The sequence below is a fragment of the Bacillus rossius genome, chromosome 18 (genome assembly GCF_032445375.1).
Source record: "Bacillus rossius redtenbacheri isolate Brsri chromosome 18, Brsri_v3, whole genome shotgun sequence".
Lineage (NCBI taxonomy): Eukaryota > Metazoa > Arthropoda > Insecta > Phasmatodea > Bacillidae > Bacillus > Bacillus rossius.
The window spans coordinates 16,614,315-16,875,219 of NC_086345.1; the positions used below are offsets into that span (position 1 = coordinate 16,614,315).

The 260,905-nt window shown below is 39.1% G+C and overlaps 3 protein-coding genes across 10 annotated transcripts in view; 1 reads left to right on the top strand and 2 right to left on the bottom strand.

Annotated features, from left to right (window-relative positions):
- LOC134541120 (protein cappuccino) overlaps positions 1 to 14,935 on the top strand; it is a 136,739-nt gene extending 121,804 nt beyond the window's left edge. For all 3 annotated transcript variants that reach the window (XM_063384301.1, XM_063384300.1, XM_063384302.1), the window contains exons 12-18: positions 443 to 637; positions 2,556 to 2,691; positions 2,799 to 2,891; positions 7,517 to 7,568; positions 11,107 to 11,262; positions 13,039 to 13,111; positions 14,242 to 14,935. In XM_063384301.1, the coding sequence (XP_063240371.1) occupies positions 443 to 637; positions 2,556 to 2,691; positions 2,799 to 2,891; positions 7,517 to 7,568; positions 11,107 to 11,262; positions 13,039 to 13,111; positions 14,242 to 14,271 (735 nt within the window). In that variant the 3' untranslated portion in view covers positions 14,272 to 14,935. The remainder of the gene's footprint in view (positions 1 to 442; positions 638 to 2,555; positions 2,692 to 2,798; positions 2,892 to 7,516; positions 7,569 to 11,106; positions 11,263 to 13,038; positions 13,112 to 14,241) is intronic.
- Positions 14,936 to 21,742: 6,807 nt separating this feature from the next.
- On the bottom strand, positions 21,743 to 219,857 carry LOC134541119 (fatty acid synthase). Of its 5 annotated transcripts, none has more exons than XM_063384297.1 (31): positions 219,758 to 219,857; positions 91,653 to 91,941; positions 90,548 to 90,700; positions 88,900 to 89,073; positions 86,946 to 87,146; positions 85,180 to 85,418; positions 84,201 to 84,431; positions 80,933 to 81,124; positions 79,825 to 79,953; positions 78,726 to 78,956; positions 76,893 to 77,082; positions 74,741 to 74,970; positions 72,978 to 73,282; positions 71,161 to 71,305; positions 68,886 to 69,002; positions 66,995 to 67,367; positions 64,227 to 64,555; positions 63,321 to 63,506; positions 62,105 to 62,425; positions 60,577 to 60,773; positions 58,242 to 58,407; positions 56,206 to 56,412; positions 53,684 to 53,860; positions 51,945 to 52,323; positions 45,226 to 45,406; positions 41,302 to 42,190; positions 36,857 to 37,102; positions 32,199 to 32,432; positions 28,687 to 28,950; positions 25,890 to 26,129; positions 21,743 to 22,550 (listed from the first exon to the last, which is right to left on the bottom strand). In XM_063384297.1, the coding sequence occupies exons 1-31, from the start codon at positions 219,761 to 219,763 to the stop codon at positions 22,437 to 22,439; spliced, it is 7,335 nt and encodes a 2,444-aa protein (XP_063240367.1). In that variant the 5' UTR covers positions 219,764 to 219,857; the 3' UTR covers positions 21,743 to 22,436. The 5 variants fall into 5 exon arrangements, with proteins under 5 accessions (XP_063240367.1, XP_063240365.1, XP_063240369.1 ...); XM_063384295.1 differs by lacking the exon at positions 219,758 to 219,857 and adding an exon at positions 144,053 to 144,120; XM_063384299.1 differs by lacking the exon at positions 219,758 to 219,857 and adding an exon at positions 143,020 to 143,297.
- Positions 219,858 to 229,601: 9,744 nt separating this feature from the next.
- Positions 229,602 to 257,085, bottom strand: LOC134541110 (chitooligosaccharidolytic beta-N-acetylglucosaminidase). Of its 2 annotated transcripts, none has more exons than XM_063384280.1 (9): positions 256,966 to 257,085; positions 248,891 to 249,009; positions 247,882 to 248,110; positions 245,247 to 245,444; positions 241,098 to 241,248; positions 237,883 to 238,064; positions 234,555 to 234,842; positions 232,989 to 233,323; positions 229,602 to 230,061 (listed from the first exon to the last, which is right to left on the bottom strand). In XM_063384280.1, the coding sequence occupies exons 2-9, from the start codon at positions 249,001 to 249,003 to the stop codon at positions 229,692 to 229,694; spliced, it is 1,866 nt and encodes a 621-aa protein (XP_063240350.1). In that variant the 5' UTR covers positions 249,004 to 249,009; positions 256,966 to 257,085; the 3' UTR covers positions 229,602 to 229,691. The 2 variants fall into 2 exon arrangements, with proteins under 2 accessions (XP_063240350.1, XP_063240349.1); XM_063384279.1 differs by lacking the exon at positions 256,966 to 257,085 and adding an exon at positions 254,982 to 255,187.
- Between the last annotated feature and the right edge of the window lie 3,820 nt (positions 257,086 to 260,905).

Sequence of the window (260,905 nt, forward strand, 5' to 3'; positions counted from 1 at the left end):
GAATTATATATATATAGAGACGTATAGAAATAGATAGAAAGATTGAGAGATATAGATGGAAAGAGATGTAGAGAGATATAGTTATATGAAGAGAGAGTGATCTTGAGATATATATAGAAAAAGATGTAGAGAGATATAATTATATGGAGAGATAGAGTTATCTTGCGAGATATATAGAAAGATATGGAGAGAGATATAGGTATATGGAGAGAGAGTGATCTCAAGGTCGAGAGATGGATAGAAAGAGATGTAGAGATATATAGTTAAATGGAGAGATAGAGTGCTCTCGAGATATATATAGGAAGAGGTGTAGTTATATGGAGATACTATAGTGATCTCAAGAGATATAGTTATTTGGAGAGACGGAGTGATCTCAAGAGATACAGTTGTATCCAGAGAGACACATAGACACATGTACGAGTGCTCGCCGCGCCCCGCGCAGTTCCTGACGACGGCGGAGAGCCTGAAGGTGGTGCTAGCCATCATCCTGGCGCTGGGCAACTACATGAACGGCGGCAACAGGACCCGCGGCCAGGCGGACGGCTTCGGGCTGGAGATCCTGGCCCGCCTGAAGGACGTCAAGAGCAAGGACAGCTCCGTGACGCTGCTGCACTTCATCGTGAGGACCTACATCAAGGTGCGGTAACCCAGGATCCACCTCCCCCTGTGCTACATTATAACTGCATGGTCGTTTCTTACCGACACTCATATTAGTATCTTATTTAACCTGAAAATACAGGGGTATAATTATGGTTACTATTTTAAAAGTCCAAGCTACGCTTTATTTATAAAAATTATTTTACTTCAAAATAACCACCGTGAGTATGTACATTTATTTCACACACTGAGATGAAAATGAAAATAGTTACAGAAAATAAAATTAGTTGTAGGTGTGAAAAATCTTCTAAAAAAAATATTCATTTTTTTTTTTTTTTTTTTTTTTTTTTAGTTTGTAAAAAATTATAATAGTTAAAACATTTAAAAATAAACAGGGCTGTTCCCGTGCCCTGGACCCTTGTGGAGGCCTTGCAAGATACTTCCAGTTACCTACCTAACAACCAGATATCCGTGTGCCACATCTTAGATCTCGGTTACACGGCATCTGACGGGGAGTCATTTCGCGGACGTATCGGAAGTCGCGTGGAACGGAAATGTGTAACCGCGGTGCTGCCAACTGTGGCAGATGGCGCAGACCAAAGTTCACCAAAATGTAGTGAATTTTTTTAAAAAAAAAGTGGGCAGTATTTTAATTAAAATTCCTTGTCGAAAAAAAAAGTGTCAAAGCCGGGGTTCAGTATTTTTTTTTTCCAAGTCTCCTCTTCCATTGGAGCGGTTTCATTATTATCGAGTTTTAACCTTTTAGCTCTGCAGAACGAATGATTCGATATTCGTCGTAGGTAGCTGCTGCGGCAAAGAATTCTGGTGGCGTGTGATTCGCTTCAAGGAATGTAGTTGGAAACACAATTTTTTGTATATTTATCACACACTGTATTATTTTTAATAATATATTATTTTAATTTTGTCTCAGTTTTTCGTATTATAAGTTTATTTGCCGCGTGAGAACACATAAATTTGCTCATTACCGAGGTTAGATGTTAGACATCATTGGCACGTACTAAAAGACTCTCTCAAAATTTTTTTCTATATTTATATGTAAACGTGAACTAATATTTCTGTAAAAAAAAATTTGTGCAGTATTTGTTGCTTTGGTGTAAAAATTTACCGTGATATCATTGCTTGTTCTATTTATTTGGTTGCTCTTGGCAAGAGATAGAACATTTGGTTTCAAATGCATGAATATTCATATTTGTTAAATTCAGCAAAGTTAAAGCATGTTTACAATGAAAACACATGTTATGTTTTTGATATTTTTTTTTTCAATTTTAATGATAATATTCAACGTGTTAAGATTTGAAGTTGTATCAAGACTCAATCTTTACTTTCGGTAATCTCTACTATGTTTGGTTACATTGTTTTAATGGCATAATTAATCAACTTAATTTCTGTGTTAGAAATAAAAATAATATTTTCATCTTCGATGAAACCAGCTATTCATATTCTTCTCACTTACTAAAATAATTTGTATACTTTTCATTCATCTTCCACGTATAACATTTCAAAGCCTCTACATTGATCTTGATCACAAGGCAAGTTTCCGTGATTTCACGCCCTTACACGGCAGTCTCTTGATTTTTACATCTTAAGACGTTTTGACCATGCGCCAAACCGATTAGGAGGAGTGTGTCACTACTCGGTATTATTTTAGGTTTAAATTAAATCATTCTTACGGTGATGTGTTTTTTATTTGAATCTCCAGGATTTGCATCACATTTAATGTGCCTGCTCTAAAAAAAAAATGTTTTTAACGAAATATTTTGATTTTATTTGAGAATGCAAGGAAAAAAAAAATATGTGATACATTTTGGGTACAGATGTTCAATACATGTTCGTGGACTAATTACAGGACAAATATTTTTTTTTACATAGTGTAGCTATTTGACGTATCGTTGTTAATAGAAGTCCCCCATCTAACTGTGATACTTACTGTCTTTCAGAAAACATGCGACGGCTCAAGCCTGGATCCTAACCTAGCACTGCCGACACCCGAGCCGGGTGACATCGACAGAGCTGGGAGTGTCAATTTTGAAGATTTGAAAAACGATTTGGACAAACTGAAGTCTGAACTGAAAAGTAAGTAGCGAAGTGTAACATTTTTTTTGTCTTGTGTTGTGGGTACACGCGGACGTGTATTGCATACTACTGTGTCTTTAAAATTATTATATTTTTTTTCCTTACAGCTTGCGAGACAAAGACTGAAAAAGTGATTGCGGCATCTAATGAGGACAATGTACAGCCTTTCAAGGAGAAAATGGAAGCATTTTTGAAAAGAGGTGAGTTGCTTTTGTATTTTTTTTTCCATTCGTAATGTTTAAAGTGATTTGTACCATGGTGTGAATGAAGGAAAATTTCCATTTTTTTTTTTGCTTCATGGTTCCTAGACATTGTCACGAACTTGAGAAGGGGGATAGCAGGGTCTCGAAATGATACCCCATTTGATTGATAAAAACATATCTTTATTCAATATAAAATTTACATTAATTTCTGTTTGTGAACATTGCACTGTGGACAATTTATAACTCAATGACACGTGTAATTTATCAGACCTTGAATGTGTGGCTCTACAACTGCATTCCAGTGGACATCATATTGTTACGACCTATATGGAGAGAACTGGGTTCGTAATGGATATCCCAATTAAGTTTTATTACAGTTTTATTAATTAATAATAAATAATTGTACTTAAAAATTTCTGATAACCAATCACTGGCACTTAACAATGTTTATTTGCAAGTCACTCAATGTCTACCAAGTTCCATCGTTCGTACTTCTCACAGTGGTTCGCCACTTACCTCGCGCCTGACCACACACAGAGTCGCTGCACACTCACGATCCCGTGGCTCAATGTCGCGCCACTCTCCAGAGGGTCTCTCACCCTCTGCGCCGATGTCGCACTTACCTTCACTCGCGGAACTCTCCGGACTCTCTGAACTGTCGCGGAACTCGGCGTCGCTGCTCATATACTTGTGGCGCCCTTCTCGAACCGACGAGAGCGTCCGTGACTGAGTCGCGATCATCCGTGGGGCCGATCCCGACGCCCGAAATGTCCAGAAAGGCGGCGTTCGTTCGCGCCACTCCGCGCGGCGGCCTGCGGAATTCACAAGGCCGCTCAGCGGTAGATAACAGCGCCGAGGAAGGATGAGGCGGGTGAAGGGGTGAGGGGTGGCGAGGTTGAGCCGCGCTAATGCGCGCATGACGTCAGTGGCCAGACCACTGCTGGAGGGCCCGCCCAGGTACGCGACACACACATCACGGCTCTGCTTCCCAGCTCATAACAATATATTATGGCTATGAAATAAATAAGTTTTGTTATTACTTTCATTAATTATTAGAGACCCGGAAATTTCGCGCATTCATTTAGTCACAAGCTAGAATGCAAACCTCCACACTGTCGCACTGTGTTCATGATTGGCACGCAGTTGTTTGGACACGCCCATCTACGACCGTGAGCCAATGATGCCCAGCTAGGAGAGAACTGAGCGAATCAGGTAGTGCCAAATAACAAGGATAAAAATGTTCTCGCTAAGAAACCAACCAATGGGTCGAGCACACCTATAACTTTGAATTCTATCCTGAGGCCAGAAGAATCCGTGAAATTTCCGGGTCTCTATTAATTATTATAAAATAATTAATCCTCAATGTTGTGATTATAGCGTAAGACTATTACCACACACAAATATAAAAAAAGAATAGTTTGGTAGCAAAAAAAAATAGATATGACTTGGGAACCAACAATGTGTGTGACTCGATGGGTTAAAACATATAATTTATTACACCTCTTGTCTATGGTGTTCTTACATGAGTATGCCCTCTACTTACTCGCATGCACCGCGTAGCTGCAGCGCGTCTAATCCGTAGATTGCAGTTGTGCATCTAAAAAGGGCGTCTACTCTCTCTATCTTTCCCACGCACAGTACCTGCCATTAGAGATGTCCTTTGTTTCGTGTTGCCCTGTTGCCGGATTTGCGCCATACGTTGCAATAGTTTGAGACAACTTCTGTCACACAATGGGGATTTGTTTAACGCATCGGAAAACTAATATGTAAAGTGAAATTTGGAATGAGAAATTACAGGAATACATTTTCCTGGTGTATTTCATCTAGAGCATCATCATCTGATGATGATTTCGATAATTTTTTTTATTATTTCTTAGGAGATGTGATTGAAAGATTCCATTTTATTTTATTATATTTTAAGAAGTTTGGTTTTTTTCAGTATTGCACAATTACTCATGCTTTCTTGGAATGCCATGTTTTTAATATTATCTGACTGTTACAAATAGTTTCTCTCCTGTGAAAGAATAATTGGGGTTTATTACTTAATAGGTAATTTTTTTTTGTTTCACAATATAACAAACTGTCATAACAAACTATTTTATGGTCTTACAAAAATCAAGTAATGGTATAATTAAAAATTTATTAAAGCATATTTTGACAAACGATGGGATACTTAATAAAACTATTAATGTTTAAAAGCTGGGTGGTATCAATCTGGCAACACTGTGCGTCATTTACTCTGCACTGCAATCCACCATGAGACAGACTTTGGTCACTCACTGGAGAACTATCCTGTTTGCTTTCGTCGCTAACCACATTTCACTGGGATCACTACCAACAACTCCAACTCTCTCTCACTCTCTTTCGCTTTCTCTCGTTCTCTCCTTCTTTCGTACTCCCGTACTCTCGTTATCTTTCTTTATCTATTTCTCTTTTCTCTATTTCTCTTTTCTCTCGTATCTCTTTTTCTCGTACTCTCTCTATCTCTTTCTCTCGTTCTCTTGTTCTCTCTTCTCTCTCGCTGGTTGATCGGCAACCTTAAAACCTTCCCCGAAAGCCCGCCAAAACATCCGGAAGCTCGCTGATTGCTGATTCTAGACATCTGTTGGCGTCATTAGCGAGCCAGTGAGACGCGTGGTTATGGACATACGCCATTGCTGGTTTCCACTGTTATGTCATAGAGAATCCACCACAAGAATGGACAAGAAAGATTGGCAGCACTGTGGTTTAAAAAAAAATTACTTCAAAACATTTACATCAAATATAGATGGGAATTCTTGATCGATTTATTTGATGGGAAAAATCGGACCAAGAGACTAGAGATAGGGAAGATTTTTTGGAAAAATTAAAATATGTATATAAATCTCCTTTAAATAAAAAATAATAATTTTCAACCATTTAATATTATTATACTTACCACCCGAGAGAAGTACCAAATACTAACTTTAGTTTAAAAGGGTTTGATAGATAACATTGAGTCAACAGATGGAAAAAAAATAGTTTGAAGGATAAAATTATTTATAAAGCATAAAATTTTTGGGAGTGTTTGTTAACCTGTCAAATATTATCTGGAAAAAACAAATTTGTCAGAAATAATTTCTTATAACATCAACACTTACTGCAAGGGTTGACCAAAATGAGGTTGCAGAGTAAATAATCATTACTCCCTTAGACACTATATCGAGCCGATTAAAAATTGTTGTAAATATTCTAAATACTACTAGAATCTATTATCTGGAATATTTTTTGATAACGGCAACACTTATCGCAAGGAACGAATAAATTTCTTTCATGCTTAGTTTATTAGAGAAGAATTGTTACTAGCAGCACAGCAAAGAAAATTACTGCTTTTCATGACATAATAAAGAATATTCTAGAAATTATACGAAACTACAATAAACACTTGACTAGAATACCATAGAATAAAATTGATACGAAAATGTTTTTATCATTTTGGAATATTTAGAAACATACAGTGTCCAGAATGTTTCAGAAATTTACTGAGTGCCATAGGCGTGCCCAGACATTTCCATTAGAGGGGGCCCTGCTAAATTTTTAAATCAGAAGCTGAATTTAGGATGTTAAATAGCCTAAATACATTCACTCATTGCCGTGTTTATATTTTTGTGCAGTATCAACGAGATATGTTTACTAGTTAATATTTATATCCGTATAATTTTAACAATCTTGAAAATATGTTTTTTTTTTTTCCATAGACAATGTTTAAAGGGTACTTACACATTTTTCCCCCTCAAATTTTCCAATAGCTTGGTCCAGATCTACCTTGAAATGAACTTCTTTTTAGTGAATGCAAACACAGCAATTCAGACAACAGAACTTTAACAAACCTCTTAAATTTTTTTTTTTGCTTGGCCATTTTAAGGTACCTAGTGTTTTAAATAAACTAAGGCGGCTGTATTTCCAGAACGATAAAATGTTTAAAAAAATATTGTTAAATAGCACGCTGCAACACTGAAACACAGTTTGAGTGTCACAGTGCCAGGAATATACGAATATTAACGAACGCATTAGAGAAAATGCCGATCTGAGTGATTACATTAGGGGGGGCCATGGCCCACCTGGCCCCCTCTGTAGGCACGCCTATGCTGAGTGCCCCAAAATAAACTTAAAATTCGAAATTTTCTTGAGCATCTAGGCCGAGCTGAAATAGATTTTTTCTTTGAAAAGTTAGTACCATGAATAATATAACAATATTTTCAAAGATTGTTGAAACCCACTGCCGGAAACTTAAGTTCCTATTTTCAGAGTCATCTTAAAATAATCGAAATAAAATATTAATTTTGTTCAATGTCCACATAAGGTGAAAATGTTAATACATCCCTGAGGAAAACTTAAAATATTAAATAAAAAAAGTCTAAAGACAGTATGTATGGATAAAATATTCTAGGAATTTCTAATTTTTATAACTTATTTATATTTAAATATGTGTGTAAAATTATGTTACTAGTAGTTTTGATATTTACACTGAATTTTCTGAGATTCATTATATTTCACTGATTCGCTGTTAAAACTAAGTTACTTTAGTGAGTGATTACGAATAAAATCCTTTTGTTGACGCGTGTTAAATGTATTCTCAAATTATTTATTTATTTATTTTTCAGCTAATGACCAACTGACAGGAGAATTTGCTCACCTTCAAGAATGCAAACAGAAGTAAGTGGTTCTTACAAGTACAAACTACTAATGCTGCATGCATCATAAATCTGATAAATCACTACATTGATTATGTTTTAGTTAAAAAAATTTCATTTTATATTTATCCTTAAGATGACTTATGGTAGGTAATAAAATTTAGATGTTACAGTTTGATGATTACAGAAAAATAGCTTAAAAATAGCATCAATAGTTTTTGCGTTATTTATATTAGTTACCAGAATACCTGACAGCGGTTCAGCAATTTTATAGAGTTTCTTCAAGGCTGTTGATGATAGTCCTAACAACCCGTAGTTATAAAAACGAATTTGGTTTTATCCGAATGAATACTCTACACCTGTATCGTTTTTGGTTCAGTAAGTCATTTTACCTGGTTTCTGCTGCATAAATAATAAATGAAAGAAGACAATACAAGTTGTCAGTGTAAGATGATATAGTCTATTTTCTAAACTATAAATAAACAATCTTTATTTATTAAGTAAAGTTTCAGTTATAATGTTCTAAAACTCCATTAATTTAAGTACGTACATATATTGTGGATCAGAAATTAAATTTAACACACACAGACAGACAAAAATTAGTTTCCCCTCCAGTATAATTATATACAAGTTAAATCATTTAAATTCTTTTTAATACATTTCTTTAAATTATAAAATCAATGACGACATTTTCTTCACAACCTAATCATTTATACATATTTTGGACAGTTCCATAGTATAGGCAGAAACGATGTTTTTTTTATCTACCGTTTATCAGCTTGTGTTAAATGGCATTAGCAATATGCAAATGGCGGGCGTAACACAGGGTGCCGGGTGTAGTGTTGATTTACGTGTCTGCCATTTTTAATTTATCACATTCGCCATATTGTAAATCCGTAATTAGTTACCTAAAAAATTATAAAACATATTTTAAAATACATATTAATAAAATGATTTATTCAATCCATTAATGTCCTTGGTCGATGCAAAAGAGTTAATTTTAGCTTAAAATTAATTTTTAAATTTCAATATCACTTGATATTAACATTTGACCATTGGATTCCCAGGTAAAAAAATAAAACCAACTCATTTTTCGAATAAAATTACATAAATTCTCCACTACTACAAGTACAAACAAATTATTAAAGTCTTTAGCATTTATCGATTTATGTTTCGGCATTTTACTGGCTAAAAATAGGTTGAAAGACCTCTTTTTATACTTGTCATTCGTCCTTGGAAACTTTATCGATTTCGTCCATCGTACACAAATCAATCACATTCTGTGTTTAGAAGCAATGTCTGCTTTCGTTGCCACACGAGGTACTGATGCGTTCAGGCTAGTTTTAAAGGTCCTCAAATTGTCATGTCTTTGTGCAATCTAATCCAAGGCCTCCACACCCTGGTCGATGGCAACCAGGTATTCTAGTAAATTCGTTTTTCACACTTCCTAATTTTTTTTTTTTTTTACTGTCTAATGAAATGTATTTGCGGATTTCGACGTCGTGAGACTTAAGAACGGTATGCAATTTGTTTTCAGTTCTCGAAGAGTTACTGTTACGGCCGAATTACGAAATGCTTTTACTCATGTTTGGCGATAAACTGATCGAAAAACCTTCTCAGCACCTACCCTATTAAAGCGGGCAGTACTTGACTGTAACCAGCAATCATGGTGCTCATTTTTCAAGCAAAAGTAGCACAATGTGTTTGAATTCTTGGAACATCATGTCGATGTTCGCCTGGTAGTTGTAAGCGTGAATAAATTAAGTTCGTCCATGTGAAATAACACGGTAACATTGGCATTCGATACACGATACATGTTTAGGTTATCTGCTGTGTGTCTGACACAAGGTAAGCTCGGTCTACTTTCGTGTCTCTTCCCATTGAAAGGTTTTCTTGGATCAGACCTTGCTTTTTCGCACACCACATCATCGTAAACAAACATGGAACTGGCACTTGCCTCGCTAGGAGGCAGTAATCAACAGAGATCCTGGTGTCAGCGGTTTCGCCGGGCATGGATCTCTAGCATTAAGTATCTCTAACATTACCTACCTTCTAAACAGTACTGGAGACTTAAATGAATACAGTTTCATCAGCAGCAGTGACATCAAAAAACCAAGGAAGCAACAACTGTCGATGTTCCATCACCCAAGTGTGCCTAACCGTGACAACATCAAAAACTTGTAAGATTCGTTAGTGTGTATAATTCACGATTATAAATGCTTTAAATATCAGTGTAACAGGTGTTGTAGCCAGTTTATACGTTACAGATACTTGAAAAGGCACCTCAATAATTGTTAAGGACTGGTTCCACATTCAGTAGGATCAAAATTTATCTCCTCTGGCAAGATGTTTGCACACATGCTTACATGTATCACTGTCCTTTTAACGTAACTGAGAACTCTGTTATGTGCTATATGTGGTTATCAACTGTAATGTGGCATTTCCCGGAAAATACATGCCTAGACATGCAAATGACTTGCTTCACTCTCCAGGAAGAGTGAAGGAATCGAGAAATGCTAACGACTTTATTAATTTGCTTGTTGTACTTCTTGTAATGCAGTATTTATGTAATAAATTTTATTTGAAAAAAAAATGTGTTTTAATTTTTAAAAAATGGGAATTTATGTTAAATTGAGGTGGTGATTAATTTGAAAAGAAATTTTAAGCAAAAATTAACTTTATTTTCCTAGACTAAGGATTGAAACAAGGAGAGCAATCGATCGATTCAATAACTAAAAAAATAATTTTGGATGATTTTTGGCATTTTTTCTGGTGGTGAGTGTAGCCATCCTTTGCCTGGGTCTCTAGTGTCCTTGGTCATTAAAATCCAGACATCAATAAAATATGTAAGCGGACCTAGCGTCCTCATGGTAGACTCTTTTCTGCTCTGGCCAACTCTTCATTCAGACCGTACTCTTGTCTCCTGTATTCTCCTACGCTTGAAGCATGCCCAGAGTTTTCCGTGTGCCTTCGCAGGTTTAACCTCGGACCAACTCAACATATTTATAACCTAGGTTTAAGATAAGGGTAGTTGGTACTGGTTTCAATCGATGCCATGGCTGACCAATCCCCACACAAAGTACAGTACGCATACGACCCTCTTACTGCATGGCTAAATCCCCAGCATGACTAGGCATATAGGTGGGTATCAGGCACTATACCGAAAGTCATTTCACCGAAATTTCTGATGAGAAACGACTTTTGGCGTGGTGCCTTTTGCAAGAGTTAAGAAATATTCCCAGAGAGATAAGTTTTTGGTCTAGTGCTTTTCTTAGTGCCTTTCTGTCTTAGTGCCTTTCGGTCTTAGTGCATGTTGATCTTAGTGCCTTTCGGTCTTAGTATCTTTCAACTAAATGAGTATTGGTCTAGTGATTTTCGGCCTACTGCCGCATTCCCAGCTGTTATTCCTTGGAAGATGGCTGCAATAAGGCATGCCGAAACGTCTGACACACCATTTTACCGATGTGTTCTCAACCCAGAAGCCCAGTAATAGTTGTTGGTGACTGCCTCTAAAGCTTACAATATAGATGCAGCATAACGGATAAGTGTCCATGTTACAGGTTTATAACGACGATGGAATTCTACCAGTACCAGCCCAAGGGGGGCATAAAACCAGACGAGCTTGATCCTAAGGAATTTTTTGCGTTATGGTCTCAATTTTGCACAGACTTCAAAGACATCTGGAAAAAAGAACAACAAAGAATAATTAAAGAAAAGTAAGTATTTTTTTGTTTTGCAGGTGAAATCTGTAGGAAGCTATTTTGAGAACAACTCTGTATTTCGCTTTAAAGTTCCAACTGTAGTGCCTATTTAATTACATGGGCTGTTATAAAATTAAAATTGCATAGGTACTCTTAGGTAGCCATATTTTAAATTAACTTGTAGGTTAATAGTAGATACGAAATTATTCATATTAAATCTGGACCATGTTGCAAATACACACGTAATACGAAACTAGGGCACGAAATTTAACGAAGAATCCTTTTAAAAAATAATGCCGAGCATGTTAAATATATGCAAATTGTGTTTTAAACTAAATTAGTCGCGAATCACACGTATTTTCCGCACCCGCCGCTGTAAGTCTCAGTCGCAGCACTACGTCGACAATAAAATCTTTCGATTTGCAGACCGAAATTTTAAATTATATAATGAAACTGCTCCGATAAAGAATTTAAAAAAATTTACTACACCCCTGATTTGGACCTGATTTTTGACAATAAATTTTTATTAAAATTCAGCCCTTCTTGTTAAAATTCACTTAACAGTTCATTTTATAAATTTTACCTTTGGCTTTGTGAACTTTGGTTCACGCCATTGGCCACAGATGGCAGTACCGTAGTTAAAAACATTTCCGTTCCATTCGACTTTGTTCCATTCACGAAATTAATGCTACCAAATGCCGTATACCAAGAGCTAAGATGTTAAACACATCAAAAATAAACGTTCAGTAGCTTGATTTACTATCATATATTGGATATACGCAATTGCTGGTTTATGCTGATTGTCATAGAAGTAGCATATGAATGGACAGCAAACACAAATACATAAACACTCGGAAAACAAGCCAATATTAGCTTAATGTCAAATGCTACTTGCCTAGTCAAATCAGAATTCCGTTCAAAGGAAATATGATGGTACAGACGAACAAATTGGACTGAAAACGACGAGACGGTTAAAACAACAGTAAATACAGAAAAACAACTCTGTCACCTTTATTTTACATTCATTTTTCTCTCTTGTTATTTCCGAGAAATATTTTCACTACAGCGACAAGTTTTGCAGCGTTTGTAAAAATTATTTTTCAATTAAAAATTATTACGAAACTCTGGTGTTCCATCTCAAGTACTTTCTCTATTATTTGTAGTGAAAATATTGTTAAGCTACAACGTCAAATGCATATACCCACCCTAAATCGTATTATGTTTTCATGCTAGAGCCAAAGATTGTCAATCTAATTTTGACTTGGACTTTATATGGCTGGTGTAAATTTTTATGTGGCTTTCATTAATAAAATCGAGTTCGTATCTCATTTCAACTTTAGCTGACTTTATAAAGAAGCACATGTAAAACCTAGTGATTGCATTAAATATTTTGTGTAATCTTATTTAATAAACGGGTAACCTTCAATCATTTCGATTAGCATGATGAAACAAAAAACCCCGTCATGAAAGGTAAAATCATTGCGTAGTTTGCATGCGCCTCACTGTTAATGTGCAATCTACTTGAATATGAGACTTCTCATGTTTACCTTTATAAATGTCTGTGAATATGAAATCATTGATCAGAACTCATTTTACTTGATACCTGCAACATTTGTCACCACTTTGCTAACCACGGATTTTGTGGATACATACTTACTTAAAAAGTAATTTAATGTACGTTCCTTTTGAATACTGAAAATGCTTTCCATTATCTGAACGTGTGTTTGAGTTTATTCAATTGTACAAAACTTTTTTTTTTAACTACTGGCTGTGAATGATCCATGATTTCAGGACCCAGCAAGTGAAGAGGTTACAAGAGCAACGACGCGACGTGAAGAAGTCCAAATTGGACGAAAAAGGCCTTGTGAGTGAAACATTAAAATTGTAATATTGGTCTAAAGCTGGACTCATAATGTCACGATGGACATGACACGCTCAGTAGCCAATGAAACACAAGGTTGCCGTGACGTCAACATGACGAAATACGCACCCTGACAGTCCGCAAGATCTAGATTCTATTTCTCATTGTGTCGTGGCGCACGACGTAAAAAAATAACACTATCCCGACAAAACGAAACTTCAAATGTATTAACCTGCTTGGTAATTCTTTATGCTAAAATCAAAATTTGTTTTACATTCGGATACACTTTTTTCACATTTGTAGTGTGCCTTCAACTGTTTATTACGTTTTAATTTTAAGCAAAACTAACAGCGGAATTGAAGTAGCTTGGCTTCTGTGTTGTAGCAGTGTCCTTGGCGAATAATTCACCGACGTTTCGGTCGACATTGCAGTCGCCATCATCAAGGAGCAGTTACCTACTAGTAGGTAACTGCTCCCTGAAAATGGCGACTCCATCGGTGAATTATTCGCCTAGGACACGGCTACAACCCAGAAGCCAAGCTACTTCAGACAATGGCCGTGAATGCCTGCGATCATTATTAACAGCAGAATTGTTTTATGCCCCTTAATGGCACATATAGCTTGTTTCCTTGTATCTAAAATATACTTAATCTCACTTAGTGCAATAAAGAACTAAATGTTGTCTTTTTATGGACTTCTACTGTCAACAGAAAATAAAAGGGCATACACTGTTTGTTAGCGCATTCTAAATTGCATTCTAAGGACGTATTTGACCTGGGAAGTCTTCCCGACAGCCATAATTAGAGTTGGTGGTGTTAATGTTGTCGTGGTATTGGAATTTTTTTTTACATTGAATCAAATTTTAATACAACTTGCAATTATATTCTCGAATATGAATATCGAATTCAAATATTAAATTGGGGAAACTTTTTTCTTTCAAAATGTTTTATAGGAATGGAAATATTTAGTTTCTGAACCCATCTGTAATCGGATCCATCAGTTCTTATACTCTAAGGAATCATAACATATAAGTTTAAGTTTAAGTTGATGCAGTAGTGCAATTGTTTTAACTTTAAAAATATGCATCAGTTTCTGAACAGCTTCCAACCCTGTTGTGTGTTACTTGTTCACAGAAAGCGAAGATACAGCGGAAGTTTAAGTGAACCAAGATTAAGTAGCTGAAGTCAAGTTTAAAGCTCCGGACAGTTTTTTTTCTCTCACAGTTTTATCACACACTCGAGCACTTGCTACTTGCTTCTCAACAACGATCACCGCGACTGATAGTATCATGGCTTTTGTGGTTCTAGCAGAAGAAATAGTTTTGCAGATATTGTTTGTATCTGTGTCCTGTTTTTGTGTGAGGTGCTATTTAAATATCAATCATTTTACTATAATATTTTACATTTTGTGTTTTTTTATGGATACAATTTTTTATGAACTGCTGCGGTTTGGCAAAAAAAAAACCTTTTGATGTGATTTTTTTTTTCTTTCTCTGCTTTACCTATGTATTTCATCATAGGCATGCATCAGAAATTTGTATGTAGACACCTAAGTGTTGATATTGTGAAAGAAGAAAATTCAAATGAAAAATAATTCTTTGGAGATGTTAAAACATACTTTGAGAGGTCTGTCACATTCCAGAGACTACTCATAGCAGAAAGTTTTTTAATTATTATGTTTTTAGTACTTCTTATGGTTATTTACAAAGCAAGAAATACAATAAACAAACAGAAATGTACAACCAATGCAAATGCAATGTATAAATATATATGTATATGTAATGTATATAAGGAATATTTTATAAATGTCATTTTTCTATGGCAGAAATAATGTTAGTTATTTGTATGTGTTTTCTTTTTTAAATGCTTTCAGTGTTAAAATTTTATCAGGCCCTCAAATATCATTATTTTAGGCTGCAGTGATTCGGTTTAACATGCTTTCTGTATTACAGGTTCACTTGCGCATACTGCCTGTCGTTACTTGCATTTACATACTCTCTCTCACACATTTAGTTTACGGATATATTTTTTTAATGAAGTATGCGCCTCAAACCGTTAATGTGTTTCTTCGTAGTTCCAGGTACCTGGTTCTTCGTATCAAGTACACCACACTGTAAACTATTCATGTAAAATTACAGATATTTGTACATTTATTTGAAAACAACTGGATCATTACGAAATAGTGATGGCAGTTATACAGGGTTCGGATCTTTACTGGCAATTTATGATTTGTGTTGTCCCAGTATTTGTATCTCCAGTAGTAAAAATTATTGGTAAAAGTTCCCTCAATAGATTTACAGTAGAATTAAGCATGATACATCAAAATAGTCAAATTGTTGCATACTCGATTATCTTTTCCTTGATTTAAATACTTTGCTTGAATGAACATCAATTGAAAAATTAAATTATACCTCAACTTTTGTAAAAAAAACAAAAAAAAAAAAAAAAAAAAAAAAAAACTAAGTATTATGAAAATGTGACTGCGTTATTTGGCGCGTACAGCAAACATGTAAGATTTTTAAAAATCGCCATAATGAATTCCGTACAAACAATTTTAGCGAACAGAAAAACTTACGTACGAGGAAAAGTTAACAATTAAAAATTTATGTCCAGACCTGCCTCATTTAGAAATAACTAAGGAAACAGTCACAAAAACGTATTTTCACACGTAAATTTAACAAAAACATTTACACAAAACACAAGTGGCTATGCGGCTGTGTAAAAACATCCCTTCTTGTTTTGCTGCATGAAAAGGAACAGTCTTCTGACATTGAAACCCACATGGTATATTTCATCAAAGAGAAGAGGGGAGATGGAATTCCAATTTCACGAGACATAATAAAATTAAAAACCCAAGATACTGCTCGTGAGCTGAACATTCCACGGACTAGCTTCAAGGCAAGCAAAGAAATAAAGTGGAAATGGAAAAAAAATTGCTCTCCAGAAAAAGGTAAGAATTCATTAGACACGTGTTCTATAACTATAGAGTTATACCTTTTGACGTGACGTCTAATAAATCGATGAACGCTGGCTGCACGCACGAAATTGTCCCACTACGGATGTCCCACTACATGCGTGGCATCTCTCTGGTATGTTGCGGACGGTACAGAGAACTCGGCAGGCACGTGGCGGCGTACTGGTTCGAGGTTATTGTTGTGCACCGCGCCACGGGAGTATATTCGCAAGGAAATGGCGTTCTTACAAGTACGTATTATTTTAATTACTAGTGTAAATCGGTATATTTAAACAGTGTTGTATGAGTATTGTTTCAGCTGTGTAACTAAATATTTATTGCTGGTATGATAATTTTTCACGCTTTAGTTTGAAATTGGTAATTATTTGTCAGGAGTTATTATTTGATCAACTAAATCACACACCGTATTATAGTTATGAGCCCACGAGCGTGTAAATATTTCGAGTCCAACAGAGAATATGCTAGTTAAAAGAAATTCAAACAAATACAAATATTGTGCGTGAAATAATATTAATTTAGACCATCTGAATCGATTATTTTCAAAATGGACTCGTGGTCGTGTGGCTAGCGTGGATGATTTCCAATTCAAAGGTAATCGGTTTGAATCTCGGCAGCTGCGAATTTTTTTTTGTACTTGTAAAAATAAATACGTCACACGCAACATTTCAAAAGTAATAAATATGAATTAATGAATACAAATAAAAGTAAATTTATTAATTAAATTGTACATTTCATTTCACTCCTTTGTATCCATACAAAATAGTGATAATTCAATAAAATTGATTCAATTTTATTCATAAAAATATGCATAGGTAGATTTTATCATACAAAAGATAGAAAAATTAAAAAAAAAATTCTTCCTCAAAGAATATAATATTTTTAATGCCTAAATGGTTTGGTTGCAAAAACCTATTACGGCTCAGTCTCAGGCCGAATATGATATTCCCTTTCCTTCTGGATCAATAATTTCATCAATGTTTTGTAATGACGTCACGTTAAACTATCATCCGTAAACCGACTTTACAGGCAACCAATTTTTTTTAATAAGTTTTTTTTCCCTGTTGCGACTAAACTTCCTAGTGTGTACTTTGATGAATATGTTGGCAGGGATGGTAGACCGCGTGCTAGATGAGCTGCTCAAGCCCAGCGCTGGTGGTGTTGCCGTGCCGTGCCGTGCCTGCAGCGCGGAGTTCTCTGTGACGCGCGGCGACGAGGGTCACACGGACCGGAGCTCGCGGGTCTCGGGGGAGTCGCGGAGAAGTAAGGAAACTGATGGAATTGTCGCTGCAAACTTCAGAACAACCTGTGATGTCATCCAGAGGCCATAAGAGAGAGAGAGGGGGGGGGGGGGGGTTGGTTGTGAGAGGGGAAAGCAAAAAAAAAGTGTAATTTTGAAGATCGAGGGAGAAGGGAGATAAATGGTGGAGTCATTGGTCGAAGGGTTTGGCCAACAGCCAGTCACAACGTACAATTGAATAAAAAATTGATGAAGAGAGGAAAAAGAAGGGGCTGAGCCACTGGTGGGGCTTGTATGGGAAAGAGGGGAGAACAGTGAGAAAAAATATTTCACGGGTGAGTTGTGTGGAAATCGTCTCTAATAAATGTTCTTAGTTATATAACATAATAAAATACTGTCTACCAGATTAAAAGTAAAAAAAATTTTCCAGACTATTTTGTTTTTCATGACCACGTGTAAGCTTTTTCTTAACTCTTGGCAGCCAGCTTTCTACGCTTGAAGCAACCATGGAAATATGACACACATGCGCACATGTGTATTAGTTTTGATTGCATGTGAGCATGTTTTTTTTTTTTTTTTTGTAATGCTGATTGGATTAAACATGGCTAATTCTGGATGAAAGCCACATTTTTGAAAGTGAACAATAAAATTTTTTTAAATGTTAATAGTTTACCATTTTAACATTTTGGTGTAAATATTAGAAATTTGTGATATCGTGAGAACAGTTGGTTAGGTTAGCAATATTTAAAATGCTGTAAAATAGTTTAATTGGTTGGTTAGGAATTACCAATTCAAGATGTAGTAACATAACATAACCAATTGCCCTTATTATTTTTTTGTATTTGTAATTTAGCAAACTTAACCCAATCTGCTGTTCATGCTATTTTGAAGTTTTTTTTTTTTTTTTTTATGTAGCTTGGCAATTACATACCATTTTCTATAGAATATGGAAGTCAATCTAAATATCTTTCCCATGTGCTTTAATTCTACAGTATGTGCTACGAAGCAGCATGCGTTAGCTGCGAACTTCGTAACTGTTCTGGCCTCGGAATGGACTGGTTTGAATCTAGGGCTTCCTGCTAGAAGCTTAAGGGCTAGTTTACCTTGCACCTACCGGGCTGTGTTACTGCCAAGTCATGTGGTTGAATTCAGATGTTGAGGTTGGCAGTGAAATACAAACACTTAAGTTCATCCTTTGAAATTTTTTAGCTATGCTTTTGTTTTTATAGCACATTCGCATTGACCAACTTGTGTTCGCAGGTTCGTGTTGGCGGGACTGGACACGTCAACAGGCGGGGTTACGAATTGTAACAGCAAGGCTGTGTTTATAAACCAGGCAAGTGTTGCAACAACGCGTCACGTTCATTGCAAATATTTGATTTAAAAGTGTTTCATTTTTACTATGCAAAACTTAATACAGGTGAAAAGTGTAATATGTGTAAATACAAATAATGTGCACATAATGTGCAAATAATATCTGCATCTTTGAAAGTTTTTGGAACACTTCACTTCAAACAGGGAAGGAGAAAAAAAAACGATGGAATGCAAATAGTTGGAAGTTGGTTGATGCTTGCATTGCTGTGCGTAATTTTAAACTTGGCCTAAGACAGTAAAATAATTTGCATCCACTTAGTTTTTTTTTTTTGTTACAGGTGGTACCAGGTGGAGTGAGTTTAGGTGATGATTGGAATGCTTGGGAGGGAGAAGAACATTGAGTGCCCCACTCCTAATTCTCGGGAAAGGAATTTTTAAGGATGTTACAGTGCTGCAATTTTTGTTATGTTGGAAATGACATAGAATTCTTTCCAGTGATTTCGATCAAATACATCAGGAATTGTGAAATTAATATATAAACATTTAGAATAATAGTAGTGTGATTTTCAGTATACGGACAAACCTTACTAATACCAAAATAAAGGGTATGTAAATATGGAACATTCTTATGATATTTAACTTTGTGATTAACAAATTTTAATAATTTGTAGAGACAATCAAATTAAAGTTATAAAAATTATACGAAATATCAGAAGATAATTTTAAGTAATAATAAAATATATCATTTTTGTACTGCAAGGTAACATCCTTATTTTGAATTACTATGTACTTTCTAAGCTGTTTCTCCATGGTACATTGAACTAGAATATGGCATAAGTATTATTTTAGTTGAAAAAGAATAAGTGACTTAAAATTTTGTGATATTTGTACAAAAATTTCATGTTTTTTCCAGGGGACAAAAATCTTTGTTTTACATGATAAGAAAAATATTTTGTACTAAATAATCTGCTTAGCACTATATGTAACACCTATGTAATTTCTAAGGGCTGTGAAAACATTTTGTATTAAGGTAATGAAGTTTAATTGAAGTACTATTGTGTACTTATTTTTGAGTAAAGTGGTTTCTTAAATTGAAATGTACAAAATTTAAAATTCATAGTAGTTAACTAATTGTGTATGTATTGCCTGATGGAATCTCATTCAGGCTGTCTCGCAGCCTTGAATTTAGAATGTTACAGAGTATTACGTATTGTTAAAATTATTGTTTGTTAGTTTTCATACTTGGCTTAATTTTGAAATTATGTTTGCATTGTTTATTTTGTTGTTTAAATTGATTACAGTGATTTTTCACACAGTTATTTTAGGATGTCAAAATTTGGAGAAAAAATTCTCATAAACATTGCATGATGTTTTCTGGTCCTGCCATTAGATTCTTGATGCTTTGTCTAGGTTGTAAACATGACAGGTTAAAGCAGCGTGCAATAGCATTCGGTTTTCAAGTTGCTGTCGAATACTTTGGTAGTTATAATGGGAAAATATAGTATTACAATTAAAATGAACTAGTACAATATGAATTTTTATCTGATATAGTCACTTTGCCCAATATGTGATACTTTTACTGTGTACAATGTTGCCCAAGATGTTTACTTTCCCATATAAAATTTTGTCTTGAAGTTAAAATCTATATTTAGTTATGTATTTCAGCCTGTGTTAGGGATACAGTTTTTTCTTCTCTATTTAAAGTTGAATTAAATAGGGGTTTGTTGCATGACTTAATTAAAATTGTTTGTCATGATTTGTTTTTTAATTAAATGTACTATACACTATACATGCAATGTTTTGTTAATATGAAAAACTTTTCAATTGTGATAACCATAATGATTTATCACATAATTTATTAAGAGTAATGGTACATTTATAACATGTGGTGTCTGCCAAGCATCTAATGTTTGTATTCATGAAATATTTTAGACTAGGAGTCGATAAATTAAATCTTTATAATACTTACATGATAATGAACATGTTCACAGAAATTGTTACTTTTTTTAATCTTGTATCTAATTCATGTTAACTTGTGTAGTATAAATAAAAAATTTTGTTTTGAACAGGAAAGTTGTTTTATCTTATTTATTCCCTGGTTAAGAAAATTCTATTGTATAAAACTAGGAATGAAAAATTTTAATGTTGGACTTAGGGCAATATTTTGGATGAAATTTATGGATTTTAATTGAATTTCTGTGAAGATTTATGGAAAAATGTGGATGTAATGAGAGAAATTTGTAATCATATTGTACACATGTTGTTATAGAAATATTAAACAATGAAATAAAAGTATAAATTTGAACAGGAAATTAATTGTGAATTAACTATATGTTTCATGATACAATTCAAATGAACACATTGCCAAGAAAAAACATGTTAATAGTAATTTGTGTTTCAAACAGCAACAAAATAAATAAAGTATTGTATCATTACATACAAATATCATGCAATAAATGCAAAATATTACTAATTTAACTCAAAAATTGCTGAATTAGACAAATATAGCAGTACAATGTAGAAATATTAAAAAAAAATGATGGAAAAAGTACAAAATTTGCAAAAAAAGTCCCCAAAATAACCATTCTAAGTCCAACATCAAAAAAATTGTTTCCTAGTTTTATATTGAAACAAACTAGAGTCCCGTTTTAGCGAGGTGTGTCTCCGCTAAAACAGTGTCCCGGCAGAGAAATTACAAAAGCGCGTTTCAAGCGATCATGCCGTAAATTCCTCAAAAATACCTCGTTTTAGCAGTGTTCTCGCTATTACCGTGCTTGCTCTAACTAGATTCTACTGTATTCACACACATGTGTATGTATACATATGTGTAAATATACATACAAAGGTGTGTGTATATTCAAGTGTATCTACACACACACCCATGTATGGGTATGTATGTACCCACACATGGGGGGTTGTGTGTTTTTACACGTGGGCATTTACATATTTATACACCCACAATTGCTGGTCTGTAGAAACTTATTCTCCCCCCTCCACAATGGTTGGGGTGTGTACACAAGTGGGTAGCATTACAAGATCAATTACAATTATTATTTACATTATATTCATTTTTCACTCTATTGGCTTGGTAAGGGATAAATATACATTGCAAGCTTATTTATACATTTATTAATACAATGTAATTCTATTAATATTCTTTGTACATTCACTTCATCTCTGGAATTTCATGTTACTTTCAGCTAGTGCAGACAAGTGACTCCACCAATATGAAAGGTTTACTGTACACCACAAATCTGTTTGGGCTTATGCCAGTGTCAACCAACACATTTGGAATAGCCACACAAACTAATGCACACTTGACACTTTTACAGCATGGGAGAATGTAACTAAAATATTTCAGTGCTCACATTACAAATAAAGATACCTTTGACACCGGTTTCCTCACGTCTTACATAAATGCATTTAGTGCAAAAGCTATTTAATATACACATGTGTGTACAACTGCAAAAAAAAATCTCTACTCAACTTACTTTGTGCTTACATCATTCAATAGACGACACAGTTACATTGGCTAGGTATATTCCACCTGTTGCCAGACAAAGAGTCTAAAACATGATTCTGAGGAAAACAAAATCTAGGAACCTGCATTTCACAGCTATGCACAAAGTAGAAACCTGCCACGCACACAAACACATACCCATGAGCCATTCGCTGGGAACTTGCAAAGACAGTCTGGGAATAAACACAATACACCTATTCACAGATAGAGTAGTGCCGAGTATCATTTTGAATAAATAACTGCAGCAACAGACGAAACCGCCGTTCGCACACATATCACAGACATTACACTTTCACGAGCGACGAGATTATATGCGCTATTTTCCTGGCACTGTCACCTTGGAGGATCTGTCTGTGGTTGCCTTCAATGGCGTAGACTTGGGCCTTCCTCTTGCAAACCTGAAATTATATAAACTCATCAGAAAGGAGAATATTTCCACAACTTGCTCAAACAGTATCTCTTAACACTATGCTTATTTGAATAAGGTTATGTACCACAAAAAGCTTTCTTCTTCACTATACAAACTTTAAGTAGTATAACATTATAAACCAAAAACTTTTGAAACCTTCTCAATGCAGTTATAAGAAAGGCATACAATTCCTCAGTTTAATACTGGTTTAATTGATATAGACAAGATATTCAAGTTCTAACAGACACTTATGCTTCCAGCTGCGCTTTTCCTTTTGTCTTCTCCAATTATTTTTGTTTTGGTGCCAAAATATCGGATTTTTTTTTGACGGTTTCTGAGAATGTATGGTACTTTAAGAGAAAATGTTTAACCATAACATTAAAATGTTGATTACATGTGGTTCTAAACAACACAGTAGGCCCAACTCCTATTTTTTATGTCACAATCATGAAATATATTGTGCAAGTACAATGAATAGCTTAAAAAAGCCATATTTTTTTTTAAAAGGCGAAATAACGACGAAATGTGTGGTTTTAAATGACGAAATCAGGTTCAAAATAAAACCATATAATCTTGGCTCTAATTATTAGGTAATGAACATCCTAATATTGGTACAACAAAGTGGTTCAAAACCATTGTGAGACCTTAATTGTATCCACATTTTAGCTTTAAATGATTAAATCTTAAACAGTTTTTAAATTCAACCAACTATATTAAAATTTGATACTTCTGCACTATTTACATGTGCTACTAATTAAGAATTCTTGATTGTATTCTTCTATTATACATACTATATGTCAACAATTTTTCATTAGATACAAGTGCATGCATTATTTAATTGGACGCTTAGTACTATAATCATTTCAAAGATTAATTTTATTTCACCTCAATGTAAATCTGTGCTACAAATTAATAAAATCTGGTCTCATCTAAATTGAATTGTTATAAGTGATTGTAGCTACCCATACTCGTTACTGCATCATTTCCAATGATGCATTCAATTGTAAAAAACAAATTTCATAACGAAACATTCAAGCAATGATGGCCGTCATGTGTTTGGTGCCTATTGATTTGTGTATACAAATGTTTATAATTCGGTTTGGTTCGTAGAGAATCGCGCAATATTGCACTGTTGCATTATTGTCATAAAAGCTATAAAGTAGTACCCTGCAATTTTGTTCCTGCTTATAATCTCAACATGTTAGTACTGTCTAATGCTGCGTATTATATATATCAAATTTACATAGTGTTCACAATTAAATTTCTGTTCCTTACCACAAGAGTCAAATAAAAATCAACATTGAGTTTTGATATAAATTTTGTTTACATAGCTTCAATGAGTCCATTGCTAAAACGTTCAAACACAAACAAGAGCTAAATTGACTTTCCTGCGTAAATTTTATTTTTTTTGGGCAAGGTAAACAGATAATCTACAAAATTTTTCTGTCTTGTATAACCTAAATACATTTCCAATCGGTTCTCCACGATTTTCGCTTATCCAGACTGACCTTACTCCCCAATACCCCGGTTAAGCAATGTTCTACTGTATTATAAATTTTCCCGCATTAGTCATACTTCCCCCACAATTGAATTTCACCATATGATCACATGTATATCGTCTCGCTTAATACATTTCCTGTGTAAAATTTTTGAATTATTCTTGAAACTACAACAAAAGTTTGGTTACCTCATCCTTCAACTAAGTGAATATCAATTCTCACATGGCATGTGTTTTATTCTAACTTTAATGTAGTTGCTTCTTTTTTTTTACTGCAAACTGTGCAAGGTGGAAAAAAATTCCTGCTGATTCAAATTGAGTACTCTGTTAAATTACATTTCAGGTATTGGATTTTGAGCACTCTGCATTAACTTACTGGTAAAAAAATATGCATAATTCCTGCCGATTCAAATTGAGTACTCTGTTAAATTACATTTCAGGTATTGGATTTTGAGCACTCTGCATTAACTTACTGGTAAGAAAATATGCATAATTCCTGCTGATTTCAAATTGAGTACTCTCCGTTAAATTACATTTCAGGTATTGGATTTTGAGCACTCTGCATTAACTTACTGGTAAGAAAATATGCATAATTCCTGCCGATTCAAATTGAGTACTCTCCGTTAAATTACATTTCAGGTATTGGATTTTGAGCACTCTGCATTTACTTACTGGTAAGAAAATATGCATAATTCCTGCTGATTTCAAATTGAGTACTCTCCGTTAAATTACATTTCAGGTATTGGATTTTGAGCACTCTGCATTAACTTACTGGTAAGAAAATATGCATAATTCCTGCTGATTTCAAATTGAGTACTCTCCGTTAAATTACATTTCAGGTATTGGATTTTGAGCACTCTACATTAACTTACTGGTAAGAAAATATGCATAATTCCTGCTGAATTCAAATTGAGTACTCTCCGTTAAATTACATTTCAGGTATTGGATTTTGAGCACTCTGCATTAACTTACTGGTAAGAAAATATGCATAATTCCTGCTGATTTCAAATTGAGTACTCTTCGTTAAATTACATTTCAGGTATTGGATTTTTGAGCACTCTGCATTTACTTACTGGTAAGAAAATATGCATAATTCCTGCCGATTCAAATTGAGTACTCTCCGTTAAATTACATTTCAGGTATTGGATTTTGAGCACTCTGCATTAACTTACTGGTAAGAAAATATGCATAATTCCTGCCGATTCAAATTGAGTACTCTCCGTTAAATTACATTTCAGGTATTGGATTTTGAGCACTCTGCATTTACTTACTGGTAAGAAAATATGCATAATTCCTGCTGATTTCAAATTGAGTACTCTTCGTTAAATTACATTTCAGGTATTGGATTTTTGAGCACTCTGCATTTACTTACTGGTAAGAAAATATGCATAATTCCTGCTGATTTCAAATTGAGTACTCTTCGTTAAATTACATTTCAGGTATTGGATTTTGAGCACTCTGCATTTACTTACTGGTAATAAAATATGAATAATTCCTGCCGATTCAAATTGAGTACTCTCCGTTAAATTACATTTCAGGTATTGGATTTTGAGCACTCTGCATTAACTTACTGGTAAGAAAATATGCATAATTCCTGCTGATTTCAAATTGAGTACTCTTCGTTAAATTACATTTCAGGTATTGGATTTTGAGCACACTGAATTTACTGGTAAGAAAATATGCCAAGCCTATATATATATGTATACACTAGCACATAAATTCAGTACATATATACAAACAAACACACACACACAAACAAACACACAAACAAACACACACACACACAAACACACAATAAATAATTAGCTCGTGCTGCGACTGGTATTGTACCTTGGACAGGCCGTAGTCCTCGCCGAGGTTCAGGAAGTTGTCCTTGGCCCGGAAAAGCCTGACGTCGCCCTGGTACTGGCTCTGGGGCCGGTACTTGTCGCCGGCCGCCAGCTTGCCGTAGAAGGACTCCGCGGCGGCCGCCAGCTGGTCCGCGGGGTAGCTCGTCGCGCCCGCCAGCAGCTCCGTCGAACGGCTCACCCGCTCCCGCCACGACGGCAGCGTCTGCAGCTCCCTCGTGGTCTGCGGAAGAGACGCACCGTACACACTGTAGTACACTGCAGCGGATTCTGTAGTAGTAAATCTACAGTGTTTTTAGGTTTGTTTTTCAATTTTCGTAAAAATGAACAGGCTGATAAAAAAGATTCATTTTTCAAAATATTACTCGGAAATTAAACCTCGAGTCCATTGAGAGTTTGATATCGCTTTGTATATGATACAATCAACTAAGAAAGTGACAAAATAAAAAACATAAAAATTACGTAGTACGTCCGAGGTACTTTCATTGAAACTTGTTTTTTGCACACCACATCTTTTTTTTGTTATGGGGGCTACAATTTGATCGTTATAAAAAATTTTTATCACACAAGGGCACTCCACTGCGCAGTAACAATGTAACCATCAGTTATAGTCTTGGACTAACATGGATGTATTACTGATTGGTGATTGATGTACAAGACTAAGGAATATTACTACTTTAGTAATAACATTTTTTGTAAATACAGTACACTCCCGATTATCCGCAAAATTAAGTGGCAGGGCCACCGCGGATAGTGCAAATTGCGGATGATTCGCAAAAGAGCTGAAAATGGGAAACAAAGAAGGAAACATTAACTTCAACTTAAAAATCTAAAAATTTATGTACAGTAAAAGTTACAATTAACAGTAAAAACTTTTAAATTATGCTAAAATTTTAGTATTTTACTGAATAATTAACATATAATACATTTCGGTAATGTAAACATAAAAGTGCTCAACCATACGACTAGAAACAAAGCGCGAAAAGACAAAAATAGCAACACATGCCAGCCTACTGCGCGAGTTCCGAGAAGGCCTGTGGCGTTTTACTGTACACTGCACACAATACACTCGTCAGTAAAGTTCAAATTTGCTCACTTGTAATAAAATACAGATTTACATATGTACTGTATTTTTTCGTAGCATGCGCGGATAATAGCGAGTTTACTGTATACATAACTAGGAGGTTCTAAGGCACCCATTTTAAAAGGATGAATGTAACAAACACTTTAATTTAATATAAACTGAATATTTATTGAAATTAATTTTCTTTGAATATTGTGCAAATGAAAATTATTTCTGATTTTATGTATATAAATAAAAAAACTTTAAAAAATTTTATATATATATATATATATATATATATATAGTGCACCTGTGTTATTTACTGAAAATTTTTGCTGCAGAGCAAACAATTTTTGTGTACATGACCAGTGCGGCACAGAAAGTTAAGGTGAGTGAGATAATAGTACTTATTCTCCTTCAAAACATAAGTCCACAAGGGACAAACAGCCGAGGAATCCAATTCAAGACCCTGCCAAACAGATGCCTAGTGGTCCCAAGCACTTCCTATCAAACACTTGATAGAAAATATAGAGGAACTCCACACTGACAACTAAGATTCATCAAATGAACTTTCCAACCTTCAACTAAAACAGATGCTAAACTACCACCAAGAATTCAAATAAACAACCTAAACCAACTACTGGGCTTCATACTGCTCCCAAAAAGGAAACATCACCAACTTTTTAATATTTAAAGTATCTACAATTTATTTCTGGGAAAAAGAGTTATTGATTTGTGCAATGAACTTTATAAATTCATTATTATGTGATTTAAAATTTTAATAATTTATCTTGATACCTAAGACATGCATCAGAAAATTAAATTAAATTTTTATCTTTTATTAAATTACTTTTAACTGCAAATGCTCGTTAATTTTTACTGTGCGTAATGTTTCCACTTCAAAACAATTTACTACAAATTATTTTACTGAAAAAATGCAGCATATATAAATTTTATGACTATTTTGGTGGAGCAAGTATTACTAACCAGCTTTTATAAAGATAAAAAACACCAAAATCCTCTGTTTGAAGCAGAAAATTTTTTAGAGCAATTGTCAAACATTTACAGAGAAATCGGATTGCTAATGGTAATGACGGGAAACAGTGCCTCACTGTTCCGTGACTACGGAAGTTAAAAAAAATTCACCCGGAAATTGGTGTCTAGGACGGGCATCTTACATTTTAATGTCTTTTGTTAGACACACGAGCTAGGAGAAAGTTTTGTCCGCATCCAAACCAAACAAAATACGGTACTGTGACGTGTCCAAGTACCAGGCACGAATGGTCATCTTTTGAAGCCATTGAACTCTCACCTTCTGGTAGTCGCAGCCAAACCAACAAAATACTGCGACGTGTCCAAGTACCAAGCGCGAATGGTCATCTTTCGAAACACTCACCTTCTGGCAGTCGCAGCCAAACCAACAAAATACTGTGACGTGTCCAAGTACCAAGCGCGAATGGTCATCTTTCGAAACACTCACCTTCTGGCAGTCGCAGCCAAACCAACAAAATACTGTGACGTGTCTCAAGTACTAAGCGCGAATGGTCATTTTTCGAAGACATCGAACTCTCACCTTCTGGTAGTCGCAGCCAAACCAACAAAATACTGTGACGTGTACAAGTACCAAGCCATCGAACTCTCACCTTCTGGTAGTCGCAGCCAAACCAACAAAACACTGTGACGTGTCGCGAGAACCAAGCCATCGGGACACACCCACCTTCTGGTAGTCGATCTCCTTGAAGAGCGACACGAAGTACGCGAGCGCCTCCGCCTCCTCGGTCTGCTTGCCCAGCCTGCCGTCGTGCCGCGCCTTGTAGTGCACCGTGTGGCCCGCCACGTACGAGGGGGAGCCGTCCAGCAGCACCATGGACACGCGCGCCCCCTCCTTCTCCAGCTGCACGCCCATCTCGAACGCCACCGTGCCGCCGAACGAGTAGCCGCCGATCATGTACGGGCCCTCGGGCTGGATCCCCTTCAGGTGCTGCGACAACGACACGCTCGACTCTCAGTGGTGGACAGGCGTGGTAAGTACAAATATGGTAAAGTTTACTAAGGATTAACCCAGGAAGCACTAAGATGTGGCAGATAATGCAACACGTTAATTTCACAAAGTCACGCAGCACGGATGGTACATACAAATATGGTAAAGTTTAACAATAATCACCACAGGAAGCACTAAGGGCGGTATTCCAAGACGTTTGAGTAAGGTAGCGGAATATGCACTTGCCTTGTTGGGGCAACCGCCGTACCCGAAACTCTCGGGTCGTATTCCGAAACGTGTCCTAACTGAACCCCTGCAAGATATCAGATTGACAGCCGTTTTGATAAACGAGGACTTGTGCGAGGCTATAAACAGTTGCACTTCGTGGAATCCATCGCCGTGTCCTATCGTGCACTTGGATACAGGTATTGCACATTTCAGCACCTAAACCCTTATTTTTGTGTCTTGGAATACGGCCCCTAGCGAACGTTTGAATTACTCTCTACATACATACATGGCCAAGTGCAAGGTAAACTTACAATACGCTGATTCATAAAACAAAAATACTACAGAGGCATGGGCGTCGGGAGGGGGGGGACACATCCCCCCACCCCAATAATAAAAGTCTTCAATTTTGTCCCCTCCAATAACATATTTAGTTTCGTAGTTACCGGTATATTAAAAATATGATTTCTGTGATATATAACCCATATGTTGCACATGGTGCATTTAGTACAATTGTGGTAATGTGAGCACTGTGTTTTTACAAATTTGTGCTCTGAAAATATTTTTTTATATAAAATAAATTATATATTGCAACTAGAGTTGTTCCGATACCATATTTTCCGATACCGATACCCCGATACCATTGCTGATACCATTCCGATACCCCGATACCAGTGTTTTTATTATTTTATATTTTTACATGCCAATACTGTTGTGCAGTAACGTAAAAAAAATAAAAAATCAATGAAAATAAAAAAAAATACTTTTATTTTTACTACACTATTAAAAATAACAAAGTAATAATTGAAGTACTGTATTTACTCAAATATATTTTTTCCCAAAAATTTTATCTCAAAACATTGGCCTTAAAATCGAGTCTGTCAAAAATAATGTAAAAAACTTTAATAATGATTTCTTTTCCTTCAAACAGTACTAAATCGTAAAGAATTACCAAAACAAGTACTATGCTACTTATTACAGCTTCGGTATTTGTGATAAAAGTAAAAAGGCGGCGGCGGTGTAGTGGTGCGCGCTAAGCTCGTCCGGTCAGGCAGGCAACAGCGGCGGCGGCATGACGTCATATGGCTTACCTCTCCCTCCCCTGCTGACATTCAAGCTTCAACCCTCCCAGAAAAACAGACCATCCTTTCTCTCTCCCTCCCTCCCACCCCAACTCACATTCCTACATTTCCCCCCTTCAAGAGACATCAACACGTCAACACCGAACACCCACTTGCCCTCCTCCCAAACTTCCACACTGCGTGTGACAAAAGCCAGACTGTATAGTCCATTCCCGGTAAAAATTAATATTTTTAAGGCTCACGCAACAGCCATTTACCGTCAGTAAACTCTGTATAAGTCACTATGATACACTGTTTTTTAGTCACACAGCAGTATTTATGCTGGGAAATCACAGAATCTTTGAAATGTCTTGAAAGTAAAAATTTAGCAGGGCCGTAAAATTATTTATTTTACCGCAAATGAACTACTCACCCTTTCTTCCTCACAACATTTCCGGCACCTGACGCATAGCAACGGAGATTAACTTATACAGATGATGGGGGTAAACACGTAGAAATGCAAGGACTGGAATTCTTTCAGCTTGAGTGTCTGCCTAAGCTACATTATTTTATTTATTTTATTGTTGAGAAAATGTGAAGTACCTTAATGCGCATGAGCACGTCTTTTCTTATTAATTTAAAATTGGATATATTGTAAACTATAATGTTGCAATCTTGAACAGCCTCTTCAATTTATTGGTAACTGACTGTCTCCGCGCTTCCTTCCCATCCTGTTTCAAATGCTTGGTAAGATTTGATGTGAAACCCGAGACACGATTTTACCACAGTGGTCTCCGCGCAGATGCGACATGTCGAAACTTGTATGAGTCAGCATTGCCGTACCTGGTGATATTATCGTTGGTGTGTCGTAGTAGTCGTTTTTTGTTTGTTATTACTGCTGTTGTGCAGCGCGAGCGCCAGACCGGCAGGCTATAAAGATAAGATAACGATAACATGAGGTATTCACTGCCAGCAATGGTCTATTAGTAAGCAAACATAGCTGCCGTTTTATTTATTTGAAAAATATTGCTGATAATGTATTAATAATGCTTAAAAGGCCGTTTGTATATTTTGTAACCCGATACTAATGTATCGGCCCGATACCATGCCCGATACAAGTACATTAAAAAAAAGTTAAGTATCGGCCGATACCGATACTATGTATCGGTATCGGAACAACTCTAATTGCAACCCACTATAATTAGAATATTTAGGACAGAAAAATGTCTGAACACCACCTTTTTGCACCTTCAAACTCCAAATTTTCCCGGGGGATGGATATTCCTCAACAACTAAATCAATTGCAGTCTCCCCCCCCCCCCCCCCCCTACAAAAAAAAATACATCCTTGCGACGCCCATGACAGAGGCATTGGTATTCTTCAAAGAAATCATTACAGTATGCCAGAAAACAAGGAAAACACTACCAAAAACGAACACTGGCAGTAATGCACAGAGCCGTCGAGAAAGGGGTTATTATTTCCTCCAATATTTTCTTCAAAATCTGTGTCCTCGAATACTAGGGATTTGATTGGCCCTACCCTAATTCAAAACAATGTTTAAGGGGGAAAAAGAAAACAAGGAACACACTACCAAAAATGAACACTGGGCAGTAATGCACAGAGCCGTCCAGAAAGGGGTTATTTCCTCTCAATATTTTCTTCAAAATCTTTGTCCTCGAACACTAGGGATTTGATTGGCCCATCCCTAATTCATAACAATGTTTAAGGGGAAAAAAAAAAAGCATTAAAAAAAAAACAGGTGTACTGTCCTCGAATACTAGGGATTTTATTGGCCCATCCCTAATTCATAACAATGTTTAAGGGAAAAAAAAAAAACCATTAAAAAAACAGGTGCTGTCCTCGAATACTAGGGATTTTATTGGCCCATCCCTAATTCAAACCAATGTTTAAGAAGGAAAAAACAAGAGGTGTACAGAAATCAAAGTGTCGACTCTCCCCCACCTTGATGTAGAAGGCGGCCAGCTCCTGAATGGAGGACAGGGGCGCGTCGCTGGTGCACTGCAGGCCCCACACGGGCATCGGCAGCTCCGCGGCCAGCGACCGCAGCGCCGACACCACGCCCTCTATGGGGTGCACCACGAACAGGGGCGGCCGCTCGGAGCCCTGGGGCGCCCGCGACGGCAGCTGGACCAGCACCTTGGACGGCATCAGCTCCTCCACGCTCTCAAACTGCACCTGGGGGCATGCCGGCCGGACGCTCCACGTCGATTCTCACACTACGGCTTCCACGCTGCATCTCTATTATGACGTTTTCAAGCATCTCTTCAAAAAAAATTCTTTCTTACATGGGAAAAAAATTTTCTTCATCACAGTTTAAGCCTCATATTAGTAAATAAATATTTTTTTTTGTATTAACTAAAACAAATCTACAAATTAAAACTGTGACCCCCAAACGTGATACAGAACTAATGAAGTGTATCCATTAACTGTTGTGTGGGGGGGGGGGGGGGGGGGGGGCTATCAAATACAGTTCACTCAGCACAAGGCAAGAGTGCATGCATTCGACTACGTGTGCGCACTAAATGCAGGCATGCACTTAGCCTAACATAATGCCAACTAGCGCTGGTTACATTTTCATATGTGCTACACAGCGGCAACAGAACAAACTATGTTTCTTTTGGAAACTTGTTAAAAAAAGAATCTAAACAATGGTCTATTTTGTACTTCCGTTAATTAAATAAGTAAATGGTAATCACACTAAACATGACTAATGCACTTGGCTTGTTAGTCAGCGACAATGTGATAGATTTAATTTATGGCTGCACCAGTGCATTAAAAAACATCGGAGACACAATCTTTTTTCAATAACCCAGAAGAATCAAGTACAGTAAAGCTCCAATTATCTGCGAATAAATGTTTTAGCTACTAACCACAAAAATAAATTTTCAATCCAAGCTAACCGGGGAAATACAACAGGCCCCTACAGTGCAAAGGTCAAACATTAGACAGGTTTATGTGTGCATCGTAATCCTATAGGCCTTTCTCGGAATTTCTGGAGCAGTGGCAGACTTGCTTGTTTTGATTCTGGCTTTCACATTCTCTGATCACTAGAGACATGCAAAAGGTGTGTTTATTTTGTGATGAAAAGTGGTGTTATTTTCCCTTAAAATCGGTGTTATTTTTACCTAAAAGCGGGTTTATTTTTTTTTAAATTTTTGCGATTTCAAGTGTAAGAAATATGAAGAGAATATTGTAATATAATTGCACCATCAGCTGAAACATTATAAATTAAAATTACACAAATATAGGTTAAAAAGACGCAAGTTTAAGAACTCAGATTCTAAATTAAGTCAACCCAATAATTTCAGAAGCAAACTACTTTGACACAACGTTTAACTTTCAAATGAAATAATAGCCACTGTAGCTAAATTTTCTTATTTCAAATTAGTTCTCTTGTCAGTGAGAACATTATTGTATTGTAACAAGAAGCGTTCCGAATCAACGTTTGCACACAACATCCACACTGCTTCCAGGCACCTGTCAGAAAATTGAAGCAGAAAATTTTTTAGAGTCATCTAGGTGAGTTGCGAGCCAATAACAGAGGCTGCACTGAGGTATAACTATTTGTATTTTAGCCTATCGCGAAATGAACTCGCGAATTTTTCCGGTCTCTACATATAATGTTATGTTTGCCTCTCAAATTCAATAGTTTATCAATGCATGTTTAGAGCCTTGCACCTTTAGAGGTAGGTGATGCCGCACTAGAAGAACCAGTGAGCGTCGTCAGGGTGACAAGTCTCGACACAAATGAAGGAAAGTAGTGTGGATGTAGTGAAGGCACTTCAAGTTTTTAGAGCAATTGTCAAACATTTACAGAGAAATCGGATTGTTAATGGTAATGACGAGAAACAGTGCCTCACTGTTCCGTGACCATGGAAGGTAAAAAAATTTGCCCGAAAATTGGTGTCTAGGACGGGCATCTTACATTTTACTGTCTGTTGGACACACGAGCTAGGATAAAGTCTGCTTGGATCTGTAGCCATCAAGCTGGTAAGCTTCACCAGAGATTTTGTAGACACTTGCACTACACTTATTTTCACAGCAGCTGCTTTCGTGGTGTTCATGTGGTCCAAAACTGGTTTTGTTTTGTCAAAAAAATGCACTGCTTCATGTTTTCAAAGTTGCATTGCATCTTGGTAAGCTCGCCATGCAAAATATTAGCATTTGGGTATCTCCAGCCTTCTAGCCTCGTTATTAAAGTATTTTCGGATTTAAAAAAAGTTTTTTTAACACATATCGCCCAACTACATATTTACCCTCGCATATAACCCACGATCACGAAATTCGTGCTAACGAAGTTTGGTGATTGCTTGTTTCGACATATTTTACACTTTAGAACTTCTGCTGAGAAATATGAAGACGTTTTCTATCACAAACTACAGTTTTTATAAAATAGTTGCACTGTATACAACATTTTTAAACGAAAATTATCATTCTTAAAAATAAAACGTAATTGTTAAGTCTGTTTACAGTATAAGAGAACAAATTAAAACAGTTTGCATAGTCCATAGTAGATGCAAGATGAACAGTTGAGAGTAATTTATAATTTGCTTCGTGACACAAGCGCTGTAATGCACAAAATATCCAACAAAATGGCCGTACATTACTCTTTGACTCTGTAAACGTGCCTTCGAGAGAACGTGAGCGTATTAGTGCACGAGTGCAGTTCGCCAAAAACGCGTCGTATCAAATAAATAATAAAACGTAAACATTGGCAAGTGTAGTCTTTACGTTGATGGTGTTATCAGTGGTGAAAACGGCTGTTTATTTACTTTTTTTTTTTAAGTTACCAAACGGCGGGAAAGTGTGGTTATTCGTGGTAAACAGACGTATTTCGCACAAAAAATTCGCGGTATCAGATATTATGTAAAAGTGAGGTTATTCGTGTTAAACTTACAAATTTCGCGTAAAAATTCGTTTTATCGTAAATGCGAAATTTGCATGTCCCTACTGATCACCGACCTTGACGACCCGAGGGGGCTTCCAGTGGTGTCTTGTTAGTAAGCATGCTTCCCCATAAACTTATTTCAAAAATACCTTTGCATACATCATTTTATAGCATTTACAACAGCAATAAGAACCTTTCAAAATTTTTTTTGGTCACAGTGAAAGCATATCGGAATGATAACCTTTACACATTGACGTCAGCCGGGGCTACGCCCCATGAGCCTAGTCAGTCTCCGTTTCCTCAACATTCCTCTCCCCTTCCCCGGCATTTGTACCGCCATGTACGTAGTCGTGTGTTTGAATTGCGCGCCACGAACTACCACAAGAGGGCGCTTAGAAGCAGTGCGGCGATCCCTAAAATTGCTATGTTAATATTAATTGTAAGCCTTTTTGTTGTTTTCATCCATCTTCGCCCCAGTGCTGTGTAGTTTACTTGTGTTTCTTTAATTTAAATAAGTTACCTTAAATAACTATAGACGTTGCCCGGGCGGACCCGAACAGGCACGGACTTGGACGAGGATAGGAATGCTTTTATATGAATTATCATTAAATAAGTAAATAGTAACAAACTTTCCATTGTCAGTAATTTTTATATATTTTTAATGTTTATCTGTAATTTACTCAACTTTCGCCGGGGCACGGAATCGTAGAATATAGTAACGGTAATTGTGTTGGCGCGAAGGGCGCCATGTTGCCACCTGCGAGCGATGAGCTCACCCCAGTCCATCTTCATCACTGACCGAGAGCAGACGCGCCAGCACCCCGGGGACTTCAACCTTTGTTCTGCACTGACCAAGTAATTCTGTCTCGTTAAGTATTTCTGAATCTCTTTCGCTCGTCATCCTCGGGGCAGCTCTCGGCCAGCGGGCTGTTTAATTAATTAATTGTCTCAGTCGAGTTTTTTCATCACCGTGTAATAAGTATACTTTGCAGCATGGCCACGTGTGTGGACCATGCCCTCACCTAAACCGATTCGTGCCTCAGGCTTTTTGACCGTGTAATGTGTAACGTGTAACGGGCGTGTAGAGAGACGTGTTAGTGAAATTAAATCTGGATAATAAATATAAAGTGAGTACTTATTTAATCACGTGGTGAGTGAGTCTAGGAGTGTGGCGTGCCCGACGCCTAGAGCGGGCCAGGTCTGGGTAGCTAGGATAGAAAGGGCTGGTAACTCGTCCCCACTTGGGCTACGTCACGCCCTGAGTGAGAGACTCCGCCGGGTCCACGTGCCCTTCCACGTGGTGGCGCCCATAGTTAACATCTCAAAATCACCGGCAATGCGCGATCAGCCCTCAAACTTTATGTCATCAGTAGGTAATTACCATAATATTTCCATGATTACAAGCAGGGGCGCAACAACTAAATACCTTTTTATAAAGAATCATCGATCCCCCCTATTGAAGCGGGGGGTCCTCCCCCGGGAAAATTAGTATTTCAAGTTGGAAAAAGGTGCTATTTAAGCAGTTTTATTATCTAAAAATTGATTACACAGCACTGTCTTTGCCCCCGTTTGCCCCCACTTCAAGGTTTCGGATTGGGGGGGGGGGGGGGGGGGCAAAGTACCCTTCCCCCGCCCCTGTTGTTGCGCCCCTGATTTCAAGTAAAGTCCCCGATTATCTCGGACTTTCCGGAGCGTGGGCAAGTCAAGTCACCTGAGCGGGGTCTTGGACGGGCGGCGGCGGCGCGGAGCCGTTCACCGCGCCGGCGACCGGCTCGGCCGAGCTGCTGCTGCTGCTGCTGCTCAGCTCGACCAGGCGGCCGAACGTGAGCGTGCGTATCTCCTGGGCGCTCAGCACCAGGTCGTAGTTCCTCTCCAGCGTCTGCTTGATTTCCGCGCCCATCAGCGAGTCCATGCCGAGGTCGGCCAGCGACGAGTGGCCGCTCACCGTCTTCACGTCCTGCGGGGGAAGCCGAGCAAACGGAAATATAAGACACAATCGAGGGGGCCCCGCCTGGTCAGGGGGTTGTATTTGTGTCGAGACTTGTCACCCTGACGACGCTCACTGGTTCTTCTAGTGCGGCATCACCTACCTCTAAAGGTGCAAGGCTCTAAACATGCATTGATAAACTATTGAATTTGAGAGGCAAACATAACATTATATGTAGAGACCGGAAAAATTCGCGAGTTCATTTCGCGATAGGCTAAAATACAAATAGTTATGCCTCAATGCAGCCTCTGTTATTGGCTCGCAACTCACCTAGATGACTCTGGGTCAATGAGAAACACCCAACCAAAGCTGTATCGAATCACAGGCTGCTACGTTTGGACATCTCGCAAGACAGCAGCCAATGAGTGGGTGACATTTGACCAAGTGTAAGTAGAACTATGGAGTTCATCCTGCAGGTCATTGAACCCGCGAATTTTTCCGGTCCCTAATTATATGCAAGAGAAATGAGGATAAAAGGTGTAATGCCACTCCCTTGAATGATTTCAAGAACTTGTACCGGGCATTTCACGTCTAAAAAATTAGCCTGAAAACAAATTTTCCAGCCGTTTTTACTTTTTTTTAAAATTGTATAAAGATTTTAAAAAAATACGGAAATTAAACTAATCCACCCTCCACGTATTCTTCGGTGCTTTTTTTTAACGGACACTATCACGCGGACATCTTTACAGTTTTTAATTGGGTGGTTTTATTTTTGAAGCTCTGCACACTATGTGTGTTCCTGGGTAAGCGGGCTTCTAGGTCATTAGAGCATGAGAGAGAATGCAACAGCAAAAGCACAGGCCCATGCCCGGTCTGTTAAATTTAATACTTCCGAAAAACCAAGGCTTGACTCAGCAGAAATCTAAGCCTGGATTACCTGGGTAGGAGGCAAGTTACCTGACCGCTAAACTGCTTTGGCCCAGACGCCAAAAACAAATAAAAATGGCAGTGCCAAAAAATTTGACGGATGACTGCAATGGTAGTACCAATATCAACATACAGCTTCTCAATATCAAGTTTCCTTCTATGTACTCGTTAGGGACAAGATATAGTTTTACTTTTAGGCCAATTTGGTTTTTAAAATGATTTTTTTTTTATCATCCATGATCTTTATTCACAAAAATAAAATATAATCCAAAAAATATGAAAATAAAATATTTCTTAATGCTCATTTCACCAAAATAGTCTCATTTTTAGTAATAAGCATGACAAACATGTAACAATAATATGTAGGTATGTACTGATTCTGGGATATTTGTGAAAAAAATTTTAATAGTTGAATGCTTCACCATCAATATTTTTTATTTCCTAAAGAATAATTTATTTTTGACTCTTACACCTATATTTAGATTCAAGTGGTAGATTAGAGGTACTCTTTTGGAAATCAATTTAATAATCGAATTTGAGAAAATTGCCGTTTGATCCATCACTATTCCTTAAAATGGGATGTGGCAGATTTGCAGATTCATTTTACAGATATAAGGAACTGATGCCCAGTTGAGTTTATCAACTCCTAATGGCATCATTCTCAGTGAGGCGATAACGTAAATTAAAAGCATGCAAGTGAAATTGGAACAGAGGTTAATTTCCATTACATAAAAATTGCCAATTGGTTCTAGGGTCTATGTTAACCTCCACACAATTTCTGGTCATACCAATTATACTCTTAGAAAGATATTAAATAAATATTAAAAAAAAAACCTAACATGGCAGTAGGTACTAGGGGCTTACATACAGTGGAAGACTTGCCTTTAGGACAGACTATGCCCAGGCCTAGGGCAGCCAGATATTAGGGGTGGACAATCTGTGCAATGTCTGCTCGGCAATTGAGCACAGAGATAAGGGGCAGCTGCTACTAAATGGGTTAGGGTTGGCCAAGACTGCAAGTCCACCTCTACGTACAGATGAGGGTGGAGGGTAGGAGATTATAGGGGAGCGGATATATAGCCTCGAAACCTAATAAACCGTAGTAGTTTAATAAGTTATGATTTTTAAAAAGTATGTTGTTTTCCCATAATTTTAAATGATCATTACTAGGGATGGGACGATTCCAAAATTTTTGATTGATACCCGATTATCGATTCCTTAAAAAATCCTTTGATTCTCGATACTCACCTAGTTAACTTAATATTAAATAATTCAAATTCTATTTGCAACATTTTTTTTTTCAGCTTTCAATACATATATGATGTAGCATACATCATAAATTCATATTTATCAAATTTGAGTACACAACTTAGTTATTAACATTAACTCATATAAATGTTTACATCATTAGAAGTTAAATGGCTGATGTCAAAGGGGTCAAACTAACCTAAAATTTGTTTTGTAATATGGAATAAACTATAAAAAAAATTTTTAAGCTTTCCTTGAGCAGTATAAATTATTTTCGTTCATACAACTTACTTAACTTAGAGAAGGGTACAAATTAACTAAAAAATTTGTGAAATGAAACAGTAACAAAATTAAGCAACAACTAGAGAACTAGCAAATGAAAGTGTTTTACTTGATTGTGGTATTTCAGCGTTAAGTTACATTTAAGAAACACACACAAATTCATTTGTTGTTGTTTCGGCGTTGTGGTAACGACCCAACAAAATCTATAAAACACTGTTTACCAACTAATCATCGTCACACCATTCGAAAATGAATGTTTGTTTACATTTTTCCGCTTTTTGGCGCGATTTAAAATGCTTGTGCTGCCACGTACGGCTGGGTGACGAAGTACAGAGCCTGGTACCTAGTTCGCCCGTTATAATCTGCTTGATACTACGACGCTGTTCCAACTATGTATATGCCAGCGCCCCCGGCTGACGTGGTATGGCCACTCACGTAAGACTGTTCCAAACACCGTTTGCCCAATCATCTGCTTGCTTTTGTATTTATTTGGTGTCGCTGTTCCAAGCTGACGTCAGTGCCCCGAGCGGTGTGCGTAGACTTTAAAACTTTGCCTGGTTGTCTTATCTATCCAAACATTATGTCGGAAAGGAAAATAAACGCCGTAGTTTTGCGTAATTTTACAGTATATTTTTGGGTTTAACATTATAACGTGAGCGTGTATAAGCTTTTGTTTGCTGTAGTGCATTTATGATTAATGTTCAGTGGCGGCCATGTTGCGGTGTTTGTTTACCAGTGACGAGACAAGTCTTACCCAGTATTTAAATTTCCCGTAAAAACATTGCAATTTCGCGTTTTAATACTAAATTTTGTGGAAAAACACTGTTTTGTGGCGATTTCGTGTAAAAACTGCATTTTACGGTGATTTCGAGTTTATCGTCGTTTTATAGCGATCGCGAAAAGAACAGGCCCCTACTAATACGCAGTGATAATTTTTTTATAAATAATTTTTGTACTTTGACTTGTGTATAACATTGACCCAAGTTTTAGATATTGTTTATTTGGGGAAATATGACTGTTATATATGCGTCTAGTCAGTCATAACCCCACTCAAAGAGTCATTAAATAATTGTATCTGACAGATTTGCAATGTTGTGATATGATTTTTTTTGCTACATGCAGGAATCGACTTTTATCATCGATTCTCGATTCTCGATTATTTAAGTAGAATCGGTAAGTATCGATGAAATTGGGAATCGGTTTTCCCATCCCTAATCATTACTGTATCTAAGTAAAACTTAACAAAAGAAGGGTTGGAAATGCCGCACAGAACTCTTGATTTAAGTTTTGGACACACCCTGCCGGGCTGTTATCTTTCCGTCTGCGTGGGCTGGCGTTGACCGCTGGTAATTTTCAAAGATTCTTGGTCACAAGGGGTTAAATAAAATTTGTGCATAACTTGCCAGCGAAACGGTGCATTTTACGGGTTTCACAACTAGTTCACTGTTTTTTTCACTAGGAAAGGTCTAGCTGTAAAGTTTTTCGTGATTCTGTGATCTCGGCAGAACCGAGAACTGGAACTTGCACATCACTAAGGACTAGAGGTGGGTTGCAGAGTATCAACCTGCTACTTTGTAACTGATACACGCCTGTATCAAATACTGCAAACGAGTACACTATTCAAGTATCAAGAACTTTAGTATCAGTTTATAATTCACCCGGAACAGAAGTATCAGCTACTTGTAACTAGTGCATTGCTGTAACAGTAACAGGTTGGATCAGATACCGAAAATTGCTGTAACAACCCACCTCTAAGGACTGGATCGCAGTACCTTTATCCCCAGGATGTTGGCGACGGCGTCGAGAAGCCCGACCTGCCCCGACGCGGAGCCGGCGCCCTGCCGCTTCTCGGCCAGCACCATGGACGCCAGCACGGGGTGCGGGTGCTGCAGGAACACGTCCATCGTGGCCAGGCACGAGCTCATCCTCTGGGGCAGGGTCCCCCCGACCTCCACGTCGTTGCCGCCCATGCCCTCCGCCACCAGCCCCACGTCGCCGACGGCCCCCCACTGGACGGCGAGCCCCGGGAGCCCCGCCTCCTGCCGCGCCTCGCAGACGCGCTCCATCGCCGAGTTGGCCAGGCCGTAGTTGGCCTGCCCCACGTTGCCCCGGCCGCACGACACCGACGAGAACACCACGAAGTAGTCCAGCTCGGGGCAGAGGCGGCGCGAGGCCACGTCCAGGTTCCGGGCGGCGTCCGCCTTGGGCCGGCACACCGCCTCGAAGTCGGCCGCCGACTGGTCTCCCAGCAGGGCGTCCCGGAGAACGGCCGCCAGGTTGAACACCCCACCGACGGGCCCCAGACTCGCCGCCTCCGCGAGGAGCCGGTTCGCCCCGTCCTCCGAGGCGCAGTCCGCCGTGGACACCAGCACGGACACCCCCAGTTCCCGCCAGCGACGCACGCACAGGGACTGGTACCCGGTCCGGACGCCGCTCCGGGAGCTCAGCACCAGACGCGTCGCCCCCCGCTGCACCAGCCAGCCGGCCAGCTCCAGGCCGAAGCCGCCCAGCCCCCCCACCAGCACGTAGGCCTTCTCCGGGTTCATGTACGTCCTGGGGACGGCCGAGATCAGCTTCGTGGCTGGCCTCACCGTCTTCCGGGGCTCCTCCTCGCGGATCTTCATCACCACCTTGCCGATGTGCTTCCCCGAGGCAATGAACCTGTCGGAAGACAACACATCCAGACAAATTAATCGTCTTGAGGTTTCGTAAGCTTCGTCAACAACCGCAATCTTTTCCCCAAAATTCCCATCACCACATTTTATACGCAATATTTTATCTACACATAATTATTTTTCCTGGATTGAAGTTTTATTAACAGTCTACTAATATATAGGTATATGCCTTCTTGAATGAAAAATAGAACTAAACAGGAAATAAAAATTGTACGGATTAAGAGGAATAAATGTATGTATTGAACTAGGCCCCCCATTTTTACATTTTCAAGTACATTCCTAGATAAAAAATTTCAAATACCGTAAAATGGTGTGAACAATTGGTTGGTTAAACTAAGCCAAAATTTAAGATACTATATGCTGTTTTGTGGTACAATCAAGGTACAAATATGAGATCAAATCAATTTTGGAAATTTTCTATGGTAAAGCTGTACTTGCACAGAATTACTATTAAAATTACAGCAAAACCTAATGTCATTAAGATTTTTAAGTATTTAAAGATTTATAAATTATTCTACATTAGAACCTGCCATCATACATACGTAATGTTTAAATTTCAAGCCAAAAACTATGGTACAGATTGTGAATCATACATAACCTGTTATGTTAAAACATATCTAGCGTGTTAATGTTAAAAATATACCTATATAAAACAAACTTCCTCTTAAACCAAGTCTTAATTTACTTTTTAATGTGTTCTGAGTTACAATGTCAGTACTGTCATACATAAATTAATACAACAAATAAACTACAAGCTTGTGTTCGTAAATTTTTTTTCACCCCATCGTTGTTTTCAGTTTGCACTGCTGAACAATAATGCTTGTTTATACATCCATGATTTTACTCAACGTAAAATTTGCCGAGTTTTCTAAATGGAATTAGGTTGCTTCCCACCCATCTTTGAAAAGGTAATGTTCCCAAATACTTTTTATTTTTTTCTGAAACAAGAGTACCTGCCTAGACATACAACAAGCATAACCATCTAGAACATGACAGGTTACGGGGCCCAACTGCCTTGGCACACACAAAGTGCAGAGCTTCATAATAAACCCAGCAATTTGAAAATCAATTTCGAAAAGCATTCAAAAATCCACCGAGAGCCTGCATCCGTATTTTAGTTGTAAACTGTATTTTTAAGAGCAAAAAGGGCTAAAATGCATTTTTTTAGACATGAATTTCCCACTAAATATTATTGAATATTGAAAGCACCCAAAGGCCTTGCATTACACCTTTTACCTTCATTTCTCCGGCTTGCAATGTAATGGTTACCGCTCAAATTTCATAGTTGTCCTATGCACAAAGATAAGACTGTTCACCAGTTCAGAGCCTTGTGCTTAAAAGGCACCAGCAAGCATCACACTTGTCCCATCTCCCTAACATAGATACCCTATCGCATAATCGTCGCACCCATATTTTAGGTCGTCAAAATTGGGTTAAAAAAACTTATCCCGTAAACGTCGCATGATGTTTTTGGTCCCGCTATTAGATGCAGAGCGATTTGTGTAGGTATCTTTTCCGTATAAAACAATGTATTTTAAAGTAGAAATTAATATTTATTCGAACATTACCACTTATTTCATTAACGGAAATACGAAGATGTCTGACGTGTAAATTTTCTATTAAAGAAGCTTTTAAACATTATAACCTTTATCTGATCATCTGCGAATTAAAGTTGAAGTTGAAGAAAGGTTTTTGGTACACGAATTATTAATTTAAATTGTTTGGCGTGCTCTTTTAAACTTCACTTTACCTAAAAAAAAAAAAAAAAAAAAAAATTCCGCATAATAGTCGCACCCCTACTTTTCAAACTTAATTGTAGAATAAAATGTGCGAAGATTATACAAGAAAAAAAGGTACCTCTTTTATCACATAATCATTGCACATTTTATGCTTACCTCAAGTTTGGAAAGTAGGAGTGAGAAACTGAAAAAAAAAAACACTTTTGTACAGGTTCAGTTTTTGATGAAAACAAAACATGTTGCATGGAAAGAACAGTTAATTAAAAAAAAAAAGTTCACTAAAGCATGCCAAACAGGAAAATAAGTTTATAGGTTAACATCTAATACTGGGGAAAACACAAAATGTGGGATTTCACTGCATTGGACCAGAAATCATACTGTGATGGTACATCTGAAACTAATTTTACTGTAATTGTAATTACTGTATTTTCCCATTATAACTACCAGACTGCCTGATGACTTGAAAACCAATTGCTGTTGCACAGTGCTCTGTTCCGTGATCTTTGGCAAGGCCATGCTTACTACCAACACAAAGCACTCCGAATCCAACATCCGAGACCAAAAACATAATTTATTTTTCATTCAAATCTTGATGCCCTAAATTAACAGTGCAATGTTTATGCAATAAAACCTGGTGCACCCCTGACTAGGTGAGCCCTTTAATACTTAGTGAAACCTTTAAATAAAATATTATTAATTCAGAAAAAAATATTTTACTGGTTTCAGAATCCTTTGACGCCAGTTAAAGTCCGAAATCGTAGCTGACCAAAGACTTAAGCAAGCGCTGCTCCAGAAGGGGGGGCGTTGGGGGCTACAGCCCCTCCCGAGACCAATTTTATTGATTAGTGCATATTTTAAGTTAACTTAAATATTTAATTTCATATGTTAAACTTTCATCCCATCAAAAGTTGCATGGAGCTACTACGGTTCTGTATTTGAAACCTGCAATTTGTAAATAATATTCCGAGGCCAATATCCGTCCCACTTACATTTTTTTTTTTGCAACTACGACCTTTCTTTGTGCGATAGCCAGTAGCGGATCCAGAGGGGGGGGGGGGGGGGGGGCTAAGGGGCTCAAGCCCCCTCCAAAGGCATCTGGGTCCACTATCGTTTTAGTGTTTGCCTTGATAAAAGCCTAGCCTCCGCTGGGTCAAGCCCTTCCCAAGCCAAAATCCCGGATCCGCCACTGGCGATAGCCCCTCCCGGAAAGTCATCCTGAAGCCGCCGTTGGACTTGAGTGCTGCATGCTGCGTGGTAGTAGTTTGGAAACTAGTCGTCTTACCTGAACGCTTGCTCAGCCTGGTTCTCCGAGAACACAGTCGTGGGAAGCGGCCGGATCGCACCCGACTTCAAGCCCTCGTTCACGAGTCTGACCACTTCCTTCTTCTCGTCACACTCGGACTCGAACAGGGAGTCCAGCAGGATACCGTGGAACGACGTGTTCTTCAGGAACATGGACATGCCTGAAACACAAACAAACAAAACCATTTGTACATTCAAAAAACTAAAGTGTTAATAGTTTTTAAACTTCAGGTGTTAAAATTAAATAAGTTTGTGTATTGAGATAATGTTAAGGTTCTTTTTTGAATTGTAAATATGGATTATTGCTTTAATTATTATTTAGTCAAAACTAGAATATTTTTTAAATATAAATTTAGGTTCATAATACACTTTCATTGCATAAATTATTTTAAATTTTTATTTTTTCTGAATTCAAATTCATATGTACCTAATAAATTTAGTTAGGCATTTCTTAAGATTGCTGCTGATCGCAGACTTGAGTTGAATAGAGCTTGGTTCAATATTTAAAACTTCAATGTAATTCAAGACCAGATTTGATTAATTTGAATTAAATTAAATTAAATCTATTAGTTTCAAAATTATATTTTTCTTTAAGGTGTAATAAAATGAAGGAGTATTATAACTGATTACACTATGATATAGAGTTAAAATAAATTATGTTTTCAGATACTTATTAATACCTACAATCCATAATCTCGTAAAGTATCCCATGAATGTTTTTTTTTTGCTTTATTATATGTATCAGTTATATTTTTTGAGAAATTAGCTTTAAATTAACATGAGTTAGATTTTTTTTTAACCCTCTTACCCAGGTATGGCTGCTGGACATTTATTCCAAAATGGCTCAATTTCTAGTGACTCCATGGTGATAGTCTAAGGAATGGGTGTCTGTAAAGTTGAAGTTATTCCAGTAAACAATTAATGACTATATAAAGGCTAATACTTTGAGTTTGTTAAGAAGCTCGAAAGGAACTAGCTATGAGGAATCAACCTGCCATCATAAAATGAATATACTTCCACTATAGTAAAATTAATTAATGTTATGCTATCCAGGGGGTAAGGGATGTAATGAGGCCATTTTAATTTTGACTATTAACATGGCAATTATCAAACGCACACTCAACTTCGTGGAGACATGGAGAGACCATCAGGGTGTCAACAGTTAGTACTTTCGTACTAGATCTAGTACTTTTATAACTTTTTTTTAGTGGTCTAGTACATTTACGCACAGATAAAGTACTTTTTTTCTTTAATACATATAATAATATTACAGTAACTCCAATATGTTTTATTATCAAGCCTAATCATTTTTAAAAACTATGGAAGGTATGTGTGTGTGTGTGTGTGGTATGATATTTAAGTTTAGAGCTTTGCAATGTCATAATAACTTCCTAAATTGTTAAAACCATAAATTAAAATTAAGTACATTTTTTTTTTTTTAAATACAGTACTTTTGTTCCGTGACAACGGAAATGAAAACATCCAACAAATTAATCAATAAAATAGAAGCAGCGCCTAGCACCGACTTGTGCTTAGGCGGCCATCTTGAGTAGACTGTCTTTTGTTTTCTTCGGTGTCTAGAGCACAGCTATGAGAAATTCTTCGGCACACACAGCAAGGAAAAATAGCCCAAATATACTTAAATATGTCCAAGCTCAAACAACAACAAATGTCCAAGATATACACAACATAAAGTTATCGAACAACTATTTTCTCGTCTAAGTTGGTACGAAATATTTTTTTCCTTGTAGACACCCTGGAGACCATATAACAATGCTCTTTCTTGCTTATCGAGAAGACTCGTGGAGCGACCATGATATAACACAATCCTTTTTTCTTGCTTACAGAGAAGACTCATGGAGACCATATAACACAATCCTTTTTTCTTGCTTACCGAGAAGACTCATGGACAGACCATATAACACAATGCTTTTTTCTTGCTTACCGAGAAGTCTCATGGAGAGACCATACAACACAACGCTTTTTTCTTGCTTACCGAGAAGACTCATGGACAGACCATATAACAATGCTTTTTCTTGCTTACCGAGAAGTCTCATGGAGAGACCATATAACACAATGCTTTTTTCTTGCTTACCGAGAAGTCTCATGGAGAGACCATTCAACACAAAGCTTTTTTCTTGCTTACCGAGAAGACTCATGGAGAGACCATATAACACAATCCTTTTTTCTTGCTTACCGAGAAGACTCATGGAGAGACCATATAACACGATGCTTTTTTTTTTTTTTTTGCTTACCGAGAAGACTCATGGAGAGACCATATAACACGATGCTTTTTTTTTTTTTTTGCTTACCGAGAAGACTCATGGAGAGACCATATAAAACAATGCTTTTTTCTTGCTTACCGAGAAGACTCATGGAGAGACCATATAACACAATGCTTTTTTCTTGCTTACCGAGAAGACTCATGGAGAGACCATATAACACAATGCTTTTTTCTTGCTTACCGAGAAGACTCATGGAGAGACCATATAACACAATGCTTTTTTCTTGCTTACCGAGAAGACTCATGGAGAGACCATATAACACAATGCTTTTTTTTTGCTTACCGAGAAGACTCATGGAGAGTAACACAATGCTTTTTTCTTGCTTACCGAGAAGACTCATGGAGAGACCATATAACACAATGCTTTTTTCTTGCTTACCGAGAAGACTCATGGAGAGACCATATAACACAATGCTTTTTTCTTGCTTACCGAGAAGACTCATGGAGAGACCATATAACACGATGCTTTTTTCTTGCTTACCGAGAAGACTCATGGAGAGACCATATAACACAATGCTTTTTTCTTGCTTACCGAGAAGACTCATGGAGAGACCATATAATACAATGCTTTTTTCTTGCTTACCGAGAAGACTCATGGAGAGACCATATAACACAATGCTTTTTTCTTGCTTACCGAGAAGACTCATGGAGAGACCATAGAACACAATGCTTTTTTCTTGCTTACCGAGAAGACTCATGGAGAGACCATAGAACACAATGCTTTTTTCTTGCTTACCAAGAAGACTCATGGAGAGACCATATAACACGATGCTTTTTTTTTTCTTGCTTACCGAGAAGACTCATGGAGAGTAACACACTGCTTTTTTCTTGCTTACCGAGAAGACTCATGGAGAGACCATATAACACAATGCTTTTATCTTGCTTACCGAGAAGACTCATGGAGAGACCATATAACACAATGCTTTTTTCTTGCTTACCGAGAAGACTCGTGGAGAGACCATATAACACAATGCTTTTTTTTTGCTTACCGAGAAGACTCATGGAGAGTAACACAATGCTTTTTTCTTGCTTACCGAGAAGACTCATGGAGAGACCATATAACACAATGCTTTTTTCTTGCTTACCGAGAAGACTCATGGAGAGACCATAGAACACAATGCTTTTTTCTTGCTTACCAAGAAGACTCATGGAGAGACCATATAACACGATGCTTTTTTTTTTCTTGCTTACCGAGAAGACTCATGGAGAGTAACACACTGCTTTTTTCTTGCTTACCGAGAAGACTCATGGAGAGACCATATAACACAATGCTTTTATCTTGCTTACCGAGAAGACTCATGGAGAGACCATATAACACAATGCTTTTTTCTTGCTTACCGAGAAGACTCGTGGAGAGACCATATAACACAATGCTTTTTTTTTGCTTACCGAGAAGACTCATGGAGAGTAACACAATGCTTTTTTCTTGCTTACCGAGAAGACTCATGGAGAGACCATATAACAATGCTTTTTTCTTGCTTACCGAGAAGACTCATGGAGAGACCATATAACACAAAGCTTTTTTCTTGCTTACCGAGAAGACTCATGGAGAGTAACACAATGCTTTTTTCTTGCTTACCGAGAAGACTCATGGAGAGACCATATAACACAATGCTTTTTTCTTGCTTACCGAGAAGACTCATGGAGAGACCATATAACACAATGCTTTTTTCTTGCTTACCGAGAAGACTCATGGAGAGACCATATAACACAATGCATTTTTCTTGCTTACCGAGAAGACTCATGGAGAGACCATATAACACGATGCTTTTTTCTTGCTTACCGAGAAGACTCATGGAGAGACCATATAACACGATGCTTTTTTCTTGCTTACCGAGAAGACTCATGGAGAGACCATATAACACAATGCTTTTTTCTTGCTTACCGAGAAGACTCATGGAGAGACCATATAACACAATGCTTTTTTCTTGCTTACCGAGAAGAATCATGGAGAGACCATATAACACAATGCTTTTTTCTTGCTTACCGAGAAGACTCATGGAGAGACCATATAACACAATGCTTTTTTCTTGCTTACTGAGAAGACTCATGGAGAGACCATATAACACAATGCTTTTTTCTTGCTTACCGAGAAGACTCATGGAGAGACCATATAACACGATGCTTTTTTCTTGCTTACCGAGAAGACTCATGGAGAGACCATATAACACAATGCTGTTTTCTTGCTTACCGAGAAGACTCATGGAGAGACCATATAACACAATGCTTTTTTCTTGCTTACCGAGAAGACTCATGGAGAGACCATATAACACAATGCTTTTTTCTTGCTTACCGAGAAGAATCATGGAGAGACCATATAACACAATGCTTTTTTCTTGCTTACCGAGAAGACTCATGGAGAGACCGTATAACACAATGCTTTTTTCTTGCTTACCGAGAAGACTCATGGAGAGACCATATAACACAATGCTTTTTTCTTGCTTACCGAGAAGACTCATGGAGAGACCATATAACACAATGCTTTTTTCTTGCTTACCGAGAAGACTCATGGAGAGACCATATAACACGATGCTTTTTTCTTGCTTACCGAGAAGACTCATGGAGAGACCATATAACACGATGCTTTTTTCTTGCTTACCGAGAAGACTCATGGAGAGACCATATAACAAAATGCTTTTTTCTTGCTTACCGAGAAGACTCATGGAGAGACCATATTACACGATGCTTTTTTCTTGCTTACCGAGAAGACTCATGGAGAGACCATATAACACGATGCTTTTTTTTTGCTTACCGAGAAGACTCATGGAGAGACCATAGAACACAATGCTTTTTTCTTGCTTACCGAGAAGACTCATGGAGAGACCATAGAACACAATGCTTTTTTCTTGCTTACCGAGAAGACTCATGGAGAGACCATATAACACAATGCTTTTTTCTTGCTTACCGAGAAGACTCATGGAGAGACCATATAACACAATGCTTTTTTTTTGCTTACCGAGAAGACTCATGGAGAGTAACACAATGCTTTTTTCTTGCTTACCGAGAAGACTCATGGAGAGACCATATAACACAATGCTTTTTTCTTGCTTACCGAGAAGACTCATGGAGAGACCATATAACACAATGCTTTTTTCTTGCTTACCGAGAAGACTCATGGAGAGACCATATAACACAATGCTTTTTTCTTGCTTACCGAGAAGACTCATGGAGAGACCATATAACACAATGCTTTTTTCTTGCTTACCGAGAAGACTCATGGAGAGACCATATAACACAATGCTTTTTTTTTTGCTTACCGAGAAGACTCATGGAGAGTAACATAATGCTTTTTTCTTGCTTACCGAGAAGACTCATGGAGAGACCATATAACACAATGCTTTTTTCTTGCTTACCGAGAAGACTCATGGAGAGACCATATAACACAATGCTTTTTTCTTGCTTACCGAGAAGACTCATGGAGAGACCATATAACACGATGCTTTTTTCTTGCTTACCGAGAAGACTCATGGAGAGACCATATAACACGATGCTTTTTTTTTTTGCTTACCGAGAAGACTAGTGGAGAGACCATATAACACGATGCTTTTTTTTCTGCTTATCGAGAAGACTCGTGGAGAGACCATATAACACAATGCTTTTTTCTTGCTTACCGAGAAGACTCGTGGAGAGACCATATAACACGATGCTTTTTTTTTGCTTACCGATAAGACTCGTGGAGAGACCATTAGGGATGTGCGAATCCTTGATTTTCAGTTCGGTTTGAATCCGATTCGAATCCCTGGCAATATTTGAGATATGAATCCGATTCCGAATATTAAGCACAAGATAATTAAAAATAACTTATTAATTTAAAAATAATGTGTTTTTTTCTTTTTTCAAACTGTAACTACTGGTAATTATTTATTACACTGAGATTGAAATGTTTATATTTATGTAAACCTTATTAATAATAAACACTTTAAATATATGAAAACCAAAACATATTCGATTCTCCATATCAATGGTAATAAACTGCACACCACAGGGAAATCTCAGTTTTATAATTGTTTCAGCAAACGAAACCATTTTTCCTCCAATAAATAGCCAAGACCTTTTTACTTGTAGATATGTAATTGTTTTTAGTTTATAGTTTTCTATATGACGAAATTAGTAATTATAGTTTAAGCTTTCGAAATCTCAAAATTCTTTTAATGTGACTGTGTTAATTACTTAATTTACATATCTTTCTTTGATACATCATATTGTAAATACTTACGTAATAGCCTAATTTTAATTTTCACTGCTAGTATTTTTGAGCCGTATTAAATTAATTTATAACTTTTGTGAATATTCGTAATACTGTTCGAATCCATGTACTTACAACGAATCCGGGTTCGGGTAATTGTGGATTCGAATCGTACCCAAAAATATCGGGTACTCGCACATCCCTAGAGACCATATAACACAATGCTTACCGAGGAGACTGTCGTTGGACAGGTCGAACTTGCCGATCTCGAGGAAGCGGCCGTGCCGGGCTAGGCACCGCACCGACGCCTGCAGCTTCTCCTCTGCCAGCGAGTTGAGCACCAGGTCCACCCCCCTCCCGCCCGTCTCGCGGAGCACGTGCTGCTCGAAGGTGGCGTCCCTCGAGTTGGCGATGTTGCGGTCCGTCAGCTGCGGGAACCTGCGCTTCAGGAACTCCCGCTTCTCCGGGCTGCCGACCGTGGTGTAGACGGTGACGCCCATGTGCAGCGCGATGGCTATGGAGGCGAGGCCCACGCCCCCCGAGCCCGCGTGCACCAGGAGCGTCTCGCCGGGACGCATGCGGCCCCGAACCACCAGCGCGTAGTAGCTCTGCCGCACAAATCCAACGTACCACAAGTTTGAATAAAACCACACAACAAACTACCTGTAAAAATATTATTAATTTGGTTTGAATATAATTTGAATACAAGAATAGAGTGGGGAAAAAAAAACTTTCAAGTTTTAAATAATATATTAATAACAATATAAGAGTCAAATTTTGTTAGATAGTACTTCTATATGGTTTTGGGCCAGTACGAGTTCAACCTGGATTCCTATGGGAGTGAGCTTCGGTAGTCAGGCTATCAGCCGCGTGCTAGACTTTATATGCACTGAGTGACTTAAATTTTGAGTTCGTCTTCAATTACGTGGATGATATTATCGTGTATAGTGATAGCTTGGAGGGCTGGGATTACACATTCACTCTTGGCAAAAACTGCACAACACAAAAATTGACTTACACTCAGGAATCCATTATTTTACGTAGTTGGTTGCTACATGAGGGAAAACAAAAGCAGTGCCTTCTTCAAATGAATGATGCAATTTATTGGACATACGCCATTGCAGTTTTGCACCGATAAAGTCATAGAAAAAATTCAAGAACGCAAATTAAGAATTAAAAATGAAAACAAACCCACATAGGAAACCTACTTGATATAGTCATCGCCATATTGTCCATAATATCCGTTTTATCTTCATCGATGTGCTCGTATGTTCGCTGCTTTGTCCAGGTTTTGTTTTTTGTCTGCATTTACTGTTATTGTTGAAACTGTCTCATCGTTAGCCTAATGTGTTCATCTTTGCTGTTTTTATTATTACATGACAAATTCCTTCGACGGAATTCTCGTGCTGTGTGATATTTAAAACTGAACGTATTTACCTGTGCTGTTGTCAAGTGGTCCAGAATACCTGTTCAGGTTCTTTAATTTCTTTTTCACGACAAACCCAAAATCCGGAATGCTTACGGTTGATACTACAGTAGAATCCCGCTGATGCGACCCCTCACGGTTTCCGGAAAAACCGACTTATAAACGGAATGGTCGCAATAGAGAATTCGGGCCAATTTTTACCCCCCTCTGCTAGACACTGCCGCGTGGACAGTCTAAGAGGGGTGGTATCTATTTTTAGCCGTCTTCTGTATGCATGCCTGCCTGCTTACAGTACAGCTCTCGCCAAGATAAACGTGAACACAACGCCCAACACAGTGTAACAGACTTGTTTTTCAGCCGATTTTACTCAAATTTTCGACTTTCTCTGCTCAAATTTTTCACGTTTCTCAAAAAACGGTCGTATAAACGGAATGGACGCATCAGATGGGGGTCGCATCGGCGGGATTCTAAAGTATTAAAAATTTATAAACTGGGAACATTCCTTCGTGGACATGCCGCACGAAGAAGCGCGGGGTACGTACGGTGGCGTAGACGCAAGGGACGGTGGACGCCTGCTCCAGGGTCCACTCGTCGGGGACCTCCCACAGGAAGCCCGGGTCGGCCAGCACGGAGGTGGCCATCGCCCGGGCGGCGATCAGCCCCATCACCCGCCGGCCGGCCGAGTCCCGGCCGGAGAACTCCAGTCCCAGGACGCAATCCTGCCCAGAACCAGCAATGTTCTCACGTGCTATCCATTCTCCAACAAACCAGTAACAAGTGTCTGAAAAGTTTAAAATCTTGCTTTAAATACTGAATTAACATCAAATTATTCAAAAATATCTAATATTTTTTGAATACTTGCAGACCACTTATTGCTGCCCAGTGCCAGGAAAATAAAATAAGATTGTAAGTTTAAGCACCAAAATCCTTACCTGATAATGACATACAGAATAAGAACTTTATGCTATTTAAATTTTAACAGTTTTGAATCACATATCGTACTAACCCGAACAAACCAAACCCTCTAGTGCACCTACTATTTCGACCATAATATAAAATATATGTTGTTTGTAAGTCTCTCACTAAACTACTAAATACACAACTTGTTACCATATTTCAAGTTTCTATTAAATGTTTATTCTGGATCAGTGTTAAGTTTTCCAGGGGTTTTTTTTAAGCATGCTATTCTTGCCACAATGTATCAATACTTTAAGTAAAAATCATCATGTAAATGCCAGTCTCTAAAGAAATTAATATATACAGTAGAATCTTGTTATAGCGAGCACGGTAATAGCGAGAACACGGCTATAACGAGGTATTTGAGGAATTTACGCCGTGATCGCTTGTAGCGCGCTTTTGTTATTTGTCTGCTTTATCTCCACCCCTCTCGCTCGCCACTAGACATCTTGCCGTTGACGCGTCACATTCTTCAGCCGTGCAGTCGCCACCTAAGTGCGTGGCTTAAAAATAGAATCCCATCCTTTATTTCTTTTATCAAACTTCCGTTAGTTATCTGTGTCGTGTGTAGACAAAGTTTGAGATTGGAACAGAAACAACGTAAGCGTAAGAAAGTATTTTTTACAAATTAGAAATATGTATGTTTTTGTATTATAATCGCGTATTTTCACGTTTTTTTTTTGGTTATCTTAAAAGAGATAACATTAAAAAGCCGCTCTAATGAGATTTGTTTCTTGGTTAACAAAAACTATTAATTATCAATTGTTTATATTCTATTTATTATTATTTACGCGACGTCATACTGTACGCGTACGCAATACGACTGGATTCGTTGCTGCAACATAACATAGCATGTTATGCGGTATTAGAAGTAACGAGTAACGTAACGATAGTAACGAGTACTAATTGTTATAGTAACGAATACATACGGTTACGCATTTTTTCGTTACTTTTACACCTCTAGTCGGCACTACCGTATTTATTTCCAAATCGCTAGGGCAGTTTTCTTGTAACTTTTGTTTCGGTCAGTTGTTGGGGTATCTGTCCGAGAAAAGGGTGGTGATGGTTTGAGTTTAATCCCAAATTTATTTTCTAAAAAAGTTGACAGGTTTCTTTAAATGAGAAGTATAGTTTTCCAGCGACTATTACGTTTGAGGCGTACGTGCGTTGCCGCAGCAGCACTCCTGCTTTTTTGTAAGGAATTAAATCGTCGTGCTACACTAGCACCACCTGTTAGCAACATCCCGAACCAACATGGCCGCCAGCAGACAGCCCGCGTCGACGATAGATAGCAGGATAATGCTGCGTCGGCCGCTAGCTGAGATGATATACTTACGTGGCTTGGTAGGGTATTCTGGTTATTTTTACGTAATCGGTGATCGCATCCGTACTTATGGGGTATCGTTTTAAAGAGAATTCACACATCTGCTCACAGAAATTAAGATTTCGTTAATATAACCTGCTATTTTCCAATTATACAGGTTTAAACACAATTTTTATGCTATTTTCGGTTAATTTTTATTTTTTGGGGGCTAAAATTTGTCCAATTCGGTTATAGCGAGGACACGGTTATAGCGAGGATCAAACCCGGAACCGTGACACCTCGCTATAACGGGACTCTAGTGTATTTTATTTGCGACCTTACCCCAATCAATTGCAACCTTACCCCCGAACCACTTGCAACCTTCACCCCAACCACTTGAAACCTTACCCTCAACCAATTGCAACCTTATCCCCAACCAATTACAACCTTACCCCCTGTTGGATTTGTAAATAGTGCTTACCCTAGATTAATATTAACTAATCCAAGTGTTGGACGCTTCAAAATTCAAATATGGCGCCATTCCGCCGCCATTAACTCGAGCGATCCTGGTGTCCACCAGGGAAAGACCCGGTGGTTCACCTGGTACCGGCATCATCGGACGTTCGGCTATCGTTTTTAGACTTTCATGTTATCTGGTAACAGTTTCAGTAGGTACGAAATACCCCCCAACCAATTGCAACTTTGACCAACCACACTTAAATCCTCCCGACCACTCTCAAGGCCTCCGAGGTTCGACGGTCAGAAGGAGGAAACAGGGGGAGTGGGACGACTCGGGAGCCCCACCTGGCCGGCCAGGTCGCCGGGAAGGGCGTCCGGGGGCAGCTTGCCCGTGGCCAGCATGACGTCGCGGAAGTTGAGCGGGGCGTAGTACACGCGGCACAGCTCCGCGTCGGGCCGCAGCTCCGGCCGGTGGAAGCTGAGCGGGCCCTCGATCCAGCGCAGGCTGGCCAGGTCGCCGCGCGTCAGCGTGTTCACGTAAGCGTGCTCCACCTGGGACAGTTCAGTTCGCTGCCCCACTGGCTACCCTCACCGCCGCCACAGACTGCACGGCACCAACTGAGCTGCTCAAGTTACGATTTCATCTGTGGATTTCAGCTAGGCCTGTGCGCAGGGGCGTAGCCAGGAGTGAGGGGTTTTAGGCGTTGAAACACACCCCCCCCCCCCCTTAGCACCAAATCTTTAATTTATTTCTTATTCATCACTCAAACAAATTTCATATTAAAATTAATAAAATGTTACCATTACAATATTTAAATTTAAGAACCGAAAACTGCTAAAATAGCACTATTTTACACCTTAAAATCCAAATTTTCCCGGGGGAGGACCCCCGGACCCCCCGCTTTTTATACAGGGGGGGATGCTTCTTAACATCCCCCCATACACAAATCCTGGCTACGCCACTGCCTGTGCGAATACTAGTTTTTATCGTGCAAAGTGAATATTGCTCTCAGCAAGGCTGTATTACAATTATTTTATACAATACCAGATTTAATAAAACATATTAAACTTCAGTAGTAAACCAATTGGGCCCTATATGCAACACCATTCAATGAAAATGATAGAACTAACCACAGTATTAAATGAGCATTCACAAAAGCAAACCTGAATGTCAGTCAAATTTAATTTTTTTTAAGTAATCAACTTTATAAAAACAAAACAATAACACAAAAAAAAAAGCTTAATATTTCGATCAGCGACTCTTCGGCTTTCATGTTTTAAGCTTAGAAAAAACTGAAGCTTTGCATTTGCATCACAACCGAAGTTTCATGTAAAACAAATAGTAAATTTCTCGGCAAAGTAAAATCGAATACTAAAAATAGCTTCGATTGATTTGCTTAGTCAAAGCTTCGCACAGGACTAACTTTGGGTGTTGAACTTTGTCACCCGGTCCATTTGTCCCAAGTGTTTCGGCACGTCAATGCGTAAATCATATCTCCCAGAGCTTCCATATCTTGCGACTACAGGCTCTATAATCTGAGTGTGCCGCAAAAAAACTTATTTCACATGAGAGACTGAAACTATCATGATATTCACACTAGTTCACACAGTGTTGTCTCCAACAAGTAAACAAAGCTAAGTCCTATGCCATGTCAAATACAAAAAAATGCACTGAAACTTTATTACAAGCGGTATCAACATATTTGAAACTGCAAGATGGTGAGGTCTGATCCTCCTAGAAGCCACACAGCATGTACAGTACTCCGAGCTTCTGGAAAAGAAAAAGAGGGGGGAAAAAAAAAAAAAAAAAAGCAATTTGAAAACTGCTCAAGATATCAGCTTGATGTCGGTTTGCAAAAATTCATTCAAGAATACGATGAGGCCAGATGAGCGATTCTGTTGCTGTATTTTTTTAAATTTAAACTGTGCTTTGAAAAGAGTGAAAATGTCTAAAACTTGAGAGTTCATTTTGTACAGACTCTTGGAAGCACACAAAGGACTCCCACCACTAAACTTGCCACTCCGTTTCCATTTCTCCACCATACAATCTTACCGTCACCGCTCAATCTCATAGTTGCTCTATGCACAAAAGACTGCACACCAGTCCAGAGGAGAGAGGAAAGCCTTAGATGTACATCAAGTTCTGTCCGTGCCCAAACACGCCCGATTATTCACCTTCGGCCAACCTCGGGTTTATTTATATATATTTATATTTCTCGACAGAACTCAATGGACATCTTAGGTCTCCCGAGGAAAGAGACCGCGCTAGAAGCGCCAGCGAGTATCGCAGCACTTAACCCGCCTCGCCAACACAAACACACCCCTGACTATACGGGTAAACCAACCATCTCTCGCACGCACACAATGCACTCCAAACAAACCTGGAGCATGGCACTGTCATGGTTGTTGTCCATCCTGATGTGCCTGTAGCTTCCCCACGCCGCCCCTTGGTACACGTTCATCACCAGGTCCTTCTTCAGCTGACCGCTGTACACCGCGTTGTCGAGCGAGAAGTCCGGAGATTTCTCGTCCCGCAGGAACAAACACCTGAATTTCAAATACGCACGATTTATGAATGTTTGGGCGTAGTGCTAGAATGTGGTGGTGGATTGGATATTTGAATTTGGCACCCTCGATCGTGAGTGCGCCACTGTGGCGGCCGTCGTGTTCAGCAGTGCCATCTGTAAATAGTTTCGTTAGTCTTTTACCGTTTCTCCGCGTTGCTGGGCGTCATGGAGCTTAACTATTAGTTTCATTTTAGTTTTGCGAACAATTAATGATGATACTAGTTAACAACACAGAATTATTTTCAAAAACTAATTAAAATAACACAAGGCTATATTTTTTTTAAAAATGTCTGTGATGGTAAGGAAAACTAAAGTAACATTAGCTTTTAGTGAAAACATGTTCCAAAAAAGGTACAAAGTTCAATAAATATTTAGGGTACAGAAAGGCATTTCTACTCAAGGGATGAGTTGAGAATTTGGTGGGGAGGGGGGGGGGGGGGGGGGAGGAGGTGTGTTGTGTTGTGTGTGTTTAATTAAAAATTTATGTGAAAGTCTACTGCAATAGATACGGAAAAAATCTTGGTGCCTGCTTATCTTAAGTCTAAACACTTGACAGTAACGCCATCATCCCCCTGAGAAAGCAGATCAACAGTTCTGGGAACAGCAGTGGCGAGTGGAAATGGAAGACAAACTGTTGTTGATAGCGAAGTTTCTGCGATAATGGACAAGCGTTTATTTCAGTAAGGTCACAGTGCTAGCAATTTTAAACACTAGAGCCAATTAAATACTATAGTTTAAAGCTCTTTTGCATGCACATTTCGCTATATTAATATGAATTTGAATTCTTCTTGAGAAAAATTTAGTCTTATTAGAATTATAACATATTTATATACATTCAGGGCTAATCCACTACAAGTCTTTGGAGAGAAATTTATTTGAAAAAACTTGAGAAAAACCATCCTCCTCACCCTCATAGCTTTCTTATAAATAGAACCATTTTAGTGTGCATGACTATGCACTAAAACACCACCTGGAAAAAAAAAATGCTTTCATAGTTCGGTTGATGGCAGAGTAGAGCATATATTTTCCCCACCAACTATAATCCCAAGAAATTTCCATTTTTTTCCCCCAGGATTTCAAGTAAATTTGCTTTACTTTCCTTAACCATTTCACTCTCCATTGACCTTCCATCATTAGGACACCCTACATTACCCACAGTTCCCGCAATCACTATAGTACTATGCTATAGGCCTGTGAAAATAAAAATTTGATGCAAAGCATTTAAGTAAAATACTGAATGTTAAATGTTTTAAATTATTAAATGATTAATTGGACCCTTATGTCCAACATTACTCAAAATTATAAAATAACCATGCCTAATAATAATAATGAGCATTCATAAAAGCAAACAGAGCGCCACATTTTGGTTTTTAAAGTAATCGACAGTATTCAAGCAAAACATATACAACACATGAGCACATCTTAGGCTTCCAATATTTTAAAGCTTCACATCAGAAGCGGAAAGCTTTGCACCACAACCGGAGCTTCACGTAAAACGAATAGCAAATTTCATGGTGAAGTCTAATTCAAATCTTAAAAAAGAGCTTTGAGTGATTCCCTTGGTTAAGTACTCAAGGAAATATTCCTTCGTATATAAACCACTTTAATCACATGTTCATAACCCTTAACGATACATGCTGCTTCATTACTCAACATAACAGCATCCGTCCGTAGATATCGTAGATCTTTGCAGACATCACACTACGTTAATGCACTACAGATATCTCCCCCCTTAACGATACATGCTGCTTCATTAATCAACATAACAACATCCGTCCGTAGATATCATAGATCTTTACAGTCATCACACACTACGTTAACACACTACAGATATCTCCCCCGGTAACGATACATGCTGCTTCATTACTCAACATAACAGCATCCATCCGTAGATATCGTAGTTCTCTGCAGACATCACACTCTATGTTAATGCACCACAGATATATCTTCCCCCCCTAGCGATACACGCAAAGGGCCCGTCGCGCCGGTGTCTCGCCACACACACAAACACACACACAAACACACACACAAACAAACACACACACAAACACACACACAAACAAACACACAAACACACACAAACACACACAAACACACACACACAAACACACACACACAAACAAACACACACACACACACAAACACACACCTGACTAAGGCTCCGCCCTCCTCCTGCCGGACGCAGTTGACGAGCCCCACCACGCCGCACATGGCGTCTCGGCAGACCACGAGCACCCGTCTTCCCTCCGCCTCGCCCCGCTTCAGGGCCGCCTTCAGCTCCTCCAGCCAGCCGAAGTCCCGCCCCGTCACGCGGACCACCAGCGGCTCAGACCGCCACTCCACCGCCTGTAGGGGGGGGGGGACACACGCACACGTAACTAACACTGCCCCTTCATTTGTTAGTGTCACAGTAGAAGGCCTAACCGGCACTCACGAGACCAGATCCACAACACACAACAAACGGTGAACTGCGATCAAACTGTTAAATAATGTCAAATCTTTACAAGGCCATTCAAAACAAAAGAAATCTTAATTCAAAGAAAAATTTAACTTATATCAAAAAAATGTAATCACATAACATATATTAAATTCCATGAATTTTATTTTATTCAAGCAAGAAACTTCTACTGAAATGAAAAAAACCTTTAATTATTGGTAAAAATTTAAAAATAAGTTATATAAAACGGATATAAATATGAAGTAAATAGCATGTGAACAATGCCATCCTGCTTCAATAAATTTTTGTCACACACACACACACCACAAAGAGCAACATATTGCATTAAAGATGACCTTCCGCCAAAAATTTTAAAAATGGCATCAATCAACTCACAGAAAAGGCTGTGTTAGACACCAAACTTAAGTGTTTCCACAAAAATGTTTTAAAAATCCACAATAAATAAGCTGGATTTAATAATTTTGCGCCAGTTTTGTCTTCACTATATTTTGGGTTACCTAAATAAGGCAACTAGCATAATTCTCAATAATTTTTATGAACCAAGTTTTCCAGATCAGTACCAGTTATGTATTTAAATATTATTTACTTAATAGCCACACATTAAACAATAAAGAGCCTCTTGCCGCACACCAGACCAAGAGCCTCGCACCGTACACCAGACAAAGAGCCTCGCACCGTACACCAGACAAAGAGCCTCGCACCGTACACCAGACAAAGAGCCTCGCACCGTACACCAGACAAAGAGCCTCGCACCGTACACCAGACAAAGAGCCTCGCACCGTACACCAGACAAAGAGCCTCGCACCGTACACCAGACAAAGAGCCTCGCACCGTACACCAGACAAAGAGCCTCGCACCGTACACCAGACAAAGAGCCTCGCACCGTACACCAGACAAAGAGCCTCGCACCGTACACCAGACAAAGAGCCTCGCACCGTACACCAGACAAAGAGCCTCGCACCGTACACCAGACAAAGAGCCTCGCACCGTACACCAGACAAAGAGCCTCGCACCGTACACCAGACAAAGAGCCTCGCACCGTACACCAGACAAAGAGCCTCGCACCGTACACCAGACAAAGAGCCTCGCACCGTACACCAGACAAAGAGCCTCGCACCGTACACCAGACAAAGAGCCTCGCACCGTACACCAGACAAAGAGCCTCGCACCGTACACCAGACAAAGAGCCTCACACCGCACATCAGAGGTTGAACCTGACCTTGCGCAGCAGCACGAAGACCTTGTCCCTGGCCTGCTGGACGGCGACCACCTCGAGGCCCAGGCCGGGGCAGAGCCCCCTCACGCCGGCCTCGTCCAAGGGCATCAGCTCCTCCAGCAGGACGAACCCCCCGGGCCTCACGGAGGCCGCGAGGGTCCCCAGGACGGCGGGGTCCCCCCCCGCCAGCGCCCCGCCGGCCGCCGCCAGGTGCAGGCCCTGGTCGGCGAAGGGGCCCGCCGAGGCGAACCGCGCCCCCAGCGCCGCCAGCTCCTCGCACTTTGAGTACTCCCCGTGGCGCGGCCCCAGCACGGAGATGTCCACCTGACGCACGCCACGTGACGAACAGTGAGCAAGTGGAATCCAAAATTTTCAAACACCAGCAAATGTTCAGCCGACAAGAACTACCTTGAATTATTTTCTCTCTGCAAAATCTATGCTACCAGTTATTACAAAGCTCTAGGACTGTGGGGGTTTAGCATTTCAGGGAACACTATATAGAGACAAAAAAAAAAGTTCAATGTAAATCTTTTTCTTAATAAATGTGGAATCCAAAATTTCAAACACTAGCAAATGTTCAGCCGACAATAACTACCTACCTAAATTATTTTCTCTCTGCAAAATCTATGCTACCAGTTATTACAAAGCTCTAGGACTGTGGGGGTTCAGCAATTCAGGGAACACTATAGAGACAAAAAAAAGTTCTATGTAAATTTTTATAATAAATTATGTATGTTTATTCAAATACTTATTTCGTTAATTTTATTCTTAATAACCCTTAGATTTACTTTGAGCAAAATCTAATCTAACCTGAATTCAAAGTGTAATCTTTTAATGTTTAAAAAAATTCATGGATCAGAAAAATTATTCATTTGTTCTATTGTACAACTTTTATTAAATAATTTTCAACCACAAATGTTCGCCAATTTATTTTCGTTGTTCTGAATGTAACTGTTTTAGTCCCTTTTTATTTCAAATTATTTTATCGCAAAAAGGCAGCATGCAAATATTATCACTATAAAATTAAAAAAAGTAGAACCGAAATCATGTTTTAAAAACAAAACCATTAAATCTCTTCTCAGCAACTACGTACAAAGGCTCGTGGCAACAGGACCTCTTTTAAGATTATAGTGGGCTCAGAACCACCGTGACAATATTCCAGTCCTGCCAGTGCTGGGTTCGAACCCACGACCCCCCGATCGTTGTCGAGAGCACTCACGTGCAGCATGGGCTCAGACTCCAAGATGGCGACCATCTCGGGGGCGAGGAGGGCGTCGGACGGCCGGTTTCCGCCCAGCTCCGCCACCTTGAGCTTCAGCGCTCCTCCGGAGTTCTCCAGCACTATCTGCAGGCTCACCGTCAGCGCCTGCTCCCGCTCCCGTCCGTTGCTGTCCAGCGTGCTCGACTGGAAAACAAAAACCAAGTCCAACGTCAAGTCATTATTTAGATATGTCTCAGAGCTCAATACACAAAAACCAGATACCGTGTTTTATCACATAATGGTCGCACGCGCGTGTAATCGTCTCAACCAGGGCCGGTGCAAGGTAAATTGACGCCCTAGGCGAAAAACCTCTTGTTAAAAACACTCATGTGGAACTCCTAGGAAAGGAGAAACCTTTTCACAGACGAGAGAGTCAAACCCCCAATCGTTCATCTTTGAGTTTTTTTTTTTTTCATTGTAAATGTGTTGATAAAAGGATACTAATGATCAATTAGGTTAGGTTAGCTACATTACAAATACTTTAAAACATTATGGACGGTTGATTTGGTTAGGACAGCTACATAAAAGACACTGCGAAATCATGTAAACGGTTTCCTAGCCCCTGGATAGCTACATATTAAAAAAGTTAATTTTCTAAGCAACCATAAAATGATTTCACAGTTATTTTTAATGTAGCTACACTTACCTAATACAACCAACAACCGTCCACGATGTTTTTAAAGTATTTATAATGTAGCTAACCTATCCTAATCGACCCGCAAAATTTAACGCCACGCCGGTTTATACAATGAGGTAGAACGGGGGAACTTGAACTTCAGGGAACTTTGGGTTTTAGCTCTCTCTCGTCCGTGAAAAGAAGGCTTCCCGTGGGGAAGGGTCGGGGGTCGGAGGTCGGAGCCCCACCTTGGTGTCGCCCGCGCGGACGTACGGCACGAAGGCGTACTTCTCCAGCTTGGGCGGGGCCTGGGCCTGCTGGCGGCGCGGGGCGAGGCTCGCCTTCAGCCCCCGGAGCTCCACTCCGCCCGCCCTGATGACGCCCAGGTCGCGGTGCATGTGCACCGGGACGTGCGCGCCCCCCGGGGCCTGCCCCTGCCCCCGGGGGTCTATGACCGCCCGCTGCAGCCTGGTGGGCAGGTACAGCCCGCTCCCGCTCCCGCCCATGATGGAGAACTGCAGCATGGCGTCCATGAAGCTCACCCAGTTGCCGTCCCACGCCAGCTGCCCGACCGTGCCTGCAAGCCAGCCAGCCGGGGGTCAGCACCGTCCATACCGAAGCAAACTGCGATCAAACTTCGATAACGCACGACCTTAAGGGGCCCGCCTCGTCAGGGGTGTATGTGTGTTAGTGAGGCGGGATGATAAGCGCGACGCTCGATGGTGTTTCTAGCGCGGTATCACCTCTTAAGCGCAAGGCATTGAATTGACTCTTAGTCTTCTCGTCACACGATAACTGTGAAATTTTAGCGGTGAACGCAACATTATATGGCCGAGAAATGAAGATAAAGGTGTAATGCAAGTCCCTTTAAGTGATTTTAATACCGGTTATTTAACGCCTAAAAATTACTCTGAAAACATGCGTTTTAGCCATTTTTTTCTTTTCTAGAAATACAGTTTAAAAACAAGATCCAAATTTAAAAGTACTTTTCGGGCCTCAGCGAACTCTTCAATGCTTTTCGTAAACATACCCCACTCGGATATCTTGAGTAGTTTTGAAATCGCGTTGTTTTTCCTGAAGCTCTGCGCATCGTCTGTGTGACCAGGTAGGCGGAGCCCTTAAGGGTTCTTACTTGTCACTTTGCAATACAAAGATTTGTACTAACTAAAATACTACAAAATTAAAAATTCAAATTATGGCTACACCAGTGGCTCAAAAGGACGGAAAAAGTTCTAGAATTACCTGCAAAATAAACTTCCATAGTTTTTAAAGAATACATTATTTTTCCATTATCATGGGAATTGGTATTAGGCACAATATTTACATCATTTCTAAATTTAATTCAAATTTATGCCTACATTTGTGGCTCGAAAAGGACAGAAAAACAAAGATATAGAAATACCTGCAAAATAAACTCCCATCGTTTTCGAAGAATACATTATTTTCTAAATTATCCTGGGCATTTTTATTACATAAACATAATAACCATACTTTTTCAAATTAAATTACCTAGCACTAAAATGCTTACATAATTTCTAGGGACTGTAAAAACAGATTCGTATTAATGGGAGTTTTGTATTAACAGGGATGTTATTTAATGAGGTTTTATTGCACCTCTGCTGTATACTATTAAAGGCCTGCTAAGGTCCTTTGTTCTCGCTTACACAGAAGCAAGAACACGATCGGAGATCTATACATTCACTCACCCTGTAGCAACTCTTACATGAGCTGTACCAATATGAATCGGCACCAGCACATGTTGCCGATATTTAGTTGAATCGGCGCTTCTGCTACAATACACTTGTTAATTTTTAGCCGATGTTATAGAAAAATTAAAGTGCCTATCATAACCTAAAAATCAAACAGTACCCTGTCCACTTTTCATACTGCTACATACTTTGAGCACCATTTATTAGCCATACATATCAAACTAACACATCTTATGTTTCAATAAAGTTCTTGAATCTAATACATCATAAATAAATAAATCACCCGCAATGTAAAGTTAGATGATAAAAACTTGGTATATTTAGAGCACAGCTACTACTACAAACAACGGAAAATACCAACTGCTGGATCTGCGACAAAATGTAAAATCATGGAGACATTTTTTAAGAAATGTAATCATGGAGACATTTTTTAAATAATGTAAAGTTTATAAAATTGAATAAAAAATAACCAAATATAGGACTTCACATACATAAATTATATTAACTGTTTCCCATTCAAAGCAACCACATAAAATGCATTTTCGTATAAATATTTGATAATGTAAATTTTTACCACCACACATGTTAAGATGGTATTGGAATTCCAGTTCAATTGTAAACGTACAAAAACTCGCGATTTTTCACATTATATATATTTTTTAACCTTTGTATATTACATGGTTACCTATTATATTATCTTATTTTTATATGATTATGTATTAAATAATTAAATTTTCCAGCCTCCATTATAAAATTCCAGTTTCAATAAGAAACTAATGGGCCGTCAAACAACAAATGAAAAAAAAAAAAAAAAGCTAAAAATATGTCTTTAAAAAAAGTTACATTCCATTCATAAACTAAAATACATGTACATTTGCATTGCATGCTTTCTTAGAATGAGTACCATATAGCCTTTGACTTAAAATCCTTCAATTTTCAGAACACCATTCATAAATCATTGAAAATATTTGTTTTCTCAAAACCCTGTAAACCTGAGTAATTCAGGATTGGGGGGGGGGGGGGGGGGGGGGGGAAATGATTTATCACCATATCAGATTACTTGGATATCGACTCAGTGCTGACAAATTTACAATATTGGTAGGGACAATTTGTTTAATTAATGTTACCTATCTTAGTAAACATATTTCATAAAAAAAAATAAAACCAACATAGAAATCACCTGTTTTTAAAAATGAATCTGCCTGAAAATGAAACCCATAAAATCTTGTCTCTAAGTGTTGGTGACTAACCCACATTTCTCGCCAAAGAGAGTGCGAGTACCCCAGAGTGATCACAGCGAGACTTGCCTCGATTGTCGGCGGAGACTATGCCCTTGAAGACGCCCTTGTAGTCGTAGCCGCGCAGGCCCAGGGCCTTGTACACGTCGCGGGCCGTGAGCTCCAGCTCGTCAGCGCCGGCAGCCGCCGACGGCACGGGCGCGGGTAGCTCCAGCGTCTCGCCGCCAGCGTCCCCGGCGGCGCGGATCCGGCCCGACACGGCCACCTGGCCCGACTCGCAGATCTCGAACTCCCCCGAGCCGTCCAGGACGTTCACCAGGAAGCGCACGGATCCGTCCCTGGGCAGGATGGTGGCGCGGCGGAACCGCACGTCCTCCAGCACCACGGGCAGGTCCTCGTGTGCCTTGCCCTGCAGCTTCGCGAACGCCTTCCACGCCAGCGTCTGCAGAGCAACGTCGCGCGTCACTCCTCGTTTCAAACATACATACCTCCCCCAGGGGCGCAACAACTAAACTTCCAAAGGAAGGGGGAAGGGGGCCAATATACCATTTTATAAAGAATCATCTATCCCCCCCCCCCCCCCCCCCTATTGAAGCGGAGGGGTCCGGGCCCCGGGAAAATTTGTATTTCAAGGTGGAAAATGAGATGCTATTTAAGCAGTTTTATTTTTCTAAAAATTGATCACACAGCACCCCTGTTTGCCCCCACTTCCAAGGTTTCAGAGGGGGAGGGGGAGGGATAAAAATGCCCTTGCCTTCCCCCCCCCCTCCTTGTTGTTGTGCCCCTGTAATCTCCCCAACTTTTCCATCACCAAAATTATTAATATTTTGAAATAACCCATTTTTCCAATTTTCTGAAAACAAATACGTAAAGACAATCTAGCCTTCACCATTCCTATAGCTAGGGACAAGACTTAATGGTGAATTATAATAAAACCAGAATAACACCAAAAGCATGTCAACACACTTTACAACACCTAGTGCAAATTTATCGACCATACATCACCAATACACAAATTATGTCATGGAATTAAGTAACATTTGACCAAAACTTAATTTTTAAAAAAAAAAAAGTATCTTCTTGTTTTTTTATGTCTAGGAATGTAATTTTCAGATTAAAAAATTTTAACAAAATGCATGGATTAGAAAAATTAATTTGATGTTTTTTTTTCTCCATCTCTTAGTATAACAAAATAGGTTTTTCTTAGAATAGATATAGATTTACATTTTTTCATGTTAGTCCAACTTGTTAACAGAAAATTGCTCTGCAATTAACTTACATCCGTAATTTTTCACCTAATTAATCACGTATAAACGGTAAGTAGCCACGAAATGCATTGATTAATGGATGGGCACTGCCTGAAGTCACTTAGTACAGCCGGTGGTATCCGCCATGTTTTCGGGACACCAAAATATTATATGCAGTGCAGTTTTTGCAGTCGAAATGGTTTCAAAAGACAGGGAGTGACTGTTTAGTTCCGGAAATTCTAATTCATGCTTATCGACCATCAGACGCGGTCAAACAGTTTTTCACCACGGAGTTGGTAACTGTCAGGAGACAGCTTTCTGCGAAGAAGGTGAAGTCACTTTTTAACCTCACCCTTGTGGAACGGTGCTTGACCAAATCTAATGATGGTTATTAAGTATGGGTCAGAATCTCGGTTGTTAAAAAAAACAGTAACACACTGCAAAATAATACATTTAGGCAATGTTTTGGGCATATGTATAACCAAAATGGCGCAACAATTAGCCAAAGGAAGAAAAAAATAGCTTCACACATTATGTTACCTTGCAGACGTGTCCACCCCATGGTTTTCACAACGTTTAGTGTGTTTCAATATAGTGAGTGAGGTACAAAGTGACTTCAGCCACGTCACTAAATGCCGTCCCGCTGGCAATTCCTAACTTCCATGTGTTCAAACAAGAAACTAAAGACAAGAGACTTGAAAACCTGGCATTACCATGTAACCCGTCGCCGGGAACAGCACCCTTCCGTCGATCGTGTGGCCCGCCAAGTACTCGTCCTCCTCTTTGGAAAGATCGACTTCAACCACCGATTCTCCGGATCGTAGTGAATTCTGCAAAAGAAACCACAAATTTTTCAACCTAGTGCCATTACAACTTGTTCAACTCCGAAAAGTAAAACCAAAAATTCAAAACAAGTTAAGTATTTTCTTGAACAATTCCTAAATAAATCTACTTTCTTTATGAAATACAAAAGTTTTACTTTATTTTGCAAGTTTTTAATAAGTCATTCACATCATTCAGAAAAAAAAATCTTGTAAAACTAAGGTATTAAAAATATTTTATTGAGATGAACTTTTGTTTGCAAATCTACATTTGAAAATCACTGCTTAGCTTTACTAACACTTTTAAAAAATATGTTAATTTTATTGTTTTCATCTTCTTCCTGCATTATGTCAAATGATGAGGTCATAAGAATAAAACAACACATAATGCAGCCCTACGCAGAATTTAATTTTAGGGGGAAAGAGGGATAGAAACACTTTGCCCACTTTTTGGTTTCAAATTCTCTCTTTTGTTGACATAAGTAATTTGGTTTATATGGATTTTTTAGCATATCTAACCCCTCCCAGCATACTTCACTCAACATAAGGATTCTCAGGAAATAATTTATGGAACCAGAAAAATTCATATTTGAAATAATAATATTTAAACTAAGGTCTTTAATAAAAAAAAATGCCAATATTGCACATAACTATAAGGCTGTGTGGTTATAGCTTTCATTTGTAAATTTGGTTCCGTTGTAAGTTTTACAACAAACAAACTCAAGAGTTTTGTTCCTTTTTAGATTCTTATAAAAGAAAAGAAAAAAATTGTATTGTTCCCAAGTTCAAAAATAAAACATGAATTTTTTACTAGTAAAAAACCTGATCAAGTCAACCTCAAACCACGGAAAAAGCCAAACGCTGATGGCTTCCAGATCCTGACGGCAAAGATACATATCTTAATTTTCTGGTTCAGCATTGATACATTTATGTTGTTTTTCTAAAAATCTGATGTACTTTGTTATAATATCAAACAGCTTATCGAAGAACACAGCCTACGCAATTATTTCAACATTAGAGCCGAGATAGGTAATTTCCTAATTTTAGTACGGGAAAATCTTGGGCAAAAAAATAATTTCAAGTGGGAAACGGGAGGAGATCTGAAATGGTTTGAGATTATTAATTTCAAAAATTTTAAGTACTATTTCAAAGGAAAAACATTGTCAGTTTTAACATGTACGTCCCAATCAAGAATTTATGGTGTGATAAAATTCGGGCAATTTTTAAGGAAAGAAAAATACCACAAAATAAAGATGAACATAATTTTATAACAGCAAAGATAAACAAAATGCATAATTGGTGGAACAGTGACTAAATTAGTTCATATTTACAGTTTTACATGAGATTATTCATTCAATTTAGTAATTTAGGATTATCAAGAAACAATGTCACAAAACAAACAAAATTACAGAGAATTCCCACTTGATTCTGGAACTTACTTATGTTGCTTTCAAGGTGCAAGTCAAAAGTTTGTAGCATCATAGATGACTGCATTTATAAAGCTGCTACTATGTGAACATGGTGGTAGATCAATCATCATAAGTTAATTTAAGTTAAAATGGTCAATGCTTTCAAAAAAAAAATTTTTTTCTTCAGATAATGGACATGATATATAAAAAAAACTATTTATTGCGAGTTTAATATATCAAAAATTTGTTTTTCAACTGTGGGAGATACACGTTCCACTACAGTTTCGCAACAGTAGCTACACAACTTCTATTTGATGTATGTTTTAAATGCTATACAAGTGTGTGTTTATGATTGTGTCAGAATATTTGTTACGCCACCATTAATAGTTAAGAGAGTGACTTGCTAAAAATTGTGAGTTTACGATTGTAAGAATGTATTTACTTATTTTTTATTTATATTTTTATAATGTAGAACAGTCAAGAGATCTTCAAGGTCAGGTTAGATTGCAGAGCTTTCTTTGAAAAATTTTTTTCAACAAGTTTGTCCCATGGGCATGTATGCTACGAGAAGAAAATTTGGAAATGGGGAAAAAGTAATTTCCTGCCTGTTTCAAAACAAACACTACATACCTGGTTTTCTGGGGAAAAACTGGAAACATGCCAGCTTTACTCAACATGTTTAAACTTGCCTAATGAATTATTTTTTTGTTTTACTGAGAAAAAAAATTTCAGATCTGTATCTTTCTGCAATGCCTCACCTTCCCGGCAAATGATGCCACACTCCACTCCAACGAGTGATCCCAATCCACCAGGGGCGCTATCATCGGTGTGCCCCGTGCAACGGGATAGTTCACTTTCTGATGCAGTCGAGCTAGCTTGGGCTGTAGACCAGCGTTATACAGTCTGAAACAAATCAAAAAAATTCTTTTCAGTATATGCATTAAGCATTTACAAATCTAATTTAAAAAAATAAACTACACCACACACACAAAAATAAATTTTTACTTATGGCTATGACCATTTATAACAATTAAAAATCATTCCTCAAACCATGCCAGTTTTACAGGAACGTAGAATATTTTAATTAGATGGGAAAGTTAAATACATTTATGAGCAGAGTCATGTAAAAATATAACGCTAATCAGAAGATGAAACGTACAAATACTACAGTGCACTGGGCCAACTACATCACCCAATGGTTTAGCAATAGTTGTGGCTGAACTGCACTGCAACAAAAGTCTCATTACAGAGGGCAGCCAACAGAATTATTAACCACATGTCATCCACTTCTTGTACATCTATACCTACATTATAAAATGTCGTCGTTGTCTATCAGCGTACATCACACTTCAAAAGCTAAGCCTCCAAATACAGACATAATGAGACTAACTTTCACATCAGTTAGTGTCCGACAATCGCCAACACAACACTTTTATACTTATGTTCAAGCTTAAAACACCTAACTTACAGCCCCCTGTGCCTTAAATGATTTGACAAAAATTGTGGGGTTCGTTTGAAATACTATGCACGGATTTAGTTATATTAACTTGGGTTTCTGATCTCCCGCACACTACATGCCACGGATTGCAGTACGGCAGATCAGTGGCAGATGCAATTCGAAAACTTTTAGTATTCAGAAAACAAAATAAGGGAATTTAAACAGCAAAAAAAACTGAATACTTATCAAGATTCTCCGTAGTATTTTAGTTAAAATGTACGCATGCATAATTATGATCAGGAGCATTAGAATTTAGTTTGGTTTCGCTGTTCAGGACAAGATTTTTACTTTTTCAGTTCTGTAGTTTGACTTTCGGTAAGACATTAACTTTAGAGGGTTTCCTTTTTCTTCTTTCACAGCTTTTAACTAAATATTGAACCAAGATTTAGGAGACAGAATGTTTTACAGACTAAAAAATCAATTTCACGTAGGAATTTTAAAAACAAAATTATTTTCTTGTTACTTTAAATGAGCCTTTACTAATTTCCTGACTATTACGGAACTTTTATTAATCCATGACCTCAATGGAACATTCACCGATCCCCCGACCTCAACGGAACATTTACCGATTTCCCGACCTCAACGGAACATTTTCCGATCCCCCGACCTCAGCGGAACATTTACAGATTCCCCGACCTCAGCGGAACATTCACCAATTCCCCGACCTCAATGGAACCTCTTACAATTTTCTGCCTTTTATGAAAACACTTCCAAATTCCTTGTCTTGCTTGGTTGTGGTATCCCCCGCCTGTTTGGTACTTAGCGTGAACTCTTGTACATATAACTGTGTCGAGAGTTGACTTTGCGGCACTTGTACCGGGCCAAGTGACAAGACACAGTTTAAAATCACCCGCGCCCCCAGCTTTTTTACAGTTGGCACCATGTTGGGAACACTGCAAGGGTTGACGTCCATAACCTGCGAGGGTGGCATCCCTGCAGTGAGAAACTAAAAAAAAAAAACGAAGTCTTCGTATCGATCGGGTATGATGGCGGTAGGTCGCAATGGTGCGGGCATCGTCGTCTAAAACCCTCTCGACACAGTCCACGTAACACCGCCGACCTGACGGCCCAACTCACTTGCCGATGCTGGAGAAGAAGAACTCGAGGTTGTTGGGGTGCAGCCTCTTGACGAGGCCGGTGCTGACGCACGTCGGGGGCAGCGAGCGCTTCAGGATGGCCTGCAGCAGGCAGTGGGGGGCCACCTCCACCAGCACGGCATCGGCGGGCACGTGCGCCAGCGCCTCGTGGAACAGCACCGGCGACAGCAGGTTGTTGACGTGGTAGGCGGCCGACGACGACTGGGCCAGCACCGTGTGCCAGGCCGACTGCGGGATGGACGAGCTGATCCAGCGGGACGACCTCTGCTTGGGCGACGGGATCACCTGCGCACGACGCGGGTCCTCTCCACCTCTACCTCTCTCCACCTCTACCTCTCTCCACCTCTACCTCTCTCCACCTCTCTCATCTCCCGTGGTTTCCTAAAAAAAAAAAAAAAAAAAATTGCTTGTCTGTAAAGTCAGTTTACGGACGATAGTTTTAACGTGACGACATCATAACGAAACATTGATGAAATGATTCCATACTTTCACGAATAAAATTGAATCATTTTTTTATCGAATCATCACTATTTTGCATGGGTACAAAGAAGGAGTGAAATGAAATCTACAATTTAATCGATAAATTTACTTTTATTTGCACTCATTAAGTTGTGGCTGCCGCTGTCTCTCTTCTCCTCCTCGGATGCATAGGCCAATCGAGTGGGAGAGAGAGAGAGATGCGGCGCAAGCGTACAATGAGCGTAATGGGACACAGCAGAACGGGACAGTGTGTGTAAAAGGACACTTTTTCGTGCGTGCAGCCGGCGTTCATCAATTAGACGTTGTTACGTCAAAAATGGACTGATGTGCGTAATTAGGTAGGGACAAGATTATATCATGAACTGATGTAAAACTGAAATAACACAGAAAAGAACGTCAATTAACTCATTTTTACATTCCTAAAGTTTCTCCTTTTAGTTTACATATTTTCAAACACACAAACACATGGTAGGCTTAATTAATTTTTATTTCAAAAGTTATGGCTTAAGTCACGTACTCCAACGATAAGTTACGCATTAGTTCTGGCTCACGTTCCAGTTACGGTTTTCGTTGTTCTATTTAAAGTTTATCAAAATGTTTTTGTTGCACAACTTATTAATTTAAATTGTTTGGCATGCTGTTGCAGACTAATTATACGTGCTTCCCATGAATGGGTTTTGTTTCTATGAATAACTTTACCAAACAAAAAAAATTATATTTTCGCATAAAAATCGCTCCCCTACTTTTCAAACTTTATTTTAGTATAAACAGTGCGACGATTATGCAATAAAACGCGGTAAAGATTGGGTTTTTTCAATTCGAGTTATATTTTGAATAATAATCCTGATCAATATGATTTCAGTTGCATTCTAGGGTTAAATGGGTTTTATTTTGTATTTTAGGGTCATATGGTATAGTGACACACTTTTTGGCATTATTTCGGTTTTATCACCAATCACCATATAATCTTGTCCAAACTAACACGGCAAGGCCGTGGTCTCTAAAGCGCCGGTTCATAGAACTTTCACTTTAATAGAATACCAAGCCGACAAACAAAATAAAAGAACACTTTCCATCTTGAATTTCTGCAAAGGACTGTTTATATTCTAAACAGCCAATCAGAGGCTAATGTAGAAGATATGTCGATCCGAACTACTTTGCCAACCTGTTTTAAGTCAAAATGGGAAATGGCCTCGAACGAAACATGTTCACCTAAAGTAGTTCGGAATCCCGTGTAACCCGCGCCCCTAAGAGATCACCTACCCTCTCCAGGTGCTTCCGCAGCTGGGGGCCCGCCTCGGCGATGTAGCGGCTGTGGAAGGCCACCCCGGTGCACTTGACCTCCTTGGCGAATATCTCCTCCGCCTGGAGCTGCTCGACGAAGCGCTGCAGGCCGTCCACGGGGCCCGAGACGGTGACGTTGTCAGCGCTGTTGTGGCACGCCAGCACGATCTCCTCGGGGCAGCGCGCCTTCGCCTCCTCCCACGTCAGCCCTGGGGGGGGCGAGAGGAGCCCGCGCCGTCAGACACGCGCAAACCCTCTTGTAGTGCACATTGTACGCTGTCTGTACCCAGGGGTCCCCCCCCCCCCCCACCGTTTCGCGAATAGCCCGAGGCAAACCCTCGTGTTGCACATTGTACGTTGTCTGTACCCAGGGGTCCCCCCCAATGTCTCGCGAATAGCCCGAGGCAAACCCTCGTGGTGCACATTGTACGCTGTCTGTACCCAGGGTTTCCCCCCCACTGTCCCGCGAATAGCCCAAGACCGGGAATGACATTTACGTTAGCAGCCAGAACTATCAGCAATAAGTAGACACATGCAAAATTCACGGATTCATTTCGCGATAGGCTAGCATCAAAACATCGTACCGCTTCTGCGATTGGCCCACATTTTATCCGGGGATCTGTGAGCCAGTGGGAAACACTAAACCAAGAAAGTGTCGAATTAGGGACAGCCTAGTCGAGACGTCTCACGCGTCAGTAGCCAATGAACAGGTGAAACTTCCGCGAGTATTTAAAGGACTGTGGAGTCTATCCTAGAGGTCAATGAATCCACGAATTTTGCAGGTCTCTAGTAATAAGGCATCGCTAACAGGTCACACACTGTCTGTGGTGCCAAGAATAGTCTTCAAATCAAGAGCACCTTTTCACATACCAGCACGTGATACAAACACAAAGAGTTTCAGTCCATCCATCAACACTATTACGCTACCCTGGTACAGTAAAACCTCGTTTATCCAGCAATCGATCTGGATCTCCCGGTAATCTGGATCATAAAAATTAATTAACTACATTAGCAAGAACATAACTAGGTACACAAAAATATTCAATTTTTAGTTTGATTCAGTGTAGTACATAAGATGGTATAATTATGGTATGGTGATAATTTTTTTTTGTCAAGTTTAATAAAGCACACCAGCTGACAAACATCACAGCATGCTTAAAGACCCCGACAACTCCAACTGTATTATTAATAAAGCATTTGCATGACCCTGCTTCATTCAAATGTGTGTGTAAACACATACATACCTATACCTACACATACATACACATACATACACAATAGAATGTTGGTATGTATGACAAACCCCAGACACCATTTGATCAATCAACATGAAAGTTGGCACATCAAAGTGTTTTTTAATGGAGAAGGTTTTAATGTCATCCATTTTTTTTGTTCATTTCCACTAGATAGCGCTGCAGCGCATAAACTATGTACTAAACCGTTCAACCGATCATCATGCGTAAACAAAAAATCACAGGTCATAGACATACAAACAGCAATTGTGCGTCATTTCTCCATGTCCACCACATTGTCATGTAGAGCTATCCATTCTGCTTTAATTCGCGGGTAATATGTCACCCTGTGTTCAGCCTTTGAATATATATATATATATACTGTACAGAGGTCGCGAGTGGATAGGATTTACTCTACGTTTTTTCAGGAGCGTATGATGAGCAGCTTGGGAACTTCTCCGCTGCAGGGGCGCTGCCGTAACGCCCTGTATCGTCTTAGGTTGTTATTTGCACGTTGGAGCGCAGCACTGTCGCCCGCTGTCATTCCCCCGCACCCCCCCCCCCCCCCCAACCCAACATTCACTGCAGCTCAAGGTCGTTCAACGGGAGTTTGTGCGTATGGATGAGAGGTGGGGGTAGAGGGTGGGTGGAGGACAACGCGTGTTTGAGGGAGGGTGGGGAAGGGGTGTCTGAAGGGTTCGACACTTGTCAAGCTAGGGACCGCCGCAAGTCGATGCCCTAGAGACGGTGGCGATTGCGGCGACGAATTAACCGACTACCTCAAACCACTATAGAAATTTTAACATTGGGCTGGCGACTTCTGTACAGTATATATATATTCAAAGGTTCAGCCCGGGGCAACGCCGGGTACCGCGAGAGAGAGCGACGTAGGCCCTCACCGACGGACGCCATGGCGCCGGGCGGCAGCTTGGCCTCGCGGATGGTGCGTCCCCTCCAGTAGGCCGCCAGGACGGTCTGCTCCGCCGTGAAGGTCCCGTCCGCGTACGCGCAGCCCAGCTCGCCCACCGAGTGCCCCACGATGCCGTCCGGGTGGATCCCGAGAGACGCCAGCGTGTCCACGAGCGCCACCTGTTCCGTCGGCGATGAGACACAACCACTGGCTAGAGGCGAGACCCCCCGACCTCCCCCGCCGATACTTCGGTACATCCATGGGCGTCGCAAGGATATATTATTTGCGGGGGGGACTTCAATTGATATATCTATCCCCAGGGAAAATATGGGGCTTGAAGGTGCAAAAAGGTGGGTTTTTAGGCATTTTTCTTTTTCTAAACATTCTAATTATAGTTGGTTGCAATATATAATTTATTTTTTTTTTATAAAAAATATATCTTCGGAGAACAAATTTGTAAAAAAACACAGCTAACATATCTGCTGGTGCTAATATCCACACAAAATCATTAATTTAAACATCCGGAGAAACTATGAAACTAAATATATTATTGGAGGGGCCGAAATTGAAAGAATTTTATTATTGGGGGACGGGGGGGACGTGTCCCCGTCCCCCCCATCCCCCCCGGTTGCGACGCCCATGGTACATCTATGCTAGGGAAGTGACTCGTCAAGTCCCCGAACTCTCAAATACCATCAGACATACATTACATCTATCAGGTGCAGTGAAACACCTGTTAACACTTGTTAATACTAAGCGTTTGTTTTTTTTTGGTCCCTAGAAATTACATAGGAATTACAGTGCCAAGCACAAAAGTATGGTTATCACATAATACTAAGTTGTTTTTGTTCCAAAGGCAAACAATTAGTAAAGAATAGTCAATACAAGTATCCCTGAAAATTTTTTTTAAAGAACCATGTGAATTTTCCACCAAAATAACGTTAATGCTATTGTTCCGATTCATTGTAAGTTGGGGATAAAAGCTTAGTAGTTAATAACATATTGTACCAAAATGGTATGTCTTTCTAAAGGTATGTAGTTTCAAAACATTTGCTTGATTCTTAAGTCTCAAATTCTCTACACACATACCATAAAAAAAAATATGGTTTTGAGCCAAGTGTAGCTATTCTAAAATTTTATTTCAGAGTCCCTAAGAAAAGTACATAAGGTACTGAGCAATTTTGGTTCCTGTTTCGGTTACTTTTTAAATTCTTAATAGCGAAATCAGGTATTTTCATTCATTTGAGTTTCTTTGACACTTGTAAAATTCATTCATTCAGGTTTCACCCAAATTTTCTGATTACTGTTTTGTAATTCCCAAGGTATCTTTCAATCCCCAACTTTTTTGTTAAGAATTGACTTGACTCTTGTGTTTTAATATTCAAAGGCATTATGTGTATTACTGTATGTATTGTGTTATGCACTAATTTCAATGTAGTGCAATTTTATTTTTTTTAATCATATACCAAAAATCCTTTTGATTAAGAATTTTATTAAACCACAGCCTATCTACTTAAAAATATTAAATTTCTGGGAGACACACAATGATTATTTACTAAAGTATTGAATTAAATTTGTATCAGGTATCAGACCTGTTGAAGAAATATAACATTAATTGGATCAGTATTCGTTATTATCAACCATCACTTCATTTATAATTCCCTGCTTTAACGTTTATTTCCACAACCACTCCTGGACATTCATAAATTTTTTAAGTACCCTGACAATTCCAAGGTTTCCCTGATAATTTACCTTGTAAAGACACACGACATGCCAAAGAAACGTGAACGTTGACTGAACAGTCAGTCAGGTCATACTTTACCTGCACGGCAGCGATGCTGACGAAAGTGTAGACGATGTTGTCGAAGGTCGCCTCCGTCCCGTTCACCAAGATGTCTATGAGGTCGATGCCTTCCGGCTTCAGCACCTCCGCGCACTTGCGTATGCCCTTCTCGAACACCTCCAACTGCATGAGGTCCTTGCCCATGCCCGCCCACTGGCTGCCCATGCCGGAGAACACGAACCACACGGGTCGCTTCTCCCCTTTGTAGAACTGGAACAGCAACCAAACCATGACAAAACACCAATTTTTTTTTTAATTATTCAACATATGGCTATTAAGCTAAACACCTATAGGGAAGCCTTCTTTTCACAGACGAGAGAGCCTAAACCCCAAGTTCCCCGTAGTTCATGGTTTTTTTTCCATATCTTTAATGCAGCTATCCGAACCAAATCAACCGTCAAAAATGTTTTAAAGTATTTATAATGTAGCTAACGTAATCTAATTGACCATTAGTATCCTTTTATCAACACCGCCATATTTATTTACAATGAACAAAAAAAAACCGAAGATGCAAGATCGGGCGTTTGTGAAAAAGAAGTCTGTGAAAAGACGACTTCCCAACACCTATACCTAGAGACGAGATTTTGTGGTTATATTTTTAGGCAAATTTTGTTTCGAAAACAGGAGCTCTGTGTTACTTTTAAATGAATTCAGTTTCGCCATAAATATATGTTTCTCGATACTTATTTCACCAATACACTAATACCTGATACAAGATGTACTTTATACAATTATTTGTAATAACCATGTCTAAGGCAGAAGTTTTGATTAAAAATAGTTATTGTAGTTGCATTTCGGCACTTTATGGATTATGGTGTCTAAACTTGCAGTTTGGTGTTACATGGTGATTAAACATGATTTTTCATTGTTGTTTCGGTTTTATCGCAATTCACCATTTAATTATAGCAGTGATACCAACCAGCAGCCCCCAAATATTTCAGAGAGAATTATTATGAATGCTATCTTTCCCACTCTTGCTGTTCCAATATTTGAATTAAACAGTACTTTCGATTTTTGTAGTATAATTTTATTCAAACTTGAAACGTGACAAAACTGACAGTAACTGGTGAACACTCACCGACACCTCCCTATTGGTCGAACTAGCTCCGAGAACAGTGTACCCTCTGTAGCAGTGGCCAGTTATGTTGTTGCTGTGGATGTCGTGAAGTAGACTGATCAACTCATCATCCCTCGGCAATTTCTCAATCTGGAAAAAATAATACAAATTGACACGTAAGACAAAATTGCTGAATGCTTATTAAAATTTGTTTCAAATACCATTTCATTGTATATTAATTATTGGGCATTCCCGTTAAAAACTAAATTGACGGTCAATAACCCTGCAAATTTGCTAATCTGGCACATCTGTGGTCCCAAACAGTCTGGATTAAAAACCTACAATGTATTGACTTTAGTAGATTGTAAAGGGCGAGACACCTCCCCTATTTATTTGTAAACCCAGAGCTATTAGCCTAAGGCCTTGCCACCCTGGGGCCCCCATGAGTGCGGGAAATATACACTCGTAAATTTAAGATTAAAAAAACACATTTTACATTTTCAGATGATACATAACATGGAAAATTAATTAAAATTTAGTGTTATTAAATGGACGTAGTTATGCAAAAAGGAACCAACCCACATGAAACCTATTCCGGGTATTTTTAAGTTAAAGTTAATTATAAATTGTAATTCTCGTACTGATAACATAACGTGGGCATAATTTTAATGGTCTGGTATGAATACCGATACAATAATAGCGACGACGGTACGATCCAACCTTGTACTAATTTTAATTTATTTTAAAATAAAATATAACAAAAAATTGTGGGTTGTTTCCATTTTTGCATTAACTACGTCCATAATATTTTCCAGTCTCCTCGAGTTTCCACTGTCCGTGGGGGAAACCCTGAAAAGACTGTATTACTGCACTGTAATCTTAACTGTAAAGCCGACAAATCTACACATCGCTCAGTCAGCTCGGAGCTGGTCGAGTCAAAACAACCTGAGCGAGTGTGTGTTTGTGTGTGTAGCTCTTGACGCGCTAGGCGATGCTCAATACGGGGCCTGCAAACACCTGAAGCACACGTCAGGTCCGCTCCACTCGTGTGAGGACGTCACGTCACGTCACGTCATGTCACGTCCCGGGCTAGCAGTAGGTCAGGACGGAACGAGGAGACGCGACTTACCTTCTGCAGGCAGGCGTCCAACCCGGCCTCCGTCCTGCCCGAGAAGGTCACCAGCCTGGGGATGTTGTCCTGGATGGCGGGGGCCTTGGGCTTCGGGTTGGATCGCAGCAGGACGTGGGCGTTGGCTCCGCCGAAACCAAACGAGTTCACCGCCACCAGGCCCCCGTTCCACGGCATGGGCTTGTCCACCACCTGCCCGGGGAAATTAACGACAGTCGAGACCAGCAAGCTCGAAGGTCTAGAGCTTCCGGCCGGCGACTCCCATCAGCTCCACGACGAATTTTCATAAAAAAACTGTTTGTAAAGTCGGTTTACGGACGATAGTTCAACGTGACAAAGTCATAACAAAACATTTGATGACATGATTGCATACTTTTATGAATAAAATTGAATCATTTTTTATTGAATTATCACTATTTCGTATGGATACAAAGAAGGAGTGAAACGAAATCTACAACTTTTTCGAATAAATTTACTTTCATTTGCACTCATTAATTCAAATATGTTTTTTTTACTTTAACGAACAGATTATTTTTAACTATAACTTTTATGCATGTTTGATATTTAACTTCTTCCAATCTGTGTTATTCTGTTAAGGATAGGACGATAGGAAAATTAGGAAACGAACGGGAGTGTTTCAAGTTTAATGTGCCTCGAAAAAGTCAAATCGATGGTTGTTCCAATCGAGTGGAAGAGAGATAGATGCGGCGCAAGCGTACAATGAGCGTAACAGGACAATGTGCGTGCAGCCGGCGTTCATCAATTTATTATATGTCACGTCAAAAACATACCCATTTTTGCAATTTTCTTAACAAAACAAAAGACAATTCAGCTTTCACTACGCCTATACTAGTTCAAACACAAACCTTGCATACACCATTTTACAGTGTGTATGAACATGCAGTAAAATACTATTGCAGGAAAAGAGGGCGAATGCGTTCAAGTCTGGGTGATGGCATACTGAAGAATGAAATAATTTCCCCTTGCAGTTTACCATCAATGAGGAATTTCCACGATGTTATAAAAGATTTTAAAATGAATTCCCTGACTCTTCCTTGCCCAGTTTTAACTTACGTAACTTTCCCTTAGAAATTTTAACTTCCCCCTGCTTTCTTTTACAATATAAACTTCCCCCTGCTTTCTTTTACAATATAAACTTCCCCCTGCTTTCTTTTACAATATAAACTTCCCCCTGCTTTCTTTTACAATATAAACTTCCCCCTGCTTTCTTTTACAATATAAACTTCCCCCTGCTTTCTTTTACAATATAAACTTCCCCCTGCTTTCTTTTACAATATAAACTTCCCCCTGCTTTCTTTTACAATATAAACTTCCCCCTGCTTTCTTTTACAATATAAACTTCCCCCTGCTTTCTTTTACAATATAAACTTCCCCCTGCTTTCTTTTACAATATAAACTTCCCCCTGCTTTCTTTTACAATATAAACTTCCCCCGCTTTCTTTTACAAAATAAACTTCCCCCGCTTTCTTTTACAAAATAAACTACCCCCGCTTTCTTTTACAATATAAACTACCCCCGATTTCTTTTACAATATAAACTTCCCCCGCTTTCTTTTACAATATAAACTTCCCCCGCTTTCTTTTACAATATAAACTTCCCCAACTTTCTTTTACAATATAAACTTCCCCTACTTTCTTTTACAATATAAACTTCCCCTACTTTCTTTTACAATATAAACTTCCCCTACTTTCCTTTACAATATTAACTTCCCCCTACTTTCCTTTACAATATTAACTTCCCCCTACTTTCCTTTACAATATTAACTTCCCCCTACTTTCCTTTACAATATTAACTTCCCCCTACTTTCCTTTACAATATTAACTTCCCCCTACTTTCCTTTACAATATTAACTTCCCCCTACTTTCCTTTACAATATTAACTTCCCCCTACTTTCCTTTAAAATATTAACTTCCCCCTACTTTCTTTTACATCATTAACTTCCCCCTACTTTCCTTTAAAATATTAACTTCCCCCTACTTTCTTTTACATCATTAACTTCTCCCTACTTTCTTTTACATCATTAACTTCCCCCTACTTTCTTTTACATCATTAACTTCCCCCTACTTTCTTTTACATCATTAACTTCCCCCACCTTCCTTTTACATCATTAACTTCCCCCAACTTCCTTTTACAATATTAACTTCCCCCACCTTCCTTTTACAATATTAACTTCCCCCCACCTTCCTTTTACAATATTAACTTCCCCCACCTTCCTTTTACAATATTAACTTCCCCCACCTTCCTTTTACAATATTAACTTCCCCCACCTTCCTTTTACAATTTTAACTTCCCCCACTTTATTTTACAATATAAACTTCCCCTGCTTTCATTTACAATATAAACTTCCCCTGCTTTCTTTTACAATATCAACTTCCCCCTACTTTCTTTTACTATATTAACTTCCCCTACCTTCTTTTACAATATTAACTTCCCCAACTTTCCTTTACAATATTAACTTCCCCAACTTTCTTTTACAATATCAACTTCCCCAACTTTCCTTTACAATATTAACTTACCCAACTTTCTTTTACATCATTAACTTCCCCCTACTTTCTTTTACATTAACTTCCCCCTACTTTCTTTTACATCATTAACTTCCCCCTACTTTCTTTTACAATATTAACTTCCCCCACCTTCCTTTTACAATATTAACTTCCCCCACCTTCCTTTTACAATATTAACTTCCCCCACCTTCCTTTTACAATATTAACTTCCCCCACCTTCCTTTTACAATATTAACTTCCCCTGCTTTCATTTACAATATAAACTTCCCCTGCTTTCATTTACAATATAAACTTCCCCTGCTTTCATTTACAATATAAACTTCCCCTGCTTTCTTTTACAATATCAACTTCCCCCTACTTTCTTTTACTATATTAACTTCCCCTACTTTCTTTTACAATATTAACTTCCCCAACTTTCCTTTACAATATTAACTTCCCCAACTTTCTTTTACAATATCAACTTCCCCAACTTTCCTTTACAATATCAACTTCCCCAACTTTCTTTTACAATATTAACTTCCCCAACTTTCTTTTACAATATTAACTTCCCCTACTTTCTTTTACAATATCAACTTCCCCTACTTTCTTTTACAATATTAACTTCCCCCATACTTCCCCTTACAATATTACCTTTCGCTCACAATCCTTCACTTACTTCAACTTCCCTGACCAACTACCTTAACAAAATTAAAATCCCCGGGTCCCGGACGGCGGAGACACCCTGGAGCAGCGAGCGGCCTCACCTGCAGCCGGCCGTCGAGCAGCGCCGGGATGTCCGGGTTGGGGCTGCGGAAGTGCAGGTTGGGCGGGATGACGCCGCTCTCCATGGCGATCAGCACCTTGGCCAGGGAGCACAGCCCGGAGGCCGGCTCCGAGTGGCCCATGTTCGACTTGACCGAGCCAATCAGGAGCGGGGCGGCGCGGTTCTTGCAGAACACGTCCGCTATCGAGTTCACCTCCTGCGGGTCCCCCACCTGCGACGGGGAATGTCGATACGATTGAAGGATTCGCACATCTACAAAGATACGTCATGTTCATTTGGTTATAACCTAAAAATTGGGGGGGTTCGAGACTAATTGAACGCACAACAGATTATTCAAGAATTTAGGTTCAGTAATCAAAACTAAATTTAGAACCTCAAACGTTACCACCACAAGCTACTATACTACAAGCACTATTAGAAAGAACATATATTTGTGTACAGGATGGATGTGAACTTCGGCCACAGCAAAATTTGTTCAAAACGTCTATACCACTTACGAACTTGGGTAAGTGTTCCCCAGTGCTAGTTAACGTCTTAAATTCAGGCCTGAACAACACTTTTATTGTAAACAGAGAAAGTTTTAAAAATAGCCACAAGATAGAGTGATTTATATTTAATTCAACATAAATTTTCTCCCTGTATCAAAATTGTTAAATAGAAATAATTGTTGACTACACCTTTACATTCCAGATAAATTATTTAAACTAAATAATTTTGCCACGACAAACCCAATTCACGGCGGTTTTAAAATTTGTTGAATTGAACATAAACCAAATGCTGAATGTTGTATCATATGTATGTATTTTATTATTCACATAAAAAAAAAATTTTATGTTCAGCTTCAGCCTCGGGAACAACTTTATTGAATGTTTTCAACTTATCTAGTCACGACGAACCTGCGGCCTAAGTGTCAGCCAAATTCAGACTCGCCTTTATATAAAAACGGTAGATGGTGTTACCTTGGTGCCGGTGCCGTGAGCCTCCACGTAAGCCACGTCCGCTGGGTTGACGCCGACTTCCGCGTACACCTCCTTGATCAGCTTCTTCTGCATCTCGCCCGACGGGAAGGTGATGCCCTGCTCCTTGTTGCCGTCCGTGTTCGTCCTCATGTTCACTACCGTGGCGTACACGCGCTTGGCCTTCGACGACTTCTGCAGGTACACTATGACCGCTGCTTCGCTGCGAACGTACCCGTTGCCTGGAGAGAGAAAAAAAATGAAGCTTCAATGTGCAGCTGCAACCACAAATAATTCCTAGAGTTTCCAAACCAACTTTTCGTAAGTGTTCGCATATCACTGAACATAGAGGTTCAAAGCCTCACTGAACTCCACGAAATAAATAACCGAGCTAATCCACTCAAAAAAAGGTCTAAACACAACTTAATTTTTCATTATTTAAACTAAAATTAATAACAGGATTTATATATTATTTTGCTAATCAGCTGAACCGGATTCGACAAAACTAGATTTTACGAAAATTACCGCAACACACATGCAGGCAACTCTAGGAGTGAAAATTTGTCATACAAACGCTCTGATGAAGAGACGCTACAGTTTTGACGCGTCATTTTAGGTTAATTTTTTCCAAACAGAATAAATAACCCTCCATATTCCTGTAACTCAACGTATAAATCAGTAATGAACACAGAAAGGACGTACATCCCGGGGCGGTAGGCCAGCTTATGTTTGCAAAATATAACTTTGAAAGAGAGTGGGGCCCCTATAAATGTAGAAACTATTTTATCAGAAACTTTCTGTAGTTATTAAGTTTTAGGTTATTGTGTGTACACAGGCCAAACTATGGGCAGTGTCAGGGGCGCAACAAAGGGGGGGGGGGGGGGCAAGGGTATTTCCCCTCCCCCCTTCTGAAACCTTGAAGTGGGGGCAAACGGGAGCAAATAAAGTGCTGTGTAATAAATTTTTAGGTAGTAAAACTGCTTAAATAGCACCATTTTCTACCTTAAAATACAAATTTTCCCAGCGGGAGGACCCCCTGACCACCCGCTTCAATAGGGGGAGGATCGATGATTCTTTATAAAAAGGCATATTGTCCCCCCCCTCCCCCTTTAGGAAATTTAGTTGTTGCGCCCCTGGGCAGCGTACGACAGAAAAGCACGCTATCCAGAGAAGATTCGATCGCGTGTCAACCCCAGGTGCAACGATACTACAGATTTGCACCCTCGACCACGGGATCTTTGATCTTTTTCGACTTCCATTTTACATTAATTAAGCACATTCAGGTAGAAAATCCTTTCATTCATATTGTTTCGAGTGATTTGGTTTTATGTGTTACAGTTTTCCTACTCAATTCAGTTATAATTGGATTTATTTTCATTCCATTGGTATCATTTCCGATTATTTCGGTTATCACACATTTAATATGTTCAAGTAGAAGACGTTTCCCACATATCGCACCCTGAGTACAAGACTATCGTAACTCAAAAATCAGTGCAATACTATCACAACTCATTTGCCATAGTCTTGCACATATTCTTATATAATGTTTCCAAGAGTGCAACACTACATTAATTATCTGCCACAAGTCCCGTAAAAGTGAATATAATATTGCGATAGTCTTGCAGTGCCTAGACAATGATATTTTCCTGCTTATGGTGAAAATATCTCGCAAACTCAATTTTTTTGAGTTACGGTGGTCTTGTACTCGGGGTGCGATATTTCGAGTCATTTCGAACGTAGAGCGTCCCCTCGGCAGTCGCGACACGTACCGGAGGCGTCGAAGGCCTTGCACATGCCCTCGGGGCTGAGCATGCCCAGGCGGTGGAACTGCAGCGACAGGGTCGGCTTGAGCAGGAGGTTGACCCCGCCCACGATGGCGGCGTCGCACTGGCCGTCCCGCATGGCGCTCACCGCCTGGTGCAGCGCGAACAGGCTGGACGAGCAGGCCGTGTCCAGCGCGAAGCTGGGTCCTGACGGAAGCACGGCGCACATTCAGGGCACTGCCCCCATCCTCCACGACAACTACCAGGTTGTGCGAGGGAAAACGCTTTCATAACCTTTACATGCCTTCATCAAAAAATTAAACATCTCAATTCACCTAAACGGCCTGAGGGCGTAGCATCTTAAAAGTATTTTATTTACATTGCACCTTATTTAATGTTTTTTTATGAGCTTAAGAGGCAATTTTGTATGTCAGTCTCAAGATGTACAGAAAGCATGAATCATGTGTGTCTTGTTTTGTATTAAATCAAAAAGGAATTAGGTTTTTCAAAATCACCAGATTTTTGGGTTTCAGGGTTTTTGGAAAATGTAATTTTATATTGATTCACATTAATAAAATGCTGGAAACAAAAAGTTTTTAAGACAAAGATTACAAACTAATGGTTAAACCAAAAATGTTCATCACATGATTTCATGCTTTTAGTAGGTACATGCTAGGACAGACAGAAAAATTTGTGTATGTTCATAAAAAGAACATTAAATAATGGACAAATAAATATTGACAGTGTAGAGCTCGAGATGTTATTAAAGGCATCCAATTAAATGTTATTTTGTGGAAAGTGAAAAAAAAGGGTAAAACAGGTTGTTTTCACAATTGTTTTCAGGTAAGTGGTACAGTAACACACAGCTGAGCCTTAATCATAAATATTGAACCGTAAGTGATAAGTGTCGCTGCTTGAAAAGTGCCATTGAGGCGTGTCATCATTGAGAAGACTGCACACCAGATGCAAAGAGGCATGTGATGCGCAAATCAGCGTCGTCCTCAGCGATGTTCGCACTTTTGAGTCGTGCGCCAGCCAATGATTACTGATAATTACTGTAAAACCTCATTTATCCGGCTCTCGCTCCGGATCTATCCGGACAATCCCGATCATATTTGTAGACATAGGCACGCAAATATTCACTTTTTAGTTTGATTCAATGTACAGTTCCTGCGTAGATTGTAGAATTATTACAATGCTTTTTGTCGAGTTTAAAAACGTGCACCAGCTGACATACATCGTGACGTACTTGGAACATCAGACCAACACTGCTACAGCTCAACTATTAGTAATTAAATGGACGAATAATTTGCAAAGAAATTAAGTGAAAAGCAATATTTATATATATATATTTGGATGGTCTCTGTAAAAACAAATCATATTTTGGTGATTTTTAGTCAACAAGTCACTTAAACTCTTAAGTATACTTAGAATATGTAATGCATTTTTAATCATTGGCAACTATGTTGGTAAATATGTTGGTAAATAAAAGAATGCAAGAAAAATTTATGTATTTAAATTCAATTTTTATCTAAGAGTTTTTTGTTTCTCCTTCAAAAAGTTAATTCTTGACTTGTTACCTTTTACCCGGAGACCGTCCATTTCAATGTCTTGCAAACAATATAGGCCATGTATACTATACATTATTATTACAAAACTTGATTTTTTTTTGTAATAAATAATGAGTGCTTATTCAACGATTTTTGATTTGCTCATTAACCATATTACTGGGATTATCCCAGTTTTCCAATGTCCGGATTGTCTTTGGTCCATTTAGTCTGAATAAACACTGTTTAACTGTACCTCCAAATGGATAACTGACGAATTAACGAGGTAATTAAGAGAGGATGAGGGGTTATGAGAGTGGAGCGTCGAAATGAGTGGGCGAGGGAAATGGGAGCATCCCCGGGAGAACCCGAGGGGCCGCTCTGCAATCACAAACGGGCAATCGGCCACTCACCCTTGAAGTCGAAGGTGTAAGATATCCTGTTGGGGAACATGGCCCGGCAGCAGCCCGTCAGACCGTAGCCGTTCACCCTGTCCGGATCGCTGGTCCAGTACTCGTCCGATTCGCTGCCAGACACTCCGATGAACACCCCGGTGCGGGACCCGCGCAACTCTTGAGGGTTGATGCCTGTGTACACAAACATTCCGAGCTAGCAACACAAGTCTCTGACCGAATCCCCGGTCTTTATACCAGCTTTTTGCCCCGATTTTGCCCCCCGAACTTCGCTGTTCATGGGCTTGAACATCATGTAGTTCATACCTGAACGATTTCAACTGAAATCTTAACATTCAAGCTAAAGGAACCATTAAATAGATCTGAATAAAACCAACCCCTTTGTTACATGAAGACTTTACCTGTCTCACCTAAAAATGATTTTTTTTTATGTCTTTTATATCTTGAAATGTCTAACATACATATATCAAAACATTCAGCCAACAAACCAGCAGAATTTGCTAATGAAAGTTTTCCTGCACAATATTAGAAGTTTCACTTATTTTCATCAATACTATGCAACTGACATTGCCAGTTTCTGGAAAAAAAAAAAAATAATAATGACAAAATTTTAAACTAAATCCATTTAAGAGTCATTTCATATCAATACATACTGACTTTGTACCTTACATCATAGATTTATTAGGATGATAAAAGATAATTTGCTTTAAGAATAAACTAGTATTAAAGATTAATAATACAAATTGGTGACTTATAGATTGTTAAGTTTCCCTTGTTTTGAGGTTTCTTTTCGACATCCTAATTAGTGTTTCCAATTAACATGGATGACTTAAGAGACCTGCAAAAATTTGCATTATTTCCACGTTAAGATACCACAAACCTTAAAATAATCAGTTCTGCGACGTTCACCCATTAGCTGGTACCCGACACTGTTACGAGGATACTAGAGACAAGGCAACGAGGCAGGCCTGTAGGGCCGACGCACCGGCCGGCGAAGCGTGGAGGAGGGAGGGGGGGGGGGGAGGTGGAAGGGGGTTCAAGGGGCCCACCTCTGACAGGCAGCACCCGTCTCTCTGGAGGTAATCCGATTAGAGGAAGCTCGAGTGTTCCGCATGTTTCCAGAGCCCCCCTGTCTGCGTGAACTGGCGTAACAAGGACACCATTTTTCTGGAAGTTTTCGAGGTGTCACTGGAGATTATGATGACGTGGCACTTCAGAGTGCTACGAGACCTTCCTTTTCCAGGTTGGGACATGGCACGTATTTAAGACGGAGGCCGGGGAGTAGCGGGCAGTAGCGGGCAGTAGCGGGCAGTAGTGGGCAGTAGCGGGCAGTAGCGGGCAGTAGCGGGCAGTAGCGGGGAGTAGCGGGGAGTAGCGGGGAGTAGCGGGGAGTAGCGGGGAGTAGCGGGGAGTAGCGGGGAGTAGCGGGGAGTGTGGCAGAGGCTGGTAGCAAGTTACTTTATGTATGGCTTCTCCAGTTCATCTGCATCTAGTTAGAAATAATAAAGTGTTGCGCTTGGTCAAACTAGATCACACGTCCGGGGTTTTCACCGTTCGCATCATTCACACAGACGTATCGTCAAGACCAGAAGCCAAGTAGCAGTTAATCTTGCCCGTCATGCAACAGGCGGTCGCGATCACCACATACCTGCATCCAGAATGGCCTCGTACGTCAGCTCCAGCAACATCCGAAGCTGAGGGTCCATGACGTCTGCCTGCTTGGGATGCACTCCGAAGAACGGCGCATCGAAATGCGACAGATCTTTAATCTTGCCTGTGCGAGCCGGCAGACCATACAATCCTGCAACAAAGAAACAATAGTCAACCAAAAAAACAAATTGCACGTCAGTTTTCGAAATTGGGTATCTTCGTCCTGAAGCACAAAATAACATCACACACTCTTTGAACCAAGTTTCAGTAGATCGCTCTCCTGCCAACATCATTCTAAATTTTCTACTAAATTTTCTCTTACACATTTTTTGTTATATTTAAAGAATAACAAGCATAAGTGAAATTATACAATTTAAAACCAATTCAGCCACTAAATATTCCACCATACAAAGGTGGCGAATACTCGAACAAGCGAATGTCACTATAATACAGTATTTCAAAATCTTGAGCACTGTTAAATTTATTTTAAGGAAAATATTGGAGTAAAAAATTAAGTATATCCAAAAATTGAATACAAACAACTCCTAAAGTTTATTACGCCAATTTGTGCTTTTTATTCCATGCCTATTGTATGACCATTTTCCAAGAAATTATGTAAATATAATTTAATAATGAATAGATTTGAGAAATATATTCTTTTAACAATACATAAATTATTTTAATTAAATTCTTGTACATTAATATTTTTGATCCTTGAGGCCTGGATTCGGATTTGAGGTACTATGTGATTAGAATCAAAGATATGGATCAGAGAAAACTGGGAACTAATCCATCAATACTATGAATGTTAATTCTTTACAGAGAAAAGCATGTTCCTCAAGAGTTGCGGCTACGGGAGAGACGTTCCTCAAGGGTGCGGCTACGGGAGAGACGCTCCGCAAGAGTTGCGGCTACGGGAGAGACGCTCCGCAAGAGTTGCGGCTACGGGAGAGACGCTCCGCAAGAGTTGCGGCTACGGGAGAGACGCTCCGCAAGAGTTGCGGCTACGGGAGAGACGCTCCGCAAGGGTGCGGCTACGGGAGAGACGCTCCGCAAGGGTGCGGCTACGGGAGAGACGTGTGTGCCAGTGGCGGACCACGCACCTGTGGGCCAGCGGCGCTCGTCGCCCGTCACCAGGTCGACGCCGGCGAACAGCTGGTCGCGGAACTCGTGGATGTCGGCCGACTCGGGCAGGCGGCCCGAGATGCCGGAGACCACCACGTCCTCCGCGGAGTTCCACCGCGCCGAGGGGGGCGCTCCGCCGCCGCCGCCGCCGGCCGACGAGGAGTTGAGGTTGAGGGCCACGCCCACCCCGCCGCCGCCTCCCTGCTGGGGGCCCACGGGGGCGTGCACCTCCACGTCGGGGAACTGCGCGGGCATCGCGTCTTCTGTCTGCAGGGGACACAACACTTAGTGTCAGGTCACCTGCACTCCCGGCACCTCACACACACACACTCACTTCATGGGGGGGGACGCACCACAACGCCGAACATACCACAACGCCGAATGCCAAATTGACCACAACGCTGACAGCTAGAAAACTTCTGTGTACTGCAGGACTGTCACAAAGGTTAGGCTAGCCTAGGTTAGGTTAGGGCAGGCTAGCCTAGGTTAGGTTAGGGCAGGCTAGCCTAGGTTAGGTTAGGGCAGGCTAGCCTAGGTTAGGTTAGGGCAGGCTAGCCTAGGTTAGGTTAGGGTAGGCTAGCCTAGGTTAGGTTAGGGTAGGCTAGCCTAGGTTAGGTTAGGGTAGGCTAGCCTAGGTTAGGTTAGGGTAGGCTAGCCTAGGTTAGGTTGTGGTATTTCGGCGTTAAGATACATTTAACACACACATTCAGTTGTTTTTCATTTTGTTCCTGTGCCCCTTCCCCCCACCACCACCACCACTCAGCAACAATTTTCGGCGTTGTGGTACACAGCAGTTTTCTAGCTGTCGGCGTTGCGGTCAATTTGGCATTCGGCGTTGCGGTCAATTTGGCATTCGGCGTTGTGGTAACGACCCACTTCATGGCAAGGGCGCAAACATGTAGGATCATCAGGGGAGAGCTGGTTCAACCGACACAAAGTCATCTCTGGATATGATGCTTGTCTGTTGTACAGCGCAATGAGGAATTTTTTGTAAAAACACATAGAATATACCCCATAAAACGCAGTTTTTTGACGTTGAACTTTCTATGCACCCCGTTTCACAGTCACTATTTTGCAAGGGCAAGCAAGGTGAGGGACTTCTTAATTCCAATGGGGGGCGTGGGAAATATGTCAATGTTACACAGCGATTACATTTAAAAAAAACACGTAATTACAACCATACATACAGCTTTCATAAAAAAATACTTACAACAATTTTTTTATAAATATTATGTATCCATTGTTTTGTAACGTATTTAAAAAATAAAGTAAAACACTTAACCCTATACATACATACACCTACATACCATCAAAATTTCCCAGACTAATATTTTACCCAAATTAATTTATCTTTTTTTGAAAATTTTCTGTAAAAAATAAAGAAGATCCAGCCACCGTCATCCCCATAATTGACCTCGCATACGCCATTTTAGAGTGTGCATGACTATTCGCTGAAAAAACCGTCCGAGAAAGCAGAAATGAATTTACAGGTTGAGTATAATGGCAGTCTGAAGCACGAGATTTTCCCCTCGAATTACTATCTTGGGAGTGCCCGTGACGTTTCCAGATTTCAAGAAAATTCCCTGGCCAATTTCTACTTTCCTGTCTTCCCACAATGTTGACATTATGCAGTGTTGACCTTGCAGGCGTTAAACTTCCAAACATTTTCCACGTAGATTTCTTTTCGTTGTCCCAAGACCTCGCAAATACATCTACTAAGTTGCACATACGTATACTTATCACTTTTAAAAAACATTATAACTGATGTAATGTTGCACAAATAACTTTCCACAATGATGCATAAAATATAAAGATGGGAAACGTCCGTCTAGTTCGTTGATGGGCAAAAGGATAAATAAAAACATGTGTCAACGAGTTAACGACAGCCATTAGCTCGTGTGACACTGAACTACGCTGCAGTTTGATCGCAGTGGGCGAAAGTGCAAAAAAGAAGCAGAAACGTAAAGGAATGAAATGGGCCAGACAGTTGTTTCCCTACAGAGAAAAGTAGTCATTTTACTCTCTACATCCCATAGAGCCGAAAGTCCACGGTAGACTATCATAATTTTTAAAATATAAACATTTTTTTCCTCCGCCGCTTTGACTGCCGTCGCGACACTTGTATCCACCACATGTTGATAGCAACTGACGCGAATGGCACTGAGCAGAACTTAGCTCTATTCTGCGGCTCTATCCGGTCACCCGGGACTGAGTGCTTGGGACAACAACAGCCTAAGTCATTCCACGCAAATACTGCAATTACCAACCAAGTTTTTACATTTTTACAAGAGAATGAGCAGTCATAACGTTAGCGCAGTTACAAGGTGACCTACTTACATGTGTTTACTATAAATAAAAAATAAATTTACTGTGTAAACCAAAGTACAGGTTGTCCCAGGACCTCTGAAATCCACAAAAGTGTTGTTTTTTATTGCGTATTTCACAAAAATTATTTTTTTTCGGAGCCTTTGGGCAATGGTAACGATAGAGCCGATACATAGGGACCTTAATGTATAGGCATTCAATTAATAATTTCATTACTGAGCAAACTATCGTAAAAATTGTCCCAGGGACTCTGAAAGCCACGAAAGTATTGTTTTTTGTTGCGTAATTCACAAAAAAATAATTTTTTTTCGGAATATTTGGCCAATGCTAACGATAGAGCTGATACATAGGTCTTTCAATTAATAATTTTGTTACCGAGCAAACAATCGTAGCTATCGATAGTTTACGCACATACCTTCAATATTAACCACACACGATCAATTATATTGCACAAACCCCCCCTCCCCATATCAAACAACAATTTCGCACGTCCATGGGGCCCCTCTCTAATAGTAATGACAAATAAAATGGAAGCAACCAATATGGCGTGAGAGAAAAAGAGTTCCTACACTTCAGCCATTTTCCGTATGTCTATTTGGCAAGATACAGATATGTATATATTACCATACACGTTATCGAAACATCATTTCAAAGACAAACATACCTAATCTGTGAACCATAAAATGTATTGCTGCGTAGTTATCACTTAAACACTACATAACCAACTACTGACAGTCTTGGTTGGGGGGGGGGGGGGGGTATTACATCTGCTTGATCGATCTTTGAATGGACACCAAATTGCGACCAGGTGATAAAACTAAAATTTTATTGTGCTTCGATTTAATACTAAGTTGTTTGTATTCCTTCAGTTTAGAACAGATAAACAAACACCTGACCGGCACGCCACATGGGTGACATTTACAATCCTTTCTAGATTTATAAACATTGTATGATTACGAATTCCATTTAAGAGCCATTATACTTGTCTATAAAAGATTCTTTTCATGGATGGTTTCTGCTATAAAGGTGTAAATTTTGGACCGTAAAAAAACCAAAGATAAAACGGGTGTTTTCAGGTAAGTTTTTAATTCTAGACTTGGACATGGTATGTAACGGAAAGTGCTGAAAGCTTTTATCTATAATATTCCAGCATAAAAAGGGCAAGGCCACCGCTCAAAACGTCCTATTGAGGGATGAAGTGTGACATTTGCATGCCATAATTTTACCTGGGACTATTCATTAAAATGTTCAGCTGTAAAAAACATCGCATTTTGTCTTCTGTTATCGCGAGAAATATGCTTACTATTTAACAGGAAATTTTAAAAAGTCAAACAAATTCCTATTTTTGTTTAATCTGATTGCGTCGCCGATCACTCACCATAAGTTCCTTTTCATGGTTCCCATAGCTGGTTAACACACACTAAAATTTCTGCTATAACCTGACTTTCGATCAATTCTGTATGAAAATATGCAACGAATGAAGAACAATGGAAGGTGCCCGGTGCAACTGCACCCACAACAGTACAGCTGGAGTAGCGTGCTCACGTGCGGAGCGTCGCCAAGGCCGTCAAATATTGACGATGACGCGGCGTTAGACCGCAGAGTTAGCACCTCCCGCCCACTAGGTCCGGGCTGTCCCGGGTCTACAAGTTACACCGCGGCGATCGTCGCACGTCGAGTGACGTGAGTCGTGGGCGCACGACCATTACATCACCGGGACTTGAAACTTTGCGTGGGAGGGGGGGAGCGAAGGAGGGGAAGAGGTGGGTGTGGAGGGGAGGGTGTGGGAGCTAGGTAGAGGGTGTGAGCTAGGTAGAGGGTGTGAGCTAGGTAGAGGGTGGGAGCTAGGTAGAGGGTGGGAGCTAGGTAGAGGGTGTGAGCTAGGTAGAGGGTGGAAGCTAGGTAGAGGGTGGGAGCTAGGTAGAGGGTGGGAGCTAGGTAGAGGGTGGGAGCTAGGTAGAGGGTGGGAGCTAGGTAGAGGGTGGGAGCTAGGTAGAGGGTGTGAGCTAGGTAGAGGGTGGGAGCTAGGTAGAGGGTGGGAGCTAGGTAGAGGGTGGGAGCTAGGTAGAGGGTGGGAGCTAGGTAGAGGGTGGGAGCTAGGTAGAGGGTGGGAGCTAGGTAAAGGGTGGGAGCTAGGTAGAGGGTGGGAGCTAGGTAGAGGGTGGGAGCTAGGTAGAGGGTGGGAGCTAGGTAGAGGGTGGGAGCTAGGTAGAGGGTGGGAGCTAGGTAGAGGGTGGGAGATAGGTAGAGGGTGGGAGATAGGTAGAGGGTGGGAGATAGGTAGAGGGTGGGAGATAGGTAGAGGGTGGGAGATAGGTAGAGGGTGGGAGATAGGTAGAGGGTGGGAGTTAGGTAGAGGGTGGGAGCTAGGTAGAGGGTGGGAGCTAGGTAGAGGGTTGGTAAGGGAGAAAGAAAGAGAAAAATAGCAAGAAGAGATAGTTAAGTAAATAAAAAAAGTGAGAAAGAAAAGGAAACAAAAACAGAGAGGAAGAAAAACAGAAACACAGAAAGAAAATTATGTAAATTTAGAGAGAGACTGTAACCCACCATTTTTATTTCCTCAGGGGGTTAGTATCCTACATTATTTTGCTTTTATGATTTCGTATTAAGATCATTTAAATTTTTTAATAAACTATAAACATATCCATATTTAATTGAAATCAAGCTAGAACATACAGTAGGATAATGCGTTCGAGCTGGATGGCACGGGTAAACATTGGTGATGTGAACAGAAGCATTGGGAATTAAAAAAAAAAGTACTGAACACAGTTAAAATCCGAAAACTGCAATATTTGTGAAACAATAAGAGGAGAAAGAGCCTGCAGCTAATTGTTCCAAGGCGAGACGGAAGAAAAACGGTTACAAATTTCAATAGGTCTTAATAATATAGAATGTATGATCAGTCTAGAAGAACAGAGGATGGCTTGCAAAAATCGCAAGCTTTGATTTCGCAAACCCGCCCCGCGTCAGCAAACAACGGCTGGAGTCACGGTCAGATATGTACGCAAGGTCGACGATATTCCGCGAAACGAAATGTTGTGGCTTTTTTCGCAAGCGCGTTGCGTCACGCGACCGGAAACCGCTGAAGACCCAAAATTGGCGTAGGTACGTCCGGTGCGTGCTGTCGTGGAAAATTAGCCCGAAGACACTCGCTCAACCGAGGGGAAAAATAGTCACGATTTCGTTCCAAACGACCAAACTGCACTAAAGAGGGCTATCATCTTCAAATCAATTTGCTTTTTTTTTAATTTTGTTTTTACGTTTAACATCTTAGCTTTTTTGTTATCTTTGAAATATTTGTGCAATGGGAGTGCATGACTTGATGTAGGCTTTTGGACATACGCCATTGCTATGCTCATGTATGTCTGTAGTCGCACCTTTGTTTTCGTACCATGTGCGTCTCTGCCGGAGGACGGGAGCAGATAGCAGTTACCCAAACGTCGCTTGTTTCTGTTTTAGAAAAATGTTGTGTTTGTTTCGTCTTTTCGTTTTGTAGTTTTTTTGTCTCGTTTTGACTGTTGTGCTGAATTTTTTTGGGTTCAATATTTTTGTGCTGTCATTTGTGGGGTTTTTTTTTCGTTATCTTCTGTTTTTGGAAAACTATTGTGTTTGTTTCGTCTTTTTCGTTTTGCTGTGTTTTTGTCCCGTTTCAACTGTTGTGCTGAATTTTTTGTTTCGGTATTTTTGTGCTGTCAACATTTTTTTTTTTTCATTTTGTTAGTCAATTTTTCTTTGTTTTTCTTTGTTTGTTGACCATATTCCTGTTGTGTAGTATTGTGTGGTGTTTATATCCTGACGTACAGCAATTTTTTTCTTAATTTGTGTTTGTCATTTGTGTTTTTTGTAGTTTTCTTCTACAGACATACATGAGCATAGCAATGGCGTATGCCCAAAAGCCTACATCAAGTTAGCTTTCTGTAGACGTCATTCGGCAGGAGTAATTTCGTGAATGGAACGGAAGTCGAATGGAACGGAAATGTAACTCGGTGCTGCCACCTGTGGAAGTCTCAGAAATCTTTCAAACATGTCGGACCCGCGTGATTCATCCGTATATATTTCTTTCGTGAACATCTCGTAATTTACACCGCACATATAAATTTAAAAAAAATAAATATAATAGTACAACTACAAATATCCTATAATACTTTGTTATAATTTATAGTCATAAAAAATAAGACGAGCTACTCTCTACACTCCTCACTGTCATCCATTGCATGCACCCCACGTTTTCCGTTTTAAATCTTACAATATTTTCATATGTATTAACAATTCACAATCACAAATTTTCAGGAAAAATCTGTATGGAGTTACAAATCTGTATAGGGCTAAGAAAAATTATTTTATAATGTTTAGTCAGTTTTAAAAAAACGTGGTATATTCTTTTTTTCTGCTTCTTAGCCTTTATGATATTGTCATCCAGTTCTGAGTTATATTCAAAGTTTCAACTCTCTAGCTCGTCGGGAAGTTAAGTTTAAAATCGATTGCGTACCAGACAGATAAAAAAATCGATAAAAAAATAACAAGGACACCGCTTAAACTGCATAAAACAACTGCTTAGAAATATAGGAAGGTTCCCACAATCAAACAACTCCAGCCAAATTCCCTGACATTTCCCTGTCCCTCCGTAACTTTTTCCCATGTCTCACCGAACTGTCTTTGTGATGTCATTTTCGTTTTTTTTTGTTTTTTTTTTACTTCTTTAGATTGGCCACGTGCTATGTTTTACCCGTTATTTAAATTAGAGTAATATGTGAATCAGTTATTGGTTTGATCATGTAATGATTTACTATTTGTTTTTGATCACTTGAATATAACTTCAGTTTGTTTTCCAGCGTATATATACCCATTTTATCTTCGTGTTAAAACCATAGCGGAACTAACTGTAGTTAATTTGCGAATCTAGTCATGTGCAAGACAAGGCGTATCGGTTTAACTTCACCAACAACACAAGACGTTAAATAAAACGTGAAAACGATTAAACGTACTGGCACAAAACACACTCGACTTGCAGACAAAGGCGTCGGGAATATAGCCGCGTGTAAAATTAAAAATACGTTGAAGAGCAGAGCACGTAGGTCTAAAGCTTTTATTTCTGTTACGAAGTAACTATTTTTTCTTAGAGATGTTTATAATAATTAACTATGTTGAATGGTCTATGATGGCCGAGTGGTCAAATCGTTAACATCCCCCCCCCCTCCAAAAAAAAGCGATTCTATTTAAACTCCCGACAGGAAATTAATATCGAAAATAGATTTTTCTCAAGTGGTAAAAATGGCGGATGTTGCAGTAGACCTGTGGGTATAATACTCATGGTACTACGATACACACACAAAAAAAAAAATCCGCTAACGCTCTCAATTCCACCACATCCCCACTATAGTCTGAATTTTTGCTTAACCCCTTTCAGTATAATCGTCAAGTAAAGTGGACTATGTATATATTATTGATACAAGGATTAATGAAACTTCAGACTTGTGGTTCAAGGTGTAGCCTACATTCTAGTGGACATTCTTTAGGGCTACAAAAAAAACAATTAAATGTTACCTTAACGATCATGTTATTTACATAAAAATTATAAATTAATGTATTATAATCAGAGCTTAAGATTACTATATAAAATATAAAAACATAGTTTAGTCGAAATAAAAGAACGTCGTGAAGAAATTCAAATCAACATTATAAACCTAAAACTTTGGATTTTAACATCTAGCCCGATAGTATTTTTTTCAGTAGTTATGGGCCCATCCAACAGATAGCGTTACATGTCACGCTATGCACATGGTTTCAGTTTCCACTGTAAGAGCAGCTCTACTATATCTCCCGCCTTGTTCTCATGATCTGTACTGCATAATAGTTTATTTACACTTATAATTCTATGGTTCTGAAGTCCCCGAGATAGGCTCTCTCTCTCTTTCCTCTCATCCACTCACTATTTTTCTCTCTCTCTCCTAGTCTAGACGTCGCCCCAAGCCAATCAGCGGGCGGCAGCTGAGAACAATCTCGTCTTGCCCTACTTGGCCGATGACATGGAAGAAAAAAAAAGGGGGGGGGGGGTCTCACGCCCGAGCAAATCCCACGCGGAGACAAAAGAACCACCACCACCCCCCTCCCCCTTTTCCACCAACCGCACGATAAAAACTTTAAGAGCTCGGTGCACACGAGCCGTCTTTCTAGCGAAGACTTGATTAGAGGTGTAAAAGTAACGAAAAAAATGTGTACCCGTATGTATTCGTTACTATAACAATCAGTTCTCGTTACTTTCGTATCGTTACTCGTTACTTCTGATACCGCATAACATGGCACATGCTATGTTATGTAACAGCAACGAATCGAGTCGTATTTCGTACGCGTACAGTATGACGCGTAAATAAAAATAAATCGAATATAAACAATTAAAAATATTTGATAATTAACAGCTTTTGTTAACCAAGAAACAAATTAAATCTCATTAGAGCGGCTTTATTATAATATATCTTTCAATATAAGAACATAAAACGTGAAAATACGCGATAGTAAAAAACAAAAACATACATATTTATAATTTGTAAAACATACTTTCTTACGTTGTTTCTGTTCGAATCTAAAACTTTGTCTACACACACAATACCTTTAATAAACAGTAAAAAACTTGGACGACGAATTTCCAAATTATACTTTTATTAATAAACAAACATCGTTCTTTGTAACGAATAAGCGCGCGCATGCGTAAAACATACGAAAGATGCGAGTAACGAAATGCATTCGTGTGTAACGTTTCGTTACTAGTTACTAGATGCCGCACCCGTTACTCAGTAACGAATACATACGGTTTGCTACAGCTCTAGACTTGATGCTGGAACAGCAACAGCGATGCGATGAGACTGCAAAATAATCGCGTTTATCGCGAACACGCGGCTGTCATCCGCGCGACGAGCAAAAATAAAGCAATTAAAAATTACAAGTGCCCCGCCATTGCATGCGTTAACAATCACACGACATCCATCCACGCTTGTTTTTTTTTTTTTTTTTTTTAAATCAACATGTACGAGAGAAATGTACGTATTTAATTCAGTTTTGACACTCAACTGGTACAATCGCATTACATTTCACATACTACACAATGTAGAAATCCCCCACAGTTAATGCATCTCGCCTCTAAAAGCATCGACCAGGAAGCTAGACACCAACGGTATACCAACATATTAAAAAAAAACCTATTACGAAAAATTTGTTCTATAAATTCACAGACACGTAACCAATAGAAAACTGAATGTGTATAAGAGAGTCAGAGAATGACATAAGAATTTTAATTATGTTTCTATTTAAAATGATTTTAGGTTTGTATTTTATTATAACTTCATTATTTATACTTTGAAATCAGTTATATGGTTTATGTTAGTACTAAACTTCGGTGTTAAATTGGTAGATGATTTATCAGTAATTGCGGTAATTTTTAATTTGTAAGTATGTTATTTCATGTTTGATTCCTAGATAAAACTTATTATTCGTTGTTTATGTCTCATGGTTCGGTGTAAGCTAAGGCATTAACTGCGCTAAAGTCGAATACATAATAAATAGATAATAATTTTTGAAATTAATTTAGTAAACAAAACCTTCACAATATACGAACAACCCGAAAGTCGGCACCCTTAACCACTCCTCCCAAATATGAGCCTTTAAGGGTAGATTGGGAGTCTGCTTACAGAACATATCAAAACTTCCAGAGCAAGTAAAATTGAGACAGGACTGTCAAAGGATTACTCCCCCCTTTCATAAGGAAGGTGTTTAGAGCCTCAGCAAGAGGAGACTAGGGCAACCCAGCATTGTCACCACCTTAACTCTTTGCAGCATACCTAAAATCTAATTTTATTGACTACCTATGCACAGAATATTTTTTGCAAAAACTTTTTTCCCTTTCTGAAAATTTGAGCACTTATTCACAGTTATATCAATTACAAATACATAAAAAAAAATTTTGGTGTTTTATTTCACACTATTTTTAATAAAATATTGTGGTTATTGTAGATAACCACCATGCATTAGGGGACTTTGTCATGGTGGTTATCAATGGTAACCACTTACGCCCAAATAAACCAATTTGTGCACAGTTTTATCAGTTATGTACTTATAAACTTATAATTCATTAGAATTTGTAAAACATATATGTGCAACACATAGATTAGCTGGAATTAAATAATTGTTGTGCTAAACAAAAATTTAAAAAATTACTTAACTTAAAAATAATACACTTGCCCTTTGTAACATAGAATGAGATCTGTCAAGTAATTTACATTACCTACATAACATTTACTTCACAGTATTTTAAAAATAAACATGTATATGTATTAGGACGTGGTGTTCTAAACTGGAAAGTGAAGCAGCTACATCTGGGTAGGCACATAAAATTGACCTGAAAAACGTACACTGCATGTTGAGCTTACATCAGCACTAATTTTTGTGAAAGTCTTGGAAGCAATTTTTGTCTTTCCTCAAACACAATGTAACCTTGCAGGTATTGCACATCCAAATTGTCCTTACTGGATGCTTCTTCGTGCTGCACTTTGCACATCGTTTAGATGATGAACGCTGTGGTTGATGGTCGGCACTCTGTAGTCGACTGTCGGTTTGTGGCCCTTTATCTCGATGATACGCTTCTGTCCCCTATCTTTTGGTGAGTATATAGTTGATTTCAAAATCAGCGAGTCATATAGTGACCTTCGAAAATTCTTGTTACTCAGCTTTTCTTGGCAGGTTTGTTTGTGAATGATAAACGCATTGGTGATAGCTGCATCAACAAAGTGAAAAAGCCTCATATACCATTTTTTTACTTTTTCTATCTACCTGATAATCATTCTTGAGACGGTCAAAGTTGTCAACGTAATTCATATTATGGTTGTAGTCTTTCAAGATTTGTGGACAATGCACCTCTAAGACAGATCCATCCCTTTCCTTTCGTTGCACAACAGTCACATTGTTCGGATCATGGTAATTAGAAATCAAATTTACTACCCTTTTATCCTTCCACCTAAACATTATAATGCCCTTTTCAGTTTGTTTCCAGTCAAAGTCCCCTCTCTTCAACTCTTTATCTTCTTTCAAGGATGGCAAATTTTTTCGTGATTGATTTACAGTACCACAACAAAATATTTGACTTTCTTTTAGTGAGACCATCAAGTCAAAACTGCTGAAATAATTATTGATGTACAGATGATGGCCCTTGCCACCAAAATCTTCACAAAGCTCAAGAACTACACGAGCTGCTAAGCCATGTTCAACTTGATTCACACTTTTGCCAGTGTACACTTGGAATCTGAGGTTGTATCCAGATGAATCACATAACATCCATATCTTGAAACCTCTTTTTATAGGTTTATCCCTCATATACTGTTTCAAGGTTGATCTACCCTTAAACTTCACCATTGCTTCGTCAACCACGAGTTTTTGATGAGCATGGTAGTTTTCTGAAAAAGCCTTTTGGATAGAGTTTAGGATGGGCCTAATTTTGTACAGCCGATCATAATCTTGCTGACCAAACTTTGGTTGCACTGTGTTGTCATTGAAATGTACATGGCTTAGTAGCCAGCCAAACCTGTTTACTGTCATGACATCTGAAATATAGTAGTCATGAAAGTCTGGTTTTGACGACCAGTAATCGCGGTAACTAGGTAAAACTTTCATGCCCGTGTATATATTTATTCCAATAAAAGCCCTTATTTCATCGGAATTTGTTGGTTTGAAAGTTTTCCCTGCCTATGTGGCATATAAGTTAGTTTGAAATGCAATATGTTCATATAATTCACTATCAATAAATTGTGAAAATATTGTTACGGGGTCGTGTTCTGGGAGATGTAATATCTTATCTGAGGGTCCTTGCCTCTCTGTAAAATTAGGAAGCGTATCAAAATTCCTCTCAGCTTGATCCCAAACAGGTGGAGTTACTACAGAAGACTTTCTCGACCAAGATTTACTAGAACATGGCATAGATGTGCTAGCAGAAACATGATCAAAACTTTTTGCATTTGATTGTTGCGCTGTAAGAGTTTGATTACTAGTTTTCACGGCTGCAGGAATATCATATGAATCATTATCTGAACTAATGTCCGAGGATGACGATGACGCTGATATTTGAAATGTCTTTTCTTTTTCTATACTAAAGGATGGATCTGCGTCAGAATCATCATTACTTATATCACTTTCTGAATTTGAAGGTATTTCTACATAACATTGTTTTCTCCTTCTAGAACTTTTTCTCTTTGGACGCATTATAGAACAGTGCGAAAAGAAATACTGTAAAATGTATATATGGGCTGACTTACTGTATCATTAACACGGTGGTCACTGTTGCTAACCACCAAAAAATTAGTTATAAAATATAAATTAGTCAATCAAGATTGCATGTAAATTAATAAAATAGCTTTATAAAGACTATTTACTAGTACAATTGTTTTATACTGAACAATTGTAACACTATTACCACAATAACTTGTATCTGAACACAGCGTAACAAAATATATCGTCACTAATATTCGAAACCACGAAGAACTGAACAGTAACCTCGCGAGGCTCAGAAGTGCATTTGCATGCGATCTAGCGGCATTTCACGGAACTAGTAAAAGTGGTTAGCGGCGGATACCACCGTGCATTCGGAGCAGGCAGAAATAAGTTAAAGTGGTTATCGCTGCTAACCACCATGCTTGTATGACCAAAATTTATGTGGTCACCACCACTGACCACCATGCTTCAAAGAGTTAACCCCCTGCCTCACTCAGCTGACCAGACAGTTGGCTGTGTCCTGAGTCCTGAGACTATCAGCACTGCTGGCGCATACTTCACACTGGGACCCCTCAAAACACCCAGTGAACCCGTGGTCCGGTGGAGGCCTATCCAACCTCTGCTAGAAGTCCAGGCTAGTACCGGAGCTGTGTCGTCGCATATACACGAACAATAGTATTCATTGCCAACGTACCAGTTTAACACTCTTTCGAAAAAGAAAAGAAAAAAACTTAACTTCAGTTAATTTCAACTTCCGCGACGCGATTGCTGTCTTAAAATATTTCCGAGCGAGAGATGGTGTCGCTTCCGCATTTGACTTCGCGCTGACAGTCACGGATGTGTGTGCGTGATTGGTTAGCAAAGTATTCCACGTTCATAGCATGCGCTGTGAACATGCAGTTTTTAACCGCACGGCAAACAGAATCAAATCGACACCACGCGTAAATTGAGTGTCAATACAGTGACAACCAACCTATACATACAATTTTCATATTACAAATTAAACCAGTTTCACCAACAGTCGAAAACCAAATTCTCACACTCGAGTCTCAGTGAAAAACAGCGACCGCGACTTGGATGGAAATGGAAAGAAGAAAAAATCTTTATCTGGAAGTCTTTTGTCACGTCCGCAGTTTTCGTCGCGCTGACGTATATTGATGTCTAACGCAATCTGCTTGGCAGATATTCGCGTCCGAAGCATAGTGATAACAGCACTGCAAGCATTTCGTAACCGATCGCCTTCAACAGAAGGAAGCAGGGGGGGAGGGGAGAGACGACACACAACATGGTCTACAACCTTCCCTGCACTAACTCTCTCTCGGAATGTTATATCCCCGTTAGGGCATAATCCGATATAGGTATAGGGACACCTGTATTTCACGAATACATTTCATGTCTAGGTACATCGCAAAACACCGTAGTTTTTTTCTTGTAGTTATTGGCTGTGGTCGGCGAGAGGTGTTTTCCTGCACTTGACGGGGCCAATGGGAATGTGGATACCGTACTGCTGCACGCACACGATTCGCCATTACTCTAAGAAAAAGCTACAGTGTTTTGTGACATACCTTGACACGAAATGTATTCGCGAAATACAGGTGTTCCTAGATATAGGAGATGAGTGGATCTTTTACGTGTCCAGAATTCGGACAAGTCCAAACTGGGCATGGGTTCCAAGAACCGGGTAACAACGCAATTTCCAATCGCGGCATGGATTCTAACAGCTGAACAGCTACGTCGAAAGGTTGAGGACAGACCCATGCCAACACCGACGCCATCGAACTTCCGTTTACCCCAGGCAAATACACTAGAGACTAACACCGGACAGCTCCAAGAAATGTGTGTGAAAACCTTGCGTTGTCTCGTCACGTCAGTCCGATAGACGGCATACTGTGTGCCCAGTTTGAACAATGTATCTGTTAAATACATATGGTAGCAACATTATGGCAACAAAAAAAACTTTCTCTTGGAAAAACTTTTTTTTTTAATCATAGTACAGATTTATGAGATATAAACCTCCAGTTCTTAAATTTTTAAAAATTAATTTAATAATGTTTGACACCAAATAATATTATATATAATTTGACACTATATATAAAATATGTTTGAAGTATCACCTCTTGCCGCTAGGTTATTTTCACACTCTCGCCTGTGTTGTTAGTATAGAGCTTTCCGGTATTAGTCTAGTGTATTTGCCCCCAGGTTACAAATAGTGCTTGCCCCAACCGGGGTCCCAGGCAGTACCGACATGGGCCCATGCCTATCACATGCCTGGTACCCCTCGGTCAACCAAGAATTTAACTCGAATAAACGGTAGCTCTTCGTAATTTCAAATAACAAGATTCTTCGCAGAAACTACGCTGTATTTCGACTGTTCCAGACCAAAAAAAAGTGGGGGGGGGGGGGGAATTGTCTGTAAAGTCGGTTTACGGACGATAATTTTACGTGATAACGTCATAAGATGAAAAATTGCTGCTTTTAAAAAGCCCGTCTTAACCTGTTTATAGAAGTTTTTCTCGCACGGTGGTTGACTGGTTCTTGCACGCTCGGCTCAAGTGGAACGTGACAATGAGCAGTGCTTTTTTGTGCGTGCAGCGTCGGCGTTCATCGATTTATAATACGTTATCACGTCAAAAGGAAAACAAACAAACGTATACTTAACCAGTTTTTTTTTTTTAATGTTTCGTTAACATGCCAAAGAGTATCCGTTTGGACTGAAGTATCTGCGACCGTAAATTCACCAAGATCCCTGGGTAATAAATTTGTAACCAGAGGATCATGGTAGATCGAAGGTGGAAAAAGGGGAAGCCTTTTCACAGACGAGAGAGCCAAACGCCCGATCGTGCATCTTCGTTTTTTTTTTTTTTTTTTGTTCATTGTAACTCATGAAACTAATGGTTAATTCGGTTAGGTTAGCTACATTATAAATACTTTAAAACATTGTGGACTGTTGATTTGGTTAGGATAGCTACATTAAAGATGCTGTGAAATCATGTAAACGGTTTCCTAGCCCTGGATAGCTACATATTAAAAAGGTTATTTGCTAAGCAACCATAAAATGATTTTTACAGTATTTTTTAACGTAGCTATACTTATCTAATATAACCAACCATCCACAATGTTTTAAAGTATTTTATAATGTAGCTAACCTATCCTAATCGAACGCCAAATTTAATGCCACGCCGGTTTATACAATGAGATAGAACGGGGAAAAAAATCGAGCATGAAAATCGGGTGTGGCTCTCTCGTCTGTGAGATGAAGGCTTCCCGCGGGAAAAGTGCCACCTGTGTGCAGATGGCCCCAGTTGAGGCCGAGCAGCCAGAAATGGGCGCGTGCGCGCCGGGGCCTCTCGGCGAATCAGGGCCCAGGAATTGGCAGCGGAGACCGGGCCCCCGTGCAGGAAGCGCGCAATGAGCACGGCCCAAGGCCGCGATAACAACACGCCCTCCCTCTCCCGGTCGGACAGCCGCTGTCCGGGTCCGCGCGGAGAGGGGACACGCGACGCCAGCGACGGACAGACATATTCTTTCCGACCGAATCCGTTCATTTGAATGATTTCGTTCAAAAGATTCGTCCTTTTACGTTCTTCTACGGGATGTGGGTCTTATCGAGAATAATAACTCGTTTTATCCTTTTGGAGTATGAAGTTACGTCTTTGCGCCTTTCGTTCTTCTGCGGATTGTGGGTCTTATCGAGAATCATAACCCGTTTTATCCTTTGGAACATCAGTCTGATCGAGAATAATAACCATCTTTACCCTTTTGGGGTATCAGTTATCCTTTCGTTTTTCTACGGGATGTGGCTCTTATCGAGAATCATAACTCGTTTTACCCTTTTGGAGTATCAGTTACATCTTTGCGCCTTTAGATATTCTACGGGATGTGGATCTTATCGAGATTTTTTATGAGAGTGAAGAGAGCTAAAATGCACGTTTTCAAAATAATGTTAAGACGTGAAAGACCCGGTACAGATCCTGGAAAGCACTTACGGGACTTGAACTTTTATATTCATTTCTACTCCATATTATGATTACCATCAAATTTCATAGTTGTTCTACGCACGACGAGAAGACTGTGCGCCAGTCCAGAGGAGACACCGCGCTAGAAGCACCAGCGAGCTTCGCGCTTATCATCCCGCCCTTCTAAAGGTCCCCAGACACGGATCAGTCCAGCTTCCAGTTCGGACTGCTGAGTCCGATCTGACAGTTTGGAGTTACCCACACATGATCAGTCTTGCGGTTGATGTTGAATGTATAGTTTAATCGTATAATACGGAAGAAAACTTAGGATGTTGCAATTGCAGCTGCACTTTCAGTTTTAAAAAATAGTAAAACAGCCAAAGAGTACAAACAAATATGCCTGCCACGACAGTCAGCTGATAACACTGATGGACTGGCAGTTTTGGACTGGCAGTTTTGGACTGGCAGTTTTGGACTGGCAGTTTTGGACTGGCAGTTTTGGACTGGCAGTTTGGACTGGCGAGAGCTGTTCCCACACACGGCAAGATTTGATGGAAAGCCATCAGCTCGTCAGTTTATCAGTTCAAACTGATGGATCATTCCACCGTCCTTGCTTACACACGCGGGAGTTCCGACTGTTCAGTTCCGAGTCATTTAAGTTCAGACTATTGTTTGTGGGGGGTCCTTTACACAAATACGCCCCTGACTAGGCGGGCCTCTACAACAATCAGGTACGAGTGATGTAACCACGTTGCTACTTGGCGGCCATGTATTTTTCCACCGCCACCCGAAATCTGGATTGTCAAACCAGTATTCGAACCAGGGTACTCAGGATGAAACCTGAAATTGAGCTGCTTTTTTTTAATCTCTCCTTTTATTCTCTCTATTTACGCCTCTTCTCACGCTCTGTCTATAGCGACCAGACATTATTCCAAGAAGGCGAAGGTTGGATGGAGTCTGCTCGCAACGAAGGAGAAAATAAAGTTTGATAAGGTACCAAGGTGTCTACGAATACCATGTAAGCCCAATTAAAGGACATTTTAGTTTATTTTATTTTTCTATATCACACGGTGATTTTTTTTAAAAAATTAAGCCTAATTAATCATAATACGAAATACGTCAAACTATTATTTGGAACATATAGATTTTTATATTATAAAGCTAAAAATTTTCCACAGATACATACTTACGCAAGATTTTAAGTGGAAGACTACCAACTATTTATATATCTGAGGTTCTACTATATAAACTGAAGTGAAGCGTCAAAAAAAATGCATTAACAAACAACTGTCTGAAGTTATGTTTCATGACTTCTTATCCTTTTTATTTATCTCCGGACTTTATTCGTCTCTCAAGACCAGGCCTTCAGTTTCGTTATTTTTTCCGTGACTTTCGTGAGCTTCAGATTCACCGACTAACAAAGAAATTCTTCGGCTTCATCAGATAGAAAATTTCAAAATCAACTTCCAACGTACAGAAAACTTTGTACGCTTAAATTTTCATGCAGATTGGCGCATTTGAGGGTTACAATAACTACACTAAAAAAACCTATGACTATTTAACCATCAGTTTCCCGCTAATTATTTCTGGCTGCAATCATCTAGTTAAATGGTAATATAAGAGCTGAAAGGCGCCTAAATGGTTTCAAAAGTTTTATACCATATCAATCATCAATCGTTTAACGTTTGAAGGTTTCATAAATCACACATTAAAAGATTTCAAAATACTATAAAACAGCATCTAAAGACAGCATTATTACGGTTTTAGTATAAATGCCCAAAATTAATTCAATACTGAATGCCAAAGACTTCACAGGAAAATCTATATGTAGCAGAGTCACCAATATATTCAATCAATACATTAAATTGAATAATATGATAAAAATTAAATGACTGAAATTTGTACGGGCTAAAAAAAACTGTTAAAACCAAGATAGTGTATTTTTATTCCCATCTGGAAATAAAAATATTTGTCCATGAAAGTCCAATTATTTTACGATTTAGAAATTCAATCTTAAACAAAGGCTTGTGTTTCTAAAAGGCCTTTTCCCCCCATTATAATATCACCAAAGCAAAGTTTTTTTTCCAACCCTAATTGCTGCCAAGTATAGTACAGTATAGGAAGAATTACTGGCAATGGCATTCGCTTTGAATATTTTAAAACCAATTACTCAGAAGTTTCTTCATAGTTCGGTTATGTAAGGCCTCCACACTAAATCTGTGAAAGGCATGTTAATAGCCCACTAAAATATATGTTTTGGAGCCTTGTAGCAGAAAAATACACGTTTAAAGTGAATGTAATCAGTATAAAAAAATAAATAAATTTATTATTTAAAAAAAATCTATTTTGTGGGAAATCCCCGACTGCATTGTAAATCACTTTCATTGTGAAAGGCCCATTCTATGGATAATCCTCATCCTGTGGGGAAATACCCTTTCTGTGGTTAAAACCCAGGCAGATTTTCTGGACTTCAGTTCTTTTATGTTATAACTTTTATGGTTCAACATGAGTGGAAGAAAGAGGGATATGGCTTTCATTTGAACTAACGTAATAAAAAAAACTGGTTTAAACAAAAAAAAATCTGGTTTAAACCAACAATCAGGATTTTTTTTAACTTTTTTTTTTTCACGGCAGCGTAAAGAAAAATGTGTCCAATAAATTGTCTCAAAAGTAGTTCCGGTTGATCCCATTTCCCAGCCGTCGCTTGCAAAGCATCACGCGATGTTAACTGTTATAAGATACTTGTATACAATTGCAATGATATATTCGGAACCGCCTGGGATATCAAAATACAATAAAGACCAAACATGTAGGACTCGCAGCGAGTGACCGTGGAAACTACGGTACGCAGGGCTTCATAAGAAAAAAAACATGAGATCTGAAAACTGCTTTAAGAGGCCGTGTCACAAATTTGCGCTCCTATCTATATCAATGTTATTTTAAAAGGCAGTTTTTCTCAAAGTCTATAAGAGGTAGGGGCCGGAAATTTTGCCTACTGAAAGTATACAATACATTTAACATAACCGCTTTTTTCAAATTTAGTTATCATATCATATATTATTTCTGTGATGAAAATAATATTATCAATATTTTGATTTGTCCAGATACATTGAAATTTTGCTTATATTTATAATTATGTAGCAAAAACTGAAAACGCCATTGAAATGTATTGCACATTACCTTCCGATCAGTGTCTTCATGATCATGATGGGTTTATAAACCTGGGTGTAATCAAGTCTTTAACAATTGCATGACAACATTTATACTTAATAATTTGGAGATATGCCTTTTCTATCCTCAGCCCCTGAGCTTTTACTATCTGGTCTGGCGACGGACCTGACACTCTTCAACCACCCCAGGGGTCTCCGATTGCACATCTTATCAAAAAAAAAAAAGCTGTTCGTTCATTTGTTTTTGTGTTCGAGCGAAGGTTTACTTCTCCATAAGTGCCACAGACTTCACACATTTATGCCAAGGGAATATTCCGCTGATGTGACGCTATACGAATGTATTATTCGCGACCATACAACTTTTTTGTTTGTCATCGGGAAAATGACGCCGCAGTTTGATTTTTTGTGGTGATATAAAATAAATTTTCTTGCTAGGGAATGTTCATTTTGAATTGAGCATTTTTAAATGTCAGCGTAGAATATGCTTATCTGCCCATTTTGTTTCTTTCCATAATAATGAGTAAAGTTAACATTGTCATAGACATTTTATTATATTCGTTTGCCGTCCAAGTACAAATGTCACACTATATCGCACGTAATTCTATTTTTTACTAATTTGTTAGTTGTCATTTTATTTAAGTTATAAATAACAGTAATAAAAATTATTACTTAATAGTCCAGAATAGAGATTGAGTTATTATTCATTTAATAGGAGTTTAAAATATGGTACTACATACATATTTATATTATCTTGTTGTCTTCTTTGTAACTTTACTGGAAGAATGGCATTTGGTATGTATGTTAACTCACAATGAAAATACTTCAGAAGTACTCAATTAACAGTGAACAACCTAGGGCCTATACTAATTTCATTATGTTCATGAAATATAATTGATATTACTAATAATGAACTGTATGTGTTTTGCGTAGAGATATCGTACGAACTGTATGTGGTACAGACCAACATTAGCTAAGACTCTGTAAATAAGTAATTTCAGTTAATGTGTAGAGAATATTAAAAGTTAGAAATAATGATATATATATAAAACAATGCAGAGTAATCAGCATAAAAATAGAAGTTGTTTTTACGTAGCGCCTACTGGAATGTATATTTTGTGTTGAATTATGTGGTATGATTAGTATTCTCTTATTGTAAGATGTGTTTTGTTAAAATCTTATAAAACATCACTTACTGTTGAAGGATTTTCATTTTTTTTGTGATGATCTTACTTAAACAAGTTTTAATTATATTACACATGTATATTTTAAAAGCATTTTAATGTATACTTATAGAATTGTAATAGGCTTTATACGGACTCTCACGATGCATGTGAGCATCTATAATTAATAGAGACCGGAAAAATTCGCGGATTCATTCGGCGATAGGCTAGAAGTCAAATACATATACCTTTTAGATGATTTTGCTATTGGCTTACTGTTCATCTGGACGAATCTCAACCAATTATAAAACACCAACCAAAGAAGGATCGAATCACAGACAAACAAGCTGAGACGACTAACAAGTCAGCAGCAAATGAACTGCCGTTATTTGCCCGAGTGTACAGGGGAATGTGCAGTCTATCCTGAAGGCCGTCGAAACCGCGAATTTTTCCGGTCCCTAATCTACATCAATATTATGGCCGTTTCACAAGATCAAATATTTATTGAATTCAATCTGTTGCATTCATTGTACATGATTTTCGATATGTACATTGAATTCAATACAAATTGAAGATGTTACTCAACTAAGCTTATTCTTATTAACTTATAAGTATTTTGTTTGTTCAGTACATAAAAGTAAAAGATTCGTTATTATTTAAATAATGAGCATCTTTAAGCAATAACGTTTTCAAAATATTTACATAAACATAATGGAATATATTTTTTAAATACTTTATATCTACGATCACATCAACGGCAGTATTATGTAATCAATGAGGTAATGAAATATCCTGAAAGGATATTTTCTTCTCTGTAAAGTAAATTTGTAATGCAGCCCTCTTAATGTTAGTCTTGTGAGTTATTTCGTCTTCTAATATGCTACAGCAATGTATAAAATTAAGTTTTGTTAGTGTTTTAGTCTTGTGTAATGTGATAAATTCAATATTTTTTTTGTATGTTCGTATTCATAAAGGTAGGCTACATATCGTATTAAGATAAATAGTAATATTTGTAAATTTAAATTCTTTGAAACAACGTCGATAAGAGGTTCACCTACCTCTGTTAAACTGTATGATGGTGCATTGTAAAAAATTAGGTAGTCTGACTTAAGTGAGATTGTATTTAGATTGTGTGTGATGCATATGCAATATCTAAGCATATGCATTTATGTTATTATCCTTTTAAAACGTTACATGATGAATTTCGTATACTTTTTAATGTCAACTAACATTATTTTTCACGGACTATTACATCCAGATAAAGAATAATTACCACATGTTTGAAGATTAATTGTATTCCGATACGTTTAAAGTATTAAAATTTTTAGTTTTAGTTTTAGATACGACTCATACTACATTTGTTAAAGTGAGGTTTCTTGATTCTGAATCCCTGCATCTGCAATTTCCTAGTGAGCCGCCGGTCAGATTGTCATCCTCTCAGATTGTCGAGGAACCAGATACATTTTTCGTCGAGTAAACTCGAGCTGTCAACCTTCCCACTAATCCTGTGATAAGAGTATAGTAGCTTTATCACGCGCTGCGGCTACAGTTCCTTCGGTTGAAAAAGCCACTAAATCTCACTGTTAAAAGAGAGAACTTCTAGAGTAGAATATTGGAAATAAACATTTACTGACACGGCCTCTTAAGGGGCCCGCCTCGTCAGGGGTGAATGTGTGTTAGTGAGGCGGGATGATAAGCGCGACGCTCGCCGGTGCTTCCAGCGCGGTATAGCCTCTAAGCGCAAGTCTCTGAACTGGCGCGCATTCGTCTCGTCGTCACAGGATAACTGTGAAATTTGAGCGGTGACCGTAACATTATATGGCGGAGAAATGAAGATAAAGGTGTTATGCAAGCCCCTTAAGTGCTTTCAAGAATCTGTACTGATTGTTTTATGCCTAAAAAATACTCTGAAAACACGCGTTTTAGGCATTTTAACGCTTCTAAAAATACAGTTTAAAAACTTAATCTGAAATTAAAAGTACTTTTCGGTCCTCAGCGAACTCTTAAATGCTATTCGTAAATAGGCCCTACTCGGATATCTTGAGTAGTTTTGAAATCGCGTTGTTTTTCCTGAAGCTCTGCACACCGTATGTGTGCCCAGGTAGGCGGGCCCCTTAAGATACCCGAATGGGTGTGAGCGTGCCCCCCCCCCCCCAAAAAAAAAAAGGGTGGGGCTGGGTGAACCCCTGGGTCCAGGACCCAGACTTTTTATTCTTAAAAGTTTAACTATTATGTCTTTACAAACATACAAACTGGAAAAAACATATTGAATATTTTATAAATAAATCTTAAGTTTGTAATTATAAAATAGTAACCATAATTATGCCTTGTATTTTCAGGTTAAATAACATTCTAATAAGAGTGTAGGTAAGAAATGACCATGCAATTATAATGTAGCGCGTGACTGTAAAATTGCGGGGGGGGGGGGGGGGGGGGGAGGGTGAGTCTCCGATCCTAGTTCCAGGGCTCGTAATGGAATGTGGGGGCCATGGATGTGAGTTTACGAAAAGCATTTAGAAACACGCTGAGGGCAGATGGGTAGTTCTGTTTGTATTAAACTGAATTTTCTTTTTAATAGGGTGAAAATGGCTCAAGGGACTTGCAGCACACGTTCATACTTCATTTCTCCCTTCGCCTATTGTGGTCACCGCTCAAATTTCATGGTCGCCCCCATGGGGGAAGAAACTGTAACTGCCGAAACTGAGACCTAGTTTTTGAAGCAGTTTTTGACCCGTCCGCTAGATGGTGGCTTAAATAATTTAGTGCTAACATAGCTACATTGATTGTGAGAAGTAATGCAGAAGCTATTATCAGGCAAATAAACCAGTGAAAATTAATTCACTCCATTTTGGTAGCTACATATTTTTTTTTTTTTTTTGGTGTGGCAAACCAGAAATTTTGGCATCTCCTACTCATTTATACGTACCATGACCTTTATATTACAAAATAACATTAAGTGTGCTTCGCACAGTTCAAATCACTTTTACTAAGTAATTAGTCGTCGAGTATATAAATTAGCATTACAAACAAAAAAATTATGCTAGAACCTCTATCCAGGTTTTTTTTTTTTTTTTTTTGCTGGTAGTTATGGGCCCACCCAACAGATAGCGTCACATGTCGCGCGAAACATGGTTTCAGTTTCCAGTGTAAGAATCAACACTTCTATAGGTATTTCTCTCCTTGTTCTGTGGTCGCCCCGTGCACGACAAGAAGAGAAGAGACAGCCTTGCGCGCCAGACGAGATGCCGCGCAAGGAAGCGTTGCGCTGATCCATCCCGCACCAATCACAACCCGCGCACGTGACCGGGCGGACCAGCGCATGCGCACAACACCAATAGCGGCTCCAGAGGAAGGTCGCAGGGGGGGGGGGGCCGATAGCCCCTTCCGAGCCCAAATTTCACTTCTTATTTCTTTGTAGGGAATATCAATGTTAAGGGGCCCGCCTACCTGGTCACACACACACGGTGTGCAGAGCTTCAGGAAAAACAACGCGATTTCAAAACTACTCAAGATATCCGAGTGGGGTATGTTTGCGAAAAGCATTTAAGAGTTAGCTGAGGCCCGAAAAGTACTTTTAATTTTGGATCATGTTTTTAAACTGTATTTCTATTTCTGGCTAAAACACATGTTTTCAGAGTAATTTTTAGGTGTGAAACAAGTGGTACAGATTCTTGAAAGGACTTAAGGGACTTGCATTACACCTTTATCTTCATTTCCCCGTAATATAAAAATGCGGTCACCGCAAAAATTTCACAGTTATCAATTGACGACGAGAAGACTGCGCGCCAGTTCAGAGCCTTGAGCTTAGAGGCGATACCGCGCTAGAAATACCATCGAGCGTCGCGCTTATCATCCCGCCTCACTAACACACATACACCCCTGACGAGGCGGGCCCCTTAACTTAAAAACTTTCGTTAATGTGTTTAACTCTTCTTTCAATCAAAATTTGTACGAAAATAGCTACTAAATGTCAGTATTTGAGACCATATATTTAGTGAATATCCCAAGGGCAATGTCATGATTGTTAACTGCATCCTCCTGTGTGTGAGAACCCTGCACGAGAGGTCTTTCTGGAGCCGCCATTGCACAACACTTGCACTTTCCGTCCCACAGCGGCTCACTATTCGACCCGCTGGGAAAACACAAAAAAAAAAGAACAGTCGATAAAAAGAAAAAAAAGATACCCGCCCGGGTTTCTCATCCAAATGTCGAGGGAAACCTGTCCCGCTGACGGGAAAAACCGGCGAAAACCGGTTCCCTGCGGAAGGCCAGGCGGCCTTGGCGCAAAGTCGCGCGACCGGGTTATTTTTCAGGTTACAAGTTGACCCACCACAACATGGTGACGTTAAAAACTACGGTACGTTGGCACGAAAACTACGGTACACCAGCACCAAAACTACGGTACACCAGCACCAAAACTACGGTACACCAGCACCAAAACTACGGTACACCAGCACCAAAACTACCGTACACCAGCACCAAAACTACGGTACACCAGCACCAAAACTACGGTACACCAGCACCAAAACAACACACGTATATTTACCTGATCCGTTTATTTAACGTGGAGAAGTTAAGCAGTCCTCGCCATCTTGCAATTTCAAATATTTCGATACCGCTTTTAATAAAGCTTCAGTGCTATTTTTGTTTTGTTTCACATGGCATAGTACTAAGCTTTGGCTTTTTGTTGAAGTCGTCAAAATTGTAAACTGGTGTGATCTGTCATGATAGTTTTAGTCGCCCGCGCGAAATAATTAGTATATTACAGAATAGAGCCTGTTAGGATATATTGTGGTCGCAAAAAGGTACAGAAATTCTGGGATATATGAATTATGCCTTGACATGCCAACAAAATTGGGATAAATAGTTACCGATATCGAATACCTACAACAAAAAGATGGAAAAACCAAAATGGCGGGGCCTAATCACGCTAAAGGCGTGTACCCTTGACTATCACTGGATCTGGGTCTGATTTTCGACAAGGAATTTTATGAAAATTTTCAACACATTAAACAGTTTATACTATAAAGTTTCCCTTTGGCTTTGGGAACTTCGGTTCGCGCCATCCGCCACAGATGGCAGCACCGTCTGTTACACATTTCCGTCCCATTCAGGAAATTGCTCCTACCAAACGCCGTGTACCGAGAGCTAATGCTAAACGAAAACCGAAGACACCCGACTAACGACGTAACAAAAACGAATTACGTGAACTAATTCCTGGAAGTAGATTTTTAACTACTTCTATTGTCGTATCGACTTGGAACTTCGCAAGTACGTGTAATGCAGATGACGCGTTGAAACAAACCTAAGGAGTCTAAACTCGGGGGGTTCGCTGGTAGCCATTGAAGAGTTCCATCATCATCAGATAAGTTCGATGGTACCAAATTATTGCATTGTCATCCGGATTACATATAATTGGAAAGTTTCAAATCGATACGACAATAGAAACAGGTTCAAATTGACTTACAATATTTGTTTACATAGTTAGTTACACGTGAAGCTAATAAAAGCGTGTTTAAAAAAAAAATGATTGCCAGCCACTAGGTTAAAGTACTGAGAAGTACCAAGATCACGGTACGTCCAACAGCCCTGAAGGAAACACTAGGTCATTGTTGCCAACTATAATACGCTCAATTGGGGTACACTCACCTGTACGTTCAGGTACTTTCAAAATATTGCTGTCTTTCATACACTTAAATCTCATAATAGCGTGACATAAAATTTTACAGTTTAAATGCAATATTGGCTTTTTTTTTACTGCTAAGGCCCATGCGTACAATTTTAAAAATCGTTGGTTTTTTTTTTCGTTTTTTGTAAATTCCAGCCACATGTGAAAAGAAATGTTATTTTCAGGTTAAAAGTCAGTGTAAAAAATATAAGTATAAATTGTAATATAAATATGGCGACTTGAGTTTGTGTCAAGCCTAAACAGTGTAGGCGTAACTTCTTTTACATGATGTCGCAGCTCTACTGTTTGCTTGAAACAAGCTGAAACTTGATCCTGTGGTAGTGTAGCCGAGGCCGTTTTCAAAAAAAAATATAGGGATGAGTAATGTCAGCAAGTTACGGCCGAGCAATGACAGTTTTCCACCTCAATTGATTTAAATATTTTATTTTTTCCCCTAAATTCTGGTACGTTCACGCGGATAGTACCGGGTACACGCGCAGTGTACCGGAATGCGGGTACGTCTGGCAGCACTTGCCTCGCCGGTGTTCGGAGGCAACACAGACGGGCGCGAGACTTCCTTTTCTGCGTCACGTATCCGCGACGCGATAAGATTGCGTCGGGCTTACGTCGGGGGGCGATAGCGCACGAGGACTGTTCAGACGCCACGCCGCATCCCGGGCAACACGTCCCAACGAGCCCGGTCAGGGGTGAGAGTGTGCGTGAGAGAGTGTGAATGAGAGGGTGAGAGAGTGCGTGAGAGAGAATGAGAGTAAGTACGAGAGAATTAGAGTAAGAGAGAGAGTGTGCTGGAGTGTGAGAGAGAGTGCATGAGTGTGAGAGAGAGTGCATGAGTGTGAGAGAGTGCATGAGTGTGAGAGAGAGTGCATGAGTGTGAGAGAGAGTGCATGAGTGTGAGAGAGAGTGCATGAGTGTGAGAGAGTGCATGAGTGTGAGAGAGTGCATGAGTGTGAGAGAGAGTGCATGAGTGTGAGAGAGAGTGCATGAGTGTGAGAGAGAGTGCATGAGTGTGAGAGAGAGTGCATGAGTGTGAGAGAGAGTGCATGAGTGTGAGAGAGAGTGCATGAGTGTGAGAGAGAGTGCATGAGTGTGAGAGAGAGCGCATGAGTGTGAGAGAGAGCGCATGAGTGTGAGAGAGAGCGCATGAGTGTGAGAGAGAGCGCATGAGTGTGAGAGAGTGCGCATGAGTGTGAGAGTGTGCGCATGAGTGTGAGAGTGTGCGCATGAGTGTGAGAGTGTGCGCATGAGTGTGAGAGTGTGCGCATGAGTGTGAGAGTGTGCGCATGAGTGTGAGAGTGTGCGCATGAGTGAGAGTGTGCGCATGAGTGTGAGAGAGTGCGCTTGAGTGTGAGAGAGTGCGCATGAGTGTGAGAGAGTGCGCATGAGTGTGAGAGAGTGCGCATGAGTGTGAGAGAGTGCGCATGAGTGAGAGAGAGTGTGCATGAGTGAGAGAGAGTGTGCATTAGTGAGAGAGAGTGTGCATTAGTGAGAGAGAGGGTGCATTAGTGAGAGGGTGCATTAGTGAGAGGGTGCATTAGTGAGAGGGTGCATTAGTGAGAGGGTGCATTAGTGAGAGGGTGCATTAGTGAGAGGGTGCATTAGTGAGAGGGTGCATTAGTGAGAGGGTGCATTAGTGAGAGGGTGCATTAGTGAGAGGGTGCATGAGCGAGAGGGTGAATGAGCGAGAGGGTGAATGAGCGAGAGGGTGAATGAGCGAGAGTGAATGAGCGAGAGTGAATGAGCGAGAGTGAATGAGTGAGTGTGGGTGCGTGCGCGCGTATGTACTCTCCAGTCGGGACGATTGGTGCTTCTAGCGCGGTGTCTCCTCTGGACTGGCGCGCTGTCTTCTCGTCGCCGAGTGGACAAACGTGAAATCTCAGCGGCGACCGTAACATTATACGGCGGAGAAATGAAGATAATGGTGCAATGTTATTCCCTATAGTGCTGTATATCGGGATTTTAAAGAGTCTAAAAACACGAGTTTCAGCTATTTCAACCTTCCACCCCCCCCCCCCCAAAAAAAAAAAACAGTTTGAAAACGAAATCCTAAAACTTACACATCAGCTCAGCGTATTCTTAATTTTTTTTCTTTCGTAAACAGGATCCAACTTGTTATTTCGAGAAGTTTTTAAAATAGCGTGTCTTCTGAAGCTTTGCAAACTGCACACTGCATGTGCGCCCAGCAATGTCCGACTCAGCGGAAGAGGGGAGGGAAGCATATAACTCTCCCCCCCCCCCTTCCGAAGCTAATGAATTTTTTTTTTAAATATCAGTGAATTCAGTTATGTTACTGTGTGAGAAGCCACGTCGCTTATGGTTACTTCTATAGGCCCATGTGCCAGTGTGTTAGTGTCAATAGTAAGGTTTTTTGGACATGTGTTTTAATTTTTTTTAAAACTTGCTATATTTTAACATTCCCCCTTTCCAAAAAAAAATTAAGGATCGTAGCCAACGAGACGAAAGGATCGTAGCCAACGAGACGAAAGGATCGTAGCCAACGAGACGAAAGGATCGTAGCCAACGAGACGAAAGGATCGCAGCCAACGAGACGAAAGGATCGTAGCCAACGAGACGAAAGGATCGTAGCCAACGAGACGAAAGGATCGTAGCCAACGAGACGAAAGGATCGTAGCCAACGAGACGAAAGGATCGTAGCCAACGAGACGAAAGGATCGTAGCCAACGAGACGAAAGGATCGTAGCCAACGAGACGAAAGGATCGTAGCCAACGAGACGAAAGGATCGCAGCCAACGAGACGAAAGGATCGTAGCCAACGAGACGAAAGGATCGCAGCCAACGAGACGAAAGGATCGTAGCCAACGAGACGAATGGATCGCAGCCAACGAGACGAAAGGATCGCAGCCAACGAGACGAAAGGATCGTAGCCAACGAGACGAAAGGATCGCAGCCAACGAGACGAAAGGATCGTAGCCAACGAGACGAAAGGATCGTAGCCAACGAGACGAAAGGATCGCAGCCAACGAGACGAAAGGATCGTAGCCAACGAGACGAAAGGATCGTAGCCAACGAGACGAAAGGATCGTAGCCAACGAGACGAAAGGATCGTAGCCAACGAGACGAAAGGATCGCAGCCAACGAGACGAAAGGATCGTAGCCAACGAGACGAAAGGATCGTAGCCAACGGGACGAAGGATCGCAGCCAACGATATGCAGAATAATACCTACAAAGCGCAAAATAAGATTAACCAGATGAAGAATACGGCATTCAAGGTGAAGAACACAACTAAGAATAATGTGAATAATAGACTAATAATACGATAAAAAAGACGGGAAAAATATCTAGCGTGACACCAGGTAGCGGCGCGATGGTGGAAGTGTGATTCTGTAGTGGTTCATCGCTACCTTCTCGCAGAATAGGCGTTAAATACTGCACTACACCCAAAAAAAAAAAAATGTTTTCACAAATAGAAAATTCCCAACCCGACGGGCAATACAACCTTCCAGCAAAGAGTGTAGGCATCTAGACCGAACTACCAGGAGGGGCGAAATTCATAGTGTTTCGTCGACCATTACGGTTGATTTAACGACGATGTGAGATTGAGCTGTGTCGGAACGCATTCGCCGGTGGGAGTACCCCGAGTAAACCCACCGGCTCAAGGCAACGTCCGCCGCGTTTCCACGTCTTGCGCAAAAATAAATTGTGTGTTCCTGCTTGTAAATCAAACCGCCTTTGCGGGAGAATGATCATGCCAATCAACCACCACGGTCTCTACAAATATTATAATTTTATTTCCAAAAATTGATTTTTGGTAAATATTTGTAATATAAAAAAATAATATTATTTTTTAACTATAATCTGCCTAACTAAGCGTAAACATACAATAAAATTTAAAAAGCTATTAGAGACTATTTAACTAGCAACGTTGCAATTTAAAGTGAACAGTGTCGCACGAAAAACTTCAAACATTTTGAGAAGGAAAAAAAAAATTAAAAACAAACCAACCTTTTCACGAACAAGCAATTTTTCATCCGTATGAAAACTTCGAATTTACTAAAAATAATTAAATTATTGTCTTGATTAATTGTATTCATTTACCACTACACCAACACTTAATATTTAAACCCTAATCACAAAAACTGACAAGTCACAAACGCAATACTGCTTAAACTTTACAAAGCCCAGTTTTCCTGCACGAAAATTTTAATTTTATGCAGTTATCCCCGCAACTTAAATATATGGTAGTAGTATACGAATGTATGTCCGGGGACATGGCGCTGGCGCGTGGTGCCGGTGCCGGTGTCCGCCATCTTGGATTGTGACGTCACGGCGGACATCTTGGAGGAGTGTAACGGGACACATCGTAACGGGACAAGTTTGACCTGGAATTTGATCCTCAAAAATCGCCAAAAATGACCAAAATTGGGCAAAAATTGCCCAAAATTCCTCAAAAATCGTCCAAATTTCAATTTTTTTGAAAACAATTTCCGCCAAAAAATCTCAAATAATTCCACAATTCAAAAATTCGGATTTCGAAAATCCTCAAAAGTCGTTTTGCCCTAGAAAGAACCCAAATTCCTAAAAGAGGCTTAAGCATCCTTGTCTACAGCCTCCGATAAGCCTCTGACGTCATCTAGGATTATGACCGCCATCTTGGATGGTTGTGACCTTGACCTTTGACCTTGACCTTGACCCCGGCGACCATTTTGGATCAGCCATCTTGGATCCGCCATCTTGGATGACGTCATTGTGTTCTCGAAAATTCCGGCATTGTGTTTTCCGCCATATTGGACGATGACGTCACCGTTGCAATTTACGTTACGGCCGCCATCTTTAACTTTTTTATTTATTATCCGAATTTAATGAATTTTTTTTTAAATTATAAAAAAATTTAAATAATAAAATTTTAATAAAAAAAATTAAAAAATCATACATTAACGACACGGAGCTCGGAGTCCTCGGTTCGAACCCGTCGAGTACAAAAAAAATTAAAAATTGCGACCGATCCTTCCCCCTACGTGGGTGCTAGCAGACTGACTCCCACCACTTTTCTTAAAGCATATATATCGTCACCTAGTATGTCGTCATGTCCGCCATCTTGTCTTCGTTGCTGGAGACCACCATCTTGTTTTCGTCGGCGAGAGTGCGCTGACGCCATGTTAGTTTAGTTCTTATCCACTAGAGTGCAGTAATCATTTAGTACTGTGACACCCACCATCTTGAAATTTGGCCGCCATCTTGAAAATCCGTAATTATTTAGCTAGAAATTCGGGAAAAGTTCCAAAATTCATTAAATAAATCACTCATTAACTTACATATTGATTCGATCGATTCCTGTCCTCGGTACGATACCCGATCGATGCAATAATGTTTAATTTTATGTAAAAAATAATAATTTCAATAAACCATGTTCAACATTCGTAAAGAGACTTTAAATCATCTACTACCATCATCCTATCAGACAACAAGACCACCATATTGGAAATTCGTAATTGTAATGCTAGAGATTCGGGAAAAAGTTCAAAATTCATTAAATAAATTTGTAATCCATATAATGATTGATTGGATCGACTTAGGTCCTTGGTTCAATCCCTGGCCGATACAAAACAACTTTAATTTAAAAAAATACTAAAAAAGTGTTAGGTTTGAGAAAATAAAAACACCACAAGTTCTTTTAAAAAAATTTTATTACATAAATTCAATACACTACTACAAGTACAAAAAAAAAACACTGACAAATTACTAAAGCCTTTTGGATTCCTCGATTCAAACAGTCTTCTTATTGTACGGACTAAGCCTTTTACATGACTTTAAATGTCTATCCGATCCGGTCATCACCGCAGCCAGAGACGGACTGAAGTTCATATCACTTATATAGTCTCATTAGCCGTTACAACACATGAGTCAAATCAATAACCATGTTCATTATACGTCTCGGAGCATTTTTTATAATGACGATGTAAGCTATCGAGACGTGAAATTAGTTTATTGCACTTATTGCACTGAAATTGTATTCTTTGAACATTATAAGAACAACCGCTTCTTTCATGTCTGCGAGCATTTGAGGTGATAGTAAATGATACACCACAGTATTTGCACTGATGCGAAGTACGCTCTTCATTAATTGAAGTATTCAATGCTGATGAAACTTCAGCTAATGGTGGAACAGCACATATCGAAGTCTCCTCCAGTGTTGTCAGAGGCGTTGCCAACGGGATCTGCTCCAACATCGTCGGCGCCGACGTCATGGTTCCCGTAGTCGATGGTACATCCTCCATCGAGTACGACGTTAAAGTCGGCAAAGATGCAATCGAAGTCTCAAGAACAAGCAATTACACGTCTTATGCACCAGAAGAAACAAACTAGGTGATCCGTACACCGTCGACGTCAGTAACAAAACTGAGCGTCCTGCTGTCTAGGACTCGCTTATATACATGCACCGTATGGAATAATACGCTAGTCAAACCAAGAACATTTTACTAAAATACTAGAGTCAAAACAACATTAAAAAAATAGAAGCACCATCAAAAAAAAAAGGAAGCACACTTGGAAGCACCTTCAAAAAAGGAAAAAAAAAATGGAAGCACCATCAAAAAAAGGAAGCACACTTGGAAGCACCTTCAAAAAAGGAAAAAAAAATTGGAAGCACCGACTACTTAAAGGCAGCACATTTGGAAGCACCGACTACTTAAAGGCAGCACATTTGGAAGCACCGACAACGAAAAGGCAGCACATTTGGCAGCACCGACAACGAAAAGGCAGCACATTTGGAAGCACCGACAACGAAAAGGCAGCACATTTGGAAGCACCGACAACGCAAAGGCAGCACATTTGGAAGCACCGACTACGAAAAGGCAGCACATTTGGAAGCACCGCCTACGAAAAGGCAGCACATTTGGAAGCACCGACAACGAAAAGGCAGCACATTTGGAAGCACCGACAACGAAAAGGCAGCACATTTGGAAGCACCGACTACGAAAAGGCAGCACATTTGGAAGCACCGACAACGAAAAGGCAGCACATTTGGAAGCACCGACAACGAAAAGGCAGCACATTTGGAAGCACCATCATCGAAAAGGCAGCACATTTGGAAGCACCGACTACGAAAAGGCAGCACATTTGGAAGCACCGACTACGAAAAGACAGCACATTTGGAAGCACCGACAACGAAAAGGCAGCACATTTGGAAGCACCGACAACGAAAAGGCAGCACATTTGGAAGCACCATCATCGAAAAGGCAGCACATTTGGAAGCTCCATCATCAAAAAAAAAAAGGCAACAAGGAAGCACAAGTTACGAGATCTAAGTCTTAGAAATCAGAATACAAGAAATAAAAACATTAAATTCTTATAATTTAAATTGTTTATTTTATTGCTTTACATTATACAAATGCAAGTAAAACAAGCCATTATTGTATGTAGCCAGCATTCCTCAGTTCCTTGAGTATGAAGGATATTTCTTTGATGCACGAATAGTTTCCTGCACAAAGCGAACCATGTAGAAGTCTTAACCGGTCAACCAATATGTTTGGATCTTTCCATGATGTGTAATCAATCTCTTCTACCACCATCTTCCTTGCACCTTTATAAATATTATGATCTCTGGTGTCTTCCGTTTTACCACCAACCTCAGGGTAACTTCCATGTTTGAGACGGTGATCATCACAAGCTTGATCAGATTTATTTAATATATCACGTCGTTTCCACCGTTTCGGTCTCAGGACACCGCCACATTCTTCGATCTTGGCAGCTTTAGGTGCTTCATCATAGTCTATGTCTTTGTCAACAGCCTCAGAGTCACTGTAACAATCACCGTAGAAGGAATCGTCTTCACCCAATTTTCCGTAATATTTCGATGTTGATGATGTTGAAGCGTCTTCATCGTCTTCATGCTTCCTTTTTAGGAGTCCATCATTTTTACAAAGTAGGAAAGATCTACTTGAATTCGGCTGGAATATATTCTCACTTTTCACGTTAAGGATTCTTCCATTGTCTTCATTCTTCCGTAAATCATCAACCTCCTTCAATTTAAGTTCTTTGTCGAGATCGGAAGAGCCAAGAAAATTATTGTGGTAATGCAGATCACTCTTCCTTAGGATGGTAGATTCATCGTTGTCCTCTAGCTTGTACGCAGGCTTGGCGCTACAAGTTCTTCCATGTCTTTTTAGGCTCTCTCTCCGCGTAAACGACTTGCTACATCGAACACAACTTATCATATTGCGCAGTGGATTTTTAACACAGTCATTCTTCTCGTGTTGTCTTTTATTCTTTCTCAAGATAAAATCTTTACTGCAAAACTTACACCTATGTTCTTTCGATACAGCGTCAGATCCCAAATCAGAATTCATATTAGTTACTGAGACTAATACCAGATACCAATTGAGTGTTTTAAATTAGATTCAATACTTAAATAGAAATTTTTTCATATTTCATCAGCGAGAATTAATATATCTCCTGCAAAAGTACTTTATGCATGTAGTTCTGCTTTTCAACAACAGATGTCGCCACATGTTGCTTGCAGGTAAATAATATTTAGTTATTTTATGCGGGATGCGGGATGCTCACTAACGATCGCAAAAGAAGGATGGCTTCGCTAGACTCCAAGGAAAAGGAAGTTCGTCTTGCATGTTGGTGCTCCACAGATGTCTCATGGCATAATATTAATTTGACTGAGTAATGATATGTGTTAATTCCACCTTATAAAAATATTGCAAGTTTTGATTTAGTAGCAGAAATTATCGAATTAAATGTAACTCCAAATAAAATGACATGTCTCATTAGTCAAAAAAAAAATCCATGCAGAGAGCGGTTTCTCAGAATAGTCAGAAACACTTGAAGAAACCACAGGAATGATTGCAAGAACACGAGAAAACCATCAAAATATTGACAAGAATATTCAGGAGCACACGGAGAAAACCACCATAATATTGACAAGAATAATCGGAAGCACACGGAGAAAACCGCCACAAGTTTTCTTTGTTATCATAAAATTACAGAAAAAAATCAAAAATAAAAAAACACAACAAATTCAAAAACTGATTCTGGCTTGGACTAGAACTCTATCTTTGCTCAACAATGAGAAGTTCACAAGCTAGCATGTAAAAGGCTTAGTCCGTACAATAAGAAGACTGTTTGAATCGAGGAATCCAAAAGGCTTTAGTAATTTGTCAGTGTTTTTTTTTGTACTTGTAGTAGTGTATTGAATTTATGTAATAAAATTTTTTTAAAAGAACTTGTGGTGTTTTTATTTTCTCAAACCTAACACTTTTTTAGTATTTTTTTAAATTAAAGTTGTTTTGTATCGGCCAGGGATTGAACCAAGGACCTAAGTCGATCCAATCAATCATTATATGGATTACAAATTTATTTAATGAATTTTGAACTTTTTCCCGAATCTCTAGCATTACAATTACGAATTTCCAATATGGTGGTCTTGTTGTCTGATAGGATGATGGTAGTAGATGATTTAAAGTCTCTTTACGAATGTTGAACATGGTTTATTGAAATTATTATTTTTTACATAAAATTAAACATTATTGCATCGATCGGGTATCGTACCGAGGACAGGAATCGATCGAATCAATATGTAAGTTAATGAGTGATTTATTTAATGAATTTTGGAACTTTTCCCGAATTTCTAGCTAAATAATTACGGAATTTCAAGATGGCGGCCAAATTTCAAGATGGTGGGTGTCACAGTACTAAATGATTACTGCACTCTAGCGGATAAGAACTAAACTAACATGGCGTCAGCGCACTCTCGCCGACGAAAACAAGATGGTGGTCTCCAGCAACGAAGACAAGATGGCGGACATGACGACATACTAGGTGACGATATATATGCTTTAAGAAAAGTGGTGGGAGTCAGTCTGCTAGCACCCACCTAGGGGGAAGGATCGGTCGCCATTTTTAATTTTTTTTGTACTCGACGGGTTCGAACCGAGGACTCCGAGCTCCGTGTCGTTAATGTATGATTTTTTAATTTTTTTTATTAAAATTGTATTATTTAAATTTTTTTATAATTTAAAAAAAAATTCATTAAATTCGGATAATAAATAAAAAAGTTAAAGATGGCGGCCGTAACGTAAATTGCAACGGTGACGTCATCGTCCAATATGGCGGAAAACACAATGCCGGAATTTTCGAGAACACAATGACGTCATCCAAGATGGCGGATCCAAGATGGCTGATCCAAAATGGTCGCCGGGGTCAAGGTCAAAGGTCAAGGTCACAACCATCCAAGATGGCGGTCATAATCCTCGATGACGTCAGAGGCTTATCGGAGGCTGTAGACAAGATTGCTTAAGCCTCTTTTAGGAATTTGGGTTCTTTCTAGGGCAAAACGACTTTTGAGGATTTTCGAAATCCGAATTTTTGAATTGTGGAATTATTTGAGATTTTTTGGCGGAAATTTTTTTCAAAAAAATTGAAATTTGGACGATTTTTGAGGAATTTTGGGCAATTTTTGCCCAATTTTGGTCATTTTTGGCGATTTTTGAGGATCAAATTCCAGGTCAAACTTGTCCCGTTACGATGTGTCCCGTTACACTCCTCCAAGATGTCCGCCGTGACGTCACAATCCAAGATGGCGGACACCGGCACCGGCACCACGCGCCAGCGCCATGTCCCCGGACATACATTCGTATACTACTTATGGTCGTGTCTTAACTTCCACTGACACTTAAATTTACTATCCACGATGGAGTGTACAGCAGGTAATAAAACTCAAGGACTAAGGAAGGTTAAAATTTGTTAAGAAAATTTCTGATGCAACAGCTGTTGGCAAAGTTTCAAAAGCCTCTGAAGTCTTATTTCAGTAATGCATTAGTGAAACATTGTTAAGCAAAGAGAGTCAATGTCACCTTGTGACAAATGATTGATTCTTACAATTTCATTAAAAATAAATAAAATTATGAAAGAAGGCTTAATAGAAATTTCTTCCGACAAAACTGAAGGACCATTCAATGAAGCCTTTTTCATAGCTCTCGCAGAGTTAAATTGCCTTATTTTATTATTATTTTAGAGCATCTAAAATCTTTAAGCACTCTGAGAAAATGCTGCAAGATTTAAACTCTAACCAGTGTTAAAAGAACTGTAGTTTCTAATAAATAAACATTATATATACCGATAACCCAGAATTCAATGTCAGGCCAAGAACACTTGATATACCATTTAATTATGGCTCTAATTAAAAAAAAAAATTAATGAATGTCAAGTTTCTGATTTAGAAGTTTTTTTTTTTAATTTTTGAAAATCTCCACTGAATCAAATTATTAGATAGTCTATCTACAAATTTTTGCTACGCACTCATGAATAAACTTAAAATTGACGACAATTTAAAATAAATTAAAATTCAAACCAATCAAACTATTGAAGATAAAAATGTTGGCAAGACTCATGCGACAAAAAAAATTCAATCTGGTTACTTTAATTATTATTCATACTGTAAAATCAATTTACTATGTTAACTTTAGCAATTTATTCGAAATGATGGCTCATCTAAGCAAATAACTTGCCAAGTAGGCAAAGTATATATTTTACAGTATAAATATTCGAAGTTACCCGATCAAACTGTTTGCCGTATAAGACGTGTAAATAATATTTCCCCAATAACTCTAGGTATAAGCATGTTTGATTTTATTTTGAAATTGTATCAACACAAGTTATTTATGATTGGATAAAAAAAAATTGTCACAGTATGTAATAATTTTCGGCAGGGTGGGGGTTAAAACATAAAAAAAATCCCTATAACTGCAAACATATTTCGATTTCAGTTTTTAGTTTTTCATCAAGACCGTAATTAATTCAATTGACATATGAACTGTTATCTCGACTTGGACGAAGAGTTCTGAGGCATTCTGTATAAAGGGATATTATTTACGGATCATTATATAAAGAGAGAATCCATTAACTCTTCCTCATTTATAATGTCAGTCTCATTTATTATTTAATTTATTCTGGGTGTGAAATATCAATACCTGTACTGGGTTGTTTAACTACATACATATTCCTGGCAGCATCGTTATGAATCTTACGTAAAAAAAAAAAATGTGTCGTGAAAATTTTATCATGTGTTTCTAGGCTTGTCACTGCAGGGAGATCCATAAGTGGTTTCACATTGTCTTCGGCACACTCAGCTTGGAATCGAACTAAGTACGCAGAGCATCATTAAAAAAAAAAACACGCGATTTGAAAACTGCTCGAGTCATACGAGTGGTGGTGTGTACGAAAAGCTTTTAAGAATACGCTTAAGGCGGGATGGGCGAGTAGTCAGTTTTCGGAGTGAAAATGGATAAAAATTGGTTGTCTGTAAAGTCGGTTTACGGACGATAGTTTAACGTGACGTCATAAAAAAAAACATTGATGAAATGATTGCATACTTTTATGAATAAAATTGAATCATTTTTATTGAATTATCACTATTTTGTATGGATACAAAGAAGGAATGAAATGAAATCTACAATTTAATTAATAAATTTACTTTTATTTGCACTCATTAATTCAAATATGTTTATTACTTTAACGAACAGATTATTTTAACTTTAACTTTTATACATGTTTGCTATTTAACTTCTTCCAATCTGTGTTATTCTGTTAAGGATAGGACAATGATAGGAAAAGTAGGAAACGAATGGGAGTGTTTCAAGTTTTTTGTGCCTCGAAAAAGTCAAATCGATGGTTGTTCCAATCGAGTGTAAGAGGGATAGATGAGGCGCAAGCGTACAATGAGCGTAACGGGACACAGCGTAACGGGATAATTTGCGTAACGGGACAATGAGTCATCCTTTTTCGTGCGTGCAGCCGGCGTTCATTGATTTATTAGACGTCACGTCAAAAACGAGCGTGTTCAGAGTAAATTTTAGGCATGGAAACACCAGGCACAGATTCCTGAATGCACTCAATGGACTTGCATTACTCCTCTATTTTCATTTCTCAGCCACTGCGTTTAGAGGCGACACCGCGCTAGAAGCACCAGCGAGCGTCGCACTTATCTTACTTCACCAAACTCAAGTACACCCCTAATTAGGCTGGGCTCTTGAGGGACAAACATAAGATGGGGTCGTTACCACAACGCCGAACGTACAGTAACACCGAATTCCAAATTGACCGCAACGCCGACAGCTAGAAAACTGCTGTGTACCACAACGCCAAAATACAGTAACGCCGAAATACAGTAACGCCGAAAAATGTTGCTGCGGGTGGGGGGGGGGGGGGGGGGGGCCACAGGAGAAAAATGAAAAACTGAATGAATTTGTGTACCTAACCTAGACTAGCCTAACCTAACCTTTGTGGCAGTCCTGCAATGACATTTTTCGGCGTTGAGGTAATTGGGCGTTGTGGTACACAGCAGTTTTCTAGCCGTCAGCGTTGTAGTCAATTTGGCATTCGGCGTTAGGTATGGTTTTCGGCGTTATTGTACGTTCGGCGTTGTGGTGCGTCCCCCATAAGATGTGCAGAACTTCAGGAAAAATTAACGCAATTTTGAAACTGCTTACAAAAGGCGAGTGGCGCGTGTATCAAGAGTGCTATGTAAATGTTCCCAGAATCACTCTGCCACAGTGTTGTTCTGTAAACTCTCTGTTCATAACTTCATGTGGTTGACATGTGTTCGTACACAAACGTGTTTTGCTTTGCAAGTGTCCGGTGGGAGAATGTGGTACCACAGGTGCTGCTACCATGAACGGTCGAATTTGAGTCAAGCTAAGCCCGACAACGTTCAATAAGCCAATGAAACGCGAGGTCCCCGTGACGTCATCACGACGAAATACGCGCCGCGACGGCCCTTAAGTGCAGCAGAAAAAAGGATTTAAGGGACCTTAAATATTAAAATCGGGAATTAAGGACTTAAAAGTTCTAAAAGACCGTGCAAACACTGTCCGCAAAGTAGACTTACCTGCTCCATCCAACTCTTTATCCAGACCATTCTGTCTCCAGCATCTGTGCCCAGAGCCTTTCCCTGTGTGAGGGTACATCTGGGACCTACTTAGCATAGTTAAGGCGGTTTCCGGTCGCGTACATTGCGCAGATCGTAGTCAAAACGGTACGCGAAAAATACACGAAAATATTATAAAATATTTAGGAGAAGATATCTCTATCTATATCTATCTATCTCTCTATCTATATCTATCTCTCTATCTATATCTATCTCTCTATCTATCTATATCTATCTCTCTATCTATCTATCTCTATCTCTCTATCTATCTATCTCTATCTATCTATCTATCTCTATCTATCTCTCTATCTCTCTATCTATCTCTCTATCTCTCTATCTCTCTCTCTATCTATCTCTCTATCTATCTCTCTATCTCTCTATCTATCTCTCTATCTATCTCTCTATCTATCTCTCTCTCTATCTCTCTCTATCTCTCTCTCTATCTCTCTCTCTATCTATCTATCTCTCTATCTATCTATCTCTCTATCTATCTATCTCTCTATATATCTATCTCTCTATATATCTATCTCTCTATATATCTATCTCTCTATACATCTATCTCTCTATACATCTATCTCTCTATATATCTATCTCTCTATCTATATATCTCTATCTATCTCTATCTATCTATCTCTATCTATCTCTATCTCTATCTATCTCTATCTATCTCTCTATCTATCTATCTCTCTATCTATCTATCTCTATCTCTATCTATCTCTATCTCTATCTATCTCTATCTCTATCTATCTCTATCTATCTATCTCTATCTATCTCTATCTATCTATCTCTATCTATCTATCTCTATCTCTCTCTAGATCTATATATATATACAGCTAACCTTGTCACGCGCGCAGGAGGTGCGATCGTGCCAGACGCGTGACCGCATGAAAACAGGCGTCAATAATCGAGGAAAAACCAGCTCCCGGCCGCAAGCGACGAAAATGCAAGTTGAGTCCCGACTCCCGAGGTCGGAGCGACTCCCAAGGTCAAGGTCACGCTCCCGCCCAAATCTCGACTCGCACCCGTCCGCCCACGACGTCATCTCCTGGAGACTACGCGAACCTACTTCTTCCACACCGCAAGAAGAAAAAAAAGGGGGGGGGGGGGGAACCCACGCAACTCTGTACACGAGAGAGAAGTGAAAACTTCTTTGGCAATTTGAAGCGAGACGAGGGCTATAACGAACATCCAGTACTGTATACACCAAATGATTTCATTCTTTCGGTACATGCGAGGACTGACAAAATATTTTGCCTTACAATTCATAAAGAAACTTTATAAGAGGGTTTGTTTGTTTAAAAAAAAAAAAACTATTTTAAAAATATCTTAATATGGTTACATTTTCTAATTATTTAAAATCACGAGGAATAACTCTAAACAGTAGAAGCTAGATAATTCAGGATACTACCAAAATAAGGGAAAGTGAAAGGGTTGTAACTATCCCGAGTAAACGTGTGTACTTTGCCGCGAAGCAGCAAGCCGCTCCCACTTAGGGGACGAGAGATAGAGAGATAGAGAGATAGAGAGATAGAGAGATAGAGAGATAGAGAGATAGAGAGATAGAGAGATAGAGATATAGAGATATATGGATGATGAGATAGTGGTAGGTGTCTGGGCCGGAAGGGGTAGAGCATGCTACTCACTGTTGAAAGACACAAAAAAAAAAAACAGTGCGTGTTACTGTTTCCTCAAAACAATTCGTGCCATTTGGAACACGCCAAATTTCTGAACTAAATATGAAATACATACTGAACAGGTAGCGCTCTATCTGTGCGGGAAATGCAGTGACTGTCCCAACAGCGCTCTCTACGCTGCTGGTTGAACAAAGGAGGGACGCGAGCGCGCTGGTGGCAAATATAAAATTCAAGGCACTTACAGCTGACTGTATAGGATACCCTTATTTTCTGAAACAGACATATGCGCACACTCTTATTCTTTCGTTCATCTATCTCTCTAAGCTCTATTTTTTTGGTTTGGGGGGGGGGGGGGGGAATCATCGCACAAAGAATAAACGATCCCAGCAACGTATATAGCATAGTGCTCTTTATCTCTCTTGGGCCAAGTACCCATTCTCCGTCCCATTCGCACCAGAAACGCTTCACAACAATGTTTCACGAAAAAGTTGCATTAAAATTTGGCGTTGAAATTTAAATCTCATCGCATCCAAAGAAACTTCACTTTAAAAAAACGCAAATGATAAACTAAAATATCAAAAACACTATGGGTGAGTCCCCACCTTAAATGAACACACTGCCCCACAAAAACCATCCTGCAAGAGGAGAATAAAGGGTAGGTTATTTGTATGATTACGGATTCAGCGTAAAAAAAAGTAGCTATTCGTTACGTAAAGAGTCATGTAAAAATGTGTAACGTTTCACAAGGCCTTTTTTCTGCGGCTGGCTAAACGAGGAAAAAACTCAGTACGGAACATTACATTCTACGCACATTTCCTCCCAGAAGATTTGATTTAAGAACAGACTAAACAAAAAACCTCGCGAAGGCTAACTGGAAATTACGAACACGGAAGCAACAAGTCAACATCGGAGTGAATGTGGTTGGCATTCGCATTGCTTATTACAACACGTTTCTGGTAGCAGAGGCAGAGAGGCAAATACCAGCGCGACGCGACAAGAAAAACAAATAATAATTTCCTAGTTAATCGAGTTTGACACATCTGACAATGCTACAAACTTTCATATCAATTTTTCTTTTAATTCCATCACATCGATAAGGGTCAGAATTCATTTTTTGAATGCTGGTTAAGACTTTTGAATTGGTAAAATTGTTTTCAAATAATTTTTTAACGGTTTTCTTTATTACCTTTATCTGAAATCTTTACAATGTGTTCTCGCACTAAGAATTTTCCAAATGAACTTCAAAATTTGGATTATTGTTCTCATCTCAAACATGTCGATTGAAGAAACTTATACCATTGATGGCTACCGTACGTTCAGGTGATTCTGCAACGGCCAGAAACATTTGTATAATATTGCCCATATTTATTTCGCACGGGTAAAAAAGTATACCGACAAAAAATGTCCCGTCGCGTCCGTTGCTCTATCGAGATTTCAGGCAGTATTTTTCAGCGCTAAAAGACGACCAAAGATAAAATTATCATCCGCCAAATATATACCGCTTCAATCCAAAACTGAAAAACTGGTTTTAAATTTTTTATTTCATCAAGTTGTAAGCTTATGCCGTGAAGATGAAAAAAAAAACTAGTAGAGACTAGTATTCTTTCATTTCACATTTCGAATTTGCATTAAGGATATAATAAAAAAAAAAAAAAAGCCTACAGGCGTAGATAGATTTCAAAGTACCTATTTATTCTGGAAATATTTTGCGAAACTATAAATTTATGGAACATTTTCAGACCTTAATGTACATAACATATTTATGTTCTCCGATATTACAAAATTAGCGATTAAACATTCATTTTCAATGCAGCGAAAATATTAAGACTGTTTTTTACTCAATGTATCCATCATTGAATAACTTTGAACGAATTTCATATTATATGAAGAAGAAAAACAGTAATTATTAGTTTTAACCTCCAAACATTTTTCTTCCCTTGCACTAATAACGTGGTAGTATAAAAATTTTCTTTGCACCAAGGTTTAAAATATTAAGATGTTTGAAATAAATGCGAATAAATTTGTTACTAAGAGATCTTATTTTTAATTTCAACCGGTTTTTACATTAGTTTCATCAAAAATTGAATCGGTCAAAGTTTTAGATTACGATTAGGATTTATACAATTAATTATAACGGAAAACTAATTTTTTAAAAAAAATATTTTTTTTACTGTCAAACCTTATTTCCTCCCATTGTAGTAATGGTTAAGATAAAAATTAATTTTAATAGTTTTATTCAATATTTAGAAAGTTAAACAAAAAAGAATGGATTCGGTAGTGTACATGGTAGAGAAGTTTTATTTATTTTTTCATTCCAACCCCAGGTTTCTTCAACCCCTTGCAATAATGGTTTGTTTTATCAAAAATTGTTTCAGACAAAAATTATAAGAATTACAAAAAAAAATTGAACAGATTCGATTGTGTCCTTATTAAGGGAGATATGATTTTTTTTTTTCGTCTTCCAAACCCTGTTTTTCCACCCCTTGCAGTTATGGTTGGTCGTATCAAAAAAAGTTTTTAGACAAAAGTTTCACGTTCAAACAGACTGTGATATTTTGACCACATTATGGGAGTTAAATTTTTCAGTTATAAAACAAACTTCCCCATTTCTATCCGTTTTTGGTCGAATACTTGCCCTTTAACGAACTCGATCGAGATTTTCCACTACCTACTAGATTTTATGTCACCAGTTTGGAATTGATTTGTGAAAAAATTGCGACAGTAATCGTGTCCACAAAAAAAAGTGATAGTGAGTCGATGGTTTTGGGGTCTATGAACCATGAAAACTGAAAACTACGTGAAGATTTTCCGAAAGTCGCGCCATGGCAACAGCTGCAAGAGGTACTGTAGTGTTTCCTTCGAAAGGCGCCTGAAAGCACGGCTTCGAAGCCGGGCTGACCAGTTTTTTTTTTCGAGGACGACTTGAGTCAGCCTTGAGTCTGACCAGCGCTCGTCCCGTCCAGGTGTCGCGAGCTACGAGCTACGGACCACGCTACGACCAGTCAGCCTTCGGGAAATTCCTTCACTTCGCGACGACGCGGAAACCGTGCTGCATTCTCCCGTCGATACGTAAATAGAATTTTTTTTTTAACTAATTCCACGGCCGCAACGTAATTGCTGAGACGCTTGTCGTTCGTAAGAAATATCAAAAAATGGATAACAAAACCGAAGTGCATCAACACAGCACGCCAATTTATCGACTGGTGTCAAATCAGACTTTGCGGTGCCCTAGGCCACCTAGTTTTATGGAGGCCCTCCAAGAAATTTAAAAAAATTTACTACTACAAACTTTTTTTTTAACTCAACTTGTAACTTACATTTCGACGAACGTTTTGCTAATTTATCTTCAGATATATTTTTTCATAATTCATTCCAGGTGAATTCCCTTCTGGTCAGTTTTATAAATGCTTAAGATCAATATTCTGGTATAATCACATCATTGTACGTGGAAAAAAAATTTTTGGAAGATTTTTTTATTTCTAATACGAAATCACGAATTGAAATAGGTATTGTATCACCACATTAAGTTACAAGAGAAATGTGATTTACCTTTTCCCATAGTCCATATTTTTAACAGAAATAAAATTTAAATCACCGTCCGTGTGTATGGTACATGCCTAGACAGCACAGATAATTAAGTGGCATGATTTAGCCAGAACAAATTTGTTCTGCCTATTGTGATCATCTGTGCTGTTATTTTTTTCTTTGTTGTCCATCAGAAAATGTTTTAGATAAATTTGCTGTTAAGCTAAAACTTGCGTTTCCAATTAAAGGGTGCATCCAGTTAGTTCTTTCCAGCTATGATATTTTTTGTGTCATTTCGTGTATCACTTAAATGGTCCCATACAAGCTGAGTATATTGTCAGTTAACCTTAATCCTGATCGGAAGAATAAACTCAGATCAGTTTTTTTGTCCAATTTATCACGTTTTTATCAGTTGGATCAGTTCTTCAAAAACATAAGTGATTTTTTTTGTGGTTTAAGATTACGGTGTAGTCAAATATAATACAACATGGGAAACACTGGCCAATTATTACTGACGAAGCGCCGAGACAATTTACTGCATTGCTTTCAAGCTATTTACCTTCCACGCCGTTAGATGCAATTACTCTCACGCAAATAAAACACATTGTGGAAAAAAAAAAAGTAGTTACACTCCACGCCGCCAGGTTTTTGACATCACTTGTTTTCGCGTATTTCTCACGAGTTTACTATATCATCCATATTACAATATTTTTGGTGTAGTTCAATTACTTTTAGGTCTAACCATTCCACGAGTACATGCATGTACGAGGCAGCATTTTTATTGGTTATACTTCTTTAGAATTATGAGTAAATCTTTACCAACCGTGCGCACTATGAAACGAAATTTTAACAGGATAAAAAAAAAGCTACATACAAATAGTTGACCGAGAGAACTGAGGTACCAAGGCTCACTAGAGACTGTAGGTTTCCTCCTTTACGAAATTGCGCAGTCACAAGGTAGTATCCCAAGTTTCGCTTCTAATATTTTTTTTGGCATGATCTTGAATCAATTCATAATATAACCACTTTAAAATGTTTATAAAAGGTTTTTCCTACTAAACCAGTCCTCATTCAATGTTTTTTTGATGAACTTCATGGCGGATTTTTATATCAGTCATAGCATGGATTAACCGAAGCAGTCAAAAAACTACATTCTCGGCGTTTTGGGAGAACCTAAGAAGGCTGCATCCAAACGATTAATCCCAAACTGCATGGGCCCCATGATGTAATACTGTTAGTACATAATAGAACTGACAAAATATTGCCTTTAAAATAGAAAAAAAAACTGTAAAACAATAATTTTGTCAAACTTATATAAACAATTGAACATGGGTTATGTAATAAAATTAAAATCGTGTGCAAAAACAAGAAATGTTAGAAGCCAATTTATTGTAGGTTACTTCCCCCTTTAAGTTGTTCTTTTACGTTCAGACATGTCACACATGGGAAAATCACATAAACCGAGCGTGTGTAAAATATTTGCAAAACCCGTCGCTTCGGAGTCCGGTAGGTAAGGAACCCAATATTCATCCACCACGAATGATAAGACTGACGCGGACCTTGAGAGATAAGCAGAAGACGAGATAAGGGAGACCTAAGATGCACATAAAGTTCTGCCATTCCCGATTACACCCGAACAATTCACCTTCGGCCAACTTCGGGATTTGTTTTATTTTTGCGCAGGAAAAATGAATTCAAATATTAAAAGTGGTCGGTTGGGTTAGCTACATTAAAACACTTCAAAAAAAACTATGGACGGTTAGTTAGGTTAGCATAGCTACGTTAAAATAAACAGAGAAATATAAATATATATATATAAATAAACCCGAGGTTGGCCGAAGGTGAATTGTTCGGGTGTAAGCGGGAATGGCAGAACTTTTATGTGCAACTTAGACTTCCCACGAGATAACACGAGAGCGCCAGTGTGGGAACCCTGAGAGGAAAAAAAAAATAATCGCACGCAAATTGCACTCATTCAAGTGGGAAAGTTAACTCCCGTCCCGAGCCAAGAATAGCGCTGAAGAGTTCTACCAATCGGGCGATCACAATGGGATTGGTTCGCACGATACTCGTCGAATACGTGGCACTGTCTCCGAATAGCAAGGCCGCGTCCTTGTATTGACGACACAGCTTCGAAAGAAAACTGGCCATTGTTTTCGAAGGTTCATTCAGAGACACTAATCGTGGAAGGTCGACGCTAACACGACCTGGTGTATCAATAAAAAAAAAACTTTCAGGTCATTTTTTTAGGCGACTAAATTCACTTATTTTTAAACTTTTTATTTTTACGTGTTTATTCACACAAATACACACACGGGGGGGGGGGGGGGAAGTGTCCTTCAGTACTCGCCAGATATGTGTATCATCTATCCTCGGTAACGATCAAATTCACGTGTTCTCACGTTGCAAACACACTTACGATCTGAAATTCCGACACGAAATAATTCTCTAAATTAATCCCGATCGTGATAAATATAATCAAATATTGTTTTCAACAACATTTCTTGACGCGAATCACAAGTAGTTTCCGCACCCGCCGCTAGATATCGTTTCCGGAGCAGCTACGTAGACTACAAAATAATTCGATATGCAGAGAGAAATTTTAAAACTATTAAATGAAACGGCTCCGATAAGAGGTATTAAAAATTTACTACACCCCGGCTTTGGACCTGATTTTTGACAATGAATATTTATTAAAATACTGCCAATCTTGTTAAAAATTCACTATACAGTTAATACTTTAAATTTTACATTTGGCTTTGTGAACATTGGTTCGCGCCATCCGTCTCAATTGGAACATCGTGGTTACACATTTCCGTTACATGCGACTTACGTTCCATTCAAGAAATTACTCCTACCAAATGACTTCTTGTATGGCTAAGCAACTGACTATAGTCCCATTTCTACTAAAAGACATCATCACAATCCCCTCCAAGGACACAAGAAAGCACACGAAAGAACGGAAATGACACGAAGGACTCGTAGTAAAGTATATTTGGAAACAGTTTGTATTTGACAAGACTGTCATCTAACTTACAGCATGCACCGGTACAGTTAACTTCTGCAGTGTGTACAATTTTTATTGTACACATGAGAGTTCCTTTCATCAGAAACAAGAAGTTGTGCGACGACTCAAAAAAATAAATACAAAAATTAAAAAAAATAAGTCATACCCATTAGAATGAAATTTCAATAGCACAGATTCTACAAGCACCTTCTATCTGAACTTAAAATAATTAGTCACTGCTACACATTCTAATTTCGTAATTGACCATATTTTATTAGAGTTAAAGATTTTTTTAATACTAGTAACATAAATAATTTTTGTCAGAATTGTTGTCGAAAAAATAAAACAGAATATATTTCATGTAATCTAGAGTTGATATTGTCCTATAACATTTATGTACTTGCAACAATTGTATTTGCATGATTTAATCACGCATTTTATGAATGAATGAATCGCAGATTGCAAATAAGAGATAAAAACTAGATTGTTTTCGCAGAAGCTCATATAATGTTCTTATATAACGTTTTATAATAACTGTTAATGTTTATATAGACTTCCAAACGACCAATGAAAAAACAGCAATGGCAGCGAAGTTGCAATTACATTAGGCAAGTAGCCCAAGTTAAATGAGACGTTTCACGCAGCCCAATTTTCCTTCCGCTACTTTACTACATGAAAAAGTCAGTCTGTTGTCACCAACGCCCTACTTACAGATCTTAACGCTTTCAAACCCTTTACACACAACTAAAAATGTTTAGAAAAATTTTTTCTAAAAATGAACAAGTTGTGCCAAGATAAAAATTTCAAAATTGGCGCATGCCAGGCTACGTTTTGTAAAATCTTAATTCTGTATCTCTGAGGCATAAGACAAACTTCTCTTTTAAGTTTTAACAGTAAACTTGACCATTTATTGACGTTCTTTCGAGTGGCATACGACACTTAAATCTGAGAATGTCCAAAATACACATATTTTGGAGGGGATTAGGACCCGACGTTTTGGACTATTCCCATTACATTTTTGAACTATTTACCCCACTTTCTGGCATTATCAAGGCATAAATCGTATCTCCCGGACCTCCCATACCTTGTAGCAACAAACAGGCACGATCTGTAGGAGCTGCGAGGAAATAACATTTCTGGCGGGCGACATAATTACACCAGTTCACAAGTAGTGACTTCAAGTATCCAAAACCTGATTTCTATGCCATGTCAAAACAAAACAAAACAAAAAAATAGCAGGGTAGAGGTATCACAATATTTGAAATTGCAAGATGGCAGTTTAGTAAACAAGTGAAGCACTATTTAAAATTATTGAAACTGCTCTCATGAAGAAAAAAAAATTGTGACAGTGTGTTATGCCTCCGAAGTACAGAATTGTGCTTCTAACAGTCAGTCGCTGAAAGTTGGCAGCAGACTAGAGCTGTGACTAACTGTACAATACCCTACCTCACCCCACCGCCATCACCTGACAGGAAGCACAATTCACGACCACAGCAACAAAAAAGTTTTGATCGCGGCGAGATTTCACACGTTCCATTCATTTACAGATACTAGGCCGTTAACTCATTCTTAAAGCGGTCGTGAACTTATCGATCGCAACCGTTTGAACCAGACGTTTTAAGGTCAAAAACTAAAAATAATATTTTATCAAACGTCGCACTTCTGAAGTCTGGCTTAAACGTACCGCCTGATAACATGCGTCACTTGTGAATCTACGAAAACAACCGCGAGTCATTCAACGTCGATGAATTCACATTCGCAAATATTAAGAACTATCCTAAGAATGCAACATACAGAAGTCCCAAGATTAAAAATTCCTGAAACAGTTGAATTTTGTTAGGTTGTCAAATAACTTCCATTCGAACACAAAAAAAAATCTGAATTTTTTTAATGGTCCCTTCATAAATTCTGCTAAGAATTTCAATACTTACGTTAGCATGATACTTTTAGAAATCTATTGTTGAAAAATAAAGCGAATAATTACCCAATCTCCCAACTATTAAGCAAGCATGTTACAAAAACTTTGTCATATACCATATTATGTGCTATGTCAACGTAAAACCAATAAAAACTACGGTTATTAGTAATAAATATCTGAAGCAAGTTAAATTAATATTACCTGGTAATACGTGCTGCCGAGTTCATGCTGAACCATATTTTATATAATACGAAAAATTACACCACCATGAACTTCCTTAGATTTCCTGTAATGTTTATAGTACGAAATTAATAAGAAGTTCAAAAACGTGCTAATCGCTTCTTCGTGATCGATATACTTAAAAATGTTTTGACTTCACTGCAAACGACATCGTAGTGACACTGACAAACGTAACTTGCATCACACTTCATAACCTCTAAAATTTACATCCTTGGTTTGAGTCCACACGGCTTCTCACAAAATTTTAAAATATATAAACTTCATGATCACGTTAAAAAAAAAATTCCAACAAGTAGATTTCGTTCAAATATTATGCACGGTTGCGGCCACGACAGTCGATTTATAAAAAAAAAATTGAATAGTAGTACACGACAATGGCAATAAAGAGTTAATATTATAACCCATATAAAAAGTGACTATAATAACAACACACGTAGTTAGGTTATGAGACCCAACATGAACATATTCATTTCGAAAGTTCAAACGCAAAAATCAAAACACATTCTTTACTGCAAGTGAGTTTCACTGTTTGTGAAAAGTTTGCAAAATAAAAAAACGCCGGTTCTGCGTGGAGTACTTACCGCTTACACGATATCCTTTTCTTCAAATATAACAACGAATCTTCCCTGGTGCGTTCTTTTTTTTTTAAAAAAAAAAAAAATACGTGTGATCGCGCGGTGTTCCGTTTCACGTTGCAAAAATGTCTAGTTTGGCCCCTCGTCGGCACTGGTACACCACGCTGCGAGATTGTGCGACTAGTTCCAAACTGTTCCGCGGATCGCTTTATTCACGGAGCGTTGTGGCGTGATGTCAGCAGTCAGCCTATACGGAGCGGGCCAATGGAGAGCCAGCTGGCCACTGCGCACCCAGCCCCGCGCATCGGCCGACCATGTGGCCGGGCGGTGGTACCGGTACTCTCCGCTGCACGATGTGGCGCTCGCGTCGCGTGCCGCTTGGCGCGTGAGACGCGAACAAGAAAATAACAACCGGCCCGGGTAGGCTTCCACACTCAAGACACACACCTCGAGGACAACTAAAATCCCTTCCGTCATAAATCCAGGCACGTGCAGTTAAGCAACATTCAAAAAACTTTCTGCATGCGTTTTTTTTTTCAATGCATAGTGAGACGCGTTGTGCATGGTCAAGGTTCAGCGAGACACGATCAATACAGCTGACAGCCAGCGTTATCTAGACAGCCAGTCGGCGTCTGGCTCATTGTTACGTAAAAGGTGATGGAATATTTTACTACACGTTTCATAGGGCGATTGTTTTTCGTAATGAGACGTTATGTACATCCACAACTGCACCATAAATGTATTACAGCATTTACCGATTACGTTACACATGTACACTTCACAAAGTATTAACCATGTTGAATTAACGTAAACAAAATAATAGCATATTAATGCGCATTTTGAATAATGTTAGTTAGGAACACACCTGGAACGAGGTGTAAACAACAAACATATGAAATGTAATTAAGGTTATGGCAGGTTGCACGACATTCGCACAGCAGACCACCGGCGTAAATAACAACCGAAGAGCCGGCATTCAAGCGCAAACTACGAACTGGTGCCGTGATGAACAAAGATAAATGAAAGTTTGAGCACTTACGTGTTTCTTTCCTGAACTTTTGTGGCTGCGGCGCGGTTTCCTATACTTCCTCCCCATTGCAAAGGGAACGCGCTAGCGGTATGAGCGCGTCGGTTGTCCGTTGTTCCCCCTTCATCGGCGCAGGCGCAAACACGTCATCTATGGCGAACTCACACTCTTTACCCCTCCCAATCCCTTATTTCCACGACCACCCCTCGGCAATCACCTCATAAAATATTGCAGGGACGTAGGGATATTTACGGAAGTGCGAGGTCAAAATAACTTATTTTATCTTGAGGAAAATAGCTCATAAACATTAACCCTTCGTTTACAAGCGAATTATACAGTGTTTAATGTGTTTGACATTATCAAACGATTTACTTTTATTTTTAAATTCCATTTTTAAAATATCTTAATAAATTTATTTTCATTCCCGTGTATATTAAGATTTATGTTACATTATTGGAAATCGGTAAATTTTGTTCTTTTTTTTTTAGTCATGTACAAGAACAGTCCTGAAATTTGTTACAACAATGTTAGTGAGTTGTTAACTTTTTACTACATACTGTGATAATATGACTTACAAATGAAAAACGTTGCAGCACATGTAAAAATTTACAATTAATCATGAATTTTTTTTTTATTCACACCTTAGTTGAGTTTATACTATTGAAATGTTTCCTCTTATAGGGGTGTCCACTGAGGTAAAACACTAGTGTTGCTCAAAAAATCAAAAGAGAGGTTTCAACCACAAAAAAAAATAAGTAAAAACTACCTCCAATTTACCTCAATTAGGGTAATGTTAAGGTATGGTTACAGACGCTATTTTTATCCATGTTAAAAAGCTCGGGTGCTTTGGTGCTTAAATAAACAATCAATAATTGTATATAAAGAATACTTTCACTGAGAGAAAAAAAATATGTTAACAAAATGTTATAATTTTAAATAGATACAAATTTATCTCCTTTTTTTAATTATGCAGCAGTTTTTTAACAGAAATATTTTTATTGTTTCCAATTTTTAAAACAACATATTGATGTATTTTAAATAAATCTAAGTAACATAAAAGAGTAAAAAATATTAATTTAACTCTTAATTCCCCCCACCAACTGTTTTCCCATCCTACCCTATGTAATAATTATAGACATTTCTGAATATTGTTTCCGTGCAGCGGAGAAAATATTTTTACTTGCAGTATTTTCATTTTTCACTTAATTTTTTTTTTTTTTTTTTTTTTTTTTTTTTTTTTTTTTTTTGCAGTACAGCTGCCTACATTGTTCAACGTCTCTGGAATGAAGTTTGCTGTCCACAACTTGGGGCAAAAAAACTGTTCGTTCTTCGGGCGTCAACAATGGACTATTCCTACTGGTCTAAACGTGGATCAACAAAAAATAATAATAATATATGACTGGACAACATAAATGAGTAATAAAAAAACTACAAACCTAGGCTTTCATTTCAGCAGAGAACACTTTACAAGTCCAAAAATATTGGAAAACCTTTTTTTTCATTACTTTAAAATGTAAATAATAATGATGTGTGCGTATACTTATGTACGTGCGTTAGGAGTTATATTTTTTATATATAATACAGTAAACGATTTTTAAATGAATACCTACAAATGATTATCGAAATTTCGTTACTTTTGTAACAAAAAAAACTATTTTACAGCACAATGGATATCGAGTTAAATAAGTTAAAGTACCAGGTATTGCCCGGCGTTTACACAATGTAAACTTCTTTTAGGTAGTTTCAAAGAAATACTACCTATTGTAGTCGTTACCAATTTGCGAGTTATATAGTTTTTTTTTTCCGGGGTTCATAGACCTTAAAACTATTAACTCAAAATTATATATATAATATATATATATATAATATATATTTTGTGATATATATATCATAATTTTGTGGACACGACCACTGCGCAATTTTTCACAACCCACTTCCAAACTGATACATAAAATCTAGTAGTGGAAAATCGGTAGAGTTCGTTAATGGGCAATATCCGACCAAAGAGGTAGATATGAGGAATTTTTTTTGAAAAACATAAAAATCGCTGTAACTCCCATTATATGGTCAATATATCACATCCGTTTGAACTTATTATAACTCCTATAAATAATACCAAAATAATTTGTCTTATAAAGTTTTTGATACGACCAGCAAGGGGTTGAAAAACAAGGGTTGGAGGACAAACAAAATCGTAACCCTTTTCGCAGGCACAAAATCTAATTCGTACAAATTATGTATTAATCTTATAATTTTTATCTAAAATTTTAGTCTGAAACAATTTTTGATTAGATGAACCATTGTTGCAAGAGATTGAAAATATTAGGTGAAGAATAAAAAAAAATTCGTAACTCCTTTAGTAGGCACAGTTTCAAATCCGTTCAAATTGTTTGTAAATCTTATAAATTATATGTAAATCTTTTGTCTGAAACAATGTTTGTTAAGATGAGCCACTGCTGCAAGGGGGTGGGGGGAAAAAAAGGGGGTAGACATTTCTAAAACATCCATAATTTCCGTACCGTGTACACTATCAAATCGCTCTAATTTATTGTAAAATATTTAATTATTATCTACAACTTTGATATGAAATATTTTTATACGACCTACAATAACTGCAAGGGGTGGAATAACAGAGCTTCAATTACTCCCTTACTAGGCACGCTATCAAAACTGTTTAAATTGTTTGTAAACCTTATACTGTTTGTCTAATACTTTTGTTTGTAACAATTGTTGATAAAACAAACTATTGTTGCAAGAGATTGAAAAAAAACAGGGTTTGGAATAAGAAAATAAAACTTCCCAACCATGTACAATACCGAATCCATTCTTATTTTTGTTTAACTTCCTAAATATTGACTAAAACTATTGTTAAAATAAATTTTTATCTAACCAACCGTTATTGCAAGAGGTGAAAATAACAATGTTCAATTCTGTTATAGTTTATTGTATAAATCCTAAACGTAATCTAAAACTTTGGCTACAACAATTTTTGATGAAACGAATTATTACCTTAAAAACAGGGGTTGAAATTTAAAAAAAAATTAAATAATTCTTAGTATCAAATTTATTCGAATTTATTTTAAACCATCTTAATATTATGTTTAACCTTGGTGCAAAGCAAATTTTTATACGACCACGTTATTAGTGCAAGGGATGAAAAAATATTGTTTGAAGGTTAAAACAATTAAATAATTACTTTTTTTGGTATGTAATATGAAATTCGTTCTAAGATATTCAATGGTGGATGCATTTTGTAAAAAATAGTCATAATATTTTAGCTGCATGTAAAATGAGCAAATATTTAATATATCATTATGTAATATTGGAGAACATAAATATGTTATGTACATTAAGTTCTTAAAATGTTCCAGAATTTTATAGATGTTTCCAAAATATTTACGAATAAATAGGTAATTCGTAATCTATCTTCGCCTGAAGGTTGTGCAGAAATGTTTTTTTTTAGAAAGAGAAATTAGAATTTTTTTTTAGTAATTTAAACTACTGGTGGACGTTAGATTTTAGTAGTAGTTTTTTTTTTTTTTTTTTAATCTGATGTAGGCAGTAATTTATGTCTTGTTTTGAATGTCAAGTGTGCAAAATTTCTCAACACGTACCAAAATTCCTATTTAAGGGGTGGGAATGAGGAATTGTTTTTTTTGTTTAAATATTACGTAGACAGTGTAATTACGCCTGTTTTGAAGGTCAAGTGTACAAAATTTCATCAAGCTCGGAATAATACTGTAGATTTTTATAAAAAAAAAAAAAAAGAAAACAGAAACAAAGAAGAATGAAAACATACAAAACAAACTCTTCTTTATATGTATGTACATACATTCCTAATTAATCACTTCGATTGTGTTGATTTGATTTATTTCAATTATATTGACAAATGAATGTTTAATGCCTACCTAGACCTAGTGTACAATAACCAAACCGACGGACTGCACTATTGTATTATAAGTTACTATAATAATTAGTTCAACAAATAACCACTTAACATTGAATATCACACATTTAACCACTGAGCTAAATGAATACACAGCTTTTAGGAAAATATTTGGCTATTATGATTGAAGGTATTCTAATAACGTAATTTAAATTTCGGGAATTATTCTTTTTGCGACTATTAAAGTCTAAAAATATATATTCCACAATAGTTTTGCTGTCGCAATGATTTAATTTGGCACACTGATACACTTATACGTCCCTTGCAAAATTGGAGCAAGCAGTTGAACCAATAAAAACATCCCTTTCGGCATAGCCTACAGACGCAGGTAGATTGCGAGGAACTATTTCTTCTGGTATGTTCTGGAAACTTCTAAAAACTTCTGGAACATATCATGTACGCTCTTCAATATTCCAAAATGATCGATTTATCTTGTTCTCATTTTCCATACAGCGAAATATGTTTTGAGTGTTATAATTCAATACATCCAGCATTTAATAACTTATAAATAATTCCATACCATGCCTACTACGGTAGTTATGATTTTTTTCTTGACCTTCAAACACTTTATTTCATACCTGGCACTCATTAGTGGTTGTTTAAAAATTGGTTTTGGAACAAGGTTTAAGATAGGTAATGTTTATAAAGTTTACAATAGGTTTAAAGGAATTTAATTGTGAATGCAGCAAAGAATGTTTTTAGTAATTTTTAGGATTTTTACAATAAATCATATTTTTGAGGCTACCTACACCTACTAAAGAAGTTATGGATTTTTGTCTTTCTTGTATTTCAATCCTTGTTTATCCACCTCTTGTAGTTATTGTTGGTCGGATAGAAAAAATTATTTTTACAAAAGTTTTTGGTATTAATCTACCGAGATATTATGCCATTATACGAATATCGCATAAAATGGAGTTGTATAATTAAGGTGGTGTTATTGCGATTTTTCTGTTTTTCAAAATAAATTCCCCAATTCTACCACTTTGATTGGATTTTTCCCATTGACGAACTCGACCGAAATATCCGAATACTTTATTTTGTGTGTCAGTTTAGAAGTGATTTATGCAAAATGATGGCAATTGTCGTGTCCATAAAATCCTAGTAATATTATAAATGTAAAAGGTTGGATGTTTGGATGTTTGCTACTCAATTACGCCCGAATCGCCGAATGGAAATGGATGGAATTCGGCACACAGCTGGATTAAAAGATAGACTATGTGGTGTCCATAAAATCCTAGTAATATTATAAATATAAAAGGTTAGATGTTTGGATGTTTGCTACTCAATCACGCCCGAATCGCCGAATGGATTTGGGTGGTATTCGGCACACAGCTGGATTATAAGATAGACTACATATAATAGTGCAATTCCATTCCTAGAGGAGTGAAAAACACAGGTTAATTTAATTCAGTTTTATAATAGAAAATCGTGGGCGCTATATCATTGAAATAAAGTGAGTATGTGTCACTTTTTCGGGCGTGGCTCTCAACCCTGTGAAACTTTAGCTCGCGGCGACTAGCGAATTAACAGCGCTAATAACAGTTTAGTTCTCAACTCAGAGGATAGATGGCGTTGCCGAGAATTTCAAAACGTGCCATCGTTTGGGGCGTCCGCAAACAAAAAAAAAAACAAACCAAAATTCAGACGTGGTAGTCGGCGCATCGAAGATAACACACAGCTATCGACACGGTGATGACCTATAATTGATGCCATTACTGACTACCCCGTGGAATTTTTGAACTAATTTTGACGTGACAACGTCTAATAAATCGATGAACGCCGGCTGCACGCACGAAAAAGTGTCCCGTTAAGCACATTGTCCCGTTACGCTCATTGTACGCTTGCGCCGCATCTATCTCTCTTCCACTCGATTGGAACAACCGTCGATTTGACTTTTTCGAGGCACATTAAACTTGAAACACTCCCATTCGTTTCCTACTTTTCCTATCATCTTCCTATCCTTAACAGAATAATTCAGATTGGAAGAAGTTAAATAGCAAACATGTATAAAAGTTATCGTTAAAATAATCTCTTCGTTAAAGTAATAAACATATTTGAATTAACGAGTGCAAATAAAAGTAAATTTATCAATAAAATTGTAGATTTAATTTCACTCCTTGTTTGTATCCATACGAAATAGTGATAATTCAATAAAAATGATTCAATTTTATTCATAAAAGTATGCAATAATTTCATCAATGTTTTGTTATGACGTTGTCACGTTAAACTATCGTCCGTAAACCGACTTTACAGACAACCAATATTTTTTTTTTTTTTTTTTTAGCTGCGAACCCGCTCGTTCGCTTTCATTTTCAACAAGAGCATGCGCCTCACAAGCTCACGTGGGACGTACATGACTCATGCTGTTGAACGGGTTCGTTCAACGTGACGCGTCATAACGCAACTTTCTGCGGCCTGTTCGGATAAGCGTTCAACATCGCGGCTTTCATTTCGATAAGAGAGTATGTCTTCTGAAGCAGTTACTATATACATTTATTGAAGTGAAACTTCTAATGCCACTTCCAACAAGGTTGCGTTAAACCTTTGAATATATATACTGTATAGAAGTCGCGAGTGGATAGGATTTACTCTACGTTTTTCAGAAGAAGCGTACGATGAGCAGCTTGGGAACTTCACCGCTGCAGGGGCGCTGCCGTAACGCCCTGTATCGTCTTAGGTTGTTATTTACACGTTAGAGCGCAGCACTGTCGCCCGCTGTCAATCCCCCGCACCACCCCATCCATCATTCACTGCAGCTCAAGGTCGTTCAACGAAAGGGGGAAGGGGTGTTTGAAGAGTTCGACACTTGTCCGCTAGGGACCACCACAAGTCGATGCCCTAGAGATGGTGACGATTGCGGCGGTGAATTAACCAACTACCTCAAAACCGTATTAGAAATTTTAACCTGGGCTGGCGACTTCTATACAGTATAAATATTCAAAGGTTACACGTTTAACGCTACCATGGAGAGGGTATGAAAGCACTTTTGCGTTCATGGGCGCAACAACATGGGGGGGGGGGCAAGGGTATTTTGCCTCACCCCCCCCCCTTCTGAAACCTTGAAGTGTGGGCAAACGGGGGCAAAGAAAGTGCTGTGTAATCAATTTTTAGAAAATAAAACTGCTTAAATAGCACCATTTTCCACCTTGAAATACAAATTTTCCCGGGGGAGGACCCCCAGACCCCTCTCTTCAATAGGGGGGATCGATGATTCTTTATAAAAAGGTATATTGCCCCCCTTTTGGAAATTTGGTTGTTGCGCCCCTGGTTGCGTTAAACGTTCAACGCTCCTGGGGAGGGGGAATAGAAAGAGACAGAGCGAGAGTCAATGCGTGGCACTCGAACGCATGCGCGAGCGTTAGCAACGAGTAGCGTCCGATATTCCAACGCAAGAGGGAGAGAGAGAAAGAAAGATGCACAAAGGTAGAAAGTAGGAGAGAGAAAGAGAGTGAGTCGGTAGATCCCAAGCACATGCGCGTGGTATTCTTGCTATGCATCGTAAGCAATGTTAATAAAGTTTGTCTTAAAGAAACAATATGATTTCACTAAAAAATCAATTTCTACCCCTTCCTATTTTCATTTCCACATTACGAAGTTTCACTTCTTCCGCGCGGAGGGACTCCACGCACTATTTTTTTTTTTAACGCGTATCGCTTACTTTCAATGTTGTGTAATAGTAAGTGTATGTATTACAAAAAAAAAAAAAAAAAAAAAAAAGCTGTTTCAAACAGTTTACATGTAGTAATGCATAGGCCTACTTGGCCACCTCTGCCTACTGACATACAAAGTTATGTTTCGACACAGTTCATTTATGTTAATGTAGTATGTCACTACATATGTTACACGCTTTGAAACTCGGTTACACAAAAAGATCAAACAATGTGCTGGTTGCGTGAGTCGAGACATGTTTACGTCATTTCTGTTGGCAAACAAACCATTCCGTTTCGGGACCACGTTTTTTTTTTTTTTTTTACGTACTGCAAATTTTTCCCACACCGTCTCCATTGTTTATTTTTTCCTTCTGGCGCATGAATTTATCTGTGTTGGTAAGCATGCACTTTTTTTTTTTTTTTTTTTTTTTTTTTTTTTTTTTTAATATCTGTTTGAAGAGGGGAAGTGTTTGTCGATGAAATACCGCGACTTGAGACGCACGGACCAAAGTTGCGAAAGTTGCAATGCAACGCTAATGGAAAGTAAATATCCGGCAGGGAGAAATGAAGAATAGCTGGACACGTCGCAAGCCTGCGCACGAAACTTTAGTTTTGTTTTTGAACCACGTAATCTCTACGCAAATCTCAGACTTTTTGAAGTGAAACAATTTTTTTTTTTGACGTGACGTCTAATAAATCGATGGACGCCGACTGCTCGCACGAAAAAGTGTCCCGTTACGTACATTGTTCCGTTACGCTGTGACCCGTTACGCTCATTGTTCCGTTACGCTGTGTCCCGTTACGCTCATTGTTCCGTTACGCTGTGTTCCGTTATTCTGTCGGCGAGTACAGTAATAATAGGTTATGTTACAATTGACTAAAAAATTATGGTGATTCATATAATTGATGATAGATATTTGATTATAGTTTATTTATATGAAAACTTGTTCATAATTATATTTAAACTTTATAGCTAAACGCCAGTTTTTAAAATTAATTACAAGTCATCTACACGTGAACTGTTTCGTCGACTGTTTATAAAGTGAAGTGAAACGTTAATGTGGTTTTCATTGCTTATTACAACAACAATTTCGGCAATAAAGGATAATAATTCTTTTTGTATTTTAAAAATCTGAATACTATATAATTTCAAAATTTATTCTTTAATTATTAAAATAAAAATGATTAAATTTTATTCATAAAAGTATGCAATCATTTCATCAATGTTTTGTTATGACGTTGTCACGTTAAACTATCATCCGTAAACCGACTCTACAGACAACCAATTTTTTTTTTTACAGCCGGCAGAGTCAATGTCAGAATCACAGCGTAGCTACGTAACGTAGGTTAGTAGGTAACGACCAGTCCAGCTCCCAGTCCGGACTGCTCATTCCAAACTGACGATTTGGAATGAATTGAGGCCATCCGCACATACCATCCCATCAGTTTTGTGGTTGCTGTTTGCTGTTGGATGTATAATTTCATCACAGAATATGAAATAAACTTTGGATGTTGCAATTGCATATCGTCGGCTTACTTCTAAAAACTCGTAAGTCCAGATTTTCCCAGTTTTATATTCCGGATGTTTTTGGTTTTATTTTTTTTTCAATTTTTTCTAGTGCCTATGCTGATAAAACCTCGTAAGTCAACTCTACTTAGTCTCTTTTCTATTCACAAATTATAAAACCTCGTATCTTTGTCAGTTGAAACCGTCCTCCAAAAGCTCATAAGTTTTCCTGTAAAATTGACTGAAATGGAGTTACGAGGTTTTAGAAGTAAGCCGACGATATGCAACTTTTAGTTAGTTAGTCTCTCTCACTCACACACACGAGTTTCAAGCCTTGAATGATCGTTAACAAGGTTAAATGATACACATAACTGGTGAGTCCTGAAATACTCAAATTTTTTTTGTCATAAAACCCCTATTTTTTTCTCCACCCTTAGAGCTAATGGCTGGCGTTACCAAAAAAAATTCATTTAAAAGTGTTTGGTACTACTCTTAGCAGGTATAATAACATAATAACTTCAAACGGCTGCAATATTCTCGATTTTAAAGGAGCAAAGAGATTTTCCAGTTTTTTTTTTTTTTTTTTAAACCTTCTCCAAAAATGGATCTCCTTGGTCCGATTATACCAATTAACAAACTTGACCGATTTCTTCAACCTCTAAATTTTATACATCGGCGAGGAAGTGATTTCTACAAATTTACGACAGTTATCTGTCAGTTATTATATATGAGTTTTCAATGGTTTTGGGTCCAGCCATGAAGCAAAAGCTGCACGGGTAGAAATTTACGAAAAACACCTGCAAACATTCAATATGTATTCTTTCTTCAAAGTACACATAAAACTTCAAGGTTTAAGTCTAGGTTGCTGTACTTGAAACTCGTGAATGGTAAACATACGTGGCACTGATATAAAAAAAAAACACCGCAAGTTCTTTTTTAAAAAAAATTGGTTGTCTGTAAAGTTGGTTTACGGACGATAGTTTAACGTGACAACGTCATAACCAAACATTGATGAAATGATTGCATACTTTTATGAAAAAAAATTGAATCCTTTTTATTGAATTATCACTACTATTTTGTATGGATACAAATAAGGAGTGAAATGAAATCTACAATTTAATTGATAAATTTACTTTTATTTGCACTCATTAATTCAAATATGTTTATTACTTCAACGAACAGATTTTTTTAACTATAAATTTTATTTATGTTTGCTATTTAACTTCTTCCAATCTGTGTTATTCTGTTAAGGATAGGACGATGATAGGAAAAGTAGGAAACGAATGGGAGTGTTTCAAGTTTAATGTGCCTCGAAAAACTCAAATCGATGGTTGTTCCAATGGAGTGGAAGAAAGAGAGATGCGGTGCAAGCGTACAATGAGCGTAACGGAACAATGAGCGTAACGGGACAATGAGTAATCCTTTTTCGTGCGTGCAGCCGGCGTTCATCGATTTATTAGACGTTGTCACGTCAAAGAAACAAAAGTCGTACTGGCACGTCCGAATCGCGTTCGAGAACGACAGAAAAATGAACAAGCGAATAGATTCAGAATGCAACGAGTCTGTGCACGTCAGACACGCATACGCCAGCGAAACACGGCACAAAGAACATGACCGATTGCGCCGACGCCCATATTGCGATCGAGCCAAAATGGCGCCGGAAAAAAAAACATGTCGATGATCTCAACGCGTTCATTCGAAATTTCATGCCGGGACAGTTTTTTTCCTTTCAAATCGGTTTGAGACGGTTATCAACCAGGATGAGGTAGTCAACTATCACGCAGAATTATTATTTTTTTAATTCGCTGGAATTGCCCGGATTAAAAAAACCTCACAATTTTGCAATTGAAAGTAGGTTGAGTCATCATTGATGTTGCGTAACATCAATCAACCTAGAATATGCAATTGAACGAGATTGGCTGTGAAAAGGCTTTATGAAACACGTGATCGAGACGACGATAATCAAGGGCAATTACAAAGGAGAGGATGTTTTTTGATTCCGCGCGTTCAGATTATTGCAATGGACTTGCCATTCGAATTTAAACGGCTGCAATTCCCCGTGCGTCTGTCTTTCGCTATGACCTTTGAATATATATACTATATAGAATCGCCAGCCCAGGTTAAAATTCCTAATACGGTTTTGAGGTAGTTGGTTAATTCACCGCTGCAATCGCCACCATCTCTAGGGCATCGACTTGTGGTGGTCCCTAGCGGACAAGTGTCGAACTCTTCAAACACCCCTTCGCCCTCCTGTTGAACGACCTTGAGTTGCAGTGAATTACGGGTGTGGGGATGCGGGGAATGACAGCGGGCGACAGCGCTGCGCTCTAACGTGTAAATAACAACTAAGACGATACAGGGCGTTACGGCAGCGCACTGCAGCGGTGAAGTTCCCAAGCTGCTCATCATACGCTTCTGAAAAACGTAGAGTAAATTCTATCCACTCGCGACTTATATACAGTATATATATTCAAAGCTATGACCACCAACAAATCACAAGGTCAGTCGCAGGAAAATTTACTGAATTAACTTTTGAGTTCGCGTATTTCGCGCGTGGGCAACTGTTATGTCGCGTGTTCGTGTGTCGGAAAACCATCATCATCTTTGGTTGTTTACGCGCCGGAAAAACAAAACGAAAAAAAAAAAAAATAGTTCACCAGAAAGCTTTCCATTGAATGTTAACAGCATTTGTCTTTCATGTAAATAAGACACATTGAATTCATTTGAATCACAAACGAGTTTCATTTAACAACCAAACGAAACTCAAACCGTACGCGATGTGGCTAATATAATCGATCTGAATGAATTTGAAAGGATTGATAATGAAGAGTTACAATCAAATCAATTATGGGTAGTACGATGTTCACCGGGTCATCTGGTCTATGAATAAAGAATATATTCCATTTGTTTGCTCGCTTTTTAAAAATACACAATAACAGTTTATTACTTCTGCCTCGATGGAATTTTGCACACTAGACCTTTCCGAAAGACTGAGAATTTAACCATCCCCCCCCCCCCCCCCAAAAAAAAACCCGTTACCATGTATCTTAAAGAATAATTTCGCTATTGCATGGTTGATGCTTTCGTCGTCTCCTGGCAACGGCATTGATGCCCCAACTGACTAGCATTCGCTGTTGAGTATCAACAAAGCGCTCAGACGATCACTTTGTGTGGCAGGTATTGACTTGTAAACGCCATGTTTCTCACACGGGACCACTTCCGCGTGGTTTTGTCAAAAGTCACCACGCTGGACAGTTTGTTTGTTTGGTTGTCTGTAAAGTCGGTTTACGGACGATATTTTAACGTGACGTCATACCAAAACATTGATGAAATGATTACATAATTTTATGAATAAAATGAATCATTTTTATTGAATTATCACTATTATGTATGGATACAAAGGAGTGAAATGAAATCTACAATTTAATTGATAAATTTACTTTTATTTGCACTCATTAACTCAAATATGTTTATTACTTTAACGAACAGATTATTTTAACTATAACTTTTATACATGTTTGCTCTTTAACTTCTTCCAATCTGTGTTATTCTGTTAAGGATAGGGCGATGATAGGAAAAGTAGGAACCGAATGGGAGTGTTTCAAGTTTAATGTGCCTCGAAAAAGTCAAATCGATGGTTGTTCCAATCGAATGGAAGAGAGATAAATGCGGCGCAAGCGTACAATGAGCGTAACGGGACACAGCGTAATGGGACAATGTGCGTAACGGGACACTTTTTCGTGCGTGCAGCCGGCGTTCCTCGATTTATTAGACGTCACGTCAAAAAAAATTAAAAAAACATTTGTCTACTCTCGACCTTCGCAATAAAACTTTTCAAAACATGTGAACATGTAACGGTTGTTTGTTTTATTTTCTATCTCAACAATGTCTACTGTCTTCACTGTCAGAAATTAAAAGCAAGTTAAAGAATTTTTCTACGAAGAATTCACGTGAAATAAACGAAAGAGTACTTCGTAATTTCTGATAACCCGATGTTCGTTTTTTTTCTCTTCATATTTCGACTTCTGAGTTCTGTTTTTTTTTTTTTGTTATAAAATGGTGAACACACACGAGGAAAATAAAATATTGATTTTTTTTTTGCACTAGTCTTAAACGGTGTTCGGACATTTTTGATTATTCTTGTGGATTCATTCTCGAAGTAAATAAACTCAGTACCCAAAAAACCCACGAAGATAAAGATAAATTTACGAATTTACCTGGATAATTTTTAACCAGCTTTCTTCGCAATTCGAAACTTATATTGGAATAAAATTAATGCATCACAAAGCTTGATGAAAATTTTGAAATTATCATTTATTTGAATTGATAAACTTTTAGAACAACTCTAAATTTAACTCACATTGATATTCGTCACTTTATAAAACGAATATATCGGGATTTTTAAAAGTAATAAACATATAATTTCCTTTTTTTTTAACTATACATTTATTTTACATGCAAAATTCATGTAACAATAATCTGAGCTCTCTTTCCTTCATCACTCTTTAGTAATTCATGTGTTCATTTTTAAAGTTCGTTGTGTTGGAAACGGGTGAGATTTCCATTTCTGCTGGGTACGATTCTGTTTTGTCATAGTTTCATATAACATCCAAAACATTTTATAACCAGTGCTATATGTATACAAAAAAGATATATTTGATGGAAACATGCCATCCAACTTGCCAAACAAACATGGCTTCGATTGTGACGTGTTTTTTTTTTCCAGGTCCTATATTGGGCGGTGTTGAAAGCGAAAGTTTGTCAGTGTGACAGAACCAACGTTGAACACACACACCACTCTTCACCAAGCCATCGATTGCAAATTAAGGTTGTACCAAAACAGCATGGGTTATAGATAGACGAGGTTAAAAGCAGAAACAGGGGAGACATCAGGATCAGGAATGAGATGGTGCATAGCAATTAGCAGGAGTACAGGACTTGAAGGAATTCATTGGAAGGAGGAAAAAAAAGCACGAATGGGATGTTTCATAGCCAAGTCCAGAGTATGAGAATAGAGAGGCTGCCTATGGAGATGATGTAATTTGAAGTACATAGAAAGAATGCCCAAGGAAGTACAAGGAGTTGGGAAGAGCAGATAGTTAAAGGAGTGTAGAAAAGAGGAGAATAACGGAATGAAGTGAAGGAGAAGGAATGGTGGAGAGTCAGAGGAAGATGCAGACATTTTACTTTTCTGACCCGACGGCAGGATAGAAGCAGTTGTTGGTGATTATTATTATTATTATTATTATGAAAAGTAGAAAATGGATGAACACTGGTAAAACATTTTTTATAAATGAATTATCTTTTAACATGTCCAAACAGTCAAAGTTTGTTTGTTAAACAATGTAACTTACCCCCTGTATTTGACATTATCTTCCTTGTCATGTCAACGAGTGTGTCAAAAACTTAGAGGTGTAAGAGTAGTATAGGATAGCCGGTCCGGGCACAGGCCTTGGAAGAAGGTTCGGTCGACATTTTAATTTTTTATTTTTTTTTGCTCTCTCTGGGTTCGAACCGAGGACTCCGAGCTCCATGTCGAAAAATTATGTTTTTTTTAATTTTATTAATATTTTACTTCTTTAATTTTTTTATTTAAAAAAATTCATTAAAATCGGATAATAAATAAAGATTTTCAAGATGGCGGACGTAACGGAAATTGCAACGGTGACGTCATAATCATAGATGACGTCTGCGGCTTATAGCGGCTAGCTCTTAGGACTTTTAAGCCGCTTTTAGGAATTTGTGTTCTTTCTAAGGCAAAAGACTTTTGAAGTTTTCCGAAATCCTGATTTTTGAATTTTTGAGGAAGAAAACGTGAAAAAGAAAACGTGAAAGTTTTCCTCAAAACGTTAATTTTTTTAGTCATTTTGAGTCATTTTTGAGGAATTTTTGAGTCAAAGATGGCTGCCGTGACGTCATCGGAGATGTAGGTTCCAAGGCAGCAGAAACCGCCACAAACCACCGCCTGGCACCTGTGCCCGGACCGGATAACCTACACTACTTGTAAGTGCATTTTCTTACCTTCATGGCCAAAGTGACAAAAAGAACAAATGCTTTGTGATAAACAGCAGGACGCATAGACACGTCATTTCAGCAGACCGGTCATTGCACAACTAACTAGGAGTTTGATAAGATAGGGAAATTTAACCTCCAATTATAACTAATCGTGTTGTTCTGTACTGAAATTTGTTTTCGTTTTCGTAAGAGATAAGGTCAAGGTGTGTAATTATTTGCCTGCTAAAATACAGGTCAACCAAGAAATACGTAACTAAACTAACGTTCGTAAACTTAGTAGAGTTTGAGCATCCACAGAACAATTGTTCGAATCACGAATTTAGATCTGATACCTAATTTAAATACTAACTATCAGAACCACTTATTTTATCAGTAGGCTACTATATAAAAAAAGCTATAGAGAGAGGAAAATGGACAAAAAATACCAAAGGAAGAAAAGGGACCAAGAGTAAATTACTTGCAGAAATTTTTCTTCGTGGAAATTATAGACTTTAAACTTATATCAATATCTTCTTATTTCTTACACCACCAAAGAAATCTCTCTCTCTCTCTCTCTCTCTCTCTCTCTCTCTCTCCCCCCCCCCCCCATCTTTTTAGAGATGAATTTCGGCCCATAACCATTTGAATGAAATATGTTTTCAAGAAATTACGATCTGGTATTTCTGAAGATTACCACTTTAAGGGACTCACAAATATCACAAATTGAACTAAGTTATTTAACCTACTATTTTTGTCGTGGTTTCTTACCAGAAGTCACCTTCCGAGGTGTTTTTTTTTTTTTTTTTTTTTCATTTGGGAAATGCTTGGAGATAAAATTTTAAGATTAGTTCCGTTTTCGAGATGTATCTCCGTAAAAAAAAAAAATGATTTGGCGTAAAACCGAACATCCCAACTCCGAAGAAGTCTAACAAAGTAAATTTATTTATAACGTAAGTCATCTTCTGTTTTCACCATTGTGTTTCTTTTTGAGTTGATGTTGCTGCGTCTGAGGTTTCTTTATCTCGAAGTTTTAGCTGATTGAGAACGCGCCACTATCACAAGTGCAGTATAGGAAGCACAGAGCAGCACAATAAATAAAAAATAAAAAATTATGAGCGAGTGTTTCAGCACTCGCCAGAGATGTGTAACATCTAACCCTGGTAACGAGCTAACTCGTGTGTTCTCATGTTGCAAATACACTCATAATACGAAAGCTTGGTCACGTAATTTAGCGTAGAATTTTTCAAAATAACACCGAGCGTGATAAATATACGAATATCGGCGCTAGAATTCGCTGTCGTAGCAGCTACGTCGACTACCGAATCATTCATCATTTGCAGACCGAAATTTAAAGCTATACAATAAAACAGCTCCGATGAAAGCGAAAATAATAATAATAATAATTTAAAAAAAAACCTAAAACACCGTCTTCGGACCTGACTTTCGATGAGGAATTTTATTAAAATACTGTCCATCTTGTTAAAATTCCATTAACTAAGGCTTTTTGGACTTTTAAACTTTGGCTATGATAAAGTCTTTTTTTTATGAACTTTTTTAAATATTTATTTTTTCGTTCATTTTATTTATATCAGTCAAATATATTGTGTGAATACAAAAAAGTATTTAATTTACTCAAATGAAATGTCCTAAATGAACCAAAAAAAGTTCTCAATGCGTTTTTTTTTTACCTCAAAGTACGTGAGAAGTACACATATTCTTTTATTACATTACTTACACGCTTCACTTACGGTTTGGGCAGCCTGTACATATTTCTTTTTTTGTAAATGAAACAAAAAATGTTCATGTAAATTTACATTAAAACAACTGTATCACTACGGAAGAGTGTTCGCAGTAATACTGTGTCCGGATTCTCACCCTGGCATTTATGCCTTGTGTTGTGCACAGTACCTCCAATGGTTAAAATTTATTTGTAAACCGTTACCTGAATAACTTTCCAGTATTAACTGCGCACATTAGGGAGCATAATGAAACAAAATAAAGCCCACTTATAGAATATTCGAATATAGTTTCCTTGGTTTTAAAAAAAATTGCTTGATTGAAACATCAATTAAAATATAAACTATACACCAATATTTGTAAGAAATACTCAATTAAAAAATATATATTATTTCTTACATGCAAAAAACACCATGGCCGTGCGTTGTACAAAGTAACAAACATCTTTCTTGTAGTATTACAAACTAATTATTGGCAACTGTTTTCCAAAGGAATCTCCTGTTTAAACAGTGTTATACTGTGAGATCAGAATGTCACCAAAATTTTCTAAGTTAGTTTCATACACAATACAAACGATTTTTTTTTTCTGTATGTAAAGTCTGTATATGTAAGAATTGTATTTCATTAAAATCTGTTGTTTTTTTCTCACTGTATCTTTGTTTGTTTTATATTTACTGCTGAGTAAATTTAGATGTGCTTTGACATGAACACAATGTAGTATTTAAATTGTAAATACTTAAAACAGTTACAGGACTAGAAGGTCATCCAAAATTGCAGATGCTTCAATTCTTATATAATTTTTTTTGTTGCATTTGTAAAAAAAATAAAATATTTTTAAATTATTTTGCATATATTAATATTCATTATTGATAACTCAGTCCAGAAATTAGTTTCTGTACAAGATATTTTAATCATGTATCTCACAGATACAGTGCGAGCACATTTGTCTAGCAGTGGACGCGAGTAATGAAGTGTTAAGTACGGAAATTTCTTTTTTTTTTTTTTGTAGAAGTCGGAAAATGCCTCATGAGCTCGCCTCGAGTGCCGCGAAAATAATGATGTAATTATGATGCATCATGCAAATTCATAACTTAATATGTCGTACATGTCGGTGAGTTGGGTAAAGGCGGACAGTTCGGACGTAACAGTCGGAACCGAACAGTCGGAACCGAACAGTCGAAACCAAACAGTCGAAAATGAACAGTCGAGAATGAACAGTCGAGAATGAACAGTCGGAAATGAACAGTCGGAACTGAACATTCGGAACTGAACAGTCGAAACTGAACAGTCGAAACTGAACAGTCGGAACTGAACAGTCGGAACTGAACATTCGGAACTGCCGTGCGTGGGAACAGCGACTCGCCAGTCCAAACTGTTAGCCCCAAAAAAAAAACAGTCAGCTGAGCGTTGTGGTAGACATCTTTGTTTACACCCGTTGGTTGTTTATTTATTCTCTTACTTTTTTCTAACTAAACAGTGTATAACTGCAACTGCGACAACCGCAGTTTCTTCCGTATTCTATTATGAAAACGATACATCCAACAGCAGTAGCTAACACAGGTCTGATCGTCAGTGGACAAGGCTCATTATGCAAGCTTTCCAACTGGTAGCTTACGAAATGCAAACAGCAAAAATTGAAAATCACCAAGTGCCAGTACAATACTGGAACACGGCCTCGGTTTTGGGCTCTGACGATACGCCAAAACAAATATAATTAAAATGTGCGTTGGTGTGTGTGCGTGTGAGTGTGTTTTACGTCGCCTGCCGTTTGAGAATTTCCCTCCTCGACATACGCACGTTCTAGTATGAAGGACATCCACAACTACCTCGGAAAGTAACTACGGCCTCCTGGTATCTTCCTCAAGGTCAACCGCCCTCCCCCCCCCCCCCTCCAAAATCTTTTTTTAAAACCGAAAACCAGTTCTGTTTCAAGTCGAACACGACATCGAATGGAAAAGCATCGATAATCGTGATGCGTGAGTCAGTGAGTGATATTTCACTCGCATACATAGATAATACAATAATTATACGTTATTTACTTTATAGCATAATATTATTACAATATAAAATATTTCGGTTATAAAATAATAATATCTAAGGATTTGACAAAATGTGACTGAATGGAAAAATCTAAACGTTGCTTTTCAAGTGAAATAATACATAACGAGGCAAGTCAATATTTTATCACACATTTCAGTTACAAACCGAGAAAAAAAATTCATGAAAATTAGCTCACCCCTGCACAAGCTCTGGGATTCTGAAAAAAAATGCGTAATGTTTGAATGTACGATCAGGCAAGCAGGATACTGTCACCGAACGAAGCATTGTAAATGTTTTTCACTTCTCTCATTCACTCGCTCAATTGTAATCGAACAAAAGGAAAGTAAAAACGGAACTGACCACTCAGCCAGAACTGGAATTACCAATATGCAAATCAAATGATTCGATAGTCGACGTAGCTGCTCCGGTAACGAATTCTAGCGGCGGGTGCGGAAACTACGAGTGATTCGCGTCAAGAAATGTATTTGAAAATACAACATTCGTATATTTATCACGTTCGTATTATTTTAAAGAACTCAACGACGGAGTTTCGTATTATAAGTGTATTTGCAACATGAGAACAAATGTTTTGCTCGTTACGATGTACTGAAAGACTAGCTTTATGTTTTCTCTCGTCATTTCTATTATTCAAGGACTATTTTGTAAAATTTTAACACTATTCAATATTACTAACACTTGCGCGAGTGACTGACTGTTGAAAATATTTTTGACAGAACGACTAATGCGATGGAGGTATCGTGTTAAAATTAAAAAGAAAAAAATTGGTTGTCTGTAAAGTCGGTTTACGGACGATAGTTTAACGTGACGTCATAACAAAACATTGATGAAATGATTGCATACTTTTATGAATAAAATTTAATCATTTTTATTGAATTATCACTATTTTGTATGGATACAAAAAAGGACTGAAATAAAATCTACAATTCAAATGATAAATTTATTTTTATTTGCACTCATTAATTCAAATATGTTTATTACTTTAACGAACAGATTATTTTAACTATAACTTTTATACATGTTTGCTATTTAACTTCTTACAATCTGTGTTATTCTGTCAAGGATAGGACGATGATAGGAAAAGTAGGAAACGAATGGGAGTGATTCAAGTTTAATGTGCCTCGAAAAAGTCAAATCGATGGTTGTTCCAATCGAGTGGAAGAGAGATAGATGCGGCGCAAGCGTACAATGAGCGTAACGGGATACAGCGTAACGGGAAAATGTGCGTAACGGGACACTTTTTCGTTCGTGCAGCCGGCGTTCACCGATTTATTAGACGTTACGTCAAAAAATCGAAATGGTTTGTGAGAAGGCGTCTTAAATGCTGTATTTATTTGTGGAATGAGCAGGTGGGACTGTTAGAAGGACGGCAGGTAATGACGTCAAGCGCTCGATTTACTGGCCTGTATCCTGATCCGCGACACTTCCCTTCCCAGTTCTCCTTCCTCTCTCCTTTTTGATCTTCCCTATCCACGTCTACTTCTTCCCCTGTTCCTGCAGTCCGCGCGACCGACCTAACCTGTTCTGTTCGGTGTTTGAGTTCACCTTCATGACGCGCGGCTTGTATTGGGGAAATAACACGGATTAAGATCGCGCGTTTCCGGGAAATTCCGTGCCACCGACTGTTCACAGACCCCGGATCAGTTCACAAACACCCCCCCCCCCCTTCCATCGTGTAGGAAAATGAGGAGCACATCCAACCTCGGAAAAATAAAATATAGATTTGGAGCTATTGGAATTTACTCATATTTAAGACGTTTTAAGTATTTTAATATATATTTTTTTAACTTTATTGAAACTCTCAAATTGTTATTGCCCCTAAAACATGAGAAACGGAAATTCTGTTTCATTTTTACCACGCGTTGCATGTGTCGCGATGATTTAATTCATTAGAATCAAAATATTTTATTTGTTATAATGAAATTTTAATTTAGTACACTCAACATATTTTTAGGGAAAAAAATCAGAAATTCTTGAACACATTTGTTTTATTTCACAAAAAAAAAATTTAATAAACGAGTTGCTGTCAAAATTAAAATAAAGAAAAGACATTTATGCAGTTTTGAAACCAAGTAATTAAAATATGTTAGCAAACACTGCACGTTTGTAAGCGTACAACTGTTACATTGGTATGGCACAGTTTTTGCTAGTACATCTTTCAGATTCCTAACCACATAATTTACCTAGCTTTCTTACGTACAATATATATTTTGAATGTATATGATATAATATATCACGTTAGATCCACACAGTAGCACTATTAATTTAAACACAATAAATTTTGCCATGATAGAGAATAAAATGTTAACAGTTAAAGTTCTATACAGAGTACCGTTAAATCAAATAAAACTGTCCAGACACACATTAAGGGGATTGGTGCAGGACAAAAAACAGACATTCGTCAGAATTTGTTGGAAATGAGCTTAAGTGTTTTATAAATGCTTGTTTATTACTACTGTACGGCCAGCCAGCACGTATATAAGCTAGCGGGTGAGATCAAGGAGCATGTAAGAAGATCTGGAGTGGACATGTGTAGGGCGAGAGCGAAGCCAGCCGGTTGCGAAGAAGGGTTGAAAAGAAAGAGGAAGAGAGCGTATTTCTACTGCAAACGCAGCCCCAGCCCACTTGTCCTTGAGGTTTGAGTGGCGCTGGTGTGCGGCTACAATGGTGATTTCCTGTAGCGCATATGGCTGTACAAATCGATGGAATTCCAAGCCGGATGGTTTTGCTTTTCACATGTATTAAAGAATTTTTTTTCATTTGTTAACAAAATTAATTCCCAAAACTTTTGAAGCATCAGAAAAAAGTGGCAAATTTTTTAAACGGAAGTAACTAATCTTCGAACTTTTCGAAAAACCTAAGAAAACTATTTAACAAAGAGAAGTTGTTTCAGTTGTAAGTATAATTCTTTACTTTTTTCATAGATTTCCAAAACGTGACGATCAACGACAGATCTGGGAAAAAGCGACAAAGCGGAAAAATTGGACTGCGTCTCCGAACCATGCATTGTGTACAGTGCATTTTGAAGACAAATGGGTCTTAAGAAGCGAAAATCTAACTCGATTAAAGGATGATATGGTGTTCGGTATATTAAGGTTTCCCTCAAAGGAACGGTTTCACAATGCTTTTAAGATATTAGATAAATCCCAACATAAGTTTAAAACATTTCTCTTAAAAGTGTGCTTCGTAGCATTAAAAGACGTGCCTTAATTATTTTGCAAATTTATCATTGTTATGGTGACGATGTCAGGGGTTTTCGTATTTTTTTAAGAAATATAGTACAGTATGTATTAGCAACTACGTTAAGAACTGTTATTTTATTCACACAGAGAAAAGAAATACAAAATGCTAAAATTTGGCGTCTGTCTTTTTATATCCTATATAGGCTTGTTATTATATGTGTGTTGTAACATGTATAAAAATGTTAAATATATTCAACAATATTTGGTAATTATATATATTTAAAAACTTTTATGTACGCTACTTGAAACTACGTGAAAGGTTTTCAGTCTATAAAGGCCTATTCTATGATTTTTTAAAATTATTAATTCTTATGCAAACAATTAATAAAATTGAAAGTTTCTTACATTGTCAGTATATGCATAGCATTACAGTTATTACAAACAATTCTCTACCAGTGTTTAGGTAAGGTTTGCATGTTACGTTGGTTGAGTAAGTAGACTGGAACATGAACATGATATTGAAAAGACTTCTAACTTCTACTAATACACGTATATTACAAGAGATTTGTAATAGATTAAATGAAGTAAGTAAGAATTAGTTTTTTATAAACGTTGTGTATGAAATTATAAAATTTGAGAAGTATAATAGCAAAAAGAAGTGCGTTACGAAGACATATGTCGGTAGTGTTACCCACTGAAACATTATTCCCACTTCAACTCTCTGTAAAAATAAAAGTATGGGGTTGAATGCGTCAAGAGTGGTATATAAATAAAATTTGAAGCTTCTTCCTAATTTCATACGCAGGTGTCCCCCACCTATAGTTGCAAACAAAAATTTTTCCTCGATGTTGAAATTTACTCTGCGTATTCACAAAAACATTTGGCAGTAAATAGGTATTTAATTTTTAAAAATGAAAGTATTCATGTTTCGAAAAAAAGATTAAAGCGGTGTGGGGAAGAATATTTACAGATAATCCAGTAAAATTTTCAGTTTGATTGTTTTGATAGTTTCGGAGCTGTTGCGAGTTTAGTTTGGAGGATTTTACGGCCGCGCGAGACAAGTTTGGCTCGTTTTCGTTTTCTTCCAGCGTAGGAAGCAGGGAATAAACGCCGATACCCGGCTTCACCTCGCATCCTTTGCTGGCCTTCCCTTGTCCTCTCCAGATGTATTACTGTATATTAGCTCCATGGGTGAGATTTGGCAAGTTAGTGGCGAGAGAGCTTCCGTGAGGGGAGGTTGTCGAATATTGCAGCTCTGAGGCCTGCCATCTAGCGGGAATCTTTCGAAGGTCTTCCACAATATCGCCTTTCTCTCTCTCTCGCTCTTTTTCCAACACGGACACCCAACCAGCTCTTATCTTCGCTTCCCATCTCACCCTATCCTTCATTCTCGGATCAGGTAGCCGCCTTTCCCCGCGTAGACTTTCGTGTTACTGAAAAATTTGTCCAAAGCTGAATTTTTGTACTGTGGTAGAGTTGACTATGCTTAATAACATACCGAAAGTTTACCGCTGTAGACCTTGTGCGTTATCACCGAAAATTTGCATTTAAGTCCTAGGTGACAGCAACTTGCATCAGTCCATTAAAATGCTACCCATTTATACAGTTTTTAATTTTGACTGTCCGTAAACTTAGCAAAATAATCTAGAAACTGTAATACACCCATTAATGTTAGAAAAAATTTAAATTTTTAATATTTAATATATGATATAAAGCGATTAATTCACGACATATATATTTTTTATCTTTGCCACCCCGATAAAAATACGATTTACACAGATTTGAAGAGCCCAATGCGAAAAAATGTCTAAATAAATGTTTTTAATTATACTTTTAGCTTTAAGATAGTATATTTATTAAGAGTCTAGCATAATTAGTTGCCTCATTAAAGCTGCCCGAGCGTTGCAGTGTACTGCGGCCGTACTGATCTTTCACGGCCGGCGGGCTTTGAAACACGCTGCGTACTGCGACACTCAATAAACTTAGTCTTATTTAGGGATTACTTAAAATATATTTAATGCATATGATAGGGTGTATGCATGTTACATCTATTGAGATATACATATTCTTTTTTCTTATATGAATGATTTTTGATACAATAAAATTAACAATAAACAATTTCTGCTGGGAACTTGTAAATCAAAATTCTAGAGGACCTCTGGTTTTATATATGTGTTCGTATTTTGTTACAAAAATTTTATTATTAAAAATTATTTTAACACCAAAAAATATAATTATTTTTTATTTCTAATACATTAAGTATATTATTTTACATCAGAACTGTGCAAAATTTAATGTAGCCTATATTATAAAATATATATATTTAATTGTATGAAATTAGTTTACTACATAACAATTGAAGAAAACGATACACCGTAAATGTGCTTATTGAGTTTTGTCACTTTTATAACATAATTCGTATGATAATATTATTTTTTTCCAGAAAATAAATAAAACATAAGTTGTGTTGTAAAATGTATTGATAGAATTACATATTTAGTATTTTTTTTCTAAGTTAATTCATTGGAGTGCTGCGCCTAGCTTACTTCGTTGAATTGCTAGTGGCAAAGAGCGGTGGTGGATGTTTTTTCAAGAGTTTGACCGTATTTTATGACCCCAGCTGTGAGAGGGTGTTCGTCCCAGAAATCCTAACGGTCAAGGAAAATAGCCTTTCTCTGTAGTCACGTACGGGTCTGCTACTCGCTTAATATCGTCAGTTTATCACAACTTTCCGGGAAGTTCTATTGTTGTTATTTATTTATAATTTAGAAATTAAAGAGTCGATCATACTAATATTTTTACCTAAGCAAATCGCATCCTGGAAGATTTTTATCTACGTTTGCAGCAAAAATCACTTGCAGTTAGAAAACTTTTATTCTTTCAGAGTAAAATTCAGTCTGGAATTACCATACATTAAAAACCTTAGTTTTCTGGAGCAAAAAACGTCCCAGCACGAGCGACTTTAACACTGATGCACACACACTACGCAGCTTGAAATACATCAGTGTTCAGACTATTGTACCAGACACTCAAAATATACACATTTAAACCTTACAAAAAATACACAGACAATATTTATGAAGTGATTTTTACGCTACGCTCAACATATTTATGTAACATGTAGTCAAATTTCTATAAAAAAAATATATTTCTTACCTTTCATGATTAAAATTACCAATTTAATAATAGGACGTTTAAACTTTGAGGTGTTTATCACAGTTACCATGTAGGACATTATTTTATATTACTTTGGTGCCATAATGAGAACCGGCTTAAAAAAGTATTAAAGTTATTAAATTTACGAAACAGTTTTGGTGGATCATTGTAGAAATTATCATTAAGGACTCAACTGCTCATTATTGGTGTGATCACAAGGTTTAATCGGTAAACTTTTGACGTGTTACTAAGAAATGTTCATTCTACTACTGTACAAAATTTTTGCTTTGGGATAATTTTCCATGTATTAAAAATTTTTGTTTCTTAACAGCGAAATTCGTTCCGACCCAAGCCTACTTCGACAACCTCGCAGTAGTATACACTACGCGGCTCGGATCGCTTTAGTGGTCAGACTAATTGTATGAGACACTTAAAAAATATACCAATTTAAAGATGAATAAATATGCAACAACGTTTACTCTAAGCGATTTCCACGTTGGGCTCTTTAATTTTATGTAAGATGTATTTATATTTCCTTAAAATTGAATGAAAGTGAATTCGTTAACATTAATGATTTAAAAGGTCTATTTTATAGAAACATGTTTAAACTTTGTGCTTTTTATCAGTATCCTCAGATGGGGCAATGTTTCTAGATTATTTTGGGTTCCATACTGACGGTCTACTCCATAAACTGCATTTGCAATATCCATTATTGAGGATCGTTGCAAAAAATTGTCATTTCGACTTAACTGCTAGTTTTTGGTGTGACGCACAAGGTTTGCGGCAGTACTTAAACTTTTGTCGTGTTACTAAGAAATGTTAATTCTACTACTGTACAAATTTTCGGCTTTGGGATAATTTTCCATGTATTAAAAACCTTTGTTTCTTCACAGCGAAATTTGTCCCGACCCGAGCCTACTTCGACAACATCGCAGTAGTATACACTACGCGCTCGGATCGCTTTAGTGGTCAGACTAATTGTATGAGACACTTAAAAAATATACCAATTTAAAGATGAATAAATATGCATCAACGTTTACTTCAAGCGATTTCCACGTTGGGCTCTTTAAGTTTATGTAAGATGTATTTATATTTCCTTAAAATTGAATGAAAGTTAATTCGTTACCTTTAATGATTTAAAAGGTCTATTTTATAGAAACAGGTTTAAACTTTGTGCTTTTTATCACTATCCTCAGATAGGGCAATGTTTCTAGATTATTTTTGGTTCCATACTGACGGTCTACTCCATAAACTGCATTAGCAATATCCATTATTGTGGATCGTTTCAAAAAATTGTCATTTTGTACTTAACTGCTCGTTTTTGGTGTGACGCAGGGGCGGAACAACTAAATTTCCAAAGGGGGGGGGATATACCTTTTTATAAAGAATCATCGATCCTCCCTATTGAAGCGGGGGGGTCCGGGGGTCCTCCCCATAGAAAATTTGTATTTCAAGGTGGAAAATGGTGCTATTTAAGCAGTTTTATTATCTAAAAATTGATTACACAGCACTTTCTTTGCCCCCGTTTGCCCCCACTTCAATGTTTCAGAGGGGGGGGGGGGCAAAATACCCTTGCCCCCCCCCCTTGTTGTTGCGCCCCTGGTGTGACGCACAAGGTTTGCGGCTGTACTTAAACTTTTGACGTGTTACTAAGAAATGTTCATTCTACTACTGTACAAATTTTCGGCTTTGGGATAATTTTACATGTATTTAAAACCTTTTGTTTCTTCACAGCGAAATTCGTCCCGACCCGAGCCTACATCGGCAACCTCGCAGTAGTATACACTACGCGGCTCGGATCACTTTAGTGGTCAGACACATTGTACCAGGCTCTCAACAAATAAACTAATTTAAAATTTAAGAACTAAATCGTGATCGTAAAATGGCCGCCATGGTGATTTGCGAATTTATGGAGAAATAAAAGCAGTTAAAATCTTATGTAGTTTCCAAGAGACATTATTACATCACCAATCATCTAAACAGGTTTAAAAATTTTAAACATATTCAGTAACTGGTCAGTTTTTTTCAAATGTGTTAGTATTAACAATCTGGACCATATCTAGTCGGTGAGGTCTGTTTTGTTACAGACTATCTGTATTCTGGTATTTGGATTTTGAAGCTACTTAATGATTCGCTTTTAATGTCTATTAAAATATACCTAATGCTAATTGCAGGAATATTTCTACTCGATTTCAAAATTATAATTCCTGAACATTTGTAGCGGACACATTTCAATGTAACACTTAGTGATTTTCGAGTTGTGTTGAGGTTTCACATGCCACTTCGTATATACCTGCTCTGGTAACAATGAGTCATCACAACCGGTGCCGTCTGTACGAGCGTCTTCACAAGTTATCCTGAAATATGTTCTTAAATATTAATTCAAGTGAATTCTTAAAATCCTACACACCTTATCTTAAGTGTCGTAAATGAATCGTTATATTTTGTAAATCCATATAATATAGTAGCCAACATGGCGCGAAGCGATGGACGCGATACGAATAATATTTTTTTTTTACCAACCACTACATCAGTAAATATTTGTGGTTTCCATTCGCTATGAATTCAAGCATATAACATTTGTACTGCTTCTTCAATTCGGCCACAGTTAAATGGGAGGCTCTGAATCACTGAAAACTCCTCAACAAAATCAACGATGAATCACAGGCATTACAACAAACAGTTGTCACAAGTCAAGTAGCCAATGAGCAGGTGACATTTTTCGAGTCCGTAGAGGATTGTTGAGACTATCCTACAGGTCATTGGCAACGCGCCCTTACGCGCATGGTTAATACCCCGCATGAGTAGAGTGTAAAGGCGTAAGCATGAGACACATCTAGGTCCTCATCTAACCGCGCACACTTATATTTAACTCAGGATAGGGTGAAAAATGTTTACTAATTTTGCAGTCCTAACAGTCACCAACGAAACGCCAGCAAAATAAATAAATAAGCTCACGAATATTGTTCGTGAATGAAGGCGAAGCTGATACTTTGGAAACGTTACCAGCAGATATTAAATAATGTTTAACTATTATTTACGTAGCTTACTTCTTAAAACTGCATTCATGTAAACTGATTTTGTGTGAGACTATGTTGAGTGTTTTCTGCTACACTTATTTTTCTGAAAAAAGTCTATTGTGGCTTAAAAAACTTGTTAACATTGATGCCTCTCATAAAAAAAATTCAAACGTAATTATACGTATACATGTTGAGTATAGTTTATGAATGGTTCACGCATTGCTGAAAAAAAAAACATGTTTACAATTTTACACATCTTTTTGTTGTCGCATCGCGTCCATCGCGTTGTACATACGCAACTCTGAAAAATAAATGTATGGCAAAAAAAGCTATAATAAAATAATATCTTATCTTTCTTTATTCTTTTTTCTAAGCGCTCTAATGGCTTTCGATAGTTTTGTTCTTTTGTGTACTCTGCTTCTTCGGCATTTTATTCCTGAATAAATCTCACGCTTACAACAAAAAACATCTAGCTAAATCACTGTGCTCAATAATAACAGAGAATAACCATTCAATTATACGCCGAGCTAGACCAAACACGTTCTCTTATCTACTGAAAATGAATACATTGACTTCATATCAGTTTCACGCGAAATCCCGTCTCCCCTTCGTAAACAGCAGACAGCTGTGGCAGGGTGGGAACGGGCTGCAACAAGTTCGGGAAACTGTCGCAAGGTGTCACTACTGTCCAGCGCGCTCCATAATTTCTCGTATCCGAGCTTGCACGCGGCTCAAACATCTACAGCTACGTTTTTACTTTAGGTCCGACTGCAATAAGCTAAAGACTAAAATAAAGTCAATCATTCAGCCGACAGATATGTAGGCGTTTGAATTACAAATGAAAACGCGAATGTTATTAAATTCGCAAATGAATATCACGCAATTTCGTAGCAGCTCATTTATTAAAATTTAAATTGTAAATACGTTAAATTAATAATGATTACAGATAAAATAATGCTCACAGTCATATCTCCCGTGTCTGAAAATTTATCTGCGAAAGTTTTACCACTGAATTCTTTATAGTTTTTTAATAAAGCTTGAATTTAAAAAATTCCCGAAAATCAGCAATAATCTAATTAAAATAAAAAAATAAAAAAATAAATTTTACACCAGAATGGTTCAAATCTTCTCTAGCAGCTGAATCATTCACAAATATATTGTTTTTTATAATACGATGCTGGTGCACCAATCCCCTTAAAGCAGACATCAAAATTAATTCTTTTATATTATCGAGCATATATGAAAATCTACAAAACAGTTTTACTTATGTTTGTAAATTATAAGTTCCTACGATGAAGTAATGTGAAACACGATACTTTTCTCTCCACAAAATCGGCCGCTAAAACCCAGCATAAGGGCCCAAGATGTAATTAAGTGTTGTTACATTAACCGACTTTTTCCGCTGTCATTTGTTCCTAAACTATCAAAAACTGTATTTAATTAATATTGTATTTATTTACAGCGCTACCTACCAAAAGACACATGACCCACCTCGAGGGGAAACTAACACAACTAATTAGAGATCGTGGAAAAAGATTCCATTCGCGCGCACTCTACCCCGCCGCCATTTTCGGGCCAAGGGCTAGGCTAACAGTGCGGCCGTATAGAATTGGGAAAGTATATAGCAAGCGTACTGCGCCAGCATTTACATGTAATGGATCAGTTCAGTCCCTTTAAGAAAAAAAACTGTCCTATCCCCTTCACACACACGTCCACATAAATATACACATGACAGACGAACATAATCGAACCCACGAGCAATGCTGCACTATGACAAAACACGCTCCACCTCCAAGAAAATTGACTAGGTGTACATAGAGTTGAGTCACGCCTGGAGTTGTGATTACCCCGTGACTGCATGGCCATGTAAAGTTTTAGATCACAGCCACTGAGGATCTTATACTTGTAGAAGCCAAATGTTATACTTATATAAAAATAATATTGTTTGACCTCAATCTGCATTAGCAGTGGAACACCGATAATAGAGGATTATAATATTTTTAGGTCACACTCATAAGTTATTTAAACTATGTGGACAAGTGTGCAAGTATTCATGCTTACGGGAGAGTGTACAGGTAATGGAGTGCATGAAAATAAGTGTAAGATTCAGTGTGCGGAAGTATGCACGTTAACAAGTTTCGTAAGTGGATATGACATAGTTTAAAATATAAATTGTTTTATATATTTATAATTCAAATGTAAAACTGGCCACATGTACAAGCGGACTTTAAAAAAATTACACAACAAATCCAGGAACTAAATCTCAAAATTCATAACAAAACAGGTTTACTTACCAGTGTGAGTTATAAATACCCAGCAACGAGATGGTCTGGAGTGTTTGGAAGTTTTCTCTTCAAAAAAAGCGGCCAGACCTCAAACCCGACAGAGAGGTCGAAGATTTTTTTTTGTGCACTATATAACCCAATTTCATGCTCGCCATTGTCATTTGTCCCAAAACAAGTCACAACACCGTGTTCAATCGAAAACACGTAAAAGCGCAACGAACCTCCGTGGTTTTTCCAGAGCAGTGACAGAGGAAACAGGGTCGCACATGTGTTGAGATAGTGGGAAAAGATTTCATCTGCGTCACGGTCACGTGATAGGTCCGGCAACTTACCTTAAAGCCACGGCGCCACAAGACAGTGGACCGGAGTTGACTTGACCCCCACTTGACCGGACATGACTTGACCACGCTGCGGTGGCTATGAGCCACAGCCACCAGACATGAGCGAACATGGGACAGGATACTGGAATTCATTCCGAGACAAGGGTGCGAACCTTGTGTGATAAAGACGAGTGCTTATGGATCCGAGTCCTGAATCCGAATCAGAAAATGAAGAATTTGCAACTAGTGTGTTACTATCGAGCAACAAAAGGAACTCGGTTAAGATAGAACGAAAAATAACAAGAATAAAAACAATGAAATCCCAAACTAAGAGAATAAAAGATAATACAATAAACGTCTCTGTAATAATAAAAATTGAAAATGTTGGCACACATTGTTGAAATAGATTATCTGCTGGAACCAACAATGAAAACCTTAGTAATAAATTATATTAGAAGTATAATCATAATTTATTTTCAGGTGGGGCATACATATAAACTAAACATTACTTTGTACAGCTTCCATGTTACTTCTAAAAATGTCACTTATTGGTACCACTGGTAGGAGTGACGTTTACAAATTCTGTACAGCTATGAGTACATGGGGGTGTTACATCTAGTAGAGCTGTAGACGAAAGCAGGCTCTTCATCTTGTCTTCAGCTTCAGGATACTGTTGTAAACACAAAATAAATTTACAGTGTGCTACCTTGTTAATATTTCAAAGCTTCGTAAATGAGTACAGTAAGAATTTTTTTTTTTTTTTTTTTTTTTACAATTCCTCAAGAATCTAAATTTCAAACATTAGTTAACATTGTTTACGCGTGGATCTCGCGTCGTGAAGCATTGATAAAAAAAGGCATGATGATATTTGTGCTCGAGTCTTTCTTTGTGCAATCGAGTGACGTCAAACTCTTTTAGCATTTTTTTTATGAGTACAAGGTTTGTGCAACAAAACCGATGTTTACCGAGAAAGTGAAAAACAACACCGGGCGCATTCCTTACGTCGGTGTCGCCACGCAACGTCGCATGTGCGTAAACAGTTCGGGGCCGAAGAGTAAAATGCGTTGTGTCCCCATTGGAGGTCGGCACTCCCAGCAAATAATATATTAGAGACGTTCCTATTGGTCGAGGCCTTCGATAACCACTACAGCAATGTCATTTAAACGTGAACTTTTCAGACAATGACGCCGTGAAGGTTTTTTTCCCCTTCTTCTTCCTGATGTGTAACATCTCAGCTCTCTGTGTACGGCATTCGGTGGGAGCAATCTCGAGAACGGAACGGGAAGTCGCATGGAACGGAAATGTGTAACAACCACGGCGATGCCATCTGTGGCTGATGGCGCGAAACCGAAGTTCACAGAGACAAAAACGGAAAACACAACTGTTTAATGAATTCGAACTATATGAACGGAATTTTAACAAAAAAAAACCCTGGTTTAAAATCAGGTTCACAGTCGGGTGTTTAGTATTTTTCGCTTTTATGGCAGCTGTTTCATTAAGTGGTTTGAAATTTCTGCATACAAATCGAATGATTCGAAAAGTCTGCGTGGTCGCTCCGACAGCGAATTCTAGCGGCGGGTGCGGAATCTTCATGCGATTCGCGCCCAGAAATTTGTTTTGAAAAAACAATTTCCTTATAATTTTTCCACGATTGGCCTTGTTTGAAAGGATTTTGCGTTAACATTCGAGTCCGAATCTCTTATTATAAGTGTATTTGCGTTATGAGAACACGTGAATTTGCTCTTTACCGAGATCGGATTTTACACGTCTCCGAAAAGTACTGAAAGGCTTACTCACGTTTCTGCCCCAAATAATTTCAACATGTATTTAATTAACAATTAAGAGTAACGTTGTGAGTGTAAAATAGTTGCGAAAGTGATGACCTTTACAAATAATACTCGCACGCCTTTTTTTTACTACCCACGATATTTCAACGAGAGAATATCCATTGAAAATAGTTGAGGCAGCACAGCTAACGCAAGGGAGGTATCGAGTTAATATTTCAGTTTTTTGACGTGACAACGTCTAATTAATCGATGAACGCCGGCTGCACGCACGAAAAAGTGTCCCATTACGCTCATTGACCCGTTACGCTGTGTGCCGTTACGCTCATTGTACGCTTGCGTCGCATGTATCTCTCTTCCACTCGATTGAAACAACCATCGATTTGACTTTTTCGAGGCACATTAAACTTGAAACACTCCCATTCGTTTCCTACTTTTCCTATCATCGTCCTATCCTTAACAGAATAACACAGATTGGAAGAAGTTAAATAGCAAACATGTATAAAAGTTATAGTTAAAATAATCTCTTCATTAAAGTAATAAACATATTTGAATTAATGAGTGCAAATAAAAGTAAATTTATCAATTAAATTGTAGATTTCATTTCACTCCGTCTTTGTATCTATACAAAATAGTGATAATTCAATAAAAATGATTCAATTTTATTCATAAAAGTTCCTATGCAATCATTTCATCAATGTTTTGTTATGAAGTTGTCATGTTAAACTATCGTCCATAAACCAACTTTACAGACAACAATTTTTTTTTCTTAAATTTGGGTCCCCGTCATAAACTTATCTTTTATTAGAGGTGGGTGGAAAAGTATCAACCTGATACTTTGGCACTGATACGCGCCTGTATCAGGAACGGAAAAAGAGTACACTTGAAAAGTATCAAGTACTTTAATATCAGCTCAGAATTCGCCTGGAACAACACCACGGCCAATGTGCGCAGAACCCGATCGCAGATGACGGTCACTTGGGCGGAGCTTGTGAAAGGGGAGGGAGCAGGAACGACGAATAAGGGATAAAGAAGGGAAATAATGTAGGGGAGGAAGCGCAGGGGAAGGCGTTGAAGGAGAGGCGCAAAGCGAAATTGTTACGAGTCGTTTGGTTATTGTCCCACATCAAAGTACGCTCAGTGCGCAGTGCGTGCACAGTCTCGTTCAATAATAAAACTAATGAAATTTTAATATTAAAAAGTACATTAATACAAGATATAATATTTATTTTTGTGCACCTAACAGCTATGAAAATGCAAATAAATTCTCAGTTGACACTAATAACAGATGTAATCAACATATGGACTTTTTTTTCCCGAAAACTATTAGTAACTAGTGTTTTCATACATTAAAAGATTACGATTTTATCAAAAATTAAAAATTAAAAAAAAAAACAGATACGTACATTAGTGAGCATACTATATCAATGTTTACGTTTCAAATGTTTCTTCAGATTAGTCGATGATGATTTATAACTCAGTTTTTGTTTACACAAATTACAATTAGCAAACTCATTATTTTCCGTAAAAAAAATTCCACATTAATGAATTCTTTTTCGTGCACTTATCCATTCCTTATTTCACTATAAAGATACTAACTACAAAACATGACAGCCCGCAACAATGTACATGGTGGTAATTTAATACACGGCCAGGACGATCTGCAGTGAATGTTGAACTGATTGATACTGGCTTGTTTCAGGCGGGCATGAGAGTAACAGAGGTAGAGAATTACCGGGCGTGATAAATAATGTATCAGAGACACCGATACCTTTTTACGCTGGTGATGATGGCACGGAGGATGTGTACCCTGTAACGAAAATGCTGATACCTTGTCGCTTCCTGGGACCGCTACTGCTCTGATACAAAAGTATCAGATACTTGTAACTAGGTACATTACTGTATCAGTATCAGGTTGGAACAGATACCGAAAATTGCTGTAAAAACCCACCTCTATGTTTTATTAATAGAAACTCATATAGTACATTTTAAAATAACACTTAACATGGGCTCATGTCCAAGTCATTTATTTTCATATTTTCCAGAATACTCCAAGAAGGTTAAATTGTCCACCTGTTAAAGCAGACATCCAAATTCATGTTTCGTCTAATACCAGAATGAAACAAATCTTTACAAACAGTATTACTTATGTTTCTAAATTATAAGTCCCTACGACGGAGTAGTGTGGAACACTTGATACTTTTCTCTCCACAAAATCGGCCGGTCAAACCCAATATAAAGGCCCAAGATGTAATTAAGTTTTGTTACGTTAACCGACTTTTTCCGCGGTCATTTGTTTCTAAACTATTAAACCCTGTATTTAATTAATATTGTATTTAATTACAGCGCTACCTATTAAAAGACACATGACCCACCTCGAGGGGAAACTATTACAACTAATTAGAGATCGTGGAAAAAGATTCCATTCGCGCGCACTCTGCCCCGCCGCCATTTTCGGGCCAAGGGCTAGGCTAACAGTGCGGCCGTATAGAATTGGGAAAGTATATAGCAAGGGTACTGCACCAGCATTTACATGTAATGGATCAGTTAAGCCCCTTTAAGAAAAAAAAACTATCCTACCCCCTTCACACACATGCCACATAAATATACACATGACAGACGAACATAATCGAACTCACGAGCAATGCTGCACTATGACAAAACACGAAAATTGACCAGGTGTACATAGAGTTGAGTCACGCCTGGAGTTCTGATTACCCCGTGACTGCATGGCCATGTAAAGTTTTAGAAAACAGTCACTGAGGATCTTACACTTGTAGAAGCCAAATGTTATACTTATATAAAAATAATATTGTTTGACCTCAATGTGCATTAGTAGTGGAACACCGATAATAGAGGATTATAATATTTTTAGGGCACACTCATAAGTTATTGCGCTAAAATAACTGTAATGACGAGATAATGGAAAAAAAAAATTCTAAATGACCTTAAATTGTCGTTGACATTTCGAGTGCGTATGTGATCATTAAAACAAATGACTAGACCTTTTTTTTTTTAGAATCAGGAACCCAGTTTAAAACATTCTGCTCTTTCGCGAATCAAATTAAAGGCGAATGCGCCAAAGAATGTCTTCCGCGATCAACAACTGTCAAACGTCATGCTGTCGCAGAAATCGTTACTGACTTGGTACCAACTAAGGGGGGGGGGGGGGGAAGAGAAACGTGAATATATTTAGCTGAAAAACCATTTCCAAGAAGAATATTAAAAATAACCTCGTCCTCGTTGAACATTCCAAATAGACATAAAAACCACTAAGCAGAAGTTAGCTCTATCCGGCCGCCCGGAATTGAGAGCTTGGGACAACAACAGCATATTCCACGCAAATACGGCAATTTCCAGCAGAGTTTTTACATTTTTACAAGAGAATGAGCAGACATAACGGTAGAGCAGTTGCATGGTGACATACATACATGTGTTTACTATCAATAAAAATTAAATTTAGAGTATGAACCATCGTAGAGGTAGCACCAGGGCCTCTGAATGCCTCCAATGTGTTATTTTCATGGAGTACCTATATCACAAACATTATTTTTTTTCCCGGCCACTTTGACCGTTGGTACCGATAGAGCTGGCACATAGGTACCTTCCTACAGGTATAGACTATCAAATAAAAAATAAATTACCGAGAAAACTATCTTACAGGTTGTCCCAGGAACCCTGAAGTCATCCAATGTGTGGCCTCAAAACAACATTAAAACACATCGCAACACAACAGAAACTGCATGACGCAGTTAAATGAGTAAACGATACAGGAAAAACCTCAGATTTTTTAACTTAAATTTCCTGGCTTACATGTATTTTTTTTTTCACCCCTGACAATTCCACTAGAGTTTCAACAAAAATTCGGAATTTCCTGACAGTTCAAATTTATTCTTGCTTTCCCTGTTGCTGGAATACTTGATGAACACAGTGACCACAGGAAGTGAATATTATCTATCGCGTACGACGACTCTGAATCAATCTTTGGTTCGTAAAACACGTGAATTCTTGCATTGATATCTCGAGTCACTTACGTCTTCTCGTGATGACTCACTTGAACAGATATAACTCAAGGTGTGATGCAGAGTCATTTCCAACATCACTTCACTTCAAGTGTTCTTAAATCGCCTTTGTAATAACTTATCGTTATAACTATCTGTTGTGTAACACTCAAGTCGCAGAACTTGCCAAATATTCGGGCTTATCACAGATATCAGTTGAACACGACTCAACTAGCCAGAGCTATCTTAAGTACTACACTGTAAAAAAAATATTGTTCAATTTTTACGCAAAATGTACGTGGGAGCAGATTCCCCACCGACGTACGTGTAACTTTACACCTGGGTGTGTAGCGGTGTTTTTTATTTTTGAACTCAAATAAAAATACTATCAAAAGTGTAGTAAAATTCCCATGGTTTGATAAATATTTCGTAGCTGTTGATGAATTTTTACTTAGTATTTACTGTATTTTTACCACAACTGCATCGTCGAGTAAATTTACATCAACAATCATTAAGTTTATTTGTACTTCTTTCAATAATATTTTATAGCATATAGTTGTTAGCGAACAACGTACATACCTAAATTGGTTTTAAATTATATCGCAGCTAATTATTCAAGTTATCACTTCTTACAATCTGAGTGATTTAGCTGAGTATAGACCCTACGGCATTGTGGTTATTAGTCTATCGTCTTATCGTCTTATGCTCACTCTTAAATCATTTAGTAATGGGTGTACCACTTTCGTAACCTAATGTAAATTAAATATAGTTTTGTCAGTATAAATTGTAAAATACGTTGTATTTTTTGCAGTTCCTTGGTTTTAGTGAATTTACTTTTACAATGATGTATTTGTGTTACCTTCTAGCACATTATCCTGACAAAAAAAAACAGGATTGATTATTTAACATTTGTTGTACGTGTAACTTAATCTATACATCAAATGAGATAATTTAACACGTAAGTTATTGCAAATAACAGATTTACATTCGAGTAGTTTTACCGAAGGCTGTAGTAAAATTTGGTTTTCTGGAAACATTAGTGTAAAATAACATTATTATATGTAGGCTACTAGTTTTTCAAAATTACACAAAAAAAAGTAAAATTATTAAACCTTATTATTAAACCTTTATACATGTTTTACGATTTCAATTAAAGTTTATTTTCGTAAACTATCTTCAGTTTTTTTAAAATCTAAGGCCAACTATTCTTCATCTGAAGTGTTGGTGGGCCGCTTTGTTATCGTTCACGTATCACAATAAACATTACAATGTTTTGTTTCCAACGATGGTTGTAGTCATTTTTCAAGTTGAAAAACGTAACAGAAATGAAATTACTGATATTTAAATAACACATATTTCATAGCATTTACTTTAGATCTACTAACTAATTTTTACTATTTTTTTTTTCAAAGTTTATATATTTTTTTTTAAATAAATACCTGTATTTAAATACTTATCAAATACGTATATATAACTATTAATAGCTTAGTCTAGATGTTATGTATAGACTAAATTATTAGTACATAGTGTAGTCCCTAGAGAGCATGTTTCAATAGCGTGTTATAAAGAAAGGTGACTTATCTGTAAATAAACTTAAAAAGATAAACATCCAAGGAGGCCAATAAAAAAGTTATTAAACCGTATTTAAGACTACTAAATTACTAAGTATTAACATTAACCTATGGTGCCCCACATCTTTATTATACTGAAAAAAAAATTGAATATTCGGTAAAGTCGGTTTACGGACGGTAGTTTAACGTGACAAAGTCATAACAAAACATTGATGAAATGATTGCATACTTTTATGAATAAAATTGAATCATTTTTATTTTAATAATATAAGAATAAATACTTTAAATTATACTAGTAATCAGATTTTTAAAACGCAATAATAATTAACCTTTATTGCCGAAATTGTTGTTGTAATAAGCAATGAAAACCACATTAACTTTTCACTTCACTTTATAAACAGTCGACGAAACAGTTCACGTCTAGATGACTTGTAATTAATTTTAAAAACTGGCATTTAGCTATAAATTTTAAATATAATTATGAACAAGTTTTCATATAAATAAACTATAATCAAATATCTATCATCAATTATATGAATCACCATAATTTTTTAGTCAATTGTAACATAACCTATTATTACTGCACTCGCCGACAGCGTAACGGAACAATGAGCGTAACGGGACACAGCGTAACGGAAAAATGAGCGTAACGGGACACAGCGTAACGGAACAATGAGCGTAACGGGACACAGCGTAACGGAACAATGTGAGTAACGGGACACTTTTTCGTACGTGCAGCCGGCGTTCATCGATTTATTTGACGTCACGTCAATAACTATAAAGTGGTGTTTACCCATTTTGCGGCATTAACACAACTGTTAGCAATGCTACGGAAGTTGGTACCTTTACCAAGCACCAAACAACTAGGTACAGAAACGGCGCAGTAAGAAAAAAAACAACAAAAAAAAATTAACCCGCAGTTACAATGTAAAACCGCATTTTTAAGACAACGTGATATTTTTTTTGTGTCGCGCCTGTCGTGCTATTGTGATTCCAGCATTATGCCCTTATTCATAAAGAATTCTAGTACTGATTGGACACTCAATTCTAGCGAATCTTCAAAATTTATTTTTATGTGTAACATCTTAGCTCTCTATATACGTCTCTTGGTAGAAGTAATATCGCGAATGTAACGGAAGTCGCATGGAACGGAAATGTGTAACCACGGTGCTGCCATCTGTGGCGGATGGCGCGAACCAAAGTTCACAAAGCCAAAGGGAAGATTTACACTATTAACAGTTTAACGAATTTTAACAAGATGGGAAGTATTTTAATAGAATTCCTTGTCGAAACCCAGGAACAAAGCCGAAGTTTAATAAATTTTTTTCCAAGTCTTTTTCGCTTTTATCGGAGACGTTTCATTCCGGTATTCAATTCAATAGTTGACGTAGCTGCTTCGGCAACGAATTCTAGCGGCGGGTGCGGAAACTACGTGTGGTTCGCGTCCAGAAATGCAGTTGAAAACACAATTTGCGTGCGTATGTATTTATCATGCTGGGCATTATTTAAAAGAATTCTAAGTCAAATTTTGTGTCTTGAGTTTCGTTTCGTAAGTGTATTTGCAACATGAGAACACATGAATTTGCTCGTTTCTGAGGTTAGATGTTACACATATATGGCGAGTATTAAAAAGACTCGCTCACATTTCCCCCCTCCCCTTTTTTTTAATATTCCCTATACCTACAAGAACGCCAACTTGAACCAAAACTCCACAACGCTTACAGTTATTACTATTAAAATTTATAAATGGGACATTCTTTCATGGACATACTGTATACATGTCCCTCCTTGAGAGTACACTTTTGCTAACGGAAATAAACCCCCTTATAATATGACTGCAAAGATGATTACTGAAAAGCTGGATCATGATCCGAAAGTGAATAAGGCATCGACAATGTAACAGCCGTTGCCGTAAGATTATCGGGAAAATGTGGTCGAAAATGGCTTAAAATAAATTAATAATAATAATAAAACGAATTTTGGAAAAACAAATGAAGTGTGGCTGTGTCATGGACACGGCCGTGAGTTGTTCGTGAATACGTGTACGTAACAGCTAATATTTTCTATACAATATATAAAATACACAATAATTTATTATATTAACACCATACATATTCACTGTAACTATTTTACACTAATGTTTTATACATGCAATCGATATATTTTGACGAGAGATGGCGATTGAAACTCAAACGAACGTCGTAGCTTCTCCGAGTCAAAGGTTATACCAAATGGAAATCTCGAAACGCAGCCAAAATGACCTCAAAATGGCGGCGCTTCCCTCTCCACCGCGCGCGATGCGTCACAGTCCGTCACTTGGCGTGACGAATTATTTGATCCTTTAGCTATCCGGTGGTGTGATTAAATTTTGGATGGAGATGATAGATATGTAGCTGCAACACCAAACTGTATCCCCCGATTTTGTCATCATTCGTTTTTTGAAATGCCTCCCACTGTGGAAGCAATTTTAAAGACGTATTCACGTCAAAATCTTCGAGATGCAAACTTCACGGCTCTAGGCCTCATCTTCTCCGTGTTACACGACAGCCAGACACTTTGTCTTTTGTTAACACGGAATTAAATCTAATGATATATAACTGTCGAGGACGGACCCTCTAAGAATCCATTCATTCACGTTCATTCATCATTCAATCAATAAGGGACAACCCCCTACCTTGACACACACACGGTGTGCAGAGTTTCAGGTGAAACTAAGTGATTTGAAAACTTCTTAAAGACGTCCAAGTGGTAACTGTTTACGAAAAGCATTTAAGGATACCTGAAACTGATAGGTATTTCCGTTTCCGTATTTATTTTTTTTTCAAACGGTATTTTTTAGAAGAGTTAAAATGGCCAAAACACTTGTTTTCATAATAATATTTAGGCACGTGAAAACACTCACGGAACTTGCGTTACAGTTTATCGTCATTTATCCGCCATATTTGTCCTGTGCACGACGAGAAGACTGCGCGCCAGTCCAGAGGAGACACCGCGCTAGAAGCACCAGCGAGCGTCGCGCTTATCTTCCCGCCTCGCCGACACACACACATTCGTGGCTATAGTGTGTCTCATCCATAGTTTGCAGTGTACCTTTTAACGGATATTTACTCTCTCTCTCTCTTTCTCTCTCTTTATTTCTCTCTCTCTTTCTCTCTCTCTATTTCTCTCTCTCTATTTCTCTCTCTCTATTTCTCTCTCTCTCTTTCTCTCTCTTTCTCTTTCCAAGGCACGTCTGCTGCCATTATTGCTGTATATTTTTTCGGTGTTCTCTGTTGCCAAGATATATGTACGCCACTGAGCACAAAATGTTTAGACACAACTGTACAATGTAATGAACATTTTTTTAAAGTAATTTTTTTTGTAATGGAAAATTTGAGAGGAAAATATTAGAAATACATATTGTTGTATTTTATCAAAAGTATTATCTGATTATATTATGATCTTAATAGTAAGGAAAAGTTGTTGAAAACGCCATCTTGATTTCAACGGATTTTGTCAAATATATTTTTTAAAAATATTATTTTATATTAAACAAATTAACTCTGTTTGACAATGGGACTTTAATAAATGGAATGTATGGTTGATAATAGTGACAGACTGCTACAAATAATTTCTCCTGTGAAATAATAATTGATGTTTAGAATTGATATTTTTTTGACGTGAGAACGTCTAATAAATTGATGAACGCCGGCTGTACGCACGAAAAAGTGTCCCGTTACGCACATTGTTCTGTTACGCTGTGTCCCGTTACGCTCATTGTACGTTTTTTGTTATGACGTTTGTCACGTTAAACTATCGTCCGTAACGTAAACCGACTTCACAGACAACCAATTTTTTTTCTATACTGTTGAAATATAATATTTTACGTTTTTAGGGGGGGGGGAAACAAAATAGTAAAAAAAAAACAAATATGTATTTTATTTCTTATGATTATCAGTGTAATACATGCAAATATTAACGTGAGCGAACCGGATGGTGTCAATCTGGCAACGCCGCGTGCAGTTCGCTCTGTACTGCCATCCAAGCGTGAGACAGAGTATAAGCACATTATTCATTCATTATTCGAGCTCATTCCGTGGCGACGGATTCGCATCGGCTGTTGCGCCACGCCGCTTCGGCCTGGCTCGTCTCTCCTAGGAAGATAAAAGAGACGGGAGAGGCGAGGTCGTGGAGCTAAGAGGTGCAGGTCGTATGCCCCCCCCCCCCTTTTTTTCCCCTTACCCGCCGTCATCGGGCCACTCCCCGTCGAGGTTAAGTTCAAGGTCATGCCTCGTCAGCTGATTGGCGGGCGAGCGCCCGCCGGAAACACGTGACTTCACGAACAACCTCCATTTTGTTGACGTGACGTCTAATAAATCGATGAACGCCCGCTGCACGCACGAAAAAAGTGTCCCGTTACGCACATTGTTCCGTTACGCTGTGTTCCGTTACGCTGTCGGCGAGTGCAGTAATAATAGGTTATGTTACAATTGACTAAAAAAATCATGGTGATTCATATAATTTGTTGATAGATATTTGTTTCCAGTTTATTTACATGAAAACTTGTTCATAATTATATATTTAATCTTTATAGCTAAACGCCAGTTTTTAAAATTAATTACATGTCATCTACACCTGAACTGTTTCGTCGACTGTTTATAAAGTGAAGTGAAAAATTAATGTGGTTTTCATTGCTTGTTACAACAACAATTTCGGCAATAAAGGTTAATTATTCTTGCATTTTAAAAATCTGATTACTAGTATAATTTCAAGTATTTATTCTTTTATTATTAAAATAAAAATGATTCAATATTATTCATAAAAGTATGCAAACATTTCATCAATGTTTTGTTATGACGTCACGTTAAACTATCGTCCGTAAACCGACTTTACAGACAACCAATTTTTTGTATTAAATGCATTGTGTTTAAGTGAAAACCAGTAACACGTTTTGATCAAATTACTATAAAAATAAGCCCGAAAGGAAGAAATTTGTTTTTACAGTTTTACTACTTCAAGTTGTTTTTGGGTTAAAGGCGTGTATTGCGTGCTTGTGCCATAACATAGAGTTTCTTTCGAAAGTTCGTAATCCTGGCCTTATGCTCTTTTGCTTCTCACGTCCGGAATCATGTTTTGCAAGTTTTTGTATTTCTAGTCGCTCGTGACTTTCTGGTTGACCGGATCGTCGGGAGATAGAGGAAAAATACAAATCAGTCGCAAACACACGATATTGATACCAACAGGTTTTTTTTTTTCCGTTACGCGGCAAGGTTGCAGCCCTGCCAAGTCGCCCACGAGAACATATCCTTCACCCGAGCAGCTCGAGTCTGTTTCTACTCGATCTTTCACTCACTGTCACTCACTCTGTCGCTCACCAACTCTCTCGCTCACCAACTCTGTCACTCACTAACCCTGTCACTCACTAACCCTGTCACTCACTAACCCTGACACTCACTAACCCTGTCACTCACTAACCCTGTCACTCACTAACCCTGTCACTCACTAACCCTGTCACTCACTAACCCTGTCACTCACTAACCCTGTCACTCACTAACCCTGTCACTCACTAACCCTGTCACTCACTAACCCTGTCACTCACTAACCCTGTCACTCACTAACCATGTCACTCACTAACCCTGTCACTCACTAACGCAGCCACTCACTAACCCTGACACTCACTAACCCTGTCACTCACTAACCGTGTCACTCACTAACCCTGTCACTCACTAACGCTGCCACTCACTAACTCTGTCATTTGGTCTCTCTCTCTCAATCGGTCTCTCACCCATTAACAATCAAATTACTCGTGGAAAAGCAAAGATGGCGACAGAAGTGTTCGATGGCATATTTAATGATTGTACACTTGTATACTTTCGTTCATTTGCACTTGCGTGTGCTTGCAATTTTGAATACTTGCCCACTTTAATCTTGTGCTACTACATACATACTTGCTCACTCGCATACTTGAACACTCGTATACATGCTTGCTCATTCGCATACTTCAACACTCAAACATGTAAACTGTACACATTCATATACACTCGTATACATGTACACAAGTTGTGCACGGAGTCCACGTACGACAGAAGTTAAACGTATAGAAAGTTATGTTGTTACGAACGCGGACAGGACCGCGACGCGCGCCAGGTTCGGAGCTGGCTGGCGGCCCCGCACGGCCACTGACGTCACGTGGCCTCCGCTGACGTAAGACATACCACGCGTGCCTGGCCGGATTACAAGGGTCCTCGCTACCCCCTCTCCTCACGCACCGTCCCGCCTCAAGGCCATTGTCAATGACCCTTCTGGCGGCCTGGGAATTCTGAAGGGTTTTCCCCGAGGCCGCCGCGCGGAGTGGCGCGGACAAACACCGCCTTTCTGGACTTTTCGGTAGTAAGGGTCGGAACCAAGGTGACGCGACACTTCCAACCCCCCGGTCGGGTCCAGAAAGACTGCCAAGAGTATAAAAGCAGTGACGTCGGCCATCGCGAGAGTTCCGAGCGAAGAGCGGAGCAGCGGAGAGAGTTCCCCCCCCCCCCCACCAACCGGGGAGTGATACTTTATAAGCTGTCACAGGGGTTTTCCCCCCTTTTCATTTTTGACCCAGCGCTCTTAGCCGTTAGGCCCTACCGCCCTGGGGCCCCCATGGGCGTGGATGCGGATACGCCGCATACGCAACCAGGAAGAGCGTTAGAGCTTTTGGCTATGCAAAGGGACTGAGGCTACATATCCCAGTTTATGCACCACCTCCGGCCCCCTACTCCACTCAGCTCACCAGCAAGTTGGATGCTCCCAAAGCCCTCTTGAGTCGTCATCACTTCTGGCGCCTACCCCAGTCTCCCGCATCACACTGGGACTCCTCAATAACCCAGCGTACCTGCGGTCCGGTGGAGGCCTACCCAACCTCTTCCAGCTGTCCAGGCTGGTAACCGGAGCTGTCCTCGTCGCTCACTACGTCAGCACGTCAATGGGCTAGGGAACCCTGATACCTGCCCCTAAAGCACTCGGGGCACCACTCCCAAGTACGAGTCCTTCCCAACAAGAATCCTGGGCCTTAGAGTAAACCTCAGCGGGGCACCATTCAAACATGGTGGATTCTCCCGGCGAGTGATACTGGCGACACCCGTGCGATCCAACGAGAGGTGAAAAGGGCAAGTTGCCCTTGCAGAGCGAACCGGACCTATCGGGAGGCGATAACCTGCGAGTGAAGGCCTGGCGAGCGATAGTTGGGGACTGTACTGCGGCGCGGCGTGGGTGAGTGTGCGAAGGAAGCGGACAGAAGAGCAAGCCACTGTCGAGCCAAGCTCCAGTGGAGAGTGTTATTGTTTCAAATGACCAGTGTGAGACTAATTGTCGTGGACAGATATCTTGAGTCCATTAATCAAATTTATGGCGTGGACATAAATAAAGCTGAATCAATTGATTGGGCTACACCTTACGAACCCAGTTTTTCCCCTCATATTATACTAGTAACAAATATTATTAGGCATAGGAATATATGAGAGTATGCGAGCGCTAATTTATACTATTGCACAAGTATGCTGTGTGAAATTATGGAAGTGAGCAAGTGTGCAAGTATGCAAGTATGCAAGTGTGAAAATATGCGAGTGTGAAAATATACGAGTGTGAAAATATGCAAGTGTGAAAATATGCGAGTGTGAAATTATGCAAATGTGTAAGTGTGCAAATGTGCAAGTGTGCAAATATGCAAGTGTGCAAATATTAAAATGTGCAATTATTAAAGTGTGCAAGTATATGCAATTGTTGCAAGTGTGAAAGTGTTCTGCATCACTTCTTCCTCTCCCCTGCTGTCTCCTCCAGCATGTACCTAACTATTCCACTCCTCTCCCGAGTCACCCACCACGATTCCTTCAAGCGATCGGAATTTTCGTAACGCTCAAATATTGTAACCTTTTCTGCAAAGAAGTTTCACTACAAGAATTACAAGTCCGAATATGTATTATTACTTATGTACGTTATTTAATTCTCGGCCTGGTAAATGTCTCGATGGCCATGCTGTCAAAGGCGTATGTTCTCCAACCCAGATGTCTGAGCTGTATTGATTTGAATTACCTCGCTTCCAGTTTTTTTTTCGTATAAAAATTAATTTAATATGTCGATAAGGGTAATAACAACACTGGTAGATAATTGAACACAGACCTTGCATGCACAAGACAGGGTGATGCTGGTGGAACAAAACAGAAACCAAGATGGAGATTATGTCATTCAAGATGGTGACCTCCAGCAGTTCAAAAAACAATATGGCGGCTGTGAAGTAATCTAATACGGCGACCTCCAGCAGACTAAAACAAGATGGCGGACATGAAGTCAGAATCGAAACAAGCGTCTGTGATGTCAACCAAGATGGTGGATGTGACATCAGAAATCAACATGGCGGAAGGTTCTACAGTGACTTAAAGTGATACGATCGTGAGTGGGGCACTCAGTGTCAAGATGAATGAATTCAAGATGGCGACTGAAGTCAAAGGTCAAGGTCAAAGTCAAGGCGTAAGGTAAAGGACACAATCAAAGGTCAAGGTCAAAATGAAGAACGTAACTAAAAGTGCAACGGTGAAGTCATAATACAAAATGGCCGCCGGTTCCACAGGCTCCACAGCTGTGAGCCAGTCCCAGAACCTACCATTGCACACTACTTCGGTGTCACAGTATGTTCTATATCAATATTGTTTACATTATCGATTTTGATTGTTTACATTATCTATTTTTGAGAGACCTGTGTAGTGCACTTCAACAAAAGAGGCCGAAAGAATAACAAGCAAAAAAAGTATAGTGTTATACTGTCCTTAAAGTTTCGATTATTAATTCTCTGATCGCTGCACAAGACTTTGAAACTCGCTGCGTGCTACCGAGCGGATATCATTCTTCATTGTTTTAACTTGTGTGAAAAAGTTCTGCAGACTATATTAACCTTCAACCTCCCCCCACCCTCCACGTTACGCCCTCAGAAGATGACGTTCAAAGTGGCCAAGTCAAGGTTGGTGCATTTAATAAGCACGGAGTGACGTCTAGTCATTCAAAGCTTCCGGGACATTTCACTTCAAACATGGAAGGAGGAAACGTAAGCCAATAATCAAAAAGTGGAAAGTTGGCGGATTATCAAGTCTCGTTTTTTTTTTTTTTTGCATCTTGCGTACCTAATATACAAACGGGTATTTAAAAACTTCGTTGTTGAAATTTCTACATCCTGCGAAGAGAGAAAAAAAAATGGCGCAAGATTTTCAGTACTCGCCAGAGATTGTTAACATCTTAACCTTGGTAACGAACAAATTCACGTGTTCTCACTTTGCGAATAAACCTTATAATACGAAACTCGGACACAAAATTTAACACAGAAATCTTTAAAATCATTCCAAGCGTGATAAATTAACAGCTGAATAAAATATTCACTTTCGGAATACCAAGATTTCTGGGTGCGAAAAACAACGCAGTTTTCCTGAGCCCGCCGCTAGAATTCGCTGCTTGTATCGTAAACGTAGCTCGCCACCATCAATCTCAGATAGCAGCTAGTGATGAGCAAACTGATTATTTTCCAGTACAGTTATGGCATTTATGGTTCATATTGAATAAACTTGTTATTTATATGGTTAACTTTATCAGTTATTGGGCATGAAGGTATGTTTCCAACAATTCACTATTTCATTTGCACAGAGGGACTAAAAAATCATTACAGACATCAAAATTATTGCGTAATTTTAATACAGACATTTTAATTTTACCTTTTATCATTGAAAAAAAATTATAATAAATTATATGCAGGAATCTGATTTATTTGCTTGATTAAGAAATAATTTCTAATGACTGAATAAATGACATATTTTATATAACTTAGCTCTTATTCCAATCAACTTCGACATGCAGACGCACTAGTCTATTATTAAAACACTGCCAATCGTTTTAAAGTTCACTAAACAGTTAATACTATTAATTTTCTGTACACGTTAGAAGTTATACATCTATGGCATTACTAAAATATGAATTGAAACATTTTAAAACAAATATTATTACACTAAGTGAGCTTCTTTTTTGTATATTTGTTTTTGATTAAAAAAGTAAAAATAAATTCAAATTACGAGATTCGAAACACACCTCTTTAAGGTTACCTGGCGCGCGCTCTCTATCGCATGCTCTACTAAGCCTCTTATGGAATCTAAATGGAGAATATGTATTATATTCATTGTAATGCCACTTGTCTTCGGTAGGTACTTTAAAACTTGAGATTTATTTTTGCTAAGATTATTATTTTAGTTTACCGAATATACTCCAGGGTAGTTTCACTATCGCAAATCTTCATTTGGCACAACAATACGTTTGGTATCTCCCCTGATGTTTACGAAAGTGAATATATATATATGGGTTTATGGCACTACACGTGGGTCCGCCATATTGTGTCACACTTCCGTTCATCGACTACCGTTACATTTTCACGAACGCACATACGTCATCCCTCATTTCATCTACGCATGCCCTACCTGGGCCCACTCATCTCGCTTCAACCTTCGCCCAATCACGCGTTCATACTTCCTCGGCATCCGCCTCATCCTGGGGCTCCCCAGAGCCACCGCCCGACACACCCTCCTCGACCTGACTTGACTCCCTCACCTCCACCACACCTTATCCTCCTCCACAGATACTTTCCTACGCCGCTGCGGGCGCAGCAACAACCCACTCATCAGACAACTGACCGACCCACAACCTGACACTCCTCACCCCCGCAGACCACTCTTCAGCACGAGACATCTTCGCGACGATGACGACGACGAAAATGACGATGCGCGACCAGGGGCTGGCGCGCGTGCCAGGTAACAGCGGTGACCACTACTCCTACAAGCTGCACCACGCACCGCTACAACCAGCACCACCATAGACCTCTCCAGCCTCCAACAATCAGCATCAACACCGCCTTCACCACGCTGCCCCTCATCAGCAGCATGGCACCAACATCAGCCGAGCACCACCCCGCCAGCCAGCCAACAGACACCACCGATAGAGCAGCAGAGCCCCAGGGACGGAAGTCGGAGGAGCTCAATCTTTGTAAATGTTGTAAATAAATAACCATTGTCACCTCGAAGCCCTTGCGGCCATGTATTATAAATTTGTGTTTTCATTTCTCCATGTACCTTTTTACTAATAAAGATGAATTTTTGGCGGGTGACTCCCTTCAGTGGGAGTCCCCAATTTTTAAAAAAAAAAAAAAAAAAAAAAACTCCTATCAAATGCCGTGTACCTCAGATGTTCGAACATTAAAAAAAAAAAAAAAAAAAAAAAAAAACAAGCTATAAGTTGCAATAAGTTCAATTAATGCCTTCTTAAGAAAGTGTAATAATATTTGGCAATTTATTTCGTTTCTGAACTGGGCAGTTCTTTCAAAGTAAATATATATATTTATCTGTTGTTTTTAAGTGAAACTTCTTGATAGCCAGTATGGTAAATAGAGGGAATAATGTCATTAGGGTGCAACGAAAAATCATAACAAAAAAAATAGTTCACACTCAAAACGAATTAAGTAGTGTGTCCGACAAGTGTAAGACTCTTTACAAGTTTTTCCCATCGTCATGTAAGTTACAATCATTAACCTCGATTGTGAACTTTAGAAGCTATCCAATTACTTGCCGAAAACACAGATGGCAAACAGCCGTGATCCATGGAATTTTTGGATTATACTGTGGCAAACTTGCATACTTGCGGACTGGCATACTCAATGCACATGCACTGCTAGTGCACTCGCATACTAGCTAGCTCAGTTCTTGTTCATTCACATACATACATACTTCCGCACTCTCAAACTTCAGTTCTCTTATAATACTCATTCATTCTTATACACTTGCATACCTGTACACTCGCCTGTATTCAAGAACACTTGCACAATGGCACATGTGTTTTAAATATTGCTCACCCTAAAAATTATTCTGTCCACGTATCAGCGGGGTTTCGCTACTAACACACGTGGCAGAAATGCGCTTAGTTTTTTTTAAATATAAATATAACAGAGGTGCCCCCCCCCCCAAACACTATGACTCACCTCCCCCCCTAACCTAATGATGCGCACCCCCCCCCCCCCCACCCGAAATTTTTTATGCCATTTTCTCAATGATTTACTCAATTATTTTATAACATTATACTTTTTTAGTATTATATTTTATCACATTTTGCATTAATTAAAACTGATTTTCTAATAATAATTTTAGTCATATCAGGTAATATTTCCATCCTGAACCGACAGATGCCAAACTGCTTTTGTTGAGGAAAGTGCGGGGTTGTCAATTTGATTTACAAGATCCCTTTCAGTTATCAAAGCACCAGAAACGTATTTTAACATTAGAAGCTATAATTATGTAAATAATATATACATTTTTCTCGTCTTTTAACCACCCCCCCCCCCTGAAATTTTAATGACGAAGTCTGCGTCGTTACCCCCCCCCCCCCTTGTGGGCACCCCTGTCTGAAACATGTCACGGCCATGCATTCGCGGTGTATATCACAAAACTGGTGGCATGACTGAAGTCTTTGAACATGGAGTCGATTTGTTTGGGAGGTTCCCGGGGATTTTGAGCACGTGACAGCATTTCAAGCTCTTGAGTTCGATCCTAATCGTCCGCACAATGTGTGTACCCATTGGCGTCGCAACCGCGGGGGACGGGGGGGACACGCCCCCCTCAATAATAAAAGTATTCAATTTCGTCCCCTCCAATAATATATTTAGTTTCGTAGTTATATTAAAAATATTATTTCTGTGATATAACCCATATGTTGCGAATGGTGCATTTAGTCCAATCGTGGTAATGTGAGACTTTGTTTTTACAAATTTGTTCTCTGAAAATATTTTTTTATAAAAATAAATTATATATTGCAACCAACTATAAATAGAATATTTAGGAAAGAAAAATGCCTAAAAACCACCTTTTTGCAACTTCGAACCCCAAATTTTCCCGGGCCCCGCTTTAATCCAGGGGATGGATATTCCTCAACAACTAAATCAATTGGTCCCCCCCCCCAAAAAAAAATATATCCTTGCGACGCCCATGGTGTATCTGAGGGGTTATGGGTGTCTCTTAAAGGGATTAACCAACTCTATCCCCCAAAATGCTGGTGCAGTTCCCTCAATAATGTACTTTCCCCTTTCGACGCGGCCGCTGCATTGGTGTAGCCCGTGGCCCAGATATGGCGGCAGGACAATGCGTGCCGATGGGATCTTTTTTTACATGCTTTATATTAGCTTCACCTGTATGTGTTTGTTTGTCTGTCCGTCTGTAACTCTTTCGACTAAGAGTGAGTGGCTCATCACTGTAAAATGTCCCACCAATTTCATTACGTTCGTTAGCCGAGCGGTCTAAGGCGCGCGACTTCTGTGACGTCAGCTTTCGTATTCAGCAATCGTGGGTTCTACTCCCGGCCACGCCGCAAAAAAAAATGTTTTTTTTCCCCCGGTAAATTCTAATATTATATCCATACATCTAACTGCAAATGATTCGTAGAGACTTTACCATTTCTTTGTGACGTTGCAACTCCAAATAGTTATCTCAGATGGTAATAGGTAGTGTCGGTAACTCATTTCCCTATGATAATTATACATAAATATAGTTTAAAAAACTAAAAAAACATGCTTTTAAAGAATATCAAACTAAAAAGTTAAAAATAAATATAGTTTAAAAAACTAAAAAACATGCTTCTAAGGAATATCAAACTAAAAAGTTAAAAATAAATATAGTTTAAAAAACTAAAGAAACATGCTTTTAAAGATTATCAAACTAAAAAGTAAAAAATAATTTTAAAATTAAATTTATGACAATAGTATATAAGCAATACTAGTATAAATGAGAAAAAAGCATGGGGCGCTTAATATACAAAAAATATGGCAACTAGCCACCAATTCGTCAACGGTACGCTTTAACCCAGACATTAAGGCCCCCTCCTACCCGGGAACACACGCGGTGCGCAGAGCATCAGGAAAAACAACGCGATTACAATACTACTCGAGATATCCGAGTGGGGTCTGTTTACGAAAAGCATTTAAGAGTTCGCTGAGGGCCGGAAAGTACTTTTGATTTTGGATTAAGTTTTTAAACTGTATTTTTAGAAGAGTTAAAATGGCTTTAAAAAAAAAACATGTTTTCAGAGTAATGTTTAGTCGTAAAACAACCGGTACAGATTCTTGAAAGCACTTAAGGGACTTGCATTACACCTTTATCTTCATTTCTCCGCAGTGTAGTGTTACGGTCACCGCTCATACGCACTGGGAGAAGACTGCTCGCCAGTCCAGAGGAGACACCGCGCTAGAAGCACCAGCGAGCGTCGCGCTTATCATCCCGCCTCGCTGACACAGATACACCCCTGACGAGGCGGGCCTTTTAACTGAAGGTCGTAAGACAAAAGCACAGCAGCGGTTACAGCTTGGCCCAAGGTTCAACCGAAGGTGATAAAACCGGTGCTAAGGGGTTTGCGGTGGGAAACCTTATATTTACAGACGAGAGAGCCAAACTCCCGATCGTGCATCTTCGGTTTTTTTTTGTTCATTGTAAATAAATATGGCGGTGTTGATAAAAGGATACTAGTGGTCGATTAGGTTAGGTTAGCTACATTATAAATACTTTAAAACATCGTGGACGGTTGATTTGATTAGGATAGCTACATTAAACATACGGAAAAAAAAAAAAGCATGAACTTCGGGGAATTTCGTTGTTTATGCTCTCTCGTCTGTGAAAAGAAGTGCTGACTGGCGGCGGAGTGAGTGGTCAGTGTAACCACTCACCACCAGGGGCGCTTGCGTCCTTGGTCACTAAATCCAGTCCTGGATAAAAAGCAAAGCGGACCACGAGTCCAAGTGCCCAACCCCCGCATGGTAGATTCTTTTCTGCTCTGACCAACACTTCATCCAGACCAATCTCTGTCTCTTGTAAATTCCTACACGTAATGCATGCCAAATTGCATCCCGCATGAATGTGCCCAGGGTTTTCCTTGTGTCTATGCAGGTTTTACCTGGGCCCAACCTATCTCTAGTAACAGTCTAGATTTAAGAGTGAGGGGAGTTAGTCATGGCGCCAATCGTTGCCATGGCTGGCCAATCCCCTCCTAGCACATGATGCATGCGACCCTCTCCCTGCATGGCTAATCCCAGCATGACTAGGCGTATAGGCTTCGGCCTGAGACGCACCTAGGTTCCCTCCCTAACCCGGACCCCTCCAAAATACACTTAGTTTTAGTTAGGTTAGGAAAAAAAAAATTGTGAAAATAAGGCTTCCCGTTTGCGGAGGGGTAGATGCCTCTCCGCAACACCACCGAACCGCGCTGATAGGGGAACAGGGACACACCAGGGCAGGGAGGGGGTAACCTGGGCGCGCGATGGGTGGTAGACAGCATGAGCTCCCGGCGACCACCCGCTGCCCACGAGGCCTGCACGGGCAGAGGGGCTCCCGCGGGAGACGAGGTCAGGGGTCAAGGAGATGTGCGCCGCGCGCTGTCCCGTGGCGGCGGCGTGGGCGTCTGGCCGTCTCCACAGCTGCGTCCAGCTGCGTCCAGCTCAGTCTCAGTCGAGCCGAGTAGAGATGAGTCTAGCTGAGTCTAGCTGAGTCTAGCTGAGTCTGAGTCGAGCTCAGTCGAACTTAGTCGAGCCGAGTATATTTGAGTAGAAATGAGTCGAGCTTGGTCGAGCCGAGTAGAAATGAGTCTAGCTGAGTTTGAGTCGAACTAAGTCGAACTGAGTCGAGCTGAGTCGAGCCGAGTCGAGCTGAGTTGAACTAAGTCGAACGTAGTCAAGCTCAGTCGAGCTGAGTAGAGACCAGTCTGAGTCGAACTAAGTCGAACTGAGTAGAGCTAAGTAGAGATGAGTCGAGCCGAGCTGAGTCGAGCCAAGTAGAGCTGAGTCGAACTAAGTCGAAATTAGCCGAGCTCAGTCGAGCTGAGTAGAGATGAGTCTAGCTGAGTCTCAGTCGAGCTGAGTCGAGCTGAGTCGAGGTCAGTCGGACATTGTTGGACAAGTTGTGAAATATTGTTACACATTGTGTGACGTGTGACATTTTAGGACATTGTTGAGTTTTTTTTTTTTTTAACTAAGTTGAGCTTTGTTGAGTTGTACTGAAGGACGACACTGGCTAGCGATTCGCACGCTTCCTCGCCTCTACGCGTCAGGCACCGGCAACAGTGATCACCATTTACACTGTACTGCAATCTAAGCGTGAAGCAGTCTATCTAGTATCTTCTGCTATATAAAAAAAATAATACTTCCTCGTGAGATTTAACCCTGTGAATGTGCGAATATAAAATCAAATTTTAAATTGTTAATAAAATTGTGTATCCTGATTTGGCCGCGAACAGAAATATACGCACGGCACAAAAAGAAATGTTAGAAGTACAGTAAAATTTGTTCTTTTCGTGTGTGTGTTTTTTTTTTCTTCTTCCCCCAATGTAGTAGCTGCTATCTGTTTTGAGTGCGTTCAACTTCCGATACGAATATGTGTATGTATGTGTATGTATGTATGTGAATGTGTTTATGTATATATATATGTATGTGTGAAGGTATGTATGTGTATGTGTGTATGTATGTGAATGTGTTTATGTGTATGTATATGTATGTGTGAAGGTATGTGTGTATGTATGTGAATGTGTTTATGTGTATGTATATTTATGTGTGAAGGTATGTGTGTATGTGTGTATGTGAATGTGTTTATGTGTATGTATATGTATGTGTGAAGGTATATGTGTATGTATGTATGTGAATGTGTTTATGTGTATGTATATGTATGTGTGTGTGTATGCTGTGCTGTGCTATGCGCGTGCTGTGCGCGTGTTGTTGCGGATGCAAGCCCCGGCCAGTCGAACACGTGACGGTGCCCCGGACGCGGCAACTGGTAACCGACGGCGGAGTCTTCGTCGTCTTTGCATGACCCCCTCTTGCCTCAGACCGCGCGGCGGCCTTCGAAACTCTCCCGGGGTCGTCCAGGGGCCATCGCAGAAGTCTGTGCATTCGCCGACCTCTTGTCGCGTCTTCGGGTCGTCAAACCCGCCGGGTCATCCTCCTCTCACGAAGACGACACGCTGCAGTCACGCCGGGGACCCACCTACAGCTGGTGATGGGCACCATCGAGTAAAAACCTATCGACTGAATCGATAGTACGAAACCATCGTCATTCGTGACTAAATCGAAAATCAGTCCGAATGAATTTAGTCATTCATTCGCTTGTTGCAGTCGTTCAATCGGTGTGTTTGTGTTCGTTAGTACTATCAACTGAAGTTAATCATTCTGTTTGAGCAATTATGGTTACAGTTTATTACACTTTTTTTTCATTACTGTATGCTCGCGGTGTTTTATATGTAAATAATATTAAAATAGTGCCCTCAATCATTCGACTAATTTTACACAATATTATTAATACATTAAACCCTTATGGTATTACACTCAGTAATCTTCGTTATGTTAACACTGAGCCGGTAATTATAGTTTTAAAATTGGTATTAACAACAAAAATAATATTTATATTTGCAGAGTAGATATCAATTGGAACGGTTTTCAATCGTTCACACACATTCAGTCATCAATAACAACACCGTTCAGCTTGCAGCGAATGAAAAATAATTCGACTAAAACTATCGAATAATTATTCGATAGTCCTGTACGAATAATGATTGATTATTCGATAGTAGAAATTAGTCGATGGTGCCCATCACTACCTACAGCCCATCCCATCCTTCAGGTGCCCGCCTCGTCAGGGGTGTACGTGTGTCGGCGAGGCGGGATGATAAGCGCGACGCTCGCTGGTGCTTCTAGCGCGGTGTCTCCTCTGGACTGGCGCGCAGTCTTCTCGTCGTGCACATGAGCGGTGACCGTAACATTACACGGCGGAGAAATGAAGGATAAAGGTGTAATGCAAGTCCCTTAAGTGCTTTCAAGAATCTGTACCGGTTGTTTTACGCCTAAAAATTACTCTGAAAACATGTTTTTTTTTAGCCATGTTAACTCTTCTAAAAATACAGTTTAAAAACGTGATCCGAAATCAAAAGTACTTTTCGGCCCTCAGTGAACTCTTAAATGCTTTTCGTAAGCATACATCACTCGGAAATCTCGAGTAGTTATGAAATCGCGTTGTTTTTCCTGAAGCTCTGTGCACCGCGTGTGTGCCCGGGTAGGCGGGGGCCTTAAGGGGGTGCCTCCCATCTCAAGTCATGATTTTTTATTTATATTAATCACTGATCAACTTTTAGATTTTTCCAATTGTTTAACTTTCATGAAATGAAAAATATATATACAGCGTATACTTTCAGCATAATTAGCTGCCAAAGTTACATTTTTTTTTAAGTTTTTGGATTGTACAAATAAGGAGAATTCAATTTATTGCAGAACTGAAACTTGTTAGGTTTAACTGCAATTCCACTGGCTACTTCAAAAAATAGTTTCAATTTCTTTCAGATAATATTAATTAATTTTACCTGGCATTTCCAAATTCTCAAATTTGTTACGATTTTCACAGCCAAGAAACATAAAATGAGTTTTTGTGGCGCACACACACACACATTCACACACAGTCACACATACACACATTCACACGTATACAACAAATATATACATTTATATACATATATTTTTAAATGGTTAACGGCTTTCGCCCACAACCAGCACTAGATGCACACACGGTCGACAACGCCTTAGTGAGCTGAGTAACGATCAGCTAACACGGGAACCATACATAAATTAGAACAGTCATAACTTAGAAAGACACAACTCAGAACTGTCGTAACTTAGAAAAACGCAACGCAGAATCACACAACTTAGAAACGTCGTAACTTAGAAAGGCATAACTTAGAAATACCACAACTTAAAAACACGTAACTTAGAAACACGCAACGCAGAATCACACAACTTAGAAACGTCGTAACTTAGAAAGTCAATACTTAGAATTATCACAACTTAGAACTGTCATAACTTAGAAGCACACAACGCCGAACCACATAACTTAGAACTATCATTACTTTGAACAGGCATAACTTAGAAGATTATATCATATGTGTTTCTAAGTTGTGTGTTTCTAAGTTGTGACAGCACCCCAGCTAACACAACCAGGTCCTCATTCCGAGTACTTTCACTCATATGATAAAGTCATGACTGAGCAGCAAGCAATGGGCGGAGCACTTTATTTTTTTAAATTTATATATATTATATATATTAAAATAATAACTTCGTCCGTCACATAGAAGATGCACGAACACAGAACAAGACGGGAGGCTTAGAAGTGCGACTCTTACAGTGAGTGGAAACTGAAACCACGTTTTGCGAAGCAAAAAAATAAGTGTGCGTTGAGTCTACGCCCACGCGCAACAGAAGTAAAACTTCTTGCTTATTAGTTATAGATAGAGATAAAATACTAATGTATACTTTTTAAAAGAACAAGAGTTAATAAATGAGAACAGTAAGAATAACTTTTTTTCCACACGAATAAATCACTGTAGATTCTTTGGATTAACAAAAAAAAGCTCAAAGGTACAAAGTTAGTAGAATCCGTTTATCAAAATATTGCTCATGACTATGTAACTTCTAGGCTGGAACTTCGCTATGAATATATACCATCCCATTCTCACTATCATAATCTTCTTGAAACAAATGTTCTTACATACCCGATGCAATATAAGGAATCCCAAGCAGTTTTAGGGTCTCAAAAATCTCCAGGCGTTGATGGAATTACATACCGACATATTCACAAAATGCTATACGTTGACCATGATACAATATAATAATGACATACTTTGAGAAGGAACAATCCCCTACCAATGTAGACAAGCCCTATCATCCCGCTTCTTAAACAGCGAAAAATCCTCTCGATACGTCATATACAGGCCCATTTAACCTCGTGTGTAGCTAATACTGTAATACTTTCGAACATACCATGAAACGTAGACTGGAATGGCGACTAGAACATAATCATTAGCTACGCAATGAGATATTTGGCTTTCGAAAATACTGCTCTACTATAGACCAAGTTGCTGGGTAATTGATACAGAAAACTAACGAGACTTGAACTACGACGAACTTCCTTTACTGCTTGCTATATCGACCTGGTGTCTGTTTTGACTCTGTACCAACACTTTTCGTATGAACTCACAAAACTTGGTATCTCCCAGTATATAATATAAGATCTCCATTCCATATTACAAATCCGCTTCTTCACTTTCAGATTGGTAAAACTCTTAGCTCTGCCAGAGACGTGTTTGTGTGGGGGACGCACCACAACGCCGAACGTACAATAACGCCGAAAACCATAACGCCGAATGCCAAATTGACTACAACGCCGGCAGCTAGAAAACTGCTGTTTACCACAACGCCGAATTACCACAACGCCGAAATACATTAAGGCCGAAAAATGTAATTGCAGGACTGCCACAAAGGTTAGGTTAGGTAAGGTAAGGTAAGGTAAGGTAAGGTAAGGTAAGGTTAGTTTAGGTTAGGTTAGGTTAGGCTAGGCTAGGTTAGGCTAGCCTAGGTTAGGTTAGGTTGTGGTACATTTTTCGGCATTTTTGTATTTCGGCGTTGTGGTACACAGCAGTTTTCTAGCTGTCGGCGTTTCGGTCAATTTGGCATTCGGCGTTATGGTATTCTGCGTTATTGTACGTTCGGCGTTGTGGTAACGACCCGTTTGTGTGGAATACCTCAAGGTGCATTACTTTTTTTATCTTGTACACTCAAGACTTAATTTTCCACACCGGATCCCATGTTTATCGCGTTTCTTGTGTAGTTTATAAAAAAACGCCCCAAGGAAATGGCTTATCTTGTAAACACATGGAATAAACAGAGCTGGTGCTGACATTCATTGTAATCTAATGAGCGTCCAAGAATTTTTTTTCGCGAAAAAACCTGCCCCAAATTATTTCCTTCGGCAAACTGGTTTAACTGCATATCGCACAAACGTCAGTCGAACTTGTTTAACTTCCAATTTCTTCATGAAACGTATAATTTTTTAACTCATTAGCTGCGCATGTTTTACTTCGTTATTTCATCGGCTGATAAGACTTGGGGCTAGGGTCTTTACCAGATAAGTTTATCGTTAAAATGTTGAAATTATAAACATTATTTTAAAAGCAGATTACGTATATTCTGTTTGCAAAAAAAAAAAACAAACAATGGTTTTATCGTTACGTCGAAATAAGAACCCATTTTCCGATTGTAACATGCAAATCGATATGTTCAACATGAAGCTGTTTACAAACATAGTTAAAAAAACAACATTGGTGGAAGGATACATAAAACAATTCATTGTTACGTTGTCAAAAAAATTTCCCCCCAAAGTATAACAGTTTTCTTTTATACTCAATACGCCGCTCCGTTAATACACCATTCCATAAATTTCTGAAGCAAAAAAGTTTGTAAATATTATTTTTTAATTCGCGTTATCATGTTTGAGAAATTTATAAATGTTCCTCATATTTAAAATTAATTTTGTAGGACCGTTGGTTTTTCGCGGACATTGTCTGAAGTAGCTTGGCTTCTGGGTAGGTATCCGCGTCCGAGGCGGATACACCACATACGTTTCGGTCGACATTGCGGTCGCCATCATCAGGTTATATAACCCCAGTAAGTTGATGATGACGACTGCAATGTCGACCATAAACGTCGGCGATATTGTCCGCCTCGGACGCGGCTAACAAGCCAGAAGCCGAGTTATTTTGATTTCTGATGTTGGCATCCCTCAAGACGCGGCCCGTGTTCCTCCTGTACACGCCAGGAGCCCAGACCGAGACCGAGTTATTTGAAGTAGTTCCGAGCCCATCCGCTAGAGCGCAGCTTTCATAATATACTACCAACATAGCTTCACTGATCGTGAGAAGTAATGCATGAGGTATTATCAGGCAAACAAACCAGTGAAACTTTAAATCACTATATTTTGTTAACCACATATTTTTTTGTGGTGTAGCATACCAGAAAACTTTTTAATCTCCTACTAATTTATACAGAACATGTTTAATTTTACTACAAAACAGCATAGTTGAAATCCCTGTTATCAAGTAATTAGTCGTCAAGTAGTTAAAAATTAATATTTTAAACCTAATACGTTGGCTTTAAACCCGTCCGTCTGTTTTTTTTTTTGCTGGTAGTTAAGAGCCCACTTAACAGATGTCACGCACGACATGGTTTCAGTATCCACTGTAAGAGTCGCACTTCTATATATCTCTCTCCTTGTTCTATGGTACTGTAAGAGTCGCACTTCTATATCTATCTCCTTGTTATATGTTTTCGTGCCCACTGCGCGGGTGCGCAGCTGGGGAAGCCTAAGTTGTACACAGAGTTGAGACCCTACACGAACGCACCCGAAAGGTTCACGTTCGGCCAACTTCGGTTTATTTTGTCGACATAATAACACGGCCATGTTTGTGGATATCAGAAACACTTTATAATAATAGTGAGGTTAAGTGTTTAATTTGTTCAATTTTTGTCATACGTTTTAGGTTAGTTCTTTGACACAATTTTGTGATTACAATACATGGGTTATAAAATAATTTTTTTTATTGAGTTAGGCACTGGAAAATGATTTCCGTTGCATGCAGGTGATTGTTAGCAATAGCTTCCGGTAATTGTTCCCTATCACGTATACATTATTTTCCCTTAATCCTGAGGGCATGATCCTGTAAATATTGATACTGTGGTACATGATGCTTGCTGTTTTAGTTTAGTACGTCGAAAGATCCTGCACATAACAAATAATTGTGATATAAAAATCAATTATAATCTTAAGTTGCTTAGAAAGAATGTGTATATTTTGTAATCAACTTAAGATCATTATTGTAATATCGCAAGTTATTTGTGCCCGGGTTCTTTCAATGTACCAAATCATAACATCAAGCAACATGTACCACAAGAACAATGTATACAAGATCATGCCATCAGGATCAAGGGATAAATTTTCTGTGCCATGTTAACGTTGAACTCCATGATAATCATTCCCGCAGGTTTTTTTTTTTAAAAAAGGGGGGGGGGGGAATCCCGAGGTTTGCTGAAGGTGAACTCTTTGGGCGCGTTCGGGCGGGTCTCAACCCTGCATACAACTTAGGCTTCTCCATTGGCGTAGCTGTGTTCATAATGTTGGGGGGGACAAATAATGATTTTGATGTCATGTAAATCCATTCCCCTCTTACTAAGACGGGGGGGTCCGGCGGTCCTCCACCGGAAAATTTTTATTTTAAAAGTGCAAAATAGCGATTTTTAAGCAGTTTTTGTATCTAACCATTGGATATATCGATGTTAAAATTATTATTGTTTCTTATGATAAAATTTGATGAGTGAAGAAATTACAAATAAAGTTGGGCAGAATAATATTATAAAATAAAAATATCACGGTATAGAAACTTGGGGGGGGGGGGCAGTCCCCATCCACCCAAAAAGTTCAGGGGGACACTTCCCCCCCTGTCCCCCCCGGTTCCTACGCCCCTGGGCTTCTCGCGGAGCCGACCCGACGAGAAGCCTAAGATGTACATCAAGTTCTGTCCCTGCCCGAACACGCCCGAATATTCACCTTAGGCCAACCTCGGGATTTGTTTTATTTTTGTGCAGGAAAAAAATGAATTCAAATATTAAAAGTGGTCGGTTAGGTTTAGCAGGGGTGCCCACAAGGGGGGGGTAACGACGCAGACTGCGTCATTAAATTTTCAGGAGGGGGGGGGGGGTGGTTAAAAGACGAGAAAAATGTATATATTATTTACATAATTATAGCTACTAATGTGAAAATATGTTTCTGGTGCTTTGATAATTGAAAGAGATCTTGTAAATCAAATTGACAACCCCGCACTTTCCTCAACAAAAGCAGTTTGGCATCTGTCGGTTCAGGATGGAAATATTACCTGATATGACCAACATTATTATTAGAAAATCAGTTTTAATTAATGAAAAATGTGATAAAATATTATACTAAAAAATTATAATATTATAAAATAATTGAGTAAATCATTGAGAAAATGGCATAAAAAATTTCGGGGGGGGGGGGGTTGCGCATCATTAGGTTAGGGGGGGGGTGAGTCATAGTGTTTGGGGGGGGGGGGGTGGGCACCTCTGGGTTTAGCTACATTAAAACACTTTAAAACACTATGGACGGTTAGTTTGGCTAGTATAGCTACATTAAAATAAACAGAGAAATATAAATATATGTATAAATGAACCCGAGGTTGGCCGAAGGTGAACATTCGGGGCGTGTTCGGGGCAGGGACGGAACTTGATGTGCAACTTGGGCTTCTCGCGGAGCCGACAGGGGCAACGCGGCGACCACCTGACCTCGGCTGATGCCAGTCCGACTGCAGGCTCGTCGCGCGACCTCGGCCGAAGACGTGGGAGAGACGCGCGCTCCATCACACACGCCACGCGCGTCTCCACCCTGACGATGGCGACATGCAACGTCGGACCGAAACGCCGGCGATGAATTCGCCTCTCGGACGCGGCCACGCTTCATCAGAGGGGACGCACCACAACGCCCACAACGCCGAACGTAACAATAACGCCGAAATGCCAAATTGACCACAACGTCGACAGCTAGAAAACTGCTGTGTACCACAACGCCGAAATACATTAACCCCGAAAAATGTCATTGCAGGACTGCCACAAAGGTTAGGTTAGGTAAGGTTAGCACACAAATTCATTCAGTTGTTTTTCATTTTGCTCCTGTGCCCCCCCCCCCCCCCCAGCAGCAACATTTTTCGGCGTTACTGTATTTCGGCGTTGTGGTACACAGCAGTTTTCTAGCTGTCGACGTTGCGGTCAATTTGGCATTCGGCGTTATGGTATTCGGCATTATTGTACGTTCGGCGTTGTGGTAACGACCCCACTTCAGACAACGGCCGCGAAAAACCTGAGATCCTTAGCATACGCAAGTAACACCAGATGTTAACAAAAAAATATATAGGCTACAAGTTCAAAACGTCGTAACTTAAGAATATCATTACTTAGAACTAGCACAACTCAGGAGCTCACAATTTAGAACCACCTTAACTAAGCAACCAAAAATTAGCGACTTAGAAACACAGACACACGACTTAAAAACACACAAACGCCGAACTGATACATCCACCCTGAAGTTACGAAAAATACGCAATCAGAGATTGACGCAAAAAAAATTGATAATATATGTAGACAAATACCCAATATTGAACTAGACAAATAACTCAAGATGCAAATACCCATTTTAAAATATGCTAGCAAAGCAAGTCGCAAAAATCAAAGAAAACAATGTGATAAAATACCCGTCTATAAACTATGCAAGTAACGCTATACTTAAAAAAAAAAATGTATAAATGAAATTTCTATCAAACACATGTCTATAAATTAAGAGTTCATAAACTACACAAGAGTTGCTGAAATGCAAGACTATAACACGCAAATAAGTAAGTTAAAAAATCACGGTTGTTCAGCACCACAAGTTGCAGGTGTTACCAATCATACAACTTTAAATTGTAAAAATGCGGGAATTAAAGTTTTCCCATTTCATTTTGATAATTTATGTGTTTTTCACGAAAACGTGTCAAATTATGAATATTTTTATTTCAAAGTTTTATTTTTTATTTTGCTTCCACTGTATGAAAGTTTAACATGTAAAAACAAAACAAATATGGTATAAAGAGTATAGCAGCCTGCGTTGAATAACTCTCCAAGTGTGGAAGGCAGAACCTCAAAGCGAAACGCAGTAAGTTATAAGTTGCTTGCGTTGCGTTATTACGTCTGGCGGGATTCTTAAATGAGTATTTAAAAATTATTTTTTTTCTGTGCGTTTTGGTTCTCGAAACTTTTAATCACGCTTTTTAACCGGTTCTGGCTTATTGCCGTGGCGAACATGGCCAACGAGTTTTCGAAATTGTTATAATCACCATAACCTTGCACGTTGAACAAGGTAAAATTGCGTAGCTTTGAATATATATACTGTATAGAAGTCGCCAGCCCAGGTTAAAATTTCTAATACGGTTTTGAGGTAGTTGGTTAATTCACCGCCGCAATCGCCACCATCTCTAGGGCATCGACTTGTGGTGGTCCCTAGCGGACAAGTGCCGAACTCTTAAAACACCCCTTCCCCCTCCCGTTGAACGACCTTGAGCTGCAGTGAATGATGGGTGAGGGGTGCGGGGAATGACAGCGGGCGACAGTGCTGCGCTCTAACGTGTAAATAACAACTAAGACGATACAGGGCGTTAGGGCAGCGCACTGCAGCGGCGAAGTTCCCAAGCTGCTCATCATACGCTTCTGAAAAACGTAGAGTAAATCCTATCCACTCGCGACTTCTATACAGTATATATATTCAAAGTGCGTAGCGTAAAGTTAAATCTAAAACCAGTTATACAACGAATTAACGGATCGTAGGTCTGGGTTTAAGAACTACGCAAGAGATGCAAATAGGAAACACACTAGGTACCAACGCAAGAAATTCACAAAACAATAACTAATATAAAACATCGGTAAACTAATTTCGGTAAATATGTAGTTGAGCGGTATTTGCGAAAACAAATGTTAAAAATCCGAAAATACCTTTATTAGATGCTCTTCAACTTCCTCTTTTCATTAAAAGCAGCGGAGGTAAGAAATTCCAAATACTTTAGGAGATATCGAATTTTTAAATTTCATCATATGTAGTTGAGCGGTATTTGCGGAAAAAAATATTAAAAATCCGAAAATACCTTATTAGATGCTCTTCAACTTCCTCTTTTAATTAAAAGCGGCGGAGATAAGAAATTCCAAATACTTTAGGAGATATCGCCGTTCTTATTTTGCTATACAAGACCTGTGTGATCAATCTACCGAAGCAATTTTTTTTATTGCCGTGTGTTTGTGAATGCCTTATTAATGAAAATGGTCGATTATGTCAGGTCAGTTACATTATAAATACTTTGAAACTAAGCGTACATTAAAAATAATATGAATTAATTTCAATGGTTCTTTAGTTTTAAAGTATTTATAATGTAACTGACCTGACCTAACAAACCGGGACAAAGGATGAACAGTAACAACTCACGTGAAATTTTTTTGTTACTTATTACTTGCGCAACAATAACAAATACTTTTACAAAGACTTTTAAATTAGAAACGTTAAAAACTCGCTTAAGTTGGAGGCGGTAATTAAACACCATTTTAAACAATAAATGAACTAAATAATCACGTATTGGTTCATTTGAATTCTGGCCTATCACGAACAATCACGTGACATCATTATCCAATAAAACAATATATACTCGTAAACAAGAAACAATGGTGATTTCCACAAAAATGCACTGGTATAATTGTGATGAAATTTAAAAATTCGATATCTCCTAAAGTATTTGGAATTTCTTACCTCCGCCGCTTTTAATGAAAAGAGGAAGTTAAAGAGCATAGAATAAAATTATTTTCGGATTTTTAACATTTTTTTTTTTCACAAATACCGCCCAACTACATATTTACCCTAATTTCTACCACGGGCTCCTTTTGATAGTTCATATTCATCATGAAAACGAAAGCAATGGTCGACATGTTGAAGATCTTAAGAGGTATTAAGTGATCATTGGTATTATTGGCATTACTCTGATGTATTTATTACATTACTTTGTTTACACAACTCTCGTCTTTTTTCCACATTCTCAAATACAACAACACCGACTGACTAGCCTCTCACGTCCACCAACCATCTCTACCAACATTCCCACTCAGTCATTACCAACTCCTACGACACCTTCCCCTTTTCACATTGTTTCAATGAAGCGTGTTGGTTGTCTGCTTACTCTCCCACTGCGCGTCACTTGCACTGTCTCCTGCCTCCTCTTGCCCTCTTCACCCCCTGTCTGGACCTCTGGAAATCCCCTGAATTCCTCTTCTTCACCATCGTCCCGATGCTCGTCATCTCTTGCTGGGCTCTTACTTGTTGTTCGTGCAGCCTCCGTCTGGTCTTCATTCCCCCTGTTCATTTTGTTCCAGTCCTGACTTGGTGGTCTGGTGTGAGGAACAGTGTGGCACTTTCGAATGTGTCTTGTTGTACGCCGCAGAACCGTCCCGCCGTCTGTTCTCGCCCAATATGACCTTGGTGCCTCGTGTTTTATCACTATGCTGCCTCTCCTCCAGGGATCCCCTCTTCCTGTGCTGATTAGCACTGTCTCACCAGGTTTGAAATTTTCCACGCCCTGTTTAGCAGTTCTGTTGTACCAGGATGCTGTTTTCATTTGGTAGTCCTTGGCCTTAGCGTTTACATTTGTCTGCACCCTAGGTGTAAGATTTTGTGTGGTCATTAGCAATCCTGACCTCAGTGCCCTACTCATGAGAAGTTGCGCTGGTGACGCTTTTAGTGGCACTATGGGCGTGTTCCTATGTTCTCTCAACAGATCCCTCCAATCTGTACCTGTGGATTCTGCTTTCCTTACGATTGCTTTAGCAATACCCATTGCCTTTTCTGCGTGCCTGTTGCTCTGTGGGTATCTAGGACTTGAGGTCACTAGTTTGCTGTGCATTTCAGTCACATATTGGTGGAACAGAAACAAATTAAAAGGTACCTACATTTTCAGAATAAATTATTTTGGGGTGACCATGAGTGCTAGTTACTGTTTTAAAGGCCTCAATAATAGAGGGAGCTGTCTTATCTTGAAGTGGGATAATCTCCAACCAGTGAGAGTAGTGGTCTACCATGACAAGATAGTTTCTCCTCCCATGATCGAATATGTCTGTGGACACTTGCTCCCATGGCAAGTGGGCACCGGGTCTACTACAGAGTGTTTCTTTCTGCTTAGCTGGTTGTTCTGCTTCACAAACCCTACACAGTCTGACGTATTCCTTGGTGTGTTCATTCATGGCCGGCCAATACACTGCTTGACTGGCTTTTGCTTGACATTTGTCTCTTCCCCCATGCCCCGCATGTAACAATTGCAGTATCTTGCCCCTCATTGCAACGGGGATCACAACTCTTACACAATCCTTCTCAACATCATTTAGTAACACAATTCCTTCCTCTACAAACAAGTTGTGTCTGTGTTTCCAGTATCCGTGCGCTATTTCAGACACCTGGGCAATGTGTTTTGGCCATCCCTTATTGTAATATTTAACTACATCGCACAAGACGGGATATTATTGTGATGCTCTGATCAACTCGTCTCTTGCTTTGTCACTGAATGGCAATGACTGTAACGAATGAACCACTTCTGCCATACTGGGATCATCACTAACAGGGTCTGTTATGTAAGCCCTTGACAACATGTCTGCTACATGCATTTCCTTCCCAGGTGTGTATACCACACGAATATCGCACTTGTACAATTTCAGCCTCATCCTTTTGAGTTTAGTTGACCCAATTGTATGAAGTTACTTTTGCATTAGTGCCTCCAGGGGCTTATGATCTGATAAGACGGTGACTGGATATCCATAGACAATGTGGTGAAACTTTTGTAATGACCATTGTATCACTAGCATTTCCTTTTCCACCTGGGCATAGTTGCACTCACTGTTTGTTAAGCACCGTGAGGCAAATGCAATCGGTTTACTGTTCTGCATGAGGCAGCATCCGAGCCCTGATTTTGATGCATCCGTTTGAATTGTTATGGGGCTCTTGGGGTAAAAGTGTACAAGTGTGGTTGATGCCGCAATTTTACTTTTAATGTTTTCAAAGGCTTCTGTATGGGTATTCAACCACTGCCAACATGTGTTTGACTTCTGAAGATCTCTAAGTGGCGCTGCCACTTTTGCAAAGTTTGGGATGTACTCTCTAACATAATTGAACATCCCCATTACCCTCACGAGTTCTTGTTTATCCTTTGGGATCTCTACTTTTAGAGTTGACATCATCCGGGCCTACAGCCCCCTGTAAGTCCGATATTCCACCGCCCAAACACCATCCAACCTCCATTCAAACCTCCCGCCTACCCGTGCGTGCGTGTGCGTGCGTGTGTGCTCGCCCGGCAAGAGGGCGCTTAGATGCAGTGCGCCGCACCCCTAAAAACATAAGAATATAAAATTGTGTTGTTTGTTTTTATTTTCCCTAAGTGCGACGTGACGGCAGATCAACCCCCCCCCCCCCCCCGCGACAAGTGGCTCCCAAGAGCGTGGGGCGTGATAGAAGACGTCTAGTACCGAGACCTGTACGAGCGCGTGAGACAGGCAGTTGTTGCGCACGAGCGCGGAGCACATAGCGGGACTCTGGCGCGCCGGCCACGTGTTCAGCCAAGCGCACGCTTCCAGGAATCCGCGCACAAACAACGCACTCCGAGCGCAGTAAGTAACACAATGCTGATGTGTTCGTGAGGACTGTTCGTGTGTAGAGTACCACATGCGTAGACATGTATCCAGACGAGTGTATCGGGTGTTACTTCCCCTGCCCGAGTTGGGACTTGTATGGCAGGACCACCGCCGGATATGAGTGTGGCTACTGCACGGAGTACCACGTACACGGGGTGACGAAGTGTGGCGCTAGGTCGTGTCCTGGAGGTAGTAGCGAGGGATACCGCTGCCAGGAATGTGCCGGCCTGTGGCATGGTGGCTGTATCGGCGAACGTGAATGGACAATACTGCGCAAGTTTTTTACCTTCACGTGCGCACGATGTACCGCCTACCTAGCCACCCAGGCGCAGTACGAGGCAGAGACGCTGGAAAATTCTCCACCCCACGCCTCGACGCTTCCCGAAATGCCGACGCCAACCACGCCGCTCATGCCGATGCCAACCACGCCGAAAAAGACGCTGCTCGACTCACCGACGCCAACCACGCCGAAAAAGATGCTGCTCGACTCGCTGACGCATCACGTGTCAAGGACGCCGCCCGTTGCTGGAATGTCACCGCAGCACCAAGCCGACTCCTCACGCACAACGCCGACACCAGCACCACGAAGGTACGTCCTGACGTCACCCGCATCGTCACGTGTTACGTTACCGACGCCTACTGCCCTGACGAAGACGCCCGTCGTCCCGATGCCGACGCCCGTCCTGACGCCGATGCCCGTCGTCCTGACGCCGACGCCCGCCGTGCCGACGCCGAAGCTCATCGATTTGACATCTCCCGACACAAGTCCGATGATGCAATCACCTGCACGACCACGCTTCGTCGACTCAACGCCACTTATCCCGACACCGATGCTCGCCATCCCGACGCCGACAATTCCGCTCCCGCCACCTCCTGTCCTGGAGCCGACAGCCTCGGCACCTCTCGTTGACCTGACGTCTCCCGACACTGGTCCGATTACGTCATCATACGCAAGACCACGTTTCGCCGACCCGACGCCACTCATCCCGACTGTGATGACGCTTGACTCGCCGAAGCTAACTGAGCGACGCACGATGCCGACCGTCCCGCCGCAGTCTGCAACGCCGTCCAGAACTCGCCTCATGTCGGAGACACCTCCCGACGCCGGAATGACCTCGCCACCGCACCGAACAGCCGTCACCCAGGTCCATTCCGGCGAAACCTGCATCGTCTCCGCCACACGACTCGCCACAGACGCCGCCAGACTCAGCGCCGACACTTCGTGTCACCTTGCCGCCTCCACCTGGCTTCGACGTCATCATGCCTTCGTCACCACCACCCGAGTGCTCGGTCGCAAACGAGACACTTTGCGACACGATGTCCAGGGCCATGACGCCGAGACGCCTGAGTGCTGCCCCGCCGCCTGGATTCGCTCCTCTGCACCCGCCTGGATTTGCTCCTCTGTGCCCGCCTGGCTTCGAGGCACAGACGGATGAACCGGACCGAAAGAGACGGACGCGCGCGACGCCGACGCGGACGCCGCCTACAGGCCCACCTGACGCGACGCCAGGAACGACCGAGACGCCACGACGCCCGATTCCGACGCGATCGCCACAGTACGCCGATCAAGTGCCTCGCCGCCCAAGATGCCACGCGCATGCCGCAAGTTGGCAACATTGAGACGCCGCACCTTCAAGTCACCGCAGCTACGGGGTCGTCTGAGCTCCCTGCCTACGCCTGACACAATGCAGGTCGACGCCACGACACCTGGACGCCCGACCGTCCCACCACCGAACGTGACAGCCACCCGTGCACCTGCCACCCGTCTGTCACTACGAGCCGCTAAACGCCCGCATGTCGCCGATGCTGAACCAGGCCGTGCCGAGCGCCGCCCGCGCTTGCTGCCCGCCTGTCACGAGCCGCCTGACCTTGGTCGCCGCCGTCCCTGCCGGCTGGCACCCTGGCCACCACCGCGCCGCCTCGCGCTGCGAGACGCAACAGCCGCCGCAGCCGCAGCCGCAGCAGATTTGGAGCTCGAAGCAACTGGTGGGTCTCCACACCCAAGGTCAGTCAGCCGGCGCCCATTCTGCCCGTGTGTATTGTCCGTCATGTAAATATTACTCGCCCGCCATCATGTCAACATCATCGCCCGTCATCGTGTAAACAGTGCTCGCCCATCACGTCAACATTGCCACCTGCCCGCACGGACGTAAACAATAACATTGCCACGTGCGTGAGGTAAACATTACCGGCCACGCCTCTCAACCATCTGTCACTCGGCGCTGTCATATCGGCCTACTTTCGGGGGGGGGGGGAGGGGGCAATTGACATCGTCCGGGCCTACGGCCCCCTGTAAGTCCGATATGCAACCGCACAAACATCATCCACCCTCCATTCAAACCTCCCGCCTACCCGTGCGTGCGTGTGCGTGCGTGTGTGCTCGCCCGGCAAGAGGGCGCTTAGATGCAGTGCGCCGCACCCCTAAAAACATAAGAATATATAATTGTGTTGTTTGTTTTTATTTTCCCTAAGTGCGACGTGACGGCAGATCGGCCGGGAGGGTTTTATATACTTTTATTTTTTAACTAATGTATTAAAATACCATAGCGTTTCCGGACATTCCCGAGGAAACCCGAAGCCAGACAATAACTAAATTTAAATCTTAATAATTATAATCTGTACAATCTTTTCAATTCATTCAAAAATTGTTACATAATTTTCAATGCTTTCTTGTCATGTCAATTTAGTTTCCCGTGGCACGAATTCGCTAATATCTTTTAACGGCATTTGTTTCGGCGGGAGGACGCCATGTTAGTCGAGCGAGCCATGATCTCAGCCCAGTCTTCCGCCATCAACGACAGAGAGCAGATGCATCAGCACTCCGGGGACCTCACCGCTTGTATTCTCTGCCAAGTAATTCTGTTAACTTTAATTTCATCTCAATCGCTTTCTTTTAGTCCTCGGAGCAGCTCTCGGTCGGGGGACTGCTTTATTAATTAATTTACGACCAGTCTCAGTCTTTTATCTTGTACTACGTAATTCAATATGTGACCACGTGGTGGCGCATCACCTATAAACCTATTCGTGCCGCGGGCATTTTTGTACTGTTTCAACCGTGTACGTGTGTGAGCGGAATCAGCGGAATAAATCAGACGTGCGATTTTAACGTATTATTCTTTTATTTTCTATCTGTGTGACCACGTGGAGAGTGACGGCGTATGGGATGCCTGAGAGCCCACTTCGTAGGGAAAAGCATGCCCGACGCTGAGAGCGGGCAGGAATTAGGGCTAGATGTTTTCAAGGGGGGATATCACGTCTCACATTGGCGACGTCACGCCCTGAGTTAGGAGTCTCACCGGGTCCACGTGCCGTACCACGTGGTGGCGCCCACTAACAATCCACCGTAAAGCCGACCGATCGACCCCCCCCCCCGCGACAGTGTGTTTAAACTCTCTCCGAGTCTGCCTGTTTTCCTTTACTTGAAAATATTTGGCCTATGTATCTTACACTAGTTTGCTTGTACTGCAGTTTATGCTCGTTGAATTTAATATTGTTTATCCGAGCCTGCTGGATTACTGCCGCTACTGCATCATTGTGTTCTTGCTCTGTATTGCCAAATGCCACTATGTCATCAAAGTATACCACTACATTGGGTAATTTACCAAAAATGTGTTCATTCTTCTCCTGGAAATTTTCAGGAGCACTGCTCACTCCAAAAGGCAGCCGCAAAAACCTGTACACCCCATATGGTGTCGCCACACATTTCAGACTCGATTTTTCATCCAGCTCAAAATGATAGTAGCCATCCTTAATATCAAACACAGTATAGTATTTTTTTTTCACCTAACTTGTCACTAATGTCACTCAGAGTTGGGATGGGGTAAGGTTTCCTTATTATCACTTTGTTCAGATCTGACGGATCCAAACACAGACGTAACTGCCCATTTGGCTTTTCCACCACCACCAAGTTACTAATAAAGCAGTCTGGTGTTACCTCATCTACTGGTGTTATCACTCCCTTCTCCTCCAGCTGCTCCAGTACTCTTTGCAGGCGTTCCTTGATCACTCGTGGTTTGCGCATGACTGGTCTCCTCCCCTGTTCAGCATTTGGCTCTGAAATTATCCTGTATTGTCCAGGATACTTTCCTAGACCCTGAAATACATCTCGATATTTGGCCACAAACTCATCTTTAGTATCTGGGACACTTTCAATGATACTATCTAGGCGCCGAATCAGTCCTAGCTCTACACACGCTTCAATTCCTAGGATAGGTACCGCATTGGTTTCAATTACCAGGAATTCAAGTTGACCAGATGTTTTTCCACTAGTTTGCCTACATCTAAATGACACTTTCCCCACTGGGGTTATCGTTGCCCCTCCATATGCCACAATTGTAGCCCTAGTTTTACTCATGTTACACTCCATCTCCATCTGCTTGAGTGTCTTTAGGGGTAATATATTGACTTCAGACCCCGTATCGAGCTTGAAAACCACTTCATGATTATCTACCAATATGCACTGTTTCCATTCCTTTCGGTCTCGTCCACTATCGTTCATGGTTTTTCCACCCTTATATGATCACAGTAAAATGGCTCTCCGACATCACATTCGACACTTACTTCAGCCACTCTCTGACTTTTGTTCTGTTTCGCCCTGAAGCACTGCTTTGCAAAGTGTCCCTTCCCCTGACAATATGCACATGTTTTGCCATACGCGGGGCACTGTCCCACGTTATGTGACGACCCACATCTGCCGCATTTATTGTTCTGGATGCCCTGATAATTAGAATCTTAGTATCTGCGACTTGTCTCATTTCCACTGTACGCACGATGCATTTTCGCTTGATGTCTCCAGCTCCCTGCTTGCACTGCATCCACTGGTGTCTCTTTGTCCTCTTTCTCGGATAGCTTCTTACTGTACGTCTTGCTTTGCTCTGATGCCTGACAGTCACGAATGGCTTGCTCCAGCTTAAGCTCGTCCACACGCAGAAGGGCTTCCCTAAGGCACTTATCTCGAATTCCTATTACTATTCGGTCTCTTAATATACTATTTTCTTGGTCTCCATATCCACAACTCCCAATTAACTTCTTTGCCTCTGTTAGAAAATGTTCAAATGTTTCTCCTTCCCTCTGGCAACACTGATTAAATACATATCGTTCATAAGTTTCGTTCTGTTTCGGCGCCGCATAGGTGTCAAATGCCGCTATTAACTTATCAAAATCATCAAAGTCATTGTCACTAAGACCAAACGTCACAGCCAAGTCAATGGCGTCTTCCCCCGTCACATTTAACAATATTCTTGCTTTAGTCCTTGATATCTTCTTCCTTTCTTCGGTCGTTGAATCTTCTGGCAAGTCGGGATCGTTACCGCTGGCTCCAAGGTACACCATAAAATGGCGTTTAAACCGCAGCCAGTTTTCGTGAACGTTTCCTTCCAACTTTAATTTCGGAGGGAGGTTAAGGGTCGTTGCTGCATGCTCCATCTGGTTTGATGGTTTGTTTCGTCAGTCGCGACACGCGGTTCCAAGATCTCTGGAGAACTCCACACTGCTTCCTCAGTACACAATGCCCGCGAACTGACTCACCGCATTTCGCATTCATACCTTAAATTCCCGACACCGAGCTACCGACTGCGCCATGGTATTATTGGCATTACTCTGATGTATTTATTACATTACTTTGTTTACACAACTCTCGTCTTTATTCCACATTCTCAAATACAACAACACCGACTGACTAGCCTCTCATGTCCGCCAACCGTCTCTACCAACATCCCCACTCAGTCATTACCAACTCCTACAACACAACAATAATTTGATTCAAAAATGTTTTTACTTTTACCATGAGAAATTTTAACAAGTACAAAACGTGATGTCTTAAACGAATACAACCTCGTCGCATTCCATGCACATGAACTTTGCGTCTTTAAAAAAATTCGGGACACTAATTTTCAAATACGTCCGTTGTAAACGCAATAAGCTAGAAGCTGTCCGATGCTTGCGTTGAAATTTTGCGCCTTGCACGGTTTTTAAACTGGTATTAGAAAAACAAATGTTATTGAGCTGTTTGCGTCTTGCATTTTTTGACGTGACGTCTAATAAATCGATGAACGCCGGCTGCACGCACGAAAAAGTGTCCCACTACGGATGTCCCACTACGGATGTATCCTGTTTGCTCATTTACGCATGCGTGGCATCTCTTCATGCTCATTGTACGTATGCGTGGCATCTCTCTTCCACTCGATTGGAACAACCATCGATTTGACTTTTCAATCATATTTGCGTCTTTTGAATTATTAATATTATGTAATTTAACGATCGTCCACCGATTTTCAGCACAATCGGTACGGTTATTTAAAAGTAATGTTGAAAATTCAAATACGTTTTGAACCAACAATGGTGTTTTACAGTTACACATAATAATTCAAATTACACCCGGGATCTTTTGCACAATGTTTTAAAAAATATTGTAACACATTATAAATAAGTTTGGTGTATTTGGGATGCGTATTTGTTATAAAATCGTGTTAATATTATTCCCCTACCATGAACCATATTTTTATAAATATATATATAACATCTGAATATTCATTTCTTTAGTGTGGCTTCGTGGGCGTGTGGTTAGTGTACCTAACCAAACCAAAGGTTTTAAACTATTCCTTTGTATATACCGCTTATATTTTTCTGTTAACCTCTGTAAATTTGGTATATACCAGCAAAGTGTAACGTGTATTTAATAATCATGTATTTTTTAGGCAAAAGAGCATTGTGTGCTGGCGTGTCATGTAAACCATTGTCAAATAAATGTAAAGTGTAAAAAAAAAAAAAAAAAAAATGTATAATAAAAATCTTTTGAATCGAATTGAATTGAACTCTTGAACTAAAGGTTGTCGGTTCGAAACCCGGCTGCTGCAAAAATTTTTTTGTAATTGTAAAAATAAATACGGCGCACGCAACATTTCAAAAGTAATAAATATATTTGAATTAAAAATATGCAAATAAAAGTAAATTTATTAATTCAATTGCACATTTCATTTCACTCCTTTGTATCCATACAAAATAGTGATGATTCAATAAAAATGATTCAATTTTATTCATAAAAGTATGCAGTAGTAGATTTTATCATGCAAAAGATTGAAAAATTAAATAAAATTCTTCCTCAAAGAATATAATATTTTTAATGGTTAAATTGTTTGGTTGCAAAAACCTATTACGGCTCAGTCTCAGGCCGAATATGATATTTCCTTTTCTTCTGAATCAATCATTTCAGCTGTTGCACGAAGAGATGTGGACTGAAATAATTAGCGGATGCAACATTTGTAAACAGCTATAGTTCGATTGAAAACGAGTCGCGATAGTAACCAACGTCCACTCACCACCATGTTGATTGTCAGACTGTCGACTGTCCTCTTCCTGTGCGCAGGTGCACCAACCTACTTCCTGGCCACTCCAGAGTGACCAACCACAATGCCCTGCAGGGCGGGAAGTTTAAAATGTTCAAAGTTTATACACTACACTAAACAGTCTCAAACTATATACATAAGTCGGAACATCCCGGCCACCTTGAAGTAACGAGGTTACTTCAATACATCGCATGGCAGGGGGCAGAGCTTCACTGCCAGGCGTTTAGCTGTCCCTTTACTGGTACGCACGGTGGCCACGCGGGGAACCCCATCTGCACCAGGGTGAAGCTCAATGATGCGACCAAGTTGCCACTGTAGTGGGGGCAGACGGTCATCCTTCACCAACACCATCTGGTCTGGTATAAGGCAAGATCCTGAGACCTGCCATTTTACCCGCTGCTGTAGAGTGTGGAGGTAGTCTCTACTCCAACGACGCCAGAAGTTTTGATGAATTTGTTGAACCAACAACCAACGCTGGGCAGGTGGCAGGGGCGTATCTGGAAGCACGCGCTCAGGGACTGCTACCAACGGTGCAAATGTCAAAAAATGTCCAGGAGTCAAGGCACTGAGGTCATGGGGGTCAGAGCTCACAGGGCAAAGTAGCCTCGAATTCAATACTGCCTCCACTTGAACTAGAACAGTATAGAGTTCTTCAAAGGTTAACACCTGATTACCAATGACCCTTCTCAACTGGGTCTTTGCCGACTTAACCCCAGCTTCCCACAGACCACCAAAGTGGGGGGCAGCAGGCGGAATGAAGTGCCAGGATGTACCATAGGATGAGAAAGTGTCTGTCACAACAGCTTGATGATCTGAAGAGCCTAGCAGCTGCTGCAACTCTGTCAGATGGTTGCTTGCCCCAACAAAATTCGTTCCACAATCACTAAATATATCGGAAACCCTACCTCTCCGACCGATAAAACGCTTATAGGCAGCCAAAAAGGCACTAGTGGATAGGTCTGACACTAGCTCCAAGTGTACGGCCTTTGTAGCACAACACACAAACAAACATAAATAGGCTTTCTGACGAGGTGCTTTCCGCAGACAACTGGACTTAATAACAAAAGGCCCTGCATAATCAACTCCTGTTCTAAGAAACGGCTTGACCTGTTGAACTCGCATAGCAGGGAGGTTGCCCATCGCTGGTTGACAGGACACTGGCTTGGCCCGAAAACATTGGATACAATGCCGCACGCAGTGAGAGATGGCCTGCTTGTCACCTAGGATCCAATATTGCTCTCTGAGGATTCCCTGCAGAGCCTGCAGTCCAGGGTGGCCATTTTGGTTATGGCAGTGCCTAATGATCAGCTCTGTCAAGAAGTGTTTTTTCGGAAGTAAGAGGGGATGTTTCTGACCAAACGGCAAACTAGAATGATGTAATCTACCCCCTACTCTCAACAACCCAGACCTGTCCAGGAAGGGGGCAAGTTTTCGAAGCTGTGGTGATAGGCGTTGACCCTTCTGCAGGGCAGATAAGTCCTTATCGAACACAACAGACTGGACATGACGAATACACAATTGTAGAGCCTTATCCAACTCTGCAGTCGTCAGATTCCCCGTCATACGAGATGCCACTGAAACTCTAATGTTATGACTGAAACGAAGAACGTAGGCAAGTACCCGCAGAAGTTTGGTTAAACGACTGCATCGTGAGATAAGGGCAGCTAGGTCTTCGGTACAAGGAACAACCATAAGGGCATGAAGCCTGTGCTCTTGCAACACAACTGGATCAAGCGACTCATTGGTTGTCAGACCAGATGGCCACAACTCTTCTGACTCTCGCAACCATGGTGGCCCAGACCACCACAATGGATGTGTGATTAACTGAGCGGGCAGCAAACCTCGGGAGGCACAATCTGCAGGGTTTTGCTCGGACTTAACATGCTTCCAAATTGTTGCAGAAGTAAGGTTCTGTATCTCGCTAACTCGGTTGGCGACGAAAGTCTTAAGCTGATGGGGCGATGTGTGCAACCATGCGATTACCACCTGAGAGTCCGTCCAGGCCACTACTGATGACGGGTTGACCTCTGCATACAATTTGGTAACATGGTGCAGCAGACGGGCCAGTAACAGTGCCCCACACAGCTCAAGACGAGGCAGAGACACAACTTTCACTGGCGCCACCTTTGATTTCGCAGCGATGAGATGTGTAGTAACTTATAATCCTGGTCCACTGACACGTAAGTATAATACCGCAGCATAGCCAACCTCAGAACTGTCACAAAAGCCATGAAATTGGTATGAGCAACCTTGGGGTCCCTTAACGAGTCTCGGAATGGCGAGGGATGACAATACAGGAAGTTCACGATTGAACTGATTCCAAGAGTGTACAATATCCAATGATGGTACATCATCCCAGTCCAGCTGCTTCAACCAAAGTGTTTGGATCAGATGTTTTGAAAACATGAGCAGCGGAGTAAGCCATCCAAGTGGGTCAAAGATTCGGGCGACAGCCGACAGGATGTTTCGTTTGGTCGCAGGATTGGTGCAACGTTGTGTCTTATACGAAAAGGTATCAGCGGTTTGATTCCATTCCACCCCAAGAACCTTCACAGCATACCCGTTTCCATTGTCCAACGACAGAGATTTCGACATCTCTACGTCTTCAGGAGGCAGCCAATCTAGAAGCGCCGGATGATTGCTGACAAATTTCCATAACTGAAAACCTCCGCTGGCCAATAAGTCTATCACCTCCCGTTGAAGCGTTAGCGTCGACTCAAGGGAGTGGGAGCCAGTGACCACATCGTCAACATACACATCAGTAGTCAAAACCTTTGATGCCAATGGATACTTCTCTTTCTCATCATCAGCCAACTGTTGTAAGGTACGAAGTGCCAAGAAGGGAGCCGGAGCAACTCCATAGGTAACTGTTTTCAAGCGAAAATCTTTAATGGGATCCTTATCCGAGAAACGCCACACAATTCGTTGGAGATCCCAGCAGTCTGAATGTATTTGTATTTGGCGATACATCTGCTTGATGTCCGCAGTGAAGACAAAGGTATGTAGTCTGAAGGATAACATGACATTTATAATCTCCTTTTGAAGTTTAGGACCTGTCAGCAAGGCATCGTTCAATGAGGTCCCCGACGAATCCTTCGCCGATGCGTCAAAAACTACTCTGTTGTCGAGCTATCTGGTTTGAACACACAGTGATGCGGGAGATAGTACGTTTGCGACGATGTGCCCGCAGGTGACTTGATAGCCTCCATGTGTTCCGCTGTTCTGTGCTTGAGATTTTCGTAATTATTTGTAGAGGTTAGTTTCCCAGAACTGGTTCATAATGTCGGGTAATGCTGGAACGGTGAGAAGAGAGACACAAAAGGCCTTAGCAGTGGGACACTGGCACTCTACAGGACCCATCAAGACCCATCCCATGAGCGACTCCAAGGCTGCAGGGTAGCCCTCGCGTTTGCCCCCTGTTAGAAGACGAGGGAGTAAATCAGCACCGATGAGCAGATCGATCGGACCAGGTGTATCAAAGGTCGGGTCAGCAAGTTTGAGATGACTCACGGCCTTACGTACCTCCGAGGACAATGGCGTACTGGGCAACTGATTCGTTATCCTCGGAAGCACAAATACATCAATAGCAAAGTGAATATCACTATCAATGGGTGAGATTACAACTGAGGTGTACGATTTGGCAACAGTAACCGGGGTGTTGGACAACCCATGTACCGATAAGCCAGTTCTTCGACGAGGTAATCCTAATGTTTGAAGACAGTGTTCAGAAATGAAACTAGCCTGGCTGGCCGTATCCAGTAATGCACGAACGGCAACACGTGCTCCAGACGCAGTAAAAACATGTACCTGAGCAGTAGATAACAGAATTGTCTTAGATGACAGCTTCATTACTGGAGTAACAGCAGAAACTATTGCACTGGATTCTTCAAGGGTAGACAGGGTAGTATCCACATTATCTTCAGCTCCATTAGGCTCGGCAGCTCAATTGAAGTGTAACAACGAATGGTGCCGCACTCCACAGCGGCGACAAGCAGATTTTGAGGGACAATGCTTGGCCTGATGAGAAGCGGCCTGACAGTTTATGCAGAGCCTATGTTCCTTCACAACAGTGTAACGATCTGCAGGGTCTTGCTGCAAAAACTGTGAACATGAATACAGGTTGTGCGGAGCTCCGCACACAACGCACACCTGCTGGGAACTCACCAAACACTTAGACGTCTGCATGCGACTAGGCGTCCCTCTAGGCAGTGGTTGTGGCTTCCACTTGGGTGCCGGTACGGATCTAGAGTTAGGTCGGGATGAACATACTGCCTCATGCGCATTGCAGTGCTTCTCAAGGAATGCTATGAAGTCACCGAGGGTGGGGAATTCATTAGATAAAGTCATTTCCCACTTAGTGCGCAACACATTGTCTAAACATTTACAAAGAATTGGAAGCAGTATCAAATTCCAGTTATCGACTGGGACATTCATGGCCTTCAAAGCAGAAATTTTTTCGGTAATAACCGATAACAGATGTCTTAAGGATTTAGGATTGTCTAGTGATGCAACTGGTGCTTGTTACAATGCCTCAACGCGTATGCTCACAGCAAGACGCTTGTTTTCGTAGCGGTTAGTCAACAAATCCCACGCCACACGGAAGTTGGCAGCTGTCATGGGCAGCGCCTGAACCATCCCAAGTGCCTCACCCTGTAAGGAGGTTTTCAGGTACGCAAGTTGTTCAATTGGGGAAACATCACGATTGTTGATAATAAGTGTGGAGAACAAATTGGCAAAATTCAGCCATTGCCTCTGGTCACCATCAAAACTAGGCAGTGTTATCTTAGGAAGTGCTACACGAGGACTGGTGCTCGGACCGGTCGGGGGCGGCGAGTCACTGGAAGATGGACCTGACAAGCTGTCAAATACGGCTATCACATCAAAATATTTAGCTTCAAATTCATTCATGCGAGCAGCATGGTCGTCCAAATAGAACTCGTCGAGTGTGTCAGATGCAGCCTCAACTGTGACATAGTCCGCATCAAAATGATCGCGGAGCTGAGCAAGGTCTCGTACTGTGGCCGAGAACAAGCCCTGCTTGGCTGGGTCAATGCGTACGACTTGTGCAAGGTCATGAGCTCTCTTCATGCGACCTTCCGTCAACTTAAGTCTAACCATTGCCGCCCGTACGGCCGCCATTGTGACAAAGACGTCACGAGACTTAATATGTGAGGTTAGGGCACCACTACAACTGAAAACTAACCTCTACAAATAATTACGAAAATCTCAAGCACAGAACAGCGGAACGACACAAGGTACCTGGGAGTCCCATACCAGCAAAACAAACAATAAACAGATGCCCATTCCAGAACAACGAAGTGGATAATCAGCCTTAAGAGTCCACAGCAACGACGACTAAATTAACACAAAGACTTGACGGAGCACTGAGAGCATCACCATACAATAAAGGAGACTTGCGATGTGCTAATTTTGCCGGTATCCCACAACGACGACACACATTTGCGCGATCGCACCATATCAAGACGTACTAAGTGGTCTGTAAACACCCAACGAAAACTCACTTAGGTATGACGTGGATAACGGACAAATCACTTGCACCACAAAACAAGAACACGAAATGCAACGAAACAAAGTAACGAAACTTATCGCCGAGACGAAACAACAGCGCGAGTACCGAACTGTACCGCATGGGCCGAGACAAAGCGAGATTACACCACCAAATTACGACGAATCCCGGAACATATCCGGCCCGGAGGACCAAAAATGTTGCACGAAGAGATGTGGACTGAAATAATTAGTGGATGCAACATTTGTAAACAGCTATAGTTCGATTGAAAACGAGTCGCGATAGTAACCAACGTCCACTCACCCCCATGTTGATTGTCAGACTGTCGACTGTCCTCTTCCTGTGCGCAGGTGCACCAACCTACTTCCTGGCCATTCCAGAGTGACCAACCACAATGCCCTGCAGGGCGGGAAGTTTAAAATGTTCAAAGTTTATACACTACACTAAACAGTCTCAAACTATATACATAAGTCGGAACATCAGCAATGTTTTGTTATGACGTTGTCACGTTAAACTATCGTCCGTAAACCTACTTTACAGACAACCAATTTTTTTGTTTAAATGATTAACGTCTTTCATCCACAACCAGGACTAGATAAGATTGTATAGCTAGGTCTGGCAACTTTGTAGCCTTTGCCTTGGCGTGTTTCGTCTGCTTAGTGAAGCTCGCGGCTGCCTACAAACTAACGCGGCGCTAGTAGTAGTTAAAACCATCATTAACATTGTGTTAAATGGGCATTTAGTATATAATATTATAGTATTCGTAATAATATATCTCAATTTTCGAATTTTTTTCCAGATTACTATTCTTCCATTATTTTGGGTGCTTGGTAAAGGTCTAATCTGTATTAATACCTTAATTTTTTTTCCAAATTTGTCAGTTAAGTTGAAGTGGTGGGAGAGAATGCCTCACTCTTGTATTGCACCTGGCTGTAATGAAGAGGTTACTGCTTAATACCGTCAAGTTTTTTTTCTAACTGTCTAAGGACCCGATTAAAAAACAATAAAAAAAAAAAAACGGCGAGCTGCAATACCATTAAAATAGAGTTTAAATATTTCTTACATTAAGAAGAATTACTGGATCTCGAGATTAATATTTAAATAACATTTGCTTTAAGATTAAAATGTTTAGCAAACGAATATTCTTGATTTAAGAAACAATTAACATTTAAAATATGCTTTCTTATGGGAGATCCAAGTATGTGTGCTATCCACGTTATCAAAACTCCAACTTTTAACTGAAAATTGCGGCAAAGTTACAAATTATGCTAAACATTCAACCCCTATAAAGCTCCCAAATAAATGAAAAATTCTAAACAGTAACCAAACTTCAAAACTAAGCAATGTTTTAAAAAATATGGTCACTTTTATACCAAACCCCGTAAGTGGACGGAGAATGGAAGTAAATTTCCAGACCTTCTATATGACTGAATAGTTCCGAACTTCTCAGAAGTTTACCGATTACCCGTGGGGGAAAAAAAAAAACATCATCATATTGCAAGGATTTCTGTATATAGAGTCATATAGTATTTTGAATAAAATCAACCTAACTTAACAAACTTTAGTTATGATAACCTAACCTGCCAAAAAAAAAAAAATTCATAATTTATTAAGCTGAACTCTCAATAATCCATTGCATCCGTCAACAAGCCGAGTTTTTTTCATCTGTGGGTTTTTGCATCGCTGGTAAACAGCTTACCTCTCGGTATATGGCATTTGGTATAAGTAATTTTGTGAAAATGGAATTGAAGTCGAATAGAAACGTGACACACAGATGGCGGACCCACGAATAGCAACACAAATCACTGTATATAATAACTTTATTATACATCATGGTACATACCAAACATTTTGGTGTGCCAAATAAAATTTTATGATACTGAAACTACCTTGGAATATAATAGGTAAACTAAAATAGTCATAGTAAAAAAATGAGGTCATGTTTCAAAATACCTATGAAAATGGCCATTACAATGAGTATAATACATTGGCTTGCTCCGCCTGTTTTCCTGGTGATGGTTGAGTCGCGGGTTCGAGTCTACACTAGTGGTGTACTGTTTCCCAGGGGGTAGGTGTGGACCACATGGCTGGAAACACGGAACCCCTGGGGCAAGCACAGTTCACTGGGCCACGCTGCTGGTGTGGCAGAAACAAACACTGCAAAGTTCATGGGTTTCTAACATCAGAAATACCGAGATGTGGCGGACGATACTGGACGTTAATTTCACAAAGTCACGCAACGGGCGGTACATACAAATATGGTAAAGTTTAATAAGAATTAACACAGGAAGCACTAAGACGTGGCGGATGATGCTAGACGTTGAGTTCAAGAAGTCATGCGACAGGCGTGGTAAATACAAATATGGTAAAGTTTACCAAGGATTATTACAGGAAGCACTAAGTACTACATGCATGACTAGACGGCGCGGTTGGGAAATGAGGGAGCATCCAGTCTTCTCATGGTGAGCTGGGCACAAGGCCCCATACACACGTGTCTCAGCTCTCTGCATAGTCCCAGTTAAAGAAGCGTTGAATATTTTGAACACGAGTGAATCTTGGAGGGAAGCCCCGTGCGTGCGAAACAAGCTAGAGCCTCTGGACTAGTCCACACGCGTGGCACGCTTTAGAAACAAAAGACTACATAGATCACATAAGGTGTCCCGAAGGTGCCGAGTATGATAATGTAAGTGACTGGTGGTGTCTGGCCGATTCGAGGGAGGCCAGCCACGGAGCCGGTACAAACGGATTTAAGAAGAATTACTCTACTGCTTTTGATCTGTGATGGCGGTAAGGTGAAGGCTCCGTGGGGTGCGCGAACGCGTCCGGCCTCGGTGATTTTTTATATCACTTTCATAATACTATAATATGTAACTAGTACCTTCCTGGTGATACTTTCGTCGGTAGAGTGATTTACGCTGTCTCTTTTGAAACACCAAGCTGCAGTTAGAAAAAAAAAAATAGTGTCCTATGACTGTAGTTCAAAAGCGGTGGCTGTTCATAAAGCGACGATTGTGGTGATACAGGGTGGTCTCATCCCCTGGGAGGGCGAAAGAGAGGAAAGTCTCCAGCAGCCAGTGAAGAGAAGCAGAGAGAAGAAAGTGACAAACTCCACTTGCACCCTCCCCTTCATCCTGCATCTCTCATCTGTCACGCCTGTGCAGAGATCCACAAAGCCCCGGACTGAAGTGACATGAGTGACATGAGTGACATGAGTGACATGAGTGACACATTTAAGAGGCAGAGCCTGTAGTTTTTCAACTAAGTCATTCCCAACTGCGAGATACAAGTTTGCGATTATGATGCGACCCCCACTTTTAGTTTCTACAGTTTTAGTAAAAATCATACCATTATATTCAGGTAAATATGGTAAATTGTAAATTTCTTTGTAAGATAAAAATTGCATTGATTGTTAAAGTTGATAAATTTGGAGGGAAGGGGAGGGGGAAACTTTAGCAAGACCAAATGGGTGGAAGGTTAGAGGGTGGTAAATGGAGGGGATGGAAAAAAAAAAAAAAAAGGGAAATTGCATGTACCAGTAGCCCTTTTTGTGGCTGCACTCCAAATGATCAATTAATTTACATGTGAATGTTATCTGCTAACTTGTAAACACAAAATAAATTTCTTGTTTTATTTATTTTTTCATAATTGTATGCATCAAAGTTTGTACTTTGCATTTCTATTTCCAGCCCCTGTGTGTGTGTGTGTGTGTGTGTGTGTGTGTGTGTGTGTGTGTGTGTGTGTGTGCATCCTTGTTCCTGTCTGCCTGTGTTTTTTCTGTGTATGTATGCAGTAGTGGATCCAGAGGGGGGGGGGGGGAGGGGCTAAGGGGCTCCAGCCCCCCTCCAAAAGCATCTGGGTCCACCATTGTTTTGAGTGTTTGCCTTGATAAAGCCTAGCCTCAGCTGGGTCAAGCCCCATCCCAAACCAAAATCCTAGATCCGCCACTGTATGTATGCGGTGTGTCTTGTGCCTGTGGTTGTGTGTGTGTGCGTGTACACAGATTCTTATGTGCTAGCACCTGACATTATTAGCATTCCCCTATTACAATTGCATCCGGTTTGAGTTGAAAACACTTTTTTTTTTACTGGTTTAAATGGGAATTTTTTTATTTTTATTTCTTCAAAACACCAGTTGAAAAATGTTACACGCGCATACAAAATTACAAAGCTCATATTGTCAGTACGTGTGTGCGTGTACATGGATTCCTATGTGCTAGCACCTGACATTATTAGCATTTCCCCTATTACAATCGTATCCGGTTTAAGTTCAAATACTTTTTTTTTTTACTGGTTTAAATGGGAATATTTTTTTATTTCTTCAAAAACACAAGTTGAAAAATGTTACACGTGCACACACGATACAAAGGCAGGTCGCAGCTGCTCACAGGTAGCAGTAGCCGTGGTTCTGGTGGCACCACAGCGGCTCCAAGGCCTCGGCCCTAACCCCCCGCCGCACCAGGCGCTCCCGGTGGTGCAGGAGCCGCGGCTCGGCGTCCCGCCAGCCCTCGCTCGGGTCCGACCACAGCCGCTCGGCCATGGCCGACGAGCGCGGCCAGAGCCGGCCGTCCACCGACTCGTCGTCCACCTGCTCGGTCCACAGCGTCGCCTCCGAGCCCAGCACAAGGCGGCGCGCGGCGGTCGCGTTGGCGCCCAGCTTCTCCACGATGCCGTACGGGCTGTTCCCGTACACCTTCTGCCAGCCGATGTACGGGGAGCACCAGTTGTTGCCCTCGCCCACCCACGCCCCGAACCTTCCGCACAAGAACGCGACATGTCCACGGTAAAAACAACGATCCACCTCAAATACGCAAAGGATTCTTGGTAACAACATAAAATTGGATCTTCAAAGAAACTACTTCAGACTTGCATGCGGCAATGGTAGAGACAAGACTACATAATGAATAGCGATAAAAGCCAAATACGAGCAAAATTAAAGCTAATACACAGCCTAACACCGAAATGGATATCAATCCATTATATAACACCAAAATGAAAGACAAAATATTTAAGTTTTTTTTACGGAAAATATATTTAACATGTAGTGTCCCACCTGAGGCAGGGTCTGCATGGATGGAACGGGGCTGACACTAAAAAAGGAGCCGGCTGTCCTACCCGAGGGACAGACCTGTCGTTCCGACCAGTCTGGATAATTCGTGAGGTGAGGTGAGGTGAGATGGAGCAGCGACAGAAATAAACTGGTGGGGGAAACTGGAACCAGCTAGGAAACAGGAACGCACCAGGAATTGACCGCGGATTACCTTGATGGAAGGCGAGTGTTTTAAAAATCAATTCAAAGAAACGAGGACACTTACTTGATATGTAACATTTGTTGATTTGCACCGTTAATTAAAAACACTCCTATAATTCATTTCCTTCAGAATAAAATGTAAGACGAGACAAAATAATAATATTTTGAAATTAAAATTACAAGTTGTTTACAAGTAACATTATTAAAAAAAAAATTTATGTTATATTTCAATGCGACTAACTTTACTATGTTGGTACAAACTAAATCAGTTTACAATAAGCGCAGTATAGTTCGTATCTGGTGACAGCCCCTGTGTAGTGCATATGAAAATGTGGCCATCGCTGGTCTGATTAAGTTGATGCTTGTATAGAAAATGTGCCTGTAGTTGAATATCAATAATTATCAATAATTAATAGCTCACCGATTGCAATAAGCATGCACACTCTGTCTCATGCAGAGTAAACTATTTTTAGTAGCCAGTACTCTTTCGAAGTAATCCGTCTCACGTTCAGGTCATGGTTTATGTCTATTCATTTTAAAGCATAGGCTACATTCGTGATAGCATGCAAACAGCATGAAACTAGCATGGGTGCGTGCATTCAGCACAGGATTTGAAGTTATGTTCACATACAACCCTTTGAATGTTTTCATTGTTTATTTTTGTAGATATATTTATTTTCAAATGTTAGAATTTTGTCATCTATTATCACATGACTAACCAAATTCGAGCATTTTATTTTGCCATTTAGTTCTGAAATACCTGCAAATAAATTATAGACTTCCGTTCCATTTTCACGAAGTTACCCCTACAAAATGCAGTATACAGAGAGCTAAGATGATAATACATCAAAAGTTAATAATTTCCATACCATGAAACTGTAAAATCCATTTTTATTTATAAACACATGTGTATTATTTGCTTCTATAAAATTCATGATCATAATTTTATACAAATTTTTCTTCTATATTTCCGTTAAAACCATACTGACGTTTGGTAATCCGGCATAATTGCTAATACGGCATGATCATGGTTCTTAATATGAAAAATTTTAGAAATTTTACTGTACATATGTTCTATCAAAAATCATCATTACTAATTTTAGTACAAACTAATAGATATATGTATTAATATCGCTTTTATATTTTCAAAATATGTTTTTCTAAAAACTGACTGGTTATTTGATTAATAGGGTAAAATGTGTTTACCTACTCAAAAATTTCTCTTGTAAAGAAATTCATTAATTCAATAAAACCACCTAATTTATTTTAAATTGATTGTAGAATTGCATATGCAAATAGGAAATATCATTCAGGTTGAATGTGTGTTGATGTTACTATGTAGTGTGTTTGTAAAGATTTCACGAAGTACAAATAGTTCTATTATAAGTTTCATAACTGCCCACCACTAGAACAATAGTGGAAGACCATGGCCAAATTGACTCAGGGTGGTACAACTGGAATGTGATTGAGTGCCCTATCCTTAGAAAGACAAGATTATATTATGGTGAATTGTGATAAAACAGAAATAGCACAGAAACGAATTTCAATACAACGCATAACACTGCAAAGAAGACCAATACACAGCGTAACACCAAAATGCAAATTAATACACACAAAAGCATCAAAATGCTTGTTAGTATATAATGGAATTAAGCAGCATTTAACCAAAACATATTTCAAATCACAAGATAAGTAATCTTTTAATGTTTAAAATTCATGGAATGCCATAATTTCTTATTGAATCGCTTTCAAATCACAAATGCTTGTCAATTTATTTTTATTGTCTGAATGTATCTGTTTTAGACCAATTTAATAAAAATTAATTTATCTAAAATGTGCATCATACAAATAAACTATTTTAGTGGAGTAAGTATTACAAAAAAGTATTTATAAAAAAATGTGAATGATTCGTTAAATACTCGCCAGAGATGTATAACATCTAACCTCTATGTGTTTTCACATTGAAAATATACTTATAATATGAAAATCAAGAAACTAAATTTTACGTAGATTTCTTTAAAACAATGCCAAGCACGATAAATATACAAATTTTGTTTTCAACTTAATTTCTGGATGCAAATTATACATACTTTCCTCGCAAACCACTCAAATTCGCTATACTGCTACTTGAAAAAATACTAAACCCCGGCTTTGAACCTGATTTTCAGCAAAGAATTTTATTAAAATACTGCCCATCTGTTAAAATTGATTAAACTGTTAATTCTATAAAGTTTCCCCTTGTCTTTGTGAAATTTGGTTCGCGTCATCAGCCACAGATGGCAGAAGTTACACATTTCCAATCTATTCACAAAATTACTCCTACCAAATGTAGCATGCCGAGAGTCAAGATGTAACTAACACGGCAATAAAACCATGAAGTCTTGTCTCTACCCACCGCACCGCTGGCACGGCGGGACACGCGGGACTCACCCGCAGTCGAAGTAGAGCGCGTCGTAGTTGGACAGGATGACGCGGTAGCCCTTGTTCACCAGCTCGCCGATGAGCGGGTCCGCGCCGGTCGTCCAGATCTGGATGATGTACTTGTCGGGGCTGAGGTAGCGCTCCACGTGGCCCTTGCCCGTGAGGCCGCTCGTCCAGAGCACCACGGGCGGGGCCTCCCCCCCGTTCGCCTCGGCCAGCGCGGCCAGCGCCCGCGTCTGGAAGTGGTCCCACAGCTCCAGGAAGCCCGGCTCGTCCCGGGACAGCTGGCGGGACCGCATCCAGCTCACGATCTGCTCCGAGCTGTTCCAGCAGTTGAAGTTCACCTGAGAGAGATAGAGAGAGAGATGAAGCCAGAGAAGAGGAGAAAGAGAGTAAAAAAGAGAAAAATAGAAAGAGTAAAAGAAGAAAAAGAACGAGTGAAAAATAAAAGGGGGAAGAGAAAGAGAGTGAAAAAGAGAAAGAAAGACTGAGAAAAAAGAGAGGGAAAAAATGAGAAAAACAGAGTGAAAAAGAGAAATAGAGAGGAAAAAAAAGAGGGGTAAGAAAGAAAGATATAAAGAAATAGAAAGAAAGAGGTAAGAGAGAGAAAGATAAAGATAAGAGACATCAGAGTAAGTACACTCTCTGAGGATGCACTGTTAAAAGTAAAAGTATTCATTTAAAATTAGGGGTAGGCCAATGAAATCCTAAAATCCTAAAATCCCATCAAATACTTTTATTTTTATTCAAAGGATTTGTTACTTGACGAAAAATATTCAAAGAAAAATTACACACTGATAGCCTCTGAAGTTTACTAGGTAAATCTTTTTCTTCATTCTATTGGTACTCTTCCCAAAGACATTGTAATTTATGATATAATTATATAAACAAAAAAACTAACAAAATGTATTGATTCTGCGAACTTAGTTTGTGGAACAAACATTTAAAGGGTTGTTTCAACACCTTTCTTTATAAAATACAGGATTGAAGTAAAACGTTAATCGTTTAACATTTGTAATGATTGAGATTGAACTGATTAAGTTCAGACAGATTAAAAGAGATCAAACTGATTAAGAGAGACAGAGAGAGACAGATAGAGACACAGAGAGATGAAGAGCGAGAGTACTGCGTGCATTTTTAAAGGCAAAACTCCGTTATTCCGGACTTACGGTGTTCCAGACTGGGTCCAATCCCATTAAATACAGATTACCGGGACTCTACAGCAAGCACATACAGTAAAACTCTGACTGACCGTCACTCGTCAATCAATCAGTTTCTATATTCATCACTATCTAAATATATATATATATATATATATATCAACAAACAAAAAACTACATCTTTAAAATTGTCCACGGATTAATTTTTACACCCTACTGTAAAAAGTGCGTGTATGTATTAATTTATTACTTTTAAAGGATTTTCATAATTTAATTTTCATCCCAAGCCCACCCTGAAAATGCATTATTTTACGTATGTAATAAACAACGTCTGTTATCTGTATCTTCGGTTGCGGCCTGGTTTGGACGGTGACGGCTGATCAAAGTCCTACGGCGCGTCGGGGCAAGGACTCACCTCGTCCCCGCCCATGTGGAAGATGTCCGAGTCGAACAGGGCGAACATGTCCTTGTAGACGCCGGCGAGGATCTCGTAGACGCGGTCGCTGGTCGGGTTGAGCTGGCCGCAGGGGGGCTCCACGCAGTAGCTCCGCCACGGCTCCGCCTTGACGCACACGGTCGCGTCGGCGCCCGCCCACTGCCAGCCCTCGCCCACGTGCGCCGGCGCGTCGAGCTCCGGCACCACCCGCACGCCGCGGACGCGCGCGTGCTCCACCACGGAGCGGACGTCGTCCGGGGTGTACACCTGCGCGGGCGACACGCGTGAGCCGAGTCTCGGGAACGAGCAAATTCACGCGTTCTCATGCTTACACTACAAAACTCTGACACAAAATTGAATGTAGAATTATTTTAAAACAATTTGGAGCGTGAAAAACATATGAAAATTGTATTTTCAACTACATTTCCGGACGCAAATCACACGTAGCTTCCGCACCCACAGCTAAAATTCGCTGCCGGATTAGCTAAGTACACTATTGAATCATTCAATTTGCAGAGCGAAAATTTTAAACTTATAATGAATCGGCTCCGATGAAAGTTAAAAATAATAAACACCAGCTTTGTACCTGATTACCAACAAAGAATTGTTTTTAAAATACTGCCCATCTTGTTAAAATTCATTACAAAGTTGATACTAACACGTATCCCATTGTCTTTGTGAACTGTGGCTCACGCCATACAACACGGATGGCAGCCCCGTGGTTGTTACACATTTCCATATCTTGAATTCCGTTTCATTCATTACATTACTCCCATCAAATGCCGTATACCGAGAGCTAAGACGTTATACACCATTAAAACTTAAGATTCATAGACCCTGGGTCAGACGCCTTTATCAGCGTTCATTAGGAAAAAGCAAATAATTTTTTTAAAATAAGAAATTAGAAACTAATGCAAAATATTTAATTTAATGCAAAATAGAATCTAATCTAATGCAAAATATTTGTGATTTATGAGTATAAAATTTGAATAATAAAAGTGGAGAGTGGAGAAATTAATTTTCTAGGTTTTATTGATAGTATTAAAGTCATTTTTAAATAAATGCTTCTACATGGTATTTCACATGAATTGTTTTAAATACTTAAACACATCTATAAAAGAAGCAAGCTTTCAAATTTTTTTTTCTCTTTGGAAACATTTTTTTTGTTTGCCTTGTTATGTTATTTGTCTAATAACAGTTCACAATAAAGTATTTTAATTACCAAGTACCAACAATGAGGGTCTTACTAAGTACACTGTAATGATGGCTTTCTCTATGCACTGTAAAAATATTTTGGTTATGTTCGTTAACATGTAATGGAGGTTATTACTCTACACAATATATGCTAACTTTGCTATACCCATATAGAATGTTTTTCCAAGCAAATATAGATGGTATACCATGAGTTTGTGGAAAATATCTTTAGTTCATAATTAATACCAGCTCGAGTTCTGCATTTCAGAGGGGAAGGGTCAAAATAACATCCAGTCCTGAATGCAGGAAGAGAATTATGTGAAGTGAAAATTAAGCCTGTCCCACCGGGAAGCGAACCAAATAGAGACTACCTAATACCAGACAGCCCTACACTAGCACAGGCGAAGAGTATGAAAAATACCCTAGCTGCATGTATTACAATACCAGGTGTCAAATATGATAAACTTCTTTAAGAAATTTGAAGCACTGGAGGTTATTTCCTTCCATAAATTTGTATAATTTTTAACTATAAAAGACTTGGAAAGTCAGGAAATTCTGTTTGTAGTTTTGGCTAGATAACCTGTACATTTTAAGCTGGTTATTTGAAATGGATTTCAGCAGGAACCATTAGACAAAATTCAGTCTCATGCAAGGTTGACAATGGTGGATCCTTTGGTTTATTATCATCTTTTTTTTAAAAATAAAACCCTGGGTAGAAAAAAAAACAAGTCTGTGTTTTGTGCTCCACCCTTATTTTTTTTTAAACCCCTTGTCATTATGGTAAGTCATATCAAAAACTTATTCACACAAAAGATTTTGGTATTACTCCTAAAAGTTATAATACGTTCAAACGGATGTGATATTTTCAATACTATGCCAGTTACAGCAATTTTTCTGTTTTTCAAAAAATCTTCCCCATTTCTACCCCTTTGGTTGGATATTGCCCGTTAACGAATTCGACAGAGACTTTCCACTACTAGATCTTATGTATCAATGTGAAAGTTTTTTTGTGAACAATTGTGACAGTTGTAGTGTCCAAAGATTGTGATATATATATACTACAGTTTGTGGTGTAAAAGCCAGATTGTATTTATCTTTATCAGAATGAGAAATTGATTGATGTGCTGAATGGTCATTTAGTTGAATTGCAATTGAAAATGAATGAACATAATTCTGGGTGCTTCATTCACATATTCGTATTGTTTGATTGTAGTAAGAGAATTTGTCTGTTTTAAATGTGGTTTATGTATATATATATATAATTTTGAATTGATGATGATTTTGAAACAAAAACCTACATAAAAATTTTCCAAATGTCGCACCATGGAAACAGCTACAATAGGTAGTATTTCTTTGAAATCTAACTAAAATTCAATACTAATAACCTTTGAAGTTTATCAAGTAGAATTTTCCCTTCAAACCTAGCCTTTACAATTCCCCACAAAGTTGTAATTTTAACATGTAATTATACAAATAAAATATAATGTGTGTTTATTCTAGACACTCAGATTGTGAAACAACCATATAAAGGATGTTTCAACACCATAGTTGATATTTTTCATTTAAAGTGCATTATATTATTTTTGATTTGGATTCAAAGGATATGTTTGAGGTACTCTTTGGGATTCAAATTCAAGAAAATTGTGTTTCAACCTATCACTATTTATTGATAATAAATTGGAATTATATGCTTATAAAAATTAAAAACCTTTTTTTCCCCATTACTAGGGACCGGAAAAATTCGCGGGTTCAATTACCTCTAGGATGAACTCCATAGTTCTACGTTCACTTGCGTCAAATGTCAACCACCCATTGACTGCTGTCTTGTGAGAAAGTCCCATCCGTAACAGCCCGTGATTCGATAAAGCTTCGGTTGGGTGTTTCTCATCGGCCCAGAGTCATCCGGGTGAGTTGTGAGCCAAATAGCGGAGGCGGCACTCTGAGGTACAACTATTTGTATTTTAGCCTATCGCGAAGTGAACTCGCGAATTTTTCCCGGTCTCTACACATTACTTTCAGTATTTTTCACAGGGGAAAAAAAAAGGATGAAAACGGGAAGAGGTGTGGCACGGGGCCCTGCTAGGGGCTGCCCGAGACGAGACGGTACGGTTACCTTCCTGGGGGAGTAGGCCCCGTACTGGGACAGCTGCGGGTACGACTGCGACTGGAAGGGGAAGCTGTGCGAGTCGGTGAGGTGCCAGTGGAAAGTGTTGAGCTTGGAGGCGGCCATGCCCTCCAAGGTGCGCTTGATCGACTCCACCGAGATGAAGTTGCGGGCGGTGTCCAGCAGTATGCCTGTCGCACAAGCAAAACCCTCTCGAGAAACTCTCACTAGGAACACTTCCCCTGTTAACAAGTCTAAAATTAATTATTTTATTAACATAATTTGTCACTTGCCTATAAAACTTGTTTTGAAACCTTGGTTGTAGGCACGGAACAGAGACAATAAACACAGCAAACACAGCAATAATGATAGCAACAGAAACAACAGAACACAATGAACAAGTACAAATGACAAAGTAACAACACCAAAAAAAAAGGGCAGGTACTGCGAAACTAGCAACGACGAGGAGACGAAATAAACAATTCAAAACATAACACTACTGACACAAAATGTAAACAACATTCTTTTTAATTAAAAAAAAAAAAAAAAAAAAAAAAGAGAAATTACAGTTAAATATTTAGATTTAAATACGGGCGTCATGTAACCTTTCTCACAAAATTTTGAAGTTCTCAAAAGTAGTGAGCTGAAAGGTGTATAATTTACCATTATAGCTTATAGGGTTCGGAGCATTCTCAGACCCGGCACCAATTGAGCTGCACATGCTCATATTTTTTTTCAGTTGGATTTCGGTTGTAGACCTTGACCGGCAGGCCACATTACTGCACTACCGACATTTTTAAATAATATTATATAATAACAATTTCGGATGAGATCAATAAGGTTCAGATTTATCTGTAGTAATTATCTTCAGACCAATTTCTGAAGTTTAAACAAAAATGAATGTTCATACATATAATTAAGTGTTATACGTAATGTGTAATTTAAATTGTTTCAGGCTAATAGTTTATTATGGCCATAGATGTTTAACTTCTGTGTGCTAACAGAAGTAACTGTTCAGTAAATTTTAACAGGATGGACAGTATTTTAATAAAATTTTTTGTTGAAAGTCAGGTCAAAAACCAGGGTTTAGAATTATTTCAAGTCTTTCCCAGTTTTATCGGGGCCGTGTACAATAGTTTAAAATTTCCGTTTGTTTCATGCTGCTTGTACAAATAGTTTCGGTTTTCATTTCAGTACAGTATTTCCTGTTTTCTAGCTGGTTAAATTCAAATTTCAAATTTCACACTCCCGATTACTACCGATGTTAAATTATTTTCTCTGGCCGTGGCCTGGAATATACCAGATAGAAGATAGTTTGATTTATATTTGCACATAATTTATCAAATGGCAAGTTTGAACTAATATTACTGCTCACTAAAATTTTAACAAATTATTCCAAAATAAAAACATTTTATAGTTCAGTAATAAGTTTGTTAGTCCTACATGGCCCCACAAATTATTTTTCCGTATTATAGAGCGCCAATATACAATAAGTGCAAATACAAAAGAATATAATATTTATAGAGCTTAATGATATTTAAAACAAGTTGTAATGACATGCTCTACTCTCTACTAATCCACTCAGACTAATACAAATCACATTGCTTTCGAGATTCTGATCTCATCTTTAAATCAAATGAAAATATGTGAGTGAGTCCTTCAGTACTTGTTAGCAGTGGCGGACCTAGACTTTGCGGGGCCCTGGAGAATTAATTTCAGCGGGGCCCTTGTATCTCGGAAGGAGGGGGGGGGGGAGAGGGTTTTTATCAGACTGGAGTATGGAATACCACTGGGGAAAGGGGGATTTGTGGTCACTCTCCTGGAAAATTATAAAATTAAACTTTTGAGCCTACATGGAACCTAAATTTCGACGATGGTAAAGAAATTTTCTTTCGTGGTAAATTGTAGTTAGGTTAGTTTTATTAATGCATACAATTTAATTCTGGTGAAATATGGTCATTTTATAAGTCTATAAAAGCTGTGAATATTTTTAAAAGTGAAATCATAAAAAAAATATAAAAAAACAAAAGCAAAAACAAAAAACAATAATATTTCTTTTTTTTTTCATTTACATACATACAATATTTTTTCACATAAAATAAAATTATACAAAGAAGAAAAATTAAAATACCAAAATAAATTTGAATTGTTTTTGTACAAATACTCAAATACATGCCACATGTAAATGAGGGTTAATTTATATAGCGACCTATACTTTCAATTCCTTTGATAACTGGCAGCAGTAATATAAACATAAAACAAAAAAAGCACAACTGTATGTACTTGTCACCGCCCTTCCCCCGAGATATATCAGAGAAAAACGACAGAGCAAAGCCTTGTTGTCGCCGCATCTGTGATAACTGTAACCTGAAGCAAACACTAATCAGCATCGCCGATTATCTGACACTCGTCCCCTGCATGTTGCGGGTAATACATATAAAAGAGGTTCTAATGAACATTAGGGGTGTACACCTTACATGACAGGTGCTAGGGCGAGGGCAGACGCGGGGCCCCACTAGGCGAAGGGCCCTGGGGGATTGCCCGGGTCGCCCAGCCCTGGATCCGCCCCCTGCTTGTTAGTGATGTGCAACATCTAACCCTGGTAAGGAGCAATTCATGTGTTCTCACGTTGCAAATACACTTACGATACAAAACTCAAGACACAAAATTCAACGTAGAATTCTTTAAAATAACGCAGAGCATGATAAATATATGCTATGTATGTTTTTTTAACTACGTTTCTACATGCGGATCATACGTAGTTTCCGTACGCGCCGCTAGAATTCATTGCCGGAGAAGCTGTGTTGACTATCAAATCATTTGATTAGCAGCCCAACATTTTAAAGTATATAACAAAACGGCTTTGATAAAACGGGAAAAGACTATAAAAAAATACTATAACCCGGCTTTGAAATTATTTGACAAGAAATTAAAAAAAAAAAAAAAAAATACTGCCCATCTTGTTAAAATTCATTAAACAGTTAATACCGTAAAGTTTCCCTTTGTCTTTGTGACTTTTGGTTCGTGCCATCTCCATCTGCCACAGATGGCAGCACCGTGGTTGTGAAACATCTCCGTTCCTCGACTCCCGCCAAATGGCGTACGCCGAGAGCCGAGATGGCGGGCCGAGGTCGATCAAAGCCTGAATCCGCGCGGACAAGTCCCGAGCACGAGCGGCTCGATCGATGCACGCTCAAAGGGAGCGCAGACGGCACGAGCCTCACCCCTGTGCGGGAAGACGGGCCGGTCCTCAATGAGGGCGCTGCTGAGGACTCGCAGCTCCTGGGCCACGTCGTCGTAGATGACCAGCTGGAGCAGCGTCTCCAGGCCGTGCCGCAGCCCGAAGAACGTCGGCGCCGTGATCGAGGCGTTCACCTGCACGCCGAACAACAAAAAAAAAAAAACTTACAATCATTCATCCCCCTCCTTTCCACGCGAACCCACACCAGTAAAGTCCCGATGGAAAAAAAAAAAAAACAAAAAAAAAAACAACGTGAATTTGGTACCAGGGGCGTAGCCGGGGAAGGGGGGGGGGGTTAGGGGTTCAAACCCCCTCACCCCCCTTCCCTTAGCGCCAAATATTTATTTAAATTTCTTATTCATCACTCAAACAAATTTCATGTTAAAAATTAATAAAATTTTTTTACCATTACAATATTTAAATTTAAGTACCGAAAACTGCTAAAATAGCACTATTTTACACCTTAAAATCCAAATTTTCCCGGGGGAGGACCCCTGGGCCCCCCCGCTTTAATACGGAGGGGGGGAGGGGGTGGCATGCTTCTTAAAACCCCCCATACATAAATCCTGGCTACATCACTGTTTAGTACTAGCTTCCTAAGTAGCACTGTCAGGCTAGGTACACGCTCTCCTTTTTTCATAATTTTCTATTCATCTCCACTTCATTATCACCCACCTAGCTGCTTTCCTCTGGACTCCCTCCAGTTGTGCGGATCCCACACCGCCGCATCACGCTCCGGCATGGGGCCTACCATGGTGACTTACGCCGTTTCCTTCAGTACTCTGCATCCTTCTCTTAAGTACTCTTCCCAGCAAACCCAAGGCCTGCCCTGCCTGCCTTTCTTCATATCCTCCACTTGAACCTCCCACCAACGGGTGTTCTTGCAGGACAATCGCTGGGATGGTAATTTTCTTACAGCACGCCTTTTCCGTGAAGTAAAAATAAAATTTCAAAAATATATATATACTTTTTCAAACACTGAAGTGTTCCTGTATTTACCCTGAAAACAGCATTTCTGAATTCCTACAGGTTTCTGAGAAATCACAATACATGTGCATTGACGCGCCGCCCCTATTTTTTGCTTTCCCGTGCGGGTCTGTGTGTGTACATGAGTTGGAGAATTTTAGAGTTAAATTGTGAGAATGGTTGATTATGTTAGTTTGGCTACATTGAAAATACTTCAAAAATTCTGGACGATTGGTTGGGTTAGCATAGACACATTAAAATTTTTATTACCAATTTAAGATGTAGCTATCCTGCCCTAACCAATAATTCATGTGATTTTACAGAATTTTTAATGTAGCTATACTAAAGCTATACTAACCCAACCAACCGTTCACATATTTTTGAAGTATTTTTCATGTATCTATAAACTAACGTAATCAACCATTCTTACGATTTAACTAAAGTTCTCTCAATCATATTCACAAACAGACCCACACAGGAAAGGAAATGATGGTACCGTCGCATTAATGCACATGTATTGTAATGTAATCTGTTAATGGTGAATACAGAAACTCTGTTTTCAGAGTAAATATAGGAACGTACCTGGTGTCTGGAAAAAGTATTTTCGGAACTTTACTACTACTTCCCGGAAAAGCCGCGCTGTAAGAATATTACAGTTTATTAGGCACATGTCTCAAGTTAGTCTTCTCCAATTATTATTGACCATTATGGTAAAGAGCAGTGAACCCAGCATCCTGACCTCTTCAAATAACTCATTCCACACGCCCACCATCTGCAAGAAGAGTGAAAACTGATTTCCAGGACCAGAGTTTTCCCCAGGCTCGCAAAAAACATGGGGCCTACACTTTTCAAAAATTAATTTAAAATTAATTCCCGGTGAATTTACTTTTGTAAATGTCACATAAAACATTTCAGTCCTTACATTTTTAGCTATTAAATTAATTCTTATATATACTGGCATTCTCTAAAACGGCAAAAATTATTAAGAAATTAAAAAAAAAACCGTTGTTTTCAGGGGCGTATCAATCTAATTAGGCCCAATTTGAAAGAAAAATTAGTTCATCACGTTCATCAAAAAACGTAAACATATACTACAGAACACAATAGGAAACCAAATCCTAAAGATATATGTATGACATGGAGACATGCATTTCAAAAAGAATAAATATTACGCCATAGATGTTTAGATATCATTGGTGATGGAAGACTATAGTCACTTAATAGGTATTGACAAATTGTTATACAAATGGAGCAAATCTTAAATTCTGGTTATTTATTTAATGTAATTTTAAGAATTGAAGATGAACAAATCAAGTAGGCTTCTATAATATATTGTTTCAGTATAAAACAAAATTATAAATTTTTTTCTAACACATCATGTTAACTGAAAGTAATATTCTTAAGCAAAGTTTATTCTAATATATATTTTTCTTCTTAAATGTCATTAAGCTATATTAAGGCCTGTCGTTAATACGATTGTCATCGTTTTCTTTGGCACTTATACTAAGCCCGGGCACCAGCTCTGTCTGTAATGTCTGCCGCGGTCGGAAGTGTCTGTGATGTCATGGCCAGCCTCTAACAGTGTTGTGTATTTCCCATATTGTGCTTAAACAGTAATCAGCAATTGAATGGCATATCGTTTACAATATTAAATGTGTAAATTTCATAGGTATGCAGAGAAAGACGGACAACATATTTTAATTGGCAGTTTTTTTGACGCCACTTCCGCTCCCACAGAATCCCAGGCATGCAATCCTATCCAAGCCACCCCCAAGACAAGAAGCGATCGGGAGGCACTCTGTTACCTTCTTACATTTCTTGCATGTTTTCCTGTTATACATTACTAGTTGCTTGTCATCGAATTTCCATCAATATAACCTGGATTACACGCAAGGGCAACTCTTCGTTCATTAAACTACTGTGTGGAAGATTTTGGATTACTTTGCAGTTGTATTTGTAAGTATATGTGAGAGCTGCATAAAAGCCTGACATGATTATTTTCCAATGTGCGCGTACTGTCTACCCCCAATCATTATCCTGTACCAGTGAGTATTCACAGAGTGTTTAGCCTAGTTAAGGGTGTACCACGGGCCTGCAAAATGTGGATTAATGAGGGTTCAGGCTAGGCTACATAGCATTGTTCTCTGAAGCAGATGACATCACTCGGTAAGCCACATGGGTCGAATGGTCCACGACTTCTCTCCCTGTGAGACGGTGCTCTTCTTGAGAGAACTGGCACCAGGCAATTGCATTTAACAATTACACTACCTAGACATGTTCACCACAGCTCCACACCACACTGTCGGAGACCGTACCATGTCAAACTTATCTTGATATAGAGGCATAAGTTTATTCATGTCGAAAACAATTAAAACGTAACAAAATGTCATGCTTACTTAGTTGTTATTTAATTAACACTACAGTTATGTAATGTTTTTTGGAAGTATAAAATTCGCAATTAAGCCATGATCCAACTGTCTTTATAAGCAAAAAACTTCCAGTGTGGGTGGCACTAAATATTATCTTTGTTAAATTTTATTATGATATGTAACTGTTTTTATCATTAACTAAATTTAAAGCAAAATATTTATATTTTAAATACAAACTAAAAATAAATTTTATGCACACAGTACTTTAATTATTCATATCAGCAAAGCTTAATCATGCTGACATTTGTTAATGAGTTAAAGAGTAATAAGTGTTTTCTTTGTGTGAGTGTTCCAGATTTTTATGCAAATATAGTCTTAAAAATATAATTTTATTATAATTGTATAAAATTAAATTTTCAGATTCTAGTAGATACTAAAAGAGATTCAGAATATTTTTTTTTGCCCCGGGCCTCCCGAATTTACTTCCAGTGATGTCAGCCATTAGGCCAAGTATGTGCACATCAACATTTTGACTACACCTCACACAAGTGGTATAACTCTAGCTAAAGGACATGTTGTTAGCAAACACTGTTACAAACAGGCAGAAACTAAGGGTTGTGTTCGAATTCATTGCGATGAGCCTTTGTAAACCTTTTCCTTAATCCCTTCAAGACAAATAACACTTTGTTGCCCGTCAGTTTAAAATGCATAGAATTGGATTTAACTTCTGTATCCTTGTTATCTGTGTTTCAATTAGTTCCTAATGATTACAAGCTCAAACAATTTTTTTTCCTTACCCTGCCATTGGAGGCTTCCGATATCTGCAGCAAGTAGCTCTCATCTGTATCGGACTTAAAGCTGGCTAGGGCAGTGTCGTCGATGGAGCACTCGACAAGCAGAGACCTCCCGACGGACCTGATTGGTCCGCTGCCCGTCGCCAGGTCCAGCACGTTCTTACGGAACAGCTTAACTGCATTCCTGAACAGCTCTCCCACCTGTGTCACACACGTGCACATACAGCCAATTTAGCATACCACAATTGCTAGACATACTATTATAACATGAATTGTACATATTTGAGTTTTTCATAACAGGTACCATCAAGGGCGTCACCAGGGGGGGGGGTAGGGGAGGCACACCCCCCCCCTAGAGCCAGTGATATTAAAAAAAAATGTAGCCAAATACAAAAAAAAATACATACTTTTCCCACAACTCCTCCCCCCCCCCCCCCCCTGGCCATCGGCTGGCGACGCTCTTGGGTACCATGACTTGATCATCATGTCACTCAAATTTACTATTATTTGGCACAAACTGTAATTTGGTTTTAACAGTTTTTAGGCAAAAAAAAAAAAGCTTTCTATAGTCTAATTTTCAAAATGTGGCATAGTTAAAGCAAAGTTTATAATTTTGTGGAATGCTTGAAGTTAATAGTATTAACTGGTCACTAGGGGTGTATGCAGTGGAAGGATGAAGTACATAATCGGACCCTCCACCCAAAACCTTAAAGAATTTATAATGACAATTAAAAAAAAATTGAAAGCAAACATCGGACAATCTCTCTCTCTCTCTCTCTCTCTCTCTCTCTCTCTCTCTCTCTCCCCCCCCACATATGAAATGAAATTCTGCATACACTCCTGCTGGTCGCTATACATATTTTACTATGTTAACATCATGGATGCAGGTTTGCACTACTGCAGATGATAGGCAGCATGGGAAAAATGGTGAAGGAAAGTAGAAAGAGTTGGCGACAAGAATGTATACCTAGTGACTTCCACATTTTTTACCGGTTTTATAACAAGTTGTGTCCATAAAACAGAATGCTTAGGAAACCAATTACATGGTGCCGAAACCTGGGACAAACCGATAATATAAGAACTAAGATATTAAACAAGTGTTATTGTTATATTATAATGGCCACAGAATCGGGAGCAAGTATTAAGCCTTCCTAACAGTTAATAATAATTGAACAGGGCATGGCTATCGCCTGGAAATTGTGGATTCAACAATTCAAATGGTATTCAGTAGCTACCTACTAACCTGATGAAGAAAAATCCTGAAATACAAGTTGCTGACGATCATTGGACAGGATGCTGCAAATATGTACAGTACTACATTTTTTTTCTCAACAGTAACGAAGAAAACGACATTCAGGTTATTAAGACAAAATTGATGCATACTTCATACCCAAAACCAACATAACCTGAGAGATACACCTTTTTAAAATCATGCAAGCAGAAAGCCAACTTTTCTATGATTTTCTCACAAAAATAATTATCAAAGAAAAAAAAAGTGATTTCTGAAATCTATCCGACAGAATGCTCTGTGACAAAATCGTTGTGGGTGTTGCTAATGACAAAGTGCGAGAAAGACTCCTGGCAGAAGAAAAAAACTGACATTTGACCAAGCAGTGAAAATCTTCAGAGCGACGGAACCCACAAAAGAACAACTGAGTACCATAACAAAAGGCTATTCAGCATATATTGATGAAGTTAACTTAGAACAAATGGGTACAGTACTATAAACTGTAAACAATCGTCACCAGCAGAATACCAGTGCTCCAAGGATAGATTTACCTACCCACCAAGATCTGGTCCTTCATTTAGAAAATCTTGCAGAAAGTGTGGAAATCAGGGGGAAATTTTACAGAGAAGTTAGGGCAATTCAGGTGAACACAATGGCTCCTTCAATCTCTCCAGGCGAACTACATATATCTGGGATTAAAGGGAAGTCTGAGGAGCCATTTCATAGTTCCTAGCCTGTCTGAAGATAACAAAGGCTAGGAGATATGGGCATGGCCCCCAAACATGATTACGGGCCCTGGACCCAGGATCGGAGACGGGCCACCTCTCCCTCCCCCAATTTTATAGTCACGTGCTACATTATAATTGCAAGGTTATTTCTTACCACAACACTTTTTAGAATGTTATTTAACCTGAAAATATAGGGTAGGCCTATAATTATGGTTACTATTTTATAAGTCCTAACTAAGCTTTATTTTACTTGAAAATAACCACAGCGAGTATGTATATTTATTTCACACAGTGAGATAAATATAAACAGGGCTTGGCCCGGGCCCCCTCCAGGCCCGGGCCCTAGACACAGGGGTCCACCCAGCCCCGGGAATCCTACAACTCACGTAGTTTCGGCTCCCTGCAAGAATTTCCGAAGATTTCCGAAGTTTTGCGTTTTGGTACTAACGCCACTTCAGCCGCTAAATCAGAATTTTCCAATGAAAACAAGCATGTTGTGACTGATCTAACCTACCCTAACCCTTCGATTTTTTTTTAAAATTTCAATTTTTTGAGAGAAATCCGAAGTTGCACCACGAACGTGGTAGGGAACCGAAACTACGTGAGTTGTAGGCTTCCACCCCCAGCCCCACCCTTGTGGGGGGACATGGATACGCGACCACAAGTTCGGCGGGGCCTTCACCTCGGGCGACAGCTGGCGCCCCGTCGGCGTGAGCTCGGCGGTGATGCTGTTGGGGCTGATGGTGTACAAGGAGTCGCCGAGGCTGAGCTTGCCGGTGGGGCGCGGCCACAGCACGCGGTATTCCCCGCACAGCAGCTTGCACGCGTCCAGGGACTGGGCCGCCTGGCCCCCGGCCAGCAGGAGCTTCTCGCACCGCTGTGACTGACACTCCCATGTCCACACCGGCGACCTGGGACAACGAATGCTCTGTGAAAAATATGATAAATATAAAACAATAGTGTTTTCAGCTACATTTTTTTTTGGACGTGAAACGCATGTAAATTTCCACGCCCGCCGCTAGAAATCGCTGTTGACTATCGAATAATTAGATTTGCAGACGGACATTTTAACCTTTATAACTAACACTGATACATTAATTAAAAAATTTGTTGTTAAAATTGAAAAGTCTGTGATAGCTCGGACCAAACTTCAACTTTGATAGTGTGACATGAATTTAAAACCCATTTGAGGTTATGTGGCCAACTTTATTACATTCAGATAATTGGTTCCCATTTCCTGTCCAATACTACTCCTCCAAATCTACTGTCAAATATAGTTGGAAAAAAAATCTGACAGTGTGACTGGGCCTCTAGTCAAAAACGTATCCTGTTTGGATAAAATTTTTGTTTCCAACTACTTTTAACAATAGAGTTGGAAAGGTTATACTGAAAGAAATATGGCTTCCAAATTTTTCATACAAATACAGATGGATACATAATTTTTCTACACATTTTTTTTTTAAAAATAATGTCACACTGTCAAATTTTATTATTGGAATGAGCAAACTCAAACTTTTCTTCTTTAATTTCGTTTTAAAATTAAAATAATAAATCATCACAGTCCTGGATAAAACATGTTTGCTGATTTTTAATTCGGATACAGAAATAATCCCTAGCTAACGATCAACTCATAACTGAAAGATTGAATTATCTGAACTTGTTTGCAACGATGGGCGGTTGGGCTGACATACACAGCAGGTGTGGATGCTTCTTGTTTTCCAACTTGCATCACCAACACTTCCTCGGCTGTGCAATGGGCAATCAGCAGAGCTGCCACCAAGACAGCAGGGCAGCAAAGCCCCATTGTGTCCTGTAAAACAATAACATTGTTAAATATGCTTAATGGCGTAGAGACTGGGGGAAAAGAAAATCTGTAAGCGAGTCTTTCAGTGCTCCCCAGATATATGTAACATCAAACCTCGGTAACGAGCAAATTCACGTGTTCTCATGTTGCAAATACACTTATAGCATGAAACTCGACACGAAAATTTAATGTAGAATTCCATGTCAAGTAATGCCGACCGTGATAAATACCTATAAAAAAAATTGTGTTTTCAACTAAATTTTTGGACGTGAAACGCATGTAAATTTCCACACCCGCCGCTAGAAATCGCTGTTCACTATCGAATAATTAGATTTGCAGACCGACATTTTAAACTTTAGAACTAACGGCTCCGATAAAAACTCAAAAATCTTGCAAAAACACTGAACCCTCTTTCTGAATATATTGTGAAACCGATTATTCTAGTCATACAATTTTGTCAGTCAAGAGTCAGAATGAGCTTCAGGTATAAATAAACTGGACAGTGAAAAATTAAAAAAAAATCTATACTAATCGGGAATATAATGCAAATAACAATAATTATTATTACGTATTTGGTAGTAACTCGTGGGAAAATGAAGAGTTTGTAGATAATTCTTGACCATTGATAGTTTTACCAATAAACACTTTCTTACCAAACCGAAGATTTGGTTGTAGTTTTTAACAAACTCCGCATCTTGATCGAATGCTATATTGTATAAGTACAATTAAATGCTAACTACAGTGGTAAATCTTAAGTAAATTTCCACACCCGCCGTGACTTGATGTAAGTTTTTGACATACGCCATTGATGAAGAAAAAACTAAAAAATAAAAAAATAAAAAAATAAAAATACCCAAAAAACACAAATTAAGCAAAAAATTGCTGTTGTCAACAAGGATATAAACACCACAAAATATTCCGTAACAGGAATATGGTCAACAAACAAAGAAAAACAAAGAAAAATGTACTAAGAGAACGAAAAAAACCCCACAAATGACGACACAGAAATATTGAACCCAAAAAAATTCAGCACAACGGTTGAAACGAAACAAAAACACGATAAAACGAAAAGACGAAACAAACACAATAGTTTTCCAAAACAGAATAGAACGATAAAAAACCCAACAAATATTGTGAAACCGATTATTCTAGTCTACAATTATGTCAGTCAAAAGTTAGAATGAGCAGACGGAGCTTCAGGTACAATAAACTGGACAGTCAAAATTAAAAATAAAAAAAAATTGGTTGTCTGTAAAGTCGGTTTACGGACGATAGTTTAACGTGACAACGTCATAACAAAACATTGATGAAATGATTGCATACTTTATGAATAAAATTGAATCATTTTTATTTTAATAATAAAAGAATAAATACTTGAAATTATACTAGTAACCAGATTTTTAAAATGCAAGAATAATTAACCTTTATTGCCGAAATTGTTGTTGTAATAAGCAATGAAAACCACATTAACTTTTCACTTCACTTTATAAACAGTCGAGTGGAAGAGAGAGAGAGAGAGATGCGGCGCAAGCGTACAATGAGCGTAACGGGACACAGCGTAACGGGACAATGTGCGTAACGGGACACTTTTTCGTGCGTGCAGCCGGCGTTCATCGATTTATTAGACGTTGTCACGTCAAAAAATTCTATAATAGTCAGGAATATAATGCCAATAACAATAATTATTATTACGTATTTAGTTGTAACTCGTGGGAAAATGAAGAGTTTGTAGATAATTCTTGACCATTGATAGTTTTACCGATAAACACTTTCTTGGCAAACCGGAGATTTGGTTGTAGTTTTTAACAAACTCCGTATCTTGATCGAATAAACACTGCTATATTGTTTAAGTACAATTAAATGCTAACTGCAGTGGTAAATCTTATGTGACCTGAAATTTAGACGTTATTAATACTTTTATTGTGTGTGCCGTGTGACAGTAAAATATAACTGTGGAACAAGATCTGATACCAAATTTACAATCCTATAACATGTGGCGAGTAAACAGTGTGAGTAAGCATGTAAACATTTCAGTGTATCAGCAGCGGTACAAGCAAACTGAAGAAAGAACAGTAAACATTAGAGATAAGCTGTGACAGTTTGTCAAACAGATATTTCAAAGCTAAAACTAAAACACAGAAAGACTTAATCACTCAAGTCATCTTACGTCGGAACTGTGTTAATGGTTTGTAATTTCATAGAGAAGTCATTAAAATGCAATAGTTTATTATGGCCTTAATTAGAACAAAAACACCAATACTTTAGCATATTACATTTAAGGTTTACTATCTACATGAAGTATACCATCTCGTAATGTAGCCACAAATACTTGCCTCCGGGAAAATAAATTGCAGGCAGACAAATCAAACACAGGCAATGCCATAGAAGTATAACTTCTAACATGTGTGGAAACTTTAAAGTATTAATTGTTTAATGAATTTTTACAAGACGGACAGTATTTTATTAAAATTCCTTGTAGAAAATCACTTCCAAAGCTGGGAGTTTTCAAATAAATTTTCCTTTTTTTGGAGCCGTTTCTAATAGTTTAAAATTTCCGAATGCTTCGTTCTGCTGTCTGCGCGTGATGGTAGCAAGCAACGTTTACAAATTCAGGCAGCGTATTCTAGCGGCGGGCGCAGAAAGTAAGTGGGTGACTCGCATCCAGAAATTCTGGTATTTGAAAAGCGAATACTATATAGTAGATTTGTCGGATGTTAAGTCTCTAGTGTATGTGCTATCAGTGCCAACTTGCTTGAGATATGCAGCAGTTTCGTCGAAGCGTGCCGTAGTACCGGTACGCGTACCGTACTGGTAGCGTACCGGTACCATAATATAGCCAAGCTTGTCTTCGACCTCGCTTGGCCCAGCCCCCCTGCCCGAAGCGTGCCATTGCATCGGTACGCGTACCGTACTGGTAGCGTACCGGTACCGTAATCTCGCCACGCACGTCTTCGACCTCGCTTGGCCCAACAGCTCACCGGCCCGAAGGCCGGATTATGACGTCAGTGAAAGCGACGGCGCCTGACATGAGTTAAAAAAAGAAGGAAAAAAAGGTCGCGTATTCGCCACGCGAGCTGGAAGTGAAACTTCAACAGATGGAGGAATATGAAAATTTGTAGGGTGCGCAAATACATTGAAGCACAGTCGAATGTACACGTATGCAGTGTGTTTAGGATGTGTGAAAATTTCCGAGTGTGTAAATAGTGCGAATGAGCTGTAATACAAACACACCATCGAGTGCTGCTTCTGGCAAAGTTATTTGATGGCTAACAATAATTGTAACAAACACGGCAACGAAAAAAAAAAAACCTGCGAAAAAGTCTTACATATGGTTTGACTCTCTTCCATATCAGCTCCGAACGAATGTGTAACACCTTAGCTCTTGGTGTACGGCATATGGCAGGGGTAATTTCCTGAATGGAACGGAAATGTGTAACCACGGTGCTGCCATCTGAGGAGGATGGCGCGAACCAAAGTTCACAAAGCCAAATGTAAACTTTATAAAGTATTAACTGTTTAATGAATTTCAACAGGAAAATCAGGTCCAAAGCCGGGGGTTTAGTATTTTATAATCCTCTTTCGCTTTTATCAGAGTCCTTTCATTAAATAGTTTAAAATTACGGTCTGCAAATTTGAATGATTCGATAGTCTACGTAGCTGCTCCGGCAGCGAATTCTAGCGGCGGGTGTGGAAACTACGTGTGATTATCGTCATGAAATGCAGTTGGAAACACAATTTCAGTAGATTTATCACCCTCGGTATTATTTAAAATAATTCCACGTTAAATTTCGTGTCCGAGTTACGTATTATAGGTTTATTTGCAACATAAGAACACATGGATTTTTCTCGCAACCGAAATTAGATGTTCCACATCTCTGATGAGTAATGAAAGATTCGCTCAACTTTTTTTTTTCTTGTCATAAATTCGTATAACTACAAATAAATATCGCAACACATTTCAACCGCACATTACATGTCGAACGACCATAAAATATTTTTTCGTGCACAATACACAGTTTTCATTTATATCGTTTAAATCGATTCCGAACAATCAACACTATCAGCAGTCTGTAATACGCAACCATTATATTTGATCAAACTTTGAAAAAAATACATTAATGATGTTAATGACTAACGGCATTCAGTCGTGCTTCACATCATTAAATCAATGCAAAATTGATTCATTGATAGTTTATCTTGTGTTAAATTTAATGATGAAAACAAATGTGATTTCGATTATAAATGAATTTGTGATAAAAAAAATGTTTAATGTCATACGCAGTGTTAAAAATTACTAATCTAATTCAGTAACTAAAATTTTGTCAATTTCTCCGTATTTTCCAGGTTTTAAAGAAACTTTATTCAATTCTCTGAGTGTTCATTGGTTTACAGAGATTTTACCTGTCTGTGCGAACCCTAAAGTATTAAGAAAATAAGTGGTGACAAAATTTTCCACGGAACGCAAAATGTAATGCGTATATAAAGGTGATACGTCGTAATGGAATAAACGGATATTGTATGACTGGCGTCGTTTTGGAGTGAAGAATGTTGTGTCGTTATGGAAGATGAATCTGGAACATGTGAGATGACGCGCAGAGAACGCACCAATGTGAAGCGCGCTCGCTCGCAGCAGAGACCGGGCTGAAGCAGTGTTGCCAGACGTACGACAATTCTCGTATTTGTACGAGAATTTAGAACCTGTGTACGTTGTGCGAGGTAAAGTTGGATCTCGTACGTTTTTGTACGAGAATTTTGAAGAACACTATCACTGTTGGTTTTTTTACCCGGGTTCTAGTAAGATATATTAGTTTTATTGTATCGTTTTGTTAAAACAAGTGTATAACATTTCTTTTGTAACTTAATACCAGTGAAGTTCCTGCCCGATAGTGTTGACTTGTGCCAACCTCTATTTGTCTAGCACATGAAATGATGACCCAGAGTCAGAATAATGTTAAATGCACAACACCTAACTCACAATTTAGAGTATTTTTGTATGTTAAATTAACGGGGAAAAAAAACTGGATATTTTTTACGAAAAAAATAATGCAAAAAGAGTGAATGGCAGGAATAATTGTATTGTGAAAATTGTTTAGTTTAGATTTGTTAGGCTTGTAACTCAAATGTCAAGTATATAAAAATATTGTAGAACAACATTTAAACTTTTGCTTTTACAATACCATTGTGTACGAGATTTTTTGAGTGTCGTACGAGAATTTTTGCTCCTTGGTACGAGACATTGACATTTACAATCTGGCAACACTGGGCTGAAGTAGCGCGCAGTTCACATGAGCGCTTAGCGACGCACTGCCCCACTGAAGGCTGTGTGTTTGAACACGAAGCCTGCTGAAGGCTGGCGGTCGCTGAAATCAAGGGCGTCTGTTCTGAAGTTAAAAGTCGACCAATGTTCGCAGGCTTTCACGGCCTTTTATCTGAAGTAGCTTGGTTTCTGGGTTTGTAGCCGCGTCCTTGGCGAATAATTCACCGACGTTTCGGTCTACATTACAGTCGCCATCATCAGGGAGAATTTACCTACTGTGACGTTTCGGTCGACATTGCAGTCGCCATCACCAGGGAGCATTTACCTACTGTGACGTTTCGGTCGACATTGCAGTCGCCATCATCAGGGAGCAGTTACCTACTGTGGGTACAGTAGGTAACTACTCCCTGATGATGGCGACTGCAACGTCGCCCGAAACGTCGGTGAATTATTCGCCAAGGACGCGGCTACAAACCCAGAAGCCAAGCTACTTAAAGTCAACTGGTTTAGCAACTGGATAGCAAAACAAATCGTAGTGATGCCATCATTTAGTGAATATTGCTAAACAAACACAATACCAAAACATCTGCAAGATATTAACATTTAAATTTTATTATAAACAAAAATTGTTTAGCTGTGCAGATAGAAAAGGCGAGCGTTCGTTCCAATTTTGACCATAAACATGAAAAAGACTGTAAACATCAAATCCCTTAATTCTTACCTCCAAGGTTAATATTATTCCAGTTGTCAGCGCCTTCGTTTATTTCACTTCGCTGCGTATCATCTTGTGTACAGCGAAACACTGGGAGGAGATGTCTTGGATAAAGTATAACGGACAAGGAATGAAACACCCAGCAAGGCGTATCAAACAGTTTACGGCGCGATCATGAACACATCTGAATGTCCGGAAAGCTTTTAATTTCAACCGTCACTTGTCTGGCGACAAGAGTTATTTGCACGCGCTCCCGCTTGTAGCGCTGAAAAGCAGTTGCAGCTGTCAACACCAGAGAAGCCTAAGATGTACATCAAGTTCTGTCCCTGCCCGAACACGCCCGAATATTCACCTTCGGCCAACCTCGGGATTTGTTTTATTTTTGCGCAGGAAAAACGAATTCAAATATTAAAAGTGGTCGGTTAGGTTAGCTACATTAAAACACTTTAAAAAACTATAGACGGTTAGTTAGGTTAGTATAAACAGATAAATATAAATATGTATAAATAAACCCGAGGTTGGCCGAAGGTGAATATTCGGACGTGTTCGGGCAGGGACAGAACTTGATGTGCATCTTAGGCTTCCCGTCAACACCACGGTTCGTACCTGCTTGCACAATAAACAATTACGGGCAACTTGACGGCAATTCCTTGCTGGTGTGTTGTTGACGTTTTTTTTTTTTAAACAATAACTACTTCATGGCGGAATTTTTATGAATCTTTGTGGCGAGTTTCTTTCAAGATATCAAACAAACGTATAGCATCATCAATCAATCGAGCAACTTCAACTTTAGTACAAACATCCACTGGTCGTTAACTCCGCTGTCAGTACGTCCGTCAGTCAGTACGTCAGTCAGTGCGTCAGTCAGTACGTCAGTCAGTACGTCAGTCAGTGCGTCCGTCAGTGCGTCAGTCAGTGCGTCCGTTCGTCCGTCCACAAGCCGAGCGATTCACAATTATGTGCACGTCCGTCATAATATGTTTCCACTCGCTTGCTGCCAACAACTATTAAGATTTATTTTTTTGAGGAAATTTTTATAGTAAAGGTTTATCAGTTTGACGATCATTTAAGCCAAGAACTTAAAACTGATATACAAAAAAAACCTTAATATTTTATTTTAAATATATTTTCGAGTAACAATGCATTTCAGACAAACTTTTTTTTCAAATATCAAACTTAAAAACGTGGTCATACGCAAGTTGAAAACATAATAATGGAAGCAGCCTAACAAAATAACCCAACCAAAATAAAAGACAATGTCTTTCGAACATTTTTTTTGAGGTTATAATTTCATCCGTCCGTCCGTCCGTTGAAAGTTGAAAGCTTGGCGGAAGGAAATTTTTTCGGGCCATCCGATTGGCCGTGTGTCACGTGATTGACGGACTGATGAGATTGGTGATTGTTAGAGACCGGAAAAAATTCGCGGGTTCAATGACCTTTAGGATGGACTCCAATAGTCTTTACACACTGGGGCAAATGCCAACTGTTCATTGGCTGCTGACTTGTGAGTCGTCACGACTGGGTGGCCTGTGATTCGACACTTCTATGAGTGAGGGTCTCTAATTGGCCCTCAGTCCTCCAGATTAACAGTGGACCAATGGTTAGGGACCGGAAAAATTCGCGGATTCAATGACCTCTAGGATAGCATCCATTATCCTCTGCACATCTCAAATAAACACGCGTGTTCATTGGGTACTAAATTGTGAGGCGTCTCCACAGGGTAGCTTGTGATTCGACGCTTCTTTGGTCAATAGTCTCTCACTGGCCCAGAGAGCTCCAGTTATACTGCGAGCCAATAGCATAACCAGCAAAATTGTACACATGTTTGAATTTCAGCCTATCCCGAAATGAATCCGCGAATTCTTCCGGTCTCTACCAATGGTAGAAGCAGAACTAAGGTAAAATTATTTGAATTTCAGCATAGCACGTAATGAACACCGTGAATTTTTCAGCTCTCTAGTGATTGTTGAGTCCAGCTTGTAAGATGCCTTACCTGCTGGTGCTATCAACCCTGGACAGCAATCAACTCGGGCTGCGCTGCAACCAACTGCTTCTAGTCTCCACGACCAGACACACACCTCTGTTCCTCCCGGCTGCTGGCGCCGACAATACTGGGGAGTGGGGAAAGAATGTTTCCTCATGGAGGGGGGAGAGTAGGGGAGGGGATACAACGTCCTCCTCTCCTCGCGCTTGCGGGAAGCCTTCATCTCACAGACGAGAGAGCCACACCCGAAGTTACCCGAAGGTTGCTTAGCAAATAACTTTTTGATATGTAGCTATCCAGGGGCTAGGAAACCGTTTACATGATTTCACAGTATCTTCAATGTAGCTATCCTAACCAAATCAACCGTCCACAATGTTTTAAAAGTATTTATAATGTAGCTAACCTAACCTAATTGACCATTAGTTATCATTAGAGACCGGAAAAATTCGCGGGTTTCAATGACCTTTAGGATGGACTCCAATATCCTCTACACACTCGGGCAAATGCCACCTGTTCATTGGCTGCTGACTTGTGAGTCGTCTCGACTGGGTGGCCTGTAATTCGACACTTCTACGAGTGAGGGTCTCTAATTGGCCCTCAGTCCTCCAGATTAACAGTGAACCAATGACATAACGAGCACTAAGGTATAATTATTTGAATTTTAGCATAACACGAAATGAACCCGCGGATTTTTCAGGTCTCTAGTTATCATGAGTTGTCCAAAATAAAAATAAAAAAACCTCCGAAGATGCACGATCGAGCGTTTGGCTCTCTCGTCTGTGAAAAGAAGGCTTCCCCTCGCTTGCAGAGGGGAGGAGGGGAAACGAAAACCCGTCCACGGAGGTATCGGTCCAAGGAGTGGGCATCTTAACCTGAAGTTGAAGTCGATCTGGTTGTCAGTTGTAAGTCAGTTTTATTCCTCGGACAGCATTCACTGGGAAGAGAACGAGCGATTGTTACACAACAAATCTGCAAGGAATTAGCTTTTAACTTCATTTAAAAAAAAAATATTTTATTTTGCTATCCAGCTATGGATTTTTTTCTTCTCATTTTGTCTTCAATTATTAACATGGCAATGATTCAACTCACCCACTCCCAAACTTCTTACCTCCATGAACCCGTCACGCAACTACGACAGAAAAAAAAAATTTCCTTCACGAAGATCGACTTTTTTTTTTACAAAGGAACGTTGCCAATTTGCAAAAAAAAACACCACTATCAGGTCAATGACTTGACGAACATGTAGATCCGCATATCAGGTCATTGACAGTCGATGGCTACAAGATCCAGTTTCTGAGCTGTGGGCGCGTACAGTTATACTTGATCAATGAACGCTATTTTGAATGCTTCACCTAGTTGTCTTAAGACCAGAAAAATAAACCTCTAGTCAATGACGACGACGTAGATAGCCAAGAAAAGTTTTTAATTACGAATATTTGCTCTGCATTTTTACAAATACCAGTTGACAGATGTGGCGTACATTTGCTGGCAGAAAGTTTTTTTTTAACAAACAAACAAAATGAAATGATTAAGGCCCTGACACAATCAACATAGTATTAATACATGGATAATTACAGCGATAAACACTTGCATAACACAAAACTAGCACTGCGGCCTGACTACAACAGACATTCCTTTGTGTAATTGTGTGTAATTGGTTTATTTTAGCTCCAGAAATATAAATTAGTCGCTAGTGTGTGGTTATAAGAAATAAATATCATTAAGAAAATAACATTCATAATAGCACAGGAATGGGAAAATTAGATGCAGAAATAAAACAATTTGCTTGAGTATTTTGTACATATTTAACCTTACTCTAATCAATGTAAGTAAGTAGTTATAAATTATATTGATAGGTTATGTATCCTATAAGAAACTTACATTTGTAATTAGTACGTGTTGTTGATTCTTTTTACAGGCAAGTACAGGTATATTTGTTTATGGAAAAAAAAAGTTTTTCTTTTTCCTTAAAGATGAATGAAACTCTTATTCATGACAAATTAAGATAACAAGTGTTTATTTCTTATAATTGTTACTTAGAAACAAAATATGGTCCTTTGTGAAACAGGCTTTAAGTATACACTTCACTGAAGGTAAAAGCTTTCAATAAACTAAAAAAAAAAAAAAAAAAAAAAACCTTTTGTGTACACAGTGCTTGACACAGAGTAAAAATTATTTAAGCGTATAGTTCACATACAGATTAAAAAAATGATAGTTTTTACAACACCCACGCTTATAGTTTCCACACGTCCTTGAATGCTCACTTCACACCTGAAAACTAAGAACATATTTGTATATAGTTTGCAGCCTTATATAAACTATATTTTTTCGTAATTCATCACATCTTTCGGTAAAACTTGATGTTGCGAAGGATAGGCAGTTTGGATACGACGGACAGAGAGAGAGAGAGAGAGAGAGAGAGAGAGAGAGAGAGAGAGAGAGAGAGAGAGAGAGAGAGAGAGAGAAAAAACAGGAGATTTGTCTAGCTAACTCACAAAACTCTGACAACAGCAAATTTCCATTTGTTTCATATTATTTTTTTATTTACCGCGCAACGTAACAATGCTAATCAACAGAGAACACATTGTGGCACCCATAGAACAATAATTGTTAATTTATTATTTGCCTAATTTTTACATGTGGCCAAGTTAAGGCGTGGATATCACCTTGTCCCACACTTAACCACAGATTACAAAAAAAAATTCTTACTTTTACAAAAAAAATTAATATTATACAGGAAAAAAAAAACAAAGAAGTAATCACTCAAAAAAAGACAAAACTAAGAAAATAGCTCACACTAAAACTAGGGAAAAAAATTAATTAGTAATTTTGTTTTCAATATGTGCTCTTAAATGGTGGTCTGATTTCTGAAAGAGAAAAAGTACACAGTATAAATATAAAAAATTTAAAAAAAAAACTCAACTAGTCTCCATCCTATGTGGCATGAAGCCACTGGCGTATGTTTTTAAATGTCACGTGTGGTCATGAATTAATAACTTTGGCATCTGAATTAAAAAATAATTTGAAATAACAGTGATGTTTATGATAAAGTTGCCAAGTAGATGTCTTTTTTTCATTACTCCGTGGTGGTTTTTGTTTCTATGTGTGTATTAAATTTAAGGGGGGTTTATTCGCCGACAACATTTTTCATACAAAGCTTTACAAGTTTAATTTGTCTGTTTGTTTCCGTTTCACTAATTACGTCGAAAGAAACTAAGAAACTAAGGGTCCAGAGGTAGAAAATTAATTACTTACTTGGCGAAATAATAAAAAAAATTCCTTTAATTTTAAATGCAAATAATTAATATAAATAAAATAATAAAAAAGGTGTAGAGTCGTATTATAAATGCGGTTGTAAAGTATAAATTTAATAATATTAAATAAATACTCAGAATTCAATATTAATATACCTAAACATCAGCATAAAATGAATTATTTTAGTAAAACAACCAAAACACATATTTTAATTAGTAATGAAAAACATTAATATGCAGAATGTTTTTATAATTTAATGATTTTAATCATTTATTAAATAATAATGTAATAATTTTAATGCAAATAAATTATACATACGGGAAAAAAGCACATTTATAAAAATAGCCTATACTTGAAAAATTTTATAAATACAATTTATATAACTAATAATCACAGTAAATAAATGTGTTCAATGACATAGACCAGTACTTAATATCAATCCCTAAACTATAAGATTTAAAAGCACTTTTATAAATTTTATTTGTATATAGCCTTTTATTCATCCTGTGAACATTTCGTGGCATGGTGCGCACGCATCGTAAAAATAACATTCATAATTCATTCAATCATCATTATTTATTCATAATGTGACTAAAGAAGAATAACTTTAAAAAAATTGGTTGTCTGTAAAGTCGGTTTACGGACGATAGTTTAACGTGAAAACGTCATAACAAAACATTGATAAATACTTTAA

Excerpts from the sequence above, each read along its gene's own strand:
- LOC134541119 (XM_063384295.1), bottom strand. The coding sequence starts at position 144,109 with ATGGGGAGGAAGTATAGGAAACCGCGCCGCAGCCACAAAAGTTCAGGA. Across the intron at positions 78,957-79,824 it reads CGACCAATAGGGAGGTGTCG|TTCTACAAAGGGGAGAAGCG; the intron begins GTGAGTGTTCAC and ends TTGCTGTTCCAG. Across the intron at positions 37,103-41,301 it reads CCAACATCCTGGGGATAAAG|GACGTGAAGACGGTGAGCGG; the intron begins GTACTGCGATCC and ends CTTCCCCCGCAG.
- LOC134541110 (XM_063384280.1), bottom strand. The coding sequence starts at position 249,003 with ATGGGGCTTTGCTGCCCTGCTGTCTTGGTGGCAGCTCTGCTGATTGCC. Across the intron at positions 241,249-245,246 it reads CGGAAGCCTCCAATGGCAGG|GTGAACGCCTCGATCACGGC; the intron begins GTAAGGAAAAAA and ends TTCGGCGTGCAG. Across the intron at positions 238,065-241,097 it reads GCCCGTCTTCCCGCACAGGG|GCATACTGCTGGACACCGCC; the intron begins GTGAGGCTCGTG and ends CTTGTGCGACAG.